We start from the raw sequence: 250,086 nt of genomic DNA, 5'->3' as shown, positions 1-250,086 counted from the left end.
CTATTGTAACCTTCAGGTAAAATTCCCAATAAAAATGTCTCTGGTTTCAAATCTATATGCTGTTTTGTCATTTTTTTTCCAGCCATGTATTAATTTTAGTCCAGTATCTTTTGGCTTTCACACACTTCCACCTCATATAATAATATGATCCAGGTATCTGATGACATTTCCAACATTTCGCCGCTTTATCCTTGAACATCCGTGCTATTCTTGCTGGAGGTAGATGCCACTATCTGTTCTCTCTTGATGGCCTTCTGTTTGTACTTTCTGAATAATTACATGTGAGTCATCTGTATTTCTTTCTTTTCTCATAGTTCCATTTTATAAACTAGTCTAAGATCTGCACTACAGAAATCCAGATGGCCACTGGATGGTTGAGTTAGTTACAAGTAGCTATGAATGGTCACTCAAAGTTACAACAGACCTTCAAAAAGACACATACCACCTAGATATGAAGCCCCCCCCCCCGCAGTCACAGAGTTATATTTTGGGTGCTCAGCAATTGGCCTGCATTTGAATCAGAATCACAGAAGTCTGGAAGGGACCTTGGAGTTCTTCTAGTCCAACCCCCTGCCCAACCCAATTGAACTTATACCATCCCGGACAGTTTGCAGCAGCCCTGCAGTCATGTGACTGCAATTTATAATGTTCTTTGGCTGAAGGACAGCTTTTGTGTTGGATTTCTGGCAAAAAAAAATGCCTATTGTGACAATGGGTTCATTTCATGATTGCTGTGCTTGCTTAATGACAGCTGCATTCTGTTTATGACTACCACAAAATAATGTCATAAAATCAGGCCAGTCACATGGGTGACTTGACTTACGACCCTTATGACACAGGACAGAAATTCCCAGAGGCTCCGTTACAATCATAAGTCATAAAGTGAATAAGAATGGAGAAGTAATTGATATAATTTTAGACTTTATTAATTAGTGTTAACACCATCATGGAATCATTGTAAAAAGTGGAAATTGTCTTTTTTTAAATGTTGAAATGTTGAATAAATAAATTTAATTAAAAAAATACAATCATAAGTCAAGGATCACCTGTATCTCTTTTGCTGTCAACCAGTGGCCATTGAGATGGTAACAATTGGTTGCAGCTGTTTGTGTACATGATATTTTAGCAAGAACACAAGACCAGGTTTTAGTTCAAGGATCTCATCACCTTCAGGTTTGACACAGGCTAAACAACAGCCAGAGAGGATGGAATGGCAATTGTGGAAACATTATATAATTTCCGCCTCTTCCACTGGTCCAAAAAGATAAAACTTTCCCGAAATAGAGCTCCACTTCTAGCGACACATCCATACAGGGCTTTTTTTGACAAACATGGAAGGGGTTTGTTATTGTCTTCTTCACTGGAGGTTTTAAAGAAAAGACTGGACAGCCAATTATCTGGAATGGTAGAAGGTCTCCTGCCATGGGCAGGAAACTAGTCTTGCCTGAAATGGTATATAGGCTCTCCTGTTTGAGCAGGTGGGTTGACTAGAAGACCCTTCCAGTTCTATTCTGATGGTTAACTCAGGCTTTTCAATATTAGCCAAAGTCTACCAACTCAGCAAAAGAGCTGGAAAGTGGGAGGCCGACCCAGAGATTTGGTACAAAGGCAAGTTAAAGGAAATCTCATGTTGGCCTCGGTCCCTGTAAGACCCGTCTCTTTGTGTGCATCTAAAATTAACAGACCGGAAGGGAAAAAGGGGTGGGAAACTCATGCATTATTTAAAGATTTTTGTTCTTGCTGGACCTGCAGCACGAGCTAATCCTGGCATGGCCCCCCCGGGGGAAATCAGCCCCAGATCCTCCCCCGACCCTTTGGAGTAAGTCTTGAAATAAACAGAAGAACAAAAAGAGTCTAGTTAGCTTCTAGACCTGGACTGGGGATAGTCGGGAAGAATCTTCGGTATGCTGTGATGTCAAATATACACAGCTGTCCTTCCAGGCGCATGGTTTCTGTAGAAGCAGCCAGGATTTTTTTAAAAATAAAACTCTGTGGGTAGGAAGGGGGAAAAAATTAACAACAATAACAAAAACAACCACTGCCTAAACTGTAAACTTTTCTTAAAGCATAAACAGCCTTTTTTTTTCTCTTGAAGGCTGCTATCAGCCGGAAATTTCTGCACCCCAGATAGTTGGATTTTAGCAAAGCAAGATTTGCAAGGTGATAAACTTTAATGTCCCTGTGACAAGATTGGTGCATTTTGTCAAATGTCTTAATCGGGGAAAATAAGTCCTTAATCGTTATATTATGTTAATGGTTTCTCTTATTTCTCTCCTTTTAGGATAGGAAGTGTTCCAAGGTGGCTTAAATATACAGAGGTAAAACCAGAGAGAAGTGGTCTATTTCAAAATACAGCTAGTCCTCACAACAATTCATTTAGTGACTGTTCAAAGTTACAATGGCACTGAAAAAGGTGACTTATGACCATTTTTCACAGTTATGACAGCATTCCCCATGGTCACATGATCAAAATTCAGATCCTAGACAACTGACTCATATTTATGACTTTTGCAATGTCCCAGGATTATGCCATCTCCTTTGGTGACCTTCTGAGAAGCAAACTCATTGGCGAAGCCAGATTCACTTAACAACAATTTGACTAATTTAACAATTTACAGTGATTCACTTAACAACTGTGGCAAAACAAGTTGTAAAATGGGGCAAAACTTACTTAACCGATGTCTCACTTAGCAACATAAATCTTGGGCTCAATTGTGGTCCTAAGTAAAGAGCTGCCTGTATATCAGCATGCATGAATCCATCCCACAGGTAAACCTCCCCCAGGGCGTGCACAAATAGGTGTGCTCTTCGTGGTTATGTGTGTGCTTGTGTGTGTGTGAGAGAGACTGTGTGTGTGCACACGTGCAAAAATTAGTGTCTGCCATTTTTCACTCAAACACCCATCCCTTTTGTAAGCCTGTTATAACTGCATTGCGCATGAACACAGGAACAAGAGTTTGATCATGCAGTCATGGTTACCATCTTGATTTCTTTATGGAAGGAATCCTGGTTCTCCATAATCTCTTATCTCATGACCCTCCTTCGATTCCCACTGTAATAAGCAGAAGGAATAGCCCTGAAGAACAGCAGGACGAGCTGCAACCAAGACAATGGTCAGATAAAAGAAACTTGAATTGGGACCAGAAGTTGCGTGTCTAAGGCAAGACCGCCTCACTTCTCACAAAGACAAGAGAAGGGAGGGGGGAAGCACATTCAGACTTGCAAGATTCGGTTACAGTAACCTTATAATGACAGTCAATTTGGTTTGGTTAAGGCCTCAGGCTAGAAAGTGGGAATCCACGTGTTCTACTCCCACCTCAGGCACAAACTTAGCTGAATGACCTTGGGCCAGTCCCTTCCTCTAAGCCCTAGAAATCAGGCAATGGCAAACCACTTCAGAAATCTTGCCAAGAAAATTGCGGGGACTTGTTCAGGACTCAACACTGAATTTAAGGCAAACACACACAGAAAGCATCACCCCTTATAATAAAAGTTGTATTAACATTCATAACTTTGGTTTTCTAGTCTAGTTGTATTTGATTAAAGTCAGATTTTTATTACAGACACTTACACCTGGAATCTGGTATGGCATTTGAACAGGGCCAACATATACTGAGAACTTTGATGATTTAGAACTAGCTTCTAAATTTTGCCAAAGGGTTTCAGAAGTTCCAGGCTTCTTGGTTGGCCATGCTAGGTATAAACTTCCTTACTACTACCACTTTGTCAGGGTACCAGGATCTCTTGCTGGCTGGGCTGTATTGAAACCGACTGAAGGGTGTATGCACACAAATATGTCCAAACACCCACACTGCGCATCTGGTTCCATACACTGTCCCTACTCAGTTCCAACAACATTGCTGGATTGTGAAGTCACTGTCTGCTGCCTCATCTTCATGGAGTTCAGTGCAGTAGGTCAATGATGTTGGGAAAACAGCTCATAAACTTTACTAATTTGACCTTCTCAGAACAGCAACTTATGGAGAGAGAGAGAGAGAGTGAGAGAGAGAGAGAAATGGATTTTTTTTTCAGTTGCTGGCATGGATTTATTGTTTTTTATTCATCTAAAAATAAATAACCATGCATGTGTGGGATAATGGGAGAAATCACTGTAGGACCAGATTTAACTCATGACTTGAATGCCTATAGTTAGTTGGGGTTCGGGTTTCTTCTTTTAGAACAAGGAGGGAAGAAAAGGAGGGGACGAGCTATTCCTGCACAAGTTCCTGAAGGAGGAAACGCTCAAATCTTGGAGCATGATAAAAACATAGTTGCACCCATTTTAACAGTCCTTCACTTTGTCAGATCATGCCCTTGTGTTACGGGAATCACACACCCTGAAACCCAGCAGGCAAGTAGAACACACAAATGTTTCTGAAGGACGACGTGCTGAATGGTGTAGATACTCATGTGGTGCGTGTACTTGTTCCTTTCATCTCACGGCCATGGAAGAGATGGCGGGGGTGGGGGCAGGAAAGAGAACGAAAGGATATTGACATCCGGTCTTATTTTTGAACTTCACAAGGCTGTCTTCTGTGGGAGACAACAACCTTTGGTCTAATCTGGCAAAGTTTTCCCTCTGTTCTATGGGGTGTTTACCAATTGAGCTGAGCTTAGTGGGTCCTCCCTGTTCACACAGCTGTCTGCCACTGGTTTTAAAGCTGACTTCCCAACCCTGGAGCGTTCCAGATGTGCTGGACTGTTGTTCCCAGAATTTCCATTGAATACATCTTGGACAAGAGTTGTAAAGCACATTGAGCCCACACTGGCAGTGGATAATGAACAGCCCTGTTTGCATTTAAGTAAATTGAGTTGTCACCTTGGCATGGCAGATTGAATCTGGACCACAAAAGAACCATTTATTTAGTTACTGCAACCTTCTCTTAAGGCTGGCAGGCATTCACAGATGTAGGGTTGCAAATCTTCAGTAATACCAGTCATGAAGAATCAGAACCACGTGTTAAGTTGCAGTTAAGATTTATTGCTCAACCTATACATAGAATCTAGTCAATTAACATTCAGCACTAATTTGGTGCTAGTTAAGAATCAGTGGAATTCAAAAGGAGTTGGACCATTGTGGGAACATAATGATTCTAAGTTGATGACTTGCTTAACTCCACCCTCCAACTTTGCCTGCCCTTTGAAATCCTTAGAAATCCTCAGAAATCACTGACGGTGTCAGTCCTGCTAATACTTGCTCTTGTGATTATTCTTTGAGTGTGGGCTTTTTATATTATGAATTTTATTTTCCACTGGAATGACCAATCTGTGAGAGATATATTGAAAAAATGTGGGTTGTCTCTCAGCTTCGATTGAAAGAAGAAGGAAGAAAAATGATAGCTTCTATCAGATTTTAATAATGGTGTGTTGGAGGCTGTAGTTTTCTTTGCACTCACAGCACAAAAGCTTCACCCAAAATGGGCAGATGTTCACAGGCAATAAGTGAGGGAGCAGTGCTGAAGGAAGGCTTTCTGTTTGACTTTTATTCTACATTTTTGTAGCATTGATGGAGGCAAAAACCTAGGATTACACATATTTAACCAAGACCCCTTTAACTAGAGGAGAATGCAGCTCAAAGAGGAATGTCTCAAACTAAAGTGGGAGTATTTGAAGGGGAGTGCAATCAAATGATGGAAGCCCTCACTCTTCCAATGCATTGCGGTGGTCAGCATTTTAATTCTTGCTGACATTTTTTTGACCCAAACCTTGGCAACTTTAAGAGGGGTGGACTTCAACTTCCAGAATTCCACAGCCACCTTTCTTTTTTCCTTCCAGCTGAGTTCCACAATGAGACTCTGATGCACCCATGCAAAACATTTTCTCTTCCAAGATGAGATGATCCATTCTCAAGTGAATCAGTTGCCTCTTGGGGAAATTCAGGTAAAAAAGAACTGTGGACTTGAGTCTGTCTAATTAATCAGCCTGGCCAACCATTTTCCTGGCAGGGAAATCCCCAGGATAAGGTTAAAGAATTCAAGATGGTGGCCACAGCAGTACGATTGAAACCCTGCCTATTATTTAAATGTTCTGCATGTGTGATACACGTGAAAAATGGGCAAAACATTGGTTTCACCATCAAGGTTGCTATCTTCCTGTTGTTTTTTTAAACCACACTTCAAGGACACTGTGTTTTCTAATATCTGGTTGGTTTCAGTTTTTTAAAAAGCTTCCAAGATACCATGGATAGATTATGATATGTAGAAGAACATCTACAGGATTGTTTCATAGCTTTATGCTTTTCAACCTTGAAAACTTTAAAATGGGCGGACCAATTCCCAGAACTGGCTGGGGAATTCTGGGTGTTGGAATTCATAGAACAGAATCATAGGGCTGGAAGGGACCTTGCAAGTCTTCTACTTCAACCCCCTGCCTAAGGCAGGAATCCTTATACCATCCCAGTTAAACCGTTGTCCAGTCTGTTTTTGAAAACCTCCAGTGATGGAGCACTCACAACTTCCAAAGGCAAGCTTTTCCACTGATTAATTGTCCTCACTGTCAGAAAATTTCTCCTTACTTCTTTGATAATTCTTGTCCTTCCCTCAGGTCCTTTGGAGAATAAGTCAATTCCCCTTTCTCTGTGGCAGCCCCTCAAGTGCAGGAATACAGTTATCTTTCTAACCCCAATCCTTCTCTTTGATACACTAGACATACCTAGTTCCCTCAAATATTTCTCATTCAATTTAGCCTCCAGACTCCTGATTGTTGGGGGCCATAGGCTGACTTTGTAAACCTTTGCAAGGGGGCTGTAAAGCACTGTGAAGTGGTATATAAGTCTAAGTGCTATTGCTATCGTGCTTCTTGCTCTTCACTGCACTGCATCTTCTTAAAATTGCCACGCTTGAGTAACCTTGGTCTAGATGAGAAGACTCACATCTTAACATTGCCAAGGTTGCAAAACTTGGATCTGAACCAACTGTTGCGCTCGCTTCAGATGGCTGGGAGTTTTTAATCCGACTTCTGGAAACCAGTCGTGTTGGATTAGGCTGGGCTGGGCATTTAAGCTGAAATGGAGGCAAAAATGTGGAAGTACGTCACACTCACTCAGAAATAACATTTTCAACACTCCTTTGGGCTGTTGGTATTTGTTATGGTTTTCTTTTCATCATTCACAGTCACGATAGAAATGTTCTTTGGGCAGCAAGATGTAATTAGTTTTGATACTTGTGCAGGTAACAAGGTTGTGTAGTGCCTAGAGGAGCAGAGCAAGAAGAAAATGGAAAGATTTCAAACCTTCAGTAGATTTAGGTCTGTGCTTTGCTTCCAGCAGGAATTGGCAGGTCTGCAGATCCACGTGAAGGGAGGCTGTGAGGGAACAGAGCATGTGTTATCTTAGGAAATGCCAGGGTTATTCTGTATAATTCTTTCCCCTGAAAACTTTGGGATGAGGCAAAAAACAATGTTTTGCTACCCTGTTTTCTGCAGAAAAAAACAATTGCAACCAGTTTGCCTTCCATCGAGGACCTGTATACTGTAAGGGTCAGAAGGAGGGCTGAGAAAATATTTACACATCCTGGACATCAACAGTTTCAACTCCTCCCCTCAGGATACTGCTAATAGGGCATTGCATGACAAAACAACTAGACAAAGAGACAGTTTCTTCTTCCGTTCCATCATCCCCCTCACCGCCTTGCTTACTGGCCACAGCACTGGTGCATCGTTCAGCCTCCTGCTTTGTTGCAGTGGTGAGCAAGGAAAAGAAGCGTCATCCTGCACCCTCCCACCGCCTCACTTAATGGCTGCGGCACTGGTGAATCAGTTTGTCCTCCCCACCACCATCCCGCTTTGTCCTCCACCACGCTGCCTCACCTCCTGCTCCGTTGCAGCCACGAAAAAAATAAGACCTCCTCCCCGCCCTGGTGCTTATTCTGGCAACCCAAAAAAATATAAGACCAGGTCTTATTTTCAGGGAAACATGGTATCCTTCTCATCTTCTCATCCTTCCTACTACCTTCTACTCTTGGTATATTATGATTTATCATTTGTTGTTTGTATCTTACGATTTATGATTGTACCTTATAATCTCTGATCTATGACCTATCACTTAGTTGTTTGTATGTATACTGACAGCTTCTACACCGGACAAAATTCCTTGTGTGTCTAATTACACTTGGCCAATAAAGAATTCTATATCGGAAAAAAAAAAGCCTGCAAGATGTTGGGCAGAGCAATTCGACTCCCTCGTGCACAAAAGGCGTTGCAACATTGGGTTCACCATTTTACAGATTTTAAAGCCCATCTGTGGGGTCCCTGCATCACATGTATGTGAAGAAGTGTATGTGTGTTTTCAGGCATCCAGTTGTGTCTTCCATTTTGATGTCACTGATCCACTTAGAGAGACCCCCAAGAACCATCATCTACCACCCCAGGTAAAAGTTTCATTCACTCCCTGGGACTTCCGGTTTGCAAGGTTTCGGCAGCGGCAGGGATTCGCGATACTGCGCGATCCCTGCTGTGTTCGCCGCCAAGGTTCCCCCGATCCGTTTGGATCTGGGGGATATAGCTGCCCCGTAGAGGCAGCTGAAGACAGGGGGGATCCGGACAGGGGCTTGGGGGTGTCACAGACCCCCTCCCCAGCCGGCAGAACCCCCTTTTCCAAAGGCGGAGGAGCGGCGGTCAGCAATGGCCGCCACGTAGAAATCTGCAGCCGGACAAGCAGATGCAGGAGGGAGAAAGTTGGAAGAATTATGAAAGTTGCTTTCAACCGGGACAAGGCAAGAGAAAGTGCCCTGGAATTTTGAAGGCTGCTAAGGATACATTGTTTCCAGTGAGAGTTACAAGCTGCGAATATCCTAAAAGGGAAAGTTTTTTTTTTCCGTTTCACTCTCCTTCCTAACATGACAGCGGATGGAATCATAAGAGAAATCCGAAAACCTGTGTTGGAGGTAATTGAATGCTGAAGGGATAAGGATTTCTGAACATTTAAAGGGAAAAAAAAAATCTTTTCGGCTGTGAGTGGGAAGGGAGAGGGGAAAAAATTGGAGCAAAATTTGAAAATAAGAAGATTACCTAGAATTCTAAAGAGTTACTAAACATCAATAAGACTTCTAAAAGATATATTTTAAACGGATCTTTGTGACTAAACTTTAACCCCAGAAAGAGAAAGTGAAGAAGGAGAAAGTATTTAAAAGAAACAGCTTGTTTGGATTGTTTGGTGATTTTGGAATTTCTGAGAATTATTTCTGATTAAAAGCACTTGGGTGGTTGTTTGGAAATACCTTTTCTCTGTACAATGGCATTACTTGTGGATGGACTGAAACTTGTATACCAAAAATATGAAAAAGAAAAGCAAGAAGGGAAAGATGTCCTTGGCACTCTTTTTCAATTTTTAGAAATGGCGGTTTGTACTTATGTAAAGCTGAATGAGCAACAGGGTGACTGGGACAAAGAAGAAGCCATCTTTGATGAACAAATAACTTTGGTCGGAGAAGGAAGAAAGAAAGAGAAAAAGGAAAAGAAGACTTTAAGACTTGGAAAAACAATCCAAAAAGAGAAGAATAAGGTGAAAAGGGGATATTATGTTAGGAAACAACAGAAAGGGGGAAAGCAGAATAAAAGGGAGGTGGAGAGACAAGGGGGTAAAGAGGAACAAGGAGAAGAAGAAGCAAGGGAGAAAGGAAGGGATGAGAAGCCTTAATGGTGGGGAGCAAGATGTAAAGAAGCAAAAGTTTTTTAGAGATAATGGATAAACTTTATTGAAAAGGGATTCTAGAAAGGTACATAAGATTGCATTTCTATATTTGTATTTAGAAATAACCATAGAAAATTGGAAATAATATGTAATTTAAAATGCGATAAAATATTTAGTATAATCTAGTGAAATTTTTGTTAAGAAAAGGGGAGTACTGTAATGAAACAATGATTTAAGATATGTGATGGGGGGGGGGGGAATAATTTTGGAAAGCATAAGGGTTCCCACAAAGGCATGATATTTAACTGAAATGGGTAAAATGTTTAAGATATAAATGATTGTTAATATTAATGATTAGACTATGTTATCCTAGTGAAACTTTTTGTGAAATGAGAGATTTGAAGTAGGAGAAGGGGGAACATCGTAATGAAATAATGATCTATAACAGGGGTGGGCAAACTTTTTGGCTCGGGGGCCGCATTGACTTTTAAAATTTGACAGACGGGCCGGGTCAGCACAAGATTTTTTGGGAATCCCCCCCACCCTCCCCCACCCTCTTCTCCTCCTTCCCCTCCGCTCGGAGGCCCCCTGAGTCAGGAGTTGCTACCGCCGACGCAGCTCCGGTCCCGCGTTGCCTGGGGAAGGGAAAGGCAAAAAGGAAGAGCCGCGGCGGTGCTTTGCAATGGGAGCAGCGGCACCGGAGGCTCAGGCTCAGCGGCTCCTGGTTTTGCCTTTTCCTTCCCAAGGCAACACGGGACTGGAGCCACGCGGAGCTGCGCCGGCGGTAGCAACTCCTGACAGCCCCAGCCGGACACCTGAGCGGAGCCCGGGCGGAACTGCCTGTTGCTGCTGCCAGAGCACCGCCGGGTCGCTTCCTCCAAGCAGCCCGCCCGCCGGGCTTCCCCTCTGCCGCGCGGCTCGGGGCCAGGCCCGAGCGCCCGCGAGTTAAAAGGAAGCCGGAAGTTGCTGGGAAGTTGCTCGGGTGCTGGGAGCAGGCTTTTAAAGTGCCGCCCGAGCAAAGTTTAAGCAGCCCGCCCGCCGCCGGGCGGAACCCTTCCCGCTCCTCGGCGGGAAGACGCTCCAGCCTGCAAACTTGGAAGTTTTGGAAGATGCTCCAGCCTGCAAACCAGCCTGGAAGCCCCGGAAAAAAAGGGGATCGGCGGGGACTCACCTTCGAGAGGTCGCATCGAAGGTGATTTCGAACTCCCAGCTGAGGCCTTTGCAAAGTTCTTTTCTTCCTACCCGAGAGCGCTCCGCACTGTTTTGCAGCTTTGGGGGCCACACGGCACAGGGCAATACGCCACACCCAGTGATTTGTTTTCAGGGGCGGGCCGGATTGGACAGAACAACGGGCCGGATGTGGCCCGCGGGCCGTAGTTTGCCCACCCCTGATCTATAATATGTGATGTGGGGGGGGGGGAATAACTATGGAAAATAGGTGCTCCCATAAAAGTATGTGATTTAACTGAAAAGTAATGTGCTAAATGTTTAAGATATAAATGAATATCAATATTAATGAATAGATTTTGTATTGGTTTTGATAATACTGTATAATTTTAGAACGTACCAGACAGAATCCCAATGTAAGTTATGTGTTTTATATTAAGTATTATAAATATAGGGGAAAGAGATAAAGGCATCATACTCCATTTAGTGTACAGGAGAAGTTTTTTTTCAAAGAAGAAAGATAAATGGATAGCTGGAAATAGAACAGACAAAGAATAATAAATATTATGATTCGAATTGAGAGGAGATAAATAAAATAAAATTGAGAAAATTTAAAAGAGAGGAGAAGTTATATAGAAAATTGAAAATGCTAACAAGATATGGAATGGTATGTAAAATGAATATGAATTTGAATTTGTGTCTGTATCAAGAGTTTTAACCCGGGACTAAGCAACTTTCAGAAAAGATATTTTTTATGCTTTTATGTTTTGTGTTTTTGTGTATTTATGTTTTGTATGTCTTTAAAAATTAATAAAATTTGTTCAAAAAAAAAGTTTCATTCACTCCCTCAAATGCCTCTATTTGTAGTTTTGCTAGAAAGGTTTGAAAAGCTGTTTGTACTGCAGTGTTTATTCATTTATTAGAGTTTTATCCCACCTTTATTATTTTCTACAAGTAATTCAAGGTGGTGAACATACCTAATACTCTTTCTTCCTCTTATTTTCACCACAGCAACAACCCTGTGAGGTGGATTAGGCTGAGAGTGACTGGCCCAAGGTCACCCAGAGGACTTTCATGGCTAAGGCACAACTAGAACTCGCCATCCCCTGGGGATTGGCCCAAAGTCACCCAGCTGGCTTTCATGCTTAAGGTGGGACTCGAACCAATTCTCCTGGTTTCTAGCACTTTCTCCAGTGTACCAAACTGGCTCTGCAGAGACTACCTTGCTGATAAGCTCTTTGGGAATCTGATGTGGCCCAGAACTTTTTTGTGATGCTTAAGAGGAGGGCATCTGGAAAACAGACTTGGAATTTAATAGAGCAGTAATGTTCCTTGCTGTTTATTAGCTCATAATTGCTAATTTTGTAGATTCCATTTACTGTGACTGAGAGAGATAACATTACATTTTACTGACTCCTTTCTTCAGTTTTGTTTTGCTCTGCTGCTGCTGTTGCTGGACTAAATATGAGCATTTTCTCCTACTCCTCCCCTTCAATTCTTTCACTAATAAAACTTCACCAAAAGTTATTTCTGTAAAAAAAAAGTGGTGACTGATATATTTTTAAATCCTTTTTTTGTGAGCACCCCAAGATTTTGGTTCAAAATATGGCTGGCTCTTTATTTATTGAATTTATAGGCCATGCTTTTCACTGTTTGGGGTGACTGTAGATGGCTATCCATTTAATATAAAGTCCATTTAATATAAATAAATAAAATTCCAGCTCCATCTTTTCAAAGTGAAATTATGTCTCCTTCCACTGCTGCTTAACTGCAGCCAGGCTCAGTCACTGGTTCAGATGTTTGTGGGACAAATGTGGCCTATCTCAAAGGACCCTTGCAAAGAGTTTATTTATTTTATTTTTTTTTTTTTTTATTTGTTTGGCCCATTGTTTACAAGATAATAAGTATAAGTGTATACATAGTTGTGAATACATGAAATGGGTACATAAAGGAAGAATAAGAGAAACAATAGGACCGGGACCTTAGGCAAAGAGTTAGTCCTGAAGGCAAAGAAAGACTGTCTCTTGTCCACTCAATGGCTTCATGATTACCTTCATATGAACTCAAGAAATGGGATAATGGAGAACGTTTGATAATTCTAGCCAAGTCATCTTCCATCTTTTAGGCAGGTGAGATCACTTCACCACTTCCTCATCTCCTCCAGCTGATGTCCCCTGATTTGGTCCTTTTTAGTTCAAATCTGAGACTTAATGTCCGTATCCCGGGTCATCTTCAAGGATTGTCAAAAAGTCAAGACAGTAGAATCCTTGGTGGCCTCTGAGCTTAGTTGTTTTCTTGCAGACATTTCACTTCCCAACTGGGTAACATTATCAGTGCTAGAAAGGAATGGGGTATGTGGAGAGGAGGAGGAGGACAACTAAGGCGTTCTTCGTACTCTCTGAGCTGGGTAGTTTTCTTGGAGACATTTCATTACCTAGCTAGGTCATATCATCAGTGCTAGAAGGGAGTGGGCTTTGCTCTCTGTTTATATACTAGTGGCTTGCCCTATCAGTGTTGGTATGGGTGATCTTGGTGATTTGATGATGTTACCTAGTTGAGCTATGAAACATCTGCAAGAAAATAACAAATAACTCACAGAGCACCAAGGGCCTACAGTTCAACCGTGAGCTACAAATATTTTCTTCTATTATCATAGTCTCGGTAATTAAATTCCTGCTCCATTTTAGGGGCACTTGGATCACACAGTTGCTTCACCATCTTGAGTTATTATTCCTCTCTGCAGATGCCCCTGTATCTAAGCAGGGAATGGAATGGTGTTGAATAATGCTGGAAGTGGAGCCATGCAGGAGTTATCTTGAGGCCATGTTTGCTAATCAAAATCAACAGGCACCAAAGAGACCGTGATTTAATTTGTACATGTTTTTAAAAAACCCAACCCATTTGAATTCAATACATTGCAAAAACTAGAAACTCTGCTTATAGAGGTCATCTAGCGTGCTAGTTTTTGCTAGATTCCTGACTGATTCTAGATGTCTGAGTTATCCCATAGCATTTTTCTGAATGTTCCTTTTTAATAAGCTGTGGGAATCTTCTAATTTCCTTCAGCTTTTGAGTGAATCCTGAAGGGGAAGCCAAACAGAGGCCTGCCATCGAATGCCACCATCCTTGCTTTCTCCTCCTCCTCCTCCTCCTCTCACATTTACTCCCTTTGCCTCACACCAGGCTTCATTGTTGGTTGCACTATTGCAAAGACAATTTGTGACACCCTTGCTTGGGGCATCAACAGCACAGGACAAAGTTGGCAAGTAAACAGAGGAAAAGGTCAAAATTCTTTTCAGGGAGGCGGGGTGGAAGGCAGGGGACAATTTAGAAGTGTGTGTTTTATGAAGAGGCAAATTAACCTTTTGAGACTCTGGAAATTTATTCTGACAAAAGTTTTGCTTCGGGATAGAGGTTGCAGCCTAGAGAGTAGAATGGGAGAAGACAGTTTTTCTGGCTCTGATCGGGCCCTGAAGAAGGCTGCCCTAGTTGCATTGGGGTCTTGGAGAAGTCAAAGTCAGTTGGCTGTAGATGAGGATTTTTGAGTTCCAATGTCCAAGGCAGATTCAAGTCGATAATAATTTTTCTTCAGGTATCACCAGCTTCTCTTTGGAATAATGTCCCAAGGTGCCACTTCAAAGCAAAGGCAGCTGTCCAATGGGCCTCATTGTAGAACTACAACATTGTGTTTGCAACAGTTCAGGTGAATTTGCTGAACAGCAGCAAATTGTTAGGTTTGTGTATTTTAACAGAATAACAGAATTGAAAGTGACCTTAGATACCTTCTAGTCCAAGCCCTTGCTCAGGCAGGAAATGCTACACCATTTTGAGACAAATGGTTGTTCAATCTCTTCTTAAAGACCTCCAGTAATGGAGCATCCACAACTTCTGGAAGCAAATCATTCCACTGATCAATTGTTCTGTCAAGAAATTTCTCTAGTTCTATGTTGATTCTCTTCTTACCTGTTTATTTATGAAGAAAATTTATATGGCCTCCATAAAACTCACTCACAGTTATCCAGATAGCTTACAAAAGTCAGGCTATAAACTAAAGCCACGTTGGGACGTAAAGCCCAGTGAAGCTCAAGACCTACATAGTTCTATGACTGCCCATGACTGTACTGGATTTGTCCATCCAGGAAACTAATAAAACCTGGAAAAGATCCTTCCACCAATAAATGGCAACTTAAGGAAGAGTAGATTCAGTTCATCTTGTTGATAGAATAACAGAGGTGGCAAGAGGTGGCTTGCCCTTGTCCCCTTTTTTGAGTTGAGAGAGAGTGACAGGCCCAAAGTCATGATATTGTTCCAATATTGGATAGATTCCATTTGCAGCAGCTTAGTCCCAGACACCCTCTCCTTACTAGATATTTAGATGATTGTGAAATATTTATCTTCAGAAAGACATCTTGGGATGAATAAGAACCTACTGAGAACCAGTTTGGTGTACACACTAAGTTGGGAAATGAGATTTTTAGTTCTTGTCCTTCTCTACACACAAAACCAACTGAATGACTTTGGGCCTCTCACTCTCTCAACTTAAGGAAGAGGACAAGGGCAAGTCACTTTTTAGAAAAAAGTTTCCAAGAAAATTGCAGGATTTGTCCAGGCAGTTGCCAGAAGTCAAATCCAACTTGACATAAACAAACAAACAGGTTTCCCTGAATGATGGCAGATCAGATTGATTGATTATTTGATGGAATATAGTTTTCTTGTATATTTATGTAACAACTGCAATAGTATTCCGCCAGTAGGTGGCATTGTTTACCAGTTTAGGTCTATGGTATATACTGTTCTTTTGTTCTAAGAAAAGTTTCCTGTTACAGTTAAGCAGGAAAGCACATGGTAACTGTACTTTTTGGTTGTTCCATGCCATGGTGCTATATATAAACAGAATTTCGAACATTGTTATTAATCAATGTTTACTTTTCATTGTATTATATTAATATTCAGTCTTCAGAAATGGAGAACCATAAAAATAGTAGCAATAAATAATGAGCTGGAGAAAGCAGCACTTGCATTTTATTATAGGTGGGTTTAGTAGGCTGGGTTGAACCCAGCCTTAATGGGATTTATTGAGTGCCTCATGGGTCTCTTAACTGAAAAATGTTTTGAATGTCCAGAAAAGTGAGTTCCAAGTCAGAGTTGCAGAAATTAATCCAGGACATCTCACGTCAACCTTTGAATAGCAGGCCAAACCAGGACAAAGAACACAAAGCAGGCATAGGCTATATAAATATAGAGTCCTTTTAATTTATACTTGGTTAATAATTACAATACATTTTTGACTACAGGAATAGAGCAGGTTCTTTTCAGTGCATACATTCTTCAGAAAGACAGGACTGGTTTTGGCAGAAGTTCTATGGAATTTGGAGAAGAGGATTTTTGCCTAGTTCGTGTTTTTCCTCCCCAAAATTTCAGGCTTTTTGGTTAGTGTTTCCGATTGCAACACTTGTCAAGCTGATTTTTCAAGGGCATCTGGGGTGGGGAGGCCCCAAAGGTAAATATAATGGCTGTGACATTGCTATCAAAGACCCACATTCAACCATTGTGAGAGCCGATCATTAAATTTTCTGGAACGTTGCGAGCTAGTTGGGAGCATAGCCCCGTGTGCCATTTGGCTGTTCAGCCCTTACAGGTAGTCCTCAGCTTACAACTCTCCATTTAGTGACCTTTTGAAGTTATGATGGCACTGCAAAAAGTGACTTACGATTGGTCCTCGCACTTACGACAGTCACAGCATCCTCACAGTCATTTGATCAAAAGGTGGACTCTTGGCAGCTGGCACGTATTTATGATGACTACCACATCTGATTGTTATTTGCACCCTTCTTAGCTGGCTTCCGTCAAGCAGAGCCAATGGGGGAAGCTGGATTCGCTTAATGACTGACTCACGTGCAGTGACTATCAGCCTCAATTGCAGTGATTCACTTAGCAACCTTAGCAAAAAAGGTGGTAAAAGTGGGCGTGACTCACTTAACAGCTGCCTTGCTTAGCAATGAAAATTCTGGTTCCAATTGTGGTCATAACTTGAGGACTATCTGCATAGCAGCGGCAATAGCTGCTTGTTAAACATTTACTAGCCTACTAATGGCCCCACATCTTTTTTATGTGCAACATGGGTCTGATAGCTGTGAGAAAAGAACCAGGCTTCAGTTACACAGGCCTGGCCGCCCTCCTTATGCCCACTGCCTGCAGGCACTCCTGCCAGTGAAGCCAGTTCTGTGACTTGTAATTCAACCACATTATAGGAGGGCACCAGCTTGGGGAAGGCTTGAGGAAAGCTGGTCCAGTATATAAAGAAATAACAGCATGAATAAGACAGTAATAACACAAGTTGAATCAATTATCCAGGGTCGTGTTTAGGAATGCTTTGAAACAAACATAGAGCTGCCTAATCAATTCTGAATATATTTAAACAAGCTTGCAAAGGCCAGCAGCTGAATGCCTTCTGAAGTCATAAAGAAATCCCTGAGTTGTATTTAATAACATCAAAATATACCTCTTTGGGCATTTGGTTCTGTTTTTTAGACCACAGAAGTATCTTTTGTCCTTCAGTCTGATTCCCAACTCAAGATTCATGTGAGCCTTTTCATTGTTTTTAGAAAGTGCAGTAACATTCAACCCTGAATTTTGACCATAAAAATCAAAATGCCCAAAAACTTAGGGAGGAGGGTGATGATGGTAAATGTCCTTTTTGTGTAATACCCAGATGGGTGACACTTCTGAAATGGTCCCTGGCCTGCAAATAGAGGTGAGAGGTTCTGAAAAAAAGATATTTGGGTCAGAATTTCCTGCTCTTTTATAGTTAAAAAAGGGATATACATAGTTAAATAAATGCAATGCATATTTATACTGAATTGGTTCTACCTAATAAACAGTATGAACATAGGTTAAAATCCAGCCAAAATTGAGCAATTTAGCAATCTTTTGTGGGAAGGAGTGACAGAAATTTGCATCTGTTTCAGTGGCAATTAAAGGACTTGGTTAATGTAATTCCATATGGGCTTACTCAGAAGTAAGCACCAAGAACACAAAGCAATTGGTTTCCTTTTCAATTTGCACAGGATTGCAGTCCAAAGGGCTTGATTTTGGCTGGGTTTTATTACATCTAGAAATATTTCAACATTATTAGAAAAATACTGCAATTAAATTAAGGGGGCAGGAGAAAGATGAAAAAGAAAAGTGAGGATAAAGAATATTAGTAAATAAAATATGAGGATTACAGATCCAATTCTGCTGATTAAAAATAAAATAAAATTAGACATATCTATGCAATTGAAAAATCACACCCATGCAAAGATGCTTGGCAGACAGTCTGAATGGGCCTTTGGTCTTTGGAAAAGGCAGAGAACATCCCTTTCCCCCAAAAGTCCAGCTCAGAAAAAGCTTATTGAGTTATCTCTGAGCTTTAGATTCAGTGCTTAGAAGTCAGCAAATGCCACCTGCCAACACAAGGATTCTGCTACTGCCCATGGGAATATTTAATATGGGCATCTTTAGTGTAGAGAATGAAGTGCAATGGGTAATGGGGCATGTTAGGAAGGAAGGGAGTGAGGGAGGAAGGGAGGAAGGAAAGGAGGGGGGAAGGGAGGGAGGGAGAGGGGAGAGAGGAAGGAAAAGAAAGAATAGGATGGAAGGAGAAGGAAGAAGAAACAGATGAGGCAAAAGTAAGGAAGGAAGGAAAGAAGGAGAAGAAAGAAAGGGACAAAGTAAAAGGAAGGAAAGAAGAGAGGAAGAGGGAAGGAAGGGAGCAAGGAAGGAAAAGAGGGAGGAAGGGAGGAAGAAAGGAAAAGAAAGAATAGGATGGAAAGAGAAGAAGAAAGAAACAGATGAAGCAAAAGGAAGGAAGCAAAGAAGGAAGGAGAAGGAAGGAGAATAAAGAAAGGGATGAAGAGGAAGGAAGGAAGGAAGGAAGGATGTCCCTTCAACTGCCTCTAGGGTTCATGTTTGGGATGACATTAAGTGCCACTGATCTTAACAGATGGAGAAATCACTGAGGCTGCATTTTGCACTGGGAGGGGTTAAGAAACCCTTCTCCCCCCCCAAGAGCCTTGGAACCACATTCCAAAGTGACCTCACTCTGATCCTGCCGACTTTGGAAATGTGACCCTTGACATGAAGTTTGAAATCTCTTTTGGCTCTCAAGCTGATTGATCCAAGGAGCAGACTCCTGGCTGAGAAAATGCAGCCATGGCAAGAGTTATGCATTTCCCCAAGCCACAGTGTGCTTTGGTTTCACCTACGTGTGAGTTGTGAATCTGGTTAAAAGATCTGGAGTCACCTGTGTGTGGTTGCGATGCCAATGACTGCCTTCCCCAAAATTTGGAAATGATAAAAAGTGGCTTTCTTTTTTTTTTTTTTTTTAGGATATGACAAATGAACCAGCAGCTTCACAACCATTTGGTGTCCTTCTGTTTCTTTAAAAGGTCTGATTTTCCAAAATCACCAAAAGAAGCTTTTCAAAGCTACATTGACTGGGGAATTCTGGGACATGAAGTTTACACATCTTAAAGTCGCCCAGGTTGAGAAACACCATTTTAGATCTTTTTAATTTTAAAGCTATGTATGTTTTTAAAAAGGCACTTGACATATTTGGCTGGCAGCAGTATTTCCCTGTCTTTTTGGTTATATGACTATTGCTTCTACAGTCAAAGTTTTTAAGGCACACTCCAGCCACGCTTTCTTTGGTCCTAGTAACTTACTCAAAGACTTAGCATATATACAAGCAAAGCTTTCCCACGCTTACTTCAATTCCTGTGCCAGAGAATAAGGCACAAAATCAAGGGTCTGGGAGGAGTTGGAGAGTGATTAAAAAAAAGCTCCAGAAGGTGATCATGACTACCTGAGCAAGGACTGATCACCTTGATTTTCTTGAATATCATTCTGTCCCCAACAGCTCTGCATAGGATCCAAATTAATTTTCACCCAGGTGAACTTGGAACATCTCAGAAGATGTGAGATGTAGGTTGTACTGCCCTCTTCCCACTGATCCTGTGACTAAATTATTGGCAAATTAAGTGCTTTTCAAAACAAGCCTCCCCCCCCCCCCCTCTATTGCTTCTTACAACAGAGAGAGGGAAACAGGCATGCTTAACTGATGCTCGCTGCACTTCTGAAGGGTTTGTCTTGCAATCCATTAAGCAGAAAACATTTCTAGCTTAAGCATAGCAGCTTTAAGGTCTAGAGAACAAGCAAGTCTCTTTTAAGAAGCTTCTATATTCACAGTTTCACGGGTCTGACTTTCCTGGCCCATTAAAACACCTGAGGCTTTTTCTTTCCTGTGCTGTATTTTTTTCATTATTATTGCATTTAGTTGTTTACACTGTTGTACAACAAGCAAAATTATCTACAGAGAATTTTTCTCAGCCTTGTTCTGCAAGTTGGTTGTGGCTAAATACAACTTGCAGTTTGAGCGGGTGTCTCTGAGCATGTCTCTGTAGGTGTGTTCTGGCAGATTGCTTTAGGTTCTACAATAAATCTGAGTTTCAGGCTAGGTTTTGATCTCTATGCACAAAATATTGAGGATAATTATCCCTGGATAACAACCTCAGTATTTAGAATGGAATTTCCCTAGCAACTTTTAAAAGGGACAAAACAACTGGAAAATTGGTGTGCAGTCCAGAGTGTTAGAGAGCAAACCCCACCGAATAAAAGATAGACTGCAACAACCACGGCATTCAAAACATAATTTCACGGGGAAGGTTAGGAAATAAAAGCCAGAGAGCTTGAAAGACACAGCCTTCAGAGAATTGCTCTTAAAAGAATTCCCACTTGCACTTGCACACTTGTACATTTGACTTCAACGGCGAATAAGCCACGGTCTGGCTTCTCCACTTAGGACAGGATTTCTGTTAAGCAAGAAGAAAACCAGTAAGCTGGCTTAGAACACTGCACGGTCAGAGATGCAAAACCTGCCGGTCCCCCACCCCCAGGGCTGGTTGGCTACACTGGAGGAGCTGAGTACTGGATCACAGAGTTATAATCAGGAGGTGGGCTGTGGCATTCCAGGCTGGCATCCATTGGCAGAAGAATGGAGTCTTCCATCAGGTCATCCTCCACCGGAACGGTTGGACAGTACTTCACGGATTCTCGCTCGTGCTCATTGAACACGGATTCCTTGCTTTTGTTGATTGCTTTCCTCCTGTGAGAAGATCCAGAAGAAAATCATTAAAATTGGGTTTGAATCCCACAGTAAATCACAACGTGGTTTGCTGGAGGTTGGCTGAATGGGTCATGTGAATCTAGTCACTGAAGTTCCTAAATCATGGTTTATATAGCAGGGCTGTCCAGAACAGAGTTTCTCAATCTTGGCAAACTGAAGATGGATGGACTTCAATTCCTAGAATTCCCCAGCCAGCCAAGGCTGGAGACCCCTGGTTTATAGCTCAGTGTTATGTAAACCCAATTAACATTGAATCACTCAGTCAACTGGAGCTTAGTGCAAAATGCAAACCCAGGGACAACAAGCAACGTGTAGCTTTCTATAGCCTTGGACGGATCACATGCCTTTATATGCCTTTCTAAGGAGGCTTGAGTGTGTGTACACACACTCACCATCTTCAGTTTTACCACCTTGAACCTAGACATGACAGCTCCTGTCAGTTCATGTTTAAAGAGAACCTTTTAAACAAAGGCATTGACTATTTACTCTCCAGTCAAAGGGATGACAAGCTTGATCAAAAGCAAGTCCTGTGATTGACCACCCCCGGCAGAGATGAAACGCAATTAGTTCCTAAAAAATATCCCTTTCTCCAGAGACACATCCTCTGAAATTAAAACCCTCCAGCAACTTTTTAACTTTCTGTATTTGCTGACATTTCATTCAATTCTCGCCTTTCTGAGCAGTTGACCCAACATTGTATCTCTCAATGTTCTTTCCGTGGCATCAAGCCTTTTCTCCTGCAGTTCTCAAGCTCTTTGGATTCAGAACATGCTTTTTGGAGACAGGCCTTAAATGGCTGATTTCTGTGTGCAAGAATCACAATCATTCCAACACATCTGGAAGAGCCTAGATTAGGGAAAGCTGTCAATTGTTTTAATTTAATAAGTGATTGCAATTAGGTTTTTTTTCCTAATGTTTGTAAACAATAAAGGGGAGGGGAACTTTGCCCTGCCCAATTTTTATTTGATTTTACCACTGTCAGCCTCCAAGAATCCTCCTTCTGCTTGTTCTCTTTCCGGCTGCCATAGAAACGGTGGGGGGGAATAATTGGACTTCGTGAGGGGAAGGGAGCTGGAGGATGAAGTTGGTGTATTGTAAAAGTTGGGATGCTTTCTTGATTATGCTTACTTGCTTACTGCGCAGATGCAGCCTCTTATCTGTTCAGGCCAAGGTCAACCGTCTTGTCATACCAGATGTCTGAAACATCACTTGAAGATGCCACACATGACATTATACACACCTCAGATTGGATGGCCAGTTTGAACTTTTGGGGGTGGGGACATGAGATAACTTTCTATTTGTGATTTTTGCACCTATTGTCTCAGATCTTGCATTTCTTCTGATGCTACCATTTCAAATTCAGTAAAAGTCCTTTTCTCTATAACAATGGAGTCTAAGGTTTTCTTGCTTGGATTTTGAATGGAGCTACACCTGACAACCATGCTCTTGCATTTCTGTAAGCAGCAGGCAAGTGGATGAATTACACCTGAATGTTTTAAAAATTCCTTACTTATATGACACAGAGGACATATGTGCAGTATGTAGCACCCCTTGGATTTAATGTATAAATGAACCAAGAATATACTATCCATTATATTTGACTGATTGGGCAATTTGTTATTATAACAAGCAAATCTATGGCAGAATTTTTATAATTCAATTTCCTTAAAGGTTACAGCATGCCATTTGCAAAACGAGTTCTCAGAGATAGATATGCTAATGTTAGGAAACAGCCTGGCAGGGAGGAGGGAGCAAGCATAGAGACAGTCCGGAGTCACTGTGCAACTGTAAAAGGGCCAGAAATGGCCTTCCCTGAATTCATTGGAGTCTCATCTAATTATTCCCAAGAGAAGGCTGCCAGACTGGGGAGATTCCTGTATTATAGGTAGGACATAATAAAGTAGTTAGCTTGAATTCTGCAGGTATGGGCCTGGATGACAGAATAACAGAGTTGGCAGGGTCCATGGAGGTCTTCTAGTCCAACCCCAGGAAGCATTATACCACTCCACACAAATGTTGTCCAATGCCTTCTTAAAAACCTCCAGTGTTGGAACAAGCACAACTTCTGAAGGCAACACATTACAACTGGTTAATTGTTCCCACTTTCAGGAAATTTCTCCTTGTTTGGTTCTCTCTCCTTCATTACTTTCCACCCATTGCTTCTTGTCCTGCCTTCTCACCAGAACCATAGCTTTGGAGAATAGCTTGACTCTCTCTTCTTTGTGGCAACCCCTGAGATACCAGAACACTGCTATCATGTCACCCTGAGTCCTTCTTTCCATTAAACTAGACATACCCAATTCGTGCAAGTGTTCTTCATAAGCTTTAGCTACGTTGCTCTTTTCTGCACTCTTTTCAGAGTCTCTATATCTTGTTTATAATATGGTGACCAAAACTGGATGCAGTGAGACAGCTTTATTATGGTCACAAAAAGTGACCATAATAAAATAGTTAGCTTGAACTCTGCAGACATGGGTGGAGTCTGGTTATTTGCAACTAACAGCTGACTAGTTCAAGGAGGGTGTAAGGAGGTTGACTTTTCACTCTTGTCACTTCTTCTTCCCAATTTTCATAGCAGGCATTTCCATTCCACCAGCATCACATGCCACAGCTGGTTTATATCCCTCCAAAAATTCATATGCTTGGCAACTGGTTCATACTTATGACCGTTGTTGTATCCCTGGGGTCATGTGATCCCCTTTTGTGATCTTCTGACAAGCAAGGTCAATGGGGGAAGCGGATTCATTTAACAACTGTGTTACTAATTTAACAACTGCAGTGTTTTATTTAACAACTGTGGCAAGAAAAATCGTAAAATGAGGCAAAACTCACTTAACAAATTTCTCACTTAGCAACACCAATTTGGGGCTCAAATGTGGTCGTAAGTTGAGGACTACTTGTATTTAAGTTGATTACTATCTGTACCTGTGTTTAATGAGGTGCTTGGGGAAGTTTTCTTTGCAACAGAAAGGGATTTAAATGCAATACTAGTTACGAGTATAAACTGGAATTTGCTAATGTGAATGGGGCTGTTTAAATCACTGCCACCATCATCTGTAACTCAGAACAAATAACAGGATACAGAAATTGACCGGAATGGATTTCTAAAAGTACTAGTGTTAATATATAAAATGATCAGAATGTTGTATGGTAGTTGGATAATTTTTTAATATGTTAATTTCAGCTTTCTTCCAGGTTGGAATTATGTGAAAACCTTTAGTACAGATTGTCCTCAAGTTACCATTCATTTAGGGACCACTCAGAATTAAAGGGCACTGAAAAAAGTGACTTTTGACTATTTTTCACACAACTGTTGCAGCATCCCAATGGTTACATGATCAAAATTTGGATTCCTGGCAACTGGCATGTATTTGTGACAGTTACAGTGTCCTGGGGATCACGTGACTACAGGACATAGCAATGGTCATAAATATGAACCAGTTGACAAGCAACTGAATTTTGCTGCAAAGGTCATAACTGCGAAAGATGGTCATAAGTCACATTTTTCAGTGCTGTTGTAACTTTGAACGGTCACCAAACAAACTGTTGTAAGTCGAAGATTACTGTAGTTACACTGAGATAACGTATCAGGATCCAGGAATGACAGTGCCTCTTGAATTCTAGTTCAGTGGTCCCCAAATTTGGCAACTTTAAGCCTTGTGGATTTCAATTCCCAGAATTCCCCAGCCAGAGTGGGACTGGGTTGGATGGCAATGTCATTCTTTTTTCCTGTTATGTTGACCCACATACTTTCTACAAGGCTTTCATCCTTTGTCCTGTGCATCTCTGTAGAGAGGCAGTGGTGTTTTACATATAATGCAACTCCCTTTTTTGTACATTCTAAACATGTATGTACATTGTAAATTTTATGTATTTATGTACATTCTGAATACTTGGAAAATTAGAGATTAAGATACTGGAATATAAAGAGGTAGACTTTGCTTAGCAATGGAAGATTATAGAATGACTATAGGCTAGTGGGAAGGTGCCTAATAGAAAACTGGTATCGTAAGAGGTTTATGAAATATTCAGGCAACCACTAGATGGTAGCAAAGGAGTAGAAAGAACTATGTGATCTCATCACTAGAGCAGAACAAAAAAGATTATTACACACTAATGATATATTATGTCTGATTGATAAATCTGAAAGTTCACTGCCATAAGTCATTGATGCACTTTAACAGAGGTAAATTATCAGATTACTAGAAAAGTCTAATGTATTTTTCCCTGAGGCTCTTGTGTACCTGTGAAATTTGAAAACTTGGCTTTGATTGGTGTTTGAATTCTTTTAAATCTTGGAATAAATGTTTCTGTTTCTTTCAGAATAATTATAATTATCATTATTATCATTTTATATTAAATTATAAAGTATCGCTTTATAAAGCCTTTGTAAGACCACACAGAATACTGCATCCAATTTTGGTCACCACAATATAAAAAAGATTTTGATATTCTGGAAAGAGTGCAGAGAAGATTAGGGGACTGGAGGCTAAAACATACAAAGAACGGTTGCTGGGATTGGGCATGTCTTGTATAGTGAAAAGAAGGACTAGGGGAGACATGAGAGCAGTGTTTCAATATTTGAGGGGCTGCCATAAAGATGAAGGGGTCAAACTATTTTCTAAAGCACCAGAAGGCAAGACAAGAAACAATGGAGGGAAACTAATCAAGGAGAGAAGCAACCTAGAACTAAGGAGAAATTTCTTAACAGTGAGGACAATTAACCAGTGGAACGTCTTGCCTTCAGAAGTTGTACTTGCTTCATCACTGCAGGCTTTCAAAAAGAAACTGGACAACCACTTTGCCTGGAATAGCATAGAGTTTCCTGCTTGAGCAGTGGGTTGGACTAGAAGACCTTCAAGATCCCTTTCAACACTGTTATTCTGTTACCCATTGCTTCTTGTCCTGTCCTCAGGTGTTTTGGAGAATGTCAACCCCCTCTTCTCTGTGGCAGCCCCTCAAGTACTGGAAGACGCTATCATATCACTCCTAGTCCTTTCTCTTTGTTAGACTAGACATACCTAGTTCCCTCAATCATTCATCATCATATGGTTGAGCCTCCAGTTCCCTTATCAACTTCTGCATGATCCTCACCATTCATTAGGGTTACCGATCTGCAGTTTGTCCCCTGGCAGCTGTGGCAATTGGACCTTGTCCCTAATTGCTCCTGGTCTTTGGAAGCGTTCCTACTGAGACAAAAAGCTGAAGTCATTGGGAGTTCCGGTTTGTCAGGTTTCGGCAGCGGCAGGAATTCGCGTTTGTGCGCGATCCCTGCCGCGCTCGCTGCTGGAGTGCCTCCGATCCAATTGGATCTGGAGGCTATAGTTATCCTGTAGGGATAACTGAAGACAGGGGAGATCTGGACAGGGGTCTGGGGACATTGCAATCCCCTTCCCCAGCCGGCTAAACTCCCTTTTCCAAAGGCGGTGGAGCGGCGGTCAGCAATGGCCGCCACAAAGAACCTCTCAGCTGGACAAGTTTTGTGCAGGAGGAAGTGGAGAAAGTGAAAGTCTTTGGCTGAACCGGGACAATAAGTAACATCTGAACACCCTGGAAATTTAGCTCTTTAAAGGATACATTGTTCCCAAGAAGATTGTAAAAAGCTGCGGATGAAAGTGAAAAGGGAAAGTTTTTTTTTTTTTTTTTTGCTTCACTCTCCTTCCCTACGGAGATAGCAATAGAAATCGGAAACACCCACTTTGGCAACAGAAGGTAACTAATTTTGAAAATAAAGCCAAGGGGACATTAAAGATTTCTGAACATTATATTCTAAAATCATTTTTTTTTTTTTTTTTTGCTATAAGTGGGAAGGGAGAGGCAAATGATTTATACTAAAATTCTGCTGGAGGAGACTGCTTGGAGTTTATAAGATCAGAGATTAAATTGTAATAAAGACTTCTAAGAAATCATTTTGGAATTGTGTAATTGAACTCTACCCCAGGAAGAGAAAGTATTAAAAGAAGAAAGTGCTAAATGAAACAGTTTGGGTTGATTTGGATTGCTTGATGACTTTGGAACTTTTGCAAACTATTTTTTGAAAGTTTAAAAACACTTGGATTGTTTAAAAAAATAAAAATAAAACAATGGCATTATCTGTGGAAGAATTAAAAATGGAATTTAAAAAGCTAAAAGAAGAGGAACAGGAAGGCAAGGGCTCTTTTGGATCTGTTTTCCACTTCTTAGAAATGGCGATTTCTACCTATCAGGAAATACAGCAATCAGAAAGTTGGGATGAAGAAGGAGAAGCCATCTTTAATGGACAAACAATTTTAGCTGATGAAGAAAAGGGAAAAGGCGGAAAGAAAATGGAGAATTCAAGATTTAAAAAAACAACCAAGAAAGGGAAAAATAAGGTGAAAAATCGATATAATGTCAGAAAGCAACAGAAAAGAGAAATACATCAGAGAGGGGAGACCAAGAGGGCGGAGTTTGAGAGATGGGGGGGTAAAAAGGCTAGATTCGACATGAAAGGAAGGGAAAAAGGGAAAAGAAGTTATAAAGGCTTAAAACAAGATGCTAAAAAGCAGGTGTTTTTTTTTAGAGATAAAGGGTAAAATATGATTTAAAGAGATTCTGCAAAAGTACACAAGATTGTATTGTAGTATTTGTATTTGAAATAGAGTTGGAAAACTGGAATATTATAATAGAATATTGTAGGGAATGTGTAAAATATCTAAGATTTAATAATACCTAATATCTATGTGTAAAATATCCAAGATTTAATAATAGAGTCTAACTAATTAATTTGTTATGGAATATTGTTTTATTACTATATTATAAGCTTATTATGTTTTTTTTTATTTTAAAATGTTATTTAGAATGTACTAAGCAGAATCAGAATGGAAATTATGTAGTATTTTAAGTGTTAAAATTGGGGGAGAGATAGAAAGGCGTCATACTTCAACCACTGATTACAGGAAAACTTTTATATTAAAGAGAAAAGATAAATAGACAATTGAAAAAGAACGGACAAAAGATACAAGTATAATGATTTAAATTGAGATGAAGTAAATAAAATAGAATTAAGAGAGTGAAAAGAGGGGAGAAGACATATAGAGAATATAGAATGTTAAATAAGATTGAAATAGTATATAAGGTGAGCATGAATTTGATTTATGTCTGTACAAAAAGATGTAACCCGGGGTTAAGCAGCTTTCTAAAAAGAAGTCTTATGTTTTTATGTTACGTGTTTTGTTTGTTTATGTTTGCTTATTGAGAATTAAGATTGTTGGATGAGAACATATGAAATTGTAAATAAGATAGATGAAAGTATAAGTTTAATGAATAAAATTGAATAGAAGTAAAGGGAAAAATAGTGAGAAATTGGAAAAAGAGTAATAAGATATGAAGTTGAATATATAAGATGCATATTAAATTGTGTTTGTATGGAAGGCCTTAAAATGCATTTTGGTGCTCTTTTAGCTGATGTTTTAATTCAGAGATGTAGTCCTTTGAATGGTGTTTGCCCTTGCCTTTGGCTGTGCTGAGAAGGGTAGTTCTGTGATGTACAGAAGTCCATAGATGTCCCCACTTCAATTTATAATGCAGTACTTAACAGTTTCAATTGTTTTAATTGTTTCATTGGTTTCTGACTATTTTTAATTGGTACTGAATTTTTTGATTTAGCAGTTTTAATATATACATATAATTATTTAATGTAACTTTTCTCAAACTTGGCAGTTTTAAGATGTGTGAACTTCAACTCCCAGGTAATTGTGGGGAGTGAAGGCTTATAGTGGCAAGTTTGAGAAACAATGTAGTGTAATTATACATTTTAAATTATATATATATATATATATATATGTATGTATGTATGTATGTATGTATGTATGTATGTATGTATGTATCTATCTATCTATCTATCTATCTATCATATCTCTATCTCTATCTCTATCTCTATCTATCTATCTATCTATCTATCTATCTATCTATCTATCTATCTATCTATCTATCTATCTATCTATCTATCTATCTATCTATATCTCTATCTCTATCTCTATCTCTATCTCTATCTCTATCTATCTATCTATCTATCTATCTATCTATATATGCCGAAACGTTGTTACAACTTTAAAAGCACAACTACAATGACGTGGGAAAATACCCGAACAAAGCTGAATGCCATACATGTAAGTACCCGCGAAAACTTAAGAATGAATATATATATGTATGTATGTATGTATGTATGTATGTATATGTATATGTATATGTATATGTATATGTATATGTATGTATGTGTATATGTATATGTATATGTATATGTATCTCTCTCTCTCTCTCTATCTATCTATCTATCTATCTATCTATCAAATTTAAAATTATATATATATAATTGCCTGTAGCAAAGAGCCTATCAAACTATTTGACATTGCTCAGATTGTTCATGAAGCTGCTGGGATAAGAAAATTGCCATCAGTCAGTTGCAAAAGGCAGCTTTATTTAGACCATAAAACATGGAATAACAGGGTTGGAAGGGACCTTGGAGGTCTTCCAGTCCAAGAACCTGCTTAAACAGGAGACCCTCTACCATTCCAATACAGGTACCTGTAGTCCTCGACTTACAACTTTGCTTAGTGAACATTCAAAGTTATAACAGCAGAGAAACAGTGACTTATGACCATTTTTCACACTTGTGACCATTGCAGCATCCCCATCGCACACCATCAAAATTTTCAGGTGCTTGGCAACTGACTCATATTTATGACAGTTGCAGTGTCCTGGGGTCATGTGATCCCCTTTTGTGACTTTCTGACAAACAAAGTCAATGAGGAAGCCAGATTCACTTAACAACCGTGTTACTAACTTAACAACTACAATGATTCACTTAACAACTGTGTCAAGAAAAGTCGTAAAATGAGGCAAAATCCATTTAAGAAAACTCAGCAACATAAATTGTGGGCTCAGTTTAATATTATTAAACAACACCTGTCTACCCCAGGTCCTTGGAAGGACTTGACAGGGAGACAAAAATGCCAAATTTAGCCTAAACATCGGGCTCATTATGTGATCAACTATAATTATCAATAATGCTCAGATTTGGAAGGAAGAGAAAAAGGAATGACTCTAGTAACAAACCCACCGTCAGGGAACGAAAAATCCCGGAAAAAAAACCCAAAGCCATGGATTTAAAAAACTAAATAGTTGGAAAAAAAAAAAAATTTTTTGAAAAAACAAAAAATCAAAAAAAAAAAAAAAACAAACCAAAAAACCCATCAATCATAAAAAAAAAAAAAAAAAAAAAAATAAAACTAAATCTAAAGTATATGGTTATTTCATGTGTCATTGTTGGTTTGTGTCCTTTCTGGGCAGATGATTAGAGCAGGGGTCTCCAACCTTGGTAACTTTAAGACTTGTGTGGACTTTGCTTTCCTGACTGAGGAATTCTGGGAGTTGAAGTCCACAAGTCTTAAAGTTGCCAAGGTTGGAGACCCCTGGACTAGACCACATGGAAGCCATGAAGAAATCAGGGAGTATCAATACTTAGAAATGATAGAAAATATTTGTAGCTCGAGTGGTAGATGTTGGTGGTGGTTTGTTATCCGGGCTTGCTGCTTAGCTTCCAAACATTTTGTCACCACCCTAGGTGATATCCTCACTTCGGCTGAAGGGTCTTGTTTCAGTTCTTCTCTGCTTTGATTGATCTCATGTGGTCATGTGGTTGATTTGTCATGTGATGACCTTCACACAACATGACCAGCCAATCATACGACCCATCAACCACATTACCACATATGAGATCAATAAAAGAGAAGGACTTCAACTGAAAGACTCGCTAAGGAGGTCATTTAGCTTGATGACTGTTTAGTTCAGAAGCTAGACAGAAAGCCTGGAGAACAAATCACTGCCAACAGTATCAACACTTACGCGAGAGCCATGATTCCATAAGGCCAGGATCGGATCTCCAGCCTCTTCCGGCTCTTGATTTCATCCAGGGTCAACACCATCCCACTGTCTGATTCACCGTCCTGCAGAAGAGGAGGAAGAAGAGACTCAAGATATCCTTATGAAGGCTTCTCATTCAAAGAAAAAGGCTAGACTGGCTCCCATGCAAGGATCATTTTAGCTCCAGAAAAAGTCCTCTTCCCTTTCCCAGGTTTTTCACTGGCTTTTCGTTGCCTTTTAATTGTATTTACAATCACAGAGCTTTAATTTTTTGGAAACCTGCCTTAACACTGGCTAGATTACATAATGAGTTTTTATTTTGCACAACCATATTCTGTGTTTCTCCTGGATAATTGAGGCCGATGTTCTCCTTTTCCATCTCCCCAGATTTGCTTACTTGGCTGGCAAATTTACCAACCTATTATATCTTATTGAAATAGCACTTGGACTTATATACAGCTTCATAGAGCTTTACAGCCCTAAGTGGTTTACAGACTCAGCATATTGCCCTCCAAAATCTGGGTCCTCATTTTACTGACCTCTGAAGGATGGAAGGATGAGTCAACCTTGAGCTGGTCAGGATTGAACTCTTGGCAATGGGCAGAGTTAGCTTGCAACAATGCATTCAAACCATTGCACCACCATGGCTCACTATGGCAGGATAAACCATAACTGATAATGCAAAATATTGGGTACATTATGCACCTATTGGATAACTTCAATTATGTGTTACTTTTCAGGTAGTTATTTACATTCAGGGATGGATTTCCTAGCTGCTTCCTGTTTGCAAATTTTCCCCTTAACAGTAACCACTTCCAGGTGGGCAGTGAAAAACACATGTTTGGTTCAAGCTCACCTCATGTATCATCTTCTCCTTCTCTACAGGCACTTCATCAAAGGTTTTCACACTGAGTGGCCGGTTCTTGGAGTTAATGCTGAAAATAAAGAGGAGACAAGACTTTGGGTTGCCCACACGTGGCCATTAAGCACGGGGTGTAGTTGACACAAGCATTAATTTTGCTGTCCATGCATGTTGTTAGGAATGATAGTCACCTAACAGTTGGGTTGGCAATATATAGTCATTTAATACTGTTGTATCTTTAAGAGAATGCTGTAACTGTGATTGGCTGAGGTTCCTCCAATGGCCATAAGATGGAGCCAGAAACCTGGTTTGTTCCTTTTTGCATTTCGTTTTCTTTCCTTTTGCTTTTTGCCTGATCGTCATTCTGCTTGAATTGCTGTGAGTCTTGCAACTATTCACAAACTCTATTTACTGAACTTTGTTTATGATACTGGTAAAGAAAAGGACTTTGTTTTTGGATTATCCCTGGACTGATTGTTTTGAATACTAACTGCTTTAACCGTGTATGATTTGGACTGTTTGTTGGACTTTGTTTACCTGTTTACTGGAAGTAAAACTTACATTTTACTATTCAGTGTATCTGTGTGCTGGTTGTGTGTTATTCATCACCACTCTCACTATGTTTCCCTGAGTGCACTCATTCTCCTAACGGGGCATACCTCAACACATGTGAAAGCAAGATACCAGAAAAAAAGCATTTTGATCAGTCCCCTAATCATCATTTTTTGTTCTTCTTTGCACTCTTTCTAGAGTCTCAACACCTTTTTTTGTATCCCGATGAACAAAACTGGACACAGGATTCTAAGTGCAGTATGTAAAGCGATACTAACACTTCTCATGATTTTGATACTATCTCTCTGTTGATGCAGCCTAGGACTGCGTTGGTTCTTTTGGTACTGCAGCATATGGCTGGATCATATTTAAGCCACCTGTATATTCTTAGGAATAAAGGAAATAGTCAGTTAAAGGTCAGACTGTTAGAGAAGCTTCAAAAATACAGTGGATAGACAATTTAGTTTCCACTACTATCTACCTTTCCTTTCAGGTACTTACTTTACACTATGAAAACATTGATTTCCATTAATTCCTTTGGAGATGCTGCAAAAAAGAGACGTATTGCTACTTCTATTCCATCCAGAACTTTTAGGGCTTCTCTGATCCCTTGTTACAATGAAATCAATGGCTGTGCCTCAGTATTGATTAAGGCAATTTTGAGATTTTACAGGCTATCCTAGACTTTTTAGTAGACATATTTTCACAGTCTACAAATCTGGGCTTTCACATCTATTAGCACCAGTCAAGGAAAAACAACAGACTCTTTCAAAACACAAGAAAAAGAGGAAACAAACGAGGAACAGAATGAACCAGTTAAATGGCCGTTTCTGCTTGGGAAAAGGTTTTTCATTGCCTAAAGTAGCTTCCTCACCTGGCTTCTATAGCACTCCAGCGGTGAATGAAATTGCTCACGTTCTCTTCCAAGATGCAGATCTTGGGGTTGGACTCCCCATCAGGACACAAAGTAATGTTCAGTGGGATATAGTCTTTCCCATCCTTGGGAAAAGAAAACAGGAGAAGCTCGGGCTTATTATTTTTACTTACTTCATATTCCTCTAATTCTCTTAGGACAGGGGTCCCCAAACTTGGCCACTTTAAGACTTGTGGACTTCAACTCCCAGAATTCCTCTGCCAGCAAAGCAGGAGTTGAAGTCCACAAGTCTTAAAGTGGCCAAGTTTGGAGGCCTCTGTCTTAGGAGATCACTTTACCTGAAGCCTCCAGGAGATGAAATTTTTCATTTTCTGGGACCCAGCTGTAATATTTTGGCAATGCACCAGCAATGACATTTTGTCCAACATGCACTTATCTCTGAGTATTTCTAAGGTTATCAAGAAAGTTTCCAACTGGCCCATTGGCCCAAAATCACCTAGCTGGCTTTATACCTAGGGCAATTCTAGAACTCATGACCTCCCACTTTCTAGCCTGATGCCTTCCCTGAAGTGGCTGAGATTTCATATTTGGAGCCTTAATCCAGATGTTCGAAATTTCAGTTCACAATTAGAGGTGATGGGAGTTATAATCCAAGAACGTCTCAGGGGCCACAGTTTCTGTATTCTGCCTAAGCTACTAATTTTTTTTTTGCTTCCTTTCCCTTGTGGTTCTTTGATTAACACTTATCTGTGTACCAAAATCTGTTAATCTTCCAAGCAGTTTAATGCAGAGAAATAAAGCTTAGACCAATGAGCAGAGAACTTAGAATCATATGACTGGAAGGTACCTTGGAGGCCTGCTAGACTAACCCTCTTCTCAAGGCAGGAGACCTTATGACATCCCAGTCAAATTGTTATCCAGTCTATTCTTGGAAACCTCCAGCGATGGAGCAACTCCGGGAGGCAAGCTATTTATCTGATTAATGATCCTTACTGTCAGAACTTTTCTCCATACTTCTAGGATGAAGCATCCACCCATTGCTTCTTGCCTTGCCCTTAGGTGCTTCGGAGAATAAACCAATCACCTTCTCTCTGTAACAGCCTCTCAAATACTGGAAGACCGTTATCCTGTCCTCCCTAATCCTTCTCTTCGATAGGCTATACCTTCCTAGTTCCCTCAACTGTTCAATGATCTTGAAATCAGACTGAAGAAGTAGAAGAGCATCATGGTCACTTGGGGACACTGAAGCCCACCCTAGCATGTACATAATCCCCATATTGGCCCATGGAGAAGAAATCCAGAACATTAGGTCACAAACCAATTATTATTTGCTATGTTTCTTTCAAATTATTTAGATAGAAGCATTTCTTTACCTGTTTGCAACACTCCTAAGAATCCACATATGGCCCTCCATATTTACACAATTATAAAACTTATCCTTTTAAAGTCTAGCTTTCAGAAAGAACTCTTGCTTGCATTTAGTTGAAATGAAATGGGACAATTCTTCTGTATTTTACCTGCTGTACATTTGCCTGGAGCAGATCCCCTAAACGTTCCACAAGGTTGGTAAAAGTGGGTCTCTCTGTTGGGATACTGTGCCAGCAATCCAGCATGGTCTGGTAGCTACAGGGGATTAAAAACATGGTGATTAAATTTTAAAGTTGACAAAGAGCTATTGATTTATTCTTCTGCTAGGTAATCCTGTTGGGCCATAAGAATTTAAGACGAAGGAGAGGCAGTAGATAACATTTCAGTCAAAATGTCCACTCGGTGTGGCACAAAGGCCTTTCTTAACAAGCACGGCTTTGATTAATTAACTCAGGTAGGCAGTTCTGTAGTTCAGATGTGGCACTGGGAAGGCCCTTAAAAAGGAATATGTTGTCATTATTAATTTAATTCATCAGCAATCCAATTCCCCAAGAACTCTGGAGTCCCTGCGGATTTTACTCCACTAGTTCAGTTCCACTGCTCAGTTCCATTTCAAGGCCATTGAGCCAGTGCTACCTGAAGATATTTCACATGACCAGCATGACATCAAAGAGCGCTGTTACCTTTCCACCAAAGTGATACCTGTTTATCTACTTGCATTTGCATGTTTTCAAACTGCTAGGTTGGCAGGAGCTGGGGCAAAAAACAGGAGCTCACTCCATCGCATGTGCTCGGGTCTTGAACTTGGGCTGCCGGTTTTCTAGCCAAGAAGCCCACTATCTCAACTGCTGAGCCATCATGACACCCCCCCTCCAACAACTCTGGGCAGCCTATTATTAAATATAGAGGAAAGCTTGTTATTAAATATTGAATGAAATTTGTATCCAGTATATCCAAATGTTTTCAGGAGATTATTTAAAAGAAAAAAGTATTGCCCGTTGTGTTTGATATGGACTGAGAAATCCCAAAGCTGACCTAGATTAGGGAGAATGAAACTAGATATAAAGAATGGGCACTTAGTTCCTAACTATAGATTCTGGAGTTGCTTCATGCACACAGCATTTTGTGGGTACTGAATCTCTAGGATGAGATTTATCATGAAACGGAATGAGAAGTGACAGAAAAGTAAGATATCAGACCAACCTCAGAAGAAATAAAGGCTCTTGAAGAAGTAAAGGCACACTTGTTGTTCTGGACTTGTGGGAATTATGAGGGAATAGAGAAAGGCTCTTGCTACAATATAAAGACATCTAGAAATGGAGGGGGAAGCTTACATTTCTGGAGTGGAATACTCTGGAGATCTCATCCGTGTTCCTTCTTTGAGACGTCGACAAAAGTCCTCATCAATATGGACCCCTGGATATGGAGAAGCCCCTGTGTGGGTAAATATGGAGCAGTGAGGTCCATTCAGAAATATAGTTTCATTGTGTCTCTTCCAGAGGTTCTATAACCCTAAGGGAAAGGAGTGTGTGTACCAGGAGTATTTGGGTATGCAATACAGTCCATGGAGTAGATGACCTACAAGGTCCCTTCCAACTCTGTTAATCTGTATTTGTCTGGAATAACTTATTGCACATCCTATTTTGGCTTTCCTTAGTTGTAGAAAAAATAATAGTCTCAGAACAGGCTTCCTTTAGCTGCATTTCTGTCAGACGAAAAGAAATGTTTGCTCTGGAGAAGATTAAGATATTTCCTGAAAATCTTCTGCTGTGAAGTCAGGGACAACTGCAGAAGAGGGAGCCACTAAAAAAGTCAAGATGGCCTCTTCACTATGTTGACTTTATGGCCCCCTTGTGAATGCTCTAGATCAGGGTCTCCAACCTTGGCAACTTTAAGCCTGGCGGACTTCAACTCCCAGAATTCTCCAACCAGCTGGCTGGGGAATTCTGGGAGTTGAAGTCCGCCAGGCTTAAAGTTGCCAAGGTTGGAGACCCTGCTCTAGATGGAGGGAGAGATTGATTCCCCCATAGATCAGGAGCGTGTATTATTTTTGCAAGTGATGGGATACACTTAAACACTGGAGTGAAAAGACAGGGGCTGTACACTCAAAAATGGGGTAGTTTTAGAAAACTAAATTTCACTTATATCTAAATGTAGTTACAAAGTTTACTCTGGAATATGTCTAATACCATCTCTTGTTTCGGTCTCATGTTTTTTTTTTTTTGCACTTGTGTCAGAAGCACTGAGGTGCTTCCGGGTTGAGAGGATCAGCTGGTGGCATCACTGTTGCCTGGGGGACACCCAGTTGGGGGCTCCATTCATGTCCCCTGGCAGGAGCTGGAGGAAAAGACCCTGTCCCAACAGTAGCACTGGGGTCTCGAACATGGGCTTGCTAACCTCCAAGCCAGCCGGTGTCCTAGCCATGAGAGGCACCGTGCTCCCCTTGGGGCTCATTAAAATAACTACTTGTAAATGCAAACAGGACCAGGGTACCTTCTATCATACGTGGTAGACATGCCCGGAAGCCCAAAAATACTGGACTAAAATATGGAGAAATAGTGGAAGATCAGATAGAGTTTAAACCCAAATTGTTCTTGCTGGGAATAATTAAAAGGAAATATAGGAAAAAGATTAAATATATTTTACTACATATATTGACAGCAACAAGGATAGCATTCGCACAATGCTGGAAACAAAATAATATGCCCTCAGAGGATTAGTAATTCAATTTTTTTTAGATTGTGCTGAAATGGATAAACTGACATTAAAATTAAAAGATAAAGAAGAGTCAGAGTATTATGAAATTTGGGACAATTGGTATGAATGGTTGAACAATAGAAATAAGGATAATGGAGATAAGAAAATTATAGATAAATGTATATGAATGTATATAAACCTATATAAATGTAGATATTTATATGGGATTGATTTATATAATAATGATGACACAGTACTATTATTATTAAGATTAAAATGTGTAAAAGGTGAAAAAGAATAATAACAATTATTGAATTAAAAAAAGACTACTTGTTAGCTTTGAGGACTTTCTGAATTTAACCCCAAGATTTTGGGAAGTTGTCATGCTTGCTTGTTTGCAACAAGCAAACAAAATGGCCATTTCCCCCCCTTTTTTCTTTGATAGGACGTGCTCAGGAGCAAAACTCCAGCGCAGATTGTCCCAGAAACTTCTGAAATGCCAAATCAATAATGACGAATCAATAAGAAGTTCTGAAAAATGGTCCAGACAGAAAAGCTGCAGCAAGATAAACTCCGTGTCGGCTGTCAGCACCTTGTTATTTGAAGTCTCGCAGAAGAGGGATTCCTGCTGTTACGATGCTGAAGAAAGATGACAAGAAAACTGGAAAGCATATTGATATATTAGCCTAATACAAATATCAAGGAAAAAAATCACACACACTTTGAAGGAGCTGAGCAAATTTTAATTCAGCTTGAGTTCCTTGAAAAGTACAAGGAAGAAAGAAAAAGCAAAGAGTTGTTAATCCAGATCTCAGTTCGAGTGTCAGTGTTATAGTTAGGAAAATTTCCATAGGAATCCTGTGGTTAATTTCATTGTCCAGATTTTCTACCATTTATAAATTGATTGTGCTGACATGTCTCAGCCCAGCTTTTGCTCAATTTTCATCAGATGTTCCTGTGTCCATTGGCAAATATTTCATTAAAAAAATTACACACCAGTTAGGCATGTTCATTTTAGTACAAATTGGCCTTGACCTATGTCTGTAATGGAGCCTGCCCCTTATGGTTGTAAGTCCTGGCTGTCTTAGATTGGGTCACCCTAATGTGATTGATCCAATTTTACAACCTTTTTTGTGATAGTTGTTAAGCAAATGCCATGGTTGTGAAGTGTTAATCAATGGTTTGCTATGGGCTTCTTTTACGGAAATAAATGGGAAGAAATGCCTGTTTTCTGCAAAACCGCCATAAAACATGGTCACGTGGGATGCTGCAAATGGCCATACAATGCAATCCAGTTGCCGAGCACCCAAAATGCAGTCACATGACTGTGGAATGTATGTGGCCATCAGAATGAGTGACTACTCAAGGACTATATGTATGCATTTTATACTTTTTTTGGGGGGGGGAGTGCAAAAGTGCAAAAGTTTTTAAAAATGGCCTTCTGAGTGATGCAGTTATGCTCGGAAACATGATCTAGGTTACCTGACATGCAAAATCTACAGTTTGTACAGGAGGAGAGCCTTAGTGGTAAGGCACCAGATTAGAAAATAAGAGGTGGTGAGTTCAAATTCCGCCTTAGCCATGAGAATGGGCTGGGTGACCTTGGGTCAACCACAAGAGGACAGTGAGTTCTAGTTCCACCTTATGCTTGAAAGCTGGTTCTCTTTAGGTTCCCCCCCCATCTCCTCACCCACAGGGCTGTTGTTGTGGGAAAAATAGGAGGAGGAAGATGTGTTCTATATGTTTGTCACCTTGAGTTATTTTTCAAAATAATAATAGCAGGAAATTATAGATAAATAGATAGATAGAGTAGATAGATAGATAGATAGATAGATAGATAGATAGATAGATAGATAGATAGATAGATAGATAGATAGATAGACAGACAGACAGACAGACAGACAAACGGACAGAGAGATAGAATCAAACATCATTATTGGGATTTCTAATTTCCAGGAGACAATTGTTGGGGGGGAAAAAAGAATCATCTCCTGCTTGTTCACACTTCTACATTCACCCAGCTGTCCTCAGTGGCAATACATTGTTGGGCTACAGGGACTCTGGATGTTTTCTACTACAATATCCATATGCCTTGAGTATCAGCCCTATGGGTAGTGGAAACCTCTATAGGGAGACAGTTGTGGAAAGGAGTCTGTTTCACTTCCCTCTGCATCCAACACAAGTTGGCATCCTTAATCTTGATACTTTTCCAATTTACTCCTCGATGGTGTTATATTTATCTCATTTGTAACCCGATTGAAACGAAAGGCAACTGGTGAATAATCCTAACTACCACGTGCATCATGTAGTGCTTTAAAAAGTTGTTTCTTTTTATTTTCTAAAGTAAAAATGTCAAAAATCATGTACACAATGTACATGGGGAAATATATATTATTTGACGTTTGCAAATTCTTATATCTGTAACCAAGATGCACATACGAACACACATATACAGCATATGTGTTATGTGTGTGTAACTTTTGCCACTGTAATACTTTGGCATTATTTATTTTCCCATTTTGAGAACTTAGCTACTATTTAGAGTAAAGATTATGCAGCACAAAAAAAAAAAGAGAAAAAGAAAAAAGAGAGAAAAAAAATCCACCTTTGGATTGTAACCATTCCATATGACATCAGTTGTTGCTGTGCCTGGTATTTAAGATTTTTTGAAAAGGGCTCTGTTAATTTAAAGTCTATGTTAAATCTGGCTTTATCTATCCCCGGTGAATTTTCCATTGGCCAGACAGCTTTAGATGTTGGCCACTTCAACTGCCTTTTGGATTCACAGAAAAGCTGATTATAATACTATAAACGAACAGCCCTGGTGTGTTTAATTGCTTGACTGCATCCATGCAACCAATATTACAAAAAACCTCAATCCCAAATGCTTTGTGGGATAGCAAAATAATGATAAAATAACAGTCAATTTAAGGGAACAGAAGCTACTGTTGTGTACTTCACTTTTCTATTTCACAGTTGGAAATCTGTCTCCTGATAGCTAGCTTCCTCATCAAAAGTTCATAACTAGCTGATTAAGCTCAAGCTTTGTAATTGTCTCAATTCCTCCATCACCCCCTAAGGTGCTTAAGAATGCCATTCTTTCATAATCTGGGCTCCCTGAAGCTAATGAAGAAACTGGAAGAAGATTTAATCTGGTTTTAATGCAAATGGAATCTCAATTGAGGGAACTTGGTACATCTAGTTTAATCTGATCTTGACATATAAGCAGTGTTGATTTTTGGAAGGGAGCTAGGTTAACATTCAGATGGAACACCACCAGTAAATCTGAGGAATGCAGGCTAGATTGCAAAATTAAAAAAAATAAAAACCACAAACAGCAGCAATGGCAAAACTCTGACACGAGGAAACTTAATATCAGGTGCAAGAAATTAGGAGCCATGGTGGTTTAAATGACTACAGGTTTATTGCATGCTAACACTCAAAAAGAATCCGAACTACTAATGGTCAAAGGTAATATATAAGAGTCAACAGACTTCAAGGGAGGGCTGAACTTAGATTTCTTACGGGGGTGTAGAGACTAATGATGTGAATAGGATATGATATGATATGATATATGATATGATGTGATATGGTGTGATATAATTAGAATAGAATACAATAGAATAGTTGGAAGGATCTTGGAGGTCATCTAGTCCAATTCCCCGATTGAGTAGGAGAGTCTATACCAGGGGTGTCCAACCTTGGCAACTTTAAGACTTGTGGACTTCAACTCCCAGAATTCCTCAGCCAGCAAAGCTGGCTGAGGAATTCTGGGAGTTGAAGTCCACAAGTCTTAAAGTTGCCAAGGTTGGACACCCCTGGTCTATACCATTTCAGACAAGTGGATCTCCAATCTCTTCTTTGAAAGCCTATACAGTGATGGGACACCCACAACCTCTGAAGACAATGCATTCCACGGATTGATTATTTGACCATTTGATTCCCATTGTTTGAGCATTTCACCCCTGGCTGATCCTGCCCCAGTTGTCTCCTCCTTTGCAAAAGCAACATTTCTCCAGCTAATATTTGCTGATGCTCCTTTCTCACCTTTCTTCCATCAATCAGAGCTGGGCTATTTCATGAAATGCTTTCCCTTCCTTTCCATTTTGCACTTTAGCCTTGAGGGGGGGGTCCCAAGCAGAGCTCTCTGCCATTCCTCCCCCCCCCCTGCACTTCCTTATTCCTACTTGCACCATTGCGCAGCATTGCTTAGGATCAAACGGAAGGCAAGCAATCTCTCTAATTAGGATAAATCATCAAATTCACCCCAGGGCTCTTTACGCAAGTTGGATGCAAAATTAACAGCAAAAGGCAAGCAGGAAGGAAAGAACTGAAACTGGACTAGGAAAATTTGCTGCTGGTGTGAAAATATAATAGGCAGAAGAGATGTTTGTTTGGATGTTTTGGGAGAAAACAGATAGAAACAGACATCCACTGCTTTCCATCACTCGACTTTGTGGCCATCCTGGGTCCATTTTTCTCTCCAGCAAAAAAACTAAAAGCTCCTACTCTATTTTCCAAAGCACCAGAAGGCAAGACAAGAAGCAACGGGACTGCGCGCAGGTGAAACCAAAGCAATACAAACCATATTCACATGTTATGTAATACTGTATATAAAGTGAGCAAGTGCGTTGTAGAGACACATATGCAAACAAGGAAGGTGGAAGGATTGGATTCATACAACAGGGTTGAGGTAGGTCAATGAAAGAGCAATGGTTATACAGGTAGTCCTCGTCTTACGACCATTTGTTTAATGACCATTCAAAGTTACAATGGCACTGTATAAAATAACTTATTATCGTTTTTCACAATTACAGCCATGGCTTGGCAACTAGCATGTATTTATGACAATTGCAGTGTCCTGGGGTCACGCGATCACATTTGGTGACCTTCTGACAAGCAAAGTCAATGGGGAAACCAGATTCACTTAACAACCAGGTTACTAACTTAATAACTGCAGTGATTTTCATAAAACTGTGGCAAGATTGGTTGAGAAATAGGGCAAAACTCACTTAACCATTGTCTCGCTTAGTAACAGGAATTTGGGGCTCAGTTGTAAGGTGAGGACTCCCTGTACATTCATTTAGCGACCATTTGAAGTCACTTACAAAGCAGAAACTTGGGTTCCCACCACTGTCACATGTCCTTTTCCTGTTGTTTGTTCTGCCACCTTGCCCTTCCTTCCTGTGTTTCGCCCCTATTTTTAGACTGTGACCCGGAGGGAGGCAGGAAGCCCAGCCTCATATTTATTTATTACTTTCCTTCCCCAATCTGCTCAAACTTGTATATCAAACTCCCTTCCAGATGATTATCACCTCCGGTCTGTGAATACATTTGATGGGGAATGGGAATAGACCGCCTTCATTGCTTCCAGTCCGTTGAAGGATTAAATCCATAGCTCTGACTTGCTAGATATTTGCAAATGTTTGTGAACAGGACTCATTGAATTCCCCAACCTTGCTTCTGGGGGATGCTAAATAAGGGTGGTCTGCAGGGAGGGGAATGAAAGGCAGGACAAGAAGCAACACATGGACATTATTCAAGGAGAGAAGCAACCAAGGAGAAACTTCCAGACAGTGAGAACAATTAACCAGTGGAAGGCCTTACCTCCAGAAGTTGTAGGTACTCCATCACTGGAGGCTTTAAAGAAGAGATTGAACAACCCTTTGTCTGGCATGGAGCAGGGGGTTGGACTAGAAGACCTCCAAGGCCCCTTCCCACTCTGTTATTCTGTTACTGAAGCTTTGGCCCTTTTTTATTAGGACCAAACTTGTAAAAAGGGGCGGGACTTCAATTGCACAATCACACCTGCCATCTTTACTTTTGGGGGGATTGGGTGGAGACTTTTCTGATGCCCTGGTGGGCTAGGAGAAGAGAATCAGATCACTTTACCAAGAGTCAGCCTAGAGAAGAATCGTCAAAGACAATATCTACATTTATTGCTGCTTGGAAAACTCTTAGGGATTTTTGGAGTAAAAATAAAAATAATATTAGTTTGTGATTTATGATTTTGATGATTAGATAGGATGTAGTATAGAAAAAAGAGAGCCAGGATGAAACATTAGAGACAGAAGTTAAAATATAATTGTACTTTTAACTGCTGTGAAGAATATCAGAAGCTACTTCTTTATAGCTTTATATCTCTTTTTTCCTACTTCCTTCTATTTTTTCCTTATTGCACTAGTTTTTTCTTTCCTTTTCCTTTTCTATTTTCTCTATTCTATTTTAGGTTAGATTAGTTCTTATTATGTTAAAAATTTCCATAAAATTATTAAAAAGTGAGAAGAAGAGCCAACGTTTTTTTTTTTTTTTTTTTACAGAACTCTGAGGGAAGAAAGGGTTGAAAGGAAAATACAAGAATTCTGGCAAATAACTGCTTTCAACAGTGAACTGCTATAGAAGTAACTCCCAGCCATTCGATTCTGGGGTTTCTCCTCCTGCACATCTGTAATCCCAATGTTCTGGGAAGGCAGGTGAGTCTGCACCTGGGTTTCATTGGTTGATGGTCACCAGTTGGTTACCAGCACGCATGATCAGCATGAGAATCCTCCTTGACCCCAAACCAAATGGTGTCCTCCAAGTCCCCATCAATACTTGAGCCACAAAAGTGGCATTGAAATTGATGGGATGCAAAAATCTGGATTCAAAAGGCTCAACCTCTTTGCTGTCATCTTAACAGAATAACAGAATTGGAAGGGACCTTGGAGGTCTTCAAGTCCAACCCGCTGCTCAAGCAGGAGACCCTAGACCAGGGGTGTCCAACCTTGGCAACTTTAAGACTTGTGGACTTCAACTCCCAGAATTCCTCAGCCAGCTTGCTGGCTGAGGAATTCTGGGAGTTGAAGTCCACAAGTCTTAAAGTTGCCAAGGTTGGACACCCCTGCCCTAGACCATTCCAGACAAGTGGCTGTCCAGTCTCTTCTTAAAAGCCTCCAGTGATGGAGCCCCCACAACTTCTAAAGGCAAGCTCTCCCACCAGTTAATTTCTCTCTCCATTGGGATATTTCTCCTTAGTTTCTAAGTTGCTTCTCTCCTTGATTAGTCTCCATCCATTGCTTCTTGTCTTACCTCGTGGTGCTTTGCAGAATAGGTTGACCCCCCCTTCTTTGTGGTGGCCCCTTAAATATTGGAACACTGCTATCCTGTCAGCACTGGAAACTTGCAGCTCAGATCAGGTAGTGCCACAACTACAGCTGTAAAGAAAACCTCCAGGGACTAAAGTGACTGTTACGGTTTTCAATTTCTTTTTTCTTTTTTAAATCATCACAAAAACTTTCACCTTTTATGAGGGTCTGGCTACTTAAAACTGCCCACCAATGTGACAAAAAATTCCATTTCAAGTTCAGTGGCTTGCATGTTTTCTCCCTCCCCTTCTTTGATCTCTATTCTGCCAAAAGAACATGCAGAGCTTGGCCTGGATTCCTATTTTCCATAACGAGAGCATCAGCTAGTATGTGGTCTTGTTGGTGTTTCATTTTTCAGAGGGTCAGCATTTTGGGGAGAAATGTTGGGGGAGAGATGATGCCACAAAAATTAGCATAATGCAGAATAAGGCAGAGTTTTCTCTCCTGCTTCCCTCTGTCTTTCTATAGGAGAAAAATCTTTGGGGCTGAGATCCATGGCAAGCCATGAATTAGGAGAGGGTAGACAGCTATGCCCCCTTGACAACCCTGCACACTTCAACTCCCAGAATCCCCGAGCCAAGAATCAAGAGTGAACATCTGAGAGTCCAGCCAGGCAACTCTTGACCTTGGCCAGAATGTTGGTTGATACAACTCAGGAGTCGGTGCTCAGGATGTTACTAGACTTTCCATCTCATGCTAAAAGGTAGGTCTGGGAAACTCCTTCTGAAGTAAGCACCCAACAGGATGGGCGGCGGCTGCATTTTCTCACATAGTACACTTCTAACTTACGTAGTGTTGCTGACAGGAAAAACGTCTCTTGGAGACGCTGATGAAAATGTCCATGCCAGGTTTAGTCCTAGGGCAGAGGAATTCCCTACAATTGCTCTTCTAAACTTCATTTATTTGCAGGCGGTCCTCAAGTTATGACTGTAATGGAGATTGCCCATTGTGGTCATAAGTTGTGGCAGTTGTCAAGCAGGTCAAGCAAATGACTGAACTGAATTTATCAACTTTTTTGTGATGGTCTTTAAGTGAACCAATTGTTCTCTATGGGTTCACTTTACTGGAAATTGGAACTAAATGCTAGTTTCTGGCAAAAAAAAATGGTAAAATGCAGTCATGTGACCATGGGACACAACGAATGGCTGTAAACAAGCTGTGGTAGTGCATTGGTTAGAAGGCAGTATTGAAGGCCAACTCTGCCTTCCCACTGCCAGGAGTTCGATTCTGACCTGCTCAAGACTGACTCAGCCTTCCATCCTTCCGAGGTGGGTAAAATGGTGTTGGGGGCAATAGGCTGACTCTGTAAACTGCTTAGAGAGGGCAGTAAAAGCTCTTTCAAATAGTATATAAATATAAGCGCTATTGCCATCTTCCTTCCTTCCTTCCTTCCTTCCTTCCTTCCTTCCTGCCTGCCTGCCTGCCTGCCTGCCTGCCTGCCTGCCTGCCTGTTAGAATGCAATATTGCAGTCTGACTCTGCCCACAGCCAGGAGTTCGATTGTCATCAGCTTAAGGTTTACTCAGCCTTCCATCCTTCCAAGGTGGGTAAAATGAGGACCCAGATTGTTGGGGGGGGGGGGGGCAAGAGGCTGACTCTGTAGATCCCTTAGAGAGGGCTGTAAAGCTCTATGAAGCGGTATATAAGTCCAAATGCTCTTGCTATTGCTAAATGCGAGCTGCTTGCTAAGCACACAAAACGTGGTCATAAGTGTGGGGAGGAGGGGCAACCCTCAAAACTCTGGAATGGGGTTGTAAGTACTCCCAGGGAGATTCATCATAAATTGAAGAGTTGCTAAGCAAACAGTTGTAAGTCAAGGACTACCTGTATTAGATATCTAATGAAGAGTCTGTCATCCAGGTCTTGGTTGTCCAAAAGGTTTTTTGTGTTTGTCCCAAAAAACACTTTTTATTGTTGTTGTTGTTTTGAAGATGTTTCGCTTCTCATTCAAGAAGCGTCTTCAGTTCTGACTGAATGGTGGAAAATGGAAGGATTTGTCCTTCCATTCTCCACCATTCAGTCAGAACCGAAGACGCTTCTTGAATGAGAAGCAAAACGCCTTCAAGCAAAAACAAAGAAAACCCAGTTGCTTTTTTAAAAAGCACCTTGGGGAACTACCTGTATTAGAATCGTGTCCTTTTTCCAGGGAGACAGACACCTTTTACCTCCGTAGCCATTCCCACCCTTGCAGCCTTTGAAGTTTTTATCAACCAGTTCCAGACAGCCTTCAAATTTGATGGCTGCAAAACTCTTGGTGCCAGAAGTAATAATTATTGCAAGCCTGTGTCTTAGTTTAATTGTCTTTGACCGCACTGTTTTGCATCGGTTGTGCTGCTATGGTTCCCTGTACAGAAATCAGGGCCCTTTGCCTGAAGTGGTTTATACATTTCATAAATAAATAACAATGGTTTGGTTAAAAGATTACCCCCGACCCCAAGTCAGCTCCATAGCTGAGGCTGGACTCAACTTAGGTTTCTCTGCTGCTAGTCCAGCACCAGCCCACATTGGAATTGTCATGGGTGGGGTGTCCGCAGCAGTTCACACTCATCAAGTGCTCCAGATCAGGAATGAATGAAACAGGCTGTTGACAGCAGATTGGCTGCAACACAGATTTTGTTACTCTTTTAAGGGAAAAATGCCTCCCTTCTAGAAAAGGATCCCCTCCAAATAAATGTGGTTTAGGATCCAATCTGGGTCGGATTAGCCTTCTGAGCTTTCAGACTCGTGCTGGAGCCGATCCTCAGGGAACTCTTCTCTCTCACCAGAATGTCTGCTTTGGGCTGTTCTGAGCTGAGGACTTGACAGCACAAGGAAACAAGAGCCAGCGACTTAATAATCGGCCATCAACACCCCAATCAACAACTGAAAAGCCGCACACAAAACCAGGCACCGCATAAATACTACGCACCGAATAGCTCAGAGCACATGTATTCTGCTGGAGAGAAGTTCCCTGAGGATGGGCTTCAGTACAAGTCTGAAAGCTCGGAAGACGAAACATATGACTGACCCAGATTGGATCCTGCAACATTATCCTGGGACATGCATATTGGCCTTCTTTTGTCGTTTGGTCTGGTTAATTCCCAGTAGCAAATGTCCCCCTCTGATAGCCTTTTATGATATTAAGCGCAAGTACTTCTTCTACTTAAAATCCAAGCAAGGAAAAAACAATCTTACCTAGGGAAAATATTTCCCAAAGCAGCACACCGAAGGACCAGACATCACTCTGAGTTGTGTAGATTTTGTCAAAAATCGCTTCTGGAGCCATCCATTTCAGGGGCAGCCTGGCCTGGGAAAGGAAAGAAGTACAAGGTTGCTGTGTGTATCCAAGATGGGCCAGTGTCCATTGTGGTGTGTTACAATGCAACCTCAACCCCTTTTGTACTTGCTTGTGACATTGTGATGCAAGTAAAAAAAGGTGGAGCTTATGTTGCAGTGCTGCGGGATGCACATCGTGCCATTTTAGATGGTATCCTTATGGTTAGGAAAGAAGACCTAGTTGTGTTACCAATTTTAATTGGATATTAAATACATTGATCAAAGCATGTGTACCCTATTCAACATCAGAGGGGTGAGGGAGGTGGGGAGCAGGGATGAATGACATTTGTGATTAATGCTGTCAAAAGGAGGTCAGATATCAGGGTCGAAGAATCAAGAACGACACAGAGAGTTATTTCTGAGTAGTTTCCCTTATTGTTCTCCCCCTATAGACAGACTCTTGCCAGACTAAAGCAACTATCTGCATAACTACGCTCTAGAATTGCTAGAGAGGAACCATTTCAAACCTCTTCCTGCTGATCAAAATTTCCAGGCTCCTCTGCCTCTTTGTTCCATGAAAATTAGCCCCTCCCTCCTGGGAATCCAGACCATGTTCCACCACATAAAGGGCACAACTGGGAAAAGGATTTTAGGGCACCCAGCCCCATACTTACGTCTCCTTTCCGCACATAATCAGGATCTTTGTATATATCTCTGGCCAATCCAAAATCACAAATCTTCACCACGTTGTTTTGAGAAAGAAGAATGTTCCTGGCTGCCAAATCTCTATGAATGCACTGGAATGAAACAAGAAACAAAAGGAAATCAGGAAAAAAAATGACTTTCATCACCAAGAAGATTTTCTGTGTGGGGTGATGGTCTGAAAAACCTGAATAGGGTGTCTCTGACTGTTCAATTGGAGCCCTGGTCATTTTTCATGGGTGCCAGAGATAAAACTGTCATGTACCACCTGACACTTGGATATCATCTTGACCTTTTAGTCTCCACCTCCCTGGATGTCCCTGGATGTTTCTGCAGTTTAAAGTTCTCCAGTATCTCATGACATCTTAGAGAACTTAAGGAGGACCATCAGAAAAATTTTGACAATGAGTTTGTGGAATATCACGTGCTATATGTATGAAACATTCCAGATTTAATTGTGGAATACATTGACTCTTAATGGGTTGGTTGGATACTGTGGAACAAGTTGGTTAGGATCAGGCCTACCTACATTTGGGTGTTATTTTTTGTGTAATTTTTAGCACTTCCTTGATTTCTGAACCCCTATGAAGCACTCCTTTCCAAGCAATGCACACTTTCAAGGGCTCCTATGGTACTTCCATATAAAACAGGATTGCATTTTGCTAATTAAATTGTTGTCACAACTTCTGAATCTCATTCCATTACTTCCGCCTGATGTTTATACAATTATGTTTTCCCAATACTTATTAGTTCTTGTCTGAATCTAAAGAATAGAACTCCATTAGTTCTACGGCTGCTTTGTTGAAATGTTGGATGGCATTTAAAAAAGATTACTCATGATGATAAAGCACTAGAAATTACAAGAGGAAAATCAGGATCATGTCCAAAATGATTCTGGATGATGACTGGCTGGATTGATATGTAATATCCCAATAAATGAATGTAGTGACTGAGATGAGGTCCCAACCCATTTTAGTTTAGGCTGGTACAGTGTTTCTCAACTTGGCATCTTTCAAGATGTATAGATTTCAAAGTCCTGGACTTCTTGTCAGCATTCCTGTTGCTTGGAATTGAGAGTTGAGATCCATACATCTGGAATTTTGTGATGTTCGGAAAATACCAATTTAACTTGTTATGTGAACCCAGCCATAATTTTTGACACCTCTTGCAACAAGACTTACTTTTCTTGAGGCCAGGAACTCCATTCCTTTAGCTACCTGGAAGCTGTAGCAAATCAAGTCCTCCAAAGTCAGAGGTCGCTTATAAAGATCTTCAGCATCTAGGAGAAAGCAAGGGGTGATCTGAGCCAGAGGTGCAAAGAGGTATTTTCACAGTGAAGGCTCACCTAGATAGGATGGCCAGAGTTCTGTACTGAGGTTCCTTCCAGCCGGATGATTGTATGTGTCCACAAACAGGCTAATGTAGCAAGATCAAAAGCTACAAAACCAGAAGGCCAATCTTTTCTAAGAACGTTGCTAAAAGGGTGGTTTTTAATTTCCCCCAAACTGTATTTGCAGGTGGATTTTCCCCTTCTGGTGTAGACCAGAAGGGGGAAACTGGAAATCCAGAGAGACCAGAAAGTGGGCAAACTTTCTGGAAATGGGAAAGAGTGCAGAGAAGAGCAACAAAGATGATTAGGTGGCTGGGGGCTAAAACATATGAACAACAGTTACAAGAATTGGATATGACTAATCTAATGAAAATAAGGACTACGGTTGACATAATAGCAATCTTCCAATATTTGAAGGACTTCTAGAAAGACAAGGGGGTCAAACTATTTTCTAAAGCATCAGAAGGCAAGACTAGAAACAATGGATGGAAACTGATCAAGGAGAGAACCAACCTAGAACTAAGGAGAAGCTTTCTAACAGTGAGAACAATTAACCAGTGGAATGGCTGGCCTCCAGAAGTTGTGGGTGTCCCAATACTTTTAAGAAGAGACTGGACAATTGATAAGGCCTCCTGCTCCAGGATGGGATTGGACCTCCAAGATCCACCCCTTCCAATTTTATTATTCTATGTTCGATGAACCAGTAGGTGTTCACTGACCTTCTTCTTCTGAATCGGAATCTGTGTAACTCTTGTCTTCAATGAATCCAGAGCTGGCAGAGCTACCTGTGCTGGCCACACTTTCCAGGCGCCTCTTAATTAGCTCTGTTAAGTCACTGATAGAGTCTTTCAATCCTTTCTCTGAGCAGTCTGAATTTTCTGGTGGCTAGAGAAGAAAAAGACCTCTTAAAGAAGCCCGTTATTATTCTTTGGCCAGGTTCAAACAACATGCTAAAGAGGAGACTTGGGTTTACAAAAGAGAGTGGCTGTTTTTGCATAACATGCTACCTCCATTTAAGTGAATCATGGTTTGCTTATAGCTCATAAATCAAGCTAGCACCCTATCTTGAAACCACACTATCCATTTCAGTTGACAGGAATGTTTTCATTTGTTAGCTACAACTTAATTAGGCATGAGGGCAATATAAAAAAATGATTAATTTTCCATTTTGAGTAAAAGTCTTCCTAGTGTCTAAAAAATGACATACATGGTTAGCTTTGGCCCATGTAACACTCCTGGTTCTATGAGATGCATTGGTGGCCAGTCTGTTTCTGGGTGTTGGTGATCTCCTTTAAAGCCCTTCGTGGCATCGGTCCAGGCTGTAGAGCATGCTTCCTCTGGGACCCATCAGCCCAATTATTCCAGCTGGTGGATTCCTTCTCTCCCTTGCTGCTCTTCTGAGCTTGCGTGTTTTCTTGCAAACGTTTCATTACCCAAACTAGTTAGCATCATCAGTGCAAGGAAGGAGGGCTGTTTGTTTCTATTCTGGTGTCTTGCCAGTCTGTGTGGGAGGGGGAAGACTTTGGGATTCTTTGGTTAGGCTGTTTACTGATGGCTCTTTGGCAGTTTTTGGGTTGGGGTGTTGCTTACTTGGCTGTTGGTCTAAAGTTGACCGTGGAGTTAATCTGTGCTGATCTGGGTGCTGATTCCTAGTGGGAGGGGCTGGAGTCCTTTTGTTCTCTTTTGGGCTGGTTGATTGTCTCTTTTGCCCAGTCTATAGAGGTTGTTAATGTCTCTGTGTCTATTGGCAGCTGATTTGTCAGAGTACCAGGCTTCTAGAAATTCCCTGGCATTTTTGGACTTGGCCTGGTCTAGGAGGGTCCCATTTTCCCAATTGAAACTAGGGTTAAATCTGTCCATGTGCTGTGAAATTAAAGAATTTTCATCATGCCTTCTGGTGTTCGTGGATGTGTCTGTCCCTTTGTGCCTGTCCTACAGAACATCTCGCACTCCCCAGTGTGAGGTTGACGCTGACCCTCATAACTTTGCGTAAGAGCCTAAAGACCAGGCTCTGCCAGTTAGATTGGGGCTCCAATGGGGAAGCATCACAATGGAGATGGTTGTGTCAAGTGCCAGGGAAATCAGCTCAAATGGGTATAAAAATGTATTGCAAACTTAAGGTCTCTACAAGAATCTGAACTACTAACAGCCCATGAAAATTGGCAGTAGATAAGAATCAAAGGAATTCAATGGGAGCTCTTGTGGTCAAGAAGGGACTCAAGACTCATGGCATGTTTGACCCCTCCCTCGGGCTCAGCCCAGTCATCTCCTACATGTTGATCGATTAACATCAGATCCCAAATCCCACTTCTGCCCCAAAGTGTTTGACTTTTGGTACTAACTTATTTATGTTTTTAGTTTATATACAGGTAATCCTCAATTTACACCACAATTGAGCCCTAAATTTATGTTAAGTGAGAAATTTTCTAAGTGAGATTTGCCTCATTTTACTACTTTTCTCACTACATTTGTTAAGTGAATCACTGCAGTTCTTAAATTAGTAACACAGCTGTTAAGTGAATTTAGTTTCCCCACTGGGCCACTGTGGTGCAGTGGTTAGAGTGCAATACTGCAGGCTACTTTTGCTGACTGCCAGCTGCCTGCAATTTGGCACTTCAAATCTCACCAGGCTCAAGGTTGACTCAGCCTTCCCTCCTTCTGAGGTTGGTAAAATGAGGACCCAAATTGCTTGGGGCAACATGCTGACTTTGTAAAACACTTAGAGAGGGCAGTAAAAGCACTGTAAAGCAGTATATAAGGGCTATTGCTATTGCTCTTCCTTTTCTTCCTTCCTTCCTCCCTCCCTCCCTCTTTCCCTCCACCCATCCATCCATGGTGCACAGTGATTAGAATGTAGTATTGCAGACTAACTCTGCCCACTGCCAGCAGTTCGATCTTAACCAGCTCAGAGTTAACTGAGGCTTCCATCCTTCCAAGGTGGGTAAAATGAGGACCCAGATTGTTGGGGGCAAGAGGCCGACTCTGTAAACCACTTAGAGTGAAGCACTATAAAGCGGTATATAAGTCTAAGTGCTAAGAGCGATTGCTATTGACTTTGCTTGTCAGAAGATCACAAAAGGGGATCGTAGGATCTTGGGACACTGCAATTGTCATAAATGTGAATTGTCAAGCATCTGAATGTAAATCACATGACCAAGGGGATGCTGCAATGGTCATAAGTGTGAAAAATGGTCATAAGTCACTTTTTTCAGTGCTGTTGTAACTTTGAATGGTCACCATATGAACTGTTGTAAGTTGAGGACTACCTATAGTGTTTATCTTTCACGATTGTGAGCCGCCCAGAGTTACCTTGAGGTAAGATGGGTGACCAAAAGTTTTTACAAATAAATAAATTTACTCAAACCCAATCCTCACTTGAACCAGAAATGAAGCTTCTTTCCGTCTGAAGTTTTTAAAAGATCGAGAAACTGGGGCACATATCTTACCTTGCATACAATGAAATCACCTCGCTTTCCCCGCAGGTAATTAGAGAGGTTTCCATACTTGCAATATTCTACAATGACCATCAGAGGACCTGCAGACAGGATCAAAACAAAGTTTACAAAATGATAACACATGGGAACATCATAGGAATAAGCAAAAGCCAGTAAACATCTCTCTTGCAAACACAGAAGGAAATGGGCAATGGATAAAAGAAGAATGAATCCAAGATCAGAAAACTGGGGCCAGGAAGTGAGAAACACACACTGGCTACTGGCCATAATTCCTGTTGAATGGGACAGACACCAGTTTTTACTTGCTGATGGGTGTTTGTGCAGATGTTACACCCCTCCCTGCTCTCCCTATTAGTGATCAAAGGTCTTACAGTTTGTCTCTCCATCCTTCTGAACATGCCTCCTTGCCCCACAAACAGCAGTTACATGATTAATCAGCACCATTAGTTGCCATCAAAGACATCATCGTTTCCATTAATCAAGAGACTAATGTTAGAACTTGGCCCAGATAGGAGAGCTGTTTAGCTTCAGCCATTACGGACGATGCTGGGTAAATGTGAAGAATCAACACTCTCAGAAAATTCCTCCTTATTTCTAGGCTGAAGCTCTCCTTGTTCAGTTTCCATCCATTATTCCTTGTCTGGCCTTCAGGTGCTTTGGAAAATAGCTTGACCCCCTTCCTCCTCTCTGTGGCAGCTCCTCAAATATTGGAACTCTGCTCTCCTGTCTCCCCTGGTCCTTCTCTTCATTAGACTAGCCAAGCCCAGTTCCTGCAACCAGTCATCCTATGTTTTAGCCTCCAGTCCCCAATCATCTTGGTTCCAACAATGGAATGTTATGTAGAAAGATGCACTAGTTAAGGATCATGGGTTCTTGAAATGAGGTGGTCAATGAGTCAAATGGTCAAAAAGAACAAGCCTCATTGGGGCACACCTGCAACATCACAACGCACATACAGAAGGATTGATGCTTGCATTGAAATGGCACAATGGCGAATATTTATAGTTCACGGTTGAAATGGGTCCTTGGTGATCTCTAAGCTTGATTGTTTTCTTGCAGGGATTTCATTACCCAAGTTAGGTAACATCATCACTGCTAGAAGGGAGTGGAGTTTGCAGAATGGATGAGAAGGAGAGAAGGAAAAGAAGGAGAAGGAGAAGATTTGTGAGATCTTTGGTGCTTTCTGAGCAAAGCTATTTTCTTGCAGACATTTCATTTCCTAAATTAGTGCATCAGTGCAAATCCCATTCCTTACTAGCACTGATGATATTACCTAATTAGGGTAATGAAACATATGCATGAAAACAACCAAGCTCCAAGGATGAAGGTGTGATGATGCTGACTTTCCTCCCTCAGATGCTATCGCCAAAGATGAAATCTGCTCCCAAACACTTTGAATCCAGCACCAACCTTCAGTTTGTGGTCAAGTTGTTTGCTTATTTGTGATGGAAAGAGCAATTCATTAAATATGTAAAGAATGATATCAAATGAATATAATCTATTTTTGTTTCTGTTTTAGTTCCCTTTTTAATTGCTCTTGACTTGTCAAAGTGTTAAAAATATTGTCCATCCTGGCTCTGAATGTTGGAACTTGGGCAACTTAGCTCTGACTTTGGGCTAGTCACTTCTCACACCTCAACTTATTATGTAGGAATATGGTGACGGTAAAATGGATGAAGGAAGGAAAGGAGCATGCTGAACTCTTGGGAAGCAACTGAGATATAAATATAATTTCTCTCTTCTCCTCTCGATAAGAACTTGCTTTTTCAACAGTGGTCAGCAGAGATCCAAAAATGAGCCCTTGGTGATGCCAAGATCAAAGCTAACAACATGTAGTCATTCTTTCATTTATTTATTTCTGTACTGCCTTGGAACATCATGACTCAGGCTGGTTTACATAATAAATCAATGCAAATGCAACTAGAGTCACAAAGGCAACCCAGGTTTACTATCTGCTCCACAATCCTTTTTGAGGGAGATGGTTTTTCCTCTACAGAAAGCAAGCAAAGTGGCGAGTCACCTCTATTCTAATGGTAAAATAAACTTCTAGAATGGGGTCATCAGGGCTAAGAATCTTCCCATCCTTGTGCTATCACCAAAACTGAAATGTCCTTTTTTGGTGTTTTCAAGTCAGTCTTGATTCCTGATGTTTTCTTGCCAAGTTTTCAGAGGAGACTTTCTATTGTCTCCTTCTTAGGGTTGAGAGAAACTGACTGGAGCCATGTCCCCCAACTGGCTTTGTATCTAAGAGAGGAAAAAGCGCAGAGTCTCCTGGTTTCTAGCCCAATGCCTCAAGCTCTATACTAAATTCAATCCTCAAATTATAGCTGTCATTAACTATATGAAAATGAAAGAAATGACAGCAGGTAGCAGCCAGGAAATCCTCCTATGTACCTTAGATTAGGAGGTCCAAAAGAGGTTGATAGCAAATCCTGTCCATATGGTTGCCAACAAAGTAACATGGTCATGTCCATCTCTTCAAAATGATTGTTCAACTGCAGAGTTAACTATTTATTTACTAAATTCGTGCAATGCCCAAATCCCAGCAAATTGTTTTTTTCCTATGATATCCTATCTGTGTCATATCCAATCAATATTGCAAAGGGGAATCTGGAGTCACCCTGTAGTTGTATGGGAATGGATCAATCCTAATAGAGCTGGAAGGGACTTTGGAGGTCTTCTAATCCAATCCCCTGCTCAATCAGGAGGCCCAATACCATTCTAGACAAGAGACTTTCCAGTCTCTTCTTAAAAGCCTTCAGTGACGGAGCAGCCACAACTTCTGAAGGCAAGTCGTTCCACTGGTTAATTGTTCCCACAGTCAGGAAGTTTCTCCTTAGTTCTAGGTTGCTTCTCTCCTTGGTTATTTTCCCTCCTTTGCTTCTTCTCCTGTCCGCTGGTGCTTTGGAGATTGGCTTGACTCCCTCTTCTTTGTGGCAGGCCCTGAGATATTGGAAGACTGCTAACAGCTCACCTGTCACAAAGTTTTCTTCTTATAGGAGAAAAAAACTCAACTTCCTTAAATTATGTGATTTTGTTTTGTTTTTTGTTTGCCACTAGCAAGTTGTCCATTATCATGGTGTGCAGCCTGAGCCCTAAGGCTGCACATGAACCCTGAACCTGCAAAGTCTGTGGCCAAATTGGAATTTAAAATGTGATAGGAAGGAAAATGATTAAATGCCCGGAGAATCATTTCCCCATAACCATTAAATATACTTTATGTTCCTTTCCTATTGACTCTTGCAGAATGCATCTTGCATTGCATAAGCCAAGTGCAGCCCAAGGCATGGAAAAAACCCCTGCTTACCTTAACTAGCTCATATTTTGATTCTTATTTCTTTGGTTCACTCTATTTCCTCCCTTGCATTTACCCTATTTTGGTTTTTGAATGTAACTTATATAAAACTGAATGCCAATTGTTTCCTAATGTAGTGATTTTAGTAGAACTGCATTTAATACTAATTTTCAGGGCTTGCTTTCTCCTATTTTGGCCAATCAAAATATTTTCCTGCTCTTCTAATTGTTTTGCATGACCATTAAGTAATTTTCCTCCATTCTAGATCTTCTGAATGAAACTCACTGTGAGAACAACATCATGACTTTAATTAAACATATCCTGCAGAGGTTTTGGGAATGCCCCAAAGGATTCTTGTTTGTGATGGCAAGAAGAAGGAGAAAGGAGAGATTTTGGAAACACCCCCCCCCCAGGAGTTTCAGGTGAGGTTTCTCAAAATAAAGTGTCTTGGTTCCATATCTTATCGTATCTTGGTGTGCAGAGAGGAGCAACAAAGATGAACAGGGGTCTGGAGGATAAACCAGGGGTGGGATTCACAAAAATTGTACTACCAGTTCTGTTGGTGTGGCTTGGAGGGCATGGCTTGGTGGGCATGGCTATGTGGTCATGTGACTGGGTGGGTTAAAAGAGAGAAACTCACTTTAACAATGCTCTTGGAGCAGGGGATTGGACTAGATGACCTCCAAGGTCCCTTCTAGCCCTGGATTGCAGTGCTGTTTCAAAGCATCTTCTAAAGCTGTGTCTAGTGCCAGGGTTTGTGGCCCTCCCTCCCTCCTTCTCTCTCTCTCTCTCTTTCTTTCTTTCTGAGAAATTTTCTGAGAGTGAGAACAATTAATCAGTGGAAAGGCTTGCCTGCACAAGTTGTGGGTGCTCCAACAATGGAAGTCTTTAAGAAGAGACTGGAGAGCTGTTTGTGTGGAATATCTCTTGCTTGAGCAGTGGGTTGGGCTAGAAGACCTCCAAAGTCCCTTCCGGTCCTATGATTCTACATTCTATGCCCTACCTTTCTTCTCTTCTAGAGTTACCAGCTTTGAACTAGCTTTGAAATAGCTATGCATACAATCCATGACTCCTTTTCTTGATAGAGGGTAATTCGAGGAACTCCCCCTCCCAAGAAAAAACACTGTTGGAAAAACAAATCAGCCATCCAACTTGGGACATTTCTCCTGCTTACTTCCACCACCACAATGCCATTGCCTGCCACAGTTGTCTTAACTCTATCATTTTCAACAGGAAAATCATATTGGGAAGAAAAAGAAGTATTATTATTACACACCTCCGTTCTAGTCTAACGGTGAGGATCCCAGTTTGGTCTATTTATGAAAGTTGCTATGTATTTAAAGAAATTGCGTTTCAAAAAATCTGCTGTATAGAATGCAATTGTCCTATGCCTCTTTCTCTGCAGCAGTACTTATTCAGCTAGATCTTGGCTGCATTGTGAGATATATTCATTCAGCTACAATGGGCCTCATAAATACTTTATGAATGCTTTATAAACAGCGGGGGCTGCCTTTTAATGGGCTTCTCTGACAGAAAGGTTGGCATGTATGTGCAGGACCCCACCTTAATGTTGTTTAATTCATCACCTATAGGGAGAATCCTCCTTTCGGTACAGGTTTGTAGACTGATTTCTAAGTCCTACATTAGTCATTTGCAGAAATTGGGTTTGGCTAGTCTTGAGAAAAAAAGGATTAGAAGGCACATGATAGCAATATTCCAGTATTTGAGAGGTTGCCATAAAGAAGATGGGGTCAACTTATGATCAGCTCTGAAGTGAAGGTGGCTTTGCTGCCTCATAATTGCCACAAACCCTGAGAGGGGGAAAAGAGGGGAAAGTAGATAGACTGGCTGACAGTCAAAACAAAAAGTTTTCTTGTGGGAACCAAGGTCATCCCAACAAGTGACAGTTGAAGGGGGAGAAGAGTGGCCAATCAGTCTGACAGCTACCTTCATTGACAATATGACTGGTGACATCTGGGAAGGGAAATATTTACTCTTTTAATTAGGGGGAAAACTGTGGGAAGTTTTAGAGTTGGTTTTCACTAGCTGTACTGATATGATGTGTCCAATAAACATGTTCTTTGAGGAATTTACCTGCCTTGGAATTCTGTTTTTGTTATTTGGACCGCTGACACTTATTTTCCAGAAGGCAGGACAAGAAATAATGGATGGAAACGAATCAAGGAGAAAAGTGACCTGGAATTAAAGAGAAACCTCCTAACAGCAAGGACTATTAACCAGTGGAACAGCTTGCCACAAGAAGTTATGGGTGCTTCATCACTGGAGGACTTTACGAAGAGACTGGACAGCCATTTGTCTGAAATGGTATTGGGTATCCTGCTTGAACAGGGGGTTGGACTAGAGGACCTTCAATTGTAGGAGGAAGGTGCTTTGGATATATTCATTGCCTTATTTGTAAAAATAAAGGCAGGACAGAAATAAAAATCAATAAAAATAATATGAAAGTTTGGGGTTTTGTTTCAAGTTACAGAACCAAGGAATGAGCTAACACTCACCTCCAGGCTTGGTACAAGCCCCCAGTAGGTTGACCACATTTAGATGATGTCCAATGTGGATCAGGATCTTCAGTTCCGACATCAGGGCCTTGCACTCATTGGTCGTTGCACACTCTGCTTGAGAAAGAGGACACAAGCATGTTTATACCACAGGATATCAGCAATGGGAAGAGTCGAATCCTGTTTATGTTTGAAAGGGAAGCAAACATCGCCATGGGAAAAAACAAAGTACGCCCTGATCTCTTTTAGGTCTCTGTGTATTATTTCTCATCTGATAAGGCACAATTTCCTGCCTTGATCTTCTCCAAGGTTCTTATCTGCAAGGAGAAGTTGAGCTATTTTGGAAAACCTTTTCTGCTCCCAATTTCCTGCTAGAACAACACAGCAGAATGCTGACCATTCATCAACTACAGAAGTTCTAAAAGCTAAAAACTTTTTGTCCTCTAGAGGTCTACATACCATTGGAAATAATCTGGATGGATGGAGATACCCAAAACATTTAGAGACTTGGTTTTAGAGGCTGTCTTGAAGATCAGGATGATTTCCAGGACAGCCTAGATCTCCCCAGGAGATCAGAGTGTTCAGCCATTCACAAGGTGGATTGAGTCAATCTTGGTGGAAAGGAACACCAACTTCATTCATTGCTTGAATTTTATTCATTATTACTAATTCAGTCCCATAATGGTTTACATTACAATTTGGCTTTTACTCTTTTACTCTTTACATTACAATTACTTTTACTTTTACTTTTACTTTACATTACATTTACTTTTACTCTTTTACTCTTTTACTTTTACTCTGTAATCAATTCTACATTTACTCTTGAATTAAATCTCCTTCATTGCATACCATTGACATGATTAATTTCCATTCAAGTTTACAGTTCAGTCTTTGAGGAAAGGCTAAATACAGACTCAAGAACTGAAGTTGGGTAGGTCTACTAGCAAAATATGGCCATAATTAGTGAAACTTAATTAAGCAAAGGCAGGAGCCCATTTCAAAATGGAAGCATGTGAAGAAGCAATTGCGGGAATTGAGTATGTCTAGTCTAGTGAAAAGAAGGACTAGAGGTGACATGATAGCAGTCTTTCAATATCCAAGGAGTTGCCACAAAGAAAAGGGGGTCAACTTATTCTCCAAAGCACCAGAAGGCAAGACAAGAGACAATGGATGGAGATTAATCAAGGAGAGAAGCCACTTAAAATTAAGAGAAACTTCCTAGCAGTGAGAACAATTAACTAGTGAAACAGAAGTTGTGGGTGTTCCACCACTGGAGGCTTTTAAGAAGAAACTAGACAGCCATTTGTTTGGAGTGGTAGAGGTCTCCTGTTGTAAAAGTCCTCCAAGGTCCTTTTCTATTTTGTTATTCTGTTTTACTCCCTTGGTTTCTGGCACATTTCTTTAGCTCTGTCTCTCATCCTCTTTCTCTCTTTAGATGTTTCTCCTTGCCTCTCTCCTCCTCTCCATGCAGAAAGCTTAAACAAATTGTTCCTTATTTCACTTGTAGAGAAAATTGCTTTCTTGAAAGTGGCCTTTTAAATTAGACCAAAAGCAGGCTGAGGAGTGCACCAATTATACACCTGTTCTTGGATTTGAAATATTAACAATAATTCTGGCAACATAATCCCATAATAGCTCAGTTTCTCACCATAAAGATTGTTCATACCGATGACTTCCAAGAAAGAGCTAAAGACAGCGGCTGCTGAGAACTGCTTTTTTCCTTAGAAACATTTATCAAACAATTCATACATTTGGCAAGTTGTAGGACGACTTTTTCCAGAGTGTTCTTCCATATGGGATGATTCCAAATCATGGAGAAAAATGTGGGAAGGACCATTGAAAATAGTGCTAAATAGAGAATAATGGCTATTCCTGATCCTCTTGGAAAGAAAATTGGAATGTTCGAAGAAATTTGGATTATACATAAAAGGACAACAGAATAACAGAGCTGAAAAGAGACTTTGGAGGACTTCTAGTCCAATACTCTGCTCAGGCAGTGAACCCTATGCCATTCCAAGCAACTAGTGATCCAGACTCTTTTTAAAAGCTTCTACAACTTCTGAAGGCAAGGCGTTCCACTGATTAATTGTTCTGACTGTCAGGAAATTTCGCCTTATTTCTAGATTGCTTCTCTCCTTGGTTATTTTCCATCCGTTGCTTCTTGTCCTGCCTTCAGGTGCTTTGGAGAATACCTTGACTCCTCTTCTTTGTGACAACCTCTTAGTTATTGGATATTAGATAAGGATGAGCAGATGACTGACCAAAAGTTGTGCTAACATCTAGAGGTTTTGTATTGTGAAGCAACAGAGGCTTCACAACAAAATGTAATTAATTGCAGCGATGAAAGAAATCAGTCCATCCCTCATCTAGTTTGACAAAAACCCACAATATATTTTAAAACCTACTATTCCAAGCAATTAATATGCTAAACAGTGTATTTATTCATCAAGTATCTGAAGAGAGACCTGGTATGTAAATGTCATTAGTTGATTCCAGATGGCTCAAATCTTGTCACCGGAAAGAAAATAAATTTGTTTATGTTGGCAAGGTTTGTGCTCCGCATCCTTAACATACTTCCTTTCTTATTTCTTTAAATACTTAAGGGTTAAGGTATTTAGACTACTAGAAATTCATCCATATGAGTAGAAAAGATACATACCTTTGACTGATCATCTACCATTCATTGTTTGGGCTGCTTCCATGCTAAGCTAGATTTCTTTACAAGATCTTCTGCCTTGGGCAGGATTTGGACTAGAAGATCTCCAAGATCTCTTCCAGCCCTGTGATTCTGTGGTTTGCCACTAAATTGCTTTAACTTGTTAATCTCTCTAACACTGAACCCCTTTCAGTCATTAAGAAACAAGAGGATTTTTATTCCAGCTTCACTCAGTTTGCTGAATCTCTCTGTATGTTTGTTAATGCAGTATGTTGGAAACGAGGGAATAACTCTGATTGGCTGGACATATTTACAGCATCTAACCTAGCGTTTCTCAAATTTGGCAGCTTGAAGACCTGTGGACATCAACGTCCAGAATTCCCCAGCCAACCGATTCTGGGAGTTGCAGTCTGCACGTCTTCAAGTTACCAAGGTTGAAAAACACTGATCTAACCTCTGGCATGCTAGAAGCTAAACTTGGATCTTGTGCATGCAGAACCTGCTCCTGTCCATTAGCTCAGGCCAACACGCATGTGCTTTGGGCAGAGAGTGTCCTTGTGAGCTTTCTAGAGAAGCTCTACCCATAGGCATCCCTAGTGGCCAACTCAACAAGGTACTTCATGTTGCCCCTTTGGAGGCTGACCTGTACAGGACATCACTGACAAGGAACCATGGCAATAGAGTTTCATCATGTCAGCAATTCAAAGCTAGAGGTTTCAGAGTCATCAATGGATTCAGGATCAGTTTCAATACAGATGCCCTGGAAGTTTCAGCATCTGGCTGAGAGCAATAAAATCAGTCTTGAATCCAAGTCTGCATGGATGCCATTATGGTACCTGGCATTATATCACCTGCCATCACACATTATTTACATGTTGGGTTGGGAAGAGGCAAAAAGCCATGACTTGCAGACCTAGAAGGGGAAAACTATACCAATGGGTGCTCTTAAATGGAGACCGTGCTTAGAATGCTTTCTTGGCATGGTTATCATGATGAAGAGCTAGTTGTTTCTAGGAAGGTTAGAGGGTGGATGTGTCCAGTCTCAAAATATCTGAGAGAAAACTACCTCTTCTATCTCCCTGGAATGATGTCTTCCCGACCCACCTTTTTTCTGTGTATGGTCCTTCAATTGAAGCAGCAAACCTAACAGAATAATAGAGTTGGAAGGGACCTTTGAGGTCTTCTAGTCCAACTCAAACAGGAGACCTTATATCATTCCAGACAAATGGCTGTCCAGTCTCTTCTTAAAAGCCTCCAGTGATGGCAAGGTTGGTTAATTGTTTTGGTTAATTGTTTTCGCTGTTAGGAAATATTTAAATATCTTCTTAGTTCTACGTTGCTTCTCTACTTTCCATCCATTGTTCCTTGCCCTGCCTTCTGTTGCTTTGGAGAATAGGCTGACCCCTCATCTTTGTGGCAGCCCTTCAAATATTGGAACACTGCTATCATGCCAGCCCTTCAGTCACCTAGTATTTTTATTTATGAGAAAGTCTTGTGTAGGTTCCAAAAACACAACTGTAAATTCTTTTTAAAATGTGGCAAGGCTGACGTTAGTTTCCTACATTTCCCCCCCACTGAAAGCTACTGAAAATGTGGGATGAAGAGATTTTTTGGCATAAATATGAGAGAAGGTGATAAGCTACTGAAATTGCTTTGTACTTTTCTCAATGAAGGAGGAAGTCATTTCTTCATATATCTTTTTTCCCCTTTATATGACTTTTCCTTTCCCTCTTTTTTCTTTCTGTACTTTTTATTTTTTTTCTTAGTTTGGATTAATTTTTTACCTTTGCATTTTTATGTTGCAACAAAAATTCCAGTAAAGGAGAAAATATTTGTAGCTCAGGGTTGAAATGAGGGCTCCTTGGTGCTCTCTGAGTTGTTTGTTGCAGATGTTTCATGACCCAATTAGGTAACAACATAATCAGTTCTAAGGCTGACTAGCTGACTAGCACGAATGATGTTAACTAGTAATGAAATGTCTGCAAGAAAACAACCAAGCTCAGAATGCAATAGAAGTTATTATTAAAAAATGAAAGCTACTGAAAAACAATACAGCCAAATCAGGCAGGATACTCAAGGACATAACGGTAGGCACCAAAGTGCCAGAGGCCATATTGCCCATTCCACTCCAGAGTTACCGTAAGGAAGAGAGAGGGAAGAATAATAAAACAAACACCATCTTTCCTTATTCTATTTTCAACTGCAATGTTTCTGTGACACAAGCGACACAATCGGCTTTGGGTTTCCGAAGGAACTGCTGAGGAGTCTGAGAGAAGTGTACCTTTAAGCATTTTAACAGCCACTGTTTTGCAGGTTGAAGATTTATCTATGCCAAAAGCAGATGCTTCCACCACTTTGCCAAAAGCACCATGACCCAGAGTTTTACCTAGAGAAGCAAGAGGAAAGAGTGAGCCCGGACAGCACCCACAACCCCAGGCACTGAAGAGAAGGAAGCGGGCCTGGGACAAACACTCGTGGTGAGACCCCTCACCATGGCCAACTCGCTGCAGAACAAGAGTTACACTAAGGTTGAAGAAGTGATGGGATATAACCATTAAAGAAAGGATGCCAAAGGAGGGACAAAATGAAATGTGAATGACAAACATTTTTAAAAAATTAAATCATTAAACTGAATAATTGAATTGTCCTGTGGTGAGTTATCCCCTCAGCGAGTTGTCCCATTCCGAAGCAAGTTTGGGTGTAGCAAAACCAACGGAGGATCCTGCTTTGCAACATTCCAGTTCTAGCATAAAAGAAGCTTGTTCTGCAAAAACAGATTTACAAAGTGAAAAAGATTCCTCTAATTCCACTTGTTTTGCACAATTTATTGCTTCTTCCGCCCCCCCCTCCCCCCCCGCCCCCGTTTCGCAGCATTGATTCTTGCTTTTGCAGAAATAACCCTTGACATTTTTTTTTCTGAAGATGTCTCACTTTCAAATATAAATCTCTAATCATGCTGGGGAAAAGAAAATCATCCTTGTTTATTCAAAGATGGAAGGAAGGAAACATTGTGATATAAACATCATTAAGATGTAAACACCATAATATCCAGGCATGACTTGCCTTTGTTCCTTTTTTTCTTATTTTTCATTACTCTATATTTTAATTTTGAGATTGTGTTGATCATTCCCTGCTGTTGTATGCATTTTTAATAGGTTGCATAATAAAATGGATTTTTTTAAAAAAATTCAGATGATTATTAGATTGTGGAAGCCAACAACATGGCAGAATGCTCTCCCCAAAATTTCTTAGGTTTTTTGCCTTTGAATATTTCTTTTTGAAGGTTCATCGGTATACTTTGTAACCAAACAGTGAATATTTTCCAGAAAAGGAAGGGAGGAAGGAAGCTCAGAAAGATGGGTTCTGCTCCCAACAGCCCAGTCTGTACTTTCTTTGAATTTGCAAAGAATTGCCATATTGATGTAAAAAATGCATGCAAGAGAATCCATTCCATTTGGTTTTTTTGCAAACTATTACAGTCCCGATAACATGCAGCAGAAACTCTGCACCACATGTTAGAACATATGTATAAACTGAATTTATAAACATATGAAGTAATACAATACACAGAGAGAAAAAGACACAAAATCAAAGGTTCGTACATTTCAGGGAACATAAAAACCAGAATCATTTCCAAAATTCAGAAAAGCTTGCAAAATTGTGCATTGCTGAAAAGCTTTGCATGCACCCCTTTATTATTCAGTGAAATAATTTTGTTTTTAGTCCTCCTCTTCTTCCTCCTACCAAAGATTGGTAATCAGGTAGATCTAAAATGTTTTTACATCCATTGGGAATAGTAAATTCATGGGCCAAGTATTAACATATTAAGGACGCTTAACAATGGGAAAGTATTATAGCAAGCTGACATTTCATTGAGAAGAAGTGGTTTTTTTGAAAAACAGAGACTGCTGGATTGGATAAAATCCCAGGATTAATCTTTGTGTTACAATTAGTGAACCACAAATGATTGAAAAATGATTCTTAGCCTTTTGCACTCTGCAGAATATTATGGGATTTGGAGATACTTCATAAAAACTTTATGACCCATATCAGGTTCACTCTGGCTGGAAAGAATGACTTTCGATTTATGAATACATGAATTGTTCACCAGAGTAAGAGACTGAATTTGTGCTTGAAATAGAAAACACATTGGACTCACTAAAATTTCATTTAAAAAAAGAAAAGTGGGCAACGAGGCCAGGTAGTCTTCGACTTATGACTTATGACCAAAATTAAACCCAGAATTATGGTCGTCAATCATGGTGGTCATTAAGCAGGTCACCACATGAGCATGCCTGATGAATTTTGCAGAAGCCATTAAGCAAATGCCACAGTGAATGTGGATGTTAGTTTTCCTCAACGGATGCTTTTTACCTGAAAGTAAATGCTCAAAACTGGCAAAAAAAAAAAAAAGAAAGAAAGAAAGAAAGAAAACCCTGGTCATGTGACCATGGGATGCTGCAAACAACCAATGAGAGTTGGTTGCCAAGCACCCAAAATGTAATCACATGACCGTTGTGTATGTGTGTGGCGGTGGACATCCGAACTTCTAAACTTATATAACTATAAGTAGTTCAGGGAAGATCTGTCATAACATTGAATGGTCACTAAGCGTCTGGTTGTTAAGTGAGGACTACCTATATGAAATAGATATAGGTAGTCCTTGACTTACAAAAATTTGTTTAGTGACAGTTCAAAGCTCCAATGGCACTGAAAAAAAGTGACTTACAACTGTTTTTCACACTTACGACCATCCCCATGGTCACATGAACAAAATTGGGATGCTTGGCAATTGGTTCATATTTATGACGACTGCAGTGTCCCGGGATCATGTGATCAGCTTTTGTGACTTTCTGATAAGCAAAGTCAATAAAGGAAGCCAGATCCACTCAACAACCATGTTACTAACTTTAACAATTGCAGTGATTCACTTAATAACTGTGGCAAGAAAGGACGTAAAATGGGGCAAAATTCACTTAACAAATATCTCACTTAACTACAGAACTCTTGGGCTTAACTGTGGCTGTATGTCGAGGACTACCTGTACCTTGTCATCTCTATCGCATGGAAAGGAATTTTATTCTATGTCCTTCAAGGCAGAGATGAGGTCTAACAAATCTATTCTGCATAAAGCTGAAGACATCCCTTAGACAGAGACAGATGACACGGTCTCTTTCAAATGTTTTGGGATGACAATTCCCATCATCATTCATGCAAAACATCTGGAAATCATCTGGCTGACCACCTCTCCTGTAAACAATGGATCCAAGTCTTTATCGTTGTGCCGAATCCAATGACGTACAGATAGACTATTAGCTGTCAAATCAATCCCAGATGTGTTCAACTACAACTGCAAATTGCCAGCCAGCAGAGTTGTTAGGAATTCTTGGAAGGGAGACTTAGGCAGCAATCCAGCACTATTCAAGGTCAGGTCAAAGACAACTTGGCACAGCCAACTCATCGTGGCCAAGTTACTCTCTCTGGGACAACTTGCCACAGAACGAGAGTTACGCTAATACCAAGGAAATGGTGGAACGGAATCATTAAAGAAAGGATGCAAAAGGAGGGACAAAATGAAATGTGAATGACAAAAGCTAAAGTAATGTTTGAATTATTTTAAATACTTAAATTGAATTGTCGAATTGTCCCACAGGGAGTTCTCCAGGGGTGAGTTGGCTGCGGCGAGTTGGTCACGCCAAGTTGTCTCATTCCATTCAAGGTCACACACACCCCCAACACAGAAGCTTCCCAAGATCCCACATACCCAGCCGCAGCCGATCCCTTGGGAACTCCCATTTGTTGCTGTCGTAAGGTAGACGTTCGCACTGCTCATCCAGGGGCATCTCCTCTGGGTCCATTATGATGGACAAATATCCAGTTTTAATATCGGTGGCATCCGGCTGAAAGAAAAAAAAGGAAACTCCCTAAGGTCAGAATTGGAAAGAAGATGGATGGAGTCGATGAACACAGAATGAGGTCAAAAGGCAGGAGCTTCATCCCCTCCAAAGGTTTGAAGAAATGGCTCTTCCTCCTCCCAAGAAGCATGAAGACCATGTTCTACTCCTTCTCATTCACCAGCATTCTTTGTACAATTACATGGATGCGCAAGGACTGTATGGGCTTGCCTAGTCATCTATATCAAGTTCAATGGATTTCCAGCCAACTGGACATGTCGGCAGTCTATTCCAGCCTTGCTTGGACTTTCACTTTCACCCTGCTGTTGACAGAGTCAGGAATTGATTAACCCACTGAACAAGGGTTAGCAGAATGATGTGTTAGGGGGAAATGAATCCCTGCAAGTAGAGCTCAGACATGACAGAGATGTAGAATTCGCACTTGGGAGACAATTCTCTTCCAAAAAAGACTTCCAAAACTTTCAGAAGTGGTACAGGTAGTCCCTGACTTACGACCACAACTGAACCCTACATTTCTGTTGCTAAAGTGAAATATATGTTAAGTGAATTTTGCCCCATTTTGTGACCTTTCTTACCACAGTTATTAAGTGAATCACTGTAACTGTTAAAAGTTAGTAATATGGTTGTTAAGTGAATCCGGCTTCCCTTATTGACTTTGCTGGTCAGAAGGTCACAAAAGGGAATCCCATAATCCCGGGACAGTGCCATTGTCATAACTATGAGTCAGTTGCCAAGCGGCCAAATTTTGATCTTGTGATCATGGGGATTCTGTAATAGTTGTAAGCGTGAAAAAATGATCATGTCACTTTTTTCAGTACTGTTTTAACTTTGAAGGGCCACAAAATGAACTGTCTACAGGACTACCTGTATTTTCAAAAATGTGAGAGAGGGACAAGCTGCCTCTGTTTGAATCATCAAAGTAGACATGTCTTCCCCCCCCCACCCCCCGAATCACGTGATTTCGAAGCTGCCTTCAGCTGATTCTGCAGGACTAAACAGCTGTAGGTGAAGGAAGATTTTTTCTCCGTCATTCGTGGCACTGTAGAAATTGACTACGGAATGGCTTTAGTTCTTTCAGCACTTGGCCCCTTGAGCCTGGCGGACTTCAACTCCCAGAATTCCCCAGCCAGCAAAGCTGGCTGGGGAATTCTGGGAGTTGAAGTCCGCCAGGCTTCAAGGGGCCAAGGTTGGACAGCCCTGATCTAAAGTGATTCATTGCTAAGCCTAAAACATGAGGATCACCTTACTTTTCTGAGTTTTCGTATGAAGAGGGTCAGAAGGAGCCAAAAGAGAGTGGCTGCTAAACCAGTGCAAACCAAGATGATAACTTCTATGTTGGATTTTTCTTCAGAGCCTGAAAAAGACACACATGAGAAGATTTTGACTCCAGATCCATTAAGCCACTCCATCAAGCTTCCTTTGCAATGAACCATACCTGTATTTGATAGCTTTGGGCTGTTGAACAACAGTTAAAAGTCATGGGGTTTGTACAGTGGTGGGATTCAAAAAAGATTACTACCGGTTCTGTGGGCGTGGCTTGGTGGGCGTGGCTTGGTGGGCATGGCAGGGGAAGGGTATTCCTTCTCCACCCCACTAACCTGCTTTCCAGCTCCGTTCTCCTGGGCAGGGCAACAAAAGAAGACCCAGCCGATCAGTTGGGAGTCGGTAGGCAAAGAATAGATGGGGGCTGCGGCCAGTCAGAGGTGGGATTGGCCGATTCTACGAACTACTCAACATTTCCGCTACTGGTTCTCCAGAACTGGTCAGAACCTGCTGAATACCAACCTCTGCGTTTGTAGTCCCAGCATAAACTGTTCGAGACAAACGGTTTCGTCTTGCACCTCTCACCTTCTATTTTAATAAACGCTCGAGTGCTGTCTTGTCCCATCTCGTTGATCGCTTGGCATTCATAGTGACCCTCATCATCCTTCTTCACTCGTTCAATCACCAAAGTGTTGTTTTCCATGGAAATTCCTGGAAGAAGGAAGGGGATGCGGGACAGAGGGGAGAAGGGAGCTTTATTTTCCATGCATCATGTATTAGAGCAGGGGTCCCCAAACTTGGCAACTTTAAGACTCGTGGACTTCAACTCCTAGAAAGAAAGAAGCAAGAGTAGAAGCATCTGCCTCAGAAGGCTCACCTGAAGCCGGGGCGATGCGGTGGCCATTTTTCAGCCAAGCAATAGCAGGTTTGGGGATGCCATTGACTTTGCACTCCAGAACGATGGTCCCACTCACGTTAACCTCCAAGTCGGTAAAGTTCTGCATAATGTAAGGCACCGTCTTAACTGCAAACAAAGGGAAAATGACAGATTTCAACACCAAAAGCTTTGCACTTCTGTGGTCACCGAGGCAACCCTGAACAAAAGAAAATAAGAAAATTATAAAGATCAAATCAACTCTGCTGGGACACCACAGATGTTTAAAAGTAAATGTTGCCTAGAAAAAAAAAATTAAATTGTTACTATGAAAATGAACAAGCTCCTCCTCTTCCTCTACCATAAAATGTTCTATAAGTTATTAGTCCTCAAGATTCCAAAGATAAATACCAATTCAATTTATAATATCTGCTCAACATCTATGCTTTTTCCTTTTCTCCCCATTAAGGAATGAAATCTGGGACCCCGTTCCCCTCTCCAATTCTGACCTCAAAAAGAACGTGTGGTGAGTAAAAATTGTGGGTTTTTTTAAAAAAATAATAATGACTCATCTCAGTTTAATTATGAACTTTCAGAATGAAAGTAACTTTACAAGGCAGGTTTTGCTTCTCCCAATTGTGTCTCTTCTCAAATGTCCTTGGTTCCCTGGGCTTTCTGATGTGCTGTTTTGTTCACCAAATTAATCCTGGTCTATCTGATTTTTTAAAACTAACATAACTGACTTACATCGTTTCATTCTAGAAAATTTTCCTTTTATTTCTTTGTTCTTCACAAGTTGAAGAAATTCTATCATTTCTACTGATTTGATTCCATCTCTAGTACTAATTGCATCTGACTTCCTACCAGAAATTAATTATGGTAAATTTGGAAATCTTGCCTGATTTGTATGTTTCTGCCTAATTATCCAAACACATGGAGATAGCTAGAATTTGAGGATCAATTTTGCAAAGGCTGTCCCGTTATGTAAATAGGAATATTGCCAAAATAATAGCTGCATATAAATTGGAATATTGCCAAAATTGCCTTGTTTGGAATTTTGCAATGCTGTAACTCAAAACTGCTCATAAATAAGTCCATACTATGGAAATGTTAGAAAAAAACAGCATTCTCTTAGAGCAGAGGTCTTCAAATCTGGCAACTTTATGGACGTCAAATCCCAGAATTCCTCACCCAGCATGGCTGTCTGAGGATTTCTGGGGATTGAAGTCCACAAGTCTTAAAAGTTGCCATGTTTGGAGCCCATATATTAAAGCAGAGATTCTCAGTTTCAGCGACTTTAAGATGTGCGGACTTCAGCTCCCAGAATTCCCCAGCCAGAATTCCCCCGCCAGAATTCTGGGAGTTAGAGTCCATACATCTTAGAGTTGCCCAGGGTGAAAAATACTGTATTAGAGAAAATATAGGCCACATGCCGGCCAAGAGCACGATGGGGCAGATGTTGGCATTCTTACATTTTATGCTGAGCATGGTGCTTTTCTCCAGCTGCTTAGTGCGGTTGTGGTAGCTTGAGGCTCGGCACTTGTAAAGCCCTGCGTGGGCCTGGGAGACATTATGGATGTTCAGCACTAAGGAGATGGTATAGTTGTCCACCTTCTCCTGGGTGAGAGATGTGGGGACTTCCTGCAAGGTGGGGTCATACCAGGTGAGCTGATCATAAAGGTACTTCGAGCACTTGCAGGTCATCTGGACGTGACTGGTCACAATAGCTGTCATTTGGGAGTTGGCCTCTAGGCTGGACTGCATGTCTGCAAGAAACAGCGGAGAGAAGCAGGCCAATCATTTGGACCCAGATGGAGCTGAGTCAGCGGTGGGATTAATTTTTTTTTTTACTATCGGTTCTGTGGGCGTGGCATGGCAGGCGTGGCAGGGGAAGGATACTGCAAAATCCCCATTCCCTCCCCACCCCATTAACCTGCTTTCCAGCTCTGTTCTCCTGTGCAGGGAAACAAAAGGAGATCCAGCCAATCAGCTGGGACTCAATGGGAGGCAGAGAATAGATATTGATATTTGCCGGTTCTCCAAACTACTCAAAATTTCTGCTACTGGTTCTCCAGAACTGGTCAGAATCTACTGAATGCCACCTCTGAGCTGAGTATATGGGGGACTTCCTTGTTTCCACCCCTGAGAAGAAGGCTTCAAAATACAGATAGTCCTCGACTTATAACCACAATGGAGCCCAAAATGTCTGTTATGCAGTGAAACATTTGCTAAGTGAGTTTTGCCCCATTTTATGACCTTTATTGCCACAGTTGTTAAGCAAATCTCTGCAGTAGTTAAGTTAGTTGTTAAGTGAATCTGGCTTCCTCAATGACTTTGCTTGTCAGAAAGTCACCCCAGGGGATCATATGAACCAGTTGCCAAGCATCTGAATTTTGATCACATGATCAAAGGATGCTGCAAAGACGTAACTGTGAAAAATGGCCATAAGTCAAATTTTTCAGTGCTGTCGTAACTTTGACCAGTCACCAAATAAACTATTGTAAGTCGAGGAGTACCTGAACAGTGCATGGTTGGAGAACATGTCGTGGGCACTTCCACAAAATGGTGACAAATAAGGAAGTGATTTAGCAGAAGGCTCTTCTGCATGGTAGATACAACTTCCAAAGTAAGGGTTGAACTAGAGCAGCCCATCGTGTGGCCTGCAGTGGGCCTCAAGGGCTGGCTTTCAAGAGCCCCCAAACCAGTATGGGAGCCCCTGAGCAAAGAGTCTTTCCCACCCCACCCTCTACAGAAGGGAAGGACTGAGAGCAGCATTAGATGATTGGAAAGACATAGTTAACTCGCTTCTGCTCACATCAGAAATGCAAAAGCAGTTGTAAAATATGGAGTGCTCTTTGGTGTGGAGGGCAGAGAAGAGGAGGAGGAGGAGAGGCAAAGGAAAGAAGAGGAGAAGAAGAGGAGGGGAGAGAAAGAGGAAAAGAAGAGGAAAAGAAAGGAAGGAGGAGAAGAAAAAGGAGAGGAGAGCATTTCTTATCTATCTGTTTACAGTATCTCTCTCTCTCTCTCTCTCTCTCTCTCTCTCTCTCTATCACTCTATCACTCTATCTCTCTATCTCTCTATCTCTCTATCACTCTATCTCTCTATCACTCTATCTCTCTATCTCTCTATCTCTATCACTCTATCTCTCTATCTCTCTATCACTCTCTCTCTCTATCTCTCTATCTCTATCTCTCTATCTCTCTATCTCTCTATCTTGAGTGGCACAGTAACCTAGAGGTGGAGCTCTTGCCTCACAAATAGGAGGCTGTGAGGTTTAATCCTAGTAGCGGCAGGTATTTCTCTCATTGGATTCAATTAATATTGTCTGCTGCGAACTCCAAATAGGCATCAGGAAGGGCATCCGGCTAATAAAACACTCAAGCTTCATTTGGTCTCCCCAACTGCACCCCGATGCAAGAGATCACGGGGGCATTAAAAGAAAAAAAAATCTATCTATCTGTCTATCTGTTTGTAAAGGAGTTTTGATTGCATGGTGATAGCCACCATCTTGCCTTTTTTGACCTGCTCCCCATGAAAATCATTGGAGGTTGCATTTTCTGTGCTTCCACCAGATATTTCTGGGCCTCTGGGGGTGATGCACATTCTTTACCTGTGATATAGAACCTGATGCTTCTCTTTTCGATGCCCAACTTGTTGGAAGCCACACAGTAATAGATTCCGGAGATGTTGCTTGATGTCATGGTCAAAGTGCTTAAAACCTTCCAAAGGAAAAAGAAGAAGAAAAAAGAGAGGTTACTTTCTGATGAAACATTTCCCTGTATCCACAAAAAGCTGCAGGGACATTGCTTGGTGATGTAGAACAAAACAGAGTTGGCACTTCCCTTTGCTTGCAGTCAAGACCGATTCTAAAAAAAACATTTCAAGCACTGCAGATTATTCATGAATGAAAAGTACATGTTGGACTTGAAACAGTTAATGGTATAAAGAGGGCATCAAATGGTTTATATGAGCCATGGTGGCACAGTGGTTAGAAAGCAGTACTGCAGGCTGACTCTGCCCGCTGCCAAGAGTTCAATCCTGACTGGCTCAAGGTTGATTCAGCTTTCCGTCCTTCCGAGGTCGGTAAAATGAGGAGCCAGATTGTTGGGGGCAAGAGACTGACTCTGTTATCTGTTTAAAGAGGGCTGTAAAATATTGTGAAGTGGTATATGTCTAATTTGCTATTGCTATTGTATAAACCTTAGTGATTTATTGAGGTAATTGCTAGACATAGCTAAACTAACATTCTTCTTAGCCTTCTGGTGTTTACTAGTATTCTGTTGTTTTCCCTTCTTACAGAATTTAGCTATATGTCCCCTAGCCCCACAAGAAAAACATTTCCTAACAGTATAGGCAGTTGAAGACAAATCCTCTTCTTGTGGTTGTTTCTTCCTCAGTTGGTTGTTTCTCACTCAGTTGGTGAGTCAGGCAAACACCTGGGCACCTGGACAGGCAAACACCCGGGCACAAACAGACCCCCCCGATACCTCCAGCTCAAACACACCCCAACCAGGCACCCAGATGAAACCTAGCTTCCTAATAAATGATAGCCATCCGTTTACTCGGAGCCAAGCTGCACTAAAAGCCTCCAATACAGGAAACACAATGTTGCCAGCCAATCAAGACAAAAAAAGCTACAAAACAGACAGAAGATATTAGAAACACCAATCAAGCAGAACACAGCAAACTCTAAGACCAATAAACACAGACCAAGACTCCCAACCAATCAGGATGAAGAAAAAACCATTCTGGCACAGCAGTAGGCTAGCACCAAATTTAAAACAGAAATGGCTGTGAAAGTCTGACTCACAGACGAACACAATACAGAAGCCTGATGATGGCAGATGAGATTCTGCTGAAACGTTGCTACAACTTTAAAAGCACAACTATAATGACGTGGGAAAATACCCGAACAAAGCTGAATACCATACATGTAAGTACCCGCGAAAACTTAAGAAAACATATATATATATATATATATATATATATATATATATATATATATATATATATATGTATGTATGTATGTATGTATATGTATATGTATATGTATATGTATATGTATATGTATATGTATATGTATATGTATATGTATGTATGCATGTGGATTAATGAGGATTAGCAATTATTCTGCTTTAGCTTCATAAACTTCTCTCAGGAGCTTTGAGTGCGGTCCTGGCAGTGTTTTTCTGCTAGGTTTAACTTGTAAAATGAATTAACCCAAGGCAAAATACTGACCTGAATCATATCGATGGGCTGAAATATTAGATCCTCCAAAAATTTTATCTCACAATCTGTTACGCTCATCTAAAAGTCTTCACTTCCATTTGGCTTTTGGTTTTTAACTCTCCTGTTATTTTTTGGAGTGATAACAGAGCCTACCTCTGTTTAGTATTAACATTGTTAATGCTAAAGCCGAATGAGGTTAACTTCTAGATCAAAGCATTCTACCTTTAGTAGCTGGCAATGATTCTTCCTTAAAAAAAAATCAGAAATATTTGATAGGGATTGCCTTGGGAAATCTTCTGTTCCCCATGCTCCTACTTGTGAAGTTCCTGGAAGAGAAGAGTTTCAGGCTCTTGTTGTCATCCAAACATGAAAGCAACTACACTAATGAGGAAAAAAACCTTTCTTTTTTAGAGTTCTGATGAAAAATGCAAAATGAAGACAAATTCACATTGTAATGATTGATTCTGGCATGAGACCATTATTTGTGGAAGCATTTTCAATCTGGGACGGCAAATTCCAGTAATTCTCACTGTGAAAAGGACAATCTGATTTGTACCTGTCTCCATTTTGTAGAAAAAGTTGGGGCAGGTTTTTGTCAATTCTATACAGCAAGATTGTTGAAGTAGCAGCAGATGCCCAGAGAACTAAGCAAGAGACTGATCCTCTGAATGAACATATACCCCAAACCCACCGACTCAGATCCAGGAACAGTTTTATGGCAAGAGCAAACTTTTTTGAGGGTACACAAAAACAAAATCAAATGAAAAGGTGGAGGAAGGAGGTCATCGAACAAGGAGTAATTTTAAAGGAGGATATGTCTGAAGGATCTGACTTCCCGTATGCTACCTGGTGGACCCTGAATAGGTTGGGAGTCAGAGTGCCTAAATGTAAAACCAGTATGCTGAAGTGGAGATTCTTGGCAGACAACAGGACACAGAGCCTGGCGCATCTTCTGGTATATTGACTACTATCAAAAACATGTACCAATAATGATCTATTTTTCTCCAATGACAAAGCCAAGAAGATGGCTTCATTCTGGAAGTTTAAAGTTTGAGAAGGAAGGAAGGAAGTAAGGAAGGAAGGAAGGAAGGAAGGAAGGAAGGAAGGAAGGAAGGAAGGAAGGAAGGAAGGAAGGAAGGAAGGAAGGAAGGAAAGAGGAGGATTGTTAGGGGTCAAGTTTAAACCAGCCACAAAATTTGGCTATTTGCCCAGGTTATTTCACCACAAACTGTTTTTCTTTTAGAGAATCCAGTTGATTTATTACATTTGGCAGCCTAATGTTTCCTACAGAATCTTGGACCGTATCTAAGACTCTCCCTTTCCTTGATTTTATCTTCACAGTGATCCTGTGAAGATTAGAGGAAAAGGAGTTGACTTCTAGATCCCCTTTTAATTTCACATCTGAGAAGAGAGTGGGAGTTGGTCCTGGTCCAACATTCTAAACATTTAGTAATGGTGATGGTCAACTTTTGTTTTAGTTTGGGAGAGCATTTTTTATTATTTTATTTTGTCGAGCATGGTGAAACTCTTAAAATTAGAATATCGTGCAAAAGTTCATTTATTTCAGTAATGCAACTTAAAAGGTGAAACTAATATATGAGATAGACTCATTACATGCAAAGCAAGATAGTTCAAGCCATGATTTGTCATAATTGTGATGATGATGGCTTACAGCTCATGAAAACCCCAAATCCACAATCTCAGAAAATTAGAATATTACATGCAATCAATAAAACAAGGATTGTACATAAAATAGTATAAGCATGCATATGTACTCAGTACTTGGTTTGGGCCCCTTTTGCAGCAATTACTGCCTTAATGCGGCGTGGCATGGAAGCTATCAGCTTGTGGCACTGCTGAGATGTTATGGAAGACCAGGATGCTTCAATAGTGGCCTTCAGCTCTTCTGCATTGTTCAGTCTCATGTCTCTCATCTTTCTCTTGGCAATGCCCCATAGATTCTCTATGGGATTCAGGTCAGGCAAGTTTGCTGGCCAATCAAGCACAGTAATCCCACGGTCATTGAACCAGGTTTTGGGGCTTTTGGCAGTGTGGGCAGATGCTATGTCCTGCTGGAAAATGAAGTCAGCATCCCCATAAAGCTCGTCTGCGGAAGGAAGCATGAAGTGCTCCAAAATCTCCTGGTAGATGGCTGCATTGACCCTGGACTTACTGAAGCACACTGGACCAACACCAGCAGATGACATGGCTCCCCAAATCAACACAGACTGTGGACACTTCACACTGGACTTCAAGCATCTTGCAGTGTGCGCCTCTCCATTCTTCCTCCAGACTCTGGGTCTTTGGTTTCCAAATGAGATGCAAAAGTTGCTCTCATCAGAAAAGAGGACTTTGGACCCCTGAGCAACAGACCAATTCTGTTTTCCTTTAGCCCGGGTAAGATGCTTCTGACATTGTTTGTTGTTCAGGAGCAGCTTGACAAGAGGAATACGACATTTGAAGCCCACGTCCAGGATCCGTCTCTGTGTGGTGGCTCTTGACGCACTGACTGCAGCCTCAGTCCACTCCTTGTGAAAGTCCCCAACACTTTTGAATGGCCATTTCCTGACAATCCTCTCCAGGCTGTGGTCATCCCTGCTGCTTGTGCACCTTTTTCTTCCACACTTTTCCCTTCCACATAACTTTCTATTAATGTGCTTTGATACAGCACTTTGGGAACATCCAACTTCTTTTGCAATTACCTTTTGAGGCTTTCCCTCCTTATGGAGGGTGTCAATGATGGTTTTCTGCACAACTGTCAGGTCAGCAGTCTTTCCCATGATTGTGATTCCTACTGAATCAGACTGAGAGACCATTTAAAGGCTCAGGAACCCTTTGCAGGTGTTATGGCTTAATTAGCTGATTAGAGTGGGGCACTTTGAGCCTAGAATATTGAACCTTTTCACAATATTCTAATTTTCTGAGATTGTGGATTTGGGGTTTTCATGAGCTGTAAGCCATAATCATCTCAATTATGACACATTACGGCTTGAACTATCTTGCTTTGCATGTAATGAGTCTACCTCATATATTAGGTTCACCTTTTAAGTTGCATTACTGAAATAAATGACCTTTTGCATGATATTCTAATTTTTTGAGTTTCACCTGTATTAGTTAATAGATATAAGTGTAAACATGAAATGGATATGAATAAAAGGGAATATTAGGACAGACGGTAGGCATGTTGGTGCGCTTATGCATGTCCCTTAGGAATGGGGTGACATCAACAGTAGAAAGTCTAAGGTTAAAGTTTTTGGGGTTTGGGGAAGAAACCACAGAGTCAGGTAGAGTATTCCAGACATTGACCATTCTGTTGCTGAAGTCATATTTCCTACAACTGAGTTTTGTGTGGTTTACTCTGAGTTTATATCTATTGTGTGCTCATATATTGTTGTGGTTGAAGTTGAAGTAGTCATTGGTGGGTAGGACATTGCAATAGATAATTTTATGTACTACTTTTAGGTTGGACTAAAGGCAGCGTAGTTCTAAGTTGTCTAAGGCTAAAATTTCAAATCTGGTGGCATAAGGTATTCTGTTATGAGTAGAAGAGTGGAGGACTCTTCTTGTGAAATATATCTGGACTCTTTCGATTGTGTTAATGTCTGATATGCAATGCAGGTTCCAGACAGATGAGCTATATTTGAGAATTGGTCTAGCAAGTGTTTTGTATATTTGACTTGTTTTCCTGTTCTTGGAGCTACAATTGATACTATTATGCCCAGAAGGTGTATGAGAATGAGATTTTTAGCAATTAACCTTCTCATGGGTTCTGGCAGCTACAACTGTGCTCCTTGGCTTACAACCACAAAGCAGATTGCCAATCGTGTGTTCTCATGTGGTAGTTTTCCATTCAAGCTCCTTGTGTTCAACCAGACTTACATCCAAGTAAGTGCACAAGGGTTGCCTTCGTCAAAGGAATTATTTTTGTTCATCTGTGTATCTATGTGATATTATAAACTACCAACTTTGTTTATTACAAATGTCTCAGGAGTCCCTGATGGACTAGGATGTGTATGATGTACACATAATGCTAGTCATGTCTCTAGAAGGCAAAATCACAAAACTGCATCTCATATAATTTGGCCATGTCATGCAAGGAAATTCCTGGTGGAAGCAATTACAATATGTTTAGAAAAGTTAGCAATGAAAGGAAACCAGGCCGTCAAAGAACATGGTGGCTGGACACCATCAAAGCTGACACCAGCCAGAAAAACTCAAAGAAGCAGTGCAAGATTGGAGGATGTGGGGAGACCTGGCCCATATAATTGCCAAGAGTTGGACATGACTGAATGGATAATGCTCTTGTGAATGAGGGACTGTGAACACAGCAACTCCTTGTAAAATCTGACAGCAGCCATGTCTCTTTCTGGGGTTATATAAAGACATGGTTGCTTTGAGCTGTCCTCCACTTGCACGCCCATATGCAAATAACTATTTTGAAGCTCCACTTCAAAGAGCTGTACAGCCCTAGTAAGTACATAAATAAAAATTTAAGTCATGTCACAGTGCAAAAATTCCCAGGAGATCAATTACTTCACAGCACTTAAATCTGTACAGATAAGGAATTTGAAAGCATGCCGTATAAATAAGAAACAGCCATGTCTCTGTTTACTCCCAGGGTGACTTCATGATTAAAAAGAGAATAATTAATTATTGAAATGAGTGTGTGGGCCAGTGTTATTTAATTTTGGCTTAGATTATTATTTCCTTGCCTCTTTGGTAGTTCAAACTAACTACAGCTATATAGAGATAAATAAAGGCAAAACAACTATCTGATTATGGATTTTCTAAGGCTATGAAATGTTTAAATGGCTTATTTCAAATTTATCTGGACACTTAGTTCATTTATAACTTTCTAAAATCAAAGTTTAATTTTCCTTTTACTATTTATTCCAAAAAGAAGTTTTTAATTTCTAGTTGAAACTTTCTTTCGCTAAGGACTGAAGGAAACGCACTCGCAGTAGTCAGACTTTTTGTTTTAAAGCTTTCTAATAGCTGAAAAGCAGTTCACAAGCAAATTTCCAAAAGAAATTCTAGAAAAGGAAATACAGTGGTACCTCAATACTCAACTGCTTTGAAACTAATCAAATTTGGTGCTAAGTGCATTTGGATGTGAACATTTTGTCCCAGTAGTCATCATTTATTTGGTACTCAATGGACAAACTAGAACTTGTCAGTGTTGGTTGCCTTGCGACTCACTATATTATTTCTTATGGGAAAAATTAGTTTGGAGCTTATCATATTTGGTACTCATTGTGTGCCTTCTGGAACCAATTAAGGATGAGTACTGAGGTACAACTTCATGTGAACCAAGTTTCCTTTCAAAGGTGCTAACTGTGGGTTCAACAAGATGGCTGCTCTCTCATCTCCCAGAGCTCTAAAACTGCCAGAGACACTGTCTTGCAAGCAAAGCAGCTGTATGGAGCATTTGTGGGCAATCTCAAGTCCTGTCCTTGTCCAGAGAGGAATTATCAAAGAAACATTCTACTTGCTGGCTTTTTATTCCACGTGGTTGTTGATTCCACTTTTTCAAGCCATCTTCGGCCTCCCGTTTCTTCCTCCATATTTTGAAATTAATTATAAGGAATTCTTCCCATGGTGAAATGCTTTTGTTTTGATTTAAAGAAAAACATAAGCTTTGAAAACTTGGACACTAGAGGGAACTAAAGATTATAATTAAAGGAGAAGAGCCTATAAATTTGATTTACAATTACTGAATGAAACAAAATATTTTAACATTAGATATGCTGAAGGATATTTTTGAACAATGGACTCAAAAGTTAATTTTAATAGTGTCAACAGAGACCTTCCTCTATGGAGAGATAAAAGAGTCTAAAAAAGGAAGAGGAACATGTTCTACCTGGCAAGATTGAGACTAAGTTGAAAGTGGATGTACAAATAACAGGCTACAAGAGTGACATGGAAAAAGATGCTACACTGGAATACAGAAATGCTGTAGAATGGTTGCAGGAATTGGATATGTCTAGTGTGGCAAAGAGAAGGACTAGAGATGACATGATAGCAGTCTTCCAATACCTGAGGGGCCATCATAGAGATTTGATTTAATCATAGAACTATATTTAATGTATAATATTGGAAAGTATTGTCCATTTAGGTAAACATTATAAATGTCCTGCTGAACATTTCTGGTAATTACTGCCATAATTCCTAAAACAAAAGCAGGCTGAAAATAGAATTCTGTACAGGTAGTTCTCAACTTGCAACCATCATTTAGCGATGGTTCAAAGTTTCAACGGTGCTGAAAGGTATGGCTGGTCCTCATACTTACAACTGTTCTGACACCTCTACAGTCATGGAAATATAATTCGGACAGTTAGCAGTCATCATGCATTTACAATGGTTGCAGCATCCCAGGGTCACATGGTTGCTATTTGCAATCTTCCCAGTAGCAAAGTCAATGGGGAAGCCAGCAGGAAATCACAAGACATAGTTACATGATATCTCACTTAATGACTGTAGCAAAATAGGGTCATAAGTCATGTGATTCCTCACTTAATGACCACACCACTTAACAACAAATTTTGCAGTCCCTATTGTGGTTATAAGTTGAGGACCACCCATAAAAGCTTTCACATATCATTTGGGGGCCATAAAGGTTTATTTCCAAATGTAAGAGAAGTAACACTGTTCTTAGTCTTGTACTGTATATATCATTTTGAAAAGAAAATATTAGGAAACATTTCAGTTTTGATTCCCATTATTTAAAGCATGGGGGGAGGGGGGTAGAAGATTCCCTTTCTTTTCAAATCCTCACTTTCTTTCTCTGCATCTTCTTCTTATTAGTCAGAGGAACCCATGAGTTGGAATGAAGTGACCGAATACAGATATGTTTGTCCCCCCACTTTCCTGGCAATTGGGCCTCCTTCCAAATAAAGTCTTATACTACAGCTACATTTTATTTTTAAGTAAGTTGAAAGGACCTTTGAGGGACCCAGAGACATTTTTGTAAATAAAGTTATTTCTAGGGACCTGTGTTTGTGCTGTGGAATGAGCCAGTTTCCCATGGACAATTGGTTTTAATTAGGAGGGTCAGACTAAATTCAAGTAGGCAGATGGCCTGGCCATGCAGGGGAGATTTCTTGGAGAGTCCCTGTCAATCACTACAGTCAGAACGGTGAGAAAGCAATGGAGACTGTAGCTCAAAAAGACCCAAGTTTAGACCCAACTGGAAGCCGAAGCTGAGAACCTGGAGGCTAAAGCATACGATGAATTGTGGTGGGAACTGGTTATGTCTAGTCTAATGAAGAGAAGGATTAGGGGGTGACATTATAACAGTCTTCCAATATTTGTGGGGCTGTCACAAAAAAGAGGGAATCTAGTCTCCAAAACGCCCGAAGGCAGGACAAATAGCAACAGATGGAAGCTTATCAAAAAAAAGATCCAACCTAGAACTAAGGAGAAATTTCCTGACCGTGAGAACAATTCATCAGTGGAATGGCTTGCCACCAGAAGTTGTGGGTGCTCCTCACAACTTTTTGAAGAAGAGACTAGACAGACATTTTTCTTGAAAGGTACAGGGTCTCTTGCTTGAGCAGTGAATTGGACTAGAAGACCTCCAAAGTCCCTTCCAATTCTATTATTCTTACTCTATTCTCCTGGGTGCCTGTATCAGCCTCAGAAGTAAGACAACATGCCTAAAAGCCTTTTGGAAGAATAACCTACATCATAACATTTACAAGGAACTGAACTGCTCTTTAGCATCGTTTTATTCTCAGTTTTGGTGAATCTGATACCTGCAAAGTGGAGTCCTAGCCAGGAACAAGAAACAGGGAATTTGAAGAGTCACCTAAGGGTTTTTCCTTCGTTGGGATGGATGATCAGCTCACTAAATTATATGGCTTTTAATAAAGGATTCAAAGTATTCAGGATTTAGCCTTTTAAAATTGAGTTAGTTCTAAAACTTTAACTCTTTTAATGAGATGATTATTATTGGCTGGATATAAATTGATGATGCTGGTGATCTCACTGGCAACATTACAATGTGCCCTGCCTTTTGTATGATTATCTTCCCATGACATGTTAAAACTGAATTAGTGGAAGGGTTAGCATGTTGTGAGAACTCTTAAAGGAGGTCAACTGACCCAACCAGTTAACTCCTAAAGTGGCAGATTTAACATCTTACAGCCAACTAGGAGCCATCTGGATTTTGCTTCCAGATCTGATAACTCCTAGCTGAATATCCAAAGTGGGCCTACAAGAGCTGTGGTGGTACAGTGGTTAGAGCCAGTGAGGATCGAAGTGATGGCAATCTGCTGACTGCCAGCAGTTCAATCCTCACCGGCTCAAACTTGTGTTTTCACTGCCCATGTGGAACTGGTGTTAAGGGGAAAATCTGCAAACAGGAACAGCTAGAAATCCACCCCGAATGTAAATAACTAGCTGAAAAGGAACAAATAATTGAAGTTATCCAATAGGCGCATAATGTGCATTATCATTATCACTATGTTGCATTATCATTTACGGATTTATCCTGCCATAATGACCTGTGGTGGTGCACTGGTTAGAATGCAGTATTGCAGGCTAATTCAGCTCACTGCCAGCAGTTCAATTCTCACCAGCTCAAGGTTGACTCAGACTTCTATCCTTCTGAGGTCAGTAAAATGAGGACCCAGATTGTTGGAGGCAAGAGGCTGACTCTGTAAACCAGTTGGAGAGGGCGGTAAAGCACCATGAAGCAGTATATAAGTCTAAGTGCTATTGCTATTGCTACAAGGATTGTTATTGCTACATTGGCAACCAGCAGAATCTTCTATTCCCCCATGCTTTAATGGGAACCCAAACTGAAATATTTAGCAGTTGCTTTGCTTTGTTTTTGTTTTGTTTTTTTGTTTTGCTTTTGAAGTATGTATATTCCTACCAGCTGAAATCGATGAGACCATAACATAAGCTAAGTGATACACTGGGAATTGCTCTCCGGCAGCTCTGCGATGCAAGAGGATGGGACAGTTGAAGGAATGCAAAGCGCATGAGAAAGTGTCCGAGTCTGAGCTAATTCCAACTCCATACCACATTCCATTCAAGACTGGCTGTCAGAGCTCTGACATTTTTACTATTTTATTTGGCTAACCAAACACCAATAAAAGTACTTTTTAGGATATGATGAGAATTGGTCTGGTTGCTGAAAGATCTATTTTTGATGGGAATGTGGACTGTAAATGATAAACTTAGGTTGCCTCTTTCATCACTAAATTGCTTGTAAAGTTGTAGAACATCACCAGAAACGTCTGGTCTCTCCAGATAGCTACAAGTTTGATTATAGCTTTATTAAAAGGCTGGCTTCCCTAAAGGGACTTAGTGGGAAGAAATTCAGAATACAGGCCTAGGATAACTTGGCTGTATTCATCTTCACCGAGAGATAAAATCAACAGTGTTCATACAGTGGTTAAAATCTGCAAGATGATGGGTGCAGCTCTACAATTGAAATTTTTCCTCTTTTATACTTGCATGCCAAGGAACTAGGTATTAGTTGTGATGCTGTGCCAGTCATCTTGCAGACACTGGCACACACACCTGCCCATGAAGGTGTTTATGGACACAATTATTAAAAAAAAAATCTTTAAAAACTAACAGGACAGTGTTAAAATCTGAAAATCTAAAAGGGTCCAGTTAAATGATGGTCTATTGCTAAAGATCATTTTAGTGCATTGAATATGATCTTACAAAGAATACAGCAGTATTAAAACTAGAATCATGCCAAAAACCTGCTGAAGGGTACTCAGCTAAATGCCTTAAAATGTATTTTGGAGAGTGCAATGCCCAGCTGGTTTGTGTGTGTGTGTGTGTGTGTGTGTGTGTTTGAGTGTGTATCAAAAGTGTCAAGACTGTGATGTGATAGTGTGATTGAAGCTCCTCCCCTTTTAGAACAGAGTAGAGCAGAGGCAAAGAGAAGAGAAGAGAAGAGAAAAGTTGGAAGGGATCTTGGAGGTTTTCTAGTCCAACCGCTGGCTCCAACAGGAGACCCTCTCCCATTATGGACAAATGGCTGGCCAACCTCTTCTTTGAAACCTCCAGTGATGGAGCACCCACAACTTCTGGTGGCAAATTGATGCCCTCTTCCCTGGGACAGTCCTTCAAGTATTCTAAGACTGCTATCGCGCCACCCCTGGTCCTTCTCTTCCATAGACTTTTTTATATGCATCACGGTCAGAGAAGGAAACGTTCACTTTCCACTTTAGGTAACAAGATGTATTTTCTTTTTCAAGTCCAGAAATGGTGAAATTGCCAATTGAAAATTAACCTTCACAGGTCACAGAAATTGTATATGCCTATAGTTCTCTCTCTGTTAATCTTGTGACTTTTGTGTGATTGTGACTTTCACCTTCTCATTTTCCCTTGTTTTAGTCATGGCCACCTTGGACTTAGAAAAGGGCAACTCTACCTTCCCCAGTTCTCCATTATTGCCTATGAATTCTCCTCCCTGCTCTTCCATTGTTACTTCAAGGCATCCACAGCCTTGCTAGGTGTTTCTACCACCAGGGAAGAGATCAAGGTTCTCAGATGAAACTAAACTAAAACTGGCCTTCACCTGACCTCAAGTGTACATTGTTCGAAATTCTAGATGTTCTACAAGAATCGCTTGCTTTCAGAAGTTGTGGGTGCTCCATCACTGGATATTTTTAAGACAAGACTGGACAGCTATTTGTCTGAAATGGTACAGGGTTTCCTACTTGAGCAGGGAATTGGACTAGAAGACCTCCAAGGTTCCTTCCAACTCTCATTCTGTTATAACCTTCCTCGAGCCTTTTCTCCATTGTACGTAGGTCAGGAACTCCTGGAAATCACTTTACCTGGCCCAGTTCCTGGTGGCTATTAACAATCTCTTGACTTAAAATCCCACCAAAATATTTCTTCTATCCTCGTTTCTATAAATTTACCTCTTTTTCTTTTCATTCTCCTATTGATTTAAAGTTTCCCTAAAGATAATAAATATTTAAAAACTTGTATCTGCATCCTGCAGGGGGAGATGCTACCATTCTCCCAAATTCCTATGTAGGTCAAGTCTTCTTTGGGTTGATCTCTAGGCCTGGTGATTTAATAGACCCAATTGTGTTGTTTTCTTGGCAACAAATACCAAACTGGTTTGCTCTCAGCTTCTCTGACAAGCTTTACTTCTCTCTTGTAGCAAAAGTCTTTGGTGATTGGTTGAATGAATGTATTTGCCACCAACCCTCAGCAACTCCATATTGGATAGTTCATATCTCCCCTCCAAAATACTATCTTGGCCTGACCTGCTTAGCTTTTAGTGAATCAGATCAGCCAGGAGCTAAGTGAAATGGGTTAAGGGTTAAGTGGTTTGGTTTTAGTTCTGCTTAACACAGAAGGAATGCATATTTTGATGAGTTCTTCCTTCTCTTATCTTTTACTGATGAAGAAAAAGAAAAGAAAGTATAAAAAGAGGCTAAAAAATGGAAAATGATGCAAAATCATTCCTATTTTAATCAGGATAACTCTTAATATTATTCTGAAGGAAGAAAGGAAGGGAGGGAGCAAGAAAGAAAAGAAAAGATGGATGGATAGATGGATGGATGGATGGATGGATGGATGGAAGAAGGGGAGGGAGGAAGGAGGGGAGGGAGGGAGGAAATAAAGAATGAATGAAAAAAGAAAGAAAAAGGGAGGCTGGGAAAGAAGAAAGAAAAGATTTGCATCCTTCACTCCTTCCCTAAAAAGGACATTTTCCCAAGTTAGAGAAAAAGAGATTTCATTTAGTATTTATCCAGTCTCAGTTTTATCTGGGACTGTGCCACATATGTCATACCAAACATGGCTGAAAAAACTGTGTGAGGGGAGATTGGAGGCTCTGAGGCGAGCTGCCCTTTTAAATCTTCAGAGGCCGTCCGAAGGACCCTTCGCTGGGAGAAAGCTCATGGCAAAAATGCTCCATGCACATTCTCAGGCTTGAGGCCAAAAGGGCTGTGAATGAGTCATGCATTTTTGGAGAGTTTTTGGACCGGGAGGGGGAAATGAGTGATGTCATGGTTCAGAATCCAGCATTCCCCAAAAGCCAGAAGAGAGAGGCCATGGATCCCAGGGCGGAAAAATTCCAGGCATGGGAAGAATTTGGTCCTGGGAAGGAGTTTGTTCCTGGGAAATTCAAGAAAGGAGAACTAGGCACATCCCATATGGTTTAAGTTTACCTTTAACATATTGCCATGAACAAGCTGCATATTTCTGATGTCCTTGATCCTGTTGGTTAAATAGGGAGTGTCATGCCTGGCAGTTTTCTGGACTTTGGTTTTCTCTCCACGTTGGTTGCACCTAGGGGGGAAGAAAAGGAAAAAGGACGTTCAAATGGCTGTATCTACTCTGACCATTTCTGGCTTGCCGTATGATTTCTGGAGACTTGAGGAGCCTTCCGCAACCTCCCATCTCCCAGCTGTAGGATTGCAACTCCCATGATCCTTGGCTTTGAGGTCATACTTCTGAAGGTGTTAGCAGTCCTATAAGGTCAGGGACATCTTGAAAAGCTCGCTCGAAAGGATTCCTTCCAGTGGTGGGATTCAATTTTTTTTACTACCGGTTCTGTGGGTGTGGCTTGGTGGGCATGGCTTGGTGGGTGTGGCAGGGGAAGGATACTGTACAATCCCCCTTCCCTCCACACCCCACTAACCTGCTTTCCAGCTCCGTTCTCCTATGCAGGGCAACCAAAGAAGATCCAGCCGATCAGCTGGGACTCAGTGGGAGGCAGAGAATAGATGGGGGTGGGGCCAGTCAGAGGAGGTATTTACCAGTTTTCTGAACTACTCAAAATTTCCGCTACCGGTTCTCCAGGACTGGTCAGAACCTGCTGAATTCCACACCCATTTCAGGTGATCCTCAGGTGGCCTCAACAAAGCTCAGGGAGCTAAGGACCAACTTCAGAGTACTAATGACCAGATGACTGCAAAGATTATAAATCCTTCCAATCCCCACCATTCAGACAGAACTGAGGAATTTCTTGGATGGGAAGTGAGATGCTTTCAAGAAAAAAACACCAAAGAAAGTCCATTTGCCTTTTGAAAAGCACCTTGGAGACAGCCATGACCTGGATGGTGGGGAATCTTCATGGACACTTAGGCGAGAGCCTTAGTATTTCCTAGATTTCCAAATGGCAGCACAGATCATGGACCAGATTCTTCGGCAGTTGCCTAAAACCAAAGGTTATTTTCCTTCATGATTTTCACACAGTTCTCTTTAGAGCAGTATTCGTTGAGAAAAATACAATGGAGTTACAAGAATTCCAGCAACTGAGCTATTTCCCATTTAAAACTAATCTCTAAAATACTTTTGGAGAGTTTACATTTTTTTTAAAAAAAATCCTTCCTATGATTTAGCAAAAAAGAGTATTGCTGATGGAGAAATTCACAGCTGGTTGTTTACATAATCGTTTTCTGAATCCTTATCAGCCTGGGAACCAATTATTACATCAAGAGGCTATTTTCATAGCTTCATAGCTGCTCATAACTGGCATTAACTTATTCATTCTTGGTTTAGATCACCACTAGCTAATCCCAAGGAGCATATAATGCAGCCATTCTTGAAGAGTTTTCAAAAGTTTACATTAACGTGAACTAAGTCCACCAAGTGACTAATACATAGCAAGAACATGAGCATATCTGTGAAAGCTATTTTTTACATACAGTCACAAGTAAACAGCCAGAAGTAGATTAAGTTGTACTAAAACAAGGAATAGAAGGCAATTTCACATAGAGTGGGCAGAAGAAAAAGGCACAAGTCAACTTGAAAATAATAACAGAGTTGGAAGGGACCTTGCAGGTTTTCTAGTCCAACCAGGAGGTGACTCTATAGCATTCCAGTCAAATGGCTGTCCAGTCTCTTCTTGAAACTTGCTTCCTTCATTTCATTTTATTAAAAATGATTTGAATATTGATAGTATAAATATAGCTTGCATTTGTAACATAGCAGTGATTAGAGCTCTTTCATAATAGCTTCTTAGTTTTTCAACAATAAGATCTACTTTTCAGAAACTTCTGTATTCTGGTGGGCCTATTTAATTGTTTTAAGTTCAAATGTCATGAGATAAGTCTGAATCTTTTGAACTGCAACTTAACATATGGTCCTGATCCTTTGCCCTGATATTAATCTTTGTCCTGGCATTAATTAACTTGAGATTAATATCAGGTGCAAAGGAACAGGACCATTCAGTTGCAGTTCAGAAGACTTATTGCTCAAGCGTGTACAGAGGAATCTAGGCAACTAAAGTACAGTATTAAAATGGCACCAGATAATAATGGTCAATGGAATCCAAAAGGGATGGGACTTGAACCGTTTGTGACAATGCAATAACTCTAAGCTGATGACATGCTTAACTTTGCCTCACAGCTCTGCCTGCTCTTCTCCTACAATTGCAATTTTATTGCAATTTTGCATTTCCATTGCTTACAAATGAAAATGTATTTTACGTATGTATTTATTTAACTTATTTGCCATTTATCTCATTCTGGGCAGCTCACAACGGCTTAATAATAGTTAATATTTTATGAACAAGTATTAGAGTGCATAACATCAGACATGTTGCAGGAAGGAAAATCACAAAACTGGATCTCACTTATTTTGACCATGTCATGCAGAGGAAATTCACTGCAGAGAGCAATTATGTTTGGAAGAGTTAGTGGTAAAAGGAAACCAGGTTGACAAAGAACACAATGGCTGGACACCATCAAAGCTGACAACATCCAGATCATAGAACAACTCAAAGAAGCAGTGGAAGATTGAAGAGGCTTGGCCCATAGAACCACCAAGGGTTGGACACAACTGGATTGATATCATCATCAACAACAACAACTTCCTCATCCTCATCTTCATCATTATCATCATTATCATTATATGAGATATACATTTTATTTCTATCTTTGAATTTTGGCAAACAGTGAGACTGAATAAAAATAATTTTTGAACATTATCTTCACAAGTATAAGCTTTTTGATCCGTGCTTCTTCTTCCTACAATGTACTTTTTTCAAGATCTTTTCGAATTGGGGAACTGTCCTGAAAAATTCAGATTTGTTTTATCCATTGCCTTTGGAATGGCAAATCAGGTCAGCTTGTATTAAAACGTAGACCAGATATCTCCCTAAGCCCAAGTACACGTGCAAATGATAATACCATTTTAAAATGACATCACTGGCAACTTTCTCCGAGAGAGAGACATGTTATCAGGGTCAAGCAAAAATGGAGCATTTCTCAGAAAAAGAGGTTCTAGGAAGCTGTGATGATACTATGTATTTCTCAGCCTATGTATAATGCAGTATACATCCAGTATACATTGACCTCTTAATTTTCATTCTACAGTTGAAACTTTTTTTCAGATCATGGATTTGCCAATTATGCTGAAATAAAACCACCACCCTTACAGAATGGAGTTTTGCTGGGAGGTGTCCAGAGATTTCCCATTGTGTGAAAATGCTCTGGGGAATCAGATATTTTGTATTACTGAAATCAAAGAGGAAGGGGAAGGAGATACATGATCATCTCAAAGAGGAGTTCCCATCTCTTCTCGGACTTTGGGGAAACTTATTTCGCTACTAAATGAAGAAGCTGCAGCTGCAATGTTAGACAGTGAAAAGAGGCACTAGGGGTGACATGATAGCAATGTTTCAATATTTGAGGGGCTGCCACAACGAAGAAGGGATCAACCTATTTTCCAAAGTACCAAAAGGCAGGACAAGAAGCAATGGATAGAAACTAACCAAGGAGGGAAGCAACTAAGGAGAAATTTCCTGACAGAACAATTAACCAGTGGAACAACTTGCCTCCAGAAGTTGTGGGTGCTCTAAGGCTGGAGGTTTTTAAGAAGAGAGTGGACACTGTCTTGTCCGGAATGCTATAGGCCGGGTCTCCTGTTTCAGAAGGGAGTTGACCTGGAAGACCTCCAACTCTGTTGTTATTCTGTTGTTTTTCTACAGATGTTATTTCTGTGATAGTAACTCTCCACCACCAAGAAAAACTTGTTAAAGAACATAGTTTAGTTCTCTAATGTTCCTCCATCTGTCCTTTATTGTTTTGTGTGGAAAACCAGACTCCTTCCAAAATTTCTTCCTTCAGCAGAGAAGGGTTAAAGTGCAGGACGATTGTTACCTTTGGCTCCAACTGGCATTCACCAAGAGAAGTATTTTCCATTCAGGCCTGAGCCAAAGGTCTCCTATGGTTGCTCTGCTAATATTTCAGCAGGAACAAAGGAAATTGCCTGTTTGTCTACAAGCAACAGGCAAGATTGCATGCTTAACTCGACAAAATTCCTGTTTAGCACATTTGAGCTTCACCAGCCACCCCTTCTCTGCTCCTACAAGGTTGTCTCTTGTTAGAACCTACCAACTTATGTTTGTGTGCTGAGTGTAGGATGAAACTAAAGACAGATAGCTGCTTTGAACATCACCACAAAGAGCAGAAGAGATAAAGAATCTTGACCAAATTGTCTTTGGGGCAGATCTGTGAAGTGTGATGTTCAAAAGCAATGAAAACATATCTTATTGGATTCTGAGCTTGGTTATTTTCCAGCAGATATTTCTTGCAAGCCCAAAGAACATCAAGAACCTAACAGTTCCATCTTGAGTTATGTATGTTCTGTATTCTTCAAAGAATACACTGAAAGAACATGCTGAAAGTCAGGCTTCAGCTTCTTCAATTACAAGAATCTCAGACAAGATACCTGCCTGAGCCATAGGAAGATGAAAATAGCTAAGATGTCTTCTAATCCAGCATCATGATACCCACAGTGGAAATTATGTAGATGCCTCTGAGAAAGCCAAAGTAGGGCCTGAAGCCAATAGTTTGCTCTAACTGGAAGTAAAAGGTATTCAGTGAAAACTATATCTGTCTCTGGAGGCTTCCAGGACCATCATGACGAATATCTTTGATAGTCTTCTTCATGAATTTGCCTCATCAGAAGTTGTCTAAAGAAGAGGACCATACTACATCCTGTCTGTATTCCCCAATCCCTTGTGTCAATTGTGTGTTGTGGGGAAGATGAGGTTGTCCACTTTAAGTCCAAGTCAATATTGGTAGCCCTTTGTTGGCCTCCATATTAGATACTTCTATATTTTATCATGGTGCCCAATTCTTGCAGGTCCCGGAGAAGCTACATCTTGGAGGAATTGTTCTCTCCGTGTTTCTTGACTCTGCGGATTGCTACATACTAATAGTGCCACTGCCAGTCTCGAAATTCACCTTTCTGAGACAATACATCCTGTGATCTGCTCTTTCCCCAGTGGAAACCATGAAAACTCTGCTAGTTCTCATCTGTTTCTCTTGCCCGTCGTACAGCACAGGCTGCATCCATTTGTTCACACTCACAAAGGGTAATAGTGTAATAATGCCTAGGCTGTTAATCTTTGTAATCCCAGAATTATAAGCTTCACAATAGATGGAGTATATCTTTTTAGAGTGGAGGGGGAAATGTGGATATTATCCTGGGCTCACAGATGTGGGCGGAGGAGTCATTTCAAAAGACAGCTCATTATAGGAGCTGATTAAAGAGATTTATACATGTTATTCATGGCACTACAATTAACAAACTAGATCCCTATATCTTTTTTAGCATGTTTGGAGAGAACAGAAATGCACTGTCATTGGATTGAGGGAGAAGAAAGGACATATTAAGGTCATATTAGGCTCCTCTCTAATTTTTTGCCCATAATCCTCTGGGTCATAGATGTCTAAGAGTGGACAAGATCAAAAAAAGTCAAGATGCATAATAAAAAGTGATGGGGTTCCAATCATGTGATTGCAACCACCATTTTGGCTTTATGCTGATCACGCTGGATTCCACTGGCCAAAAGAGAAAGTAACTGTCACTAAAGCTTCCTAGTTGCCTCCTTCCTGTCTGAATGAGGAGTTCATACTTTGGTCCCCCTAATCCAAGTCCAACACACGAACTTGCTGCACTAAAATTCTCATTTCAGCTCCATCAAGCAGGATTTAACAACTCAGAGACCATATCTGTTCTCAAAACACCACTCGCTGTTTGCTGTTTGGACCTTGTTCTTTGCTTCTCAACTCAGAGTGGACAAAGCCAACTTGGTCTCTGAACCAGCTGAGGACTCCATGAGATACTTCCAGCCGGGGCCTGTTTATTTCCTTTGAAGCAGCTGTTTCAATTGGAATCTTTAAAGAACCTCCAGACTTCCGACTGAGCTGTCAATGTTTTTTGGTAGTTGTTTATGTGGAAGAAGTTTAACTCCTTGCAGGCAGATTAGCTGGGGTAATGCCTCATTCAAATCTGGCTGTAGTTCTCGGATTTTGGCCAGCTGATGTGAGACTAGGGCATTGTGAACTTCTGTCATTTAATGGGTAAAGCCCAAAAGTTCAAGGGCAGGTTCTGTTGAGGGGGTGGGGCTTTGCAGTCACCTGATAATGTCCTTTTGTTGCTGAATTACTTCCCCTCAATTCAGTAAATGCAACCTATCCTGTCTTTATGGACATTTTCAACATGGCCAGTGAAGAATTTGCTTACAATATTCATCAGTTCCAGAAGTTTGAAAAAATGAAGTCAAATCCATACAGGAAACATGCTTCATTATTTTCATAACTAAATGAAACCTTCATGTTTGATCAAATTCTGGGAACAACCCATAGTTATGGAATGTTTTTTTATGTTGTGCTGATGGATAAATTTCTGCAACAGAAGACAAATGTCAGCCTAGATGGCTCTCTGGTGTAATGAAGGATTGTTCTTATTATTTTGACTCACACTTTGTCTTTTATAACTTCTTCCATAGCTTAAGAGCTGAAGGAATACTATTCTATCTGAAAGCCTAAAGCTGATAGAAGAGAAAATTTGTAGCTCAGGACTGAACTGTGGGACTCTTGTTGTTCTCTGAGCTTGGTCGTTTTCTTGCAGACATTTCATGACCTAACTAAGTAGCATCATCAGTAGTAGATGAGAATGGAGGAGGAAGAATGGAGGAGGAATTGGAGTTGGAGTTGGAATTGGAGGAGGAGGAGGAGAATTGCAGGGTTCCTGGTGCTTTATGAGCTTGGTGGGGAGTTTTTTGGAGTCATTTCCTTACCAAACTAGGCAACATTAAAAATGCTTGAAGGGAGTAGGGTTTGCTCTTATTTTGATATACTAATGGCTTGCTCTGTCAGTGTTGGTGGAAGTGTTCCTTGATTAGGCTGTTATTTACTGTTAGCTTGCTTGTCTGGTAGTTCCTTGATTGGGGTATTATTTACTTCTTGACTGTTGCTCTAGTGCTGATCTTGGTGTTAATTTCTGCTCATATGGGTGTTGATTGCTGGTGGATTTTGGTCTTTTTTCTTGGGGAGGAAGGATTATAATGTGCTTCATATTCCAAAGCCTAAAGTCTTTGATTGTCAAGAATGCCTGACCCACTTCTGTAAAATCTCAAGATTCTCTCCATTACATAGTAAGTAGCATTTCTTATATGGTTTTCTAAACCTTGAGAAGCCCATAAACACTATTTTGGAATAAGAGAGGATATAAGCAACTCTAAAGAGCAAGTAACATCATCCCACATTGATTCAATCCATGCAATTCACTCTATTTGTGCAATCATGCCATGATGCATATGACACTATTGTGACTTTTGCTGGATATTCCACCATAGGGAAGATAAACATACAATATATATCTGACTACTTACTGGTTGTCTGCATGGTTGCAGGGCTCCCATTCCCAGTGTATGGAGGGAAGAGGCCATCCACTTGCTGTGCATTGAAGGCTGTGTTCTCTTCCTTTAGTGACCAGCTCAGTATTGGAAAAATCAATCTCCTTTTCATAAATGTGAGGTTTCTCTGAAGAGGAAGAAATCAATACAGCTAGATCAGCTTTCTTGAGAAAGAAGTCATAACTATATGTGAAGCAATAAAAGACAAATGTCACACCTGCTACAACTTAAACTCCTAATTAGAAACTATCCTTGGTTCCATTTGTTGAGAAAGATATAGTTTTATTAGAAGTCAAGTGTGTTGCAATAATGCATAGCCAGAACTGAGAATCACGTGCCAAAATCCCCAAGTTCAACATTTCGCTCCCTTAACTTTCTCCCATCGCTGATCAATCAGGTTCAAGCAAGACATTTTCAGAACAGTCAGTACAAGTGTAGGCTGGTATGCAGCCGGCTTCTTCTCCCAGCTGGGTGACCTTGAGGCAGCATCTTGGGGAAATTCAGTGGTTACTTTCGCTTTCTCTCATCCACCCTCCCCAGTGTTCATGGCAGATTGTCAATGCATGGTAGCAAAACACAAGGAAGCATAAGGTGGCAGCTGACAACAAGGATCTTCTTAAAAATCTATTCTTTAAGACCTGTGAACTTCAACTCCCCAGCCAATTCTGTGAGTTGGTCCATGAGTCTTAGAGATGCCAAGGTTGGGTACCCTTGGTCTAGATTATAAGATGGTCTTTTTCATGTGAGATCTTCAATATTTTTCCTCTGTGTGGGCACAATCTGCATCTCCCCTTCCCCAAATTTAAGGACTGATTCCTGCCCTCTTTTCATCTGCTACTGATTTGGAATAAAAACTATCCTCAACCTCTAGATTCAATATAGCCACCCATCTTAGTGGACTCTGGCCAGTTTACAAAACATAATTTTGTTAAGTGGTTAGATGGCCTAGAATATTGGTATTTGAACATAGATCTTTGTAACATTTATATTCTACTGTATGTTATTAATCTAGGTGAAATCTCAAAGGTGTTTTTTTCTCTAAAAGGCAACTGGACTGTATTTTCCTTGAGGAAGTTTTTCTCTTTCTTCCTCAAGGAAAAAAAAGGAAAAAAAACCCAGCCCAGTTGCCTTTTGAAGAAAAAAGCACCTTTGAGACAATCATGTCCTGAATGACTGAGAATTTCCACAAACATCTAGTTGAAATGTGAATATATATTGCTAGTCCTTGTATGACATGCCATACACTAAATAAAGAACAAAATATAAACTAATCCTAATGATATTATTATGGTCATACTAATGATATCAATACTAAATTAAAGCAATTAAAAACATAAACAAGACAGAAGGCAGACAGCTCAGACTAAACAATAATTAAAATAAAGCAGGATACACACACACCCTTAAACAACACAAATGCAAAACATGTTGGCCCTCCAGATGAGTTGAATTATAAACATAGATGCACACATCTGAACAGACCTGGTCTGCACTAAAATTTGCTCAGTATGTCTTTTGTGTGTGTTACAGATTCTGTTCTACAGAGAGTTGGAAAAAATAATCTGCATTCTTTCCTTTTTTGTGTGTGATTTGCATACTCTTTCCCCAAATCTGGGCTGTATTAAAACAAGTGACTCAAAATCCTTTTTGTAATGGATCAACAGGGTCATTTTTAAAAAATGTAAACTTAAAACTCAAACTTCTGTCACTAAGCAATGCCATCATTAATTGAACTGCTTCTAATTTGATAACCCTTTTAGCCATGGTCATTAAATGAATCACAGAGTAGATAAGCGAATCCAGCTCCCCCCATTAACTTTGCTTGCCGGAAGCCAGATGGAAAATTTGAAAATGGCGACCACAGGACCCTGGGATGCTGCAACCAACATAAACACAATCCCCTTACCAAGGGCCCAGATTTTAAGGGATGTTGCAACTGTTGTAAGTGAGAGGACCAATAAGAGGTTACATTTTCAGTGCCACCATAATTGAACACGGAATGGACATAAGTCAAGAAGTCCCTGTATTCTTTGTCAGCAGCTCTTTTGCAAGTTTGATAATAAAGAAAAAGATGAATTTTGGTGAGTGAATGAGTAAAATGCTGAACATTTTTGAGAGTGTTTCAGGCGATGATCAAAAATGTCCACTGCTCAGTAAAGAAACACATACAAGTAGTCCTCAACTTATAACAGTTCACTTAGGGATTGTTTGAAGTTTCAACAGTACTGAAAAAAGTGACTTATGACCATTCTTTACACTTATGGCCGTTGCAGCATTCCTGTAGACATATGATCAAAATCCAGATGCTTGGCAATTGGTTCATATTTATGACGGTTGCAGTGTCACGTGTTCATATTTTGCGATCTTCTGACTACTAAAGTCAATGGGGAAGTCAGATTCATTTAACAACTGTTACCAATTTAACTACTGCAGTGATTCACTTTAAAGATGTTGTAAAATGGGGCAAAACTCACTTAACAAATGTCTTACTTTGCAACATAAATTCTGGGCTCAATTGTGGTCGTAAGTCAAGGACTACCTATACTTTGCACACCAAAAGTGCAACTTGGAGCAACCTTGCTTAAAAGGTCACAAAGAAAAGAGTTTGATACGGAGAGGCAGTTTCTCTGCTCTTGCATCTCAACTCCCTTAGCCAGTCTGGAGGGACGTGAAGGTTTTGTCAAGATAATCTCATTCCAACTGCTTAGCACTACAAGCTTAGAAGGAGAGATTAAACATATCTAGCAAAGAGAAAATATCTTTTTTTATTTGGTGGTAGGAGTGAACAGTTAAATTCTCTGATTGTAATAATGGATTTTTGAATTCTTTGATTGTAATAATGGATTTTTTCACTTAGCACTCAATTAAAACAATGGCTTATATGAATTGCAGATGTGCTTTTCATTACCCAATTAATTTTTTAAATGTAGATTGCATTATTAAATATTATGTGAAACCTGAAATCAGACCTAATGAATTAGGGAATAAAGTAATCACTGCTGGAGAAACAAAAGAGCAATTATTTACTTTAACCTGGAAAGATAAAGCTATCAAATACACTGTTTTCTTTAAACATACACACACATTTGCACACATAGTTGCATGACTACATGATGATGGAGGAAGTTATAAAGACAGTCTAGGAACAAGCGATGAAAGGCAGGTCTTTGGGTCAAGAAAAGAAAGTTCTCTTTGGTTGATTGTTATTCAGAACAGATTGTCTGCAATAAATCTGCAATAAAAAGGTTACTATGGCAACCAAGTTTTCTAGCTACTTAGGTCTAATGTGCAATTAAATAGTAGCTGCCACAAAAAGGAACATTTTCAAAGTTGTCCACCCTCTGCATAGATTACTGCAAAAAATATGAAGTGACATTATCTGGCATAGCTTAACCATGTTTAAGACTGAATTCTTCTGTTCTTTCCTAAGCACTCCTTCAAACATAGTTGTTCATCATTGCCACTCACTAGCCAACTTGTCAACTGGCTATCTATGGCATAATTTCTTACATTTCATTCCAGTGAGGGTGTTCCAGCAGCCTTAAGCACCATGAAGCAACTATTTTGCAAGAAAAGTTAAAAAAAGACAATTAACTGCCCTTTTAGACCCATCACCCGAAAGTTCTGGCTTTCTTCTGTTTGATGACCCTGAGTGAAACAAATTATCATCATTCCTTTTTGCCCGGTACAGCCCATAAAGGTATAGCATGATGGAAAACCTCAAGTGAAGAGAGGAATGCAATCTTTCAGTTCTTAATTCAGCTGAAGACCCTTTGTATACATTCCAAGTCAACATACTTCTAAGCATGATGATTTTGCTGCCCCAACATATCTGAGGGACACCCATTTGAAGAAGTTGGCTTAGATGTTTACCAGGATGAGGAGTAAAGACTGAGTTGTTTGATTAAATCACATCTTGTGATGGAATCGAGTGAAGAGGCGAAAACCAGAGCAGTAAGAGGCAACTCAGCCCAGAGATCATGTGAGAGAAAGAGGATGAAGACAGCTCCTTCCTAATGGTTCCCAGGGTATATTGTTGATGCAAATTTTGTCTATAGGTGTGAAACAAGAAAGGGCTCAGCTTGAAAGAATTAACAGAACAGAAGAACAGAATTGGAAGGACCTTGGAGGTCTTCTAGTCCAACCCCCTACTCAGGCAGGAAACCCTATATCATTTCAGACAAATAGCTGTCTCTTCTTTAACAATTCCAGTGTTGGAACAACAACAACTTCTGGAGGCCAGTCGTTCCACTGATTAATTGTTCTAAATGTAAAGAAATTTCTCCTAGATTCCCTCAAGGTTCTCTCCTTGATTAGTTTCCATTCATTGCTTCTTGTCCTGCTTTCAGGTGCTTTGGAGAATAGCTTTTTTGTGGCAACACCTTAAATATTGGTACATTGCTATCATGTCAGTCCTAGTCCTTTTTAAAATTAAACTAGACATACCCAATTCCTCCAATTGTTCTTTGTATGTTTTAGCTTCCAACCTCCTAATTATCTTTGGTGCTCTTCTCTGCGCTCTTTCCAGAGTCTCAACATCTTTTTTACATCGTGATGACCACTTGGATGCAGTATTCTTGGTTTTACCGAAGCATTATAAAATGGTATTAACACTTCACCACATGTCATTCTTGCTTTTAAGCCTGACACACCTCACGAGACAGCTTCTTCTATCTAAATCAAAGCCCTGAACGTTTTGGAAGCCCTCTTCCTAAGGCCCCATTTCACAGAATCACAGACTACAAGGGCTGAAAGGGACCTTGGAGATCTTCTAGTCCAACCCCGTCCAAGGCAGGAGACCTTACATCATCCTGATCAAATGGTTGTCCGATCTTTTCTCGAAAATCTCCAGCGCTAGAGATCCCACAACCCCTGGAGGCAAGCTGTCCCACTGATTAATTTCAAACTTCTTTCAGAATCAGCTATGAATTATTAGAAAAAAGCAGATGAGGAACAGTTGTCCTGGGGTGGCTTTCAAATGTGAGCTGGATCGATGCTTCTCACAGGAGTCAGAATGCAAAGAGTTGGGGAGGGAGCTTTTGCTATTTTGATCCACTTGGATTTCCGTAAGAATTCGCAGAAGCAACCTTTCATGTTGTTTTTCTTAGCGTTTGTCCCCATTGTTGCAGCATCCACTTGTTTTGCACTGTACCCTGTTCTTTCAGCCAAACTCACTAGCAGATGATGTGACAAGGAGTTTTGTTCTTCAGCTGGATGCTGATCTAGGCTAAAATTTGGGAAAGCCTGGTCCAAAGTCACCCAGGTCCTTTCTGGGTCTAAGAGAGGCCTGGATCATGGATCTCTTTGCTCCTGACCTAATCACTTAACCATTTCAACACACTTAAAGCATCTAAAAAGCATCTTCCAATCCATGGAAGTTTGAACTGGAGACTTTTGTTAAACACATCTTTGTTATAACAAGTGAATAAAACCAGTAGAATGGCTTGCTTGAAAAAAGAGGTGGAATTCAACCAGTGGAACTTCAGAAGTTGTGGGAGCTCCATCACTGGAGGCTTTTAAGAAGAGACTGGACAGCCATTGGTCTGGAATGGTCTAGGCTTAAAGACCCCTAAGGAGTCTTCCAACTCATGATGTTGATGATGATGAAAATATCCTTTTCTCTAGTAGTCTGCATGTTCTCCTGGCTTTTCCAGGTAGAGAAATTCTTCCCTATTTCTAACTGTTTCTCATTCTACTCAATGAAAGAGAATTTTGAAGATTCTTCTAAAATGCCTTTCAAAGGAGGAGAGAATTTTTCTTCTCATCACAAATTCATGCAAAAGGTTGAAAAACTGTTTCTGTCCTGCATTGTGTCAGATCTGCAGGTGACCCACACTGAAACGTACAATTTTTCTCTCTTCTTTCCAGCTCATTGCCTTTGTATAAAGAACAAAAGAAAGTGGGTTTTTAAGCAGCTCCTTTTCAGTATGCACAATTGCACATGTGGCCACAATCCATGCCAAAATTTCTATATAACTTGAGTCAGACTTGAAATTAAGCATCTCTTGATGAATTTAATGAGACAAGGACTTCAAAACAAAGTTGTTGTTTTTTTTAAAATAAAAGCTTCTGTCTCGCCTAGACAAACATTCCTACCTAATTGGAAGGATCTGGAACTTACTAAAATGACACTCTTGGAAAAAAAAACACTAATGAGAGGTGAATTGGCAGGGAAGCTTCTGTTGACACCAGAGTTACACATTGCTACAAATAACCTGCTTTGTTTTTATATACACCACTTTAATTGCTCTGAAGTCTCACCCAGCCATTTAGTTCAAGCCCAATCTCTGAATTTCAAGCTTAGCAAAACAAATTTCAGAGCCACTTGATGAAATTCTGTTGACAGGCTCAAATGGTTGACTTGTTCCAATGCAATGTTTCCAATTGATTCAAAAAGTCAAGTTGATTATGTATGTTAGTTCAGCCCTGAATTGACTTGACAAAATGATCTTTTTGCCTTCCAAACTGCACCATTAATTTGAAGCATCCAATTCAGTAATTGATCTGAAACATCGTTCCAATTCAGAAAGATGATCTGATCTGATTAAATCACTTTAGAAGCTTGAACCAGTTCGAATATCAAATTGACCTCTGGTGTCATAATGATGCACAGCTTGTTCTTTTAGATGTAGGTCATCTGATAACTGCAATATGGGTGGATTCGCACATAGAAAAGAACAGCTACCGGATACATTGCAATTTGGAGTGAAATAGAGTAGAATTACAGCTACTTCCATGACAGAGGCACAATGGAAAACTTTCCTGTCCAGCATTGCAAGTCTGTGTGACTCAGTTCCTATTTCTTGATCCACCCATGCAAATCTTTTATTAAATACATACAAGAAATATGTGCAGCCCATGTTCATATGTAACAATAACTCTAAATCAGTTTTTTTACAAAGTATATGATGGTTTAATAAAAAGGCTCAATTCTGATTGTTAAGACAATGATAGTCCACCTGCATTGCAAACTTCACAATCCATTTCATTTAGTTAAAAGCTTGGGTGCAAATTGTCTCATGGTCTAATGAGCTGACTTCGTGGACACCCACTTGTTTGGTTGTGTATGGAATGGTATAGCAATAGCACTTAGATTTAGTGCTTTGCAGCCCTGTCTAAGCAGTTTAAACATGTTGCTCCCAACAATTGCCAAGTTTGGAAGGATGGAAGGCGGAGTCAACTTTGAGCTGGTCAGGATTGAACTGAATTAGCCTGCGATGCTGCATTCTAACCACTCCTCTTAGGGTCTCCTGCTTGAGCAGGGGGTTGGACTAGAAGATCTTGAAGGTCACTTCCAGCCATGTCATTCTAGTTCTATGAAATTCAACTCCCAGAATTCCCCAGATAAAATTTTTTGCCTTATGGTAAAAGAAGAATGTTTACTAAAAGGTTGACTCAGCCTTCCATCCTTCTGAGGTGGGTAAAATGAGGGCCCAGATTGTTGGGGGCCAGAGGCTGACTCTGTACACCGCTTAGAGACCAGGGATGGAAAGCACTGTGAAGAAATATATAAGACTAAATGCTGTTGCTATATTTAAAGCTTGGAGAATGGACAAATTTCACTATGTGGATAATTTGCATGGTTAAAGCAAACTTGAGTGGCATTTCCTAACTCTAGTTAAGCAGAGCATTATTTGCAAAAATATACACCCCTGTATTGGGAATTTCTTTTTTAGTTTAATCCTAAAATGACTACTAGAACCTATATTTTTTCTGCCTTGATACTCTGCTCTCTCAGGCAATTCTGTTAAGTCAAAGAAATCCTAACCATAACAACAATTAATATTGTCTGAAGCTTCACAGCACTACAGATCCTCACGATTAACATAGATAAGAACCTTTTACAACTGAAGTGATTAAAAAGAAGGGGAAAACTAATAAAAGGAAAGAGACGGCTCTGAAATAGAGATGCTGGATTCCAAATGCAGGGTGGAAGTAAGGAAGAATGCTGTTCACTACTCTTCTGGTTTGTAATTCCTTCCCAATGCAAACTAAATTTAATTTCATCAGAGTTTGATTAAATTTAATCATGACAGGCCAGGAAAGTGGAGATTCAAGAGAAACATAGTTTGGGACCAGAAATTGGCAATTCCCCCAAACAGCTGGCGAGTTTGGAGGGGAACAGAATTTTGGCACTCTGTTGATCAAATCAGTGAAGAGATAAATCATTAGAAGGTCTGTGGTTTATAATGACCACTTCAACATCTATCTTAAACAATATAAGTAGTCCTCAACTTATGACCCCAATTGGAAACAGAATGCACAACTGTTGTGATGCACTTGGCATGGGATCCATGCTCATTTTCCAACCCAAAATTATGAAATGCATCGTTTACATGCTCCTAGGTGTGGTGTATTGATTGTAAAGCATGCAAGTAGAACTGAAAACAGTACTCAAGACTGGTGCGTGAGTTCCTTAAATCAGGAGACATTAGCTTTTGCTGGTTTAGCTGGGAAGTTCACTTTCAGGTACCAACATAAAGGGAGGAGGTCCACCTATTCTCTAAAGCAGAGGACCCCAAACTTGGCAACTTAAAGACTTGTAGACTTCAACTCCTAGAATTCTCCAGCCAGCTATGCTAGTCTTAAAGTTGCCAGCTTAAGTTTTAAAGTTGCCAAGTTTGGGGACCCCTAATCTAAAGAGTCAACCTATTTTCCAAAGCACCTAAAGGCAGGATAAGAAGCAATGGACGGAAACTAATCAAGGAGAGAAGCAACATAGAACTAAGGAGAAATTTCCTAACAGTGAAAACAATTAACCAGTGGAACAGCTTGCCTCCAGAAGTTGTGGGTGTGCTCCAACACTAGAAGTTTTTAAGAAGAGAATGGACAACCATTTGTCTGAAATGGTATAGGATTTCCTGCCTAAGCAGGGGGTTGGACTAGAAGACCTCCTAGGTCCCTTCCAACTCTGTTATTCTGAATTTCCATTGCCAAGCAAGCTTGTTCTTAAGTGAGTCGTGTCCAATTTTACTACCTTTTTGCCATGGTTATTAAGCAAAGCACTACAGTTGAATCTCATCATTAAGTGCATCCAGCTTTCCCCACTGGACTTTGCTTGTCAGAAGTCAGCTGGCAAAATTGCAAAGAGTGATCACACAACCCTGCAACTGTCATAAGTGCAAGTCAGTTGCCAAGCCCCAGAATTTTAACCATGTGATCATGGAGATGCTGTGACAGCTGTAAGTGGGATGACCAGTTCTAAGTAACTTTTTTCAGTGCCATTATTAACTTGAAACAGTCACTCTTTTGTACGTCAAGGACTTTATCTGTATAGCAGTAACTCTGATGATTAAAGTAATAATAACTCCAAGTGCAGAATCCTGTAAAAATTATAAAACAAACAACAATTTCACCTAGCATAACTACATATGCTTCAGTATCTGAAAACTCTTCCATGGAACCCTAAGACTGCATCCCGGTGGTTTTATAGCATTTTATATGTACCCACGTGAAGAAATAATTTGTTAAGCTTGGATAAATGCAGCAGTCTTTCACTACTCAACTGCTTTGAAACTCATCAAATTTGGTATTCACTGCATTTTGATGTGAAAATTCTGTCCTGGTTCTCATCACTTGTTTGGTACTTAACACACAAGCCAGAACTTGCTGGTATCAGCTGCCTTATGGAAAAAATCTGTTTGGTGCTCATTGTTTTTGGTGCTCATTGCACCTCCCACAACCAATGAATGATGAGTACCAGGATACCACTGTGTTATACTTTTTTTCTGTTGGGACTGTAAATATGGGCAAATCTTACCTTTTTCCTCCTTCTTTTACTTTCAGGGGGACGTAAGTACAGGTAGTCCTCGACTTACAGCAGTTCATTTAGTGACCCTTCAAAGTTACAACGGCACTGAAAAAAGTGACCTATGACCACTGTAGCATCCCCACATGGTCACATGATTAAAATTTAAAGGCAAATGACTCATGTTTATGACGGTCACAGTGGTCTGGGGTCACATGATCCCCTTTTGCAACCTTCTGACAAGCAAAGTCAATGGAAAAGCCAGATTCAGCCAGTTTACAACAGTATTATTAGCTTAACAAGTGCAGTGATTTACTTAACGACTGTGGCAGGTTGTAAAATGGGGCCAAATTCACCTAACACTTTGCCACAGAAATTCTGGCCTCAACTACTTGTACTAGGAAAAGTTCCTTCTGTTCACCCAGACATATTTTTTTCATTTGCTCTCTTAGCATATTTGATATAAATTGAAATTCAGTCAATTCAGTTGGCTGAATTCATTAAATTTAACTAATAATCTTTATTGGCCATTGCAGAAGTTAATAATCTTAAATGACCATTGTGTTCTGACCGAGGCTTCCTAGACCATAATTACGCACACACTTATTTTAAATACAAGTCTTGTTTTATTGCAACGCTGGGAATTATTTTCATTCCCAGCCAGTAATGAATCTCACAGTTCCTCGAGATAAGCACCCACCCTTCTTTCCTGTGAAGTGCTGCCAATAACAGAAGTATCAAATGAACAAGAAAAAAACCCAACCAAAGTATAAAGAGCTTCAAGAATGAATCTGAATTGTACAAATGACTTTGCTTCCTGCAAAGGTTTCATCATCTTTGCCTGTCCTTTATACCTTATGGGAGGGGCAATCACCTCCCAGCCTTACTCCTGAGTCACCCCTTTTGTCTCAGCTGCTCTTGCCTTCTAGTAGCTCTGCGCACACGCGCACTGGGAACAGGCTCCCCTGGGTCCTCTGCCTTGCTGCTGCTGGACTCCAAAGGCTCCGGAGGCAGCACCCCACTCCCAGATGGTACTGGCCCCATTTCTGCATCGGACACAGGACCCTCATCTGAGTCCTCTCCAGACTCCTGGACTCATCCCCTTTCTTTCTCACTGTCCGATTCCACTGCCGTCTGCACAGGCTGCTGGTGAATCACAGCACATTGGAGAAATTTCAACAGGGAAAAGAATTGCTCAATGAAAAGAGAAATTTAAAAATCATGCTAAACCTGGACAAGGAGTGAATTGGAGCTAAGAAAAAAAATTAAAACTCATTTGACCATTCATCTCTCATGCTTTGGATGTCTCCTCACGTAGTCAAATATCTAAACCTTAGAAAATCTAAGATCATTTAAAAAACAAACAAAAATAAAGCTAGCTTCTATATCTCTCCAAAGGGAGGTTTCTGGGCTGAGAAATTAGTTTGTCCCTAAAATTACCAGATTTTATTACATTAACTGCCGAAAGCTGTGAAGTGCCTCCTATGAGTCTTATGACTATCACATTGTTGTTTGTTTCTTATTATTTATGCTGATTCCTTATTTAGTATCTAATAACTAATCACCGTGTTGTATTATGATTTACGATGATTGTATTTTATGATTATGATCATGATTTATCAGCTTCTACACCGGAGACAAATTCCTTGGGTGTCTAATCACACTTGGACAAATAAAGTATTCAGTTCCCTTCCCTTCCAGTCCAGTCCAACAAAATTTGCCATGTTTAGGGCCAAACCCTGTGCTTTGTTAGAGCCGATCCTAAGAGCAGGAAAAGGCCACTGAATAGCTAAAACCAGTTTGTATCATTTCATAAAATGGCCTAATAAATTTTCCAGACAGCTTTGTTGGAAATGCTGTTGCAGCATAAAAAGTCCCTGGAAAGATCTTTATAAAATTTCAGTTTATTTGTTTTAGGGTGAGAAGAAAATTTTCCTTGCTTCACTGTAAGTAGCTTTAAAGTCCCCTGTACTTGCTTTGTACTCTGGCCGGAATAACGATGTTCTCCCACGTTTCTCATTCTTGACTCCCCAGGCTATGTAGTCGCCAGCTGTTTGTTAAGATCACCCTTTGCTCTCTGTCTCTCTCTCACTCTCTCTTTCTCCACCCATCTCAAATACTTCAAGACATTTGCTCCATGAAGCTCTGGCTCTCCTCAGAAATCTCCTCCAAGAAAACACAAACAGTGCAAACCACCAACTTCTTGGAGGCTCCTGATGTGCAAATATGTAAAGGAAGAATGTATATATTCTAACCAGTGGATGACTGCTTGGAGCTTCACGAGGTCTCTACAGAAAACCAACAGGAGAAGCTGCTCTTGCCAGATTCATTACCACCAGTCTCCAGAGCAGGCTGGGAGTATGGGTGGCCTAGACAGAAAGCTTCTTTCTATGAGTGAGGAATAATTCTTGCAGTTTAATTCCTGAAAGGTCCAGAGGTTAGGTGGGAAAGGCATCGCTGGACTCTTCTGATGGTAAAAGGTTCACCTGGATCTGCTCACACATCCTAAGTCTGATCAAGTATGAACAGGGCAGTACATTTCAGCCCTACATGTCCTTTTTAAAATGTCCTTCTTTTCTTTCACAAGTTACCATGTCTCTACCAACTCCTAACCCTAACCCTAATGCTAATCTATCTGTAACCTTAATCCTTGCTCTTGTGGATCAGGATCAGGTCAAAATGGTGGGGTCTCTCCTGTTATTCTGCTATTTTTATGGTTAGTCGCTCAACCAGCTACATGTTTAGACTGAATTTTCATCCACATCCACAGAACATAGAATAATAGGCTTGGAAAGGACCTTAGAGGTCCAATGCTCTGCTTGAACAGGAGACCCTATACCAGGGGAATCCAAACTTGGCCACTTTAAGTCTTGTGGACTTCAACTCCCAGAATTCTGGCTGGAGAATTCTGGGAGTTGAAGTCCACAAGTCTTAAAGTGGCCAAGTTTGGAGACCTCTGCCCTATATTATTCCAGACAAATGGTTGTCCAGTCTCTTCTTAAGAGTCTCCAGTGAGGGAGCGCCTACAACTTCTGGAGGGAAGTTCTTCCACTGGTTCATTGTTCTGTCAGGAAATTTCTCCTTACTTCTAGGTTGGATATCTCTTGAATGATCTTAGACTAGATATACCTAGGTCCCTCAATTATTCATCAATATTAATAATATTGTAATAATATTGTGATGAAAAATTGTTCATCAATAATAACAATATTACTGTTATCGGTTTTAATTAGAATGCAGTATGGTAGGCAAACTCTGCCCACAGCCAGGCGTTTGATCCTGATGGACTCAAGGCATAGCCTTCCATCCTTCTGAGTTCAATAAAATGAGGATGCGGATTGTTGGGGACAAGATGCCAACTCTGTAAACTGCTTAGAGAGGGCTATAAAGCACTATGAAGCAATATGTAAGTAAGTGTTATTGCTGTTGCTATATTGCTGTTGCTGTTGCTGTTGCAACATTTTCCAAAACTTTCTCAATTTGATTATTATAGTCAGTTTGGGAGATTTTGCTGCAGCCATTGACCAAATGGTCAATTGTTTCATCTTTTTCACTACAAAAGTGACATTTTACTCTTGTTAATTATGAATTAGTTGACAAAGCTTGTTTCTGACCTTATTATTATTAGATGTTTCTGAGTTAGTGTTGACTCCTGACAACCGCCCAGACACATCTTGGCAATTTTCTTTGCAAGTTTTCAGAAGGTTTTCAGAACTGCCCCCTTCCCAGGGCTGAGAAAGGAGAACGGCTCAAGGCCACCTGTGGGTGACTTCATGCCTAAGGGGAGAACAAAACTCAAACTCTCCTGCTTTCTAGTCTGGTGCCTTTCACCACAGCACTAAACTGGCGGTAAATTTGTTTGGACCTATTGGCAAACTTTCTTGAACACCCTGATTAAGTATTGCTCATCTTATCTCATCTTACGCATGGTTTATAGTCTGGATATTTAACATGATATTTGCACAATAGCTGTAAATATTATTTGCATGATATTTGCATGACATTTCAAATTGATGGCCCTTAGCCATGGTGAAGTATGAATGAAATTGTTTCTGGCAGTTAGCATACAGAAACAATTAGTTTCTAGTTTATTATATGCAACTGCAATCAGTATATGTCAGCTTTTGCTATATAAGATAAGGAGGCTTTGGACAAGGATCAAATTATCATCATTATAATAAAAAGGCTCATCCAATGAAGCTGACTGGAAGGAGCTGTAGAACAAAAATTCTTTCTAAATTACAGAATCGACCTGTGGGGTTTGTTGTCACAAGTTGCTATATTGGCTACTTACTTTTCATGACTTTAAAGGGGAGTGGATTTTTTTAAAAAGAGGATGGATCTACCAAGGGAGCCCCTTTGATGTAGTGGTTAAGGCATCAGGCTAGAAACCAGGAAACTGAATTCTAGATCCACCCATGAAGCTGACTGGGTGATCCTGGTCCAGTTATTTTCTCTCAGCCCTAAGAAGGAGGCATTGCCAGTATCTAGGTGGGCCATGAATCATCATCATCATCATTTTATTGATATTGCTGTACCAGGAGATACCAGACTCAAACAAAAAGAACTGGATAAAATCACTTAGGATGCTGGCAGCAACCCGTATCAACCATTAGCACCAGTCACTGGTATTTGTGATAATTTTTAAATGTTCAGTTGACTGAATTTCATGTTTAATGAATAAAAGAGAAATAATAATAATAATAGAAGAAGAAGAAGAAGAAGAAGAAGAAGAAGAAGAAGAAGAAGAAGAAGAAGAAGAAGAAGAAGAAGAAGAAGAAGAAGAAGAAGAAGAAGAAGAAGAAGAAAACAAAAAAAGACCTACAAATAGAAATAGAACAACTATGCCAAAGACAAGCAAAGGTAGTACCAATAGTCATAGGCGCCTTGGGTGCAAGATAACTGGAGCATCACTTGAACACCACAGGCACTGACAAATTTGCCATCAGTCAATTGCAGACGGCAGTTTTACTTGGAACAGCTTCCATCCTGTGGCGATATCTGTAACACCATCAAACATCCAGATTTGTCTATCCCAGATCCTTGATAAGGATTCAGTTAGTAGACAAAAATGCCAAACCCAGTCTGAACACCTGGCTGACTATGCAAATAATAATAATAATAATAATAATAATAATAATAATAATAATAATAATAATAATAATAATAATAATAATATAAAATATATAAAATGTATAAAATATATAAAATATATAATAATATAATCGCTCAGACTGACTACAAACAACATCACAACACAGTAGCTCAGATGGTCCACTGGAACCTGTGTCACAACTACCATCTACCTGTAGCAAAGAACTGGTAGGATCATAAGCCTGAAAAAGTGGTCAAAAATGAGCATGCAAAACTACTGTGGGACTTCCGAATACAGACTGATAAAGTTTTGGAACACAACACCCCAGATATCACAATTGTGGAGAAGAGAAAAGTGTGGATCGTCGACATTGCCATACCTGGTGACAGCAGAATCGACGAGAAACAACTTGAAAAAAATCACCAGATATCAGGACTTGAGAATTGATCTGCAGAGACTCTGGCATAAACCCGTACAGGTGGTTCCATTGGTACTCGGCACACTGGGTGCTGTGCCTAAAGACCTAGGCAAGCACTTGAAAACAATTGGTGCTGACAAAATCACCCTTGGTCAGCTGCAGAAGGCCACCGCCGATACATCACACAGTTTTAAATGCTTGGGAAGTGTTCGACTAGTGATTTGTGATATGAAACCCAGCATAGTTATCTCGTTTGCTGTGTACACTGTTGTTTTTTGTGTATAATAATAATAGAAAGAACAATAACAACAACAAGATGGTGGCCTTGGTTTGATTGGTTGACTCCAGGAAGCCATAGGTTTATATCAGGGTATTAATAAATTGACAGTTTGATTTTCAGTCCCTTCCTAATTATTCCTATCATAGAATTGACTTGTTTTACAAAATTAACACACACTGGTGTTTAGAAAACTGAGAGTGTGCTGACAAGGAGGGAAAGTTAAATATATAGCAATTGTTGAAGTTCAGCCATGTGCTAACCATTAATAATAACAATCCTAATAAATAATCACCTAATAAAACTGATGTTCTATCATTCTGACATAGAACTCACTACCCCCATATTCATTTATATTAAAGCCAGTCAAATCTTTGGCAGAAAGGTTTTTTTTTTAGAATAATCTGCTACCAAAAATGAAACATCTGTTCTTTATTATCTCTCACTTGTCCTCTTTACAAAGTAATATTTCTCCACAGTGCACATTATCAGCATTTCTTGAGCCAGTCATGTTTTCGATAAGTGACATCTTTACAATAATTGCAATAATGGTTCCCTAATTAATTCACCCTGCCAGACTGATGCATGACAGAAGAACAATAGGGAGTACTTGTGTGTGAAATTTCACACAAATTTGGAAGCAGCAAGCTGACAAAATCATTAAGGCCCCTGGGCTGGCTGGACCTGAGACAACACACAACCAATGTTTGTGTTGGCTGCTGGAGTTCCATGCCAAGGGTGTTTTGTTGGTCCTGTTATTTAGGAACGGTCTTATTCTTATGCTAAAGCAAACAAGCAATGATTGTGATATTTGCATTGGAGAAGTTACATTAACCATATTTTATATGCCACTGACTGATCCAAGCAACTGTTATATTGCCTAAATTAGTCCTGTAGCTAGTCAAATGGGTTTACTTGCCTACTAGCTGGTCACATTTGATGATTACATTTCAAAACACACACCTATGCTTACATGTAAGAACACTGTACAAAAGGCTGCTGTTGTTGGGCACTAAATATATTCATTTAACAGACTAACAGAATAACAGAGTTGGAAGGGACCTTTGAGGTCTTCTAGTCCAATCCCCTGCTCAGGCAGAAAACCCTATACCATACCAGACAAATGGTTGTCCAATCTCATCTTAAAAACAATCATTGTTGGAGCACCCACAAAGTCATTCGACTGATAGTTCTAACTGTCAGAAAATTTCTCCTTTGTTCCAGGTTGCTTCTCTCCTTGATTTAGTTTGCATCCATTGCTTCTTGTCTTGCCTTCAGGTACTTTGGAGAATAGCCTGACTCTCTCTTCTTTGTGACAGCCCTCCAAATACTGGAACACTGCTCTCATGTCTCCCCTAGTCCTTCTTTCCACTAGACAAGACATACTCAATTCCTGCAACCATTTTTCATATGTTTCAGCCTCCAGCCCCCTAATCATCTTTGTTGGTCTTCTTTGCACTCTTTCTAGAGTTTCAGCATATATTTTTCTGTTGTGGCAACCAAATCTGGATGTAATATTTCTGTATTAACACTTCACATGATCTGGATTCTATCCCTCTGTTAATGCAGCCTATGATTGTGTTGGCTTTTTTGGCTGCTGCAGCACACTGCTGGCTCATATTTAAGTGCCAGCAGTGTACTGCAACTGCCAATTTCATCAATGTAGCAATTGATGAGTTGCTTTACACAACCATCTCTCTTTCTCTCTGTGTCTCTTTTCCCACATGTAAGTGCAAGCACACAAACTGACATATTTTTTTGCATTTCTTGATTTCTTTGTCGGTGGTTAACCGCTTCTTTTTGCTTGCTTTATTGGCACCTGAGGTGTCTGCAAAAGAAGTTAAAGTGGCCCCCGGACCCTTAGAATTGAAACCTAGGGCTCTTTTTAACTGCGTTTGGAGGGCTTCAATCACTATATGTGAGTTCCATTTTGATGTTTATTAACACCCCAAGCAGATGCCCTGGTTCTACTCACACAGATGCCTGGTACAAAACCGAAACAGAGAAACCAGACTGATTCATCATCTCATCTCTTGGTAAAAAAAGAATATCTCTTTAAATAGCCCTTGAATAAGAAGAGAAAGTTGGTGGCATCCTCAGCACAGGATCCTGCTGTTCCAGCCCTTGGAAGGGATGCCACGGTCAAGGCAGAGTGGAAGTGACTGACTTCAATCTCACTGCACAATCCTCTCACCAGCACTCTGAAGCCCTCACAGCTCCTGGTGCTTCCATGAAAACATAAGGAAAGCCTCAGGCGGGAACTCATAAAGCATAGACTCATGGGGCTGGAAAGAACCTCCGAGAGCTTCTAGTCCAGCCCCCTGCTCAAAGCAGAAGACCTTATACCATCTCGGTCAATGGTTGTCCAGTCTATTTTTGAAATTTTCCAGCGATGGAGCACTCACAACTCCAGGAGGCAAGCTATTCCATTGATTAATTGTTTTCACTATCAGAAAATTTCTCCTTACTTCTAGGTTGGATCTCTCTTTAATGATCTTCCACCCATTACATCTTCTCCTGCCCTTTAGTTCTTTGGAGAGTAAGTCCCTTTTCTCTGTAATACCCCTTCCAGTATTGGAAGACAGTTATCACGTTCCCCCTTAATCCTTTCTAAGATCTTTCCAGAAGTGGTTCTACTGTCTCTACTGAAAGGAATTCTGCCTTTGAGGAGTAGTTGGAGATTTCCTTTTGCAGAAACCGTCCATACAATCTGTCTATATGCACATTTGGTGGAAAATTCTGAAAGGTCCAGAATGGACTTGCTGATGTGAGGAACTTTCTGCTTCCAACTCACACTATTTCTGCTATTCCCATCACAGATGGTCCTTCAAATGCCCCTTTTTCCTGTGATAGCATCATAGGCTATCAACAGGATGCTATTTTTGCAGTGATCTGACAGTTCTCAATTTTGTTGATGATCCAGCCTGGCGCTAGAATAGTAATGGTAGGAGTGGCAATTGTGGTAGAAACAGTGATAGAAGTTATGTTCTTATAGTACCAACCATAAGAGCATCAACCTTGAATATTAGTTCTCAGTCCATAGGCCAACTCAATATGCGGCCCTTCTGCTTCACACTTTGTCTGTCCTTGCACCCAAGAAGAAATGGAAGAAGCTAGAGACTTACCGAGGACAACAAATTGGATGGTGAGATTTTTATAGAGGCCATGCTTCGGGCTCCTCAAATGCAGTGTAAAGTTCCCAGCATGCTTCGGTCTCACATCCCTGATGATTATCCTGTACCTCTCCGAATCTAAGTCATAGCAGTCATTGCCTTTGATCAGTTGGCCATCTTTGTACCTTTTGGTCCAGAAAAAATGGGAATGAAAAACAGCTGAGACAAAGGGATAGAGGGCATCACATTTCAGAGCAAATTTAATTTTTAAATTTTAATTTAGAGTTAGATATTCTGGATGTTCAGGCCAGTTCAGGCCTCTCTGCCCAAGTGGAATGTTCCCCACTCATCCATCAATTGGATTGGCTCCACAGTATAATTTTCAGTACAGGTAGTCCTTGACGTACAATGATTTGTTTAGTGACGGTACAAAGTTACAACAGCATTGAAAAAGTGACTTATGACCATTTTTCACATTTATGACCTTTGCCACTTCCTCGTGGTCACATGATCAAAATTTGGATGCTTGGCAACTGATTCACATTTATGACAGTTGCAATGAATTAAGAGTTAAACTACCGTGTTATTTGCAATGCAGGGATGGATAGGGAAGAGAAACCGATCAACGTTACAGCTTAAGCCATTTTTCTTTCTGCTCCTGTTGGCAGGGATTGAAAACTGTGCTGGCCATTTAGGGGAAAGGAGGTTTTTAAAAGCTGCTTTTCCATCCTTGGAGTTAGAGAGTTGGAGAGGGGAGGCAATGATTAGTGTCAGTTGCAGGATTTGGAAGACATTCCCATTTTGTGGGTCTGACGCAGGCATGGGAGAGCCACGGAATGTCTTCCTGAAAATCCTACGCCTGGTTCCTCGGTCACTTTCTCTGTTGGTTCTATCAAATTCAGAACTCTGTTCTTAGGGAGATAAGGCCTGGAGTTTGGATATAGAAAAGCAGAGTTGGAAGGGACCTTGGAGGTCTTCTAGTCCAATCCCCTGCTCAAGTAGGAAACCCTATACCATTTTAGACAAGTGGCTATCCAGTCTTTTCTTAAGAGCCTCCAGTGATGGAGGCACCCATGATTTTTGGAGACAAGCTGTTCCACTGGTTAATTGTTCTCACTGTCAAAAATTCCTCCTTAGTTCTAGGTGGCTTCTCTCCTTGATTAGTTTATTTTCATTATTTCTTGTCTTGCCTTCTGGTACGTTGGAAGAAAACCCTCTTCTTTGTGGCAGCGATGGTATCATGTCTCCCCTTTCCACTAGACTAGACATACCCAATTCCTGCAATCATTCTTCATATGTTTTAGCCTCCAGTCCCCTAATCATCTTTGTTGCTCTTCTCTGCACTCTTTCTAGAGTCTCTACGTTTTTCTTATAATATGGTGGCTGAAACTGGATGCAATATTCCAAGTGTGAAGGCATTGCAAATGGTGTCTTTGCAGTCTATGCTTATCACCACAATTGGAAACAGGATTTTCTTTGTTAAGCAAGGCGGTTTTTAAGAGACTCACGCGGTCATTAAGCAAATCTGGCTTCCCCCAATGACTTTCCTTGACTTTGCTGGAGGTCGACAAATGACCCTGGATTGCTGCAAACATTGTAAACACATGCCAGTTGACAAAAGCCAACATTTTGATCACATGACTGTGGGGATGCTGTGATGGTCATAAGTGTGAGAATTCGCCATAAGCCAATTTCTTCACTACCATTGTAACTTTGAACCATCATTATTGAACAATTGTAAGTTGAGGACAACCTATACATAAAATGGCTAACAGATTGAATGAAAAGCTACAGTTGTAAAAAGTGACTATAGAAGATGAGTTCCTGGAAACTGTTTTCTAAGTAGCGAAGAGTTCGCGCAGAAATAGCTCAGTCTGCCAAACCGATTTCTTCCAGGCTGTGGCCCTGCACATTTCATGTGATGGAAAAGAAACTGCTTTTAAAATGTTTTGCAAAGGAGAAGAACATTTTGTGAAATGGCTGAGATGAGTCATTGGCTACTTGCGCTGAACATAGTGCTAAGCGATCTAAGACAAAAGAGGTTGCATGCATATCCTGTCTTGTACTGATTTATAACCTGCAGGTTTATTGATTTATTTGTATCCCACCTTTCCCTGTTCCATTCCAAGGAAAATCCTCCAGAAGAACCATCTTAAGTCAGGAAGCAAATACAGCCAGAGAGAAAGGACTGTAAAAGAATAGCACGGAAACAGAAGGAAAGCAACAAATAACCTCATGAACTTGATCCTCATGAAACAACAAAGTAAACTCAAGAACAAACAAATCCTCTGGCATCCCAAATGAGTTAAGAGAAAGAAAAGCTTGTCTTGTCTTGGCAAATAGATAGATTTCGATATGAAGATACACAAGGAGAGGCCTTATTGAATGCCATGGGTTATTGTTAAGTGTTGGGCTTGGACCAAGAAAATCCAGATTGAAACCTTTATTCAATTATTAGCCCTCCCAGGGCAACTCTCCTCATAGATCAAATTATTTATTTATTTTATTTTAATTTATTTATTTTGTCAAGTGATTATAAGACAACAGGTATATGTATAAACATAGTTATGAATACATGAAATAGATACATATAAGAAAAATAAAAGAAACAATAGGACAGGGACGGTAGGCACGTTGGTGCGCTTATGCACGCCCCCTACAGACCTCTTAGGAAAGGGGTGAGGTCAATAGTAGACAGTCTAAGGTTAAAGTTTTTGGGGTTTGGGGAAGAAACCACAGAGTCAGGTAGAATATTCCAGACATTGACCACTCTGCTGCTGAAGTTGTATTTCCTGCAATCAAGTTTGGTGTGGTTAACCTTGAGTTTGTATCTATTGTTTGCTCTTGTATTGTTATGATCGAAGCTGAAGTATTCATTTGCAGGTAGGACATTGCAATGTATGATTTTATATACTATACTTAGATCGGACTGAAGGCGGCGTAGTTCTTGGTTTTCTAGGTCTAGAATTTCAAGTCTGGTGGCATAAGGTATTCTGCAATGAGTAGAGGAGTGGAGAACTCTTCTTGTGAAATATTTCTGGACTTTCTCAGCTGTGTTAATATCAGATACGTAATACGGGTTCCAGACTGATGAGCTGTATTCAAGTATTGGTCTAGCAAATGTTTTGTATGCTCTAGTTAGTAGTGTGATATTACCAGAGAAAAAGCTACATAGGATTAGGTTAACATCTCTTAATGCTTTTTTGGCTATGTAGTTACAATAGGCTCTAGCACTAATTAGAGGAAATTATGTACAAATGATGAAAAAAGAAAGAAAGAAGGAAATAAAGAAAGAAAGGAAGGAAGGAAGGAAGGAAGGAAGAGAGAGAAGGAAAAGGAGAAGAAGAAGAGGAGGAGGAGGAGGAGGGAAAGGGAAAGAAGGAGGAGGAGGAGAAGAGGAGGAGAAGAAGAAGAGGAAGGAGGAGGGGGAGGGGAAGGAAGAAGAGGAGGTGAAGAAGAAGAAGAAGAAGAAGAAGAAGAAGAAGAAGAAGAAGAAGAAGAAGAAGAAGAAGAAGAAGAAGAAGAAGAAGAACAACAACAACAACAACAACAACAACAACAACAACAACAATAAAACAAGGAGGAGGAGGAGGAGGAGGAGGAGGAGGAGGAGGAGGAGGAGGAGGAGGAGTCCTTACCAAGCCACATCTGGAGGAGGGAAAGCATCAACCTTCCAAGCCAGCTTCTGTACTTTTTGTCCTGCATGGGCCTCATAATACAGTTGTTGCCTCTTTTTGACAAAATTAATGAAAGCTTGTTCTTCAATAAATGAGAAAAAGAATAGAGTTAATTCCTTTTCAAAACCATCAGATTTTTTTTTTTTTTTGCTGGACATCAAAATAACACATGTAAAAGAACAAATCAGAAAAGAAGACAACCAGGCAGATGTGAAATGGGAAAAACAAGAAACTGACTGGCCATGGTTACAGATTTAAAGCATGTGGTATTTATTTTGCATATGTGCAGTGAAATTTTATTAATTTGAGTCTGAGGTATGGTTTGATCTGAAGACAATTGTGAAGAAGATCCAATGTATGAAAGCAACAGGGACATTTTGGAAACATCCATTCTAAAGTGAAGGCAATAATAATATACAGGCACTATCTTTTCTGGACAGTATTTCTTTTAACCCTTGAATTAATGGGTTTTTTCATAGCACACAATCCATTTTTTCCTGACCCACAATTGGGTAATTATTAAAATATATCAGCAACACACAGCAGCAGATGGTCCATGACCAGGAAGTGTGATTTCTGTTTGACTTCAGCTGTGAACATGATATTTTTCAAAATGACAAGACATTATGAAACATTTCTGGAATTTCTTGAAGATATTACAAGAATGAAAAGGTCTATCATTCCTTGGGTGATCTGGTACTCGTAGTCCTCAACTTACGACAGTTCATTTGGAGACTGTTCAAAGTTACAACAGCCCTGAAAAAAGGGACTAATGATCATTGTTCATATTTATGACCGCTGCAGCAATGCCATGGTCATGAGATCAAAATTCAGACCCTTGGCCACTGATTCATATTAACAACCATGTTGCTAACTTAACAACTGCAATGCTTCATTTAACAACTGTAGTAAGAAAGGTCATAAAAGGAGGCAAAACTCACTTAACAAATGTCTCAATTAGCAACAGAAATTTTGTACTCAATTGCGGTCGTAAGTCAAGGACCACCTGTACTTTCAAGTCATACATAGGTGTAACTTTGGAATATTGTGTGATATTTTCCCTGGATGGACCCCCTGACTAGATTAGGGTCTAAAACTGACGATACCATGATGAATGGCGACGCTAAACCACAGAGAAAGTGATATAAGCCAGAGTTTCTCCACCTTGGTAACTTTAAGGTGTATGGACTTCAACTCCCAGAATTCCCCAGGCAGCTCTGTTGGTTGAGGAATTCTGGGAGTTGCAGTCCATACACCTTAAAGTTGCCCAGGTTGAGAAACACTTATATCAGCAATTAAGAAGTTGATGGAACAGAGGACACCACTTATTTTTATCCATCAACGTTGACAATATTTGTTAAAAAATAATAATAAACACCTCTCAACATCAAGCAAACAACTTCAGGGTAAGTTAACTGAGTTGAGGAAGTTGGAAATGCTGAATCTGCTGCCTCTGGTGAAGAATGAGTATTTTAAGTCATCACTGAGTTGAAAGGATTGGGAAGGGAGCTATGTTGGTTTTGCCAGGGTCTTATCAGCAAGGAAGGGTCTCCTAAAACAGTGGTACCAGCAGCCTATCAATATACCAGCTTGCAGAAAAATGGCATGTTCTGACTGCATCTCTTTTGACATCTTGGTTTTCCCATTTTTGTGGTCATTCTTACTGAATATTGTGACCGTAGTATTGACTTCTATGCCTCCTTTGCCCATATTGAACACTTTGCAGATGTAATGCCCTTTGTCTTCCATTGTGACATTCGTGATAGTCACATTGCTAGAGCTTTCATAGAAATCCTGGTCAAACGTCTTTCCTGTCCTTAGTTCCTAGAAAAGAACAAGAGAGAGGCATAGAAAAATGTCCACCAAACTCAGTTTAAAAGGATCTCAAAAACAAAGCTATAAAGGGGAGTATCATGGTATCTTTTGCTACATGTGTGCATGGTAGGATTGATGGGAGTAGACTTCAAGAGCTGCGGTGGTGTAGTGGTTATATTGCAGTATTGAAGACTAACTGTGCCCACTGCCAGCAGTTCGATCCTGACCAGCTCAAGGTTAACTCAGCCTTCCATCCTTCTGAGGTTAGTAAAATGAAGACCTAGTTTGCTGAAGGCAATGCTGACTCTGTAAACAGTAATGAAGCGGTATATAAGTGCTAGTGCTAGTGCTAGCTAAGAGTTTTAGAAAGTGACTAGGGATTTCCTTCTTTCTGTTTTAAGGTTTAAAAGACTGTACTGTACCACCAGGTATTTCAAGGAGTAATTTCCTTGTCTGGTTTCAAAAAGAGATCCAATCCTTTAAAGTGTTTTTCTATCTTTTAAACATATTTATGTAGGGGTTATTAATCATTCTTTCCATGCTTATTTATATGGACCCAAGAATTTTCAATAGACCTGCCCTGATGTTGAAGTAGTCCTCAACTTACAACAGTTCATTTAGTGACCATTTGAAGTTATAATGAAGTTACAATGGCACTGAAAAAAGTGACATGATCGTTTTTCACAATGGTTATTTTTGACCATTGCAGCATCCCCATGGCCACGTGATCAAAATTCAGAAAACTTGGCAATTGGTTCATATTTATGATGGTTGCATCTCCTGGGGTCATGTGATCACCTTTTGCAACCTTCTTACAATAAAACTCAATGAAGAAGCTGGATTCACTTAACAACTGTGTTGCTAACTTAATAACTGCAGTGATTCACTTAACAACTCTGGCAAGGGTGGTCATAAACCCTTGGACAACAAAGGGGTAAAACTCACTTCAAAAATGTCACAAATCTGGTGCTCAGTCGTGCTCATAATTCAAGGGCTACCTATAGTGAAAGCCCCTTGGTCAACAAAGGACAGTTGAATAGTTATTTAAGAAAGCTAACCAACGTTCAGCAGATTCATTTTGGGAGAACCAAGGAAACAGATCTTCAGAAAAGAGAAAACACACTTGGAGCAGGCCAAGGTCTTCCGTCAACTAAGAGACTCACCCTGTCTCCTGGAAATTTCCAGTGAAATTGTAACCGTCCATTCCAGTACATCTGCCCTTTACATTCCAAACGAAGGGTTTCTCCAACCAAGAGTTTTTGGGGAGTTGCTTTCAGAACCACGTTCCAAATCCGCATCTCTAAAAGAAATAAGAAAGTCAGTGATCAAGCATCTCCTCCAGCAACATCGAGTATCACATACAGAATCAACATATTTGATGGCCCTTCAGTCGTATCTTTTAATGGAGAGCATCTAACTTTGAGGAGTGTTTATGGAGGCAAACGCATTTGATTTCCATAACTGGAATCAGGCTTAGTGCAGAATATATAGATAGTCCTCGACTTACAACAGTTTGTTTAGTGATCATTTGAAGTTACAATGGCATTGAAGTGACTTATGACCATTTTTCATACTTATAACCATTGCAGCCTCCCCATGGTCAGGTGATTTACATTCAGATGCTTGACAACTGTTTCATATTTATGACAGTTGCAATGCCCTGGGGTCCCTTTTGTGACTTTTTAACAAGCAAACTCAATGGGGGTGGGGGTTGGGTGGGATTCACTTAATAAATGCGACAAGGAAAAAAATGGGGGCAAAACTCGCTTAATAAATGTCTTACCTAGCACCATCAATTTTGGGCTCAATTGTGGTCATAAGTCGAGGACTACTGGTAGTCCAGCTATGGGAAATTATGTCCAAAGAGGACATTTTCAGCACCTGGAGCAAAACCAGTCATCCACTCACCCACTTTTGAAGTCAAGTAACTTGTCTCATATTGGGCCTCGTTGACTGTAGCAACACATTTGATCACTCTATTAAAGAACTCAGTGCAGGGTGAAGTGATTGTGAATCCTTTCTTTGGGTCCCATTCCTTCCTCTCATAGGTGAGAGGATAGGGAGATTGATGCTAAAGAAGAAAAAGCAAATATAAAGATAGTACTTTTTGTCTGAGATAAAACTACTGTCAAGACTTTCACCTACATTCAGCTTTGCTCACAATTTGACAAAGAATAGGCATATGGTGGTTGGAATGCAAGGGTGATGGGAATGGCATCCAAGCATCCTCGGTTCCCATGAGACATTGCTCTCCCCTCAAGGATACCCCGAGCAGATATCCCAGTGTGACCATCTGGTTCCCATAACAAAATGAACAGAAAGAACAGAACAGAACAGAACAGAATAGAATAGAATAGAATTCTTTATTGGTCAAGTGTGATTGGACCCACAAGGAATTTGTCTTGGTGCAAATGCTCCCAGTGTACATAAAAGAAAAGAGACATTTGTCAAGAGTCAAGAATCATCAGGTACAACACTTAATAATAATAGTCATAGGGTACAATAAGCAATCAAATCGATTTGGTGGATGTAATGGACTTTGGGTGGTCTGTGGGGAAAGGAGGAATGAATTATGCATGCTTTTCTGCGGGTAGCTCCAAGTAAGTGCTAACTCATGAATGAAGGCAAATATATGTCTCCCTATTGTCTACTATTGACCTCACCCCTTTCCTAAGAGGTCTGTAGGGGGCGTGCATAAGCGCACCAACGTGCCTACTGTCCCTGTCCTATTGTTTCTTTTATTTTTCTGATATGTATCCACGTATTCATAACTATGTTTATACTTATACCTATTATCTTGTAAGCAATTGACAAATCAAATCAAATAAATAAAATAAAATATGTGTCCCAGGATAATGTTTCAGGATCCAATTTGGCTCGGTCACCAGGACCAGAGGTTTATTCTTCCAAGCTTTTGGACTCATGATGGAGCCCATCCTCATGGAACTTCTCTTTACCAGAATGTCTTCATGAGCTCCAGCATGAATCCAAAAGTTTGGAAGAGTAAACCTCTAGTCCTAATGACCAACCCAGATTGGATCCTACAAGGGTTAGCCATTAGTTGAGAATATTCCTGTACATAGGCATGAGTAGCAATAAATGAGTTTAACTCGACCTTCACATGTGGACCTGGTCCTTTGTGCTTGATACGAGTTCAGTTCTGTTCAGACCCATCTCTTGTCTCTATTTCTTCACTTAAGGAGCAATGAATCACTCATTGTAATTCTCCAATTCAATCACTGTCATCTTCAAATACAACCTCAGAGATTCTGCCTGAGATTCTGGATTAACTCTAGATTGCTGCCAATCAAGTCAAGAACACTGAATTATACTGATTAATGGATCGTATCAGTGGTGGGATTCATTTTTTTGGGTGTGGCTTGGTGGGTGTGGCAGAGGAAGGATACTGAAAAATCTCCAGTCAGAGGTGGCATTTGCCAGTTTTATTTTATTTTATTTATTTATTTTTATTTGTCAATTGCTTACAAAATAATAGGTACAAGTAAAAACATAGTTATGAATACATGGATACATATAAGAAAAATTTAAAAAAATATAAAAGAACTATTCAAAATTTCCGCTACCAGTTCTCCAGAACTGGTCAGAACCTGCTGAATGCCACCTCTGGATCGAATCAGTTGCTCTGTCCAATACACCATAACCATAAACTAACCCAGTGCTTCTCAGCCTTGGCCAGTTTAAGATGGGTGGACTTCAACTGCTAGAATTCCCCAGCCCTACATGTTGCACAAAGCCAACCACATGGCTAGTTTCTGGATCAATATACCCTAACACCTAGAAATTGGGAAGTTAAGTGAGTCATAATTTTCTTAACATGGTTAAGTGCAGTGTTCAGTTATACAGTTATCATAAGCTAGCTTTCTATGATCTGAATTTATATTACTTTATTTTGGGCATCATGTGTTATTTCAAGAGAGAGTTTTAAAGGTATATGTAGTGTAGCTAAGTAAAAAAATAAATTTAAGCAGCCAAGCAATAGTATGATAGTTTTTTTAACAGCAAAAAAGGACAAGAGAAAGAACTTCTGGGTGGGACCTGCATGCTAGATGTCTGAACTATCTTCATCATCCTTATTGATTCTGGTTGGTGGTATGATGAACAGACATTAGTCAGTCTTCAAGTTAATCATGAGAACCTAGCCCCTCTGGTTTGTAAACCATGATTTTTACCTTAGTGCAGGATTCTCCAAACTTCGCAATTTAAGACTTGTAGAGTTCAGCTCCCAGAATTCTGGAAGTTGAAGTCCACAAGTCTTAAAGTTGCCACGTTTGGAAGGCTCTGGCTTTGTGTAACAACTGTTATTTCCTTTTCCAGGATGACCATCTGCCATGAACTACAGCTTGCATGTGTATCTGGACCTTGTACAAGCTTCCCAAGTGCATCTTGCAAAATCTTGCCTACTGTAGAGCGACAAGCATTCTATGTTCCTGGAACAAAAAGCCGAGGTCCTCCTCAACTGTAAGGGCTATCATCGGTCAGTTTCCTGTCCCAGCTGATTTGGGCTGGAACAACAAGGATATCTGGAATCCTGCTATGTCCCTCTGTAGTTTGGTGTGCTTCACTTTCTCACTTCCAGGGTCTTCCTCCATCCTGACTTATCCTTCATGCCCTATTATGAACTTTGTCTCGCGTACCTACAAGGTCCAATCACTGCTACCCCAAAACTATGGATGTCATCATCACTGGCCACTGAGACCTGTTCTTCCAACTTGTGTCCTTATAATCCCCTGGAAAAGATGACATGGGACAGCGCTTCATGTTAAGCCAAGCTATTCATTCTTCTATGTTGGCTGCAGCTTGAAGAGGACTTTGGATTAAAAGTCGGGGCCTTGAAGCTGCAGAAGAACAACTGAGCAAGCAGTGTAGTCACAAAAGTTTAATTTTTAGTCTTACAAATCTTTTCTCTTCTGGACCATACAATAGTACTATATTTCAAGGGAATAAGGGCGGAACTCCTATTTCTTTCTCTTGTAGGGGGTGGGGATAAGGTGGTGGTCTCTTGCCTTTTATGCAAGTTGACATAGAAACCCATTTGTCTTCTGGGTATTTCTATCTATAGGTGAGGAAAGGAAACTGTTTAGAAGCAACAGTGTGTCTTTCTTGGTTATTGGAGCTCGACTCTTCTCTCTCTCTCTCTCTCTCTCTCTCTCTCTCTCTCCCTTGCTCCCTCCCTCTCTCTCCCTCCCTCCTCTATTTCTCGTCTGTCTCTTTCTCTCTCACCAGCCAGCTATCTAGTTATGTAGTATTTATTTCTCTATCACTAATATTTGTCTGTCTTTCTCTCTGTCTCTCTCCCCTTCATATTTTTCTTTTGCTATAAAAATATTTTTCCTGCTTTTAGATGGTAATTTCATTGTAAAATGCAAAGAAGAGAAAATTTAATTGGCCTCATCTTCATTTTAGGATGAAGGTTATTCCTAGTTTGCAGTCAAAATGAAGATTTAGTGGATCATGCTAAAAATGATTAGTTAAGGTATCCCAAAGTGGCTGGAGTTGGCAGCATTAAACCGGAACACATTTTTGAAAAGGAAAAAAATCCTATAATCTCATGACTGAAGGAGCCCTTTCTATATGCAACCCATGTAGAAATTGGGGAAGGGCTTTGATATTGTGAGCCTCCTTGATTTTTTTGACTCTCTCCCCATGGATGACCCTGCTCCAATAGATCCCTTCCCTATATTAATAGCATTTTTGGCAAAGTGTCATGGCAGTTTAGGGCAAACTTGAGTGATTCCGAGCAGTCTTAATTTCCTTTCTGAGGTTTTCTCAGCCCCCCTGGGGAGGAGGAACAGCCTACATGGTTTTGTTCTACATTAATTTTAGATACATATTATGTATGTATTGTGTGTCTATTCAAAAGCCTGAATTTCAAGCCCAGCTCTAGCATTAATCAGAATCAGCTGACATAAAGAATGAGCTGCTTTCTAGCATTACCAACCCATCCAATTTCCCATAAATATCTAAGGAGGATAGAGTGCAGTCATTTTAAAGTATAATGGAAACATCAGAATTGTAATTTACAAGGGGCAAACTATGTTGTTTCAGAAATTGTGAAACTGAATGGTGCTGAATATTAAAACTCTGCATTTGAGGATCTCCTGATGATCAGATTTAAAATATATATGTACAGAAATATTGCATATATATATATATGGATAGACATACACCCCCATATTTCACATATTAAATGAAATTGCTTGTGCAATATTCAAAAGTTGTTATGAAAGGAGAAAAGGAGCCGCAGCTGATTTTACCCCAACCTTCAAAAGACCCTGGTGCTATTTTTCCTCCTTCTCTTTCCTGCCGTTTTATCTGTGAGTAGTTATTAAATTTGGAGGAGGATGTTCTAAATTTGTCAAACCGTCAGGCTCCTTCCTTCCCTACCCCCACTTCAGTTTCCTGTGAGTAAAGGAAGCCGCCAACCCGGCTCCACACGTAGTATTTCCAGACAAGGCCAAAATAACAAGCCAGCTTTCCTTAAATGGGAACAGAAAGATGGGCGCCCAAGGTAAACACACCTCTACCGAAAGCCTTATCCGCTTTTCTGGAGATGTCTCTCAAGCCAGCAGAAGAGACCCCTTCCTTTTGGCATCTGAATGTCAGCCCCCACCCCACCCCTTCTGTCTCTTTCAAAGGAGGAAGAACAGTCTTTGGCCCAGACGTCCCAGCAGCCTAAAATGGAAATATCTACCCATCCTTCTGAAGGTCTAGGACAAGGTCCCAGTTCAAGACTGAGCAACAAATGAAAAAGGTTTGACTCGGTTCCAAAGATGGGGAAGATCAGAAACCAGGCTTCTGAACTCCTTGCCCTTTCCTCAAGGAGATGTTATCTTCAGGTTTCAGAGTGGCTGCTAAGCTGGTATTAATTCTCCATTTATTTTGACAAAAGTCAATAGAGATGTTAAGCCAACACTTTCAGGAAGCCAAAGCTCTTGCTACACCAGCCAAGAAGGGGAGAGAAGAAAAAAGTCAAGAATGGGTTTAATTTCAAGATTATGAAAATGTGTGTACTTCTGTGTGTGTGTGTGTTTTGAACTGAGTACTTTGTGAAGGAAAATTGCTCTCTTTGTAAGAAAGTACTGTTTCATTAAAATTAAAGAAGTTTCTCATTCTTGCCAATTTTTATTACTTTGGTAGCTACCAAATATTATGAGTAAAATGCCGCTACTGTTAACCATCAAAGATTACCAGCTCCCATTGCCTGTTTAGTTATACAGAGCATCAAACACCACCCCACAACAACTCTAAAACCCATGGTAAATACCAACAATCAAACACAGATGAAATGGCCATTATTAGTCTGTATTCAAGACTTTGAGATTGGCTGAAGATCATTCTATATAAAAAACAGTTTTTAAGAAGCAAGGGGTGACTTCTGGAAAAAAATTGCCTCATAAGAAGAGTATGAAGCAACTTAATACACATAATTATACTCTTTGAAGTACAGTGGTATTCTGCTTATTTGTCAGCTTCTTTACTCCACAGAAAGAGTGACTGTGAGTTAAATCTACATGATAGCAAACTCAGCTATGGTAGGACAAATTTTATGGTGGTCTTCCTAAAGCTGTTTCATAGCTGGAGGCAGAGAAAGTGCTAGTGCTGTACAGCAGTATTTTTTGGTATGTATATCTGCTTCACTTTAAAACTTCCAAGGCTGCCCATGTATCTAATCTGAGAAAGCCTCATGAGGGCTTCTCTTGAGGTTGGAGGAAAGTGGGGGAAACCAGGGAGGCTGTAGGCCACTGAGAGGACAATAGTACAACAAAAGGCACAACACACACACAATCCTTAGAATCGTAGGGCTGGAAGGAACCTTAGAGGTCTTCTAGTCCAACTCCCTGCCCAAGGCAGGAGTCCTATCCCAGAAAAATGGTTGTCCAATCTTTTCTTAAAAACCTCCAGTGATGGAGTCCACAAGGAGGCAAGCTTCTTGGACTTCCAGTTGTTCTTCTGTCATGGTCGAAGCAGAATCTGTGATCGTGCATGGTTTCACTTCAAGCTCTCTTGTTGGAGAGTTGAGGAGATAACAAAACCACCCTGGAGGGGTGGTGAAGAAAGGGGGAATCAGTTGGAGAGTTGAGGGGATCTCCCCTCCCTGACAAGAAAACCCCCCTCCAAAGACAAGTTGCAGAGGTGGTCAGAAATGAAAACAGGAAGCAGTCCAGGAAATAAGACTGTGCTGGAGAGGTGAAGTTGTGAGTGGAGTGTGAACCAGGCTAAACATTTGGATATTAAGGTATCCCAGAATTAAGAAATAAAGGAACTTTTTGGATCAAAGTGTGTAGAAGCGGCGACCAGAGAGAGAAAGAAGGAAATTGGAACTCATAAAACTGGCTTTGAATGTTGAAAAGAATTAATTTGGAAGTGAAAATTTAGAGGAAAATATTTGATCACAAAAGGCTTGGAAATTAAATTGGATAATTATTGGATTTTTGGCACTAAATAGGCATAAGTAAATGCTGGAATTGAATGTCAGGAAAAGATATAATAGCTAATAACTGGAATAGTGAAATTAATAAAAGTTTTATTTAAAAAAAGAAGGAAGAAGTGAAAGAAAAGGTGAAATGTGGAAATAGAATTAAGAGCACCAACTAATGGCACAGGAAAAATTTCAGTGACTTTTAAAAGTGTTTAGTTTTTTTGAAATTGACTTGGAACTTAAAAGAAAATAAGAGGAACTTCATTATAATAAAATTAAAACCCTGAAAAGTGGAACAATGGAATACTACAAAGGGTAAGACTTTTGAAGAAATTGCTTTGGAACTACTTGGTGACATTGGAAAAAAGCTGGGAAAGAAACCAATCAAACACTCATGGACATTGATTGTTGAAATTAAATATAAAAAATGCTGGTTGAAATAATTTACTGGACATTTGGACTGGATATAATTATTAAGGAATGGGAAAAAGGAGCATCCTAAAAAATGGAAGAATTATTCGTGGAAATGAGACTGGATTTACAAGATATGAAAGAAATGATGAAAGCAAATCTGGAAAAGTGCAGTGATATATTACAAAAATTAGAAATGGCGATTCAGATGGAAGAAGAACAAAGAGAACCAGAGTGGGAGAAATAAAGAGGAAACCAGCTTTGAAGATCAAATGGAACAATGAGCATTCAAACGGGGGAAAATTAAAATTAAAAATTTGTGGTTAGAAAGGGGGATTGTGGGACGAAAGGGGGATTGGTTCAGAAATCTAAACAAAGGAAAGGGAAAAAGCAGAAGAGGGAATTACAGAAAAAATATCGAGAGAGGGAGGGGGATAAAATAGATGATTGCAATAAGAAATGGAGGGAAATAATAATGGGGGAAAGGGGAATTAAGACAAAGGACCAGAAAATAAAGAGAAACAGGAAGCAAACAAGAATGAAAAGAAATTACATTGTTAGGAAGATGAGAGACAATGGGTAAAAGAATAATAGGGAAGGAGATTCTGCAAGGTAATGTCTTGTGATATATAAGAATAAGGATTTAAAAATGGATAAGATTGGAACTGATTTTTTTCTTTTTTCTTTTCTTTAAGGATTATTGTAATACCAGATATAAATTTTATTGAAATAGACATTTGATAATCAGCAATGTACAAAATTAAAATAAAATAGTATGATGCAATATTCCAAAGTGTGGCCTCACTGGTGCGGTATTAAGCAGTGCTATTACTTCCCATGATCTTGATGCTATTTCTCTGTTAATACAGTCTTGAACCACATTGACTTTTTTGGCAGCTGCAGCACACTGCTGGCTCATACTTAAGCAGTGTTCCATCTAGATCCATTTCACAGGCATTACTTAGTTGCTTTATAAAGAAGAACTGAAACAATATTATTCTCCACTCTCAAGAATGTCATCCAAATTCTATTCTTTTCCAAAGAAAATTGGAAAGCAGGTTCTATTAAGTGAGAACCAATAGGAAAAAAGGGAGAGAGAAAAATTCCACATGGCATAAAATTAAAGCACCCTCTTCTTAGGGCTAGTGCCCTGTATTACCTTGCCATAAAACAGTTCTGCTTCTCCTTCTGTCTTTCAGCAAGTGCAACTCAGGGAACAAGAATCATATTCTACCTCCTTCTTTTCAAGAGTACCCAGAAAATTTTCAAGAGCACCCAAAGCCATCTTGAAATCCTAATTTGGAGAAATTTTGGATTTCGCTTCAACCAAAATCGTGGTTGAAGACCAGGATTCTGGTTGAGAATAATGGATCATTTCTGAGGTGGATCCTTCCTGGAATAGATTCCAGCAAATGTTCTTCCAGGGTAAAAAAAAGAGCCCAGAATAAAACACAAATAGAAATTGCACTTACCTAAGAAACTCTTCAAGATATGCCCAAAATACATAATTTATTTATTTATTTTTTTATTTTTTTTTTTTTTTTTTTTTTTTAAAAAAATAAAAATTTAGTTAAAAAAAAATTTAATAATAATAAAAAAAAAAATTTAAAAAGAAAAAAAAAAAAATAATCTTCCTTTTGCTATCATGCTTAAAATGTTTGAAAATCAACAGCTAAAAGGTGCCCATTACTGAGTAAATTAATCCCCATTTGTCCATTTATCAATAGTTACCCTTGAAAGATAACCTATTTGATGAAGGTTGTGAGAAGATTCGGAAATAAACTAAGACAATGTAATGCTTACCAGCAGCAGCTCCGGTTTGATCTCTGGGGAAGTGACACGACATGGCACATTGATAGCTTCTGTATTGTTGTGCACATTGATGAGGACTGGAATTTTTGTGTGGGGTTGCACAAAAGGCTGTGACTGATCTGCAGGGACACAAAAATGGAACATCACAAGTGTGCAGAGAAGCAAGCCTGTTGGGTTGCTTGAAAGAAATTACCTGCTATTCATCCTTAATTTTTACACCCAAAGTAGAATAGATTATGAGATTGTGATTCTGACCGAGATCAGCTGTTGAGGCTTAGTTAATCATTTTGGGGAGAAAACATTGGCAAAGCCAGATTCACTCTTTCTCAACTCAAATATGACACTATATTCTAACATTTACCAGCTGAAAATAGCATCTGAAACCGTGGAAATATCTTATGCTAGGAAATTGATAAATGCAACCAGCTTACAACTTAGGTCTTCAAGGAATGTTACTTTCCTTGCTTATTTCAATTCAATTGTTTATTATAATCATACATAGAAACCATAACAAATAAAAACACTCAGTAAATATACAATTAAAAATTCTAGTATAAAATAATAACAACTAAAATCTATGATAAAATCCAGTCTGTCAATTATACATGGTCTAACTATACTAAAATAACAATCCGTAAAATGTGTGGCCTGTTGTCAGTTTAATACTAAAAGGGAAAGGAATAAGCAGTGCAAAGGATTTGCCACATTTGTTGTATAACGTAACTATAGTGGATTAGACACGTGTTTCCGATGAATCCCCAGGGCTGCTCACAGAATCTGGCCACCTGTGCTGTAGTTATGGACTATTCATCCTTAAGCAGCCACTGGAGATACCTAGCAATTATTGGCAGAATATGTTTTTTTCCAAATCTCTCAGGTCTTCAAGGAATGTTACTTTCTTTGCTTATTTCCAATTTTTCTTGGAGAAGAGAAGGACACAATGACCCTTTCTTTGCAGGCACCTGGAACTTTTTCTCAATGTTAAAGAAAAAAAAGCAGTGATGGAACCAGTAGATCAGCACAATAAGACTTGTTTTTCCACATAGGTGTTATTGCAAAGACACAATCATGTTTTCAGCATCTACATTGCTGGACAGTTCCCTGATGCAACTCTACAGACAGCTTTGTCTGTTAGGGCGGAAACTACATTGAGGGGTCCTTGGTGTTCTCTGAGCTTTGATTGTTTTCTTTTTTATTTATTTATTTATCTTGATTTGTCAATTGCTTACAAGATAATAGGTATAAGTATATACATAGTTATGAATACATGAAATGGGTACTTATAAGAAAAATAAAAGAAACAATAGGACAGGGACGGTAGGCACGTTGGTGTGGTTATGCACGCCCCCTGCAGACCTCTTAGGAAAGAGGTGAGGTCAATAGTAGACAGTCTAAGGTTAAAGTTTTTGGGGTTTGGGGAAGAAACCACAGAGTCAGGTAGAGTATTCCAGACATTGACCACTCTGTTGCTGAAGTCGTATTTCCTGCAATCAAGTTTGGTGCGGTTAACCTTGAGTTTGTATCTATTGTGTGCTCTTGTGTTGTTATAGTTGAAGTTGAAGTATTAATTGACAGGTAAGTCATTGCAATGTATGATTTTGTATACCATACTTAGATCAGACCGAAGACGGCATAATTCAAGGTTTTCTAGGTCTAGAGTTTCAAGTCTGGTGGCATAAGGTATTCTACAATGAGTAGAGGAGTGGAGAACTCTTCTTGTGAAATATTTCTGGACTTTCTCAACTGTGCTAATATCAGGTACGTAATGTGGGTTCCAGACTGATGAGCTGTATTCTAGTATTGGTCTAGCAAATGTTTTGTATGCTCTAGTTAGTAGTGTGATATTACCAGAGAAAAAGCTATGTAGGATTAGGTTAACAACTCTTAATGCCTTTTTGGCTATGTAGTTACAGTGGGCTCTAGCACTTAGATCATTAGAGATGAGTACTCCAAGGTCCTTTACAGAGCTTGGGTCATCAACAAGGTCTTGACTATTCAGCTTGTATTTTATTTTCTGGTTTGTTTGTTTTTTGCCAATATGTAAGACAGAGCATTTATCTGTTGAGATTTGAAGTTGCCATTTGATTGACCATTCTGATACATAGTCAAGATCTTTTTGAAGGGTAGCCGTATTGTTTGTGGTGTTGAATAGCTTTACATCATCAGCGAAGAGAACGCAGTTGCTCTTAATGTGATCACAGAGGTCTTTTATGTAGTGTATGAAGAGAGTTGGTCCTAGAAGACTGCCTTGGGGGACACCCAGTTATGCAGTTGTCCAGAGATTCTTGCAGATGTTTCATTACCCAAACTAGGTAACATCACCAGATGATATTCCCTAGTGGTAATGAAATGTCTGCAAGGAAACAACCAAGCTCAGAGAGCACCAAGGACCCCTCATTTCCACCCTGAGTTACAAATGGAACACTTTATTTAGCCAAATGTGATTAGACACACAAGGAATTTGTCTCCAATGCAGAAGCTCTCAATGTACATGCAAAGCAAGAGAGTATAATAATCATAATAATGATACTAATAAGAGGGGGTAGTAGAAAAGATGAGAAGGATAATGGTAATACAGTCCTACTACATGGGTAAATATCCTTAGGCATAAGAAAGTTATGTGGGAATTAGGTATTCAGCAGACTGATGGCCCAGGGAAAAAATACTGTCCCTTATTCAGCTATTTTGGCATGCAACGCCCTATAGCAATGCCTCAAGGGGAGGAATTGTGAAGGTTCTGTAGATATTTTCTCAGCCCTCTTTCTGACCCTTGCAGTATACAGGTCCTCAATGGAAGACAGGCTGGTTGCAATTGTTTTTTCTGCAGTCCTAACTATCCATTGAAGTTTGTACCTGCCCTGTTGGGTTGCTGCATCAAACTAGACAGTTATAGAGATACAAAAAACAAACTCAATAATTTCTTTGTAGAACTGTATCAGCAGCTCCTTGGACAATCTGAGCTTTATGAGTTGATGCAGGAAGAACATTTTTGTTGTGCCTTTTAATGATGGTTCTAATGTTAAGCACTCATTTCAGCTCCTGGGAGATTATAGAACCAGAAACCTGAAGGATTCTATTGCTGATACTGTGCTATATATAGTGTAATACAGTAAGAGGTGGTAGGACAGGAGGGATCTTTCTAAATATTCTTCTTAATTAAAAAAAAAGTACATTCCATCCCAGCTTCTCTCAACTTGTGCCTTCCGGATATGTAGACATCAACTCTCATCAGCCATAGCCAATGCAGCCAAGCTGAGAAATACATGTTGTTGTTATTGTTTTGGTCACAAGGTATTGCATTTCTCATGGGTGAGGATTGAGAATTACAGTGGGTGGACTGACAAGGACACCCCATTATTGCAACCCCTTCGTTTTTAAAACTGGATTAGCTGACTTAATGGCTTACACAATATCTTACTGTCTCCCTCCTTAAAATGGAGCAATTTTTGGCAATTTCACTAATGAAATTCATTTTTGGAGTCAAAAGAGTTTGCAGAGCTAAAAAAAAAAAAAAGGCAGTCTGTGCTTGGATTGTACTATTCTTCAGTTTGGCTTTCTGCCTAGCAAGATAATCCATTATTATGGGTTGGTAAAGATAGAAACATTTTTGATGGATGTCAATTATTCTAGGCCAGTGTTTCTCAATCTTAGCCATTTTAAGATGAGTGGACTTCAGCTCCCAAAAACCCCCAGCCAGCTATGCTGGGAGTTGACGTCCACCCCATACTGGATGGGGGGTTCTTTAAGATTCCACGCATCTTAAAATGCCTAAGCCCTAAGACGTTTGATTTGGCATTCCCATATGAGACTCCTTATAATTAGCACACAGTGACAATGGTTTTGCTATAGTTTGTACTTTTAAAATTAGTACTTGATGATGGAAGACAGATATCAAACAAACTGGGGAAATCATTGAGGCTGATCAGCATCACAAAAATTATCCTTCTCACCACTTGAGGGTGCAGTTAAGGTGACTTTACAACATTCAAGTATTGTACTTCTCTTGCTAATGGAACTCTACAAATGGTCTGTTCACTTTTACATCCAGGTTAGGGGAAATGGGGTGGGAGAAGACAAAACAGGAGGTCAAAAAGAGGGGGTGTGCCTTCACCTTTATTGTTACTGAAAAAAAGGTGAAGCCATCCCCTCCCCTCTCCTTTTCATTTAATTCATGGGTGCATATCCTACCACTGTATATAATGAGCAAGAAAGGGGAAAAGGGAAAGGAAAAAAGAAAGGGGAAAGGGGGAAAGGGAAAGGAAAAAGGAAAGGAAAGAAAGTGATGTAGGAAGAGGAGGAGAAACACTATGGAGATCTGCATGAAAGAAAGCCGAATTTTGAAAGTTGAATAAACAATGCAGTTTTCACAATTGCCTTCCTTCCTGATGTTGTGGTGCATGTGAAATAATTTGCTTTGTAGGCACTCTGGAGATTGTTCAGAGAAATAAGGTTTAATATTGTTTTTGTGCCCTCAACCTTTAGAGACATTAACAGGAAGGGGTCCACATTGTTGCAAGGCTGAAGGCCCAGGCTGATTTTTACAGATGTAGCCAGTTCTTTAAATTAACTAAGTCTTAAGTCATTGTTTTTAGCTGGAGGTAGAACAGGGCAGGATATCTGAATGGAAGAAGGAGGAGAGATAAGGAGAGGCAGCTTAATGGTTTCCTGACATTTTTAGCTCAAAATTACCCTCTTGGTGCTGATTTCTCACAGCAACGGGAGAGGGGTGATGAATGGCCAAGGTTTATCAGGACACCACATAAACCAAAGCATAGAAAAGCAAATAATCTGGTTTATTGTCTTCCTTCAGAATAAGTCTCTCATACTCTTTTTTTTCCTATGGGAAGTTTATCGACTCCTTCATGGAATTCACATAATGAGTCACAAAACTGAAATCTTAGTCTAGAAACAAAATCTCTTGCTTCTGGATCTAGAATTGGCTTTAGTTAGTTACTCAAACTGCTGAACTGCAATCTTTCGAAAAGATTATGATGGATCCCAAACAGAAAACAGAATAAGAGATTTGGAAAAGACCTTGGAGGTCTTCTAGTCCAACCCCTTATTCAAGCAGGAGTCCCTAGACCATTCCAGATGGCTGTCCAGTCTCTTCTTAAAAACCTCCAGTGTTGGAGCACCCGCAACTTCTGGAGGCAACTTCTGTTTGATTGATCAGGAAACTTCTCCTTAAGTTGGATCACTCCTTGATTAGTTTCCATCTATTATTTCTTCTCTTGTATTCATTATTTCTTTTGGAAAATATGCTAATGCCTTCTTCTTTATGGCAGCCCCTCAAATATTGGAACAATGCTATCATGTCCCCAGCCCTTCTTTTCACTAGACTAGACATACCCAATTTCTGCAACTGTTCTTTATATTTTTTTTATCCTTCAGCCCCCAATCATCTCTGTCAGTTTTCTCTGCACTCCTTCCAAAGTCTTAATATCTTTTTTATATTGTGGCGACCAAAACTGGATGCAGTATTCCAGGTGTGGTCTTACTTAGGCATTATAAGCAGTAGTATCACTTCTCGTGATATTGATTCCATCCCTCTGTTTATGCAGCCAAGGAATGTTTTGGCTTTTTTTGGCAGCTGCAGCACACTCCTGGCCCTTTTTAAGTATGAGTATAAACAATTTCTAACCTTCTAGCTCAGTGGTCCCCAAACTTGGTAACTTTAAGACTTGTGGACTTCAACTCCCAGAAAGCTATGCTAGCTGGAGAATTCTGGGAGTTGAAGTCCACAAGTCTTAAAGTTACCAAGTTTGGAGAGCTCTGTTCTAGCTCTTTCTTTTTGATACACTACTTTAAAAATGCTCTTGAAGATCATGTTAGCTATTTTCTGTCCCCCACTAGCAAGTCATGTTAGCCATGCTTGTGATTGGTCACATAATACAAACCACCAAGAAGTCCCAAGCCAACTGCATTTGGACTGCAAAACTCCAGATGATGGCAGCTAGATGGCGTCCAACCAAGTTTCCAGTATCTCCTTACTGCCATTGTGGTTTTTGTAATAGCTGTTGCTTTGGAACTATTATAGCCTATATAATTATAATTATAGCAATTAGGCTCTGCCACCTTGGCAAAAGTCTGGAACCAAATAATGTTTTTGGGAAATCTCAGCGGGGCCCACTTCAGATTCAGTGTGATACAACAACTCATGCCACTCCCATTAGGTAAAATGGTGGCATGCAGTAGCGATGGCATAGAATAGAACAGAATTCTTTTTATTGGCCAAGTGTGATTGTACACACAAGGAATTTGACTTTGGTGCTCTTTGTATACATAAAAGAAAAGATACATTTGTCGAGATTAAAGAATCATCAGGTACAACACTTAATAATAGTCATTGGGTACAATAGTCCAGGCACCGTGGCCCTTTCACCATAGGCGTGATCCCCACCTCTTACGCCCAACCCCACCAGGCGCCCGGACCATTGCGGGCCCTGAGGGCCCGGACCCAACACAAGCACTTTTTATCAAATCAGACCAGGAAACAGCGTCCAGGCACTTGTTCCGTGGCACTGCTGACCATTGGGGCCCCTCATTAGGGGATGTGTGCAATGTCAAGATTCATATACAAAAGGGGTGGAGTTTGCCTCATGAGATCTTGATGCTTGTCACGTTATTGGCCTCCTCTGTTCCCCAACTCCCCTCTCTTGTCTCTGACAAGTTTAATTTAAGGTGTCATGCAGGGGGATCTGCAGGGAATGGGCAAAAAGTCCAGACATCCTGTACATAAAACAGGCAGAGATTCAACCCTACCATTGTGGCCACCCTCTTCTCTTAGAATAATAGGGCTGGAAGGGACCAGAGTTTTTCTAGTCCAATCCCTTGACCAAGGCAGGACACATTACACTATCTTGGTATATCTTCTTTAACCATACTCTGTGCCAGGGATAGCTCCTCTTTACTTGCGGACTTCTACTCTCAGAATTCCTGAGCTAGCCATGCTCAGGAATTCTAGGAGTTGAAGTCCGTAGGTCATAAAGGGTCCATAGCTGCCCACCCCTGCTTTTTGGACACCCCATATAACACCCAAATGCATCCTAAGGAATGGAAAATGCAATAAAGCTTGTGGCAGAAGCAAATGGAGAAAAACAAAATCTTCTTCTGGTCTATTTTATTTGCCCTGAAGCTGGAGAAGAAGTAACTTAAGTGTTTCACAATCTTTGATGAGTCATAAGTACTATTGTCCAGCTGCCACCTTGCATCGAAGCAGAAGGCCAGGCTGATTCATGCTCACTTCCTACCCATTACCTTGTGATTCATTGACCCATTTGCTTCTGTCTCTTTCCTCTGAAGGAACCACTGGAGCTCCTTCCTGCAGGAGTCCCTTTCCTGGGACGCCTTTCAAAATTTCCCACCTGAGATGAAATGGCAACTCGAGGAGTATAACCGACGAATGAAATTTAGGGGGCCTACAGAAATAAAGGAAAGGATACCAACATCCTGCTTTGTGTGTCATTGAATCATGAAACTCAGTTAGTGTGTCATGCTTAACTATCATTTATGGATCAAGCCACAAGGGATGGGCTGCAAATTGAGCCAAAGAATCAAGTTGATATGCTAGGATGGACAGAGGGCGAGGATGAGGAGGGTGATTTGGATTTCCTAAGGCTGTCCAGCTCCCCTAAGACTCCCAGCAGCTTATAATATGTGCAAAAACACAACTCAAAACCACAGAACAGCCTGGAGTAAAACAGCTCTCCCCAATATGTAAGAAAGATTTGTGTGATCTGCTCAGCAACAACCAAATAAATCCCATTGTGGTTTAATGGGGTGCACACATCAAGCCTATGTAGCGTATGTAGATCCCAGTAGTAAGCTTCATTAGTTCATCTTTCCATGAAGTTTGAAATTTCTCCATGTCACCACATTATAAAAGAGATGTTGAGACTCAAGAAAGAGTGCAGAGAACAGCAACTAGGATAATTAAGGAACTGGAGGCTAAAACATATAAAGAACGGTTGCTGGAATTGGATATGTCTAGTTTAATAAAAAGGACTAACATTCTTCTTGACATGATAGCATCTTTGAATATTTGAGGGGCTGCCACAAAGAAGAGGGAGGGATCAACCTATTCTCCAAAGCACCTGAAGGCAGGACAAGAAACAACGGATGGAAACAAGTCAAGGAGAGAAGCAACCTAGAACTAAGGAGAAATTTCCTAACATGAAAGCAATCAACCAATGGAACAAGTTGTCTTCAGAAGTTTTAGTCTCCAGTCCCCTAATCATCCTGGTTGCTCTTCTCTGCACCTTTTCTAAATTCTCAACATCTTTTTTATAATGTGGTGAACAAAACTGGATGCAATACTCTAGGTGTGGTCTTACTAAGGCTTTATAGAGTGGTATTTGTACCTCACTTGATCTTAATTGTATCCCTCTGCTAATGCAATTTAGGATTGCATTGGCTTTTTTGCTGCCATCGCACACTCTTGGCTCCTATTCAGCTGGTTGTCCGCTAAGACTCCAAGATCCCTCTCACAGTTACTGCTATTGAGCCTGGTTTCACCAAGACTATATGTGTACTTTTGGTTTTTCTTTTCTCAACGCTGAGTTTCATTTTCTTAGATAGGGCCCAGTGTTCAAGTCTGTCAAGATCCACCTGGATCTTCAGCCTATCTTCTAGGCTTTTGGCTATCCCTGCCAGCTTAATATCATCCACAGATTTGGTAAATTCCCTTTCTATTCCCTCATCTAAGTCGCTTACGAAGATATTGAAGAGTACTGGGCCTAAGACGCTATTCTGTTATTCTGTGATATCTGGACAAATAGCATCAGGTATCTTTTGTTGAAATCTGGGGTGTTGAGGGGACCAAAGTCAGGATAGCAGCAATGGCCTCTTGATTGAAGCGCTGCCCCTTTTGCGGGATGTGCAAAAAAAAGGGTGGGGCCTTGAGGATGCCCCTAGGGCATCATTGTGGACTTTTTAAAATCCCCCTCCCCCGAGCACTTTTGACTTACAGCTTCCCCCCCCCCTCCCCACTTCAAATCAATGGAAATTCTGCTGAGTGGAATTTTATCGTGTTTCTGTTTCTCTCTCCCTTTGCAGCCGGCTTTTATCAGCCCTCTTAGAGGAATTCAAGTCAATCCGGCATTCCTGTTTCAGGACTGGCTTCATTGGAGGAGTCTGCTTATTTATGGGCCTCACACAGGTGGGGTGGGAAAGAAAATGCTTTCCCACGAGAGTCCCAGGCTATTCTTCCCAGGGGCAGTGTGCGAGAACAATAACAAGCTGTATCTCACCCCCACCTTACATTTTTCGCCTGATGCTCAGATGTCCCCCGATGTGCAGGCTTCAGAAGGAAGCCACATTGCTCGGTCACAATGACCGGCTCGGCTTTTGTTTCTGTGTAGTTTTCTTGATCCACTCAGGGGGGAAGACGGAATCAGGAACCAGACCAGAATAGGGAATTTTATTTTCCGTGCCCCAACTCGTAAATAGCATGGCAATTTTTCTTTGAAAAGCTGCATATTTTTTTTAACCTGGCCATTTGCAAACCCCCAGGGTATAATTGCAAGGCCTCTACATAATTAGGTTAATTTGGAATACATTTAAAATTAAATCAATCTTGTTGCGGATCTGTCCACATTTTTGAATCATTGGAATCCAGTAAGCAACTCGTTGTTTTGGTGGCATGTTCTGAGAGCAAATTGGGGCTGAAGGCAACTTAAGTCACCCAAAGGAAGGAAACCTATGTGCATTGATACACAACAGACAGGATGGGGCTTTGCATCACTCGTCACTTTGGACTTGAGTGAACACACTTTTTCATGCTGCAAGAAAATGGAATGTGTTTGCACAACACGCCATAAGCATCTGCAGGACAGCAAAGAGGAGAGTGACTCCTCACATGCCCTGATGCCATTGTACAACTCACACAAATTATGTTGTTTGAGCAATGACAGTGTGTCTTCAGAAGTTGTGGGTGCTCCAACACTGAAGGCTTCTAAGAAGAAACTGGACAACCATTTGTCTAAAATGGTATAGGGTCTCCTGCTTGAGCAGGGGGTGGACTAGAAAACTTCCAAGGCCCCTTTGAACTCTATTATTCTGTTAGTATCTACACAACACACAACCTTCAGCCTCCTTTGTTTGTTTGTTTGTTTGTTTTCCTTTGGGCTTCAGGCTGGTTTTATTTCTCCAACTTTGCTCTACCCAATGATGACAAGGATGGCTGTCTCTCTCTCTCTCACTCACACACACACATGCACATCATCCCCATTTCTGCTCCTTCAGCCCTTCCATATGGAGCAACCTTCTTGACCTGTGCTGGGTTTTAAAATGAAGACCTCCACCTGGCCTGCCTTCCTGCAAACTCCCCTTGACCTGCTAAGCCAGACAGTCTGTCTGCAAAGGCTACAGAAAAGAAGGCGATCTCCATCTCCTTGGACTTTCCTGACATTCCACAGAGCCCGTCCGTCCCAGGCTGGGACATGCCGGGTGGGGGGGCTTGCCGTGGTTTTCTTTCCTTGAAGGAGCCGTGTATGGCTTGAAAGAGGCTAGAAGGGGAAGGAAGCAGCTTGCCTTCACAGCTCAGATATCCCACCCTGCCTTGGCAATCTCCCCTTTTACAAGCTGAGGGTGCTGAATGGCCTGTCCCAGGTTGCACTGTCTCCAGTAGACTTTTTGATCTGTTGCTATGCAGTGTGTGATACCTGGGAAATGACCGGCAAGATCATCAGGTGGATAATATTTCAACAAGGGAGTTCATCGGGGCTTCAGGTTCAAAAGTTGGCATTGACTAGCGCAGTAAAATCCTCAGGAACTCCTTTACCTGTCATCTTTTCAGATTCAAAGACCAGTAGGGGATCTGGAGCATTTAAGGTAGCATCTGTCTGCACCTGGCGTTACCAGAATCAGGTTTTGATTGCATGCTACCCTTCTCTTGCTGTTATTCTAACTATGTTGTTCACTGCCTCAGTGGATTGGAGCAGTCCGTAAATACTCTTACTGAAGTAAAAGAGCAACTAAGATGATCAAAGGCCTGGAGACTAAAACATATGAAGAACGGCTGGAGGATTTGGGCTTGGCAACTCTAAGAAAAAAGAAGAACTAGAGGTGACATGATAGTAGTCTTCCAATATTTGAGGGGCTGCCACAAAGAGGAGGGGATCAAATTATTTTCCAAAGCACCAAAAGGCAGGACAAGAAACAATGAATGGAAAACTAATCAAGGAGAGGAGCATCCTAGAAGTAATGAGAAACTCCCTAAAGTGAGAACAAATAATTAATGGAACAGCTTGCCTTCAGAAGTCATGGGTGCTCCATCACTGGAAGTCTGAAGAAGAGACTGGGCAGCCGCTTGTCTGAAATGGTCCAGGCTCTCCTGCTTGAGCAGTGGGTGGACTAAAAGACCCGCAAGGTGCCTGCAAGCTCTATTCTTTTCATATTCAAGCTGTCCAGCCCTTTCTTGGATTTGTATGGCTGTCCTTTGCAGAGGATCCTGGGGGACAGAGCATGCTTGGATTCAGGAACTGGCTCCGTTTGTGCCTCTTTGTGGTGCAAGGCCTTTGAATTGGAAGTGCTCCCCCTCCACAGTTTAATAGACATAATTGATGCTTTTCTCTAGATGAAGTTTCCCTTGACTCTTGAGGCCATCAAAAGCCATGGAGTTTTCAGAAGAGATTGGCTTCTGGAATGTTTTGATATCCCAGGCTAGCCTACATTTTCCAGGGATTTCTGGATGAACTACAACTTCCATTATCCCTTCATCGTACCAACTGGGTATGGTAAAAGGCACCGTTTAACCCTTTGGTAGGATGGCAGACTGGAGAAAGTTGGATTTACTCAAAGCAATGTTGTCTCAAAACAGGGACTGGCAACTCCAAGACTTTTTTGGATTCCTCTGGATTTGTAGACTCCAGAGCCCCATAAAACCTTAGCTTTTATAAATATGTCCCTTAAATTTATTTTAAATATATTTAGTATGACTTTTATAGGCTAAATTAGGAGCAGGAGGAGCCCTACCCAAAAGAGCCTTCCTATCCCTTCACATGACCATCAGGGGAAAAGATAGCAGTGCTTGGTTTTCTTTTCAAAGAAAAACTAAAAAAAGGAAAATTTTAATTCAAAAATCCAAGCCACATTAAAAAAAAACTATGCTGGTTGTTAAAACTTTTCAAAATCAACTAAGTCCAGGCAGAAAAGCTAAGAGAGATGAGCAGACAAAAATGCCAAACTCTCCTGATATTCAAACCAAGGAGGAGAAAACTTACTAGATAATTGATCTATTGACAAATCCATTAAATGCCACTAAATTCTGTTCAAATGTAGTTGCCACCAGGAAGCACTGCTTCTGAATTTCTCCTCCTCCTCCTCCTCCTCCATTATTTGATTCATGGACTTCACTTGGTTTCTTTGCTCTTTGACTATAAATAAAAGTATTGATATAAGCTGAGTTGGACTATCACAGGAGTGTTCTAATCTAAACTGTTGAGTCCTTCCTTCACACTGGATCTGCCTAGACTTTATTCCAAAACTGCTGGCACTAGCCATCTCCAATTGCAGGAGCCGAATTACTCAAGAGTAATGGCTACTCCTGAGGAGGCTGTCCTTTAATGGTACCTCTCCATGTAACTTCCTGCTTCATTGCTTCCCTGCTCTTTCAATCGAATGGCGTCAACTCTCTTGTGGGCTACGTAGACACAGCTTGAGAATGAAGTTAAAGTTTACAGATCAGCTTAGGAACATGGAGTTATCAGTGCCTCATCACTGATCTGGGAGTCTAATCAGATCTTCTTGGTGGTTGCATCTTCAATGAGATCTCATCTCTGTAAGACCTGACTCATAGTTGGAGTAAAAGGCTGAATCACATGCTTATTTCCATGCTTAACTAGAGGAAAGATTATACCCAGACATGTATTAAAAACCAGAGATTCTCTTCTGCTTGTTCCATTATCCTAAGGCTGCTGTTGTGATTTTTAGAAAGCAGTGGTCACTTTACCAGGACAAGCGAAATATTTTTAAGAATTCAAGATAGTATGCTTTCTGCTTCAAGAGCTCCTTCCCTCCTAGCCTCTGGCTAGATGGTCACAAAAAATGGCTGGTTGAGTAGAGTCCCTGATATAAAAAGGAACAATTACAACACAGCTGCAATTTTGCATGCCAGGTTTGGAAGGATTACGTATGTTGTTTTGTCTTTTAATGTTATCCCTTAAATCCAAGGACAAGATATTTATGAGCACTGAAGGAAGACTTACATAATAAGATCAGTACAGCTTCACTCTTCAGATGCCACCAGAAGTAATTGGATTGGTCAACAACTGCCAGGGAATTTGGTTCTAATTCTTTGTTCCTTAGGTCTACCATTCTCCATAACTCAGCCTTTCCTGTTTACTGCTGTGCTTTCATCCTGACCACATTAGTGCCCAACATAATCAGCAAACTAAAGGTGCTTTTCAAAAGGCAAACTAGGACTTTCTTGGCTTTTTTCCTTGAAAACATTTCATTTCTCATCCAAGAAGCTTCTTCAGTTCTGACTGAATGGTGTGAAATGGAAGGATTTATATTATTGCAATCATCCGATCATTAGCACTCTGAAGGCCAGTCCTTAGCTCTCTGAGAGTCATTGAGGCCATTTGGGTGTTTAGATGTACCCTCAGCATCACCTGAACCAGAGTGCAAATGGCTGTGGAACCTTCTTAGGACTGCTGAAAGGACTGTATTGTAGACTAGAGGTAGACAATGTTGTATCCCTCCCCTTCTATTGCGAGAGGGCTGCTCAATTTTAACATGGATCTTTGACCCCTCTTTCAAACCAGGGGTACTTTCTGTCCAGAGTGTGACAAGTTCACATCAGTTCTGAGCATTGAAGTCCACAGATCTTCAAGTTGCCAAGGTTGAGAAATTCTGTTCCAGATGCCAGGTAGGTGGGCTGACCCCAACAAAGTTGGACGCAAAGAGGTTGAGATAAGACAAGAATAGTATCGAACACTCCTGTAGATGTTCTCAGCCATCATGGCTGAGTTTACCCTCAGAGAAAAGGATGCAGAGTTTAAATCCTGGAGTAGACACATAAGCATGACTAGAGCCTTAGATCCTGCAGTTGCAGATCAATGTCACTTTCACAGCATCTTCCATTAAAGCTACTTATCTGAGTCTAGCCCATGAAATTTTCACTACTAAGCTCCTCAATGCGTGTTGGTATTCCTAAAAAGCCATGGTGGTGAAGTGGTTAGAATGCAGGATTGCAGATGATTCTGCAGACCACCAGAAATTTGATCCTGACCAGCTGAAGGATGACTCAGCCTTCCATCCTTCTGACATCAGTAAAATGAGGATCCAGATTGTTGGGAGCAAGAGGGTGACTCTGTAAACTGCTTAGAGAGAGCTGGAAAGCATTATAAAGTGCTATACAAGTCTGTGCATTTGCTAGTGTTAGAGACAGGTTGTTTGTTCTTTGTGGGATGGAGCTCTGATACTTCAGATTTCAACTTTCACAACCTTTGCCTTTGCCAAGGGCTTGGGGGGGGGGGATGGGGGGATACAAAAATTCAAGTGACAATGGTCTAATTGAAGCCCTGATCTCTTCTTTACATGAGATGCATATCAAAAAGGTCTGGGACTCCTAGGCAGCTGCCATATTCATTTTTTTTTCACCCAAACGTATCTCTCCTTGACTATGCTATTAATAGGATTGATTGGAATTGGATATTTGCTTTGATCCTCCATGTGGTCTCCATAAGAACCTGGTGATAGCACATTACACCAACCTCCATAACCATTCTGATTTTTTTAATGGAACATAGAATAAGGGACTTTGGATGCCTTCTAGAGACATTGCAGCACCACCAATGGCAGAAAATCTTGACTATAAAGCCGAAACAGGAGCCCTATGGAAATTGTTCTAGCCATGACGTTGCCACCCAAATTAAGATCTGAATTACAGAAGACAGAATAGCAGAGCTTTAAGGGTCCTTGAGGGTCTTCTAACCCTATACCATTCCGGACAAATGGATCACCAAAACCTTCGGTGATGAGCACTCACAACACATGAAGGCAAGCCATTTTAATGATTAATTGTCCTCCCTGTCAGGAAATTTCTCCAAATCATCTTGGCTCCAATTCATCTTTTCCTTTCTCCTCTGCCTCCTCCTTATCTTTCCTATGTTATCTGAATCAACGAATCAATAACATTACCTTTAACAAAGACATATAACTTGGCTGTCAGTTCCTCCATGAAGGGCAGGTGGTCATAAAAGCAGATGAAATAGCCGGTGTCATTGGCCACAGCTCGGTTAACTCCAATTGTGCTGCAGGAAGGCCATGGTTTCTCTGAACATTTCTGCTTGTGAATATGCCACCGCTTGCTGTGGGTGATCTGTGCATCTTCAGCTTGCCAGGTCAAGCCATGCGAGCCCCTAGCAAGAGAAAGTACCATTCCATCAGTTTCAGGCATAACATAAGATGCTGCCAGGCAACTGGCCACAACCACATGGCTGTTTGCTGCCTGGCCAACAACAACCTTGGCCTATAAGGAAATCATTAAGGAGACTACACACCAGGATAGGAAGATCAAAGGACAATCTGAGAAAATGGGACTCCCTTACAGAAAATAATTCTGTTAATATGGAGAACAACCCATATCACACATGCTATGGTACAGACTGTGTCCTTCAGCACGCACAGAGGAAGACCTCATGCTGGGAAAGAAAACATGGCCCGATACTGAGCAAATGTCATTTAGTTTTAATCCTATTAAAATCCTATTTTTTATAAAAAAATTATTTGGGTTTTCACAAAACATAATACAAGTAAAATTTCTTTTTTTGAGAATAGCATGGTCCCGAGTTATCACTTCTCCATACAGACACAAATTCAATTCCATATTCATCTTTGCGTTCTATTCCATAACTTATTACTATTTTAACATTTTCTCAATAATTTTCCCTTCCCTTAATTTTTCTCAATCTTACTTTTAATTATCTCATTCCTTTCTAAATTCAATTATATATATATATATATATATATATATATATATATATATATATATATATATATATATATATATGGATCTTTGTTTGGTTCTCCCGCGTAAGATTCGTATCTAGGCACATTGGCGGTCCACTGCCATCTCAGCTGTGCTGCTAGTGCCAGTGCAAGCAGCACTCTGCTTGCACTGGCACTGCCGAGCACCAGCTGAGATGGCAGTGGGACCTCCAAGTGCTAGATACTTTGAATCTTACGCGAGAGAACCCAATAACCAAAGATCCACATACAAATACCATGAACCTCAGAAAAAAAATATATATATATATATATATATATATATATATATATATATCTTTTTCTAAGTTTCAATACCTTTCTAGTCATCATAAGTATACTTTTGTCTGTCCTGTTTCAATTTCATATTTTCTTTTCTCATTAAACAAAATTTTCCCCTGTAGTTACTAATTGGAGTATGACACCTTTGTATCTTTTAATTTTTATCCATTCAACTCTTATTTAAACTTCAATTTATGCCTTTACAATTATAACATTCAATATAACTTCCAGTCAAAATCTGCTTGGTACAGTCTTAAAATATGCACTAAGTTCTTAAAGAGAAAGTATATATATTACAATAATAAATAAAATACTTATTCTATTCCAATTCAGCTCTATCATTAATGTTAGTTATAATCTTTAACATCTTTAACATTTCTTTTCAATAGGATATCATACTTCTAGGAACACTTATAATATTTCCATAATTTTTTTCATATTTCTTTCATATTCCTCTTCACTTAAATTTTTATAACACATTAATAGTAATTAAAATGTTCCCCTCCTTTCCTAATTTCATTCTCTCTTTCTCTTTATTTCATTTATTTATTAAACATTCCATTCCATTACAATTAGTATTTTATCTATCATTTTAATCACACTTGTTTCATATTTTCAAAGTTCATTTCTATTTCTAATATAACAATACTATCTTATGTACCCTTGCAGAATCCCCCTTTCAATTAAATTTTCACCCATTATCTCTGTGTCTTCTAAATAGGCTTATACCTTTAATCCTTGTATGTTTTCCCTGTTTCTCTATATCCTGTTTCTGTCCTTTATAATTTCTTTTCCTTTCCCTCTCCCCTTCTTCTTCTCCCTTCCCTTTTTGACCCCTTCCCTTTCTAATTCTGATTCTCTCTTCTGTAATCCTCTCTTCTGTTTCTTCCTAATATTGTAATTACTTTTCAAACTATTCTTTTTTGGGGTTGTTTTTTCAAATCTTAAATTTTTCACTCTCTTTCCCCCCTTTCCTTTCTTTTCCCCACATAGAAATACTTGGTCATTGAAGATGGCTTCTTCTTTGTCCCACCCTTCTTGTTCAACAGGCATTTCTTATTGTTTCTCATAGTTCAGGATCTCCATTTCTAAAAATTGAAACACGAAGCCAAAAGAACTTCTTCCTTCTTGTGCATCTTCTTTCTGTTTTTTAAGTTCCATTCTCAATTCTTCCAAGAGTGATACCATTTTAAAAACTTTTAAACAACCACCCAATTAATTTTAGTCCTTTAGATCCAATAGCCCAAAATCCAAAAATCACTAAGTAATCCAAATAATCCAAAGCTGTTTCTTCTTGTTTCTTTTTTCCACTTTCTCTTCCTGGGGTTCTATTATCTTGTCACAAAGTTTCAGTTAAAATGTATCTTTTAGGAATCTTGTTAAAGTTTCACTATTAATTCCTTTCACTTCCAGGTGGTCTCCTCCATTTTTCCAGATCCCACCCTTTTGTTTTTTTCCTTCTTTGAAAAGTTTTTGAGAATCCAGAAATCTTTATTATCCCTTTGACATTTTATTTTCACCTTAAATGCCTGTTAATGTCAAAGTGGATTTTTGCCGATTTCTTGCTTAAATCTCTTAGCTGTCAATATCGGGAAGAAGAAAAAACCCAAATCCTTTCCCTTCCCTCTCTCATTCGCCGCTTCAAAGTCTTCTTTGGGAGCAATGTTATTCTTTATAATTCAAATTCCAGGGTACCTTATATTGTTGCTTTTTCAGTTCGACATGGTCAGCCAAAACTTTCTCTTCTTATCTTCCTCCTGCACATTCTTTTCCGGTTGAGTTCTTCTTTGAGGTGGCCATTTCTGACCACTGCTGCAACTGCCTTCGGGAAAGGGAGTAATGGCCAGCTGGTGAAGAGAGATGCGACTCTCTTCGACCCTGCTGGCAGTCTCCCCCTCTTCACCACCTCTGCGGGGTGGCTTAGCCCTGAAACCAGCCAGCTCGGAGTGCTCCAGCAGTGAGCACAGATCAAAAATGCGCACGATCGCGGATTTTGGTCTGACACCGAAGAAGCTCAAACCAGACTCCCCTTTTTAATCCTATTTATTCTACATGCTTTTGCATATGCTACATTTTCTATGAATTATACCTATTTTATTTGCTCAGTTTTGAATGTTATATAGCTATAATTTGTAGGTGCTTCTGACATGAATAAAGAAGGGCAACATGGAAACTTAGTTTGGTGAAGACTAGGAATCAGGAAACCTCCCTTATTTGCAGAAATTGGCTGGGTGACCTTGGGCCAGTTATCCCCTCTATCTAAGCCCAACCAACCTGGGGGACAAAACAAGAAGAGATAAAATACACATAATGAGTACAGAAAAGAGCAACAAAGTTGAATAGGGGGCTGGAGACTAAGACACATGAAGAACCATTGCAGGAATTGGGTATGTCTAGTCTAGTGAAAAGAAGGACTAGGAGTGCTGTGATAGTAGTCTTCCAAAATTTGAGAGGCTGCCACAAAGAAGAGGAGGTTAACCTATTTTCCAAAGAGGCAGGAGAAGAAGCAAGGATGGAAACTAATCAAGGAGAGAAGCAACCTGGTACTAAGGAGAAATTTCCTAACAGTTAGAACAATCAACCACTAGAATGCCTTGCCGTCAGAAGTTGTGGTTGCTTGATCACTAGAAGCTTTTAAGAAGAGATTGAACAGTTATTTGCCTGGAATGGTATAGGGTCTCTTGCTTGAGCAGAGGGGTTGGTTTAGAACAGCGGTTGCCAACCGGCGGCTCGCAGCCCACTGGTGGGCCGTGAGAAAAATTCAGTGGGCCGCAGAGATATCTCACCCCCCAAAGCAATCAATCCAGGCTACGCAGAAACACAAGGCTGCTCAGCCCACATGGCCCACTGGAACCCTCCCCGCCCACTCATTCCTTACCCGGCAAACTTGTCTGCTAAGTTGCTATTTTTCCTTTTTCTGACCATCATCTGTTCTGCTGTGCCGGGAGATTTAGATTAGCTAGGGAGCAGGAAATGGTTGGATTTCTTGCTTTCTAGCTAAGCGCAGCCGAACCTCCCTTAGGACTGAAGGTTTGCTTGCAAGCAAATTCAGTGCAGACTCACGGCAAGCAAATTTGAGAGACTGACCTAGCCGATGGCAGATAGACAGATCACTGAATGATTCTGTGAGCAACTCAATCTGCCTGCCTGCTTTGCCTGATTTTGGGTAAAAGTTGCTCTTTTTTTAAATAAAAAATTCAATATTTATATAAATATTTATAATATTTACATACAAGCCATGTCCAGCCACATGACCACCAAGCCACACCCACAAATTAGGCCACACCCACAGAACCAGTTAGTGGTCCCTGGGATCTAAAATTATGAGTTTGGTGGTGCCTGAGGTCCAAAAGGTTGGCGACCCCTGGTTTAGAAGACTGCCAAAGTCCCTTACAACTCTGTTATTCTATGTTCTACATCAGGGAGAATTGTGTATGCCACTTTGAATTGTACATAGTAAAGTTGGGATGTGAAATCTAGTACAAATAAATAAGCAAGTGTGGAAATTCCACCTTAAAGGAAATCTGATTGAGCAGTGGAGTAAAGTTTGTGTTTGGCCATGCTTCATAGCAGGGGTATCCAACCTTGGCAACTTTAAGACCTGTGGACTTCAACTCCCAGAATTCCCCAGCCAAGCTGGGTATTTCTGGGAGTTGAAGTCCACAAGTTTTAAAATTGCCAAGATTGGACATCCCTGCTTTACAGCACAGTGATGTGTTTTCTATGTCCAGTGGAGGTTTATTGGCCACAATAGAGCCTATGCTCCCAGATATAAAACTACCTGGTGCAGAGAATTGTTTCAGTGTTTCTCCTCTTCCTGGAGCCCCAGGAATCAAACAAAGGTAAGAGATTATAAGGCAAGGAGGCAGGCTGTTAGGCCTGTGCAACCTTTTGGAAAACATTAGGAGAAAGTAATTCAGAGTATCAATGTTGCACTACCTGTCTTTAGAGCATTTCCTTTGCTTTCTTTTGACCAATATTTAAATGTTCCCCACTTGTATGATTCTAGAATCTTTCCCTGGCTCATCTGTTTGTCCTCTGTTCCTGTCATTTGGTCCCTGGAAAAGACATGACTGCTTTCAAGAATGAAACACACCGGCATGCTTTGAAGCCCTTGGGGGAAATGAAATGTGATCATTCCCTAGAGAATATTTTAGATCTCCCATTCCTCCTATCCCTCTTCTGTGGTCCATCAAGATATATCAGTATTAGTAACAATTCTGCTAACCAGCTAGGAGCCATTTTTAGCCTCTCCTGGCTTTCCTCCTCTGTCTTTGTAATGTTAATCACAAGTTTTCCAATAGTGTTAGTTCTGACTATGCAAGTGCAAAAGAACAATTCATGCTTTAAATTTAAGAATAGATACCATCTTTCAGAGGAAGACTTTTTCTATCTTGGTCCTGACCATGCCAAATTTTCCTCCTCCTCCTCCTCCTTCTTCCCCCTCCCATCCCTTTCCTTCTCCTTCAAAGCAACTGGCCAAGATGGGGATAGATACCACCTGCTGGTGTCTTTCACTGAATTTTCAACCTAAAGAGGTCACAAAACACTTATGACTCACACTGTTTGCAAAATTGATTTATTTGGCATCCAGTTGCATAATTGCATTACCCACTATCATGTTCTTTCATGTTGAAGAAGATCCTGTAAACCACCTATTTTGCTGCCACTAAATCCTGCAATCTTGTCTTCATTCAGCAAGGCTGTCACAGGTCAGCAACTTCTCAAGCTGCTTCGGGAGATAAATGAACCTGTTCAAAGGTTCTGGGGGATTAAAGTGTGGGAGTGCAATCTTTCTTTTCTGCAATGCAACGGGCTGTTGGGAAAGATAACCACAGCAATAATAATGCCATTGTATGGTGTTGGGTTGTGTGTGTCATAAAAGCCAGGATGATGGCTATCACCATGCAAAACAGAATGGGACAACTTGCCATGGCCATCTTGCTGTGGTCAATTTGCTACAGCCAAGTCGCCAAGGCCAACTCGCTGTGGGACAATTCGCCACAGGACAATTCAACAATTCCATTTAATTATTTCAAATAATTAAAACATTACTTTAATTTTTGTCATTACATTTCATTTCGGCATCCTTTGGCATCCTTTCTTTATTCCATCATTTCATCCTTTTTACTCCATCATTCCTTCGATATTACTGTAGCTCTTGTCCCACAGTGAGTTGTCTCCAACAAGTTGGCCGTGGCAAGTTGGCTGCAGCGAATTGTAGCTCTCCCCAGTTTGTATATGCATTGCCAGGCTTTACTTGTAGGACCCTGACCGCCATCCTGGCTGTTTTAGACTGTCCTTACTCTGGACACCCCTGCACTATTAACTCTAGAGGGAAATCATGATTGCTGTCCATTGTATTGCAACAAGTTGGCTTGTTTGAAGTTGCTGGCAATGTTGCTATACAACATGGAAAGACACAGCAGGAAAAGAAATACAGTTAGTTCTTGACTTATGACAACAAGTGGTATTAGAATTTCCTTGCTAATCAAGATGGTTGTTAAATGAATCACATCTGGTTTTGCAACCTCTTTTCCCCGCAGTTGTTAATTGGATCACGGCAACTGTTAAATGAATTATGCAGTTGCTAAGTGACACTGGCTTCTGCATTGATTTTACTGACAGTTAGGAAGATACAGATAGAGATCATGTTATAAATATATGACGGTTGCCAAGTCACCAAATTTTGATCCCGTGGATGCGGAGACGATCATAAATATGAATACCAGTTGTAGGTCATTGTAAGTCACCTAGACTAGTCCCTGAAGTTTTCTTGGCAGATTTCCAATAGTGGTTAGCCTTCTTCCCAGGTCAGAGAGAAAATGACTAACCCAGGATCACCCTGACAGCTTTGACTAAGACAGGACTAAAACTCATGGTTTCCAGTTTCTAGCATGAGGCCTTCACCACACACCAAACTGACAATCACAATATTATATCTATCTTATCCCAAAGTCTGTTTCAGCACTTCTTGCAAACCTTCCACCCTGCGCAGACATTCTTTCATGGACTATTTTTTTTGAAGGTCGGTCTGGAACTACATTTATTTTCTCCTCTGCTCAAGATGTTTAGGGAAACTTTGAGTTTTAGGCTGATGTCTCAGATCCTAGAAGGTATTTCAGAAGAACAGAATAATAGAGTTGGAAAGGACCTTGGAGGTTTTCTAGTCCAACCCCCTGCCCGAACAGGAGGCACTATCCCATTTCAGACAAGTGGCTGTCCAGTCTTCTCTTAAAAGCTTCCAGGGATGGAATACCCACCACTTCTGAAGGCAAGCCATCCCACTGGTTGATCTCACTAATTGAGTTAATTGATCTCACTGTCAGGAAATTTCTCCTTAGTTCTAGGTTGCTTCTCTCTTTGATTAATTTCCATCTACTGTTTCTTGTCCTGCCTTCAGGTGCTTTGGAAAATAGGTTGACCACCTCTTTTGTGACAACACCCCAGATACTGGAATACTGCTGCCATCTACCCCTTCCGCAGTCCTTTCTTTTCTCAAGATTAGCCATACCTAATTTCTGTAATATTTCAGGACGACATCTCCTGGAAATCTAAATTTCCACTTGGTTTGGTATTTACCTGCAAGTTATGCTGAAGGAATCTCCGGTTTCCACTATAATATAGTCACGATTGATGTTCAGTTCAGGTTTCATAAGCCTTTCTTGCTTCGCCAGAGCTGAGCCGGATGGAGGGAGGGTGAGGGAGAGAGAGGAGAGAGAGGGATTAAATGAGAGCAGTTCAATTTCAACCATTTTTGTTCTTTATTTTTCATGCTAAATAATAGTAATTGCATAGTCCCATGGCTTAGGGGTTTTCTTAAAAAATTATAAAATAGAAAGTTATCCTATTTTATTGCTTGTTTGTGAAAACAAAAGTAACCTTTAACATTCCTTAGTCATTCCATCCTAATTTACAGTGCGTTTCTCCAAGATAAACATCTAAAAGAATGAAATCAAAAGAATAACCTCTTCACACACTACCCTGTTTTAAAATGTCCAATCTTAGCATTGGAATATGAATTTTCCCTTTAGTTATGTAAATTTTGGGTCGGCGATATTCCTATTGGTTAGTAACTATGGATACACGTTAGGCAATCAGATGTAGTAAATGTCATTTCACCTCACCTCACAAAAATACTAAGTGTATAACTATTTTTTTAAAAAAAGTAAAACAACCTATTCTTTGTCAGTCGATTTTGACCCTAGCTTTCTATTTATAGAACATTCGAGGGGGCTGAGATTTGAAAAATGAAAGAATTGCAGAAAGAGGAATACAGGATGGGAAAACCTGACAATTAAATATTCAGAGACAAATGTCATTGACAGGTAATGAACACTGTAAACTGTTCTCATCCATTGTTTTCTGGTGGAGAATTATCTTGCCAAATAAAGCTGCGAAGTAGCATAAATTACTTCCTATTTCTTTATGTGTTCAATTTCTATCTCATTGTTTCCTTCAAAAGTTCACACTGACATATGTAATGCTACCTTCTCCTATAATGTCACAAGCAACCTTGTGCATGGAGGGAGGGAGGGAGAGAGAGAGAAAGAGGGAGAGGGAGGGGGAAAAAGAGGGAGGGAGAGAAAGAGAGAAGGAAAGAGAGAGAGAGTTTGTTCAATGTCCTAATTCATGTTTTGCTGATTATTACATCTTCCTCCAAACTCATTTCTGGTTCTCTGCATTTATAAAACCATAATGAATGGTTCGGCATTATGTGAAAATGCAGCCACATTAGCTCATTCAGTGAATCACAATTGTCAGGTACCACAAGGCATCAGAATGATACTGTGAATTGATCAGAGAAGTATCTTTATTTCGACTCATCAATTCATAAGAATCTCACCAGACTAGCCACACTTTCTTGAGAACAACCAGGTAAGTACTCTGGTGATTTAGGAGGGGTCAGGTCGTCTATGGATGAATCACACCTCAATAAAGATGACCACACTTGAAGCAGTACAGGTATTGAAACGGAACTAGCGGGTTAAGAAGCCAGTTGTAAATCATCTCAAACACTTTGCAATGCATTGCCAACCATGTGCACCATGACTTCATCAGATGCAAATGTTCTGATTTGCATCGGTTGCCACTACTGTCACAATGTCCTGACAGGTGTGAAATATTGACTGGCTGAATCAAACAGCCCTGACAAAGTGCAAATTTAGAGTGGCATTGAATTGCTGTCCAAATATATAATCTGGACAGGTTTTTTTTTGTTAATGAACATGTGAAAGTGAAACAAATTGGAAAATAGAGTAAAACTCCTATGTCCTATGTCAGTTGAAATACCTGTGGTGCAAATCCATATTTATTTTGCAATAAAAGTAGTCCTTCAGAAGAAAAATAAGTTGGGTGATAGCATAGGTTGGATTATGGAAGAATCTTATCTATGGTTTCCACCAAGGTCCCCACAGTTCTCCTCCTCCTCCTCCTCCTCCTCCTCCTCCTCCTCCTCCTCCTCCTCTTCCCCTACTCCCTTCTAACACTGATGATGTTCTCTAATTGGGTCATGAAATGCCTGCAAGAAAAGTTAAGAGTCCCCCAAAGATTCCACAGTTCAACCCTGGCCTGCAAATGTTCTCTTCTCTCAGTACCTTTTAAACATGCATTGCAGGTATGCAAAACAGTGTATGGTGTTGATTCCCTCAGTGACCTCTCTCATGGATAAACATAACATCTAGGTTTGTGTCCAGCATTTTAATCAGTGGTGGGATTCAAATAATTTCACAACCGGTTCTCTGCCCTAATGATTTCTTCCAGCAACCAGTTCACCGAACTGCTCAGCAAGTTAACAACCGGTTCTCCCAAACTGGTGCGAACTGTCTGAATCCCACCACAGATTGGAATGCATCTGAACCCTCCTCCCAGCTAAATTTCCTTTTAGGTGCAAGCCAGCAGACTTTCTCTACCTTATCTGAGGTCCTCAATTTATTTCCAACTAAGCTTATTTACATTCAATGTAAAAAAACATATCCTGTTTCATGCACCGTTAAAATGAGAATGCCCCTCTTGTGTGGCTCGTCCTAGCTCCAATTAGATTTGCTCTGTAGAGTCACCAGCACTGGAGATGGGAGCGCCACCCTGAAAGTATCTGCTTTTACTAGCATTATTACACGGCAGCGCTGGGCATCCCACATGGCCCCCTCTTTGCAGTCCTAACAAACCTAACGGCCCTATTTAAATGAGGTCAGGGTGAATCAGAAATATGCTGTGTTTCCCCGGATGGCTTTGAAAGGGCCATTATGGGGACTGTAAAAATCATTTTAGGTGTTCTATCTCAGCCAGGATAATTATGACCAGTAATAAAGACTCAGCTGTACAAATGCAAGTCATAATTCTGTGGGAATGCAGGAAAAACACCCGAGCAGGCCTTTGATGTGCACATACACTCCTTTGCCGTGTGATCAGAAATGTTTTTAAAAGACTTTACAAGAGAACCGAAAAAGGAGGTGAGCAGGGCTAAGATTTTCTTCAGCAGGAGGTGTGGAAGGAGTGTAAAGCATTAGTACCCATTTACAAAGCCTTAGTAGGACCACCCTTGGAATGCTGCATCCAGTTTCAGCCACCATATTATAAGAAAAATGTAGAGACTCTGGAAAGTGTTAAGTATGGAGAATAACGGAGACCAGACATCTGACCAGTGACTTCAACTCTTTAATAAAGTGATAGAACATAACAGAGCAATGCTATCGGCAGCAGTAACCCTTTTATAGGGTTAGCTGCTGCCTTATTAACCAATGAAAATGTGCAACAGGTTCCAACTACTGACCAATAAGGACAGTCCCAAAAGTGGCCAATCAGGGACTGGTTCTGGCCCAATCCCAAGTTGTTGTATAAGGACCAATCAAGTGTGCAGGTTTTCAACCCTAATTTGCATTTAGGTTATTCACTTTTATTGATTCACAACAGAAAGAGTGCAGAGAAGAGCAACAAAGATGATTAGGGGGCCTGGAGGCTAAAACATGTGAAAAATTGGTTTCAGGGATTGGGTCGGGGTGGGATGCAAATATTTTTACTACCGGTTCTGTGGGCATGGCTAGGTGGGAGTGGCTAGGTGGGCATGGCCACGTGACTGGGTAGGGGTGGCTTCTTCTTCTTCTTTTTTGCAGCACACACACACACACACACACACACACATGCTCCGTTTTTTGGCCTCCTGGGCCTCAGGAAAGCCTCCTGGGCAAAGCAGTAAGGCAGCAAGGAAGATCATCAGAACAGCTGATCGTTGGGAGGGGGGAAGAAATACCAGTTCTGCCGAACCCGTAGAATCCCGCCCCTGGATTGGGTTTGTCTAGACTAGTGAAAAAAAGGACAAGGGGGAGACAGGAGAGCAGTTTTGCGATATTTGAGGGGCAGGTTCAACTTGTTCTCCAAAGCCCCTGAGGGCAGGACAAGAAGCAACAGATGGAAACTAACCAAGGAGAGAAGCAATCTGGAATTAAGGAGGAATTTCCCGACAGTGAGAACAATTCATCAGTGGAACGACTTCCCTCCAGTGCTCAAACATTAGAGACTTTCAAGAAGAGACTGGACAGCTATTTGTCTGGAATGGTATAGGACAGTGGTGGGATTCAATTTGTTTTACTACCGGTTCTGTGGGCGTGGCTTGGTGGGCGTGGCCAGGGAAGGAGACTGTAAAATCTCCAGTCAGAGGCGGGATTTGCCGGTTCTCTGAACTACTCAAAATTTCCGCTACTGGTTCTCCAGAACTGGTCAGAACCTGCTGAATACCATACAAGCAGTATGATAAATCATGATCATAATCATAAAATATAATCATGATAAATCATAAGATACAACACCCAAATGAAAACTGGAAGAAGTGCATCTGTCTTGTATCAGTGGGGATGGAAAAATTTCCCTTATTGTGATTGTGGAGCTGATATGCAAACTAGTAAACATATTGTGCAAGATTGCCCCATGATTTCTGTTTTCTGGTTCCCTGGAAGATCTGCATGAAGCAATGCCAGAGGCATTCAGCCTAAATAGCTGAACTGGACATCCAGTTAGGAGGCCCCTACAATACCCCCATAACTTATAATTACATGGACTGTGTATATATGTTGACTTCTACCATGTTCTCATCATACGTTAAATAAATAAGTAATAAGCACAACTCACAAACGCTGCCAGTATTAGAGAGGAAACTTCAGCAGACACTCTCAGGACCAGATATTCCTCACAAATGCTTATAATCCTGACAATAATACACTCAAGATCGCTCATAAGAGGTGGAACTTCTTGGCCAAAAGAATATACATCGGGTATAGTTGTAAAGAAGGATCTGTGTCCTTGGAGAAACTTGAACCAAACTACAACCAGACTTTAACGTGTGTGTGTGTGTGTGTGTGTGTTTTCCTTACTCCCCATTCCACCCTGCCAAAAAGTTGAACCAAACCGTACTGGATAAATCCTCAAAAATGTGTGTGTGTGTGTGTGTGTGTGTGAAGTAGACTGGTTTGCTCATTCTCCTTTCACAATCCTAGAAAGCAGATCAGCTGGCTGTGCTTCACAAAGCAGATGATGATATACGACACATTGAAGGAAACCATCCAGCTTCTTGTCTGACTCTCCTCTGTTGTGGTCTGATAGCAGTATTGTTCACCAACGGGAAATTTGGCCTCAGAATAGCAATAACAGTAGCACTTATATGCCACTTCATAGTGCTTTAAGCACTCTGTAAGTGGTTGACTGTGTTGCTCCCAACAATCTGGCTCCTCATTTTACCAACCTCAGAAGGAGGGAATGCTGAGTCAACCTTGAGCCCATACTGCACTCTAGCCATTATGCCAACAGAACTCCTCCCTTTCCCTAGAGATGTGGGAAGGAAGGAAGGAAGGAAGGAAGGAAGGAAGGAAGGAAGGAAGGAAGGAAGGAAGGAAGGAAGGAAGGAAGGAAGGACCCTGAGTTGTTCAGAGTCCTAACAAGTAGTGTTTGTTTGTTTGTTTATTCAATTTCTATAGCCCCCATATGACTCTGGGTGGCTTAGAAGTGTTTTTGCAACAGGGTGTCCACAGCTGATTGACTGACAAAATGAGCATTACAACCCAGGCTCCCCATCAACCCTCTAATCCAAGAACAAAAGGGATGGCATTTGTCTCACAACCTGACATTACAGGCTCTGTCACCACTCTTACTCTATGGCAGTGGTAGTCAACCTGGTCCCTACCGCCCCACTAGTGGGCATTCCAGCTTTCATGGTGGGTGGTAGGGGTTTTGTCCCCTACTTTAAAATTATATAATTATAATTATATAATTATAATTATATAATTACTGTGGAACCAGTGGGCGGTTAGAAAAATGTACTACTAACAGAGATACAAAAGTGGGCGGTAGGTATAAAAAGGTTGACTACCCTGCTCTATGGATTGCTGTAACTTCCCAGCCTGGCCTAAGCTCTGAGGCTGAGATGTACAGGCCTCCTGATTTTCCCGTGAGCATCCAAGTGGTTCTGCACCCAAGTCCTAGCCAAGCCTATCTTGTTTAGCATGCTTGCCCACCCGAGGTCAGCCAGGGGCTGGTGCCTGCGGAGACCTCAATCTGTGAGCTACAATCTTCTCCCTTCCTGTATGTCATGCAAAAGGCACTTTGGCTTCACAGCCCCCTCCAGACCAATCCTGGCTAGTGAGAATATCATGGTAAGGCTTCTCAGAAAGTCTGTGCCAACAGATTCATCACTGTGGGCTTCTGTGATGTACCAGCATTGTGAAGAAAGGATCAGTCCGCATGAACAAACCCCACCGTAAATTTTCTGCAGCCCAACAATTGCTCTGGTGCTATCTTCACCAAAATTAATTTCCCTTTGAAAATCGAGCTCTGTCTTGTAACCCCAGACTTTATCCAAGCATGTAAAAAAAAAGAGAAGACATTCCCATTGACATGATCATTACACAAAGACCGCTCTTCTGAGAGCCTCTTAGCATCAACCACCCAAGCCATAAGTCTACAGGAGATAGTTCCAGCACATGTGCTTTTCAGAAACTTTAAACAGCCACTTGATGCCAAGCACAACACAAGCAAGGCAGATGTTTATTCCTCCTCCCAAATTGCTAGATTTCAAACAGCATCTTGTGGAGAAAGCAGCCCAGGAACATGTGCTATGGAAACATGGCAATAGTGGCTCAGCCTGGAAGCACCTCAGCTGAATCTTGTTGATGATGAATGACCTGGGAAGATGGACATTCCGGCTTGGTGATCAATAACAACAGGAGGAAAAAAAGGGTCCCGGGCAGGGGTGGGATGCTACCAATTCTGCCTGGCTCTATAGAGCCGGTAGCTCTGAAGAGCAGCAGACACCAAACCGGTTCTGTTTTTGCTGTTGTGTAGCCCACCCGCCTGCCTGGGCTCTTACCTGTCCTTTATTTCCTGCTTTTTCAACCTCAGCTGCTTTGCACGGAACAGGTGAGGTTGAAAAAGCAGGGAAAAAGAGGCTTTTCAAACGCTGCGCACCTGCGCGCTGCACTTTTCAGCTGTCTGGGCGGCACAGTTTAAGGGTTTTTTTACACGTGCGTGCAGCAAAACGTAATCCAAACGTAATCGGTTCATGGTAGTAATGCCGGTTGAATCCCACCCCTGGTCCCAGGACATTGACCACTGGGGTTTGGTGGTATCTGACTTCTGAATTGGCCAGGGTTGGTATAAATAATTCAAGCTGCATCTTGGAGCCTTTGGTACTCTCTGAACTTACTTGTTTGCTTGCAGGAATATCATTACCATACTAGGTAATAGCAATAGCACTTAGACTTATACACACTGCTTTGCAGCTACGTGGTTTACAGAGTCAGCCTCTTGCCCCCAACAATCTGGGTCCTCATTTTACTGACCTTGGAAGGATGGAAGGCTGAGTCAATCTTGTGACTTGATAACTTGATAAAAAAAAACATTCACAAAAGAGACATAAAACAGGATGGATCAATGACATCAGCAAGTATGGTGGGCCTAGTTGGCAAAAGAAAGCTTGAGACCATATTGGTTGGAAACATGCAGAAGAAACCTTCATCCCGCAGTGGATAAACCATGATGACACTAGAATGATGATGATAATGACTAGGTAACACCATCAGTGAAAGGGAATGTGGGGTTTGCTCCCTGTTAAGAGTCAGTAGCTTGTCCTGCCAGCATTGGTGAGAGTAAAGCAAATTCAAGAAGGCTGGAGAATTCTTGGAAGCTTGGCATTCAGACAAATCAGTCATCAGTAGACACAAAAAACTAAACCACAATAAACAGCTAAGAAGGTAACAAAAAGACCACAACACATCCTCATCAACGCACAGATAAGCAGGGATTAATACCAGACAAGCAAGTAAGAAACAATATCCTAATCCCACCAAGGAGAAAGCCGCACCCTATCAACTCTTGCTAGGGAATTCTGGGAGTTGAAGTCCACTTATCTTGCCAGAGTTGAAAAACATTGATTTAGATCAGGGGTCTCCAACCTTGGCCACTTCAACACTTGTGGACTTCAACTCCCAGAATTCCTCACCCAGTTTTGCTTTGCTTTCCAGGCTGAGGAATTCTGGGAGTTGAAGTCCACAAGTCTTAAAGTGGCCAAAGTTGGAGACCCCTGATTTAGATGGTCAATAGCTATATTGGGGGGGGGGAGTGGGGAGGAATGGGGCTGGTTTTTGTTAGACTATCTTCCCTATTGCCTGTTATTTGTCTCTGCACTCAACTGGAATCTGGTGTGCCCTCTGCTCCTTTGTAAAATGCTATGCCTTTTACAAATGCATCTTGTTATCCATTATAAATTTCAAGCTGGAGACAGCCAGACACTTGTAAATATGCAGCACCATGTTTAAATATTTATGTCTAAACATATTAGAGCCTCTTAATTTGCATCCTGCAATTAGAAAAAGATATGCTTGCCAATACAGGTCTGCACCCCCTTCTTTTCCACCTGTTCCATTCCAAACAAAATGGTAAAGCATCCAAACCACTAAGTTTAATAGTTCTGCTGCTTTTAGAAAACATTTGTTTTCCATTACCCTGGACTTTTCTTCACTGCGTTTGCAAGACTTAATTGTCTGTGAGAATTTTGTTTGGCTCCAAACGACCCCAGTGGCTTTGGAGGACTAAATGGAACCCTTTCTCATTCTGCACTGCCTGGATTACAGTGTTTAAACCTCACTGCCTTTAGTATAAGAGGTCTGTGCTATACTGTTTAAGACCGATGGCCATAGTTTAAAAAAAATCATGTCTTGGATCCTGTATAGAACTGGACTCAGATGGTCTTTCAAAACTCCTTTCCAAATGGATAGGCAGAGAACTGTGCAAGGCAGAACTGCGAAAGAGAGAAAGAGTTCCTAGAAGAGCAATAAAGATGATTTGGGGACAAGAAACTAAACCGTACGATGGACAGTTGAAGGAACTAGGTATAGCTAGTCTAAAAAGAAGAAGAAGAAGGCTCGGGGGGAACCTGATAGCCATCTTCCCATACTTCAAGGGCTGTCACAGAGAAGAGAGGGCCAAACTATTCTCCAAACTATTCTGGGCCTGAGGGCATGACAAGAAATAATGGGTAGAATATCATAAAAGAAAGATCTAAGGAGAGATTTCCCATCAATACAAACAATTAACCAGGGGAATGGCTTGCCTTCAGAAGTGATGGATGATCCATCAATAGAGGTTTTTAAGCAGAGATTGGATAGGCCTTCATCTGGAATGGCATAAGGTCTCCTACCTTCAGCAAGGAGTTGGACTAGAAGACCTTTAAGGCCCCTTCTGATCCTTTTATTCTATGGTCAAGCTGGGTCAGTACTAACCTCTGCAGGAAAACAAGCCCTTACTCATGCCTGGATCCCTGATTAACTGCAAGGGTAGCCTCAAAGGTTAGAAAATATTTTTTTAAATTACTGAAACATAGGAGGAATGATTGCAGGAATTGGGTATGGCCAGCTAGAGAAAAGAAGGACTGCGGGGACAGGATAGCAGCATTCCAATATTTGAGGGGCTGCCATTAGAAAAGGAGGTCAACCTATTTTCCAAAGCAACAGAAGGCAAGACAAGAACCAATGGAGGGAAACTCATCAAGGAGAGAAGCAACCTAGAACTAGAGACATTTCCCAACAGTGAGAACCATTAATCAATGGAACAACTTGCCACCAGAAGTTGTGGGTGCTTCTTTCTGGGATTTTTAAAGAAAATACTGGACAGCCACTTGTCTGCAATTGTATAGGGTCCCCTGCTTGAGCAAGGGGTTGGATTAGAAGATTTCAAAGATTCCTTCCAACTCTGTTATTCAAGGCCATTTGAACTTGAAAGTTGCCATCTTGCCAACACTTTATATTTTCATCAGGAGTTGACATGGAAAGCAGAATCATCATGCTGGAAAACACACGTCAACAGTCCCCGTCCCTCGGCTCCAGACACCAACTTTGCTAACACATTATGAGGAATGTGGCCTATATTTTTGTACACCCATTTGCTTTGTGCTGTTGTGGACAAAAGGAGCCACCTTTGCCTCTGCTTCTGATCCAGTTAAGCTTCTGCATGTTCCTGGTAGGTTGCAGAAGAAACATTGATTAGGGAACTGGAAGCCAGCTGGGAACATACACTGATGTTCCAGCTGCCAACAGGATGATTTGTAACCCATTTCCCAATATTTCTTTTTTTTAAAAATCTATTGGATTTTCCACCTTAAACAAAGCCATGGCTTTAGGCAGGTCAAAGAACAGCCACGGCTAAAGAGAAAATTTAAAAAAAAGTTTTCTCTGGTAAATAACACTCAGAACAAACATCTTCCTCAACCCCAGGCTCTCCAGATGTGCTGGAGTTCAAAACTTCATCATCTCTAGCCAAGGATTCAGGGGATGATAAGAGTTCAAATCCAGCACCGTGGAAGCCAGCATGGATTAAGAAAGGCCTGTATGGAAAGCTTTGGTTTTTCCAACTTTGCCTTGAGATGAGCAAGAAACCAGATGCCTGGAAAAATAAAGCAATGATTCTCAACTTGAATGATAATGGTGGGAAATCTGTGTCTGTAGTTTTATTCGAATATTTTGAATGCTATCAGGACTAGAGCGACATGATAGCCGTTTTCCAGTATTTTAGAGGCTGTCACAAAGAAGAGGACTTGTCAACTTGTTGCCAGAGGACAGGAGAAGAAGCAAAGGATGGAAACTAATCGAGGAGGGAAGCAACCTAGAACTAAGGAGAAATTTCCCGACAGGGAGGAGAATTAACCGGTGGAACCGCTTGCCTTCAGGAATCGTGGCTGCTCCATCACGGGAGGCTTTTAAGAAGAGACTAGACAGTCACTTGTCTAACATGGCATAGGTTCTCCTGCTTGAGCAGCAGGCTGGACTAGAAGACCTCCAAGATCCCTTCCAACTCATTCTGTATTCTGCATTCTTTTTCATTTCCAAAAGCTTCCCTGTTGCTATTCTCTCATCCTGTCCTCTCCCTCTCCCTCCCCTCCCCCCTCGTAAACACACTTTTTCAAAAAAAACATCAAGAATGTGCACTTTCTCTGATTACAGATAGTCCTCAACTTACGGCCACAACTGGGATTGGAATTTGCTTTTTGTCCTGGTTGTTAAGTGGACCACTGCATGTGTGAATCCCATGGTGGTTAAGAGAATCTGCCTTCAAGGTGATGCTGAGTGGCCTATCAAGACAAACTCCACCTTGCGTTTTTTTCCTACTTTTAAAAAGAGAAATACACTGCCTTGGCACTCTTCAGTGAGGAAAATTAAAACCATCTCGCACAACCTAGTTTAAAGACCACTAGCAAAGCACTCACAATAAACAGTACTTTCTCTGTCTCTCTTTGGTCATGTGAATCTGCCCCCAGTGCCAAGAATTACAAGCACCAAAGTTGGGTGCAGTTGAGATTTGCAAAAGGGGTTACGCTAAACATATAAATGACCCCATAAAAATGGTGCCAGGCTTTGAACTACCATGTCAGCAGTGGACAAGAGGATTTGCACTTCACACAGCATCTGCAGCATAAATGTGGCATAGCATCCTCCCCTCAGTGGGACTGTGCAGTCCCCTGTCAAACTGTAGACCATATAGTGACCGGCTGTAAGCCGAGGGCGTATACCAGTCCAGTAACTAATTATTTTTAATATAAACAATGCTGCATTTCAATGGTTAGATGGCCTAGAGTCTAGACCAGGGGTCCCCAATCCCCAGGCTATGACCCAGAACTGGACACTGCAGCCCATTCAGAACTGGGCCGCACAAGCAGCAAGCAAGCACATGCACACAGCTCCATTTGCATGAGTGGCGGGCACTCACATGTCTGCGCAAATGGAGCTGTACCTGCCGCTTGTGTGGAACAATTTCCTCTCCCCGCCCCACCAGTCTGTAAGGTGGGAAAGTTTGGGGACCAATGGCTTAGACCTTGACATTAGAACATAGGTAAAACACAGTCTAGGTGTAATGTTAATATGTTAGTCCATGTATGATATGCCCAGGGGTGGGATTCAAATTTATGCTGAAAGAAAACCGCAACAGAACTACGGTGGCCTAGGTCCATTTGGGGAGAACAGAGGCCAGCCTTTTAGAAGCATATCGGCGACAATTAGATTAAGTGCTACAAGGTACTACGCTCTGCTGGGTTCTGACACAGAACTTAGCGTGGCTCAAATTCAGCCACCGGGCTTTGCATGAGCCTGCTAAGCAGACCTGCTTAGGCCAATGCTCAACAGGCTCAACTTCTGAGGCTTGAAATGCTGACAACAGGCAGGCGCTCTTCAGGCCTCCAGACCAAAGCTGCCTCTCCAAATGTTCTTTGGGAAAAACCAGGATGCATTTTGTGCCAAGCATGTTGTCCAGCTTGGGCTTCAGGGTGCTGGATTCTGCCCCAGGGATCCTCTGTGGATCCCTCTGGTGCTTTCAGCAAAGGACTTGAGCAGGGGAGCCTGGCTGGAAGAGACCCAGGGACAGCCTGGGTGGGGCAGCGGCAGGCGTAGAAGAGAGAAGGGAATAATTTTGTTTTTTGCTGCGCATGGGCTAATTATTGCTCCATAAATAAGTGGCGTGTGTGGTTAATGCAAAACAGATTTTCCTCCCCAGTGTGGCCACCAGCGAAATTCTTCCCGCGCAAGTTATCAAAAACATTATGTCACAGCTGCAGAGGAGCTGAATAAACAGGGCAGAAAGCAGGGTTGTATAAGGAGACTGCAGGAAAGCTAATTTTGCAAGGGGGGAGGGGGAAACGGTGGGTTGGAAATTGCTACCAAATCCAATTTCCTAAAGTATTTGCTTTGCATGCGCATCCAACTGTCATGCTTGGGAGGCATTCTGAGGACAGAGCATTAAAACAACCTGCAACGTGAGAGACAGCCTTTGCTCATCAACTCCCAACAGCTACTATTTTCTTCTTGTTTCAAAGTCTGGCTGCAGCACACACGTTAGCAGGCTTCAGAGTGGTTCTTTCCTGAACTAGGATTCTACCTGTGGATGAACATGTAACAGAGAGCAATTGCAAGGGGAAGATTAGACTGCCTGTTGCAAAACTTTAATGCTCACGTGCACCCAGTTCTGATGAGGAGCTCAGAATATTAGGAGCTGGAAACCGTGGAATAACGACGACTTTTACTTCTGTGTCGGAAGCACAGTGTCAAAGTGCTTCCGAGGAGAAAAGATTTGCCAGTGACATTATCACTGCCCAGGGGACATGCAGTTGGAGGCTCATTTTATGCTTCTTTCGTGACCCCATGAGTGGAATAACTGGATTTATGTATGGTATATGATTTAGGGTATGGCCAGTCTAGAGAAAAGAAAAAAAGCTTTATTCCAGTCTTCGAGGGGCTGCCACGCAGAAGAGGAGGGGTCGAAGAACTAGAAAGTAAGACAAGAAGCAATGGACGGAAACTAATCAAGGGGAGAAGCCACCCGGAACTAAGGAGACATTCCCTGACAGTGAGAACAATTAATCAGTGGAACAGAAGTTGCCCCCAGAACTTATGGATGCTCCAACACTGAAGATGTTTAAAAAGAGACTGGACAGTCATTTGTCTCAAATTGTTTGGGTTCCCCTGCTTGAGGAGGGGTTGGACTAAGACGCCTCCAAGGTGCCTTTCAGCTGTACTCTGGTTGAAGGATTTGACGGGGTTGGTACAAGATCTCCTGGCTTGATCAATGTTGGAAGAGATCTAGAAGACGCTGTGGTTCTATGTTCTATCTTTTGGTGTTTTTTTTGTAACATCTGCACTTGTTTGCCAGATACAAAACATTGTGCGCACTCTCTATAAATATGCTGTAGTGATCCTATTTTCTTAAATGAAATAAAATAAATGACAACTCTGAAAAAGGGATAAGTCTGAAAGAGGTTCATAAGGATATAAAAACACAATTTTTGATGTTTATTATTTTGTTTTACCAAAGAAAATTCAAGAGTGAATCCAAGAAAACCAAGGGAAAAAAAACCCCTTTAATGCATATCCTAATAAAACTATCTAAAATCAAACAGTGTGGGGGAAATTATTTTAAGGAAGACAATTTAATTTCCATCGTTTTTCCACATGAATGTGAGAGACTGGACGTGAAGGGGTATCATCTGTATCGTAAAAGTTAAATGGCCAAAATGAAGAGCCAAAGTGAGCTTGTGAAAAATCAGTCAACCTGGAGGGCAGCTTGCTGAAATAAGGGACTGTTCTTTATAATAATAAAGGGCTCAGTTAGGAATCTTTACTTCAAAGGGGCAATACTTCTCCTTAATGAAGAGCATCTTATTGATTGACTGATTGATATTTTCAATCATCCAGGTCATCATTGCCCCAAAAGCACTTTTTCAAAAAGACATTTGGATTTTCTTGGTGTTTTTTTTTCTCTTTGAAAACCTTTCACTTCTCATGCAAGAAGAACTGAAAAAACTTCTTGGATGAGAAATAAAACATTCTCAAAGAAAAAAACTCAAGAAAGTTCAATTATCTTTTGGGGGGGAAACATGTTTGGTATTCTTATTATTTACTTACTTACTTACTTACTTACTTACTTACTTACTTACTTACTTACTTACTTACTTACTTATATGCTGCCTTTATTACTTCTACAAATACCTCAAGGCAGTGAACATATACAACATATCTTTCTCCTCCTATTTTCTCTACAACAACCCTGTGAGGTGGGTTGGGCTGAGAGAGAGAGAGAGAGAGAGAGAGAGAGAGAGAGAGAGAGAGAGAGAGAGAGAGAGAGACTGGTCCGAAGTCACCTCAATGCCTTTCATGGTTAAGGCAGGATTTGGACTGCTTTCTAGCCTGGTGCCTTAACCACTAGACCAGGGGTGTCCAACCTTGGCAACTTTAAGCCTGGAGGACTTCAACTCCCAGAATTCCCCAGCCAGCAAAGACCAAACTGCACTAGACCAAACTGTCTCAAACTGTCTGATCCTTAATGTGTCATTCTCTTCTATGAAGCAAAAAGGGCATAGAGTTTGCCTTGACAAACCACTTAGCAATACCCCTAATAAGCATCTTTTGGGTTTTTCTGTGCTGGAAAATGCTGAGCAAAGGCTTCAATAAATTTCCTGCCCCAAGAAGCTCCATTCTCTCTAATATGCAGCCACTGTGGGATGGAATGTTTTTATTCTGACAAACTTGTGGCTTTTAAATTGAGTGTGGTTACTGATGCAGAGTTCAGCAGGAGGGTACTTTTGAAAATGGGTCTACTTTTCTCTCCCATGATGCAAGGGTATCCAAGAGGGGTTGGGGTGGTCAAAAAAGAAAATGGCAGACATGACCTCATGATCAAACAACTTTACACGCAGTGCCATGTATGAAGCATGTTATAAATAGGCAGGACATAATTGTGGGGCCCTGGCTGCCTTTTTGAACTCTGCAGTAGATGTTCCTACTATGACATTTAAAAAGTAAGGTAATAGTTGAAGAGAATATATGTGGCTCATAGTTGAACTGTGGGTTCATTGAGATTATTAATCTAAAATAATCTGAGATTATTTTCTTGTATACATTTCATTACCCAGTTTGCAATGTGATGTTGGTGGGGTTGTTCTTGGTCATTGCTTTATTGGCCTCTCATGACTGTGGGGATGCTGCAACAGTCGTGAGTGTGAAAAATGGTCATAAGTCACTTTTTTCAGTGCCATTGTAACTTTGAATGGTCATTCCACACAAGCAAAGTACCAGCAAAGGAGGGGGAAAAAACTCCACAGAAGTTCCTGAGACAGGAAGTCTAGTCCTGCCAAGAATGTAATAAGGGTTAACGGAGAGGCAGTTTCTGTAAGCAACACCAGAATGTTTCCTTCCTGCCTTCCTTACAGGATTAGGCCAGTAATTTCTTCTAACAACTGGTTCTCCGAAGTGCTTAGAATGTTAACAACCGGTTCTAGCGAATAGGTGCGAACTGGTTGAATCCCACCCCTGTCTATTTCAGACAATACCGATTAGAATACAGAAAAATTATTTTGTAGAACTTAACAGGACTATTGCAAAATTTATCTGGCAAGGCAAAAAACCTAGAATAAATCTAAAAGCATTACAAGATATGAAGAGCAGAGATGGTATGGGACTCCTGAATTGGGAATTATACCACAGTGTAGCTTCTCTGGTATGGTTGAAAGAATGAGTGAACTTAACCAATAAAAGAATATTAGTATTAGAAGGCCACGACCTACAGAGGGGGTTGCATGGCTTCCGGGGGGATACAGGGACTACTAAACAGAAATATTTTCATAGACATTTAATCAGAGATTCCTTATTGTGTAATTGGATCAAAATTAGGAAAAAACATTATGTAAAGATTCCGATTTGGATATCAGCAATGGAAACAATGATTCACCCCAATAATTTGGACATGAATAAGATGATAAAATATAAAGATTTGCTAGATATGCAAGGAAATTTGAAAACATGGCAGGACCTCCAGGAACAAGGGCTACAAATTGACTGGTGGGCTTAACTCCAAGTGCAGAATAGGTATAGACAAGATATGAAAGAATATGGAATTCATATGAAACTACAACAATTAGATAAAATTTTACTAGGCTCAGACAAAAAAAAAAAAACTAAATTTTATAATTACTTATTGGATATAGAATTAGAGGAAGAAACAGTCAAGGGTAATATGATAGCCTGGAGTTGAAACATAGGCCGTAATATCAGTTTTACAGAATGTGAGAGTCTCTGGAACACCACATGTGGCGGTCCTGCATAGAATCTCAAAAATATTGGCTGAGAATTAAAAAATGGTTGGAAGAAATCACGAATGAACAAATTGAACTAAAACCAGAATTGTTCTTATTAGGGATATTTAGGGAAAAATATGCCAAAAATGTTAAATACATAATACTATATATACTGACTGCGGCCAGATTGGCCTATGCTCAATGTTGGAAACAGTCTTTACACTCCACCAGAAGAATTTTTATTTGTCTGTGAAATATGGCTCAACGCATCCCTCCCTGACTCCATTACCTCAGTAAGAGACTATCATGTTTACCAATTGGATCGTGAAATCTGTAGAGGAGGTAGTGATGCTATCTTCTATAAAAAGTCCTTACATCTAAAAAACATCCAAGTTACCCAAGAGCTTGCTCTTCCTGAGACCATTATCTGTGAACTGTCCTTAAATATCACATTTTGGTTCTTATTATGTTACAGAGCCCCTGATTATGACATCGAACATGTAAACAAGCTAAATACACTACTAACATGGGCAGCATCCTGCCCACACGCTTTTATCTTTCTTGGTGACTTCAATCTACCTCATATTAACTGGACCCTTAACGAATGTACAACTGAACCCATACATGCAACCTTCTACTTGTGTATCAAATCTGGTACTGGAACAACTAGTAACCAACAATACTAGGCTTAACAACTGCCTCGATCTCATCTTCTGCAATAGTTTGAATTCAATTTACAGAATACAAATTAAAGAACACTTTTCCAACAGTGACCACAACATGATTGACTTTTGTCTCAACATACGTCCACACAAAAATCATCACAATGACAAAATCCCCAATTATAACTTCAAAAAGGCAACTATGATCTTATAATCAACGATCTCTCTTCCCTTGATTGGCAATTTCTATTCACTGGATGCAATACTGTTGAAGACCATTACAACATATTCTTACTAGAAATCAAAAGAGCCATCAAACTATATGTACCAATAACAACTCCCAAAACCAGGAAAAACAGATTACCCATAACAATAAGGAAGCTTCAATCCAAAAAGAGATCACTTTGGCGAAAAAACAAATCTAGTCACATTGCCAACTTCAAAAGCCGATACAAAAATCTATGCCACCAGATAAAAACTGAATGCACTAATTATCACATTAAACAAGAGGAAAACCTATGCACAAATTCCACCCATGCTTTCTACAATTTTGTAAACAACAAACTAAAAGACTCAAGGTCCATCCCACCCCTGAAAGGACCTAACAGCAAAGACTGCAACGACGACACCATCAAAGCACATTCTTTGGCTGAGTATTTGGAAACAGCAATGGATCAAGCCTAGTATTTCCTAGTCGAACCACAGACAACTACAATGATCTAATACATATCAATTTTACAGAAGACATAGTTGAAAAAGCACCGCACAATCTAAAACCATCTCTATCTATTGGACCCGACGGAATATGTGCCTACTTCTTAAAAAAGCTATCCACTGCCATAGCCGAACCTCTAAGCATAATCTTTGAAAAATCTTACAGGACCAGCTCCTTGCCAAATCTATGGTCACAAGCCACGGTCATCCCCATCTTCAAAAAGGGAGACCCCAGCCTAGTTGAAAATTACAAACCAATCTATTTATGCTGCGTCACCTGTAAAGTCATGGAATCAATTATTAACCAATCCATTATCCTCCACTTAGAGACAAACAACCTACTCTCTAATAAACAATTTGGTTTCAGAAAAAAAACCTATCCTGCAATCTGCAACTCTTACACTGCAAAAACATATGGACTACATACAGACAATACTGCTACCCTCCAAAAAGACCTTGATTATGTATCAGAATGGTCAATCAAATGGCAACTTCAAATCTCAACAGATAAATGCTCTGTCTTACATATTGGCAGAAAAAAATCAGAAAATAAAATACAAGCTAAATAGTCAAGACCTTGTTGAGGATCCAAACTTTGTCAAGGACCTTGAAGTACTCATCTCAAATGATCTAAGTGCTACAGCCCACTGTAACTACATAGCCAAAAAGGCATTAAGAGTTGTTAACCTAATCTTATGTAGCTTTTTCTCTGGTAATATTACACTAATAACTGGAGCATACAAAACATTTGCTAGACCAATACTCGAATACAGCTCATCAGTCTGGAACCCACATTACATATCTGATATTAACACAGTTGAGAAAGCCCAGAACTATTTCACAAGAAGAGTTCTCCACTCCTCTACTTGTTGCAGAATACCTTATGCCACCAGACTTGAAACTCTAGACCTAGAAAACCTAGAACTACGCCGCCTCCAGTCCGATCTAAATATAGTATATAAAATCATACATTGCAATGTCCTACCTGCAAATGAATACTTCAGCTTCAATCATAACAACACAAGAGCACACAATAGATACAAACTCAAGGTTAACCGCACCAAACTTGACTGCAGAAAATACGACTTCAGCAACAGAATGGTCAATGTTTGGAATACTCTACCTGATTCTGTGGTTTCTTCCCCAAACCCCAAAAACTTTAACCTTAGACTGTCTACTATTGACCTCACCCCCTTCCTAAGAGTGTGCATAAGCACACCAATGTGCCTACCGTCCCTGTCCTATTGTTTTTATTTTTCTTATAAGTATCTATCTTATGTATTCAAGACTATATTTATTCTTATATCTGTATCTTGTAAGCAATTGACAAATCAAATAAATACTAAATACTAAATTGACAATTCAAAAGATAATGAGTTGTGCAGAAATGGATAAATTAACCCTAGCCCTAAAAGATAAAGAATCATCAGAGTGTTATATGATTTGGGATTATTGGTATGAATGGATTGAGTGAAGACAGACTATATAATAAACAGTAAAGGAAGATAAGCAGTAGTTGTAGTGAATATATATTCCCATAAGATACCAATTGTAAATATTGCACAAAATAATGTTACAAATAGAAAACCACAATCTGTCGTTGTTGAAACTTTTTAATTTTTCTTTTATGATGTTTGTTTTGTTTTAATTGTAAAAATCAATAAAGTTTATTTAAAAAAAAAAAAAAAAGAACAGAGATCAGCCATGACCATGATATCAAAGCTCTGCCCCTTTGTGTATTTATGCATATTAAAAATCCTTTGATTGCAAAGCTGTGGCCACCATTTTCATCGTTTGACACCCCCCCACCGTCCCTATGGACACTCTGGTCTTAAATCAACAAATCCATTGGATGTCCATTTGAAAAGTGCAAGTTGACATGTATAACCATCACTAGGACTTCATTTAGCAGAAACATACTTGGACAATCTATGACAAGAGACCACACTAGAAGCTTCTCTGCTTTGCTTGTCTTTGACTTAGTGTGCAAATGCAACCACTGGTAGTTTGTAAATCCCAAATTGTGGTTTAAGGATTGCGTGCAGCCTGGTAATTTATTCAAGAAAACATAGTTTTGCAAACCACAGTATTAGAAAAGTACTTGTTATCTACTGTGGTCCTGAAGGACTTTGTGCAGTGGGCAATGGGACAAAGAAAGGATGTTCACAGAGCACGGATGCCAAATATGACTCTCAATTTCTTTTTTTAAGTGAAACATGGAAGTGAAGAATTATATATAAGGATTCCATCAAAGTCTTTTCAGATTTCTGCAATAGGAATATACTGAAGAATGATTCAGAAACAGTTTCTTTGAGCACTTTGAGGGGGGCTCGACCTATTCTCCAAAGCACACAATGCAAGACAAGAAGATCACTAAAGGTGGAAGATCATTGAAGAGAGATCCAACCTACAACTAAGGAGAAATTTCCTGACAGTGAGAACAAAGAACCAGTGGAACGGCTTGCCTTCAGAAGTTGTGGGTGCTCCACCACTGGAGGTTTTCAAGAAGAGACTGGACAGCCATTTATTTGTTCAGAATTGTATAGGGACTCCTGCTTGATTGGGGAGTTGGACGAGACCTTGACTTCTGTATTCTGCATTCTAATAGCAATCTCAATTGCTGAGTGATCATAGCACCAGACCCCAAAAGGAAAAGGGGGAGATATTTCTTCATGATTATCTTCTCTGTTTTAGGCAATCCTATTATCTAATTCTTTAAAACCACTTTAAAAACTCTTGTTTTATTTTTAGAAACAAGTTTGTGGTAGAAAATTTATGCATGGTTTGAAGAAATGCTGTAATTGCTTACCAAAGCAATCTGGAAGCTTTGCTTTGGGATGGAGAGAGAAATTTGGAGATGCAAAGACACAGAGATTCTTTAAAAAGCTTCTAGTACTACTCTCAAATATCCACAATGGTTGCAAAAATCATCTGGTCTAGTCTGAAAGCGCTGTGGTGCTGCTGTGGTAAGAATGCAGTATTACAGGCTAACTCAGCTCACTCCAGGAGTTCAATCCTGACCAGCTCAAGGTTGACTCAGCCTTCCATCCTTCTGAAGTCAGTAAAATGAGGACCCAGATTGTTGGGGGCTGACTCTGTAAACTGCTTAGAGACCAGGGCTGCAAAGCACTGTGAAACGGTATATAAGTCTATAAGTCTAAGTCCTATTCTTAATGCTATTGCTAATCCTGATAACCAAATCCAGAATTTAACTACGATTTGCAGAGTACTCAAAACACTTGGCAAGTAAGAAGAATATTACACAAGGATCTTGAGTTTATTCCGTTAAAAAAAAACCTCAACCCATAGTATTGCCTACTTTTTGATTAATCAGGAATTCCCTTGGCTTGGGAAATGAGACTTTTTAGTCAGAGGAAAAACTGTTTTTCTTATCTGAGAACATCACAAGCTCAGCACTATGTCTATGAACCAAGTGGAGAACAAAGATTTTCCTAGCTAGGTTTTGCAGATGAAGGCTTTAAGAAATATCAAGGAATGGTTGGACATACTTTAGATAGAATTTTAAAGTTAGGGGCCAGAATGTAAGAGCAATGGCTTCAGAAAGGGGACACCAACTGGGGTAAGATTTAGTTAAGTTTCAGAAGCAACATTCATAGAATAATTCTCTCCCTTTTCTATTTCTGCCTAAACCAACCACAAATTAAAGCTGGGTGCAGATGGTGTTTCAAAATCATCTCTCATATTTGTGGGCAGAAATGTTGGGAGGATACTTTTACTGAATCTTTCCAAGAGAAAGAAAAGAAATTGTGGTTTATGTTTGTATGAATCCAACCTGTTATGGTGCATCCAGCCATTTGCAATGAAGCCAAGGAAAAAGTATATCCTTAGTGTTGGAGCTCACGTTGCCTTAGAACATAGGATAATAAGGTTGAAAGGGGTAAGTATTTCCACTGTCGGGACATTTCTCCTTAATACTATGCAGCAATACTCACGCAATGAGTCTACAAAATGAGTAGGGCTTTGTTCAACACAGTTGCCTCCTCCATCTTGATCTTTCTGTCACCCACTTCCTGACAGAGGAGCCTGCAGCAGGCCTTCCGATGATACACAACCATCTTGGAAGAAACACCAATTTGAGATCTTGTCTTTATTGGTGTTACCACCTGTCCTTAAGTTACAACCATAATTGAGCCTTGCAATTATGGTCACAAGTCGTGATGGTCATAAAGCAAATCACCACATAACCAGACATGATGTTATGATCTTTTGGGGGGCGGTTGCTAAGTGAACCCATTGTTTGCTATGGGGTGCTTTTTTTTTTTTTTTTTGCAAGAAACTGGAAATAAATGCCAGATTCTAGTAAAAATCTAAATAGTGGTTATGTCACCACATAATACTGTAAAAAGTCATACATGTGGGGCAGCAGTTGAGTACGTAAAATACAGCCCTGTGACCATGGGTTGGCTGGACATTTGAACTTTGAAACCAGGTTGTAAATCCCTGGGGAGGGAGACTCCATTGTAATTTCAAATGGTCACTAAACATCTGGTAATAAATTGAGGACTGCCTGGATCTGGATCGCATCATTTCTGACTATAAATCTAAAGTAGTGCTTCTCAAGCTCTGCAACTTTAAGCCGCGTGGACTTTAACTCCCAGAATTCTAGTGCAATCCGAAGTTTCATTAACAGAGGAATACAATCAAGATCAAGTGAGATACTAATACCACTGTATAAAGCCTTAATAAGACCACACCTAGAGTACTGTGTCCAGTTTTGGTCACCACACTATAAAAAATATGTTGAGGCTCTAGAAAAAGTGCAGAGAAGAGCAACCAGCATGATTAGGGGACTGGAGGCTAAAACATACGATGAATGGTTGCAGGAACTGGGCATGGCTAATCTAGTGAAGAGAAGGACCAAGGGAGACAGGATAGCATCTTCCAATATTAGAGGGACTGCCACAGAGAGGAAGGGATCAAGGTATTTTCTAAGGACAGACAAGGAATAATGGATGGAAACTGAACAAGGAGAGATTCAACCTGGAAATGAGAAACTTTCTGACAGTGAGGACAATCAACCAATGGAAGAGAAGTTGCCCTCGGAAGTTGTGGAAGCTTAAGACTTTCAAGAAGAGATTGGACTCCCATCTGTCAGAAATGGTGTAGGGTCTCCCACTTGGGCAGGGGGTTGGACTAAATGACTTACAAGGTCCCTTCCAACTCTGATTATCTGTTATCTGTTAATTCCCCTGGCCAGTCAGCTGGCTGGGTTGGACTAAATGACTTACAAGGTCCCTTCCAACTCTGATTATCTGTTATCTGTTAATTCCCCTGGCCAGACAGCTGGCTGGTTGGAGGAATTCTGGGAGTTGAAGTCCACACAGCTTAAAGCTGCAGAACTTGTGAAACTCTGCTCTAAAGCATTCTGTGTTTTATTGTCATTCTTTGACAAGAATATCCTAAAATGGAATTTCCAAACCCCAAAGCCTTTTAGCACAGAAAAAGAAAATGGGACTTGATTCCCTTAACTGGATGAGGAAGATTTATCGATACTAGACAAATGAATTCCTACTCTGAGGACTGCCCCTTGGCGGTTGGCAACAGGATGGGTCCAATTGTGATTTGTGATATCCGCTGCGTTGCTCTATAGTTCAGTGAGTTGTTAAAGGGTTTCCTTCAGAAAAACCGAGATTAGATGCCAGCCAAACTTTAATCTGCATTGAGTCAGTATTGCCAAAATAAATTCAATCTCATTATTTTGAAATGGGAAAGTGGTTCCTTTAAAGACATTCCTGAAGGCAAAAAAAAAAATAAATAAAGCACTTTATACAGGTTTTGCCCACCTACCAGCATTTAAAAGTCATTCTCTTTTCCTCATTTCAACAGCTTTCCTGATAATTTCCCCATGCAGGTCATGCTTGGAAGTTGCAAAATCTCTTATTGCTGCGAATGTTTTCTCATACACAACCTGAATGCAAGAAGCATTGCATGCAGAGAATCGGCTACAGCAACCCTGCAAGAGTCTGATGTGACTTTAGACCACCTCTTCTCACTACTTTGACAAGAGGGCCATTCTGCTGAGGCCAGACTTTGAGAGTGATGGATTTCATAACACCCTGGGGTATAGATACGCAGCAAAACACAACTTGAGCAGAAAAAAGCAATAGCCCTTGGATTTATATACTGCTTCACAGTGCTTTACAGCCCTCTCTAAATGGGTTGTAGAGTCAGCCTTTCCCCCGCAACAATCTGGGTCCTCATTTTACCGACCTCGGAAGGACAGAAGGCTGAATCAAACTTGAGCTGGTGAGACTCAAACTGCCGAACTATTTGCAGTGGGCAGTCAGCAGAAGGTGCCTGTAATATTGCATTCTAAAGGCAAGGAAATTCCTATACTTCCAACATCCAGAGTTTTCAGAGTTCTGTTCCGTTCTGATACAGGTAATCCCCATCTTAAAACCACTGGTTTAGTGACCAAAGTTATAACAACACTGAAAAAAAGAGACTTATCACCGTTTTTCACACAAACAACTGTTGCAGCACTCCCATGAAAGTCATGCGGCCAAAATTCAGACACTTAGCAACTGGTTCATATTTATGATGGTTCATAGGATCCCCTTGTCTGAACTTCTAACAAAGTCAAGTTGCTAGGAGATTATTGTTATTCATTTTAAGGTGATAATTAAAAAGTTAAATGATTATTGGGATTTAAAGGGGAATTAATCAAATGATATACAAGGTATAGGGGTGGCACACTCTAATTGGTAATTGGAGGGGAAACTTTTTTGAAACGTTTGGACTGAGATGGAATTTTTGAAATGATGAAATAAGAATATGCGATGAAATTGCAAACTTGGCAGATAAAAGTATAAAGCACAACGAATATGCAGCTATGAGAAATACCTAAAGTTAAAAGAAATAGGTTAAGAAATGAATTGAAAATGTATAAAATAAGCTTGAGGAAAGTATTTGAGAAAATTAATAGAAAATATGTAAAGTAAATGGTAAAATATGCAACTAACTGTGAAAAATGAATATGTAATTCAAGTCATGTTTGTATGGAAATGTAAAAACCTGGAATCATGCTGTTCACTAAAAAAAGATGTTTTTAAAATGTGGAAAACTGAAATAATTTTTTTATAAAAAAAAATAACAGTCATTAAGGAAGCTAGATTCACTTAGCAATTGTGTTACTAATTTGACCACTGCAGGGATTCACTTAACAACTGTGGCAAGAAAGGTCATAAAATGGGGCAAAACTCACTTAACAAATGTCTTGGTTAGCAATATAAATTTTGGGCTCAATTGTGGTCATAAGCTGAGGACTGCTTGTACTTCCAAAATCCAGAGAGTTTTCAAAGTGTTCTGTGTCTGATACTCAACTTCCAGAAGTGAAAGCCAACACTTTGATCCTTTGTAGACATGAAAGTCAGCAAAAGTATGGCAGGGTGTCTTCTGAGTTTTGGTCAAGAGCTCAGTTATCCTTTTTTATTACTATTTTGCTTTTTCTAACCATTTATCCTTGAATTTTTTAAGATCGGCTGAGTTTGTCTTGGTATTGCCATCGACCTAAGAACATTTCACAGAGACAATAATGTCTCTTTCTGATCTACAGAAGACACTTGATGCTACCTTATTTTACATTTTTTTTCTCAACTTCTAAGTCTAAGCTATAGGCCTCGATTTCCTATTGGACACTCACTTAAATATGAGCCAGCAGTGTGCTGCAGCTGCCAAAAAAGCCAACACAGTCCTAGGCTGAATTAAAAGAGGGATAGAAGCAAGATCGCATGAAGTGTTAATACCATTTTATAATGCCTTGCTAAGACCGCACTTGGAATACTGCGTTCAGTTTTCGTCACCATGATATAAAAAGATGTTGAGATGCTACAAAGAGTCCAGAGAAGAGTAGCAAAGGGGACTGGAAGCTAAAACATGCAAAGAAAAGTTGCAGGAATTTGGTATGTCTAGTTTAGTGAAATGAAGGACTAGGGGGGACATGATAGCAGTGTTCCGATATCTAAGGAGATGCCACAAAGAAGAGGGAGTCAATCTGTTCAATCAAAGCACCTGAGGGAAGGACAAGAATCAATGAATATCAACTAATCAAGGAGAAAAGCAACCTAGAACTAAGGAGAAATTTCCTGACAGTGAGAACAATTAACGGTTTCCCTCCAGAAGTTGTGGATTCTCCAACACTGCAGGTTTAAAAGAAGAGTTTGGACAATTATTTGTCTGAAATGACATAGGGTTTTCTAGGGGTTTGCACCAGAAGACCTCCAAGGTCCCTTCCACCTCTGTTATTCTGTTTCTGTTTCCTCCTGATCTCTCCTCTCCTTGTTAACTACCTCTGTCTCTGTTTAGCTTTCTGAGATTAGCCAAAGTTGGCTAGATGTGAGAAGACAAGGAACTCATAACGATGCCTCATGGGATAATGCATTGGTTCAGCTTTAAAGTCTTATGTTGGCTTTGCTGCAAAAGGCTAGGGCAGTTACTTCTTGAAAAATTGGAGCTACCAATACGATTGAGACATACCTAATCCTTCCAGAATATTTGCTTAATCTTTGTAACCAAGTTTGCGAAGGAGAGGGAATATTTTGTGGGGGCCAGGTAACAGTTTTGTCCTACAAAGTTGCATTAACAGAATAATAGAGTTGGAAGGGTTGTTGGAGACAACCCTTTTAATCCAATCCCCTGACCATGGCAAGAGCATTTATATCATCCTGAACAAATGGTTGTCCAATCTTTTCTTGAAAATCTCCAGAGTTGGAGTACCCACAACTTCTGGGAGCAAGCCGTTCCACTGGTTAATTGTTCTCAATGTTAGGAAATTTCTCCTTAGTTCTAGGTTGCTTCTCTCCTTGATTAGTTTCCATCTGCTGTTTCTTGTCTGCCTTTAAGTACTTCTTTGAGGCAGCCCCTCAAATATCGGAACACTGCTATCATGTCTCCTCTAGTCCTTCTTTTCACTAGACTAGACATACCAAATTCCTGTAACCATTCTTCATATATTTTAGCTCCAGCCCTTTAATAACCTTTGTTGCTCTTCTCTGCACTCTTTCCAGAGTTGCAACATCTTTTTTATGTTGTGGTGACCAAAACTGGATGCAGGATTCCAAGTGTGGGCTTACCAAAGCCTTATAAAGTGATAGGGTTGGGGTTTATTTTAGTAGAAGCAGGGTAACATCTACCCTCAGCCCCAAGATCACTTTTTGCATAACAACAGCAGGCCTACTGCCTTCTTTCCAAAGGAAGTTTGGAATTCAAAGGAATAATGGCCGGAATTCCTCTATCTGGGACGCCTCCTGGGCTCTGAGCCCTTCCCAACTCATCATGTTCAATCTGGGCCTCCCTTTCCTTTTGTGGAAGCAGCAATCCAGCCTTTAAAGATGCAGAATTATTTAAGATCTTGCCCTGACAGGATGCAAGTCAACCTTCCCTTTCTCCCCCTTTGCTTTCCAATTCTTTGGTGCTCAAGGAGAAACATTAACAATAAAGAATAAGGAAAATGAATCACTGCTTCTTGCCCTACATAGTAAATTTGACCTCCATGTTTTTTTTGTTGTTTTTTTTAAAAAAACAAATAACACTCAGGTTTCTAATCTAAGAAAGGAAGTGCATCAATGAGTTGATTATTCCTCTGAGGTTAATCCAATAGCTACTATTTTGAAGCTGGTTGGCTTCATTTTCCTTCCTTTCTTTACCAGAAAGAGAGGGGGAGGGGGAGGGGAGAAGAAAGAAAGAAAGAAAGAAAGAAAGAAAGAAAGAAAGAAAGAAAGAAAGAAAGAAAGAAAGAAAGAAAGAAAGAAAGAAAGAAGGAAGGTAGGTATTCAATTTCTTCTTGGCAAGATGCAAGCTTTGGTGTGATTGGTTAAACCACAAGATTTGGGCTACGTGTAGCTTGACACCTGTGAAAACTGAATTCTGCATTCACATCTTACTTGCTGAAGAACTGGAGATGACATGAGCCAATGATGGGAATATTCATTGGGTAGCTGAGCCTGGCATTATGCACTCTCCAAAGATATTCTTTCAGGCTCAGTGACACTGAAATTTAGAAATGCCAGTAACTTCTATTTTTCAGATCCTATCAAACATCAAACCCACTCTAAAGCCAAAGGGAGCCTATAGCTGTTGATGTTCCCAAACAATCTTTGCAAAAAAAATGAGTAGATACTTTCAAGAAACAAAAAGCAAGGGGACTGAGAGGAATCCAAGGAGCATGAAATAATAATTTTACCCCAAATTATTGAAACTCCCCCACATCTTCCACTGAAGACTTCTAACAAAGTGGTTTCCACACACCCCATGTAACTGCAAATTTGTCTTCTCTAAGTCACTTCTCTCTTATAGTCAGTCTCTCATGCCAAGATTTACACGCTCTTTATCAGTTTCAGAAAGTAGCCTGGCTTCCTTTGAGTAACAGCTGGGTAGCTCTATCTTTTTTCAATATCCTGAAAATTAGGCACCAGAAGTTGGCTGAGAGCCCACTGTCAAGAAGAGCTAATTTTCTAGTACTCCTGTTCCTCCTCCTCATTGTTTCCAGTGCTTTGCTCATCTAACCTCCAGTAAATGGTGGTGCTAAGGGTGAGGAATCAGCTTACTCAGTGATTTCCTCCTTGGCACAAGAACAGCTGGCAGAAATGGGTATGAGGAAGAAGATCTAGTGAGGAAAAAGGGTGGGACAGTGAAAGGATCTTGGCCAAGAACCTTCTAAAACTTGGAGTCAACACAATTTCTAGTCAGGCAAATCCATACTCTCATTTACTGACAGAGAGAAATATAATCAAGCCTTATCAGAATGGCTTAATTTTTCAAGAGGCAGATAAGATATCTCTGTTGTAGTGAAGACGTTATCAAGAATCACCATATAAAAGTGCCTGAAAGAAGAGCTGGCACTTTGAGAACATCTACCTGACTAGCAACGCTGAACCACCATTTTGAATTTCCAGAAGGTAAGGTTCGGCATCAGTACAAGGCATTATGGGAAATTGATAATGGTGCTCATAATCGCAAGGTGCCAAAAATGTAGTGTACCTGACACTCAGGAGCTAGAATTCAGCCTGCCCAGAAATTGGCAGCTTGCCCCTGAAATGATTTTTTGTCATTGGGAAAGCAAGAGGCAATTCCACTTCTCCACCTCACCTGATTGAATGGTGGTGGATGGAAGGATTCTCCACCATTCAGTCAGACCTGAAGAAGCAGAACACCTTCAAGGAAAAAGAAAGGAACTCCAGTTGCCTCTTGAAAAAAACAAGCTCAGTTTGGGACAACCGTGGCCTGAATGACTGAGAATCTCCATAAACATTCCTGATAGGGAAGTAAGAAAGTTTGTATGTGTTCTGGCAGGCCATCCTGGGAAGAAAGTTCGGGAGGAACAATCACAATGATAAGGCAGCAAGAGTTACAATTCCTTTCAAAAACAAATGACTCCATATTCAAAAGCATTCTAAGATGTGGAGTGATAACAGCAGCACAGAGATTAATTTGCAGTCTGGTCCAAAGTAGGTGTTTACAGATATAGCATGGAAAACAGAAGAGGTCTGCTGATTTCCAGGTTTTAAATACTTTGTTAGTAGAAGGAAGCTTGAGGAATTTGTTGGTGTCCACTCTCCCCTTTCGTGATGGCCTTCCTGCTTGCACAGAAGGCCATATGCCCCACCTCAAGCACTCCAATTACCCAAGAAAAAATATAGAAGAACTGAAATTGTATCCAATCCAGAACTGGCATTTCTTATTAAATTGAGAATGGGCATTGAAAACAGGTTCACAAAACAATCATTCCCCATGTAGTAGTTAAAGCTGTCCATGATCTTCAAAATATACAGAGTGCTTGAAGGATGAGGTCAACTGGTTTAAAATTATTACAACATTATGTTCAGGGATGTAGCTGAAATCAGTTTGGGGAAGTAACTTAAAAACTGGGCTATTTGAATAGACTAGGAATAGCTACTGGTATTACATTAAGAAATTTGAACTAGATGTTAAGTATCTTTTTGAGAGCTTTTATTCACTTGCAATTAGCAAAAATACAAGTCCTTGACTTACAACAGTTCATTAAGTCCAAAGTTGCAACGAAGGAGGATATTTGTAGCTCAGGATTGAAATGAGGAGTCTCTGGTGCTCTCTGAACTTACTTGTTTCTTGCAGACATTTCATTACCCTAGCTAGATAACATCATCAGTGCTAGAAGGGAGAGGGACTTGTGGAGAGAAAGAGAAGGAGAAGAACTGTGAGGCCCTTGGTGCTCTCTGAACTAGCTTGTTTTCTTGCAAATGTGTCATTACCCAAACAAGGTAACAGTGCTAGTAACAGAGGTGATATTTTGCAGGTACTGACCGGTTCTGGAGAACCGGTAGCGGAAATTTTGAGTAGTTTGGAGAACCGGCAAACACCACGTCTGACTGGAGATTTTACAGTCTCCTTCCCCTGCCACGCCCACCAAACCACACCGCACCCACCACAGAACTGGTAGTAAAAAAATTTGAATCCCACCACTGGCTAGTATGGAATGCAGTTTGCTGTCAGTTTATATGACTTGTCATCAGAAGATAAACTGACAGCAAACTGCACTCTTTACTGATGATGTTAGGGTAATGAAACGTCTGCAAAAAAAACCAAGCAAGCTCAGAGAGCACCAAGGACCCCTCAAAGCGACAATGGCATTGAAAAAAGTCACTTATGGCCATTTTCCACACTTATTACTGCGGTATCCCTGTGGTCACTTGATCAAAATTCTGAGACTTGGCTACTGACTCATATTTATGACAGGTGCTGTATCCCGGGGGTCATGTGATCTCCTTTTGTGACCCTCTGACAAGCAAAGTCAATGGGGAAGCCAGATTCACTTAACAACCCGGTTACTTAACTTAAAAATTGCAATGATTCATTTAACAACTGTATCAAGAAAGACTATAAAATGAAGCAAAATTCACGTAAGCGTCTTGCTTAGCAACAGAAATGTTGGGCTCAATTATGGTCATAAGTCTAGGACTACCTGCATGGCCTGCTAATCTGTGTTTTTCCTTGGGTCCTTATGACATGGCCATCATCTGATCCCCAGCCTAGACCAGAGGCTGGTGGTAGTCAGCCATATCAGGATGAGTTGTCCTTTGGGCCGCTTATGAATACGGGCTTAGCGGTCTTCTGGAAAAGTTCTAAATCCATGTCCCAAAAGGGGTCTGGGACAACTCGGCACAGCCATCTCACTATGGCCAACTCGCCGCGAGACAGGAGTTACACTAATATCCAAGAAATGGTGGAACAAAACCCATTCAAGAGAAGATGCCAAATGAGGGGCAAAATGAAAAGTGAATGACAAAAATTAAACTGTTTTAATTATTTTAAATACTTGAATTGCTGAGTTGGCCCAAGGTGAATTGGCCGTGGCAAGTTGGCCACAAAGAGTTGTCCCATTCCAACTCAAAGGAGCTGGCTGTTAGCTGAAATCAGTCAGTCCTTCCAAATTCTATAATGAAGATATTGGACAAGCACAAAGGAGATCACATTCTAGATGCCTTCTCCTCCCCACCCCCCACCCAATCATGGAAACTCCTTCCGTGACTTTGAACCCACCATTGCCTCTCTCTGCCTTACCTACCTGACAATGAGCTTCTTCCTCGGTGAAAGGGAATGAGGAAGAAGAATTATTAATATGCCTTGAGCTCCTGAAGGAAAGGTAGAATATAAATCCAAGTAACAATGACTAAATCTTTCCTAGCTGGTAATGCTTAGAAGGAAGGGAGAGGAAGAAAACCAGGGGAATCGCTGTCTTAATGTACTACCGTGTTTCTCACATAATAAGGCCGGGCCTTATTTTTTTGAGCCCTGAAAAAGCGGCTAGGCCGTCTTTTCGGGGGTAACTTAATTTCCCCCTTTCATCCTCATCTAGGCGCCCGCAGTCAGCCTCGCCACCAGCCGCTCCTAAGGGGCGATCATGGTGAAGCGCAGAGAGCTCCCTACTCCCACCAAACACCTTTGCTGCAGACCCAAGACCTTTGGCACCTGCCTCTGTTGCTTTCCCTTCTGCCCATTCCGCTGCCGTTTGGAGTGCCGTTGGAGCTGCTGCCGCCGTTTGGAGCTGCCTCTGCCGTTTGGAGCTGCCTCTGCCGTTTGGAGCCGCCGCCGCCGTTTGAAGCTGCCGCTTCCGCGTTTGGGCACTACCGCTGTTTGGAGCACCACCGCCACTCCAAACACGGCGGCAGCTCAAGCGCGAAGCGGCAGCTCAAACGGCGGCAGCTCAAGCGGCGGCGGTAACTCGCTTCCGTGTTTGGAGCTGCCTCTGCCGTTTGGAGCCGCCGGCGCCGTTTGGAGTGCCGCCGTCACGTTTGGAGCTGCTGCTTCCGTGTTTGGAGCTGCTGCCGTGTTTGGAGTGGCGGTGGTGCTCCAAACAGCGATAGTGCTCCAAGCGGGCGGCAGCTTCAAGCGGCAGAGGCAGCTCCAAGCGGCAGAGGCAGCTCCAATGGTACTCCAAACAGCGGCGGCAGCTCAAACGCGCGGCGGTGGCTCCGCTTCCGTGTTTGGAGCTGCCTCTGCCGTTGGAGCCGCCAGCGCCGTTTGGAGTGCCGCCGTCACGTTTGGAGCTGCTGCTTCCGTGTTTGGAGCTGCCGCCGTGTTTGGAGTGGCGGTGGTGCTCCAAACAGCGGTAGTGCTCAAGCGCGAGCGGCAGCTTCAAGCGGCGGCGGCTCTAAGCGGCGGCAGCAGCTCCAAACGGCAGAGGCAGCTCCAAGCGGCGGCGGCGGCTCCAAATGGCAGAGGCAGCTCCAAATGGCGGCGGCGGCTCAAGCGGCAGAGGCAGCTCAAGCGCGGCAGCAGCTCCAAGGGCACTCAAATGGCGGTGGTAGCTCCAACGGCACTCCAAATGGCAAGTCCCCCACCCTTCCCCCTATTTTGCATGTTTTAAACTAGGCCTAAATTTGGGGGAGGGGCTTAATTTGATTTTATGCCTAGAAAACATGCTGGGTCTTCCTATTGGTGGAGGCCGTATTGTTGGAGAAACATGGTATCAATGCTGTAAATAAGGACCTTGGCATTTTTGTAGTAAGATAGGGATTGCTGGCAAATGATACGCTGATGGAATTTTCTCTTGGCTGAAGGACATCCAGGCAGCACTTCAACTGGGCTTTGAAGAAGAGCCCTGAATGGAAGTAGATCTTTTGCTGACTGATCTCTGGTTGGAAAGGTTGGAAACTTAGAACTGAGGAAAAATTTCCTGATGGTGAGAATAATTAACCAGTGGAACAGCTTGCTTTCAGAAGTTGAAGGTGCTCCATCACTGGAGGTTTTCAAGAAGAGATTGGACAGCCGTTTGTTCAGAATTGTATAAGGTCTCTTGCTTGAGCAGGGAATTGGATTGGAAGGCCTCCAAGGGCCTTCCAACTCTGTTATTTTGTTCTGTTGTTCTTTCAATAATCAATGGATCCATCCCATCAAGTCCAAAGAAAGTCCAGATTGCTATAGGATCTCCGGCCATGGGCAGGGAGTTTATTTATTTGTTTATTTACTGAATTTAAATTGCCGCCTTTTCGCCCATGGCGACTCAAGGCGGCTTACAGAATATAAAACTACATTTAAAACAATAAAAACTAACAAAAAGAACCAAATAAATTAATAAAGTACAATGTAACAAAACCACCCCCAAACTCCCACCCACGCCAACCCAATGACAGCAGATCATTTAATGGGTTCCATCCCGCTCTGGGTTCCCCAGGCCCGCTGGCAGAACCAGGCCTTCGGCGCCTTCCGGAACAGTGCTAGAGTGGGGCCATTCTAATCTCCGGGGAATGATATTCCAGAGAGAGGGAGCCAACGCAGAGAAGGCCCTTCTTCTGGGTCTCACCAGGTGTATCTCCCTTGGGGGTGGGACCCGCAACATTCCCTGCCTCCCCGCTCTAATGGGTCGGATAGATGTGACCGGTAAGAGACCGTCCTTCAGATAACCTGGTCCTGAGTTATACTAGAAGACATCCAATGTCCATTTCAACTCTATTATTCTATGTTCTTGAGCCCAATTTTTGCTACATACTCAGGTGAGAGGACCAAATAACCAGACACAACTGCCTTTTGCTTTTAACCCAATCACAGACTGTCTGGAGAGAGTCAAATCTCAGCAAGAGTGTAATGGTCAGGTAGAAGAACAAGACAATAGTGAGACAAAAGGTATCGGAGTCTGGACCTGAGAAAGTGCCTCATCCTGGACCCTCCCTAGATCTCATGGAGATAAAAGAAGGGAGGGAGAAGCACTTTCAGACTTGCAAGATCTTGTAACTGTAACCCCATAATAAAAGGAGCATTCTTAACTTTAATTTCCTCATTGGTCCATCTTGGGTTGTGTTCCATCGAAACACTCACCATGCCTGAACCTGTGTAATTTTCAAGTCCAGGCAAAGTTTACTAGTGTGGACATCCCTAAATCAGGATGGTCAATAAATTGCAGAAATCAGCAGGAGCCATCATGTATTTTGTATTCCCAAATCAGGAATCATTGCTGTAGTTTTTGAGAACTACCTTCAATACATGAACTAATAAATTTCAGGTAGTCCTCAACTTGAAACCATTTGTTTGGTGGCCATTCAAAGTTACAACAGCACTGAAAAAGTGACTTATGGCCACTTTTCACACTTACAACCATAGCAGCATACCCATGGTCACAGGATCAAAATCCAGACACTTGGCAACTAGCATGATAGTGTAGTTCTGAGATCCTGTGATCACTGTTTTGACTTTCTGACAACAAAATCAGTGAGGAAACCACATTCACTTCACATCTCTGTTACTAATTTAACAACTACAGGTGTTCACTTAACAACTTTGGCAAGAAAAGTCATAAAATAGAACAAAACTCATTTAACAAATGTCTTGCTTAACAGCATACCTTTTGGTCTCAATTGTGGTTGTAAGTTGAGGACTATTTGTATAGCAGTTCTTAACAAAAACAGCTACTTAGCCTCCATCTCCATTTCCAAGTGAGATTCTGGAAAACTAGGCAAGCATACTGGCAAGTCACACAACATACAAGACTGTGCTCAGGTTTGGACAATTTGTGATTCAGTCTGTTACAGACTGAACTAAGCCAATAGGAGGAAAAACTCTACATGACTTTCAAAACAAGCTCTGATGATACTTGGAGAGAAAGACAGAGGATGAAAGCTTTGGGCAACAAGAGTTTTGCTATGTTTGAAGTATGACCAAGCCCAGACTTTTAACATAAAGAAAAAAAGACACGGAAAATTTCCTCAAAATAAAGATGTCAGCAAGAAAAGGAAAACAAGAGACTTTTTTTTTTTAAAGGATCAGAGAAATCACGGGAAAGTTTTGGACTAGAAGATATCCAAAGTCTCTTCCAACTCTGCTATTCTATTTTCAGGAGAAGAGGCAATGAAGGTGTTCACAGTCCTATATCAACAAACATGAAACAAGAGTTTGTATCAGAAAGGTTTGAAGTTGACAAACATATTATATCAAATAAATGAGATGAAACAGGGTGCACATTTTTAATGAAGCATTGCATCAACCCCCCCCAACCCCCCCACCCCCCACCCCCCGCCAAGCAAAACATAATGGATGGAAAATAATCAAGGAGAGAAGCAACCTGGAATTAAGGAGAAACTTCCTAATAGTTAATCAGTGGAACGGCTTCCCTCCAGAAGTTGTGGCTCCATCACTGGAGGATTTTAAGAGACTGGACAACCACTTGTCTGAAATGGTACAGGGGGTTGGACTAGAAGACCTCCAAAGGTTCCCCCGAGCTCTATTTTGATTGATAAAGGAAAATTGATCCAAGTGTGAATACTGAAATTCCAGATGAACAGACAGGTTTCAGTAGAGGCAAAGGGCTCCACGATCAGAGAGCTAAAATGAGATAGATAGAATACGAGAGAATACAAAAAGTGGTTTATCTTTGCTCGTTAACTAAACATAGATCAGGAGTCTCCAAACATGACAACTTTGGCAAGTGAGGACCTCAACTCCCAGAATTCCTCAGTCAGCCATGCTGGGTGGGGAATTCTGGCAGTTGAAATCCACAAGTCTTAAAGTTGCCAAGTTTGGAGACCCCTTGTGTAGATCTGGCCAGAACATGGAACACATTAAAGCTAATCTGCATACCTGAATGCCTGGTTATTTTTTTAAAAAATAAGCAAGAACGGCCTTTGCAGAAGTCCTTATTTGTATTGCAGAACTCCTTCTGACTACCACATAAGGGATGTGGTAAACCAAGATAAAAGCTTTTGTTCAGGTCTGGAAATGGAAGGCACATTTTTGTGAACAACTTTCACATGATGCTTTGCTTCAACCCTTGATGCTTTTGACTAGGTACACCTTTTGTCTCACTATGGCCACAAGCAGCAACTGGTGCCCATCACTGTACTCTGATGCCATCATACTGCATACTTCCTGTCTCTGCCTCCTGTGTTCTGCTTCCTTGGTTATTTTCCACACGTACCACAAGTGTGTGTTATTATGAGATGCCCTCAAGCCAATGCCTAAACCCACGTACAGTTTTGCATGCAAAATATGAGAAGTAAAATAATTCAGAAACTCCACTGGGGAAGGAAAAAAATAATCCACCCAACTTCAAGTATCTATTGCATCTGAAGATCCTTTTTCTTCTTCTTTTAATGGTATCTTCTCCTTCCTGAAATATCCACAGTGAGAAAGAAGTCTTTGAAGAGACCCTTAAAAGAAATCTTTACTTTTGTGAAGAGGAATGAAGGCCGTGAGGTGCTATTTTCAAGTTGCTGCTGTGGTTTGGTAAAATAAATCCCCTTAGAATTCAGACTCCTTCTGTTCCTTCTAACATCTCCAAAACTTCGGAAAACAGACTCCCAAAATAAGCGTTTGATGAATAATCTATCATTGGCATTTTTACTTTACTTTGAATTATCTCAATATGTTTAATTGTTTATGCTATTTTAGGTTTGCATTTGGCTTTTTTACAATTTTGTTCTATCTACTTCTCAGCTTTATAACTCTAATTCACAAAGAGGGTTGTTTTAAATTTAAATTTACTCGCTGCAGATGTTTTAACAATTGATGGGTTTTATTTTATCTATTTAATAAACCACTAGAAATCTATATCAATTCAGCAGTATACAAGTAAAATTAATTATTTAATCAATTAAGAAATGACTTCCAAGTTTCCTCCTTCCACACCTCTGGACATAACCTAGTTGAACCTAATGGGAAATTCAGACTTGGAAAGATTATTTTTCCTGTAAAAGGGCATGATGTAGTAGGAAAATAATAGGTGGAGAACGGAACAATCTCTTCCCAGAGATATGCAACTCTGTGTCAGTGAAAAAAGAGTGGAACTACTTCCAGCAGTATGGCTGGATTCATACAACATGCATGGGCAGATCAGGAAAAGTCTTGGCAAATTTAATGTTTCTCTTGCTAAGAACCTTGCTGGCTTAGCAGGCAGGATTTGCATCCAGGCCATCTGGTTAGCTTAGGATTCCTGAATTTGGGGAACCCAGAAAAGGAGTGAATTCTATAACTAAGTTAAGCAGGTCATCTCAAGAGCAACTGAAGGCAGGACAAGAAGCCATGGATGGAAACTAATCAAGGAGAGAAGCAATCTAGAACTCAGGAGAAATTTCCTGACAGTGAAAACAATTAACCAGTGGAACTGCTTGCCTCCAGAAGTTCTGGGTGTTTTTAATTTTTTTAAAAACTTGAGGTTTTTAAAAAGAGATTGGACAACCATTTGTCTGAAGTGGTATATAGGGAATTGAGCAGGGAGTTGGACTAGAAGACTTCCAAGGTCCCAATTCTATTATTCTGTTCTCTTAACAAAGCTGGGTTAACAAAATTCATTAATAACAAACCTCAGTGGTTGGTTCACATAATATGCTTGGCCAGCCAAACAAGCTACAAGCACATCTCAGTCTGCACATTGGGCTTGTAGAAGGCTACAATGGTGGAGGCCTGTTGAGCTTCAGGGGGCAGAGAGGTCTTATAGGGTAAGGGCTGCCATAGAAAAGATCTACTTCCTAGCTCTCAATAGATGGCAATGTTGAGGGGCTAGGAGCATGACCGCCCTATCTGAATTGATCGGACACAGACCTTGAGATGGCAGCACGAGATTCAGAAAAGGTTTTGTGCCATTTAAGAGTCACCTGGATTTATGCAGCCAGATATGATTGCATTGAATTGTGGGCACAGTATACGAGCATCCCTCTTCCTCAATCTGGTGCCCTTCAATTGAGGGTTGGCCTTGGAGATCAAGAGCCATTCTTCAAGCTCTAGTGACCCAAGTAATGACCCGGCTGTTAAAAGGGCTGGGAAGGAAACGGGGATTCATTACAGATTCTGTCAGCATATGAAATCATGACTGTGGCCTCCATTCTTGAGTCTCAAATGAGCAGCTTTCAGAAGCCAACCTTTTGGTTAAAGGGCATTTTGGTCCTCAACTTCATGACTCCTGAGGTCGCTATAATTCTACCCTTGCCTCCCTTTTAGTTGAGAGAGATCAACCACAGGAATCAGACTGAAACCTACATGCTCTCCTCCTGGAAAGAAATCTCTAAGAAAAGGGTCTAACTTTGTATCCACTCTACTGGAAGGAAGCCTGTTAAATTCAGCAAGGTTTATTTTTGAGCAGGCAGGGCTGGATCATAAGGAAAGCATTGATGCTTTCAAATTGTGAGGAAGAGCAGACTCTTGAGAATCCCTTGGACATCAAACCAGTCAATCCTAAAGGAAATCAACTCTGTTCATGCTGGCCAGGAAATTCTGGGAGTAGAAGTCCACAAGTCTTAAAGTTATCAAGTTTGAAGAGCCCTGTGTTAGAAAAATGTGGCTAATGCCAACAAATTATCATTCCCTTTTGTACATTTGGTGCATGCTTCTGCCTGGGGCCAAGTGGTTGCCCTACTTAATCCTTTCAGTCAGCTTCTATGCATATTCACACAGAAATAAATCTGCCTGAGATCAGTTTATTGCTCTGTGGGCATGTAATTAAAGCTTTGTTGGCTGACAGATATTCTCTGCTCTGAAATAACTCCACAACCTGCAAACCTCTCCAGTTTGCGAGCCAAAGCCTCATTTGAAATGTCCCTGGGATAGAAGTTCAGATTTACGGATTTCTTTTAACCTGCTAAAAAAAATTGAGATAGGTGGTAAGTGATAGACTGTCCCTTCCATATCGATCATAACATGGTTAGTTCCTCCTCATCAGTGTGAACGGTTTTTCACACTTGAGCAAAAACAAGACTACAGCTGGTGCCTTCACATACTGAATCTCAATGCTGAAAAAGTTTCAGTGCACAATTACAACTTGGTCTAGGCACCATCATTAGATCTACAATGGAATGGAATGGAATGGCATAGGGCTGGAAGGGACTTGAAGGTCTTCTAGTCCAACCCCTATATCATCTCAAAAAAGTGGCTGTCCAGTCTCTTCTTAAAAATTTCCAGTGACGGAGCACTCACACCTACTGAAGGCAAAAGCTGTTACACTGGTTAATTGTTCTCACTGTTAGGAAGGTTCTCCTTGATTAATTTCTATCCGTTGTTTCTTGTCTTGCCTTCTGGTGCTTCGGAGAAGAGGTTGACCCCCTCTTCTTCTTGGCAGATCCTCAAAATTGGAAAGCTGCTATCATGTCGCCCCTATTCCTTCTTTTCTCTAGATTAGCCATACCCAATTCCTGCAACCGTTCTTCATATCTTTTAGTCTCCGGGCCCTTAATCCTGTTAAACATCATATAGTCCTGACCATTTTTTTCGACCTAGAAGAACATGGGACCATCCAAACTGGCCAGTTTTTGCTCAGTGACAGCGATGGCCAAACCAACATTTTTAACATTGATTAACAACTTCCTTTATCTACCGTTCTTTGTTGGCCAGTCAGATTTGTTGAAATGCTACGGCAGAATCTTGATGAATCATTATTTTAGAAGATTCCTCCTCATCATTCTTTTCAGAATGAAGAAAGTATGGAATGTTTTGATAGTCCTAACATGCTGATCAATCTCCTGAGACTGCAGAGCACTCAAAATAAAAATAAAACGATCAGCACAAGTGATTCATTTCAAAGCTATTCCTCCATCACCAAGCCAAGGCTGAAATCAGAATTTTAGGTTTTCTAATCATCCTGAAAAATAACGTTCTTGACCCTATTTCTGATGCATGTGAAATTACACACATATCTACCTCTGCTCTTCAACAGTCAACACATAAAAAACAATATTTAGAAAAAGTAAACCTGTTAGTGATATAACGTGCATTGCAAATGCAGTTGTTTATTAATCCAGTCTAGATGTGCTGGATATGATAGGAGTGTCACAACACTACACAAGAGTTCTAGCCTGCAGAAGATCGTCTTTTCAAATTCTGTTTGAGTTCAAAATGATCACCCCACCACCACCAATTATATCAGTGCTAATAAGCAGTGGTATGAAATATGATGAGTCGTGTGTGTGTGGTGTGTGTAAAACATTAAGATGGCAGCTATATATTGTTCTCAATTTATGACCACAAATTTCTATTGCTAAAGAAGACATTAAGTGTGTTTTGCCCTGTTTTATGAAGTTATTAGATTAGTAACACAGTCATTAAATCAATATGACTTCCCCATTGACTTTGCTTGTCAGAAGATCACAAAAAAGTGATCACATGACCCTAGGACACTGCAACTGTCATAAATGTTGTCCAGTTGCCAAGCATATGAATTTTGATTAAGTGACCACGGGCATACTGCAACTATCATATGTGAAAAATGGTCATAAGTCACTTTTTTCAGTGCAGTTATAATTTTGAACGGTCACTAAACAAATGGTTGTAAGTCAAGGTCTACCTGTATAACCACACAATTGAAGACTTTGTAACCTTGATTGGTTGTGAGCTACGTTTCAAAAATGGGTGGAGCTTCAATCATCTATTTGTAGCCTTTGTCTTGATATTTTGACTACTCTTGAAGCTGGATATGTACAATTAGAACCATGTTTCTCAACCTCTGGAAATTTAAGATGGGTGGACTTCAACTCCCAGAATTCCCCAGCCAGATTTGCTAGTTGGGGAATTCTGGTTATTGAAGTCCACCCATCTTAACACTCCAGAAGTTGAGAAACATTGAATTAGAGAATTCATAAGGTCCATTTCAGTTCACTTTGGATTGGGTCCTTGATTCTCCATAGAGTGAATGGATGAGGATCGGTCCATTGCAACCTGCAGATATTCCCAGCTTTCCATTTGTCAAACTCAATGAAGCAAGAGGACTCAAAGACAAGAGGCCAACTGAAAGCTGGGTTTTTGGAAGATGATTCTAACTTGGACCAGATGAATATTCCTGCTGCTGTTCTCATTTATTTGCACGAAAGGGAAACTTGATTCCAAAGATGATTTCAAAGGAGAAGAATTTTCGTGAAATCCTCATGGGAAGGACATGCTGTTCTTGCACTGATTTAGGGATGAGGCCTCTCTTTTGTAATTCTTTTCCCTGCACCTACCAGAAACCCTCCCTGCCTTTCTCCACTTCCATCAAATCCCAAGAGAAAGTCAAGGTCAAGAAACACAAAGTGAAGTTGGAAAATGTAGGTTATCAGAGAGGCTTCAGAGTGACAGAAAGAGGAACCCAAGAATGCCTCTCCCCAGTCTGGAAGATTTTCACATATCCCTTCCATGATGGGTCCTCTCTATACTTGGATGATAACAAATTATTTTCTCTGTACAACAGTTGAGAATCTGCTTAATGGGGTTGTCTAATGTGGAAGGGATGTCACTCTCATAAATTTGGTGTTTAAGGAGGTTCCAGGTATCATTCTTGGAACCTCCAAACAAACATGGAAGGGACAGGCTTGAAATTCTAGAGCAAAGACCACAGGTGTAGGCCAATCTTTCCCAATCCAAGTGACTTCCAAATATGTAGGTTTCAGTTTGCAGCATTCTCCATATGACCATGACTATAACATCTAAGAGTTAAAGTCCAACATCTAGAAGGTTACTACAGACAATTCTGAACAGACATTGGGTAGGAATCCAAATAACATGGATTGTGCTTTGGGGAAGAATCCTTTTCTCCTGTGGGATCCAGGTTGGGACAATCCATGGTTCTTTACTTTTTATGAAATGTCTGGCTTGACTTAAAGGTTCTTCTTTTTTGATGACCTTTCAACTTATCTCAGGAAACCTTCCCCAACCTCCAGAATTGAGTCCCCACCCCACCCCAAAACTGCCAGTCCCTCTGGACAATGAGAATTTGGTAATCAGCAATCCTGCACAACTGGAAGGAGGCAAATGCATGCAATTTATTGGTAGCTTTTTCATGCCATCTCTAAATTGCGGCGTTTTGCAAATTTATAAAATTTATTTATCTTTTCTTGGGTGGTTTAATTGTTGTTGTCGTTGTCATAAGCTGCCTGGAGCACATTTTCTTTGTGAGTAAAAAGGGCTATGGGTCTCCTAATAAACAAATTAACTAACAAACAACACATAAAGCAACTCTTATAATCAAGGAAAGAGGATTTCAAGCAAAACTGAGAGCGATGGCTCTTAACTGAAAATGTTTTTTTTTTAATCCCAGCATTGTTTGTTGTTTGCTTTAAAGCAGGGGTGTCCAACCTTGGCAACTTTAAGACTTGTGGACCTCAACTCCCAGAATTCCTCAGCCAGATTTGCTGGCTGAGGAATTCTGGGAGTTGAAGTCCACAAGTCTTAAAGTTGCCAAGGTTGGACACCCCTGCTTTAAATCTTTCTTTTCTTTCTCCGCTCAAGAAAACAAATTATTTTAAGCGACAATATTAACCCCCGCACTGCCTCAAAAAAAAAAAAAGAGGTCCAAATACAGACTAGAAATGCAAGGGATTCCTTGGTCGTCTGAGACCAAATAAACTCAACAGGTAGTCCTGGATCAGATTTCCTTGACCTTTCAATCTAGAACAATTCCCTTTATCCTGCAGCTCCTGCTCCCCACTTCCTTCGCAAGGTTGTTCCCACACTTAAGAAAAACACAGGAAGATCTAAGGAAACTTATGGGGAAACAGAGAAGACAAAGCACAGGATCTGAAAATAGAAGTGGAGCCCATACATTTCCTTTACATATGGCAGCTGACTCCAGATTTCTACAAAAATCTTTGGGGTCATATGCTTTTTCCATTCCCTACACACACACACACACACACACACACACACACACACACACACACACGCAAATGGAACTTGGGACTGTTTCATTATCAGCAAACAGCTCCAAACCCTCTTGTTTTCATTTCCCCTTAACAAATGCTTGAAAAATTATAAAGCCTCCTTTGCAAAACTGAAAACTTTGCTGCTTTAGCTACACAAGACCTCTTCACATCCCTTTTGTTCCATCAAGGAATTGGGTGTTGTTTGGCCTAGTGTGAGAGGCAGCAGAGGAATTAAAACAAAAACAAAACTTACAATTGGATTGCATAAAGTTTTATGGAGGAAGAAATGGATGGGCTGTGCCCACTGCACGAAAAAATAAGAAATTCCGAGCCAGCCACCATTTTGACTTCCCACTTCCCATTGTTTTGAACAATGTGTGTAGTTTCCACCCCACTCCACGCTGAGATTCATTCAAAGCCATTCCCCCGAGGCTTGGACTGATCCGTTAGCAATTGTATTCGCAAAAGGAACATGGACAGGACAAACACAAAATCTATCCTGTTTTATGACCCTTAAAACTTCATTAAAATAATACTGATTTAATCCAGGATAGTTAAGATGATTAACCTCTCCATATTTCTCTCACTTTAAACATTGCAATTTTGAAAGAGATATTGGACTCAAAACTGCAGCCTGGGGAAGTGACATTATGCTGCTCAATGTGTAAGGCACCATTTCCTTTTGAAAATGTCTTCAGGGAAGCCATTCTGGATGTCTCGACAGTTCTCATATGGGCCCCTAACTCTTACAAAAATGTCTGATCTAGTAAAATTAGAGCCATTGAATCAAACACAATGCTAGTGACTTGGGGTGATCTCCATGGAGTTTTCTTAGCAACCCTCTAGAAGTAAGTTGCTGTTGTCTTTCCTTGGGGAGTTTTTTCAAAGTTTGGTCAAATTCAATCAAGATTTTCAGGATCAGGCAAGTGCTGAGGTCTCCTCTATGTTGAACTTAACTGAAGGTGACTCCATCAGCACATTCAAGAACTTTTCTCAGCAACACTACAGAAGTTTGCCACTGGGTTCTCCCAAGACGGAACCCCCAGATAGCTCCTAACCCTATTTAGCACCCAAATCCAAACAAACTCAGTGAAGATCTGCCAGCTGCTAAAAACTTTGACGAATCCCCCACAAGGGTTTGGAGAATGTTTGGATTAGATAGAAAGAGCTTTTGACTTTGTATTATTTGATGGAAATGTTTTTTGTCTCTTCATAATCTCATGTCAATGGGCATTCAGGTCTAGTTCTATTCAAAAGATGGGCCCTGTTTTTCAAGGATTTAGGATAACGGAAACAAAAGATGCTTCAGACATTTGTAGCCAAATACAAAGTATGACTTTGGACAAGTAGAGTAGCTATCCAGTGGTAGGATTCAATTTTTTTTACTATTGGTTCTGTGGACGTGGCTTGTTGGGTGTGGCATGGCTTGGTGAGCATGACAGGGGAAGGATACTGTAAAATCCCCATTCCCGCACCACCCCACTAACCTGCTTTCCAGCTCTGTTCTCCTGTGCAGGGCAACTAAAGAAGACCCAGCTGATCGGGAGGCAGATAATAGATGGGAGTGAGGCCAGTCAGAGGTGGTATTTGCTGGTTCTCTAAACTACTCAAAATTTCTGCTACTGGTTCCACAGAACTGGTCAGAACCTGCTGAATACCATCTCTGTAGCTATCCCACAAAGGCACAAAGCAGGGGTCTCCAAGCAGGCAGAGTCAATGGCATTCAAAGCCTCGCCCCGTTGTTGTACAGGATACACACAAGGGACAGGGCTCCTATTATGTAGTCAGGGCCACCATCTTGAATTTTTTCATCCTTCCATGGATCCCCCTGACTCATTTTGCATCAACATCATCATTATCACCATCCTCCTCCACGTTTTCATGAAAACAGAATGAGAATCATCAAAAGAGAATGAAAGTAACATATACTCTTCTCATTTTCTTTGCAACTTCATTCAGCTTTACTTAGTAAGTAAACAAAGTTTAGTTAACAAGGCTCTGCCATGCCACAGGAATCATTAAAACATTACCCGAAAGAATATCCTTAACACAAGAAAAAGAAAAGCACAGTAAAAGAAAACATTCAGAAGAAGCAAACAACCAAACAGAATTAAGATGATTCGGGGGAGCAGAGTGGTAATGGGGAGTGAAGTTTCATACATCCAATCCAATCCACTCCACTCCACTCCAATCTAATCCACCCATCCACCCACTCAATGACTTCTAACCTACATCTTCTGAAAGTCGGACCACAATGAGAGAATTACTAGATTTAATTCAATATTTTCCCTGCAATAGCAATCCCGCAATTTAGGCTGAGCTAATAGTAGCAGGTCCAGAGTCACCTGGTAAATTTCCCAGGCTGAGAAAGGATTCGAAAACACTCCCTTTTCAATAATTCCAAACCTCAGCAGTTCAACCTACACTATTCACTAAAAATCTAAGTGCAGATTAAGGAAATTCTCTGAATCTCCCCTATCTATATTACAAGTTTCTCTCTCAGTACTGAATTTCAAAAATATTCATGCTGCACAACATTACCACAAATGCAAACATTATAGAGTTGTTCCTAGAATCCCATGCCTATAAAAAGCTCTTTAATAAACATTTCTGAAACAAACACCGATTTTATCTCTAATAACTTAATACATCTAGCTCTGTTGGGGTCCTCCTTTCACAAAACGTAATTTTCCAGCTGCCTATTTAACTTTAATAACTGGCACCTCTGATTGTTTGTTTTTCCTCCCTTTCTTCCCTCCGTTCCTTCTTCATTTCATGTTGTGTGTTTCACACTGTAAGCCTGCCTTGATTTCACAGATTATACATATGTTACTGTGTGTGACTTTTAGCTAAGAGCAGGGATAAAAATATCTTGAGTTTTGAATCATCCAGCCTGCCTGACTTGACTTTGACATCTTGTCTTTTCATTATAGTAAAAAAAAATTAAAAAAGCTAGATTGGAGATTTCGTCCCATATGAAAATATCTCCAGATGATTCATTCTGCCGTTGCCTGGTCCTGTTCTGGTTGGCACAGTCTCCTATTTCAGCAAAGCTTTATCAGTCAACATGTACTGATGCAAAGTGGCATTTGCCAATCATAATCTGAACTGGCAAATCGTTTCTTTTCTCTGTTTGCTTAGCAGATGAATAAATAAGTAAGGAGAATACAATAGGGTTGTGCAAAGCAGTGCGAAGCACATTAGTCTGAGCAGGTTTCATTTCAGTTTTGTCCTGTGTCCTCCCCTTGTCCAGGTCCTATTTATTTATTGGTTTACCTTATTGTATCCTATTTATTGTGTTTATAAATAACTCAAGGTGATGAAAATATCCACCTTGGAGAACGACAACCCTGTCAGGTAGGCTGGGCCAATAGAGAGTGACTAGCCCAAGGTCACACAGCTGGCTTTCTTGCCTAAGGCAGGACTGGAACTCATCACCACCTGGTGATTGGCCCAAAGTCACCCAGCCAGTGTTCATGGCTAAGGCAGGACTAGAATTCACTGCCTCTTGTTTCTCACCTAGTGGCTTAACCACTAGACCAAAATGGCCCCTTACTAGATATGGATATGGAACAGTAACTGGTGTGTTTTCTGATGCCCACAAGACAGTATTTACTTTTTTGTGGCCCACTTGGTAAGTGCCACAGCCCCATTGCATGTTTTTCACCTTCTGCCCCTTTGCATTGGTGGCTGGGGATTAGGGAATTCTGGGAGTTGAAGTCCACATGTCTTAAAATTGCCAAACTTGTGAAACACTAATCTGGTGCAATCCTTTGCAATGTGGGAAACCAATGAAACTATTTTTGAAGGGTATCTATCCATTCTATTCATAACATTTCCAGAAATGGAATACCTATTTATCACAGCTGCAATAATCTAACTGTGTTTTATGACAGTTTTGCCAAAAATTGTCAATTACTTCCAATTTTTGGCAAAACTGCACCTATAGCGAAGGATTGGTCCACTGCAGCTCATAAAATTGGGTTTGTTGACTAACTTGCTTTATGACCATCACAACTGACAATTGTGATGGGCAGACTCTTTTATGGTCATAAGACATAAAATATTCATGCTGTGACTAAAGAATCTGTTTGCAAGGAAAGTGTTTTAGTTACAGCCCAGCAGTTCAAACCGCTGGCAAAATCTTTTTTCTTTGATGAACTGCATCCCACAAACTCTCTTTATATAAACAAAGTTCTTCCACTGCTTCTAGTTACCGATGAAGGGTTACTTTTGTATTGACAGGGCAAATTTCATTGTTTTAGGCAAATTCCATTTTTCCCTCTAATGAATTGCATAATTAAATTCCAGAGGTTCAAGTTGTACAAAGCAGTTATGTGAATTGACCACACAAGTTGGAAAGAGCTTATGGCTGATCTTCAAACATACTTTATTACCTTATTTCAAAATGAAGAAAAGCCCAGCCAAGACTATCTGTTCTCCATCCTCAAATGCCCTCTGGACAGAAATATGGGATATAAATCATAATAAAACTTTAAATAACCATCTCACTGAATTCAAGCTGAATCAATGGGGAGTTAAATCAGGCTACAGGGAAAAAATAGTTTTTCTTCCATCTGAAATCCTGGAAAGCTTTTGCTATTGTGAAGGACTAATGTTCAGTTCATATCCCAGTATGCCAAGTCAAAGAACCAGGGAAAAATAAATAACTGTGGTTCCAAGCTGGTTTGCTCAGGCAACCATTGCTGATTGCAGTTTCATCTAGTGGTTAAAATGCTAAGAAGAGGTGAATTCTAGTCCTGCCTTAGACATGAAAACCATCTAGCTGGCTGGGTCAATCACCAGGAGATGCTGAGTTCTAGTCCTGCCTTAGTTGTGAAAGCTGGCTGGGTGACTTTGGGCCATTCACTCTCTCTCAGCCCAACTTATCTCAAACGGTTGTTTTTATCAGGAAAACAGGAGGAAGAAGTCCTTTAGTGACTGTTCAAAGTTACAGCAAAATTGAAAAAAGTGATTTATGACCATTTTTCACACTTATGACAGTTGCAGTATCCCCACAGTCACAGGATTTACATTCAGTTGCTTGACATCTGACTCACATTTATGACAGTTGCAGTGTCCCACAGTCCTTTGATCCCCTTTTGTGACCTTCTGACAAGCAAAGCACTTGGGGAAGGCAGATTCTCTTAGCAACCGGGTTACTGATTTAACAACTGCAGCGATTCACTTAACAAATGTGGTGAGAAAAGTTGTAAAATGGGACAAAATACACTGAACAAATTTCTCACTTAGCAACTTTGAGCTCAATTGTGGTCGTACACTGAGGACTACCTATATTATGTGTGTTCACTGCTTTGAATTAATAAATAAACAAATACATAAATAAATTATCTGGTTATTCAGTTATTGGGTTTGTTAGTTAGAATCAGAGCAAAGCAACCAAAATTCCTTAGAAGAAACAAAACATGCAATGCTTGTGATCTGATCTGATCAGGGACTGGGGAAATGATAGATTTGAGCTTTGTCTTGCAGACCTTACTGGTGAACAAAACCATGCAGGTCTTCTTGGGGTTTCTCCTCCAACTCTCCCGAAGCAACATCTGGAAAAAAAAAGATTTCTAGGAGGAATTGCCATCTAGTGGAATCCTCAGGCATTGACTTGTACACGGCCCGCTCTATTCCCCTTGGCATCCAAAAACGGAGGGTGGGGGGGAATGATAATTGGAACCATCCCTAGAAAAATCCCACCCAATTAAGTTGACAGCATTTTTGAAATAGTTCTGTCTCCAAAGGAAACCGAACTGAACTCTGCAGCAGTTCAACTATAGGCAGAATAGGATTCCCGCCTAGACCCTCACCCCATCCCAGCCAAGGGAAGCAACTTTTCTGCTCTGGGTTCTCCAGACTTTGTGGCTTAATGGGCAGCGTGCATGTCTACAGGCCAAGATGCAACCAGTGAGGCAGATTGTCAGGACCTCCGTTGAACGTGGTCTGGCTTGTGTTTTACTCCACGTTGTTGAAGTGCCAGGAGCTCATCAACCAAAGAAGGTTCCCCTTCAGCAGTGTTTCTCAAGCGTGGCAACTTTAAGATGCGTGGACATAAAGTTGTCAAGCCTGAGAAATATCGTCCTTTGGGAAGACATTTAACAAAAAACCCTTTCCCAGCAACATTATTCATGATCTAGACATACATGGAGAACATGCATCCCAAGCCTGTTCAACAGTTTCCATATCCGAAAGAGCCCAGATTAACCTCCACAGACCTATTCCCTTCTTGGCTTCAAAGCAGCTTTCCAGAGAAGTTCATTGGCATGTTCTGGTTGGGAACCATTGCATGTTAATGATTTATCGTGAAGTAGAAATTGAGCTATGTGGGTCATTCGCAGTACATTTGCTCTCCCTGCCATATCATGGCCCCATCATCTTCCACCGAAGAACCTGGTGGTCCCATGCACACCACATACTGTTGAGGTCTCGCCTTGGCTTGGTTGTCTTGCGCTGGAGGGTAGTTGGTGGACGAGGCCTATTCAATTTCAGTTCTGATGGACTGTGCAAATTCAGGAAATGGGGTTGCTTCCATAGCTGAATGTTGACAAAGCTGATCTGCACTGCAAGGCAGTAGCCACGGTTTAGGGCTTCTCAAACAGGTCCACAAGGAGAAGAAAGAAAGAAGTGCCCAGCATGGTGATGGAGGGAGATGTGAAAAACAGATGGACTTTGAAAATACTGTTGTGGGTACCAGCTTGACTTTTTTGCCATACCTTACAGACACACCTACCTATCTGGGGGGAAGGTGGACTTTACCCCCAGTATATATGAATGGAAAAACATTAATATGGTATATTAGCATGGATTCTTCTGTGTCTTGACAAGGTCCATCTCTCCTCCTCCCTATCTCTTTCTCTCATACCTAATATTCCTTCCTCATCCAATTTTCTCCACAACAATAATCCTGTCAAGTGATTTGGATTGAGAGAGAGTGGTTGGTTCAAAGTCATTCAGATGCCTTTCATCACTACAGCAGGACTAGAACTCGCCATCTCCTGGTTCCCAGCCCGATACACCAAATCATCTATACCATTTTAAATTATAATATAATATATAATTTACAATAATAATATAATTAATATAATACAATATAATATAATACAATATAATATAATAATGTTATACAGTATTACATTACATATAAAATTGATATATGTAGTCATACCTAGCGATGCAAATTAGGACTAGAGAGACAATATGTGCCAGTCTGCTTGACCCACAAAAGGTCCATATTTCCAGCTGAAAGGAACAGAGAGCAGGAGGGGCATCTCCTGGCTGGCATCACCAGCCTAAGAACTTATAAGGCAGGTAGGTGGTGCCTACAGAGAAGCACAATATTAGGAGAAGGAAGAGAGTCCAACTTCCAAATCCAAATGTTGGGATTGATCATTCTGTTTGAGTGGCATGCATTTTTTTTTAAAGAGTAGACTGACAGTCAATCCAGTAACACAACCTTTTTCAGGAACCAATGGAAGGAATAGGGTAGCATAAAGAGAAATTTTCATATGAGTTGAAAAGAGAGAGTGCAAGTGATCAGCAATAGATAGTATATTTTTTGGAGAGAGAGAAAAGAAGAGTTTCGAGTTGCAACAAACTAGGAATCCTTACTTTCTTTTGCAGCACAAGAAAACTGCCCTACATCAAGAGTAGAATTCATCTGGGCCAAGATATCAATTGACAATATCTTTCAAATTTTTAGGTTCACTGGATTGGTCTCCTATGAAGTCAAATCTAGGTCCTTCCAGCTTTGTATTTAGCACAATTTTCAAAATTATAGGCAGAGTTTCAGCATCAGGGCACAGCAGATGCCACAAGCTGGACCTTGAACCTTGATTCCTCAGCTGCTCATATGTGAAAGCTACTTCTATAGCTTTCATTATCCTATGATAGTGGACTCTTCTCATTGACAAATATCTCTCCAAGGTTCCAGATAGAACCAGGTCCCAACAAATTTCCAAATGTCTCCACTCAGTTTGTGCAAAGAGAATTTTGGGTGGGTGAATTTCTCTGTGCTTAATCAGGAGGAGATCGCCTAGAAGTTCTCAAGAACGAGATTCTTGAATGGCCAATTCCTGTTGGAGATCTTCTCTTGAGATTGAAGGAAAGTAGAAGAAGACCACCAGTCTTGAGACTGTTCCCAATTCTGCTAAGTAACTGTCAGGTGACTATGTGCCATACACGAAGCGCCTTTTAGTCAGATTGAATGAGAATGAGCAAGGGAAAATAAAACATCTTTCCTTTACCCATTCTCTATTTTTTATGCTTAAACAGGTATGCCAAGGATTACCATGGTCCCTTCTTTGGGCAAAGGAATGCTCTATAAGTGGACTTATTCATGCATTTGTGAACAAATCCCAAAACTGGGATTCATAAAAGCATGAACAACAGTAAGGAAAGACAAAGATACTGAAGTCACTAGTTTTATCTAGTAATCTCACTGATGACATATAGCAAGGGTGTCCAACCTTAGCAACTTTAGGACTTATGGTCTTCAACTCCTAGAATTCCCCAGCCAGCATGGATGGCTGGGGCATTCTGGTAGTTGAAGTCCACAAGTCTTCAAGTTGCCAAGGTTGGTCATCCTTGCTATATAGTTTGATTCCTGGGCATGCTTGAAGTCAAGCTAACATCCAGAGCTGGAAAATAGAGGCCATGCTTTAGGAAAGCACCTTCAGCAAGGCGTTCAGTGTGGCTGATGAGGTTTTGCACCCTGACTGCTCCAAAAGTTCTTGAAGTCCAGAGCTTCTTCATTCTCCGCTCCTGTCAGGACGGAGTGCCCAAAAGCAGGGGTCTCCAACCTTAGCAATTTGAAGACTTGTGGACTTCAACTCCCAGAATTCCTCAACCAGCTTTGCTGGCTGAGGAATTCTGGGAATTGAAGTCCACAAGTCTTAAAGTTGCCAAGGTTGGAGACCCCTGCCCAAAAGGATACTGAGCGACTCAGGTGAGCGGCAGACAGGGAAAAACCAGAGCCCTTCCAAGCTGCAGCAAAGGGCCCTGGGAACTGCAGTCCACATTGCCCCCAAATCTGGAAGGCTTCCAGGCAATTTTCAAGACCAAGCGGGCACGCACTTACCTTGAAGCGCCAGCATTAGGCAAACGGCCATGGATATCTCCAACCTGACAGTCATGTTCTGATGTGGCTGAGATGGGTCCTTTGGCAGCAGAAGGTGCCCAGCCCAGGATGCCCTCTTGGGCACCAGAAAAGCTGCCAAGGTAGCAACCTCTACCAATCGTCCAGAAGGTGTCGGAGCTGGCTGGAAACGAAAAGGGGGGATCCTCTCCTTTTCTCCCGATGCTGCCAAAATCGACTCGGCCCTTCCCTCTCAGTCTCCCGCGATCTCTCCAGCGGACTGAAGGTCAGCGAGAAGGGAAGCCGAGACCTCGAAGTTGGCAGAACCGGCGGGGCTCCCGATCTTCGCGGGGTCCCGGGCTCCTCCCGGTTAGCAGGTGTTCCTGGGACAGGAGAAGGCAGCTCACGCCCGGAGCGGCTCGGGGCGGGGCGGGAGGCAGGGAGGTCGGGAGGCAACTTCTCCGCAACTCGCGAAAGTCTCCGGATTGGGCTTTTAAGCGGGGCGGGGGGAAGCGGAGGAGTCGCCCGCCTGCCAGAGGCGACCGGGGTCTGCGGCGCCTTCCAAGGTCTGGGGCTGGTCCAAGAGAGACCGGGGACTGTCATTTCCCCCTCGCCCCCTCCCCGGCGGAATCGCCTTTTCCTGGGATGTTGGGCTGCTTGAGAGGGGAAGGAGTGGAGGAAGGCGAGACGTCAGCAGCCAACGGCCCAGAGAGAGGAGTCCCCCCAGCACCCCACCCGTCCCCAACTCTCTCTCTCCCCCTCTCTTTTCTTCTGGCTGCGAAGAACCCCCGCTGCTACTTCCGGTCGCTTTACTTGGGGCCACTTTGCCTCCCCCCGCAAAGTCATTCACTTTGTTCGCGTGCAAGCCAGCTTTTGCCCAGGTTTGGCTGGCGATGCCTGAGCGGCGATTAGAAGCGGGGAGGAGGAGGAGGAGGAGGTCTAGCCGTTCCGGATTTGGAACACACTGGTAACGTCTCTCTCTAGAACATAACAGAGTTGGAAGGGACCTTGGAGGTCATCTAGTCCGACTCCCTGCACAAGCAGGAGAGTCTACAGGTAGCCCTCGACTTACAATAGTTCACTTAGTGACCTTTCAGAGTTACACCATCCGGCACTGAAAAAAAGTGACTTATGACCATTGTAGCATCCCCACAATCACGTGGTTTCCATTTGGATGCTTGACGAGCGGTTCACATTTATGACAGTTGCAGTGTCAGAAGGCCCTTTTGCGACCTTCTAACGAGCAAAGTCAATGGGGAAGCCCGACCCACTTAACCACCATGTTACCAATTTACCAACGGTGGCAAGAAAAGTTGTAAAATGGGGCAAAACTCACTTAACAAATGTCTCACTTAACAACATGAATTTTGGACTCAATTGTGGTCATAAGTCAAGGACTACCATTCCAGACAAATGGCTGTCCAGTCTCTTCTTAAAAGCCTCCAGTGATGGAGCATCCACAACTTTTGAAGGCAAGTTGTTCCACTGGTTGATTTCTCTCTCTCTGTCATCTATCTATCTATCATCATTATCTGTCTGTCTGTCTGTCTGTCTGTCTGTCTGTCTATCTATCTATCTATCTATCTATCTATCTATCTATCTATCTATCTATCTATCTATCTATCTATCTTCTCTCTCTCTCTCTCCCCCTCTTATCTCTTATCTATTTATTTATGTCTCTCTGTCTGTCTATCATCTGTCGATATCTGTCTATCATCTATCTATCTAGAAACCACTAATCTCCGAGGTCTTTGGGTGATGTACAAATAAGATTTTAATCTGAGTTTAGTTCTGAGATTTGCTGACTTTCTTTCTCTGTCGCAAGCCTACCTCATCTGGTTGTTGTGAGGATATGCCAAATAGAAGGCCTTGCATCCTGAGACTTTGTCTTGTCAACAAAAGCCAGCATTCTCATTGGGGTCATGGGAATTGTAGTCTGAGGCACCTGCAAAGCACTGGATTGTTGCAGAGAAACAAGATAAGTTTGTGAAAATGTATCAAACTGGATGGTGGCAGTTTATGGGATTGCCATGGAGGAGGGGGTGATGATAAAAATAAAAAATATTTACGAACAGATCTCTTGGGAACAGATCTTTACTTTCAGATTTCTCTAGATAATGTATATGATGATAGTGAGCATAAGTGTGTTTTGAGCGGTTGAAGTAGGTACAATAAACAAGGGGTTTAAATCCCAGCAGCTCAGCTTGAAGGGGATTTTCTCTGACTGTCCACAGGGAGGGAGTCAAAGAAGCAAAGATGTCTATTGCAACCCAACAACTGAAACCCTTTTGATATCTATTGTGGTGCACATAAAACGGGGGTGGGATGGAGCTCCGATGGCTCTGCTCTTCCCCCATCTTCACTTTTTTAAACAACCTCCCCCCATACCTGCAGACACCTCTGTGGTTGCTTATCTGGTCAGAGTGCCTGGTGTCACCCAGATTTCAAAATCTGAAGGAACATTGCGAGCTGGTTTGTAGAAGTACCCTGCCTTTTCCCCAAAGAACTCAAGATGGAGCCCATGGCTTCTTCACCACTTTTTATCCTCCTAGGAACCATGGATGGATGGATGGATGGATGGATGGATGGATGGATGGATGGATGGATGGATGGATGGATGGATACTGTAGGTAAAGAAAGATTATACACAAGATATAGATTGATTGATTGATTGATTGATTGATTGATAGATAGATAGATAGATAGATAGATAGATAGATAGATAGATAGATAGATAGATAGATAGATAGATAGATGGATGGATGGATAGATAGATAGATGGATGGATAGATGGATGGATAGATGGATGGATGGATGGATAGATAGATAGATGGATAGATAGGCAGGCAGGCAGGCAGGCAGGCAGGCAGATGGATGACAGGTAAGGATGTGTGTATGTATGTGTGTGAGAGTGGGGAGGTGGGGGGCGTTATTATATTCCATCCCAAATATTATGCTATAGAACAATGAAGGACTGAATTTCATCAAGGAAAAAAAAGGACAAAACAGAAAACAATTGAAAAAAGAATTTTATTTATTTATAAATATATTTACTTATAGATGTGGCATTCAACATCATGTTGGCAAGTCAATAAACTGCATCTTCCTCTCTCTGGCAAAGTTTCCTAAACTGTGTAGAACTGGTGGCCTTTTCTTTTTTCCATACCATTCTTCCCTTTTGTGGCCCTCAAATCTATAAAATAGAACGTCATAATTATTGCAGGGCAGGTTTAAAAATAACCACCAACCGAATGAACCTGTCCATGTCATTCTGGGAAAAGAGAAATGGCCTAATGTGTGAGATCTCACTTCCGTTTCTCCACAGATCAGTGCCTGGGTGTTATATTAGCTTTGTTGCAACACCTCCCAGGAAAGACAAAAGAAGGCGATGTCAGTTTTCCACTCTCCAGCCATGCTTTCCACAACACAGTTGCCAACTTTGTGCGCCTGCAGTGAAAACAGGGCAACAATTATTCATTTAGAAAAGCTGCATTGCTAGTTTACTTTTACAGGATAATCCTAGGTGACTTATGGCAACTTTCCATAAAAACAAAAAAAACATACCTATAAATCTCCAAGGCCAAGCTGAACAAGGACAAGGGGGCGGGGATGTCCCGAGAAGGCTCTCTTCTTAGACCCCAACATTTGGACTTGTTTAACCGATGGGGTAGGAAATATGTGCTCCCTGCTTGCCCAAGAGGGATGATGGGTCAAAGAAGTCAGGATGAGATGGTAACCTGATCCCATGCCATGAATAATAGAGTCGGAAGGGACTTTCTAGTCCACCCCTGCTCAGGCAGGAGACCCTATACCATTTTAGATAAATTATTGTCCAATCTCTTCTTAAAAACTTCCAGTCTTGGAGCACCCACAACTTCTGAAGTTCCACTGTTGCAATGCAACTTTTCTAAATTCTCTCCGTGGGAAGTTTCTCCTCAATTCCAGGTTGCTTCTCTCCTTGATTAGTTTCTATCCATTGTTTCTTGCCTTCACGTGCTTTGAAGAATAGGTTGACCCCTTCCTCTTCTTTGTGGCAGCTCCTAAAATATTGGAAGACTGCTAACATGTCGCCCCTAGTTCTTATTTTCACTAGACTAGCCATACCCAATGCCTGCAGCCATTCTTCATAATGTTTTAGCCTTCAGTTCTCTAATTATCTTTGTTGCTCTTTTCTGCACTCAATTTTATAATATGGTGACCAAAATTGGACGCAGGATTCTAAGTGTGGTTACTAAGGCTTTATAAAGTGGTGCTAGTGAGGTACTTTAGTGGTGGTAACCAACATCCTGAACTGGACTCACAAACACACTAGCACCCAACGTAGCTCACATTGCAGAGATGTTACATGTGCAACTCTAGAATCACCCAAAACTGCAAATAACTGCTAGAACAGCGGCCGCCAACTGGTGGGCCGCGGCCCACTGATGGTTCATGAGAAAATTTTGGTGGGCTGCAGAGAAATCTCACCCCCAGAGCAACCCGCCCCCAAAGCAATTAATCCAGGCTGCGCAGAAACACAAGGCTGCACCACCCACATGGCCCGCTGGAACCCTCCCCACCCACTCACTCCTTACCCGGTAAAACTTGTCTGAGTGCTAAGTTGCTATTTTTCCTTTTCCCGACCATCATCTGTTCTGCTGTGCCGGGAGATTTAGATTAGCTAGGAAGCAGGAAATGGTTGGATTTCTTGCTTTCTAGCTAAGCGCAGCCGAACCTCCCTTAGGACTGAAGGTTTGCTTGCAAGCAAATTCAGTGCAGACTCACAGCAAGCAAATTTGAGAGACTGAGCTAGCCGATGACAGATAGATTGATCATTGAATGATTCTGTGAGCAACTCAATCTGTCTGCCTGCTTTGTCTGATTGTGGATAAAAGTTGCTTTTTTTAAATAAAAAAATCAATATTTACATACATGGTGTGTTGTGAGTTAATTTTGTGAGTTTGCTTGCTAGCAAATTTTATGTGAGAGACTGAGCTAGCCAATGGCAGATAGATTTCTGAATGAATCTGTGATTCTGTGAGCAACTCAATCTGCCTGCCTGCTTTGCCTGATTTTGGGTAAAAGTTGCTCTTTTTTTATTAAAAAAAATCAATATTTATATAAATATTTATAATATTTACATACAAGCCGTGCCCAGCCAGTCACATGACCATCGAGCCACACCCACAAATTAGGCCATGCCCACAGAACCAGTTAGTGGTCCCTGCGATCTAAAATTATGAGTTTGGCGGTCCCTGAGGTCCAAAAGGTTGGCGACCCCTGTGCTAGAAAATAAGGCCCAAGGGCTCTATTTTCATGGGGAGAAATGTAAAATTTGATCACTGGTTCAATTAGTTAAGTCTCCTCCATCAGTACATTAAAAGCAGAGAAGCAGTAGAGGAAAGCATGGCTCAAAACTTCCTGGAAAATCACATTTTCCAGTGGGTGGTTAACAAATCCAGTTGTGCATTCACACTACCTGGTAAGCTTAGTTAATGTCAACCATAGCTAGCTTTGTTTGGTTTGGGTTGCACACAGTCTTGCACAAACTCAGATCATTTGTTATGTTTCTGAGCAAAAATACTCAACACAGTAAGCTAGTGGAGGGTGCTGTGTGTGCGATTTAGATACACAGGTGGGTGCAATTTGATGGCTCTTTTTTGCAAATACCCAGCTTTGTGGCCAGTGCTACAAACTGGAACTGACTTAATTCTGATGCAACTTGCGTCTATCTTTTATTTGTTTACGTTAAGTGTGTCTTTTACACAAGGAGAATTCAAATTTTGTTTCTCCCAATGTTTCTCCACCTGTTCAAAGTGCTATAGAGGTAGTTTCTAACTTAGCACCATGATTGAGCCCAACATGTCGGTTGCTAAGCAGGACATTTGCCCCATTTTCCTTGCCACGGTTGTTCAGTGAATTCCTGCAGTTGTTAAGTTGGTAACACGGCTGTTAAATGAATATGGCTTCCCCATGGGCTTTGCCTGTCAGAAGGTTGCAAAAGGGGATCATGTGATCCCAGGACACTGCGACCGTCATAACTATAAGATCGTTTTCAAGGATCTGAATTTTGATTACATGGCCATGGGGTTGCTGCAACAGTTGTCAATGTGAAAAAATGGACATGTCAGTTTTTTCGTGCTGGTTAATTTCAATCAGTCACTAAACAAACTATATTGTAAGTCAAGGACTATCTGTACTAGTCCTCCCCCCTCAGGACTGTGCCACTTCTCCCTGTAGAGGAGCAATTAATGCAAAACAAAAAACAAAAAAAGGAGAGGGGAGCTGGTGTGTCATGTAACAATTCCGCTTCAGACCTGGGCATCCAGCCTATTATAATAAAACTTTGAGTAAATAATTTCTAGGAGAGTGACTTCTTCAGATTTAATTTTATTGTCAATATGGGTGAGTCCAGAACAGAAGTGGTATTCAGCAGGTGTTTTTTTTTTTTTGTAAATTTTATTGGTTTTTAAAAACAAACATAAACAAACAAAACATAAAAACATCAAACTTTCTTCCATAGGTATACAAGCAGTGTGCCGGTTGGTTTACAAACTTTTTTGTGCATCCATTTCGTAGTCTTCAGTTACAGTTACATTGCATAATAGCTCATATTATCAATCAAAAATTGAATACCCTAGTATCATTATTAATCAATCATTTGACTATAGTTTTATTCATTCATATTTTACGAGATAACCATAATTTACTTAGTTTATTTTATAACAATTCATATTATCCTCCCAAATCTATCCTAAAAACATTTTGTAGATATAATAAAAAAGTACATCTTTATATATTTATTATTTTCTAAAAATCTACATATTTCATTATTGTATTTTATTATCTAACCGTTGATAGAAGAGGTCCCAAATTTTATAAAATTGTTTATCCTCTTGTTCTCTAATTTCAAATGTCAATCTACTCATTTCAGCACATATGGGTGAGTCCAGAACAGAAGTGGTATTCAGCAGGTTTTGACCAGCTCTGGAGAACCGGTAGCGGAAATTTTGAGTAGTTTGGAGAACCGCCCAATCCCACCTGTGACTGGCCCCGCCAACCCATCTATTCTCTGCCTCCTGAGTCCCAGCTGATCGGCTGGGTCTTCTTTGGTTGCCCTGCACAGGAGAACGGAGCTGGAAAGCAGGTCAGTGAGGAGGAGAGGGAAGGGGGATTTTGCAGGAAGCTCCCCCCAGGAGTGGGGAGGGAATGGAGATTTTACAGTATTTTTACAGTATTTTACTGCCATGCCCACTAAGCCACGCCCACAGAACTGATAGTAAAAAAAAATTGAATCCCATCACTGGTCCAGAAGTAACTTTGTGGGTTTAGAAGCAGGCAGACTACAGCCTGGAAATGGCCTGAAGCTGACTCAACCGTATGCAGAAACCTTCCAATATAGTGATTTGAGAGTATTTTATCCCATGGATGAGCACGAAAAACTGGGACCAAACTGCACATGATCAAATATATTGCTACCTATTGTTAAATGGAGCATTGGTGAGTGCACCAATAGAAGAGAATATTTGCAATTCAGGGTTGAACCTCTCAGGGAGTGGGGTTTTTGGAGAGAAGGAGAAGCAGAGGAGAAAGAGAAAAGGACTGGGGGGACGGGGGGGGGCTTGGTGCTCTCTGAGCTTGGTTGTTTTCTTGCAGATGTTTCATTAACAAATTAGATAATATCAGGAATGCTAGGAGGGTGTGGGGTTTCCAGAGTGGAGGGAGAAGAAGAACTGCAGTTTTTTTTCTTGCAGACATTTCATTACCCAACTGGTAACATTATCAGTGCTGGAAAGGAGTGGGGTTTCTGACAGCCCAAGACAAAGAGCAGCAAAGGCCCCACAAGAGCGAACGTGTAATCTGCTTCTTTCAATTCAGGAGGAAGAAATTGAAATTGGCAAACACAGGGAGAAAACTCAAGAGAAGAACTTGAGCAATACCTTTCACTGGATTGGCATGCCTGAGTAATTCCTGCCTGCGTGTTTGGCATCACCACAGGCATGGCGGTGGCTTCTCTTCAAAGTTGTGCTTTTACACTGTATTATGCAAAGGGGTGTTGTTATCACAGCTATTAATCAAGATTTCCCGTCCTGGTGTGCCATTCTTTTAGAACAGTGGATTTCCTTGCTGGGAGTTTGAAGGGTAGGTGTGAACACAATGAAACAATGCAACTTTGATGAACAAGGAAACAAACATGAAATGAATGATATGGTGTGGGACGATGACAGTGTCTGAAATTCATTGGTAGAGGCAACTGGGGAAGGACGACACTGAAACCAGAAGGAGGAGGAGCCAATCTTATTACAAAAGAGGCTCGGTGTGATTTGCTGATATTTTCTTAGGGACAAATCTTGTGGGAATGCCGGCCTTAACCATGGCTACAATAAATCTGGAAAGGACACTCAGTACCACCAGAAGCCCCTCCACCCATCCCAGCAAAATGAGAAAGTGGATGTTCCAATTCAAATTGGCTGAGAGAAATCCTCCTGTAGGTAGGTAGGTAACTAGATAGGTAGGAGGAGAGGGATAGAAAGAGAGAGGGAGAGAGAGAGAGAGAGAGAACAAAGAGAAGCAGAAATAGCAAGTTAGAGAAACAGATAAAGAGAAAGAGAGAAAGATAAACAGAGAGAGAGAAAGACAGAAGTAGAGAGACAGAGTAAGAGGGATAAAGAGAGATGGAGACAAACACACACAGAGAGAGATAGGCAGATAGATAGACAGACACACAGAGAGAGAGGGAGACCAAGAGAAATAGATAAAGTGAGAAAGAGAAATAAAGACAGACACAAAGACAGAGAGACAGAGAGCAAGAGAGAAAGAGAAACAGAGAGAAAGAGAGATGGACAGATTATTAATTGATTAGTCTACCTGTCCTATCAATAAAATAATCTAATTCCAGGATAAAATAGATAAAAGAAAATAAAGCAATATAATACACATGTGGTACATACAAAGCATCAACATTCAGGATGCCCCACCCAATTCTGTTCACATGACCATGGGCACATTGTGACGGTTACGTGTGCAAGGACAGGCCATAAGTCACTTTTTTCAGTGTCATTGTAACTTTAAACAGTTAATAAGTGAATGGTTGTAAGTCAAGGATTGCCTGTAGAGAAATGGATGAAAAATATATGATTTGATCCAGGGGTGGGATTCTACCAGTTTGCACCTATTCGCTAGAACTGGTTGTTAACCTTCTAAGCAGTTCGGAGAACCGGTTGTTAGAAGAAATTACTGGCCTAATCCTGTAAGGAAGGCAGGAAGGAAACATTCTGGTGTTGCTTACGGAAACTGCCTCTCCATTAACCCTTATTACATTCTTGGCAGGACTAGACTTCCTGTCTCTGGAACTTCTCTGGAGTATTTTTTCCCCTCCTTTGCTGGTACTTTGCTTGTGTGGAGTGACCATTCAAAGTTACAATGGCACTGAGAAAAGTGACTTATGACCATTTTTCACACTTACAACTGTTGCAGCATCCCCACAGTCATGAGAGGCCAGGTGAGGAGATGCGTGCCTCGATGTGAATGATATTGAGTTGGCCATCCCCAGCCAATAACATGGCCACCAAGCCATGTCCACCAGTCACATGACCACCAAGCCACACCCACCAACTAAGCCATGCCCACAGAACCAGTTGTTAAAAATTTGAATCCCACCCCTGATTTGATCTTATGTGCTAACTGGAAGCCCAAAAAGAAGGAGCTAATTTTGGGATGGCTTTACAAGTGGGTTTCGCTATAAATTCTACCTCATTTTACAATAATTGCATTGTAAGGGCTTACAATAAATTAATTTAATTAAATTAGGTTAATTAATTAATTAAATTAGATTAAAGAGAGTCACAGCAAATCTGGAAGAGGGAAAATATGCCACTGGGTTAGGCACTCTTTAATTATAATGATTAACAATGAATTAATTATCATACTCAATCCCCAATCAGGATGATTATGAAGTATATTTATATTAATCAATTTCTAACTATTAAATAATTGTTGATGATTAATAATGCACTTAGTAATAAGTTGCTTGCTGGAGATTCAAAACCTGTCAAAGCTGACATCATATTTTATTTTAACCACACATTTATTTATTTGGTATCTTTATTTTTTGTAACAAAGCAATCTTTCATCTTTAAATTAGAAACATTTAAAAAAATTAAAAATGCAAACTAAGGAGGAAAAATAAATGTCAGAGCTGATATAAAAAGGGCTGTTACTTAACTTTAATGAAATAAACACTACGATTGTATTTGTTTACTCAGAGAAGAGTCAATATGGATTATTTCCAAACTGGTGTGCAAATCAGCAAATCAGCACTGACTGAGCTTCTTTTATGAATATTTGGGGTCTGTGATCTCATTCCATTATTTTCTCTCTTTCTGATTTGTTTACATGACCTGCATACATCTCCTCAACTCCACAAAACCTCTTGCATTTATAATATTATATTTGCACCATTCATACTTGCAGGAAGTGAATTGTAGTTTGTTGGTTTTGCAACTGAAGCTAAAATATATTTTCCTTCTTTTTGCTCCAGCATCAAATTTGCATCATGAATATATTAATGTAGACTTAAAATTACTTGAAGGTTATAAGGAGAGTAGAGAGTCGAAGAAATCATTAGAAGAAAACCTTCCCGTGGATGAAGAATAGTAATTTTAAAAATGACTATGTTGCCTTGCCTGATGGCTTAGATTTCCCCCATCAGCAAGCATGGGAAGATGGGAATTATAGTACAAGATAGAGGTAAAATGGAAGGTTGGAGAAGGGTAAAATTTTCAAAACTGTTTAAGAATTGTCTAATATCATATTACTAACACTTTGTTGTTTGTCTTATGATTTATGTTGATTACTTTTATTTAGTATAAATAAAGTATGATTATCAGTATGATAGTATGACTATCACCTTCTGTTTGTATCTTATAATTTATGATGATTGTATTTTATGATTATGATAATGATTTATCACTTGTTGCTTGTATATGCACTGAGAGCTTCTGCACCCAAGACAAATTCCTTGTGTATCCAATCACAGTTGGCCAATCTAAAATTCTACTCTACTCTACTCTACTCTACTCTACTCTACTCTACTCTACTCTACTCTACTCTACTCTACTCTACTCTACTCTATTCTATTCTATTCTATTCTATTCTATTCTATTCTATTCTATTCTACTCTACTCCAAATCAAATCAAATCAAATCAAATGTTTATTGTCAATGCACAACATGTGTACAGTGAAATTGAAATGAGCCTCCCTTATTTCACCCCCCCCAAAACACAACATACATCTCAATAACTCAATAAATGAAAGAAATAGAATCCCTAAACCCGAATAAGTAATAACTAACACACATTCCCGTATACCTATATGTATGTAACATGATATTATATTACACTGGTATGAACATGTTGCACATTCGCTGGCTCCGCAAGTCTATCATATTAAACCTAATTGTGGTGTGTGTTTCTTTCAAGGCGGCACAGAATTTGGGGACTCAATTGTGGTTGTGAGTTGAAGACTACCTAAACTACACTTGCAATGACTTGGAACACATTGTGATTTGTACTCATTCTATATTATCTCATTCTATATAAACCTGCTTAAGAATTTATTCTGTGTCTGAGGTTGTTCTTTCTGTCTTCCTTTAGCAAAGGAATATGAAAGAGACCTCTTGTTTTTAGAGTAAAATAATTATTTTTACCCCTTTTTATTTTTATCACTGTTCATCTTGATGCATGATGCTGTTTTGACATAATGGTTATACAATATTAATTAAAAGTAATTGAAATACAGCCAACACACAGCAAGGTCCCCCAAAGTGGTCCTTTGGGAACTGTCCAAGATGTTGATCCTATTGTTTTTGCTACTATTATTATTCATAATGCTATTAGTTAAAGTAGTATTTATTAAATTGTTTTCATATAATAAATGCTTGGAGGGTGTCTATGAACAATCTGAAACTTCATGAAGAGGTTGATAAGCTGAACTGTTTTGGGACCCCTTGACTTAGATTATTAGAAATAATCAGAGGAATAGAATAGAATAGAATAGAATAGAATAGAATAGAAAAAGCTCAGAGCAAATTCTGTTGCTAAATGAAACAGCTGTTAACTGAGTTCTGTCCCATTTTACAACCTTTTTGCCACAATTGTTAAATGAATCATTGCAATTGTTAAGTTAGTAACATGGTTGTTAAGTGAATCTGGCTTCCCCATTGACTTTGCTTATCAGAAGGCTCCAAAAGGGGATCAGAGGACCCCAGCAGATTGAAATCATCATAAATATATATGCCAGTCTCTAAATGAATGGTTGTTAATCAAGGACTGCCTGTCCAGTAAAGAAAAAGCCCACTTTAAATGCCTATGAATCCATAAAGCACGTTCGTTGTGAACCTCAAACACATTCTGCATACCTTTTTAAAAATAAGCTCAGTCAAGCATTTAAAATCCAAGCATCCCTTCTGCATTTTCAAAATTAAAAGTCTAAGGCAGTGAAAAACATTGGGAGCAGAAACCTGTCCTGGAAAGGAGCCAATAAATCAGATGAGATTTATAATCATTGGTACTTGTTTAGTTTGACCCCTGGAAGGAAGGACAGCTGGCTGGTTGACAATGTGAACAAGAGCCATTCCCTCCAGGGTAGTAAAGATGAAGGATGATAAGAGAATTAATAATTGAATTTTAATAAATGAAGATTAATAAATATGAATATTGCAACATTTGCTCGCAAGTCCCGACCTGTTTATTCCAACACCTGTGCTTTATGGCAAAGATTAATTTGTATAATTTTTCTTTCCCTTCTCAGAAAAGTTTGAAATTGTTCAGTGCTTCTACTTTACGTTCTAGTACTGACCTGAAAGGTTTGCTCTGTGATACCTTGTATGTGACTACGAAAGGGTTGAGGGAAGGCTTACCTCTTTCCTGGAAAACGGATGACATAGACTCACTGGCTGGGGTTTCACAAGAAAAAGAAAGGAAGGGGGGGGAAAAAACCCCAGCTTGTTAGCCAGTTTCCCGAGATGGAGACATTGTTTTTGTTTGTTTTTTGAAATAGTAGAAAATGCTTGTAGCTCAGGTTTTAGACTTTGGCAGTTTAGAGTTTGGTCTCCAAGCGTTTCAATTTAGTTTCTAAACTTTTCATTACCAAACTAGGTAACATCATCAGCAGGATTTTCTGGTCTTACTCTCCTTAGTTTATAAAACAACGGTTTCTTCTTCGATATGGAACCGTAACCTTGTCAAAAATTTCTACCTGGAAAGTTGGTGTTTAACATGGCCACATTTTTTTTTTGAAGAAGTTTCAGAGAGATGAGCAGAGAAATCCAAAAAAGGTACAAGCACAATTTTGCTAGTAGAAGGAAATCAGGGGTTTGACCTGCACTTGATCTTTTTTTTCTTTTTTTTGGTAAATTTTATATGAGTTTTCACAAAGAGAAAAAAAAATACAAATAAAACATCTTTTTTGAAAGCAGCATAGTCCCGGGTTACATTTCTTCGTACAGACACAAATTCAGGTTCATGCTCATTTTTATATTCTATTCCATATCATTACTATTTTACATTTCCTGCATAGCTTCTCCCCTCTTTTAATTTTCTCAATTTTATTTTAATTATCTCATCTCAATTCAAATCATTGTATTTATATTTTTTGTCTGTCCTGTTTCAATTATCTATTATCTTTTCTCATTAAAAAAAATTTCTCCTGTAGTTACTGATTGGAGTATGACGCCTTTATATCTTTTCCCTAAAGTTGTGACATTCAATATAATACATAACTTCCATTTGGATTCTGCTTGGTACATTCTTACAATACACACTGTATTCTTAAAAAAAGAAAAAAATTATAAATGTATATAATTAAAACAACATTCCATTCCAATTCAATTCTATCATTAATATTAATATTCATTAAAGTCTTAATATCTTTAACATTACTTTTCAATTAAATATCATACTTCTATGGGAACAATTATAAGCTTTCCATAGTTAATTCCCCCCCTTCACTTATATTTTATAAAACATTAACTAATTAAAATGTTCCCATTCCTTCCTAATTCAATTTTCTCATTTATTTTATTTCACTTATTCTATTCACAAACATTTCACTAAATTACACTAACTATTTTTATCCCTCATTTTAATCATACGTTGTTTCCAATTTTCTAAAGTTATTTCTATTACAAATATAACAATACAATCTTATGTACCATTACAGAATCCCTTTTTCAGTTAGATTTTCACCCATTATCTCTAAATAGGTCCTGTTTCTCTATATCTCTATATTCTCTATATCCATTGTAACTTCTTTTCCTTTCCTTCTTTCCTGTCTTCTTCTCTCTCCCCTTTTTACCCCCTTGTCTCTCTACCTCTATTTCTCTCTTCTGTATTCCCCTTTTCTGTTGCTTTCCAGTATTATACTTATTTTTCGATTTTTTCTTTCTTTTCTTTGGTTGTTTTTTTAAGTCTTAAATTCTCCATTCTCTTCCCCCCCCTTTCCTTTTTCTTCCCCACATAGAATTACTTGTTCATTAAAGATGGCTTCTTCTTTGTCCCAGTCTTCTTGTTTTGCAGCCTTTTCTTGTTGTTTCTCATAGTTCCAAATCTCCATTTCTAAGAATTGAAAAACGAAGCCAAAAGAACCCTTCCCTTCTTGTGCATCTTCTTTGTACTTTTTAAGTTCCATTTTCAATTCATCCAGAAGTGGTGCCATTGTATAAATTTTTAAACAACCACCCGATTGATTTTAGTCATTCAAATATAATAACCAAAAATCCAAAGATATCCAAATAATCCAAATACACGCAAGCTGTTTCTGCACTTGATCTTGATTGTTTGTCTATGGAGACTCTCCATCCATGAATGGTCATGCCAGTCTCTGAAAGCGAAAGCAAAGGGCGTGTGAAAGGAAGACGTTCTCTTAAAGGGGGCAAAGGTAGGGGGGGGTCTTCTCATCAATGCTGTTCCAGTAGCAATGTTTCTCTCTGCTCAGTCACAGCCAATTTGGCATAGTGGTTAGGTTACCAAGCTAGAATTGGGTTTGTGAAAAGAAGGACAAGGGATGACATGATAGCAGGGTTCCAATATTGGAAGGGTTACCACAAAGAAGAAGTGTGGGGGAGGTTCAACCTATTTTCCAAAGCCTCTGAAGGCAGGACAAGAAACAATGGATGGAAACTAATCAAGGAGAGAAGCAACCTAGAACTAAGGAGGAATTCCCTGATCGTGAGAACAGTTAACCAGTCTTACAGCATGCCTTCAGAAGTTGTGGGTGCTTCATCACTAGAGCCTTTTCAGAAGACACTTGACCACCACTTGTCTGTGTGGTATGGGGACTCCTCCTTGACCAAGGGTTTGGACAAAAGACCTCCAAGGTCCCTTGCAACTCTGTTATTCTGCCAAAGATCCATGGAAGAATTTTAAGCTTTGATGAAGGCACAATACAAAATATAGGGTAGGAAGGCTGATCATCTCCTTGGAATTTAGCAAATATTTTACTGATCATTTTTTCCAAAAATTTAAATTTAAAACCAAAAATCCACAGGGGACAGATAACTGTGATTCCAACATGAGTTCTCTGATGCACATCCCTAATCCTGACTAGTTTTTTCCCCATTTTTATCCTAAAGTCCCTGAGCTCTTCTGCCTGCTGCTCCAGAGGGAGAGAGAGAAAGAAACATAGAAGCATGATGTAAATGTGTGGAAGAGGCAAAGGGATGAGTCAGACCTGAGAGGGAAGAATTTTCAGTTCTCTGGAAATTGCTCATTCATTAATCTTTGATAAACATTAACTATTTTTCAGAGTTTTTTTTCCTAACGACACAAAAAGTTAATAAACATCTCCAATTCATATTTTGCTTAGCAATGTTTCATGATTTGGTAAATTTTCACATGGAAATGTTTCACGTCTCTGAATGGCAAAGTCCCCATTTATCAAGAGGCACCCCTTTCTAAAAGCCAGCAGAGAAACAGATGGTTCCCATTGCTGCAAAGGCAGGCGGGGAAATGGCAATCAGGTTAGAGCAGGGATCTCCAGGCATGGTGACTTTAAGACCTGTGGACTTTAACTGCCGGAATTCCCCAGCCAGTCATGCTTTCTGGGGAATTCTGGGAATTGACATCCACAATTCTTAAAGTAGCTGTGTTTGGAGACCCCTGGGTTAAAGCAATAGTACCTTTTTCCAAGGGGGCCGCAAGAGATCACTGCAGTGTCACCTGTGTAAAGCATGGGTGTCAAACTAAAGGCCTGGGTGACCCATGGGGCCATCCTGGAAATAATAAAGGACCAGCCCATGGTGCCTCTGCCAGAGAAAACAGAGCTCACGAGGGCAGCATGCGTGCCCCCCGAGCTCCGTTTTCACTGGCAGAAGGTTGTAGGAGGCCATCCCGGCTGAAAATGGAGCTCAGGAGCCCGTTTTCACTGGCAGAGTGCTCAGGCCACCACAGGTGCACCTCAACACAAGTGATGTCATAATGGCCACGCCCACCCCGACCTCCCAAGGTCAAACACAAACCTGATGCAGGTCTCAGTGAAATCAAGTTTGACACCCCTGGCGTAAAGCAATCTGGGCACTCTGAGACTTGCAATCTATAGCATGTGAAAGTTTGGGGACCAGAATGCCTCTAAAAAAAGAAACATAGCATGTGAAAGTTTGGGGGCCAAATGCATCCCTGTTGTACTGAGGGCCATCAGAACCCCCCTCTCTCTATTTGGGGTTGGAAAGCTTTTCTTGAACATTACATCTCACTTTGAGGTGCGGTTAACTTCAGCTCTGGATCGGATGGAGTAATTTCCTATCAATATTAACTTTTTGCAGTTCCCTTCATATCCTCTCATCTGGGATATGGAATCTTTAATGCCATTGTAAAGTCAAAAACAGCTACCTAGAATGGAGACTTCAATTTGTGGATGTGTTCCTCAATCAAATGATGTAACTCCAGGATGTGATCCACCGATGAATGCCTGGTTCGAAACCTCTTCTGTTCTCTGAGCAGGTCTTTGGTTTTAATCCACTCAATCCTCTTCTGTATGTTTAGCACACAATTGGTTTACCACACTGAAAGGTTGATGGATCTCTCCTTAGCCAGACCCTTTCCCTTGCTTTCTTTCTATGCAGAGTTTTCCCCTTGTCCAGTTGTATTCAACTCTAGAGAGGGGTTCTCGTCTCCATGTCCTGGCCGAGGGAGCCAATGTTGTCTGAAGACACTTCCATGGTCATGTGACCAGCATGGCTATATGCTGAGGCTCAAGGAATACTGTTACCTTCCCACCAAAGTGGTACCTATTTATTCACATTTGCATGCTTTCAAATTGCTGGGTGGGTAGAAGCTGAGGCAAGTAATGGGAGCTCAGGCTGTCATGCAGTGTTTGGATCTTAAAACTGGGTTGTCAGCTTTCCAGCTGACAAGCTCAGTCTCTTTAACCACTGAGCCATCATAATTAGCAGCAGAAATTTTGGGTTCAATTGTGGTCGAAAGTCAAGGGCTACTTGTACAAATCTCCAGACTCTTCTACAGCACTTGAGTTAGGGAGGATCCCTTTTGAGTCTCTACCTCCACCCATTATGCAGCTGTGGGCTATGCTGTCTCTTATCTGGCCATTCCCTGGCAGCATCTCTTTGCCCCATTTCTCAAGATCAAACTCACATATAATTACTGTCCCCAGTCTTTAGAGTTATGTCCTGTTCAATCAATATACACAAAGAGAGAGACAAGAACAGATGCTCACCATGCAAAATTTGGATAGGAGAGGATCGGATAGGACAGGATAGCATAGCATAGCAATAGCAATAGCATTTAGACTTATATACCGCTTCACAGTGCTTTACAGCCCTCTCTAAGCGGTTTACAGAGTCAGCATATTGCCCCCAACAATCTGGGTCCTCATTTTACCCACCTCAGAAGGATGGATAGAAGAAGGGAAGGGAAGGGAAGAAAATGGAAGGGAAGGGAACAGAATAGAACAGAATAGCAGAGCGGGAAGGTACCTTGGAGGTCTTCTAGTCCAACCCCCTGCTTAAGCAGGAAACCCTATACCATTTCAGACAAATAGTTATCCAATCTCTTCTTTAAAACTTCAAGTGTTGGAGCATTCATAACTGGAGGCAAGGAGTTTCACTGATTAATTGTTCTGTCAGCAAATTTCTCCTTAGTTCTAGGTTGCTTCTCTCCTTGATTAGTTTCCACCCATTGCTTCTTGTCTTGCCTTCTGGTGCTTTGGAGAATAGTTTGACTCCCTCTTCTTTGCGGTAGCCTCTGAGATATTGGAAGGCTGCTATCATGTCTCCCCTAGTCCTTCTTTTCATTCAACTAGACATGCCCAATTCCAGCAACTCTTCTTTATATGTTTTAGCCTCCAGTCCCCCAACCTTTGCTGCTTTTGCTTGCACTCTTTCTAGAGCAGGTGTGTCCACCTTGCAGCACTTTAAGACTTGTGGACTTCAACTCCCAGAATTCCTCAGCAGCTGGCTGAGGAACTCTGGGAGTTGAAGTCCACAAGTCTTAAAGTTGCCAAGGTTGGACACCCCTGTTCTAGAGTTTCAACATCTCTGTTACATTGTGGCGACCAAAACTGGATGCAGTATTCCAAGTGTGGCCTTACCAAAGCATTACAAAGTGGTATTAACAACTCACGTGGTCTTGATTCTCTCCCTCTTTTTATGCAGCCTAGAACTGTGTTGGCTTTTTTTGGCAGTTGGAGCACACGGCTGGCTCATATTTAAATGGTTGTCCACTACTATTTTTTATATATTTTAATTATGCATAGATACTTTGAAAACAGTGTACTGTCTGGGTCCATTTCATTTTACAGAAAACTGACAAATGTTCTGATAATAGTAGTAGTGGAAATTGTAATTTTAATAATAATGTTAACTTATTGGCTCATACCACACATTACACACTTTAACTTCACTCGCAGAATACCTGTCAGGTGGAATCCCCTTGTTCCATCGCTCTGACCTGTGTGGCACTGACTGCTCCTGTGTGTCAACACTCTCTTGCTTCATATCTTGTTCAGCTTCTCCTCCCTGAATGCTGACACTGTCACTAAGTAAGTTACTACCACTAAGTGAGCTACCATCACTAAACGGATCACCATCACGAAATGAATCATTCCACAAATTTGCATCAATTCTGTTCCAATTTTGCTCTGCAATGCTTGCAGACCTTGAAAACCCTATTCTTTTGCTCCCGTCACTAAAGCGATAACTCTCTGAGCCTGGCTCATAGCCCACAAACCTGAGCTTTCTAGTCTTTGGTTGCCCCTTTCTTCTAATTGCTTTTGGAATATGCACCCATACATTGCTTCCAAACACCCTTAAATGTGCTCCAGATGGTTTTCTCCCAGTACTGCATATGGAGTATCATTAATGGAGGAACTCTACAACCTATTAACTAAATAATTAGCAGTCAATATGGCTTCACCCCAATATGACCTGCTTAGACCAGAATCCTCTAGCAGTGTGTCCTTCATGGTTTGCAAGACCTTGAATGCAATCTGAAAACATCTAGAGCAGGAGTGTCGAACTCAAGGCCCGTGGGCTGGATGCGGCCTGCAGGGTGCTTTCATTTGGCCTGCGGGGCCAGCCTGGAAATATCAAAAGACCAGGCCGTTTTTGGCTAGCAGAGTGCTGCTGGAGGCTGGGGAGGCTGAAAACGCATTGGACCGGATTATAATTATGTGGCCTCAAGTAAGTGCCTGATCTGGATAGAAAACAAGCAACATCCTATGTTAATACTACAGTTTCATGCCAGATTTTACATACTGTAGATCCATTTAATGTACAATCAGTAATCTATGATTGACAACCATTTCTATTTACTATCTTGGAAATTTACCTCTGCTGTTAGATCCTGTATTATCATGTTATTTATGTTATTGTATTTTGTTATTAGTTGAATAATAAAAATACAATAGTATAAATAGCTTTTCTGCCTGGAAAAGCACTTTACTATTAAACAATGGGGTATACATTTAGAAATAAAGTTTAGTGAAGTATGATGAATAAGTAAGATTCAGACTGTTATATAAGGGTTTCATTGAAAAACTGTTGGAGGCTTAAAAGTCACCCTTGAAAATGGCCCTAAAATTGAAAAAGCATGTTACCCAGTAGATAGGAATGGAAGAAGAAAACCAGATGTATCTCTTGCACAATCAGTTTACAGAAACAGGGTTCACCATAGTTCTCACACAGTCAGTATAAAATATAATAGCAAAAATACCCAGTGCAATAGTAAAATGAAGAAGAGATTGAAGCTGATTAGCCTGCTCAAAGAGGGAGCCACATTTAGGAAGAGAGAACAAAAGGCAAAACATAAGTAAGTTGGAATCCTGACCTTGTCAATGAGGCTTGTTCTTAAATCCCAGCAGTTGTGGAAATTCTATGGAGCAATAGCAATGGCCAAAGCACTTAGACATATACCGCTTCACAGTCCTTTTTACAACCCTCTCTAAATGATTTTACAGAGTCAGCCTCTTGCCCTCAACAATCTGGGTCCTCTATTTACCAACCTCGGAGGGATGGAAGGCTGAATCAAGCTTGAGTGAGCCTGGTGAGATTCGAACTGCCAAATTGCAGGCAGCTGGCAGTTAGCAGAAGGAGCCTGCAGTACTGCAGTCTAACCACTGCACCACTGAGAACAGCTTCTTACTTGCTTCAATAAGTCACTGCACAAGATGGGTGGTTACATAAATATAATAAATAAACATTACTTATCAGCTATTCAGCGGTGTCCATGAAGGAGAGGGGCAGAAGGAGATGAAAAAAATAACACTTTAAAGAAAGTCATGGCTATGACTGCGTGATTGCAACATGTAAAGCAGGGCCAGGGATTGTGCAGTTGTGGTCATCCTCTTTATTCCCCCCCCCCCCGCGCAATTAATTGTTACATTAATTGAAATAATTAATATATTATTTATTAATACAATAAGTCTAATAAGATGCAAATAATACGTTATATTAGCTGGGTACGGTGGATATAGACAGTGTTAACCAAAGATTGTTAACATTATGACGAGCTAGATAACTATTCTATGTCCCACTTTCTGATCTGGATTTTTTTTTTTTACCTCCTTTGCAGAAAGGAGAGATTTTTTTAAGGCAAGAGATCCTTTCCAGAGCTGCTGTAGCACTTCCCTAAGAGGAGCTAACTGCAAGTTAACAAGCTCAGCTCTGTGACCTTAATTAGTTAATTAGCCCCCCTCAGCCATAGCTGCTGTTTGAAATTTGCAAGACCCTTAATCTGTTCTATGCTGAAGGCTTTATTCTGCTTCCTAAAGGGCTCCCTGCGAGCACGCTAGGGAAACAGCCAGTGCCAGCACATTTGTCAGGCCCAAAACCACATGGCTATTCTTCTAAGATGAGTTCTTATTGTTTCACACCTAGAGATCAATTCTTGCTAGACTGAAAACTGTACTATTTCCATCTATGACCATGATGGCAAACCTATGGGATGCAGAGCCATTTGTGCCGGCATGCGAGCTGCAGGCAAACTTACCTCACTTGGCATGCACGTGCCTCACAGCTGGTTTTTGACCGGTTTGAGGCCTTTTTCGGCCTCCCAAAGGCTTGAGGAAGGCTTCTGCAGGCTTTGCAGGCCAAACACTAGCCCCGTTTCGTCACTTCCTGTTTTCCAAAAATACCGGAAGTGACTAAACGGGGCCTAGTTTTCAGCCTGCAAAGCCTTTCTCAAGCCTTTGGGAGGCGAAAAAGGCCTCAAACCGGCCGAAAATCAGCTGTCAGGCGCAATGCAGGTAAAGGGGTGGCGGGAGTGAGTGGGTGGGGATTACGCATGTATGCGTAGGGGGCATGGGGGGGCACGCATTGCCTTCTGGGTGCTAGCACACGAGTGCGAGTGTGCAAGTGCGCACACAATTTTTGGCACAGGAGCCCCAAAAGGTTAGCCACCACTGATCTATGATATACTCTGGGAATCAGGGGTGGGATTCTACCCGTTCGGATGTTACATTTTCATCGGGTTCACCAAACCAGTATTTGAACCAACCAGCTGGCCCCGCCCCCCCCTCCCTCCCAGGAGTCTCCAAGTGGCCCATTTTTGATGCAGGTAAGTGCAGGGTCCAAGTGGGGGCTCTGGGAGGGGGGAAAACGGGCCTTCCGGAAGTCCGGAAATGGGCCTGTTTCCAGCTTCCGCAGGGCCTCCAGAGCCTGGGGGAGTCCATTATCGCGGTCCCAGAGGCTCGAGGGAAGCCTCTGGACCCTTGGGAAGGCGAAAAACAGCCAAACCAGTAGTTCCAGTATGCCACGTCCACCATGGCCACGCCCACCCAGCAACTGGGCAGCGAACCAGTTGCTGGGATTTTTGAATCCCACCCCTACTGGGAACTAATAGGGAGAGTTTGTCTTCATCCTCTTTCTCTCACACATGATCTCTGGACTGAGATGCCTCTTACTCCTCTGCAAAGTCCCTTCTGGAGATCCACCTCCTCGCTACATTCCATCCCAGCCTTGCTTTCCATGTGAATTCCCCACTATGTGCCTGCTTAGTCTCTTGTAACCCCTTCCTCTCCAATGAATGCAAATACAAACATTAATTCCCATCTTGCTAATGCAATATTGGGGTGAGCATTCCAAAGGGTGGGGGGGTACTAGAAAATATGGCCTAATTTGCCCTATATTTCTGGCTTAATTGTGAGTTGAATTCTGGGAACCTTCCCCTCCATTTGGGCTGGCATTGTAAATATATTCAGAGACAATTTCTAAATAAATCTTTTTCAAGATATATTGTTCTACTGACATTTCCCTTAATGTTCGTGTTCTTTGGAACCCATCCTGCAAATTCTAAAGATGCACAAATTAATGGAAGATTAAAGATAAAGAAGAAAACATTTATATCAATAGCAACATCTTTATTTTTTGACACATTCCCCCCGGCCCCTGGATGTCCCATGACTATTCCTAGATTTCTTGTGGACTTCCCCGAATGGGTCATTCCTGTCTGTGGGAATGAAGCCTGATCAGCCCTTTTTGTCATTTGCAAAATCTTCATCTCCTTTTCCTCATCCTTCCTTCTCTTTCTTCCTTCTTCTCTTCCTCCTCCTTCTGCTCCATCTCCTCCTCCTTCTCCTCCTGTGCCTCAAAGTCACTCCAGTATCCTCAAGTTATTATTATCATGAAAAGATATCTGCTGGGGAATGTCATACTCCACTTTCTAGGGCCCAAAAAGAAAAAGGAAAGGAAAAACATGAATTAATCGAGTTTTTTTTCCTATTAAAGACATAACTGATCATTGACTCACCAATAAGTTATGTTGCTATAGTCCCTGCAATAGCTGCTAAAGATCAGTAGAATCCTAGCCAATTGTTTGATTGATTGCAAATTTCTGTTCTACTGTCTATATCTTCTGACTGCAGTGGGACACAAATGCAATAAAAATATTTTTAGCGTTTATGCTACAAATTCTATTGAAGTCACTAGATCAATACTACCAATGCTTTACATGTGTCCAAAGAAACAACCAATAACCACCACTGTAACTCTCTATTGATCTTATCTTAGAGGAAGACAGACCTCAAACAACTGTGTCTAAAAACAATTATACAGATTTGAGACAGTAAAAAAAAACAACTGTCTTTTTTTTTGCGGGGTGTGTGTGTTCTTCCTGGTTTTGCAATACATCAGATTCATTTCTTGCAAATATTTCATGCCTCAGGCCTAGATGAAAACATTTCATGGAAAATGCACTTGTTCTTTTTAATGGCTGAATTGATATACCCTATTTATGGCAGTCTGATAAAAGTTAATTTAACAGGATAGGAATAAGGACAGGGTAAATAAAATAAGAAAATAAAATAAGAAAACAAAACACAGAACATGGCCATAAATGCAGAGCAACAAAATATGTTATAGACTCAAAAGGAGCCATTTAAAAATTGAAGGTTCCCTCTCTTGGGTTCTTTCACTGTTTCTCTGTTTCTCCCCCGTATGTATTCTAACAAATAATGATATGTGAGCCTCAGAGCATCTTAAGACTAACATGTAGTTCTTCCTGTCTCAGTCTTAGAATTATAGGATTGAGACTATCCCTGGTTCCATTCTAATGCTGCTTTGATTTTGATTTAAATCTCATAAAAACCTGGTCATCATATGTAAATCAAAATACATAAGTCTGTAGGAAGCCCTCCACATCTTTACATTTTCCCCTAGATGAGGAGCCTAGAGGCTATCTAGGAGCTTCTTGGCTCCAATTCCAGAAAAGGACGATACTTTAACTTCCTGGTGTTGATTATCCTTGGATCATATTTCACTTTGGAGTGGAGGCAGTGGTGGGATTCAATTTTTTTTTTTTTTTACTACCGATTCTGTGGACATGGCTTGGTGGGCGTGGCAGGGGAAGGATCCTGCAAAATCCCCATTCCCTCCCTACCCCACTAACCTGCTTTCCAGCTCTGTTCTCCTGTGCAGGGCAACCAAAGAAGACCCAGCTGATCAGCTGAGACTCAATGGGAGGCAGAGAATAGATGGGGTTGGTGGGGCCAGTCGGAGGTGAGATTTACCAGTTCTCCGAACTACTCAAAATTTCCGCTACCGGTTCTCCAGAACTGGTCAGAACCTGCTGAAGACCACCTTTGAGTGGAGAGGTTGGGGCACCATAGGGGACAGCTCATATGAGGCCAGATTCTGAGGAAGTTTGGGGTTTGCATAATAATTATGAAATGCTAACCATGCACCATGCAACATAGTTTTCAATTATTTCTATCTCACCAATGGCAAGGAACCATGCCTTCGGTTTTCAGGAAAGATGCTTACAGAACTCCAAGGACCACAAAATGAGGTCACATATAACCCTGGCCCCAGGTTATGCATCCATGCTCTAGGTAAGCTTAGTGCCTTCTTCTTGGTTAATTATAAGAACTCACCTATTGCTGTTTCATTGACATGAGAGCCAAAAAGCACCATCTACTGCATTCTGGGGTTTCTTTTGTTCCCTTTTATGTTTGGCACATTTCCCCTTTTCGAAAACCATCTTACATCTCTCTGCACTTTCCTGGCAGAGTCCCACTGAGCTCAATTATTGCACTATCAGCCTTCTCTCATCTCTCTAAGACAGGGGTGTCCAACCTTGGCAACTTTAAGACTTGTGGACTTCAACTCCCAGAATTCCTCAGCCAGCTTTGCTGGCTGAGGAATTCTGGGAGTTGAAGTCCACAAGTCTTAAAGTTGCCAAGGTTGGACACCCTGCTCTAAGATGTTACCAGTGAAAAATCAGGATGTAGAAGGAAAGACTGACTCTTCCTCCTCCTCTGACTCTTTTTCCTCCTCCTCCTCCTTTTCCTTCCCTTTTATCATTCCTTCTCCTTTTCTTCCTTCTGTCATTCTCCTCTTCCTTTCATCCTTTGTTAGCCTCCTTCTCTTCCTCCTTCTTCTTCTCCTCCACCTTTACCTTCACCTCCACCTCATCCACACAAAGCAATTATTTTCTTTGACAACATTCTGTGCTCTTCTGGTGAAGTTGAATTGCAGGTCCTAAAGTCAAAAGGGCCTTTACTTGGCTCATTTTAATGCCCTTCTTACATCAGTCACAGAAGGAAAATTTCAGGAATCTCTACATGTGGACAGAGATGTCCACATGGTGTCAGTGCCATCCAGCCCCACAGTCCATCTCCTCCTTTTCTGTCAACAAATCATCCGGTCCTCTCAGACGTATTTTATTGAAACAGGAAGCCATCCATTACTCTAAATGTAGCAAAGGTTTGTCCTACTGTTTGCAAACTACAAATTAACCAATCAACATCTGAGCAAATGTCGTGCTTTACAGTCTGGGTGATGATCTTTGTTATTTACTACTTTCCCTGTCAAAGCACATGTGTTTGGGGATTTTTTTATGATGAATTATGACCATGAAAAAGTTGAACTGTTCTGATTTGATTCATAGCATATTATGAGAGGGGCGGGCCATTTCACCTCCTAAGGACAGAGGAGTAAAACAGTCCAGACATGTTTTAGCCCCCCCTCCCCGAGTGAGGGGGGGGTCAACAGCCTGCACATCCTTGACTTTGTTTTTTTGAAAATTGACGTGGAGTTGAGGACAAATTGAGTGCTGTAAGGCTTGCAGATTGGGAGTTTTCAGATTCAAATTCTTTTCATAGCAAATGTCTCATAGCCAATCACTTTCTCTCTCTCTCTCTTTCTGCCTCTGCCAAAGCCTGCCATCCTCCACAACTGCCTATCAAAAAGCATTATAATTACGCAGAGAGGGAAATTCCACCGAGGGAGAATTTAGCATACTTCTAGATTGCATCAAACAGCTGGCAAAGAAGGAGGGCAGAAAACCAACCGTTGTTCTTTGTTCACTCCGATACGTGTTTTTGTAGTTGTGGGGAGGGGGAAACCGCCAGTTTTCATTCGTCTAATTCTCCTTCTCCTTGCAGAAAGAGATTTTGCTTTGGGAGAAGTCAACATTGAGGAAATTCTCACTGGTGGAAGAACTTGTTTTCTTGCACTTTCATTGAATATCCAGAAGGGAAATCTTCCAAGGATTTATTGACATGGGAAGTGTGTACAGCCAAGAATGCTACACAAAGGGGAGAAGATATACTTTTTTAAAATGACTTACGTATTCAAACATTTGTCTGCCACTTGTCTTTCCAGAGACTCTCAGGGCATCCTGCAGATCAGAGTGTTTCTTGCAAATGATCAAAGAATCCTTGTTACCTAAGCTCCGTCTCTTTGCAGTGTTGTGACCTTTGTGCAAAAGAGGCTGAGTTTCATTATGAGGGGCGGAGCTGCTTTCTTTATTAGCTTCCCCCAATGTCCCTGCAGATACTTTTATTGGCCAGGTTTATATAAAATTTAAAGGTGTCTGCAAGGTATGGTCAAAAAAATAAGATGGTGGCCACAACAGTGTGGAGATTTGATTGCACCATTGTGGCCACCATCTTAACTTTTTTGACCATACTATGTGGATAGAGCGGAGGAAATATGTTCAGGTGGTCCTCTACTTATGACCACAATTGAGCTCAAAATTTATGTTGGTAAGTGAGAAATTTCTTAAGTGACATTTGTCCCATTTTACGACCTTTCTTGCCACAGTTATTAAGCAAATCATTACAATCATTATGTTAAGTTGTTGTTTAGTAAACCCGACTTCTCCATTGATGTTGCTTTCAAAAGTTCGTAAAAGAGGATCACACAATCTTGGGACATTGCAACCATCATAAATGTGAGTCAATTGTCAAACATCTGAATGTAAATCATGTGACCATAGGGATGCTGCAATGGTTGTAACTGTGAAAATGGTCATAAGTCACTTTTTTAGTGCCACTGTAGATTCGAACGGTCACTGGGCAAACTACGGTAGGTCAAGGACTACCTATATTACCTACATTAGGCAAACTTTAACTGCTCAATAATAATCCTCCACCAACTGCAATATATTATTCTATCTGTGCTTTATTTTCATTTTTTTACTATTATTATCTTTAGTGTTTGTGTTGCTGGATTGATTGATTCAGCAGTCATAGATGTCTGCAGCAATTTGAACTTTTCTCAAAATGAGGAGAAAGGGCTTGTGACACCTGCACAAGACATCCTGATGCAAGAGGCTGTTGTCAGCAACTCTAAACTAGTGATACACTTAATACCTCCCTCCAACTCAGCCTGCTAATCTCCCCCATCTGTACCACCACCCAGTCTTTATTTATATGATAAATAAGGATATATTTTATCATTTGTCACCCTGCTGGACAGGACCACCACCTTTTCTGCCTCTGCTGAACAGGAAGATAAATAGCAATAGCACATAGACTTATATACCACTTCATAATGTGTTACATCCCTCTCCAAGTGGTTTACAGGGTCAGCGTATTGCCCCATTTACCAACCTTAGAAGGATGGAAGGATAAATCAAGCCTTGAGCTGGCCAGGATCAAACCCCTTAGAAGGATGGAAGGATAAATCAAGCCTTGAGCTGGCCAGGATCAAACCCCTGGCAGTCAGCAGAATTAGCCTGCAATACTGCATTCTAACCACTGCACCACCACAGCTCTTAAGGCAGACTGGAATGAGAAATTTGAAGGAAATTCCACAACACTCTGATAATACTGTAGGAAAAGAGAAGTCTTTTTCTAGGAAGAATTTAAAAAACTGAGACATTCCCAGGCTTGGGTCCTTCTGAACAGCTTGACAGCTTTAAGAAAAGGTGACGGAATTTCTCCTTGGACAAATAGCTTTGCCATCAGAGTCTTCTGACCAAGAGAAACCACTTTTGGTTAATATTCTAGTCAAGTGTTTCTCAACCTTGTCTACTTTAAGAAGTGTGGGCTTCAATTGCCAGAATTCCCTGTTCAATGTGCCATGCGCGTCTCCCATTCTGGGAGTGTTGAAATAAGGTCTGGGATGCCAGTTCTAGGCGACAACAAGAAATCGTCCTGTGGCAATCAAGGTCATCTAACCAGATGATTGGCAAGTTTGGACAGGTTTCCACAACAATACTAGATGTCTAATTGGATAATGTGACCTGCACTAATTGGGGGGGGGGGACTATTCTTTATGTGAAAACCGCAGGAATTAAGTAGAGGTAGTTTGCTTTCAATCTGTGCTTAATAAAGTTTTGCCATAAAGAGGTTGGATCATCTCAAAAGTGCTTGCTTGGTTGGGTTCACCGGTCAGAATCCTGACACTGTGTTGTTTCCTTCACTCATCCTTATCTGTTATCTCCTTCAGAAATTGTGGGTAATGTAATAGACTAGATAATTTTGTGATAGAAATGTAATGGATTGATGTAAGACAGACATATATAACCATTGGTTGAAAGTATAACATAAATTTTAAGATAAAATTTGGAATATCTCGTATAAAATGGTGGAATAAATAGTTTAGTCATGGATGATTAATAACTGATAAATATATAAGCATATGTTAGTTTGACAATGTGAAAATTGATATAAACTGTGAGTAAATGACTATAAAAGAATAGCACAAAAGATTTGCAACCAACTGACATACTGTATGTATGTAAAATGGAAGATGGTTTTATGTTTTTATGTTTTGTATGTGTATGTTTGTCTTTAAAAAAATAAAAACTCTTAAAAAAAGAAGAAGTTGTGGGTGCTTCATCAATGGAGGTTTTTAAGAAGCAACTGGACAGTCACTTGTCTGAAATAGCATAGGGCCATGATGGCAAACCTATGGCACGCATGCCAGAAATGGCATGCAGAGCCATTACTGCTGGCACACGAGCCTTCGCCCAGAGCAGGTCTACTGCGCATGCACATGCCCCCCACCCACCCAACAGCTGATTGTCGGGGATCTGGCACGCATGGCGGGGGTGTGTGGGAGAAACATGCGCAGAGGTGCGGGGGGCACATGCATGCACAGGGGCACATGGCACAGGGGATCTCATGCTCATGCCCAGAGACGTACAGCGTGCAGGGGGATCACAGGGGGTGTGGGGGTGCCCGCACGCAGTGCCTTCTGGGTGCTGGCATGTGAGCGTGTGCGAGCGTGCATGCAATTTTCGGCACAGGAGCCCCAAAAGGTTACCCACCATTGGCATAGGGTCTCCTGCTTGAGCAGGGGGGTGGACTAGAAGACCTCCAAGGTCCCTTCCAGCTCTATTCTGATTGTTATAAACTCTCCCGGGAGCTGAAATGTTCTTCTATCAACATGCAATTCTTTCCAATGACAGATTTGTGCTCATTCGTTCTTTCGTGTAGAATTTGGCTGTTTTGTCTGAGATGGCAATTTAATGAGGCATGGCTGACCCGGGACAAGAAGAAGGAGGAATAAGTGCATGAAATATCATGGTGACAATTTCGGGCCACGTTATAGAATTGGCTGAATAGATTTGGAGGCAAAGTTGGCACTTGGTCACCCACAGCAGGGTCCCTTTTTCAATATCTCTGTTATGCAGCCCTATTTCTACCAAGGACTGGTTCTAATTGGTGTGGTTTAGCATGGGCTCACACTCTCTAACACAACATGAGCCTGACAAAAATGAACTACATCCCAACGCATGGTATTTCCACTTCCCTTTTGATTTGATTTTCTTCCTTTGCACAAAAAGAAGCAGACCGTACCAACTCCCAAGTTTATTCAGCCTTACCCATCTAATAATGAAATTCTCATAGTGGTGGAATGGAATGTAAAAATGTCAGAATTTACAGAAATAGCAAAATTGTCCTGTCTGGCCAGAGAGAAAAACTACAACAAAAATATTTTTCTGAAATATTGCAAATCTTATATGGATGCTTTGCGGAAAGTAAAAATAAATGAAACAATGATTTTTGGATTGGAAAATTAAGATTAAATGGGGGCTGAAGGGATTTGTATATCATTCAAGAGGGAGGAGGTGGTATTAAGTTTATAATTATCTGTTGAAAAAAAAAATCAGAACTGATTCGAATATTTCTAAACCTCAGAGTTTTTTCATTTCCTGTCCTTCCTTCCTTCCTTCCTTCTTTCTTTCTTTCTTTCTTTCTTTCTTTCTTTCTTTCTTTCTTTCTTTCTTTCTTTCTTTCTTTCTTTCTTTCTTTCTTTCTTTCCTTCCTTCCTTCCTTCCTTCCTTCCTTCCTTCCTTCCTTCCTTCCTTCCTTCTTCTTTCTTTTTATTTTATGTAAAAATGTGTTCTTTTTAATATACCTTACCAATCTGTATGTAGCCCAGTCAGTCTCAAAATGTCCTCCACATCAGGTCTGAAGACCTGTTCTAAGAAAAGATCTTCTTTTACCACACTGGACTTAAAAATCAGCCTCCATTGCAAAAGAAAACATTATTCAAAGCATGCCTGCCTCTGCATATTATTGTTATAGATAGTCCTCAACTTATAACAGTTCATTTAGTGACCATATAAAGTTACAACTGAAAAAAGTGGGTTATGACCGTTTTTCACACTTACCACCTTTGTGGCATCCCCAAGATCATGTGATCAGATGTTTTGCAACTGGTTCATACTTATGACCGCTGCTGTGTCCCAAGGTCATGCGATCCCTTTTTGCAACCTTTTGACCAGCAAACTCGAAGTGGAAGCCAGATTCACTTTACAACTGTGGCAAGAAAGGTTATAAAATGGGGTAAAACTCACTTAACAACAGAAATTTTGGGCTTAGTTGTGGTTGCAAGTTGAGGACTATCTGTATTATTTTCATTAAAAAAACATACGACTGAAAAAACTAAGAGAGGGATCACATCTTTGACTTCGATATTCTTTGGAAATTATTCAGCCAGGAATTGATGTAACATATTGCCCTGGTGCGTTTATCTCTCTCTCTCTCTGTGTTGGTGGGTGTAAGTCTACAGCTAATATAATCAAAATAGTTCTTGCACATGTGGGTTTAATCTTTTTGCTAGTCTGCCTGAGGGACCAATAACCAACTAAAGAGGTCACTTTGCAAAATCTTTTTCTTAATCTATCCATCTTGATCGTTAGATCTTCATATTTAGCAATTTTCTTCTATTTTTTCAATAAAGTTGTTCTTAAGTATCGCCACATCAACAATTACTCTTTTTTAAATCAATATTATACCTGCTGTGCTGTATTCTTGATGGCAGCTATTATTATTGTTATTCGGCTTCATATCCATCTTTTGACATCTGAAGGTTTTATGGAAGCTTCTGATAGCACCTGACAACTGCTACCCACTTCATGTCGACACCAGATATAAATGCGTCACGAAGTGAACGGTGTCTAGAAATGGCTGACAGCTGAGATGCAGGTAGCTGTAGCATTTGGCTGCAGGGTTTAATGGAACAAACTACATATGGAAATATCATTTAACCACTCAAAAAAGTTAGATCCTGCACAGAGACATCCAGTTGCTCTTCCAAAACATTTGTACTATAGATGTTGAGATCAAACATGATTTGACTGCTGAATTCATTGAGACCTTTTAGATTTATTGATAAGAACATGGCTCAGCCTATAAACAATGCACCATTATGATTTTCCCAGGCAGAGAGAGGAATCAAGTTGGAGAAAAACACAAGTCTGGCTTTCAGAATGAGTCAGATATATCTAGTAAGAGAGACCGACAGTACGTCCCGGAAAACAGAGTATCCTGTTGAGAACCAAATAAATAAAAAGATGTCCGGGAAATTTAATCTATGCCAGAAATGCTGAGTTTTTCCATTACTGATTTTTTTTCCAAGAGATTTAATTTTGCTTTGGTGCTATAAATATTCAATTTTACAAATGAGGTTGGGTGAGATTAATAGGAGCTTTTAGTTTAAAGTCCACCACCATTTCCATTCCTCCTTTTCCAGTCTGAGGTGCTTCCACGTCCCCTTAGTAAGCACAGAGATCAAGAATTGTAAATTCATAGCTCATAAAGCACAGTTAAGCCCTATCCTTTGTCTGACCATCTTTGTTGCTCTTCTCTGCACTCTCTCTAGAAACCTCCTGCGTGTTATTTGGTGACCCTCACTCTGGATCTTGTACTTGCATCACACCCGTTTTTCCTGCTAACAGTTGGGAAAGGCTGCCCTACTTTTTGCAGGCTATGAAGTCTAACATGATCATCAAACATAATCGGTAGTCAAAAACCCTCCAGATTTGCAACCTTTAAAAAAGATTCCAACACCGCTCCCCATGGAAAGAGATCCTGGAGCAATTTGCAATTAAAAGTTACAATTTTAAAAGTAATTGCTGAAAACAAACTAAGAAACACCTACATTAAGATGCTTTATAAAATGCAAAATAACATCAACAAGATTAGCATTAGCACATTATTAAAAAGCCTGGAAATATTGTAAAAGCAAGTATATGCATGGCACCAAAACAACAACAAAGTCCATTGAAACAACTTCAGCAAGGAAGATTCATCAGATCAAAGCCAATTTATTCTAATTTTGAAAATAAGGACAGTGATGTAACAGTTCCTCAGAAGGAAGTTCTAAACAATTTATATCAGGCACAATATTTTTAAATTTGCATCTGAGCTAAATTCAGCATTTTACACATGTAAAATATAAGTCTATTCACAGCAGTATGGAAGAAACTCTGGCTTTGATTGTTGGGGGGGGGGGGAATCCCAAATAACACATTGATATGAATATTCATCTTCCCTCCAGGTTCAGCACCATATGATGGTTTGTTGGCCACAATTTCTCTTGGACAGCTGCTGCTACTCTGGACTACCTGGATCAGTTCCCAGTAAGAAGCTAAAATTCTTCTCTCTCCAACCAGGAATAGCAAATCTTGATGTCATTTCTGAGGAAAAACAAATCAAGCAAGAGGAAAGTTAGGCCTATGTTCAGAGTAACAATTCAGTTGCCCTTTTCATCCCTGAGATCATATCCCCAAGAAGCTGAGTTTGTCAGCTTTGGAAGCCATAGTAGCACCAGAAGCTTCCACGCTGCCACATTCTTGTGCTTGGGAAATTGGGAGGGAGGATTTCATGGTGCATATGTGGTTAGACATAATAGCATTTTTCTTTACAGTCAGGGTTATGTTATTCCTGCACCTGGTTGAGGAGTGGTTGAAGGAATGTCTCATGTTGGAATGAATGGTGATTGAGACATGTGATGGAATGATGGGTGCAGGGGGTGGGTTTTGTATTTTTTATTATTGAAGGAAAACCCAGAACTCTCAGATTTGGGTTTTCCCAGATGTAGAATGGGGCAAAATTCACTTAACAAATATCTCCCTTAGCAACAGAAATTTTGGGCTCAATTGTGGCCTTAGTCGAGAATTACCTGTATTACTACTATGACTACAAATGGAGGGGATCTTGGGGTAAATCAGAACCAAGCTTTTTGATCTGGATAATTGATCATCACCCTAAAAAATAATAATATGTGGTGCTGTAGAAAGTCAGAAGCCACCCACCCTCCTAGAGAATGAAATATTTTGGGGAATATTGAAAAGGCAGGATAGAATATTTCCTCTAAAGGAGAAATAAGGGAAAGTCTTAAGGGAGACAGAAACCAGCACCAACCCCCTTGACCCAAGCAGAAACTGAGGAGGCCAGCTGTTAGAAATGCAGATTTGGTAATCCAGTCAGAAAGACTGGGTCAGACAGAAACTCCAGATAAACAATTAGGCAAGACAAGATTAGCTCAGATAAACACCTAGGATTAGCATTTCCTCTTTTGCCTATAGAGCCAGCCATGACCCCTACATGACCCCATAGGAATCAAAAGGGTAAAAAAAAACCACTCTACTCTCAACTCCATTTTGTCAGCTGTCCCAGAACTGCACGTTCTGTGTGTGTCAGTTCAGTTCACCAATAAACAGAACCTTTCTTTCCCATCAGCCTCCATTTTGTTCTCAGCTTGGAACTGGACCTGGATTTTTCTTCCAATGGTGCTTTATCAGTTTAACCAGAATTTGGAATTGCATCCTGAAAACTACTGGCACCCTGTGCCAGATCTACAACATCAGTCTTATATGCCAGTAGTATTTCTCCCCTGCTGAAAATGGGGTGCTAATTCGCATTAGCTTCAAATTCCAGGTAGTCTTCAAAGGCAGACCTATATACAGTACATGGAAGTAATCTAGACACATCAAAGCAGGTGTCAGCTGCAGAACATCCCCCTCCAGATGGGGCTGCTGCTGGTGCACCTGCTGAAGTGGACAAATTTCTTGCTGACCACAGCCTCCAGCTGCCTGTCCATCAGTGGCTGGGAGTTCAAGAGTACCTCAAACTGAGGATGTTCCTATAAAGGAGTGCCATCCATTACAGAGTTAAAAGTGGGGTTAACAGAAACCCTGAACAAAAAGTTTAAATTGTACTTCTTCTATGCCTCTCATCTTGTTACATCTAGTATGGCTTCCTTCCTTCCTTCCTTCCTTCCTTCCTTCCTTCCTTCCTTCCTTCCTTCCTTCCTTCCTTCCTTCCTTCCATATCGTCCTTCCTTCCTTCCTCTCCTCTCCTCCCCTCCCCTTCCTCTCCTCCCTTCCTCCTTCAATCCCTCCCTCCCTGTTAAATATGCATGATGCTACATTAAAATGAGTTTACGTCATATGCAAAGTGGAGTCTGATGTCAAACTTCACTTATTGGTTCAGCCACTGGCGGGAAGATTGGGTCCCCATCAGTGGCTGAAGTGTTGGATGGCACCAGCTATAAAAGCCGGCGCTGGCCGTGTTTGTTTGCTTTTTGATTCCAGTTTGTAAATAAAGAGTTTCTCACACTCCTGAGCCCTGCTCCTTCCTCATCTGCGCCCATTCAACACTGGCAACGAAGGTGGGATACTGAGGAAGACAAAGGACCTTGTGGGGCACTGTGGCCATTTTCCAGCTGAATCATGAACTCGACTGTTTAGACCAACAGTGAACCAACATGGCCCACCGACCCCTATCAATCCCATTTGAGCCAACCAAGGAGAAGTGGTCCTCGTACATGGGAAGATTCAACCTAAATCTTGAGGTGAACAGGAGGCAGGCAGCATCCGACACAAAGAAGAAGGCTTACTTTTGACCTATTGCGATTCGGAACTCTGTGAACTAACCAAAGCCCTCGTTGCAGATGAGCTGGCAAGCGTCTCCTGAGACGAACTGCAATGAGCATTGAAGGGGCATTTCGACCCTATCCCATTGTACCTGGCAAACTGGAATGACTTCTACATCCGGAGCCAAAAGGAGGGGGAAAGCATAAGTGATTTTGTGGCTGCACTGAGGAAACTATCAAAGAACTGCAAGTTCTCAAACACTGAAGAAAGACCAGGATCGGCTAGTCCTCGGCCTAAAGGATTTAACCCTGAAGAAGAGACTGATCACGAGGGAGGACGTCTTGTTCAAGGAGGCTCTGGAAGAAGCGAAAGCCACAGAAGCCTCTGACTGTTCTGAAGCCTCAGTCAAGGGCAACAGCAAGGTCCACGCCACCCAGGTCATGAGGGGGACACCGCAATCCATCCTGCTCCGAAAGCAGCGACAGTGAGAAGGAAGATGTCCACCGGGTAAAACCCAGCAAGCCCAGAACCGCCAAGGGAACCAAGCCTTGCGGAAGCTGCAGAGGGAACCATCCCCGGTCTGCCTGCCATTTTAAGGAGGCAATCTGCAGGCGATACAAGAGGAAAGGCCACATCGCGGAAGCCTGCAGAGCTAGCCAACCAGCGGACAAACCGAGCTGCAGAGCATACTCCCCAACCAGACAATGCAAGGGTCAGAAGACATTTGGCACAAAATTCAAAAAACAAAATGGCGGCTGGGAAGAAGAAACCCATCATACAATTGGGGGCTACACACATGCCCACATGGGACACACAGACACTGTTGAATCCAACACATTCCTCACTGAAGTGAGAATTGATGGAACCCTATGGTTGATGGAAGTGAACTCTGGGTCTTTTATATCAATGATATCCTGGGCGGCCCTCCAGAAGATCAACCCCACATCCGCCGAAGCCAGCTCCGGCCACAACAGATAATATTAAAGGACTACCAATGCTACAAAATACCGGTCCTGGGGAAGAACATCTGCCACGTGGAATATGGAGATTTCCAGGGACCCCTACCACTGACCATTGTAGACCAAGACCTTCCCAGCCTCCTAGGGAGAGAATGGCTCGCGCCACTGCAAATCAGCCTCACCAGCATCCACGCAACAGCGATGACCAGAGTAAGTGGTGGAAACAACCTAGATGTTTTGGAGAGGGAATTCCAGGATGTTTTCAGCAGCGAACTGGGCAAGTATAAGGGGACCCCAATCAGTTTTAACCTAGACCCCAATATAGCCCCTGTCCGACTGAAGTCCTGGAGAGTCCCTTTGCTCTGCAGCCCAAGGTTGAAGAGCAATTAAACAAGCTGGTAGCTCTAGGAATCCTTGAGCCGTAGACCATGTGAGGTGGGAGACCCCTATAATGACCCCTGTAAAGCCCAATGGGTCAGTCAGAATCTGTGGAGACTACAAGAGTACCCTGAACCTTGTGCTACAACAGAGCACATATCCAGTACCAGGTGTCCAGCATCTACTACATTCTTTGGGGTGGGGCAAGATTTTTGCCAAGATGGACCTAGCACAGGTGTATCAACAATTGCCTGTGGACGCAGCCACTGCCAAAGCTCAAGCGATTGTAACCCACAAGGGCTCATTCAAGTGCAACTGGCTGGAATTTGGAGTTAGCATAGCCCCGGCCTTTTCCAAAGCATAATGGAAGGGCTGCTACAAGATCTGCCAGGAGTAGTTCCTTACTTGATGATGTAATAATCTCGGCCAAAGACAAGCCCCAACTAATGAAAAAGGTCCAAACAGTATTAGAAAGATTCCAAGAAGCCGGACTTAAGTTTAAAAGGGACAAATGCTACGTTGCCATACTGAGCGTAGAGTTCTTGGGCTTCCAAATCGATGGGTCAAGCATCCGACCCAAGAACAGCAAGCTGAAAGCAATTAAGGAAGCCCCCACCCCACAGAGTAAAGGTGAACTCCAAGCATTCTTGGGCTTATTATACTTTTATAATATATTCTTACCACAGAAAGTGACCTTAGTGGAGCCACTCCATAGACTGTTGATTAAGAATACAACCTGGAAGTGCTCCCCCCCGAGGACACCGCGTTCTCCAAAATAAAAGACATTTTGACATCTGGCAGAGTATTGATGCAAATTAGTGAGACTCTGCCGCTATGGCTGACCTGCGATACATCACCATAAGGCATCAGGGCAGTATTGAGCCATAGACTACCGAATGGAAAGGAAGCCCCCATAGCCAATTATTCTAAGACCTTGTCAAAGCCAAGAGGAACTACGCCCAGATAGACAAGGAAGCCCTCACCACTGTAGCCGGGGTAAAACATTTTCATGAATACCTCTATGGCAGACACTTCAAGTTGGTCACCAACCACAAGCCGCTGCTTGGCATTCTATCAGGAAACAAACCCCCCACCCACCATCTTATCACCTAGGATGTTAAGATGGACAGTTTTTTTCTGGCAGCGTATAGCTATAGCCTTCTACACAGACCAGGAAAGAACATTCCACACGCCGACACACACAGCAGGTGCCCCCTGCCAGACCTAGTGGAAGACGCAGCCCCCGCAACTTCCGTATTCCTTGTAAAACATTTCAAACTGGGCTTATTGATGGCAGTGGACATCACGAGACTCACCCCAAAGGACAAAACATTGGTGAGAGTTTTGAACTGGGTATGGCAAGGTTGGCCAAACAAGACGGAAGGGGAGGAATTCAAGACTTTCAAAGACAGACAGCTAGAGCTGTCAGCATTAAGGGGGTGTTTGTTATGGGGGTCCCCAAGACACGGTCCGCGAACAACTCCTACGGCGCTGCTTGCTGCCCATCTTTTCATGAAAAAGTGCTTCCAGTGAGCTTTTCCGGTAGAAAGCTCACCGAAGCACGTTTCATCCAAAAGATGGCGCGCCACTGTGAGCTTTCGGAGAGCCATTTCTACCGGTGGTATCAAAAAGAGGCGCAGCTGATGCCGTACCGGGCCGGCAAAAGGTTGGGGATCACTGTGTTATGGGAAGACAGTGTGGTGGTACTGCAACCATTAAGGGAAAGAATTCTGGGATTGCTACATGAAGGGCATCGCAGGATAGTAAAAATGAAGGCCCTAGCGAGGAGTTATATCTGGTAGCCGGGGATAGACAAAGACATTGAGACCTGGGTTGCCACATGCTCACCATGTCAGGAATCCCGACCGGCCCCTCCCGCAGCACCCCCTTTAAGTGGGAAAAGCCCTCAGCACCATGGGGTCACATACACATAGATTTTGCAGGACCCTGCCAGGGACAAACGTTCCTAATCGTGGTTGACGCCTACTCTAAATGGTTGGAGGAAGTTATCATGAAATCCACAACAACCGAGGCAATGATCAGAGCTTTGCAGAAATATTTGCCACCCACGGGCTACCCAATGCGTTGGTTTCAGACAATGGCCCGCAATTCACAGCACAGCAATTCGAAAGCTTCCTCGCCCATCTGGGGATCCAACATGCCCGATCGGCGCTGGCTCATCTGGTGGTGAACGGGCAAGCAGAGAGGATGGTCCAAATCACCAAAGAAATTCTAAAAAAATTAGAATGGCAAGAAAAAATTGACAAATTATTGCTAACCCAACACATAACACCAAGCCCAACAACAAACAGAAGCCCAGCAGAAATGCTCATGAACAGAAAATTAAGGTCCACCCTGAACAGAATCCATCCAAACTATACAAATGACACCCCTCTGGACTCCACAAGGAAGTACAGAACATTCGCACCTGGAGACACAATGTATGCACGAAACTGCACAGGAGGGGAAACCTGGATCCCGGAAAAAATAATTGAAAGTACCGGACCCAGATCATAAACACTGGAGGTAGAAGGGGGGAAAACATGGAACAGGCACATGGACCAACTGCGGGGCTGCATAGTTCAACCCCCACCTGAAGCCTAACAACACAACACACCTCTGGCAACAATGAAACCCTGGAAATTAGAAACCCCACAAAGGCACATATTAGCAAGGGCAACCCCGAACAGAACAGTGGAGGAGTTATATGTGGGGGGAGGAGTCCAGCGTAGTACTTCTGAGGCCTCTAGCTCAACAGAAACTGCCACGCTTCCAGAAACTTTTGAGATGCTTCCCAGGGCGGAGTCTGGAGCAGCAGCAAACTTGTCCGCTCGGGCCACCGCCTCAGGAACAACTGAACCGCGCAGGCCCAGTCGCACCCACAGAAGCCCCGCCTACCTGAAGGACTACGTCTGCCACATATGCGGTGATTGGTCGGCCTGAACTAAGAGGGGAGGGGTGTTAAATATGCATGATGCTACATTTACATGAGTTTATGTCACATGCAAAGTGGAGTCTGATATCAGACTCCACTTATTGGTTCAGCCACTGGCGGGAAGATTGGGACCCTGTCAGTGGCTGAAGTGTTGGATGACGCCGGCTATAAAAAGCCAGCGCTGGCCGTGTTTGTTTGCTTTTTGATTCCAGTTTGTAAATAAAGAGTTTCTCACATTCCTGAGTCTTGCTCCTTCCTCATCCACGCCCATTTAACACTCCCTCTTTCTTTTCTCTTCTTTTTTCTTTTCTTCAGGCTTAGTGGGATCCTTGCCCAGAGATCCTTCTCTAAGGCAATAATTACACAGTAATCTGGGAGTAAGAGAGGAAGAAATTTTTTGTTGCTTCTGTACCTAATTGAATACCTGCAGCAGATGTTCAGGTAGAATTATGCAAATGAGGGTTCCAAAGGGGAAAAGAGGGGGAAATAACATTGCGCTGGTTAGTTCCTACAAGTGGCTGCCAAATAAAGACTTATTCATGAGTTTTAAGTATAGCATGATCACGGTTTTTCTCTCTGGCATGTGTACTTGTTTCTGCAAAAAACTCTCTGAAAGTTAGTTGTTCCAACCACAGAGAAAGATTTTTGTTTTGGATGGATTTTGAGAGAGAGAAAAGACAGAATTTTTTTTAAAAAGTTCCTCTCAGTGAATCACATATATCTGGATGTGACTCCTTGGACCGTAAGGGCATGTTAAGTGAGGTTCCAAAGAGGAAAAGACTGCACCAGTTGAATGTTTTAGCCAGTGCCTGCATGCTTGGGAAGTGGGGTGAGAAGGTGGGAAAAGAGACAGGAACCTTATAAACACACACATACACACCTAGGACAGACACAGAAAGAGGTACAATGAAGTTCTCATTTCACGACCCTATGAATTCAGACACGCTATTTTGAGTCAGGCCATTCTACCAGATAGCCAGGTAGCCAATAGCTAGACTAGGAAATTGAAAGTATAATTGAAAGGATATCTTCACTAAGAATTGTGGGTTGGATGGCAGCCAACTCACTCTCAGTTGGATTATAAGAATGAAAACACAATATAAAAACAATTAAAAAGTAGTAATTCCTGAGTCACTTACGTCACTTACTCTTTCTGGGTTAATCAGGCCCATTGGCAAATCCAGGGAAAACCAGGTAATTAGGACCTTGTAAAACAATATCTCAGGGACACAGTGGCTCAGTGGCTAAGACGCTGAACTTGTCGATCAGAAAGGTCGGCAGTTCGGCAATTCGAATCCCTAGCACCGTGTAACGGAGTGAGCTCCTGTTACTTGACCCAACTTCTGCCAACCTAGCAGTTTGAAGCATGTATGCAAGTAGAAAAATAGGGACCACTTTGGTGGGCATTTAGTCATGCTGGCCACATGACCATGGAGATGTCTTCGGACAGCACTGACTCTTCGGCTTAGAAACGGAGATGAGCACTGCCCCTAGAGCCAGAAGTGAGTAGTACACATGTGTGGAGGAACCTTTACCTTTACTTTTAACACAATATCAGAGTGGGGGCCAATCTTACCTCTATGTGGATGATGTTCCCAGGGAGAGAGCCACACGGAGAAGGCTCTTCTTCTTCGTTGTGCTAGATCAGGGGTGTGAAACTCACAGCGTCGCAGCAGAATCACGTGACATATCGGGACTTTTTTCCCCTTTGCTAAACCGGATGTGGGCATGGCCAGCACATGATGCATCCTGCCCGCAGCCCGGGAGTTTGACAGCTCTGTGCGAGATGGATCTTCCTAGGCAAGGGGGCCTGTAACATCCCCTGGGTCCCTGCTCTGGAGCGTCCGGTAGCTGTAATATCAGTGAATCTTGTGGGGTATTGATGATTTTGCTTTGGATTTTAGCCATAGGTATAGTCCCCAGTAAATGGACTTGGAAAAATATAGATCCCGACAGAATTGATTAGTTCATTAGCAAGAATGCATATAGGCTCAGACATTTAACCCCTCTCTGTAAAAAAAGAAGAAGGATGGAATCGTTTAGTACAGGGCTATCTGATTGTGGTTTAATTGAAACTCTGCCTGGTTTATATGCATCTATAGATTTTTGTTAACCATATCTTGCCAATATACTCCTGCCATGGAATCAATGGTTTGATAAAAAGACACCTAAACTATTTTTTCCCTGCTGGAGATGTGTTGGTGTTGGTTAAGAACCAGCATCATGTTTAATTGGAAGCATGTTAGGGTTGGATAGATGGATCAAGGAAAAGATGGCCCTTCAAGTACACTGATCCCAAGCCAAGCCATGTAAGATTTTGAAAGTGATATAACCAGTGTCTTGAATTGGACCCAGAAGCAAATTGACAGCCAATGCAGTTGCTGCAGCAGAGATAACACTTGTGAACATCTGGGTCTGCACCAAACTATGTGGGCCACTGCAGTTTGAACCAAATGAAGCTTCCAGATACTTTTCAAGGGCAGCCCCATGTAAAGCACATTGCAGTAGTCAAAACAGGAGGTGATTAGAGTGTTGGTCACTGTGAGCAGGGATTATACATTAACAAAGTTGGAAGGGACCTTGTAGGTCATCTTGTCCAACCCCCACCCAAGCAGGAGACCCTACACCATTTCTGACAAATGGCAGTCCAGTCTCTTCTTGAAAACCTCCGGTGATGAAGCTCCCACAACTTCCAAAGGCAACTTCTGTTCCATTGATTGATTGTTCTCGCTGTCAGAAAAAAAATCTCCTTATTTCTGAGTTAAATCTCTTCTTGTTCAGTTTCCATCCATTATTCCTTGTCTGGCTTTGAGGTACTTTGGAAAACAGGTTGATCCTTTCTTCTCTGTGGCAGCCCCTCAAATATTGGAAGACCGCTATCATGTCTCCCCTGGTCCTTTTGTTCATCAAAATCAGATTAAAGTCAGATTAACAGAGTTGGAAGGGACCTTGTAGATCATCTAGTCCAACCCCCCACCCTCAAATATTGGAAGACCGCTATCATGTCTGCCCTGGTCCTTCTCTTTACTAGACTAGCCAAGCCCAGTTCCTGCAACCGTTCACCGTATGTTTTAGCCTCCAGTCCCCTAATCATCCTGGTTGCTCTTCTCTGCACTTTTTCTAGAGCCTCAACATCTTTATTATAGTGTGGTGACCAAAACTGGATGCAGGACTCTAGGTGTGGCCTTACTAAGGCTTTACAGAGTGGTGTTAGTACCTCCCTTCACCTTGATTGCATCCCTCTGTTAAAGCAGTTGAGGACTGCATTGGATTGGATTGTTGGACTAGGAAAGGGTATAACTGGCATACAATCCGCAGTTGCACAAATGTTGGAGAAAATGTTGTAGCCATTGGTGCCACAGTTAAATTAAGTCATACATTTTGATGCCTATCCAGAAACCTGACATTTGGCATCTGGGCAGCCAAACCACTTGGCTATCACCATCAATTCCAACCCTTCAGGTTTGATATACAAGTGATTACAATAATTTCTTAGTTGGGTGGACAGCATGTACTTGCTAGGGATCATAAATAATTTTAATGAGGTTTTCCTTGCTGGTTTTTTAAGAGGATGATACGAGTGATAAATCTGGGTCCCAAGGGTGTCACAGTATTCTTACGGAGTTTTGCTGCACCGGCTTTATTATTTATGTTGAATAATAATTTGCTCTCATTTCAAAGCCCAAAATTTCCCAACTCATCCTTTACCTTGAAAGTTTTGGGGAAAAGGAGGCCAGAGGTGTCCCTGAGGACTTAAGCCTGCTTCCCTTTTGCAATGCAGTAAAAAGGGTGAAGCTTTGGTCACCTGGTTGTGGTTACCTTCTTAATTTTTCCTCCCATCCTATGGACACCTGGAAGAGGCTTCTGAAACGTAATTTCAGCATTGACAAAGACAAAGACAATTTAAAAAAGGAGAACTGCACAAAGAAACAACTCAGTTTAGCTTTGGATTTATTTTTCTGCATTCATAGTCCAATAAATGAAAGTCAGTGGTGCAAAGCTTGTACTATAGTGCTGCAGTTAAGAAGAAGAGTCAAACAGGCTCTGCATCAGTACAAGTAGTCCTCGACTTACAACAGTTCATTTAGTGACCATTCAAAGAAAAAAGTGAGTTACAATCATTTTTCACACTTACAATCATTGCATCCCCATGATCACATGATCAGAATTCAGACACTTGGCAAACTGACTCATATTTATGATCGTTTTAGATTCCCGGGGTGATGTGTCATGCCCCTGTTAGAATCTGATTCCGAGGGGGAGGTCGAGCAGCTGACAGGGAGTGGGAGTGTGGCTCCAGTGGCTGTGGAGGAAATGGGGGAAGGGCACAGTCCGGCTGGGCATTCAGAGGAAGACCCAGGGCCACCCCTTCTTCATCCTAGGGCACGCAGGGAGGAATGGAGGAGGGAGCAACGTGGCTTGCGAGAGAGAAAAAGGCCCTGATCCCTTTCATTAGTTGCAGCTGGGAGAACAGGATATAAGAGGGGCGTTTGCACACAGCTCCTTGCTGGAAGCAAAGCATGCATTATCTTTGTCAAGGCTTATCTGGGTTTGGTGTTCTCCCAACTGTGGGTGCTTGTCTTTTGGAAGTCTGCAATTTATCATCCTGACCTGCCGTGTTAATTACTTCAGTGTGGTTTGTGTTGGTTTTTTTATTCCTAATTATCTTTACTTTGGGTTCAGACTGCATTTCTTCCCTTCGTAGACTGTTTTTGGAAGAGTTTGATCTCCAGTCAAGAATAACTGGACATTGGGGGCCAAGTTGGAGGCATCAAAGGGAATTTATTCTACTTTTGTGACTTTGTTATTTTTTTTGTCACGCCCCAGGTCATCACATGATGACTATGACTATGATCTATGATCATGATTTGTCACTTATAGCTATTATGTGAGAGCTTATTCCTTGTGTCCATTCACACTTGACCAATAAAGAATTCTGCTCTATTCTATTCTTTGCTGATGAGACATGATTTGTGGTTTGCCTAGGTCAGAGAAAGGCTTAACCATCTTTTAAGGTTGAGGTCAAAACCTTTATGCCCGCCATCTGTATTGCTGAAAAGAAATTGGGAATGACCTTGGTTTGCCAGGAAAGGGTTAATCATCCTGCTGCTCACGCAATGCATGTAGTCCTCGATTTACAACAGTTCACTTAGTGACCATTTGAAGTTACCACAGCACTGAAAAAGTGACTCAGGACATTTTTTACACTTATGACCATTGTAGCATTCCCGTAGTCATGGGATCAAAATTCAAATGCTTGGCAACTGACTCATATTTATGACAGTTGCAATGCCCCCGGGGTCACGTGATCCCCTTTTGGGACCTTCTGACAAGGAAAGTCAATGGGGAAGCCAGATTCATTTAACAACCGTGTTACTAACTTAACAATTGCAGTGATTCACTTAACAACTGTGGCAAGAAAAGTGATAAAATGGGGCAAATTCACTTAACAACTGTCTCACTCAGCAACAGAAATTTTGGGCTCAATGGTGGTTGTAAGTTGAGGACTATCTGTTACCTTAGAAGGTTTTTTTGTTTTTAAAAATTAACACTTCAGATGCACTTTCCCCTGTAAACAAGGATGTTCATTTTCTGTTGTTTTCACTTCAACATGCAGGGAGGTCTCAACCTATGACCATAATTGAGACCAGACTTTCCTTTGCAAAGCAAGGTGGTCGTTAAGTGAGCCATGCTTGATTTTGTGACCCTTTTTTTGCTATGGATGTTAAATAAATCGTTGTTAAGTATATCATGCAGTTGCTAAGTCAATCCAAGCTTCTCTCATTGCCTGTCCAAAGCTGTCTGGAAAGTTTGCAAATGGTGACCTTACTCCAGGGGGCTCCAACCATCATAAGTGTCGGAATTTGGGGGAAGGCGTGTAGCGATGCCTTTCTCAATGACCGCTTCTTTCAAATAGGCGGGCTGGACAATGCACGACAAGGGAAGGGAAGGAGGCTCAAACGTCTCACAGCTTTGCAAGGGCTTTAGAGCTGCATTCAGAATTGGAACTCTTCACCAGCCGGTTCAAGGACAAAATTGTGTCTATGACTCTGGACAAGGAATATGACGTTGCTGTACAAGCAATAAAACTACTTACTCTTGTTTTATAGAGTAGTGAAGAAGTTCTGACTGCAGAAGACTGTGGAAATGTCCATCCTCTGGTCTATTCAGCTCGATGGGCAGTGGCTGTAGCAGCAGGAGAATTTCTTTTTGATTGAAAGGACCTGGATTCTGATATTTCCCAGCTCCTTTCCCTGATGAAGGAAATCCATCTCTGCTTATTTCTCCCCAGTCAGCCCTATCCTCACAGAAAGAA

At 40.9% G+C, this 250,086-nt stretch overlaps 1 protein-coding gene across 4 annotated transcripts; it reads right to left on the bottom strand.

The window, feature by feature from the left end:
* Positions 1-16,024: 16,024 nt before the first annotated feature.
* On the bottom strand, positions 16,025-204,635 carry LOC113419295 (vascular endothelial growth factor receptor kdr-like). Of its 4 annotated transcripts, none has more exons than XM_087971965.1 (30): positions 204,174-204,635; positions 152,115-152,211; positions 144,405-144,625; positions 129,252-129,379; positions 120,506-120,668; positions 119,761-119,897; positions 118,447-118,606; positions 116,744-116,864; positions 113,118-113,290; positions 94,431-94,581; positions 86,968-87,088; positions 73,191-73,299; positions 71,052-71,345; positions 69,583-69,729; positions 69,291-69,416; positions 68,690-68,796; positions 67,292-67,427; positions 63,809-63,913; positions 58,872-58,988; positions 53,052-53,140; positions 50,325-50,490; positions 49,457-49,554; positions 48,248-48,370; positions 47,493-47,604; positions 35,833-35,932; positions 34,648-34,753; positions 33,131-33,255; positions 31,699-31,777; positions 30,825-30,925; positions 16,025-20,939 (listed from the first exon to the last, which is right to left on the bottom strand). In XM_087971965.1, the coding sequence occupies exons 1-30, from the start codon at positions 204,226-204,228 to the stop codon at positions 20,741-20,743; spliced, it is 3,966 nt and encodes a 1,321-aa protein (XP_087828091.1). In that variant the 5' UTR covers positions 204,229-204,635; the 3' UTR covers positions 16,025-20,740. The 4 variants fall into 4 exon arrangements, with proteins under 4 accessions (XP_087828091.1, XP_087828093.1, XP_087828090.1 ...); XM_087971967.1 differs by having other exon boundaries at positions 58,872-58,985; XM_087971964.1 differs by having other exon boundaries at positions 73,191-73,303; positions 86,969-87,088.
* Positions 204,636-250,086: the final 45,451 nt, after the last annotated feature.

The sequence above is a fragment of the Notechis scutatus genome, chromosome 10 (assembly GCF_049901735.1).
Source record: "Notechis scutatus isolate UNSWTSFEM ecotype Mainland chromosome 10, rNotScu1.2, whole genome shotgun sequence".
Lineage (NCBI taxonomy): Eukaryota > Metazoa > Chordata > Lepidosauria > Squamata > Elapidae > Notechis > Notechis scutatus.
The sequence above is the reverse complement of the archived record's forward strand: the minus strand, read 5'-3'. Positions and strand labels throughout refer to the sequence as shown.

What these genes read in the sequence shown, in the direction of transcription:
- LOC113419295 (XM_087971964.1), bottom strand. Translation starts at nt 204,228, where the DNA reads ATGACTGTCAGGTTGGAGATATCCATGGCCGTTTGCCTAATGCTGGCG. An exon ending in TACTACGGTCACAATATTCA is followed by an intron (nt 116,865 to 118,446) that starts GTAAGAATGACC and finishes CATTTATTGAAG; the next exon opens with AACAAGCTTTCATTAATTTT. An exon ending in TCCAGGCAAATGTACAGCAG is followed by an intron (nt 33,256 to 34,647) that starts GTAAAATACAGA and finishes TCTTTTCCCAAG; the next exon opens with GATGGGAAAGACTATATCCC.